General features: G+C 51.2%; 5 protein-coding genes and 2 long non-coding RNA genes across 16 annotated transcripts; 5 read left to right on the top strand and 2 right to left on the bottom strand.

Moving 5' to 3' along the window:
- Positions 1 to 11882: 11882 nt before the first annotated feature.
- Positions 11883 to 15298, top strand: IFI6 (interferon alpha inducible protein 6). The gene is made up of 5 exons (XM_036114284.2): positions 11883 to 12025; positions 12987 to 13082; positions 13424 to 13507; positions 13594 to 13743; positions 14850 to 15298. Exons 2-5 carry the CDS (start codon positions 13013 to 13015, stop codon positions 14954 to 14956), a joined length of 411 nt encoding a protein of 136 aa, XP_035970177.2. The 5' UTR covers positions 11883 to 12025; positions 12987 to 13012; the 3' UTR covers positions 14957 to 15298.
- Positions 15299 to 43033: 27735 nt separating this feature from the next.
- FGR (FGR proto-oncogene, Src family tyrosine kinase) lies at positions 43034 to 63660 on the top strand. Of its 4 annotated transcripts, none has more exons than XM_036114288.2 (13): positions 43034 to 43134; positions 50895 to 50957; positions 51926 to 52155; positions 52650 to 52752; positions 53562 to 53660; positions 57611 to 57714; positions 57962 to 58111; positions 58833 to 58988; positions 59066 to 59245; positions 59764 to 59840; positions 60084 to 60237; positions 61022 to 61153; positions 61264 to 63660. In XM_036114288.2, exons 3-13 carry the CDS (start codon positions 51939 to 51941, stop codon positions 61470 to 61472), a joined length of 1581 nt encoding a protein of 526 aa, XP_035970181.1. In that variant the 5' UTR covers positions 43034 to 43134; positions 50895 to 50957; positions 51926 to 51938; the 3' UTR covers positions 61473 to 63660. The 4 variants fall into 4 exon arrangements, with proteins under 4 accessions (XP_035970181.1, XP_035970179.1, XP_035970182.1 ...); XM_036114286.2 differs by lacking the exon at positions 43034 to 43134 and adding an exon at positions 43576 to 43678; XM_036114289.2 differs by lacking the exon at positions 43034 to 43134 and adding an exon at positions 43576 to 43678 and having other exon boundaries at positions 51929 to 52155.
- Positions 63661 to 70015: 6355 nt separating this feature from the next.
- AHDC1 (AT-hook DNA binding motif containing 1) lies at positions 70016 to 134816 on the top strand. 6 transcript variants are annotated; one of them, XM_036114296.2, is made up of 7 exons: positions 70016 to 70031; positions 70704 to 70798; positions 113236 to 113414; positions 118575 to 118686; positions 118814 to 118851; positions 119260 to 124158; positions 133724 to 134816. In XM_036114296.2, the coding sequence occupies exon 6, from the start codon at positions 119334 to 119336 to the stop codon at positions 124113 to 124115; it is 4782 nt and encodes a 1593-aa protein (XP_035970189.2). In that variant the 5' UTR covers positions 70016 to 70031; positions 70704 to 70798; positions 113236 to 113414; positions 118575 to 118686; positions 118814 to 118851; positions 119260 to 119333; the 3' UTR covers positions 124116 to 124158; positions 133724 to 134816. The 6 variants fall into 6 exon arrangements, with proteins under 6 accessions (XP_035970189.2, XP_035970186.2, XP_035970187.2 ...); XM_036114293.2 differs by lacking the exon at positions 70016 to 70031 and adding an exon at positions 70231 to 70469 and having other exon boundaries at positions 70701 to 70798; XM_036114294.2 differs by lacking the exon at positions 70016 to 70031 and adding an exon at positions 70231 to 70469.
- A 17027-nt stretch (positions 134817 to 151843) lies between these two features.
- LOC144381959 (uncharacterized) lies at positions 151844 to 160829 on the top strand. The gene is made up of 4 exons (XR_013448312.1): positions 151844 to 154260; positions 156160 to 156338; positions 158260 to 158485; positions 160423 to 160829. It is a non-coding gene; the product is annotated as an uncharacterized LOC144381959 (long non-coding RNA).
- On the bottom strand, positions 156508 to 157668 carry LOC118549730 (uncharacterized). Its single transcript, XR_004924206.2, has 2 exons — positions 157592 to 157668; positions 156508 to 157055 (listed from the first exon to the last, which is right to left on the bottom strand). It is a non-coding gene; the product is annotated as an uncharacterized LOC118549730 (long non-coding RNA).
- A 5866-nt stretch (positions 160830 to 166695) lies between the features above and the next one.
- Positions 166696 to 242249, top strand: WASF2 (WASP family member 2). Of its 2 annotated transcripts, none has more exons than XM_078073590.1 (9): positions 166696 to 166886; positions 221106 to 221278; positions 228142 to 228276; positions 228795 to 228948; positions 231104 to 231221; positions 232223 to 232353; positions 234498 to 234653; positions 236535 to 237052; positions 238168 to 242249. In XM_078073590.1, the coding sequence occupies exons 2-9, from the start codon at positions 221149 to 221151 to the stop codon at positions 238323 to 238325; spliced, it is 1500 nt and encodes a 499-aa protein (XP_077929716.1). In that variant the 5' UTR covers positions 166696 to 166886; positions 221106 to 221148; the 3' UTR covers positions 238326 to 242249. The 2 variants fall into 2 exon arrangements, with proteins under 2 accessions (XP_077929716.1, XP_035972359.1); XM_036116466.2 differs by lacking the exon at positions 166696 to 166886 and adding an exon at positions 219765 to 219928.
- A 7778-nt stretch (positions 242250 to 250027) lies between these two features.
- GPR3 (G protein-coupled receptor 3) lies at positions 250028 to 252873 on the bottom strand. Its single transcript, XM_036116467.2, has 2 exons — positions 252762 to 252873; positions 250028 to 251684 (listed from the first exon to the last, which is right to left on the bottom strand). The coding sequence occupies exon 2, from the start codon at positions 251677 to 251679 to the stop codon at positions 250687 to 250689; it is 993 nt and encodes a 330-aa protein (XP_035972360.1). The 5' UTR covers positions 251680 to 251684; positions 252762 to 252873; the 3' UTR covers positions 250028 to 250686.
- Between the last annotated feature and the right edge of the window lie 5305 nt (positions 252874 to 258178).

A 258178-nucleotide genomic window follows, 5' to 3' on the forward strand; every position in this document is an offset into this window, starting at 1 on the left:
ATAGAATGAGAAGTGGAGCCTGAAGATGGGACTGAATGGCCAAAGTCTCATGTTACAACTTGAAGAGAGGAGGAGTTGCTTCTTATGGATGACCAGAGAAACTGGTCTCTTGAGATGGAATCTACTCCTGCTGTGAAGACTGTTGTAATACACAAAGGATTTAGAATAGTCCATAAACTGAGTTGATAAAACAGTGGCAAGGTTTGAGAGAAATGACTCCAATTTTGAAAGAAGTTCTACTGTGAGTAAAATGCTATCAAATAGCATCATCGTGTGTTCCAGAGAAATCATCTGTGAAAGGAAGAGGCAATTGATGTGGCAAACTTCATTGTTTTAGAAATTGCCACAGCCACCCCGACCTTCAGCACCCACCATCCTGATCTGTCAGCAGCTATTAACATCAAGGCAAGACCATTTGTGACTACGAAGAGGGACCCAGAGGGTATTGTGCTGAGGAAAGTAAGTTAGAGAAAGACAAATGCTATATGATTTGACCGATACGTGAAATCTGAAAAACAAAACAAATGAAAAAACAGAAACAGAATCACAAATACAGAGGAGAGGGGGTTGGGGGAACGGGCAACCTAGGTGAAGGGGATTAAGAGGTACAAACTTCCAGTTATAAATAAGTCATGGGGATGAAAGGTACAACATAGAGAATATAGTCAATAATATTGTAATAATATATACAATATAATATTACAATAATAATATGGCGACAGATGGTAACTACATTTATTGTGGTGAGCATAGCATAATGTATAGAATTGTCAAATCACTATATTGGACACCTGAAACTAATATAACATTGTATGTCAACTATACTTCACTTAAAAAAAAAGGAAGTAAGAAGGGGTAAATAACTATTGGAACAGGGAAAATTTAATAAATTATAAGAGACTAAAACAAAAATCCAGGCAAGACCCTCCACCAGCAAAAAGATTACATCACACAGAAACATCAGACAATGGTTAGCATTTTTCAGCAACAAAATATTTTTATTAAGATATGTACATTGTATTTTTAGATATAATGCCATTGCATACTTAATAGACTAAGCATAGTATAAACATAACTTTTATATGCACTGGGAAACCAAGAAGTTCATTTGAGTCACTTTATTGTGATATTCACTTTATTGTCCCCCCTTCCTGAATCAAAAGGAAGTCCATCCAACACAGAACTCTGGTCAGGAGGAGCTGCCTGCAGAGGAGCCGTGAGCAAGAGAGTGCAGAGAGGAGAGAGTGGTCTCACAGAAGCCAAGAGAAAAGCGAGAGACATTAGTCAATAGTGTCATCAGCTGCTGGGAGACTGAAGTGAGGACAATGATGGCTGTTTCCTGAACTGACCTGGACACACACCTGTGTTTGCTGAATGTCTGTCCTATCAGAGCTTGTCCTTCTTCCCTTATCAAGTCTTCCTCCATGTGTCTTTGGCAGCAGCAGGGTGTGCCCCTGAGGGAGCAGGAGAAGACAATTTTCTAGCAGTATTGTTCATAGTATCAAAAGGAAAAGGGAAAAAAAGGAAATAACTATTGACAGAATAATGGATGAATAAATTGTGCTGCACTTAGGGCACCATGGAAGTCCAGAGAGGGGACACTTAGCTTCAACTGGGTCAGCTCTCCCGGAGTGTCACTGCTTACCTCCTATTCACCATCTCCAGAAAATCTTCGTGTTAAGGAAGATGGTGTAGGTCTGGGGTGGAGAAGGGGGAGTTTATAAAAATTAGAACTGGCTTCTATCGCAGGTATGAATTCTTGGTCCACAAATTCAGAAACAAAACTTTTTAAAAAATGGTAATTTCTTCTTAAAGATTATTCTTCTGACTTAAATTATTTTTCTGACTTTATTGAGATATACTGACATATAACTGGATTTAATTTCTATGTTATTTATTCAATAAGCATGCATTGACCATCTAGTAAGTATCAGGCGCAGGGCTAGGCCTTTAAAACACAGCAACAAGGGGGGCCTGGCTGGCTCATTTGGTAGAGCACGCAACTCTTGATCTTGGGGTGTAAGTTTGAGTCCCATGTTGGGCGTGGAGATTACTTTTAAAAAGTACAGCAACAAATATAACCAAGTCCCTGGTGTCATGTCCATTGTAGGGGCTGGGGAGACAGCCGATATAGGAGTAAACAAACGTATAATATAATTTCAGGGAATGCTAAGTGCTCAGATAAAAAATAAAGCAGGGAAAAGGGAGAGAGAATAATGGGAGAGGCTCTATTTTAGATGGAATGGTCAGGGAAGATTTCCCTGAGGAGCTGGCAAATGAGCAGGCACCTAAGTGAAGGATGGGGTGGAGGAGGGAAGGAGTGATCATCCAGCAAATGAGTCTGAGAAGGTACAGCCAGTGAGGTTAGGAAGAAACTCAGGAGAGTGTTGAGTCTCAGAAGCCAAGTGAAGAAAGGTCTTCAAGAAAGAAGTGATCACTGGGGCCCTTGGCTGGCTCAGTTGGAAGAGCACACAACTCTTGATCTCAGGGTTGTGAGTTCCAGCCCCCTGTTGGGTGTAGAGATTGCTTGAATAAAGAAGTAAACTTTAAGAAAAAAAAGTGATCATCTGTGGTAAAGGCTGCTAAGAACTTTGGCAGGATGGACAAGAGTGGTTGCACTGGGTTGGCAGGAGGAAAAGCCTGAGTGAGATAGGTTAAAGACAGATGGGGCAGGAAAAAAAAGGAGAAAGAGAATGGGAGGTGAGGAAGTGGGGTCAGTGAGTAGAGAGAAGCATTTAGAGGATTTGGAACACAACAGCAAAGGTAATTTTAAAACGCTGTGAAAGGCAAGAGAAGATTTACCTTTTTATTTCCTCAACGGACACTATAACAATAAAGGGGAAACTTGATGGTGCAGGAGAGAGTTGAAGGAACAGAGCCTTTGAATAGGTGAATGGGGATGGGATCCAGGGTACAAGTTGAAAGTTGGCCGTGAACAGTAGCGACAGGAATAATTTAGAGTCTGCCCCACACATTCCCCAGGGGCTGCATCTAAGTTCTGGGAAGTTTTTGAGCCGCAAGCACAGGTGGAATGGAGCAGGGTAAGGATTATCTAGTCTTTGTCATCTGTCAAATGATCTTGGACTCTCCAGTTTACAGTTCTGTGAGAAATACATTTCTGTTGTTTATAAGCCACCCAGTCTATGGTATTCTGTTACAGCAGCTGAAACTGACAATAATGGTCTAAGGACTAATGTTCCAGGTCCGCTGGTGGCTGTGCTCCATGTTGTCATCCAGGCACCCAGATTTCTTCCAGTGAGTTCCTCCACTGCCTGCCTGGTTGTGGCTAGTTCATGTGAGGTACAACTGGTAGGGAAGGTAAAAAGTCCTTGGACTGTTTTTCTATCTCCACTTATCCTATAAGATCTCATGTAGCTCTTGGCTTTCAACCACTGATGACTTTGAAAGTTGTCTCTAGCCTGGCCTCTCCCCTGAACTTGACATTTCTATTTGGACATCTACTAAGCATCTCAAACTTGGTATCTCCAAAAAATGTTCAGCTCCTTCTGCAGTCCTCTCCTTTTAAGTTAACGACAGCTCCATTTTCCCAGTTGTTTGGGTGAAAAATCTTGGTGCCCCTGGATGCAGGGCTCGGTCCCACGACTCTGAGAGCATGATCTGAGCCAAAATCAAGAGTCAGATGCTCAGCTGACTGAGCCACCCACATGCCCCTTAAATTTTCATTTTAAACATTATATTAATGTGTATAGTTTGCTTTTTTATTTTTAATAAATGATTTAAATATTTTGGAGAGTGGGGAGTCTGCTTCTCCCTCTGCCTCTCCCCCTGCTCGTGCATGCTCTCTCTCTCTCTCTCTCAAATAAATAAAATATTAAAAAAAAGAAACATTAGGGTGCACTTGCTGTGATGAGCACCAGGTGTTGTATGGAAGTGTTGAATCAGGGCGCCTGGGTGGCTCAGTTGGTTAAGCGACTGCCTTCGGCTCAGGTCATGATCCTGGAGTCCCAGGATCGAGTCCCGCATCGGGCTCCTTGCTCAGCAGGGAGTCTGCTTCTCCCTCTGACCCTCCCCCATCTCATGCTCTCTCTATCTCATTCTCTCTCTCAAATAAATAAATAAAATCTTAAAAAAAAAAAAAAGGAAGTGTTGAATCACTATCTTGTACAGCTGAAACATGTCAGGCAGTTAGTTCGGCATGATAGAGGAGGTACAAAGCAGATGCTGACCACACCCTGGGAGCCACCCCAGAGGATTAACAGCCACGCATTCAGAGCCACCTCTAAGGGCTAACAGAATAGGAAAGACCACAAGGGGACTTCCAGGAGCTGAGCATGAGCACAAAAGGTGCAACTACACTGTATGTTAACTAACTGGAATTTAAATACAAACTCAAAAAAAAAAAAAAAGGAAGATTAGTAATCTTGGTGAAAAAAAGTCAAGAAAAATATATTCTAAATGTGTTAATGCTCTTCAGCCAAAGACCACCAGAAACATACCTATAGATAAACAAATTGGATTTATCACCCATTGTGGTGAGGGAGAATGGACACACTGGGAATCATGGGTGTTACAGCCTTTTATAGGATCTGGACTAGGGTTGAGTGACTTGGGGGAAAGTCTAAGATAGTAAGGGTTTGCTCTCACTCTCTGGATGTCAGAAAGCAAGGGCATTTCTATGATTGGGAATCTCAGTACATAAATCTTATCTGTAGGGAGACGAGGCTAGCACAGGGTAAAACTAATTGTTAAGAAGTAGCAGTCACTCATTTTAGCTAAAGGGGAAAGGGTAGCTTGATATTTTGAGGGAGGCACAGTGACCTTGTTGTTATCTGTGCTAAGATAAAATATAAAGTGGCCTTGTTTTGTCTTATTTAATCATGGTCTCAGAGTAAACATGTAACCAACTGAGTATTGGTATTCTGTGAGATCATTTATGTTCAATAACATGGTCTAGCTGTGAGTTACAGGCCAGCATTTTTTTCTCTCTCTTTTATATGGAATGAATATATAATAATTTATTAATTATGTACATATTTTTGTATTCCTTGTCCAAATATTTCCAGTCCATCACTATAACACCCAGATGTGTAGTATGATAATGAAATGCATTCATTTTGATAGACTTTCGGTCACATAAAAGTTATAGGTCTCCACATATTTTTTATTTTGTCATTATGAAGGTAAACTTAAGGTATGAAGATAGACTATATTTTATTTTATTATTTATTTAGTTTTAAGTAGGCTCCCCGCCCAGCATGGAGCCCAACATGGGGCTTGAACTCACGACCTGAGATCAAGACCCAAACGCCCACCCAACTGAGCCACCCAGGCACCCTAAGCTAGAATATATTTTAAATGATAGGTGTGTCTTCATTTAGAGTTTTTAAATATTTAGATGTAATAGGTGCGCCTCTATTTATATCTTTGTCCCAGGCTCTATAGATGTGAGTGGTGGGCATTTGCTTTTCACTCAACACATGCGACGTTTGCATCAGAACTCACCACCCAAGCTCAGAAAGCAAACAGATTCAGATAGGGAGGGATATTCAAGATACCTCCAGAGTTCAAGCACTTCTCTCACCCCTGTTGCCAATAATCTGGGTCAAGCCACCCTAATTTCTTACCTGGTGTGGTGGAATTTGTATTCTGTCAATTTAGCTAAGCCGGAACTATGTTTCCCAGAATTCCCTTTGTTGTGTAGTTTTGGGTGAGAATTTGCCACTGAGGAAGATTTAGGCACGATTTGGAGGCAGAAGGGAGGCTGTAGGCATGCCTACTCTTGGAAGGTTGATACAGGGTCAGATGCTGCCATAGCTCATGCATGTTTTCCCTGATCTGCTGGCTCCCCTTGTCCTTGTAAGGCAGCAGCTGGGCCCACAGCTCCTCCCAACCCCCTTGGTTCTCTGCCTTCTCCTTCTGCAACTCCAGGTTGAAGTGTGTGTGTCGATGAAGGGCAGCTTCTATTGCTGGTCGTCAAAATTGGAGGCTTGAAGGTGTGGAGAGACCAACAGGAGATCTACTTTGTCCTCGTGGGTTCCAGCTCATCTTTGGGAGTCCTGTTTGACCTTGACATCCACCACTTCATGTCCATCTTTCAGAACACCCATCTCTCAGACCTGCCTTGTTGACTTCTAGCCCAACACCAGATACACAAGCAACAACCTGTGTCATCCGTTTAACCAGCCCTCATAATTGTATCAGGTTAAATACCTATAATAAGTCCCTCATTTTATATCGCTCCTAATGGTTCTGCTTCTCTGATAGAACCCTGATGGATACACCTGGACTTTCACAATCGACTCCCGGGCAGCCAGAGTCATCCTGCTAAAACTTGTCAGACATGTCGCTCTGCTCAAATCCTTCCAGTAGCTCCCCACCTCTCTCTAAGTAAATGCCAGTCTTTATTCTCATTGTCCCAGACTCACTTTAGATGTCTCCCAGCAGTCCATATCCTTGCCTCATCTCCAAATGTTACTGGGTTCCTCAGCATCGTGGGGAGGCAGATGCTAGTCCTTGGCATGAACTCAATGAAGCCTTCTGTAGTGGAGAGCACAGAAGCTTCGGCTCTCATGTCTGACCCAACTGGACCCATGAAGGCTCTGGCTTGCCCAGAAACAGCCCAGTGGAATGAATTCACGTAATTCCAAAGTGCGGACTCTTAAGACCCTGTTGGTGACCAGGAGACCAGAAAGTGAAAAATTGCTGAGAGATAAATTCCTCACTCTTCTTCCTTCTTACGGACTATTCTGAGACATAGTGGCTCTATGTCACCTCTTTGAAGAGATCCCACGTCACTGAGCAACTGGCTTTGATTTTTGTGGGACTCTGGCCAGCAAAGTAATGCACTAGCTTGTATTTCTTTCCTTCCTTCTCTGTTTCACTTCTCTTTCCCCCTGGCTGTGGGGATTGCAACTCCTTCGATTTGGGCTCTGTTTTCTAGGGAACAGAGGCTGACAGTACCAGAAGAGGTCCCAGAAAACAAACCTTCAGCGTATGATTCTGTGGTTGTTCTTCTGACTTATGTGAAGGCAATAGGGATCTCATTGCTGGTAGCAAGTGGAATGATAACCTTGGCCTTCAGTTGGCAACAATGATGAAAGCTTTCTCTTGTGGTGAAGGGAAGATTAAACAAAAAACAAAAAACAAAAAACCACATCCAGGAGCAGGCAGGTTATAAGTGGCAGTTGCAAAGGACTCTAAATGTACAACTTTAGTAGATCTCCTATGTCAGAGTCAAGTTCCTGACAGGGAAAGAGTAGGACCCTGAGACCTGGGTTAGGGACATTAGGGAAGACAAACCTAAGAGTCTTTATCTCATAAATTCTCCTGAGTTTTCCTGGGGGGTAGAGCAGCCCCTGACCTCTTGCCAAGGAAGAACAATTTCCCTTTTCCTTGAGACTATGCACTAATCTCACAGGAAGCAGGCGCATCATAAGATGACATTTATTCTCCTCAATACCTGCTCTCATCACCTCCTCAAATAACCAGGGTCAGTTCCCAGCAAATCCTGAGTGGGGAAATTTAAGTCCTGACCTGAGAAAAATAAGCTACACATCAAAGGAATCAAAAAAACCTAGTTAATATATGTGGGAGAGATCTTGGGGGTTTTAGACATGGCAGTGAGGGGGCAGGCAAGGCAGAATGTAAGACTGGCTAATAGGGATCTCATCATCATGGACCACTGTCCCATAGTTCAGGCTTCAATATTCTTTTTTTTTTCTTAAGATTTTATTTTTCAGTAATCTCTATACTCAATGCGGGACTCAAACCCACAACCCCAAGTTCAAGAATGCATGCTCCACTGACTGAGCCAGACAGGCATCCCAGTCTTCAATATTCTTGCAAGGATAGCTAGATCTCAGGGGCACCTGGGTGGCTCAGTTGGTTAAGCGTCTGCCTTCGGCTCAGGTCATGATCCCAGAGTCCTGGGATCAAGTCCCACATCAGGCTGCTTGCTCAGCAGGGAGTCTGCTTCTCCCTCTGCCCCTCAGCCCACTTGTGCTCTCTCTCCCTCTCTCGCTCTCTCAAATAAATAAATAAAATCTTTAAACAAAAAAAAATGTTTCTTTTTTAAAAAAAAAAAAGGATAGCTAGAGCTTGTCTCCGGTAGATAGTTTCCAAAGATGGTCACAATCAATTCCTTCCCTCCCTCTACATACGTGCCACCCCTCACATCAAGAGATGGAGTCTGTTTTCCTCTTCTCCTTGAATCTAGACTGGTCTTGTGATTTGCCTTAACTAACAGAATATGGTAGAAGGACACTGTTCCAGTTCCAGACCTAAACTTCATGAAGACTGGCAGCTTCCATTTCCTCCCTCTTGGAAGCCAGCCACCATGTAAGACACACACTGAGACCCTCACACTGTGAGGAAGTACAAGTTAGCCATGCGGAGACACCATATTAAGAGAGATGACTGGGGAACCTGCGTGGCACAGTCAGTTAAGCATCCGCATCCAACTCTTGATTTCAGCTCAGGTCATGATCTCAAGGTCATGAGTTCAAGCCCCACATCGGGCTCCATGCTCAGCGTGGAGTCTGCTTGGGATTCTCTCTCCCTCCCCCTCTGCCCCTGCTCCCTTGTGCGTGCGCTCTCTCTCTCTTTCTCTCAAATAAATAAATCTTTTAAAAAAGGAGATGACTGACCAGTCCACAGGTGTTCCATCCATCCCAGCTGAAGTGCCATTTATGTAAGTGAAAAGGACATCTTGGACATCTCTTCTCCTACAAACACCTGTAAATATCACATGAAGCATATGGACACCCAACTAAGCCTAACCCAGATTACAGAATTATGAGAAATAATAAATTGTGGTTGTTTTAAGCCTTTAAGTTTGGGGAGAGTTGTTATTCAGCAATAAATAATTGAAATATGGTCTTAAAACTTTGCAAGGATGGTTCTTTAAAGCAGGATGGTGGCCTACAATAAATGAGGTCAAGATGCTAGAACTTCCATGCTAGAGTATTTAAGAAGAGGTCGGATGTTCAAGGAGGTGGGAATGGAAGAGCCAAGAAATCAGCACCTGACTATGTTCTCTAGGAGGGCCCAGAGGACACTCTCTTTACTGAAGCAATGAGGGGTTCACTGAGAAATGGACATCAGCATCTCTGAGTGGCTCAGTGGTATCTGTCTTTGGTAGGCCGAGATGAAGAGTAAGAGATGCGGCCATGGAACTGGCATCCCTAATATCAATAGTAATGTTGGGATTCCAGAATGGCAGAGGTAGCATCCAAGGCCAGGTGAGTATGATTAGTGTCATGGGCAGCAAGGCCAAAGTGACAATGAGGGTGCCTTGATCTGCAGGGATCTGTGGCAAATTGACTATGGGGATGGGATGGATGGACAGCTGACTGGGTAATCCTCAATTTTTATTTATTTATTTATTTATTTAAAAGATTTTATTTTGGGGCACCTGTGTGGCTCAGTCGGTTAAGCACCCGACTCTTGGTTTCGGCTCAGGTCATGATCTCAGGGTCATGAGATCAAGCTCTATATTGGGCTCTATGCTCAGTGTGGAGCTTGAGATTCTCTCCCTCTGCCCCTCCCCCCAGTCTCATGAGTGCACGCTCTCTCAAATAAATAAAATCTTTAAAAAAAAGCTTAAAAGATTTTATTTATTTATTTATTTTTAAGATTTTGTTTATTCATTTGAAAGAGAGAGAGAGACAGTGAGAGAGGGAACATGAGCAGGGGGAGTGGGAGAGGGAGAAGCAGGCTTCCCGCTGAGCAGGGAGCCCGATGAGGGGCTTGATCCCAGGACCCTGGGATCAGGACCTGAGCTGAAGGCAGATGCTTAACAACTGAGCCACCCAGGCGCCCCAAGATTTTATTTTTAAGTAATATCTATACCCATCATGGGGCTTGAACTTATAACCCTGAGACCAATAGTCACACGCTCTACTGACTGAGCCAGCTAGGTGCCCCCCTCAACTTTTTTTTTTTTAATTTAATTTTATTATGTTATGTTAGTCATCATACATTACATCATTAGTTTTTGATGTAGTGTTCCATGATTCATTGTTTGCATATAACACCCAGTGCTCCATTCAATACATGCCCTCCTTAATACCCATCACCAGGCTGACCCATCCCGCCACCCCCCTCCCCTCAACTTTTATATTAAAAAATATCAAGGGGCGCCTGGGTGGCTCAGTCGGTTAAGTGTCTGCCTTTGGCTCAGGTCATGATCCCAGGGTCCTGGGATCGAGTCCTTCATCGGGCTCTCTGCTCAGTGGGGAGCCTGCTTCTCCCTCTCCCTCTCCTTCTGCCTGAAACTCCACCTGCTTGTGCTCTCTCTCTCTCTCTGTCAAATAAATAAATAAAATCTTTAAAAAAAAAATCAAGAGCTGATAAGCGGAAGACTGACATTAGCTGCCACAATGGAAAATCACAGTCCCTCATCCAGACCCTAGATCTAAGTTCACATAACCAGAACACCCTGACTGCAGGAGAGGTTATGCCCCATTAAGGAACAACTCTGCAGTGAATGGTACCATAGTTACCTAGAGTAAATGTCCCTCCAATCCTTCCCCAAAGGGATCTGCTGCCATTTACTAAGGTAACTGTGCATTGGAAAAAGAAGAATATTCACAATTTTCAAAGATTATTAAAGACATGGAGTCTGAGCTGACACAGAAACTAAGAGACACAAAATACCAACATAAATTTCTGGTTAGAGTGGGGACTAACAGAGGCCAGGTGATAGATGGAGTTTAACCTAAATCCAGTGGATTACATGATCCTGCAGGTACAATGTGGCTGGAGGCTGTCCAGCCAGATAGTCATATGTCGCATATTGTGGATGTCAACCAGGCTCTGAACTTAGCAACTCTATTGCTTTGGGGAAAAAAAATCCATAAAAAAAAATGGCCACGGTGGCAAAGATGGAGGCTATGAATGGACCCTGAAACTGGGGCTCCTTCACCAAAGTTAATCTAGCAACTGCCAACAAATAGCCAAGCAGCCAACAGTAGGCTGCAGTGTATCAGGGAGAACTGCCAGCCACCTGGTGGCAGGTCGGTTATATCAGCCTCCTTCCACTTTGGAGAAGGCAATGATTCATCCTTACTAGAATTGTGTTTTTTTTTTTTTTAAGATTTTATTTATTTATTTTTTTGAGAGAGAGAAAGAGAGTGAGAAACAGCATGAGAGGGTCAGAAGGAGAAGCAGGCTCCCCGCTGAGCCGGGAACCCGATGTGGGACTCGATGTCAGGACTCTGGGACCATGACCTGAGCTGAAGGCAGTCGCTCAACCAACTGAGCCACCCAGATGCCCCTAGAATTGTTTATGTACTCCAAACATGGGTTGCATTTCTTACCCATAGTGCTTCTCAAGTATTACTATCCAAAGGTTTAAAGAATGCTCAATCCATTACCAGGACCAGAGGACCCATTTTATGGCAAAGGATGTGTGCTAACGGCCTCATGCACGTAGCCTTCACTGGTCTTACCATATGCCGTCACTCAGAAGCAGCCAGCCTGAGAAAACATGGAATCAAATGACTTTATTTCCACAAGCTTAAATCTCCTCCTCTGCAAAATGAGGATTATAAACAATAGATGATACTTTACAAGACTGTTGTGGGATAGGAAGGAGATCATGTATATAGGGTATTTTACATAGGTCCTGCTGTGCAGAAGGTGCTCGATAAATGGTAGGCATTATTATGAATTGAATTGTGAAAGGCCTCTGCATCCTGAGAGGAACTGATGGTTGCACTTCAAGAAGCCCAGCAGGGTCGTGGATCCCACTCTAGCATGATCTGCTTTGAATACTCTCAGCTGTTCAGAAAGTCCCTGGCTTCAATTACATGTTTCTGCCAGGGGATATGGCAGAGATGCCATCACCAAGCAGAGTTGGAGGAAAGGTGAAAAGAAAACCCAGGGTGAGTCCAGGAAATGGAAACTCAGACTAGGATTGGTTGGTTGCCTGGAGGAGAGGAGGCTGTCCAAACGTGATTACAAAAGCCAGCCTCCAGCCGGAGAGCTGTTACCTCACTGCTGTTCCCATCTAACATCAGGCTCCGAGAAGGAAAGGAAGATTCCTCTTCTCCCCTCCTCCAAGGTAAACCCAGAAGCTAGCAAGTATGAATATCGAGCTGCCAACCTCTGCCAGGCTGCCTGCCTGTGAGCCGTATGCCCTGAGAGCCAGGATACCCATTCCTCAGGGAGGCTATACCCCTGGGTCCCTTGTAGTGCCCTGGACTAGGACTGGTCCCAGGAGATGGGTTGGGGGCTTTTAGGGGCTTGGGGTACCAAACCCGAAGAGACATGAGACTTGGATTATAGGTACCAACTCAGCAATCTGTGGCCTTAACCCTGGCACTTCACTTGTTTGGGCTTTAGTTTGTCATCTGTAAAATGGAGATCAAGCTACCTTACCTGCCCAAAGGACTGGACGATTTCTGAAACCCCTTTAATGCAGGATCGAAGGTGACAGTGAGTTCATCTTTGAGGATAGATGAAGTTATCTGGAAGTGTGGGTTTGAGCATCAGTCGACTGTGGGCTTAAATCCTGACTGCCACTTCCTAGCTGGGCAGTCTTAGGAATATTACTTAACCTCTCCCAGTTTCAGCTTCCTTATCTATAACACATGGTTGAGAACAATGGTACCTACGCCATGGGGTTGTTATGGGTATAAATGACCTTGTGTCATAAAGTGCTAAGTCCTCAATATATGGGAGGTTGTCCGTTTTTAATTCGAGGAAAATTCCTTGAGCTGACAAAGATCACATTAGAGGTAAGTTTGGGGGCATATGTATTTTCCGATTCTGTGCTATAACAGAAAGAGCGTAAGGTTTGAATTCCGACAGTCTCGAGCGTGTGTCTAGGCTGCACAATTTGCTGTGTGACTGTTGTTGTCACGAGGAAATTGAAAGGCCGCGGCTCCTCAGGAGGGTCCTGGGCTCAATCGAGAGCACCTCGCTGCTTTTTATGGACTCCTCCCCGAATAGGACGGGGAAACCACCGAGCGGGTCCGAAAGGGCTCTGCAGACCTTCTCTCTCTCCCCCTCCTGTGGGCCAGTGACGAAGCCCGCGCGCGGCGCCACCATGCGGCAGGAGGCGGTGTCGCTCTTCCTGTGCTACCTGCTACTCTTCGCCGGCGGCGGGGCGCAGGCAGGTGAGGGTCCCCGCACCATGGAGGGCTGTGGGATAAAGACGCGGAGAGCTTCAGAATCCCGGCGGAGAGTCTCAGGGTCCCTGGTTCCAAGACGAGAAGGGCTATTACGATGGCCAGCTCCGGGTCGCTGTAGCCAGGGTCCCAGATTCGAATCCCCACCTGTCAATTCCTCCGTTCCACCGAAGGGTTACTCTGTGCCAGGTGGGCGCCAGGCACGGCGCCTTGGGTGTAGTCTCTTCCCTTCAGGGAGGCTCCCCGAAATGGAAGGATGGGGTGGTCCTGAGCATCAGGCACAGAGTAGGGAGCCCCGCTCCCCGCTCCACTTTGTCCCCTCCCGATAGGCAAACGACAACGGGAAAAAGAAGGCTCGGAAGGCGGAGGCTCCGGGTTCTGGGGCGCGGTGACCTACATGGCGATCGGAGGAGGTGCGTCCGGAGAGCGCAAAGCTCGGGAAGGGGGGGGGCTCGGGCCCCTGCTGCGGGCGCTTGCTCATCACCTCCTCTTCCTCCAGGGCTCCTGGCCGCCGGGCTGCCCGCGCTGGGCTTCACGAGCACCGGCATTGCCGCCAGCTCGGTGGCCGCCTCGCTGATGAGCATGTCGGCCGTGGCGAACGGGGGCGGGGTGCCCGCCGGGGGGCTGGTGGCCACCCTGCAGAGCCTCGGTGAGTGGGCGGCCGGGCCCTCGGGCGGGGACGCCAGAGTCAGGTGACTCCATGAGTCGGGTGTTCTTACGATCTCCATCCTTCAGTGGGGAAACGGAGGCACCGAGGGACTAAGTAATTTACTCGAGTTCTGCCAGTTAATTAGCACCAGGGCCAGGATTCGAACCTGGTCTTATGCCTCGTTTTCAACCACGAAGGCCAGGTGCCTCACTGATGCTTTGGCCAGGTCACAGCAAGCCTCAGTTTCCTCATCTTTTAACAGGGATGGCCATCCTCAATATAACATTTTATGAATCTGCTCAATCCCAGAGAACCAGACTGGCAAAGAAAGGTGGTGGAAAGGGGTGCCTGGCTGGTTCAGTTGGTAGAGCATGTGACTTTTGATCTCCCTGTTGTGAGTTCGAGCCCCATGTTGGGTGTAAAGATTATACTTAAAAAATTTTTTTAATTAAAAAAAAAATGCATTCACTTCTCTCTCTCTCTTCCACCCCTTTCTTTTCCTTTCCCTCCCTCTCTCTCTGAGGCCTCCAGAATCCTAGAGAAAAGTTGCCCCCGGCAGACTCCTCTCTGCCTTCCTGAATCTTCCATCTGCTCTCAATTCTGGATGACAAAATCTCAAAGAACCAGCCCAAAAGAAAGGAGTCTTTCTCAGAGGGGGCAGAAGACACAGATCAGTGCAAACCCCAGCAGTGGGAGGTGAAGGGTGTGGGCAAAGCTAGGAACAGTCCTGCGCTGTAAGATGCTTGTGCGTGTGACAGGCTTGTGAGGAGGACGAAATCCCTTACTTGTGAACCCCCAGCCCCCACAGGGAGGTCACCACTGAGGTGGCTGTTGGGAGCATTATTAATAACACGGTGTGGTCACCGCAGATGTGAAGAGAATGAGCTGTTATTGGTGTATTTCCCATCTCTGAAACACATCTCTGATTTGAGACGGCAAGTCAAGGGGGAACTAGGATTCACTTTGCAAAAGTCCTGTCCCCTCTCAAGGCCCCCGTTTCGCTAACTGGAAACGAAGAAGTTAGACTTCACTAATGGTTTCCAGGCATTTGGGTTCCCGGGTCTGGTGCCTGGGCCCCAAGTGACCCGGCTCTATTTGCTTCACAGGGACTAGTGGTGGTAGTGCCCTCATGGGCAAGATTGGGGCCTTCCTGGGCTACGCTGTCCACAAACACCTCGAAAACAGCAAGGAGGAGCCGGAGGATGAGGAGTAGCCAGGAGCAACCGGGAACCCGCTCCTTCTTCCAACTGTAGCCCAGAGCTTTCTCGGTCACACTCATCAGTGACCGAAGTGAAAACACGGAATAAAATTCAATCAGAAAACACTTTGCCCTGGGGCGCCTGGGTGGCTCAGCCGGTTAAGCGTCTGCCTTCAGCTCAGGTCACGATCCCAGGGTCCTGGGATCGAGCCCCGCAAAGGGCTCCCTGCTCGGCCGGGAGCCTGCTTCTCCCTCTCCCTCTGCCTGCCGCTCCCCCTGCTTGTGCTCTCTCGCTCTGTCTCTCAAATAAATAAATAAATAAATAAAATCTTAAAAAGAAAAAAGAAAGAAAGAAAATGCTTTGCCCTTCTGTGAGTCACCCTTACTGTGAGAAGCCCAACAAGATCTGGCTCTGATTTGCCTTCTCCATACACCTCCGACCCCTTCTCCCCTGAAGCCAACCACAGCTCCTGGAACACAACCAGGTGGTTTTGTCTCTGGGCCTCAGCACGTGCTGTTCTCTCTGCCTCAAATGTCCTTCTGAAGCTCATAACCCAGCTGAGACATCCCCTCCTCTGGGATTCCTTCCCAGCAGAGCCTCCTGCCACAGCGTGAACACTCAGGCTCGATTTCACAGGGTGCCTGGGGAGGCAGAGCTCAGTCTGTTCTCAGTGGGAGACGCTTCCAGCTACTTTTCTGATTAGGCAGAGATGGAGAAGCCTGATCTCCATTCTCTGAAGAAGCACAGAGTGGTCTCCCTTAGATGGAGAATATAAGGCCAGACCTTTTCCTTGGGGAAAGTGTGTAACACCAGCTTTTTGAGGGTGTGGCTCGGCCAGGTCTCCTTCCCTCCAAGAACTCTGGGGATCAAATGGACAGTTTGCGAATGGAGCCTTTACACCTTTGGAATGGAAAGGAAAGGCCAACCCAAACCTTTGGGGAGATCCGAAGTTAGCAAGGCCTAGCCAGGTGAACCAAGGTGCCTGGACCTAGGTGGGGTGGGATTGCATAGGGGTCCCAGAAATCAAATGGCGGTGAAGACAGGGCTGGTGCCAGCACCAGGGTTCCGGTCTCTGGGCGGGCACACCAGCCTCCATGCCAGACCAGCCTCCTGTGGAGATCTGCATCCCTGGGAAGTGGTCATGTGTGAACCACAAAAGCTGGTCACAAAAGGGCCATCGCAGCTGTGTTCAGTCCTCCGCCGCCCCGCCCCACCCCACTTATAATCCAGACATTCTTCTCCAGTTACCGCTGTGTGTGGGAGGGTGGGTAAGAGGTCCCATCCTGCCCGCTCCTGCCCCCAGATCTCACGCCATCTCTGCGGCTGGCAATCGTGTGCCTCAGCTGGCTTGCCCCAGGCCCCAGAGAAACACTGCTCGTGGAAGAGGTTCATAGGTGGGAGAGACAGCACCTGCTCCTCACACTCTCTTCATGGCTTGTGTCCAGGAGCAAAAGCTGGGCTGAGTCCCCTGAGCCGATACTCACCACAGGGGCCTCAGCTGAGTCCTGTCTTGGCTGGGGCCGTCCAAAGAGGGGCAGAGAGTGGACTTCTGCCTCCAGAGGGAGGCGGAGTCTCAAGCATCACACTCTACTGAGGCCTGCATCCCAGTTTGTCTATAGGGTTGACATCCCAGAGACATAGTGTGTATCTCTCAACACCTTCAGGGAAGGCGTTGTCTCTAATTTCTCTCTCCTCTCCAATGCCTGGCGCAGGCCTGACACACAGTAAGTGCTAATATATGTGGGTAGAACTGAACCTGAGGTCAGTCTCCTCCCATCTACCTGTCCCTTCACCTTCCCCAATATTCATGGGAAGGATGACTGGACCTCTTGTTCTTTCTCTTGGGGACCCTTAGTAATACCCACTGTCACTACCATGTAGGCCTGGGGATGGAGGAGCTGAACCCCCTTTAACACTGGTCTGAGTAAACACAGGCCTTTAACCTCTTACTCAGCATTCTCCAGCATAGATGAGGCTGGGGTTTTCAAATAAGACAGTGGAGCATAGTAGTTAGGAATTTCCTCTGGAGTCCTATAGACCTAACACAAGTTCCTTCACTTCATGTGACTCAGTTCCCTCCTTTGTAAGATTAAAGGATAAAGCAGAGAGAAAAAAGCCAAATAACAACCAGGAACTAAATCATGTGACTTTGGAGTCAGGGTTTACTTTCTGGAGCTCACAGACCCTGTTCTTCCTTTCTCCTAAGGATGGGCACCCTGCCCCCAGGAGCATAAACCCCCCACTTATTCCCTTGGTGTCTTTTTTTTAAAGATTTTATTTATTTATTTATTTGAGAGAGAGTGAGAGTGAAAGAGCACAAGCAGAGGGAGTGGCAGAGGGAGCAGGAGAAGCAGGCTCCCCGCTGAGCAGGGCAACCGGATGTGGATGCGGATCTTGATCCCAGGACCCCTGGTCATGACCTGAGCCGAAAGTAGACGCTTAACTGACTGAGCCACTCAGGTGCCCTGGCTTTTTTTTTTAAGATTGATTGATTGATTGATTGATTGATTTATAAAGATTTTATTTATTTATCTGAGAATGAGAGAGAGAACACGAGAGGAGAGAGGGTCAGAAGCAGAAGCAGACTCCCCGCTGAGCAGGGAGCCCGATGCGAGACTCGATCCTGGGACTCCAGGATCATGACCTGAGCCGAAGGCAGTCGCTTAACCAACTGAGCCACCCAGGCGCCCAAGATTTATTTATTTATTTGGGACGCCTGGGTGACTCAGCCGGTTAAGTGTCTGCCTTCGGCTCAGGTCATGATCCCAGGGTCCTGGGATCAAGTCCAGAGTCGGGCTCCCTGCTCAGTGAGGAGTCTGCTTCTCCCTCTCCCTCTGCCTTCCACTTCCCCTGCTTGTGCACTCTCTCTCTCTCTCTCTTTCTCTCGCAAATAAATAAAATCAGAGCAAGAGAGAGAGAGAGGAGGGGCAGGGAATCCTTAAGCAGACTCCTTGCTGAGCGTGGAGCCCAACTCGGGGCTCGATCCCAGGACCCTGAGATCATGACCTGAGCCAAAACCATGAGTTGGACGCTTTAACCCAGTGAGCCACCCAGGCGCCCCTTCCCTTGGTATCTTATTTCCTTGAATAGCTTCAAGGCCAGAGACAGACAGACAGCTCGGCCCCCGGGATTTCAGATTTGAGGCCTCAGCACTTCTCAGGCTGAATGACACTGAAAATGACCTGTCTTTAAGGAGACACTCTTCTTACCACAGGATCCCTTGGGTCTCTGCAGGATAATGCCTTGCGTTCATTCTGCAGGCATTTCCTGGGCACTCAGTCTGTGTCTGGCACTGTGCCAGTTGCTGAGAACACCGTGGTGGAAGAGACCCGATTCCCACCTCCTTGGAGCCCACAGTGCACAAACTAGGAGCCCCCACAAAGTATCTATGACCCCCTTCTCCCTCCCTGTCACCACCTCCTTGCCCCCATCTCCCTTCACCTATCCTGGCCCTTGTGAGCCATCATGGGCCACAATCATCCTTCTACAAAGTGTGAGGCAGAACAATGAACACAAACCAGAATTCACTTATGCAACAAGTCAGGAGATGCTAATGCACTTTTAGCCGCCTCCTTGGCAATGGCCTTCAGAGAGACAAAAAGCTGAGTCCTGGCCCAGCAACAGGGTGGTGCCTCCAGCAGGTTACCTGCCTTCTGTGAGCCGTAGCTTCCTTGTTTTTAAAACAAGGGGGCTTGGATATTATGGTCTCGGAGTTACTCCCTACTCTAAAACTGCTGAGCCTGAAGCACATGCTTCGGAATCCTCTCAGTCCTGTCTGATCCCGGCCCTCTGAGAGTGGATTTTATTTTTAGAAGCTGCCAAAAGCCACCTTGTGATGCCAACTTTGGTGACTAAGGTGGGTGATGGTGCTGAGAGATGCCATGTTTGGTCACAAATGAGGGTGACTAGAGACCAGCAGGGCAGTTCCTCACTCTGAGACCACACCCTAAGACAAGTCCAAAAATAGATCCCATCTGTGTGACTGACTTGATGGAAAACAACACTGAGGTCCTCTGTCCTCATCATTTCTCTCTGGACCTCAGTGTCCTAGTCTATGAAATGGAAGAGGGGAGGAGTTGAACTCTCATCTAGACCTAGCATGTCTTTCCCAAGTACTCAAGTGAGAGGTGTCTTTCTCTTTAATAAAATCCCTTCACATAGGGATTTCTTTTATTCTTTAAGGGCCTCCCTGGCGTCCAGACCCTTGAAAGTAAGCTCACTCCCTCTCAGGGCCAACTTCCCAGCGTCCCATCGTGTTATGTGCTGTTATGGCCACCAGGTGGCAGGAAAATCCCGCCCTGAATCTCCCTCAGCCTGCATCATCCTTTAGCAGCTTCACAATTACCACCAGCCCTCCACCACCAGGGATGCTGAAGACCAAAATGAATCAGACCCACCAATTACCACAATTACCACCAGCCCTCCACCACCAGGGATGCTGAAGACCAAAATGAATCAGACCCTGCCCCTGCTCTACAGCACGAGCTCCTGAAGCTCACGGAAGTGGTCACTCCTGAGGATCCCTGCCCCTCCTCTCCCTTGCATTGCCGGCCCTCAGTCCTGCAATGCTGAGATCTCCAAACTCCCCAGCAGAGCATTCAGGACCCTCTGCAATCAGGTCTCACCCCCAGGCCTACAGCCTGTGCTTCCAAACCGGAACCACAGGGATCTAAATGAAAAGGAGAGGAACACCCCACACACTTCTTGGCCGGGCAGCAGAGAGTGATGCCAGGTACAGGGTGTCCCTGGATTCAGCCTTGAAGGGGGCCTGGGCCAGCAGAGGGCCTGGGTCAGCAGTGGCTGGAGGGAGCTGAGGCAGAGGAGGCCTGTGGCTTCCTGTGAAGAACTAAAGAGCCACTTCCTTTAAGCAGATGGCTGTGGGGGAGGGGCAGAAGAGTAGAGAGTATGGGCTTCCTGGCTTAGGGGGAAAAGAAAGGGGCCCCAGCAAGGCCCCATGGAGAAGTCCAGAGCAACCCTCTATTTCCCTTCCATCTGAGGTTTCCGTGGAGCAAACAGTGCAGACAGGTAGGGTCACACACTTCTCATGTGCTATGAAGCCACAGAGAAGGGAATCAGGTTAGGGGCAGGCTCAAGAAATGGAGCCTTGGTTACTCCAAAAAGCAGGCCCAAGCACTCACTCCCAAGTAACCAAGTCCAAGTACTAAGCCTCAGAGCCCAGTCCCAGACCTCCAGATCCAAGGTTTTACATATATTAACTCATTTAATCCTGACAACAATCCTCTTGGGTGTTATTAAGATCCTTGCTTTTTAAAAGAAGAGATCACAGCAGAGAGAGGTTAAATGACTTCTCTAAGGTAAACAGCTAGCAAAAAAAAAAAAAAAAAAGAAAGGGACGCCTGGGTGGCTCAGTTGGTTAAGCGACTGCCTTCGGCTCAGGTCATGATCCTGGAGTCCCGGGATCGAGTCCCACATCGGGCTCCCTGCTCGGCAGGGAGTCTGCTTCTCCCTCGGACCCTCCCCCCTCTCATGCTCTCTCTCTCTCTCTCATTCTCTCTCTCAAATAAATAAATTTAAAAAAATCTTAAAAAAAAAAAAATAAGGTAAACAGCTAGCAAGTGGCAGGACCAGGATTTGAATCTTGACAGGTGCTCTAGAACAGTACTTGGCACCCAGAGAGGACTCTATAAATAATTGTCCAATAAAAGTACTTAATCTTAATCTCCCTTGGTCCCACCCATCCCCCTCACTCAATCCAGCAACCAGCCAGCCTGTAGATCCTATCTTCTAATTATTTCTTGAGTCTGCTCACGGCTCTCCACCCACATGGCCCCCTCTCATCATCCAGCTCACTACCCTCAGTCCTGGAGGTCACCTACAAGGTCTTCCTAATGGGTCTCCCTGTGTCCACTCTCGTCTATTCTCCACACAGAGCCAGGAAGATCTTAAAATAAATCAAAACAAAGGACCCCCTCCTTCCAGCTTAAAGCCCCCCCCCCCAGCTGCCCATAACACTTAAAATTCTACTCCCTTACTCTTGTCTTCAAGGTCTCGAATAATCTGCTCCTCCAAAGCTCCAGAGTCTTACCTCACCTTGCTTCCCCTCCCCCAACTCTTTTCCAGCCATACTGGCCTCTTTTTCCTTTCCAGAACCCTCCAAGTGTGTGCCAACCTCAACGCCTTTCCACAAGCTCTTCCCTCTGCCTGGAACACTTTTGTTGCTTCAGGAGTCAGCTCGAATATAACTTCTCCAGAGACCCAAGCCCCCAGTCTAAATTAAACACTCCGTTATCCCAGCAGCCGGTACCTTATGTTCCTAGAATGGATCACGATTGTAATCAAAGCATGATTGGTGTAAGCATTTGTTACTGTCAGACTTCCTCACTAGACTCCGAGCTCCCTGAACACAAGCACCGGGTTCATTGTTATTTATCGCTAGCACCCAGCTCAGCTCCTGGCACGCAGAAGGCGCCCAAGAGCTATGGTTGAGTGGCTGGTCCAGATGGATGGACAGACAGATGAAGGTGGATGAAGAGCAACTCAGTGAATAAATACATTTTAAAATTAGGAGACTATTCACCCCGCCTCTATTCCTCAAGGCAGGTATGTGTGCGATTCACATGGGAATCCAAGGCCCCCCACCAGGCTTTTCCCAAGCAAGGCCACTGGGCGGGGCTTCCTGGACGGCTGCGTGACGTCACAGGGGAGGCGTGCCCGGAGGCCGCCTCCGCTTCCTAATTGGCGCGCGCGGGGCGGCGGCAGCCACGCTCAGCGCCGGTGCCGTCGGCGGGTGGCTGCGCCGGGAGGGGAGAGGCGGAGGAGTGCGGCGCTGTGTCCCCGTGGCCGGCCACCAGGCCCTGCCGCAGCGGCGCCAGCTTCAGCGCGCCGGGGCGCCCCGGGACACGTTCGCGGCGCGCCGAGCGTTTGGCGAGGTTCTCGCCGTTCTACGGGGAGAGGGGACAGAGGAGGGGACGCGCGCTGTGTCTAGACCGCTCCCCGCAGCGGGCGGGGCAGATAACGTGTGGCCACGCTTCGGGGCGCCCACTGGAGCACAACTGTTTCGGGCCTCTGACCTCAGAGAGGAAAGTCCCAGAAACACAGCCTCACCCTCCCCCTCACTCTCCCGGACACGCCCGCCTCCTTACCCCCCACCTTAAATGTAGACCCGAAAGTGCTGCAGGACAAGGAGTCTGCAGACCTGGTTTCCAGCCGTATCTCTCTATGACCCGGAACAAGAGTCCTGCCATCTGCTCCTCAGTCTGCTCATCTGCGGAATGGAGCGGTACGGCATTAAATGATGTGATGTGTAAAGTGCCAAGCACTGGACTGGCGCATACTGGGTCCTCAGTAGATACTAGTTTCGTGCTCCCTGACCCTGACCCTGCCACTGATTTGCTCTGTGGTCTGGAGCAATTTCATTTAACCTCTGTCTGGGGGTCTCACTTCCCTATCTTTTGGCGGCAGAATTGTCCTTCCAGCCCGTACGTTCTGAGAGCTAGGACTTAACTGACTCATTGAATCAGTGATGAGCTGAGACCAGACCCCACCTCCAGGTGTCACTTGACTTCTCTGAGGTTCCTCTGACAAATGAACTTCCTCATCTTCCCTGAGATGCCTCTAATGAGGTTGTGCCTAAGAGAGCCGGACTCCCCTGAGTTTCTGCGCGGTCTTAGGGCCTGCAGGGACTTTAAAGGACATCCCAGACATCCTTCCTCAAAGTTTTTGCTGGGGTTGGATCACTACCCCCCCCCCCCACACACACACACACTTCCACCACCATGTAAAACCCTTTGGTGACTCCCAATGGCCTCAGGCTACTCAGGAAGACCCACAAGGCCCTACCTGGGTCTCTAGTCTCAGCCTCACCCCCACCCCTCTCTCCCCGCCAGGCTCTAGACAGACGGAGCTGCTCTCAACTCTCTTTCCTCTCCTCCAGGTATTTGCACAGATGGTTCTCTCCCTGCCCCATCCTCTCAGAGACCTGGCTCGTTCCTCATCCTTGACCATCATGGGACAGGGTGGGTCCTGACCCCTAAGATGGATCTCCTTAATTTAGATGAGGACTGGTGACTTCTGACCTCACCCAACTCAGTCACTGCCCTTTGCTTTCTACTCTTCCGACATGCTAAACTTTCAGTTCCTTGAAAATGCAGGGTTCTCTCTTACCTCTAGGCATTGCACCTCCTGTTCTCTCAAACCTAAACACTCTTCTCTTCCCTACTTTAACTCATACTGGTCCTTCAGAGCTCAGTTTAGAAGTCCTTGACCAGCCCCTCCCATATCATGTACCCTCTTTCTTGCCACTATTTAATGTCTGCTGAGTGAATCCTTTCCCAGGGCTTGTCCAGTCTCTGTTTACATACCTCAGAGACAGGGAGCTCACTACTATTGAAGCAGCCTACTCCATCTGCCCATTAGAAGGCCTCCAATTCCTGCCCACCTCCAACCAGTGCTAAAGAGATACCCTGGAACTGAGGCCCAGAGTGAGCAAGTACTTTGAGGTACTTGGTGCAGACCAGGGTCCACCCACCTGTCCTGGGGGCTTGTGCAGCTCACCTGACCCTAATAGGCATCAGCACCGGCCAGATCCCCCAGAGCCTGGATCAACTTGTAGGCCTGGGACTTGAGACACAACTCATTTCCCTTTCACCTAGGAGCAGTGGACAGGGGACAGGGATGCCAGCACCCTAGTCTGGGTGGGGGAAAGCCACTGGACTAGCACTGGACTAGCACTGGACTCCTATTGCCTCATTCAACCCTGTGTTTCTGGGACTTTCCTCTCTGAGGTTAGAGGCCCGAAACAGTTGCGCTCCAGTGGGCGCATGTTATGATGCGATTGATATTGCACGATATGATATTCCCATTTTACAGATGCATAAACTGAGGTTTCTGGATCGATGCTATTTACCTAAAGTCAGGCAGTGAGATAGTGGCAAAGCCAAGATGTACTTCAAAGCCCAACCTCTTTCCTCTGTCCCTTAGCTTGGTGCCTCTTATCTACCTGCTCTGCTCCCAGGCCCATTCTCCTCAAAGCATCATGAAGTTGTGAAGGGTCCCATTCTCCTGTTCCCCATAGCTGGGTCCTACCCCACTGGGGCATCAGCAGCGGTGCCTGGGCAGCAGCTAAAGGCTGGCTGAATGCTAGGAGTCATCTCTTCCTTCTGTACCTGGTCACTCCGCAAAACTGCAGAGGGACCCAGACCAAAATTAAGCAGTGGCCACGGAGCTGTCTTATAGACACCAAGTCTCTGAGACTGGGCTGGGCCATTTATTTGCTATGTGACCTTGGGTGAGTTCCTTTCCTTCTTGGAGCCTCAATTTACCATCTGTAAAGAGGACAAATTATCCCTTCCCAGGGCCTCAGAGTGCCAGAATTCAGGAAAGCTGCTCTCTCTCCCAGGCTACCTCACCCTTGAACCCTCTGTCCTTGGGGAACAGAGCCCCTCTCCAGGGTCCCTGTGGTAGCAAAACTCCAGCCTAAACTGCACATAGCCTGTCCTCGGTGGGGGTCACAGATCCTGGGTTGAGTGGGCACCAGGTTGGGAAGACCAGCTTCCCCAGCTTCAGCCCCTTTCAGCCTTCATCCCTGCTGGGGAGCCGGCTCTCTTATCACATCTGCTCCTCCACTGTCTGTGGCCTTTGCAGAGCCATTCCCCAGGGGACTCTGCCTCTCCTGCCTCCTCCAGTCTATCCTCCCTCCCTTCCTCTTCCCACCAATGTTTATCCATGCCTACTCTGTGCATAGATCACTGCCTGTCCTTGTAAAGCTCACAGTTCAGTGGGGGAGACGGACAAGGAAACCGAGTTACAATCCACTCACCCATCCCAAATCCTGTTGCCCTCCCTGCTGCTGCCCTCACCCGTACAGCCTGTTCTCCACACTGCAGCCTGTAAAAAGGGAGGTCAGAACGTGTTACTATGCTGCTCTGTCCCCTCCCGTGGCTCCCCATCTCCAAGGAAAAGCCAGCGTCCTTGCTATGACCTGCAAGGCCGGCGTGATCTACCTCATCGCCTCCCACTCTCCCATCTGAACACACCATTCCAGCTGCATTGGCGGCCTTGTTGTTTTCAACATGCCAAGCATGCTCCTGGCTTAGGCCTTTGCATCTGTCCTTGGTCCTGCTAGGAGCGTCTTCCGCCGGGTATCCGTGTGGCCTCCATCCCTTCACTCAGGTGTAACCACCTCATCCAGGGGCCTTCCCTGGCTGCCCTCTGTCCTTTTATCTGCTTTATTGTTTTTCTTGCCACTACCAAGTGACATGTAATTATTGTTTATTGTCTGTTCCCTTACAGAGTATAAGTCCCATGAGATCTCCTGAGGTTCACCACCCTCAGAAAAAAAAAATGGAAAAGAATACCAGGAAACTATATGAGTGTGTGGGGGGGAGGGGGAAGAGGACAAGACTAACTTCACTACTATAGATAATATTTAAAGTGTCAATAATTAAAACAACTTGATTGGGGTGCAGGAGGAGACAAGCAGACCAATGGACTGGAATAGACTGTCCGGAAATAGACTCAATGTACAGTTACTTTTTTTTTTTTTAAAGATTTTATTTATTTAACAGAGAGAGACACAGCAAGAGAGGGAACACAAGCAGGGGGAGTGGGAGAGGGAGAAGCAGGCTCCCGGCGGAGCAGGGAGCCGGATGCGGGGCTCGATCCCAGGACCCTGGGATCATGACCTGAGCCGAAGGCAGACGCTTAACGACTGAGCCACCCAGGCGCCCCTCAATGTACAGTTACTTAGTATTTGATAAACGCGGCATCTCAAAGTGCAGAACGGACTCTAATAAACAGTGTTAAGACAGTTAGGTAGCCAACTGGGAAAAAAATTAGACCTGTATGTCATATCGAGTACTTCACCGAGGATAAGCTCCAAAGGGATCAAATATTTAAATATAAAAAAAATCAAAACAAAACCATAAAACACTAGAGGAAGACATCGAAGAATCTATAATCTCAGGGTGAGAAAAGTCAACCGTGACTCAAGCCCAAAAAGCCGTCAATAAAAGTTTGATTAGGACACCTGGCTGGCTTAGTTGATTAAGCGTCTGCCTTCGGCTCGGGTCATGATCTCATCTCAGAGTCCTGGGATTGAGTCCTGCCTTGGGCTCCCTGCTCAGTGGGGAGCCTGCTTCTCCCTCTGCCTCTGCCCCTTCCCCTCCCCCTGCTTGTACTCTCTCTGTCTCTCTCAAATAAATAAGTAAATAAATATCTTTTTTAAAAGTTTGATTAAAGTCAACTATGTACAAATCAAAAACTCTTGCAAGTAAAACACTATAAATCGAGTCATAAGACAAATGACAAACTAGAGGAACATGCTTGCAACTCAGATCACAGACAAAGGGTCATCTCTCTAATCTATAAAGCATTTCTGGAAAATCATTAAAAGGACCAACAACCTAATAGAAACAGGCACGGGATATGAATTGACAGTTCCCAGAAAGGTAAATACAAATGGCTTCTCAACATATGGAAAGAAGCTCAAACTCAGGAGAAATGAAAATCAGGGAAACCACACTGACATACCATTTCCTATCAGTCTGGCAAAAGGTCCCAAAGTTTAATAATATAGTCTGGAGGTACTTCGGTAAGGAAACCACACTCTAGTGCGTGCTGTCACAGAGGACTCACACACGTGAATATAAATCGGTACAGGCCCCCAAAAGGGCATTTTGGCAAAATCTATCAAAATTCTCAATGCATCCAGATATCCTGGTTCTGGGAATTTATCCTTCAGATATGCTTGCACAAGTGAGAAATGAAGTTTGTATAAAGTTATTCTCTGCAGCACTGTTGGCAATAGCAAAAGACTCAAAATAACCCAATTGTCCATTAGTAAGGGGTTAGGTTAGGTAGAGGACAGTCCACCCATTAAAGGGGACACTATGCAACTATGAAAAAGAATGAGGGAGATCTGTGTGTCCTGATAGGGAAGGTTCATTGTTTTTTTTTTTTTAAGATTTATTTATGTATTTGAGAGAGAGCGTGCATGAGTGGCAGGAGGGGCAGAGGGAGAAAAATCCTCAAGCAGACTCCCTGCTGAGTGTGGAACCCGGTTAAGGGCTCAATCCCACAACCCTGAGATCATGACCTGAGCTGAAATCAAGAGTTGGTCGCTCAACTGGAGTCTTCTTTCTCTCTTCCTCTGCCCCTCTCCCTGCTGGTGACCCCTCTGTAAACAAACAAACAAATAAATAACAAACAAACAAATAAATAAAAGCTTTAAAAAGGAAGGCATGAAGTGCCTGGGCTGGCTCGGTGGGTATAGCATGCTACTCTTGGATCTCAGGGTCATGAGTTCAAGCCCCACACTGGGTGTAGAGATTACTTAAAAAAATAAATAGGGGCACCTGGGTGGCTCAGTTGGTTGAGCGTCTGCCCAGGGTCCTGGGATCGAGCCCCATGTCAGGCTCCTTGCTCAGTGGGGAGTCTGCTTCTCCCTCTGCCCCTCCCCCTGCTCATGCTCTCTCTCTCTCTCAAATAAGTAAATAAAATCTTTTAAAATAAATAAATAGGGGCGCCAGGGTGGCTCAGTCGTTAGGCGTCTACCTTCAGCTCGGGTCATGATCCCAGGGTCCTGGGATCGAGCCCCGCATCGGGCTCCCTGCTCAGCGGGAAGTCTGCTTCTCCCTCTCCCACTCCCCTTGCTTGTGTTCCCTCTCTTGCTGTGTCTCTCTCTATCAAATAAAAAAAAAATCTTTAAAAAAGATTTTAAAAATAGATAAATAATAAATAAAAAGCAAGGTACAGAGAAGCATATGATATTCCACTGTCTGTAGAGAAGGGGGATTTTAATATTTTTTGTTTATATATATTTATAATCTTACTGAGTGACAGCATGACCAGTGATTAAGAGCACAGACTCAGAAGCCAGACTGCCTTAGTTCAAATACACATTCTAGTATGATACTGGGTTGAGTAATGTCCCACCAAAATTCATGTCCATCTGGAACCTATGAAAGTGACCTTGTTTGGAAATAGGGTCTTTGTAGATCAAGTTAAGGTCATACCTGATTAGGGCGGGCCCTAAATCCAACACGACTGGTGTCCTTATTTTTTTTTTTTAAGATTTTATTTATTTATTTAATTGACAGAGAGAGAGAGAGAGAGAGACAGCGTGAGAGGGAACACAAGCAGGGGGAGTGGGAAAGGGAGAAGCAGGCTTCCGGCAGAGCAGGGAGCCCGATGCGGGGCTCGATCCCAGGACCCAGGGATCATGACCTGAGCTGAAGGTAGTCACCTAACCAACTGAGCCACCCAGGTGCCCCGACTGGTGTCCTTATAAGAAGAGGAATATTTGGACACAGAGACAGACACGCAGTAGAAAATGCCATATGAAGACAGAGGCAGAGATTGGAGAGATGCATCTACAAGCCAAGGAACACCAAGGATTGCCAGCAACCACCTGAGGCTGGGAGAGAGGCATGGGACAAATTCTCCCTAGAGCCCCTAAGAAGAATGAACCCTGGGACACCTGGATGGCAGTCAGTTAAGTCTCTGCCTTTGGCTCAAGCCATGGTCCCCAGGGTCCTAGGATGGAGTTCCTGCTCAACCAGGAGTCAGCTTCTCCCTCTCCCTCTGCCCCTCCCTCTGCTTGTGCTCTCTCTCTCAAATAAATAAATACAATCTTAAAAAAAAAAAAAGAATGAACCCTGTCGACACCTCAGTTTTGGACTTCTAGCCTCCAGAACTATGAGAGAACAAATTTCTGTTGTTTGAAGACATCCGGTTTGTGGTAATTTGTTATGACAACCCTAGAAAACTAATATGGCTACTTAGAAAGCTGTGCAATCTTGGGCAATAATTCAGCCTCTCTGTGCCCTAGTTTCTTCCTCTGTAAAGTAGGGCTAATAGTATTTACCTCACAGGGTTGGGTTATGAGGATTAAATGAGTTAATCTTTTAAAGAATTTAGAATAAGGTCTGACACATAGTAAGTGCTATATAAATGTGAATTAAACATATGCTTGCACTTGTATAAAGAAATCTTAGAAGGACAACCAAGAAACTAATGCGTGTGATTGCTGCAAGAGAGGGAATAAGGGGATGAAGGGGAACAAGATTTTGCAGAGCTTTTGCATTCCTTTTAGGGCCTTTGCATTTTGGGGGCTTTTAATATATTTTTCTTTTTGAACCATATGAATATATTATCTATTTAAAAATTAAATTAAAGGGTGCCTGGCTGGCTCAGTCAGTGGGGTGTGAGACTCTTGATCTTGGGGTCAAGATTTTAATATTTTAAGTAATCAAGATGGCTTGAAAATAAAATCTTTTTTTTTTAAAGATTTTATTTATTTATTTGACAGAGAGAGAGACAGCGAGAGGGAACACAAGCAGGGAGAGTGGGAGAGGGAGAAGCAGGCTTCCTGCTGAGCAGGGAGCCCGATGCGGGGCTCGATCCCAGGACCCTGGGATCATGACCTGAGCCGAAGGCAGATGCTTTACAACTGAGCCACCCAGGCGCCCCAAAATCTTTTTTTTTAAGATTTTATTTATTTATTTGACACAGAGAAAGAGAGAGCACAAGCAGGGGGAGCAGCAGAGGGAGAGGGAGAAGCAGGCTCCCTGCTTCCCAGGACCCCGGGATCATGACCTGAGCTGAAGGCAGACGCTTAACCGACTGAGCCACCCAGGCGCCCCTGAAAATAAAATCTTTAAAAAAAATGTATGGATAAAGAAGATGTGGTATATATATACAATGGAATATTATGCAGCCATCAAAAGGAATGAGATCTTGCCATTTGCAACGACGTGGATGGAACTGGAGAGTATTATGCTGAGCGAAATAAGTCAAACAGAGAAAGACATGTATCATATGACCTCACTGATATGAGGAATTCTTAATCTCAGGAAACAAACTGAGGGTTGCTGGAGTGCGGGGTGGGGTGGGAGGGATGGGGTGACTGGGTGATGGACACTGGGGAGGGTATGTGTTCTGGTAAGCGCGGTGAATTGTGCAAGACTGTTGAATCTCAGATCTGTACCTCTGAAACAAATAATGCAATATATGTTAAGAAAGAAAAAAAGAAGAAGAAGAATGTAGCAGGAGGGGAAGAATGAAGGGGGGGAAATCGGAGGGGGAGAAGAACCATGAGAGACGATGGACTCTGAAAAACAAACTGAGGGTTCTAGAGGGGAGGGGGGTGGGAGGATGGGTTAGCCTGGTGATGGGTGTTGAGGAGGGCACGTTCTGCATGGAGCACTGGGTGTTATGCACAAACAATGAATCATGGAACACTATATCTAAAACTAATGATGTAATGTATGGGGATTAACATAACAATAAAAATTTTTTAAAATGTATTTTATTTATTTATTTTTAAAGATTTTATTTATCTATTTGAGAGAGAGAAGAGAACACGAGCGGGGTGGGGGGGTGGGGAGAGGGAGAAGCAGCCTCCCTGCCTAGCACAGAGCCCCACTCAGGGGGCTCAACCCCAGGACCCCGGGACCACATCCTGAGCCTAAGGCAGCCGCTGAACCGACTGAGCCACCCAGACGCCCCCAAAAATATTTTTAAAAATCATATTACTCTCCTGCTCAAAAAGCCTCCAGGGGTTTCCCATCACATTATAACAAAATCACAAATTGTGCTCTGGCTGACGAGCGCGCCGGAACGCGCGCATCTCTCTCCGCTCAGCTCTGGTTCATCAGGTCCCTCATTCACTCTCCCAGGAGGCCTGCTGTTCCCAGAGCCTGCCAGGCACACTCCCACCTCAGGGCCTTTGCACTGGCTGTCCCCACACTTTATTCAGATTCCTGCTTCATATTATCTCTGTAGAGAGTCCTTCTCTCACCTAAAAAAAAAAAGGAGTCCTGACTCCCAGTTGCCACCTTGCTCTACTTCCTGGGATCGAGCAGTGTTTTCCTATATTCTTTGTTGGTTGTCAGAGACTTGGAGATGGGCCCTCACCATGGAATTTCCAGGTCAGGTTCTCAAGCAGAGCCACACCGGCAAGATGCTTGGCAGGAAAGATTTCTCCTTTATTCAGCTCCAAGGATGTCATCAGGCCCCACAGAGCTGCCAGCTCTCTAGGACTGTGTCCATCAGGTGGTTAAGGGCCAGGCACAAGGTGTGATGGGCACTGTTGTGGTCGTTAATAAAGATGGATGAGGGGAGAGATTGATACCTGTGACCTTGACCTTGCTTCCACCTCCCCCTTCTTCATGTATCCATCCATTCGTTCAGCCTTTCAGAGTAAAAGGAGTACCAACTACGTGCCAGACACCCACCTCTCACCTTCTCTAACCTCGCTTTCCCTGTCTGTAAAATGGGAATAGTAGTCCCCTCTTATGGGGACTACTTAGCTAACAAAGAATATAGGAAAACACTGCCCAGCTGCTCTCTCAGAGGTCCTAGGGAACTAAGAGGAAAGTCATTCTTTATTGTAGCAAGAAATATTTCAGTTAGACTGCAGAAGGGACTTACCGGCAGATCAGGGAACGAGCCTGGAGTTCCTTACTAGAGTTAGGAAATGACACAGTGGTCCCTGTGGGTGGCTCCACAGGCCGAGCCCTGGGAAAGGAGGGAGCCAGAATGAGGCTGAACCATAGTCCCCACAGTTCCTGCACAGGGGGACCTTGTCTAATGGAGGAGACATATCACACCCCCAGGTCGATAGCCAAGTGTGAGGCCGTTGGAGAGGAGAGGGGAGAGTTGGGGGAGAGGGGGGGCTCTGAGAGAAGGCGCTCATGTGGTCATTGTGAAGATCAAATGAGGGAATGTGCAAATGTACAAAAAACCCCTAGCATAAAACTTGGTTCATTGCAAATACTCAAAAAACATGTTGTTTTCAACATAATCAGCACTGAGAGATGCCGGCTCTGGGCCAGGCTCTCAAGGCTGACATAGAAACAATATTTATAAAATAAACCCCCAGCAACAGGGTATATAGTACTTGGGGGCAAAGTGGGGCTGGGAATTTGTGGTCCATTCCTTAATGCCTTCTCCCTTCCCTGGACCTGATGAACTCATAAGTGGAGTGATTTCTGCCACTTTGCTTCGTCTGTCCTTCAGACTAGGGGATCTCAGGGCAGAGCTTCGTCTCTTTCTTGAAACTGGGGGCAAGACTATGTCTCTTCCATACATTTCTAATGTTGGCCTCACCTAACATTTACTCTGCACACTAATGCAGTACAACAGGCACTTCACATGCATCATCTCAGTTCATTGTATAACATAGATTTTATTAATATACCCATTTTACAGACCAGGAGACTGAGGCTTCAGGAGTTTAAGCAATTTATTCAAGGTCACTCAGCCAATAGTTGGAGAAATGAGGATTTGTCCAGTGGCCCACGCCAGGGTTATGGAGAGAAGGCAGTGTTAGTCAGTTCAGGTAGACCCTGAACCAAAACCCAGCTTTTTTTTTTTTTACTCATTCATTAGCTCTGTGACCTTGGGCAAGTCTCCGGAGCTCTCTGGCCTTGGTTTCCCTATCCCTATAAAAGGAAGAGCAACTCGGGCGCCTGGGTGGCTCAGTTGGTTAAGCGACTGCCTTCGGCTCAGGTCATGATCCTGGAGTCCCGGGATCGAGTCCCACATCGGGCTCCCTGCTCAGCAGGGGGTCTGCTTCTCCCTCTGACCCTCCTCCCTCTCATGCTCTCTGTCTCTCGTTCTCTCTCTCTCAAATAAATAAATAAAATCTTAAAAAAAAAAAAAAAAAAGGAAGAGCAACTCTACTTCACAGGGAGATAATGCATGTAGAATGTCTAGAAGAGGGCCTGATACATAGTAGGTGCTCAATAAAAGGTGATTCCTCTTCCCTTTCTTCTTTCCTTCCTCTGGCAGGGACTCCAGGCCTGGGCATATGCCAGGCCAGGCTGACCTGGCTGTCTCAGAGACAATACTTATGTTCTTTCTTCCCACACTGATAAGGCCTGGAGGACTGCAGGAAGCCCCCCACCCCCACCCCAGGATCTCTCCCTCTCCAGGGAGCCTCAGTCTGCTGCAGGATGAGAGGATAGTCTTCAGTTTGATGGAGACATAGCACACTCAGAGAGGGGAGATACCAGGCCCAGGCCTGACACTGGGGGAGAAACCACAGCATTGTGCCATCTCCTGGCACAGCGTGTGTGCCTGGGGTGTGGACACGGAAGGTGGAAATGTTGACGCTCTGGCAGGGTGGGGGTCTGGGGCTCTGTCCTATGTTAAGTGAGCCGGGGCCACTCACCCCTTGCAAGGTGGAACGTGTCGTGTGTACAGCAGTCGGAGAAGTTGGCATAGTCCAACTGATACTTGGTGAAGTGACAGCCCAACAGGTTGCTAAAGCTGTGCATGGCAGAACAAACAGGAATGGTCCCCCGAGGGCCGGAGGCCACCCAGAGTTGGCACACGCTCTGCCGCCCACTGCCTACAGACACCCTCTCCAGCACTGAGCCCTCCTGGCACCCAAGGGTCTCAGATCTCACAGGCTGCTGGAGCCTTGAGGCACAGTAGGGCTCCCCCACCCCAACAGGGCTCCCATACTGAGGAAATCAGCAAGCCCCCCCGTCAGTGCAGAAGGGACTGTGGGTAGACTGCAAAGAGATCCCTGGAACCAGAGGGGTCTGTGCCCATCAGTGCTCCCTACTTCAACTGGGAACCCCACTTTTAGGAGAGGGCTGCTGAAAAGGGGAAGGGAGTCTTGCCCAGAGGCAGAGGAATGGTCAAGTTGGCCTGACCCTTATCTGGAAGCCCCAGAGCTCAGGCAGGATTCTGCCCTGGGACTGGCTTCTCCTTGGTGTCATTGACTTGGAGGCAACGGCGGATGTTGGCTCTCAAGGCCATGGTCACCAGCATCTCGCTGTAGCCCATAGCTAAGGACTGCTTATGACTGAACTGGAGGGGATGACCTGCCCTGGGAGGAGACAGGAGAGAGCATGAGACTGGACTCCCAGGGACGCCCCTAGAATCCTTGGACTGCAGACCCAGGGCTAAGGGGGCTCCCCAGGCGCCTCAGGGCCCCACGCCATCCCCACCACCATTCTCACTCACCTCTGAGATAGCCCATCCCCCCCTGTAAAAGACTCCACCCCCTCTGAAGTACTCCTATGCCCTCAAATAATCCAGCTTCTCCCAGGAGACTTTGGCCTTCTCTATGATAGCCCAGCCTCCCTCTGAGATACTCTAGGTCTTCCTCACTGCCCAATAATATTCTAACACCTTGTGAAATAACCCAGCCCTCCACGACGTTCTGTAACCCCCACTGTATGATACCCCATTATCTCTGATGTACTCCAGACCCTGCTGTGAGGCTCCACCTCAACATTTGTGTGTGTGTGGGGGGGCAGCAAAGTTTACTGAGTGATAGTACAGAGCTCCTGAAGAGGGAGGGGACCCGAGAGGGTTGCCCTCCAGCTCAACTTTAAAACGTGCGCTCCAACCTTCATACCCCAGTCCCCCCGAAACATACCAACACATATATTATTCTGCACCCACTTTAATACTCTAGCCCTCCCTCCCATTAGAGTTCTCCACCCCCCCATGAAAATCTTGCTGCCCCTTTAGGAACACTCCAGCCCCACTCTGATACCCAGCATCTCTGTAATGTTCTGTGCTGTCCTGTCCCCCAGGGAAAAAGAGATTCCAAGTCCTGCCCAGGGCATAGCAAGTACTTGATCTGGCTTCTACTGGTTCTCATGTCCTCCTGGGCCTCAAATGGCTCCTGGGCATCAGGGTAGGGGAGTGTCAACACCCCTGGTAGGAGAAATCTGGGAGATGATCCCACTGCCTGCCTCATGGTGCTCCCAGCCAAGCACTGCCCTCCTCTAGAAACCTCCCCCAACCGCCAGGATAAGAGCCCCACTAACCAGAAACACGGTAGTAGTCCCCAAAGGTTGGGAGCACCTAGTCCCTGGGGTGGCATACCCCTGACCTGTCAGGTCAACTTGTCATGAGCCCCCTGGCTGGGTCAGCTGCCCAGAGCCAGTCCCACAGGCTCAGTCAGCCCCTGTACTCTGCCGGTTTCCCCCTTGTCCTGCTCTGGGACACCTGTCCTGTGTCCATGGGTCTGTTGATAAACGGGCAGCTAAGCCAAGGCCAAGCTGCCTCTCTGTCCGAGGAGCAGAGCCTCTGGGCCATCAAGGAGCAGAGCCGAGCCCCTGGACTGGTCCAAGTGTCACCCACTGGGTCGCCCTTCTGTGAGGGTGAATAAGGCAGAGCCTGGCAAGTGCCTGAGCCCAGGGGGCTGCATGGCAGGGGATCTCAATTCTGGGTTCTGCAGGCCGAAGGAACCAGCTTCCAAACCCAGCTCTTCTGTGTGACCTTAGGCAAACCACTTTCCCTCTCTGAGCCACAGTGGCTTCACCTCAGCAGCAGAGAAAAGCATTATCTTGCCCCTTCCCAGTTGGCTTCAAGGCTCAAGTGAGATAGTGGTTATGGAATGAACCTTTCATTTAACCAACATCTGAGTGCCTACTATGGCTGGGTATGCTTTAGACATAGAAAGTATTTATGATTTCTCCCTGCATCAATCAGCTTATGAGGATGGAGGGACTAGGGTAAGGAGCTGTTGGGGGAGACATTCTAAAACTCCTGATCAAGGGCGCCTGGGTGGCTCAGTTGGTTAAGTGTCTGCCTTCGGCTCAGGTCATGATCCCGGAGCCCCAGGATCGCCAGGATTGAGCCCAGGATCTCCAGAACTGAGCCCAGGATCGAGCCCTGCATCGGGTTCCCTGCACAGCAAGGAGTCTGCTTCTCCCTCTGCCCCTCACCCTGCTCGTGTTCTCTCTCTCTCTCTCACTCTCTTGGTCTCTCTCTCAAATAAACTCTAAAATAAATAAACAAACAAACAAATAAATAAAACAACCTCGCTGGCTGGCTTCTGACTGCTGTTTGTACATCGGGTTAAAGGTACTTTTAAAGCCATCGTTTCTTTTATTCCTCATCCTGGAAGACAGCTATTACTGTTATGGTTTTACTGATGCAGAAGCTAAAGCCGAGAGTTGTTAAGTCACTTGCCTAACATAACACAGCTAGTAACCTGTGGGGCCTGAATGAAACTCGCAGCCTTTGACAAGGAAGGAGGTCAGAACATCAGCACGCACCTGCCCGACAGCCACCACCCCCACCCACCCCCTTGCTCCTGCGCTGTGTGGACATGAGCCAGGTCTCTTCCTGGGGGTCTGGCAGAGGGGCTTCAGCCAGTACTCTCTCTGTCCTCCGGGAGTCCCCGTTCATATACAGGCCAAGAGGACAAGACAGGCTTCAAGCAAAGACTCCTGGACATTGAAGAGCCCTCATTGGACGTCTATCCTTGTACAGATCAGGAAACAGAAGCCCAGAGACAGGCAGACGCTTTCTCAAGGTCATACAGCCTGTGAGAGGCCCTGCTTCTTCACCAGGTGAAGACTTGCTTGCCCATAAAAGGCCAAGCGTGCAGAACGCCCCCTGCTGGTGCAGACAGGAAATGCCCAAGGTTCAGAGTAGGGAGAAAATCCCACCCGCTGAGAACGCGGAGCCTGGGCAAAACAAGAGAGAGAACCCCAGATGGGGGGCACCTCAGTGCAAAGGCTTGGTGGTGGTGTGCATCATCATGGAGGCCCACCCCCTGCCCACATTTGGATCTCCTCTACTTGCTCACACTCTGGCCCCTCCTGAGACCAACCATTCTGCTGCTGAGCTGTTCTGACCACTGTTGTTCTTCCTGCTCTTGAGCTGAAACTCTGCCTGCCTGAGCCTCCCCCCACGAGTCAGAGTTCTGCTTGCTGTCTGGGGCCCCCGGAATGAATGTCATCCCTGGCCACAGAGCAGCGGGGCTCTATCAGAAGTTTCCCCTGTGGGCAGTCTCCTGTTTATCCTTCAGAAACCACTCAGACGCTCTCTCCTCTGGGAGGTCATCCCTGTCCCTCAGGCAAAATTGATTCCTTCTTTCATTCCTGTTTTCAACCAGTGTCTATCAAGCACTTACTAGGTGTCAGGCACTTGCAAGGTGCTGGGTAGATTTAGAGACAAAACCCCTGCCTTAGTGGAGCTGAAAATCTAGGAGAGAGAGAGAGAAAAAAACACATTGACCACTATCTGCGGTAGCAGGTTTTTCTCCAAAAATATCTAACCAAGGTTCACATGCTATGTTTGGTGGTGATGCCTCTTTGGTCTCTTTTAGTTTAGGATGGTTACCCCCATCCTGCCTTTTTTTTTTTTTTTTTAAATGACAGCAACTTTTTAAAGTGACCAGGCCAGTTGTCTCATAGAATATTCCATACTGTAGGGGTGCCTGGGTGGCTCAGTCGGTTAAGCATCTGCTTCAGCTCAGGTCATGATCCCAGGGTGCTGGGATGGAGCCCCGTGTTGGGCTCCCTGCTCAGCGGGGAGTCTGCTTCTCCTTCTCCCTCTGCTGCTCCCCCTGCTTGTGCGCTCTCACTCTCTGTCAAACAAATAAATAAAATCTTAAAATATATATATATATTCCATACTATAGATAGGTTTGAAGTTCCCTTAAAAGTGTTGTTCACCTTAGTCCTCTAAGCCCTGAATCTCTTGTACCTGGAAGTTAGGTCAAGAACAGGGGTTGGCAAACTTCCTATAAAGCCAACTAAATATTTTTGGCTCTGCAGATCATACACCCTCTGTTCCAACTATTCAACCCTCATTATAACATGAAAGCAGCCACACATAATATGTATGCCACTGGAGCGTGGCTATGCTCTGATACAACTTTATTTATGGATACTGAAATTTGGATTTACCCTAATTATCATATGTCATGCAGTATTATTCTTCCTTTGATTTTTTAAAAAAAGATTTTAGTTATTTATTTATTTGAGAAAGAGAGAGAACAAGTGAGCACGGGGTGGGGGGGTAGGGGAGGAGCAGAGGGAGAGGGACAGGCCGACTCCGAGCTGAGCGTGGAGCCCAATGTGGGGCTTGATCCCAGGTCCCTGAGATCATGACCGGAGCTGAAATTAAGAGTCCGATGCTTAATCCATTGAGCCACCCAGGCACCCCCCTTCCTTTGATTTTTTGGAACCACTTAAAAATGTAAAAGCCACTCAGCTCAGGGGATGCACAAAAACAGGCAGAGGGTCACATATGACCCCTAGTTTGCTGACCCCTTGATTGCTTTTAGATTAAGCATCTGTAGCAATTCTTCTCAGTGATGATGTGTACTTAGTGTCATCACATGAGGAGGCACATAGTGCCAGCCTACTCCAGTGATGAGACATTCTAAAACTCCTGATCAAGGGGGCCTGGGTGGCTCAGTTGGTTAAGTGTCTGCCTTCGGCTCAGGTCATGATACGGATCGCCCCACTAAAAAGGAAAGGGCCCTTTTGCAAATACAGATCAGCTGTGTGGGGCTCCTTCAGCGCTGTGTGAACATTCTGTTCTTTAAAACCTTTCACCTGGGGTTTTTGGCATCTAGTGTGCACTGAATTGTGTCCCCCCCCCCAGATTCATACGTTGAAGCCTTAATCCCCAGTGTGACTGCATTTGAAGATAGGGCACTTATGGAAGTAATTAAACTTAAATGAGGTAATAAGGGTGGGGCTCTAATCCTATCGGACTGGGGTCCTTCTGAGAAGAGACACCAAAGAGTCCACCTTCCAGGACGCCTGCCTGGCCAGTCAAGATGCTGGTTAAGCAGCTCATAAGCAGCTGGTTTCCGCTCAGGTCCCATGCTCAGGGTCGTGGTCTCAGGGTCATGAGATTGAGCCCGTGGAGTCTGTTTGTCCCTCTCCCTCCCCGGCTGCCCCTAGGGCTCGTACACACGTGCTCTCTCTCTCTCTCAAATGAATAAAATCTTCTAATAAAATAAAATAAAATAAAATGTTTTCTTTACCAAAAAAAAAAATAGTTCACCTTCTCTCTGCCATGTAAGAATGCGTCAGGGGGGTGGCTGTCCACAAGCCAGGAAGAAAGCTTTCACCAGAAACCAGTCCCACCAGACCTAGATGTGGGACTTCCAGCCTCCGGAACTGGGAGAAATTGTTGTGTGAGCCACCCAGTCTATGGTATTTTGTCATGGCTGCCCAAGCTCACTCACACATCATCGATGATTCTTGACTAAATTGATTATCTAATTGGGGCTGCAAATGGGGTTTTTCTAGTTCTCACATTCCTTCTAGTGTATTAGTTGGCATTTTTCTGCAAAGAAAAGCTTTCCCTCATCAACTAGGAATGAACTGCAGTTCCTCCTAAGAAGGCAGGATAAATGCTTAATTCTCTAAGGGAAGGTTTTTGTTTTTTGTTTTCTTTTTAAATGGGAAATTCTAGAACCTATTTGCATGCTGCAAGGATAATTCTGTGGAGAGGGAGAGATGGATGATGCTTGAGAGGGGGTTTCAGAGGGTGGGAAGTACTCAAAAGGTGAGGGCATTTATGAGCACCAGTGGGAAGGGAGGGGGAGGAAAGGTAGAAGACAGAAGAAAGGACGAGAACTGGTCCTCTGGGCAGACAAATAGGGCCAGCTTACTAGGAAACGCACTGGAGGATTGCTGAGTCTGGTTCATGTCCTTTTGAGGCTGGGAGTTGCGACCCTGTCTGCCTGGTAGGTGCTTTTCTCCTCCATCCCCAGAGAAGGTGGGTGGTTGGCTTGCTGTAGGCCTGGGGACTTCCAGGCAAGTATTCTGGAAGGGGAGGGAGGCAGAGCAGTGCACAGTCTTTGCCAAGGAGGATATAAGGACTGACAACAGAATCTAGGCTGCTTGAAAACAGAAGCCAGAACAGGAGGAGAGTGATGGCTACATGGGAAATGGATGGCAGGGCTCAGCAGGCTTGCTGGACTTTGGTATTTGGTTTTGGTATGAATTTTCAGAATTGCTTGAAAGGAAAATGTGAGTGAGGGGGCTAGAAGGATAGTGGGGGATTTCAACAGGCCCCTCCTATGGCCTCTTTGTCCCGTGCCCACCAGTCTCCTGTGCCACATAGAAGGCAAGCACTGGAGCCTGATTCCTATTTGAGACCCCAGCCCCCAGCCTGGCACAGGGAGGTCATAGGAAAGGTCTGAGGTTTGATTGAATGTTTGAATGGATGATAGCAAACACTTCTATGGCTTGCTATGTATCAAGCCCTTGTCTCACAGTTCCTTGTTTTTCCCCAGGACTCCTATAAAACGGGGTCTACTAGTATCTCCAGTTTACGGATAGAGATAGTGAAGCGCAGAAAGGTAAAATAATTTGTCCAAGGTGATAGAGGTAGAAGAGCCAAACTTGGTCTACAAACCAGGCAGTCTGGGCCCAGAGTCTGTGTCCCTAACCACCAGGTTATTCTGAACAGATGAATGAGGGTCCTAGACTGTGCCTGTCTGCCCTGAGTGATGCCAGGCATCTCTTGAAGTCAGAGCCCTGAACTGATCAAGAGATTCATAGACAATAAGCAATGAGCTGAGAAATATACCATTTTAGATTGTGACAACTGCCATGAAGGAGACAAACTAGGTGCCCAGAGCAAGAATGAGGGGACCTGGGGTGCCTGGGTGGCTCAGTTGGTTAAGCGGCTGCCTTCGGCTCAGGTCATGATCCCGGGGTCCTGGGATTGAGCCCCACATCGGGCTCCCTGCTCTGCAGGAAGCCTGCTTCTCCCTCTCCCTCTGCCTGCCTCTCTGCCTACTTGTGCTCTCTCTCTATCTCTCTGTCAAATAAATAAATAAAATCTTAAAAAAAAAAAAAAAGAATGAGGGGACCTCTTCAGATGGGGTGGTCAAGGAAGGCTTCTCTGAGGAGGTGGCACTTCAGGTCAAAGATACACAGGAGCCAGTACTGTGAAAAGCAAGAAGTGTGTCCTAGGAAGAAGGAACAGCATGTGAGAAGGCCCTGAGGCAAAATTCAATGTTTTTCTGGGAACTGAGAAGGATTCCAGTGTAGCTGAGGAGGAAGATGGCCCTAGTGGGACCACAGAGGGAGACAGGGATAAGGCACACAAGGCCCAGGAGGCCATGACAAGGCACTTGAGTTTTATTATTCTTTATTCTTATTGCCTTTTATTTTATGTTTATTATTCCAAGCAAACTGGAAGGTAAGCCATTGGAGAATTTTAAGTGAGGAACTTATGTGGTCCAATTTGTATTTTTTTTTTTAAGATTTTTTATTTATTTATTTGACAGAGAGAGACACAGCGAGAGAGGGAACACAAGCAGGGGGAGTGGGAGAGGGAGAAGCAGGCTTCCTGCTGAGCAGGGAGCCCGATGCGGGGCTCGATCCCAGGACCCTGGGATCATGACCGGAGCCGAAGGCAGACGCTTAACGACTGAGCCATCGAGGCGCCCCCCAATTAGTATTTTAAAAGAATAAGCGGGGCGCCTGGGTGGCTCAGTCAGTTAAGTGGCTGCCTTTGGCTCAGATCATGATTTCAGGGTCCTGGGACCAAGCCCCCCCCAATCCCATCGTGCTCTCTGCTCAGCGAGGAACCAGCTGCTCCCCCTCCCTAACCTTCCCCCACCCATGCTCTCTCTCTCACTCAGTCTTTCAAATAAATAAATAAATAAATAAATAAAATCTTTTTATTTTTTTTAAAGATTTTATTTATTTATTTGACACACAGAGAGAGATAGAGAGCACAAGCAGGGGGAGCAGCAGGCAGGCAGAGGGAGAGGGAGAAGCAGGCTCTCCCCTGAGCAAGGAGCCTGATGCGGGGCTGGATCCCAGGACCCTGGGATCATGACCTGAGCCGAAGGCAGCCGCTTAACCAACTGAGCCACCCAGGCGCCCCAAATAAAATCTTTTTTAAAAAAAATAAATAGGGCGCCTGGGTGGCTCAGTTGGTTAAGCCACTGCCTTCGGCTCAGGTCGTGATCCTGGAGTCCCGGGATCGAGTCCCGCATCGGGCTCCCTGCTCAGCGGGGGGTCTGCTTCTCCCTCTGACCCTCCCCCCTCTCATGCTCTCTGTCTCTCATTCTCTCTCTCTCAAATAAATAAATAAAATCTTTAAAAAAAAATAAATAAATAAAAATAAAAATAAAAAAATAAAAGTATAAGCAGTTTTGTTCTTCCATTCATTTGCTCATTCGGCCATTGATTCTTGAATTTTTTTCATTCATTCTTTACGTCTTACCTTCAATTATTTATTCATTGGGCTTTCATTTGTTCACCTGTTAGTTCCTTTGTTCCTTGATTGATTCATGCATTCCTATGCCCAGAGAACGTGCTTCTCTGTGCCAGTACGACTCTGGGTGCTGGGAGCATTGACAAGAGTCCGAGTCAGTCCTTGCCCTCAAGGAAAACCCAGGAACCAGGGGTCACCAGGTAGAAGGTGCTGAGTACTCTGCTGGGGATGGGGGTGGCAGTCAGGGAAGGCCTCCTGAGGAGCCAGAACTTAAAGGATGACAGAGAGAGACTGGTAGATTGGGGGATCCCTTAGGGACAGGGACCAGTCTCATTAATCTCTGTGTCCCCTAAGCCTGGTACCTGACAGGCAATGATAAATATTTGTTTGTTCATTGAACCTGTGGACCAATAGCCGGTTATGGAGTGCTTGCTGGTGGCTGTGATGCCACCCAGCTAAGGTGAGGCCACCATTCCCAAGTCCCTGCACCTCTACCTCCTCCCCTGCGTCTTTCTCCCCGTCCCTCCTTCCATTTTCCTAAGAGAAAACATTCTTACCTACATCCCACAACCACATTGGGACATACCTGAGCATGCATGCACACGCGTGCACGCTCACACACTCAGCACACACACACAGACATTCACACACATCCCTGCTCATACATAAACACATGTGCCTGCAAAATGTGTCCCAATTGTTGATTACAAAATTGCAGTCGTCGATTTCATTGCCTAAAATCACACACACACACACACACACACACACACACACACCTGTGCTCACACACCCTCCCTGCCTTCCCATCATATCCCAATACACATACTTCTCCACCAAACAGCCCTCCCACACACACATCTCCTCCTTCCCAGAGGAGGAGGGTTCTCCTGGTCCTTGATTTAAAGCTGAAGAAGTAACAGTGGTGGGAGGTAGGATTGAACCCCAGGTATGTGTGTGTGGGGGGGTGTCAGGGAGCCCTCCTAGTCACATAGGCTGGAACTGTGCTAAAGGATGACACTCAGTTTCTCTAAATCTTGGGTGTGTATGTGGCGGGGGGTGGCTGTCATGCTTCCCCTTCCTCAGTGTGGCCTGAGACCTGCTTCCTCTGAAAAGCAAGCTCCTGAGAGAAGGGTCCCCCGCTGCTCCGCACCGTCCTACATCCCTGTGCCCCCACTTGTCCGGCTCCTGAGGGAGGCAAGGCAAGGTGATTGGCTCCGCGCAGTGGTTCTGGTGACAGCAATCTGAAGTCCACGGGCTGTGGAGAACTTGGGTAAGGCCTGCCCGCATCTGGTCCTCAGTTTTCCCAGCTGCGAAAAGGGGGTGGGGGATGCGCTTCAGTGACAGAGAAAAGTTGCTTCTTAACCTGAAATCCACCCAGTCTAAAACAGCAGGTGCTTCTGGGGCTGAGGAACCTGCCCCTTTGGAGGGGACCTTTGGGAAGGCTGCCCTGGGGGCTCAGGTCTGGGGCAGGCGCTGGGGTGCAGGGAGAGGGCTGGGAGAGCCCAACCCCCCGTCACCCGGGGGAGGCTGGAAGTGGGAGCGGGCGGGCCCGGGATCTGAGGGGCCCCTCCCCCCTCGGGCAGCCGGCTTGGGGCTGGGGCGTGACTGTGAGTTCTCCCCGCCGCCGCCGCCGCAGGGCTTCAATAAGAGAAGTCCGAGGCGGCTTCCTCCTCCGGGCCCAGAGCGGGCGGCGGTCAGAGGCCGGCAGCTCCCCAGTCCCCCCCCCCCGTCCCCCACAACGTCTGCACTCGCGGCTGCTGGGAGCCCGGCCGGCTCGCCTGGGGTCCGTCCGAGGCGGCCTCCCCGGGGACCAGGTAGGCGGCCGTCAGGTGGGGCTGGACCGGCCGCGCGGCGCCCCGCCTCCGGCCCGCCCGCGCCCCGGTGGGACGGCTGGGGAGGGGGGCTGGGGGGGAGAGGCTGAACTGGAGGAGGAGGGACCTCACCCCCGAAAAGGACCTCAAGAGGAGAAGTTAGGAGACCTGGAGAAGGAAACGGATAAAATCTGGGGAGGGGGGCTGAAGGAATATGAGGAAAGCAGATTAAAGGGACCCCCTAAAAAGGTCTGGTAGGAAAAAACGGAGGGAACCTGTAGAGTGAAATTAATACAATTTGGGAAGGGGGCTGAGTCAGGGGAGAGGGTCTAAGGAGACCCTCCCAAAGGGGCTGGGGAATAAACTGAGGGGACATTGAAAGTGAGGGTCTGGGAGAAGCTGAGCGTTCTGGAAGAGGGGAACTAGGTGTGGGGATGGGGCTGAGAGGACCAGGTGAGGGAGTTGGCTGGAGGAGGTCAAGGAGAACCATTTCTGGAGGGTGCAGAATGTGGGGCACAATTCCGGGGGTCTGGTGGGGCGGGGAGGCTGCCAAAATTGCAGCCCCCTAACGCGCCCGCCCCCGCGGTGGTGGGCGGGTCCCGGATGGCGAGGGGACTCCTCCAAGGCGCTGGAGGCGTGGGTCCCGGCTTCCTGGGGAAGTCCCCGCCCTCAGCAGGGATGGGCTTCTCTGGGTGCCCCCTTCCCGCCCCCAGTGGCGGTCTCGGTCCACGTTCCCCCTGGGATCCGGGAATTGCTGGCAGCCCCGACGGAAATCCTGCTTTTGACCGCAGTTGCCCGGAGAGGCTGTCTCCGTAGCAACCAGAGGGTGGAGAGGCAGAGCCCCGCGCTTCACGCTTCGCTGCTGTTGGGCGCGTTGCCCACGCAGCCCCCTTTGGTACCCCGTCCGCCCCCATTTTGGGTCCTCAGTCAGGGCAGGTTTCTGGACAGAAGGGTAAGGCAATGATGCTCAGTTCAGGCATCCTGGCGTGAGGATCTGCAGTCGCAGGGACTTAGCCAGGCTGGGCCCTTGATTGCTGTGTGACTTTAGACAAGTTACAGGGCTTCTCTGGGCCTCATTTTCCTCATTTGAATTTGGGGGGAAATTACCTTTGACCGTACTCAGCCCCCATCCCCCACCCCATCCCAAATCCCCAGAATCAGGTGTTTAGAAAGCAGTTTTTGCAGTGTCCTGGAGGGTTAAGAGTTATTACTGACCTAGGGGGGATCCTTTCCTTCACCTTCTCAAAAGCATGGAGGGGGTACAGAAAGCCCGTCAGGGCCTCCAGGACCAGCACACAAGTGACATCTAATAAATAAATGTTTGTAGATCTGTTGAAGTCCCGTACTGGGAAAGTTGGCAGGTTTGAGGTCTGTCCCCAACCCCTATGGTACCACACCCAGTGATCCCTGACTCTTTCGGTGTGATGGTAGTGGGAGAGCAGGGCTCTGTTCTCACTTCACAGATAGGAAGAGGGAGGTTCAGCAGTCAAGGACTGACGGGGCCAAAAGTAGGGACTCGGAATCCAGAGCATCTTGTCCCCGATGTGATGAAAGAAGTAGCCAGAGCTGAGGCCCGAGTTCCCTCCTCATCCCTACTAGACCCCTTGTAGCCTTGTGGATGGGGGAGTGGGTGGCTGGCAAATGGTGGGAGGTGTGGCAGTCATGGGCTGCATGAACCCAGTCGGCCTGAAGCTGTGAGTGAGGTGTCAGAGTGTTTGTGAGTATGGTTTGGGCTTTGAGTGAATAAGCATGAGCCTGTGAGCATATGTGTGGGTGTTTGGGTGTTCTCTACAGCCACCTGGAGCTAATGTGGCAAAGGAAGTGGCCAGACCTTGGGAGGCTGGGTAGGGGGACCCCAGAGCTGGGGAAGGAGAAGCCAGGGCCCTTTGTGCACCAAGCAGACCAGCAGACCACCTGGTTTGAGGATTTGGGCTGATATAAGGTGGAACCAGGGGAGGAGGCTTCCTGTCTGGCCGCACTAGAATCTAGACTCCTATTCCCTCAGCTCCCCTGGACCACCCATGGCTCCCATCTCCTCAAAATCTTGAATACCTACAGACCCTTAGAAGCTGGTGGGTGACTTCTCAGCAACAGATGAGAAACCACCTTTACCCACACAAGTGGAGAAAATTCAGCTGACACCTTCAGGATCATGTGGGGGATAAAGCTAGTGTGGCAAAAATTAGGGCCCCTCCCTCACATGCCCCCACCACACCTGGCCCACAAGTGGTATAATCAGACTGGGGTATGTCTTCTTAGGCCCTGGGTGTTAGGGGTGGGGTGTTATAAGGCCTCAAGAAAGAATGGTGTGGGATGGTTAGAGGTTCAATGAGAGGTGAGGCCTCCATGAAAGAGTTGGGGGTTAGTAAGAGACTGGAGTTCAGTGAGGGGCGGAGGGCCTCTGCGGGTGAGGGGATGGAAGCCTTCAGTCAGAGGGCTCCGGTCTCCATGAGGGCATGGGGTGCAGTGCGGCTGAGACTTGGGCCCTGCCCCTGGGCAGCGCAGAGCCCTGAAGAGTAGCCGGAACTCTTGCAGGATGGTGGTTTCCTGCTGCTGCCCAAAGTCCCAGTTCCCTCTTTCTGAAATCCCCCAGGCAACTGAGCAAGCTCAGCCCTCCCACCTCACCCTGGGAGCTTCTCTTCTCCGCCCTGCCGCTCCCCCTCCCTGGGCCGTGGAGGGGCCTTCCTCAAGGGAAGGGAGCGGAAGTGAAAGTTCACTGAGCACCAGCTGTGGGCCTGGTGCTTTCACATTTGATGCTCAGAAGCAACCCCATGAGGTAGAGATTTATATTCCTATTTTCTAGGCAAAGAAGCTACAGCTCAGAGAGGTGAACCGACTTCCCCAAGCTAGTTGTCAGGCCGTGTAGAATTAAGCTTAAATCTGTCTCCAGGTCCCACAGATACTTGGCAGGGGTTAGGGGGCACAGGACATCCTGGGTCTACATCAAAGCCCTGACGTGGCTTCGGGAAGTGTGGACCTCAAGAAAGGATGGGTGGGCCTGGGGCTCCTATGTTGAGGAGCAGGGCTAAGCCGGAGGCAGACTCCCCGCTGAGGGGCCAGCTGCCATATGGCCGGGGTGGTATGTTCACTTGGCCGTGGGCTGGAAATATGACGTATACTCGTCAGGGACAGCGTGACCTCCTGTGTGGGCTCTGAAGAGCACAGGCACGGTGTGAACCGAACTCTGGACCTGAATCAATGGTCCTGGTGCTTTGCTGCTTACGGTCTTCAGCCTCATTTGGCCACTGTTCACTGGGTAAGAGGCACGTCTTTTCGAGCCTTCCCAGCAGCTGCACTGAAGGTACGGACGCAAAAACTGAGGCTCGGAGGGCTGATATCATTCATCCAGGGGCCCAGAGCTAATAATGTCATATAAAGAATAGGGGTGCGTGGCTGGCTCAGTCGGTAGAGCATGCGACTCTTGATCTGGGAGTCATGAGTTCAAGTCCCGTCTGGGGCATAGAGCTTACTTAAAAAAAAAAAAAAAAAAGTAAAAGAACAGAGCTGGGGAGGGCCACCCAGAGGGAGATGTTGAAGGCGGGAGCACCCTGGTCCAGGGTGGGCCTCAGCTCTACTACCTACAACCTGATCTCGACACAGATGCTTCCAGTAGCTCTGGAAGCTAACTCTAACTCCTATCAACCAGATGTTTAAGAGGCATAAACAGACCCGGGTCCCTGCAGTGACCAGAATGCTGGTGGCCTCCCCTCTCTGGGCTGTAAGGGGGACTGAGAGCATGTAGCACAGGGCCTGGCACGTTGTAGGTGCTCTTGAAGGGACACGCATTATTGCTTCTGCTAGGGCTGCCAAATAGAACAGTGCTTAGAGTGGGATTGGAGCCAAATGGATTGGGATTGCGTTTAAGCCTCCCCTTGCTGTGTGATCGCTGCGACTCAGTTTGCTTATCTGTAAAAGATGGGTAGTAATAAAAGCTACTTCCTGGGGTAACTAAATGAGATCATGGATGGCAATTGCTTGGCACAAGGCCAGGCACTAAGTATTTAATAAATTAGAAATTTTAGACTAATAGTTATTGCCACCCAGACTTCTAGGAAGTCAAATCACTGTCCGCAGAGTTGGTAGCACCACTTAGGATCTGAGGTGGACGGGGACGGAGAGTCCTAGGGGCCATCTGTCTGCAGATGCCTGAACACAGAGGACCCAACCTGCTGCTTCTGCCTTTTCTCCTCTGCCTTTGACTCTTTAGTTCCCCGAGTTTCTCTTAATTTCTACCTTTCTCTTTTTCGGTCTCTGTATCTCTGTTGTCTTTCTGTTTCTCATTTCTGTCTCTGTTTGTCTCTTTCTTTTTATTCCTTCCTGGCAGCGAGCTGCTGGAGCCAGCTAGCGCTGGCTCTGGGGAGCTGATTGTGTGAATCTCCTCCGAGCGCAGCGTTCAAGAAGTCACCTCGGTTACTTGAAATCAGCCATGGTGGGAATATTTATACAACGGAAATCAGCAAATGCTACAAGTCAGGGCCTTTTTTTTTTCCCTTTGAGAGTCAGTATGCCAGCACACCACACTGGGCTTCTCTTTGTCTCTCTGTGTCTCTCAGTCCCTGTCTCTCTGTCTCTGCCTTCTCATTCTCTGTCTCTCCCATCTCTTTCTTTCCTCTGACAAAGCCGCGTGAGTGTGGTCACGTCCAGCGTGCCCCCCCACCAATGCCTTGGACCATGCAGATGCCAGACCCGGTGCCCCACCCCCTCACCCCACATCTCCCCAACCCCTTCAGCATACTGGTGCCCAGAGAGCCTTGCCTAGCCCTGGACTTTGGTCCCCAGCAGGCTGGGGAGTGCCAAGTCCTGAGAGCTGCTCCCCACTGCCTGTTCCCCACACTGTCCGCCCTGCCCGGGCTCTTCCTCAGCCCACAGAACCCTCTGCCTCCTCCTCAGAGGCTCACCGTTTCTGAACCCCCCCACCCCAACCCCATTCCAAGCATGCAGAATTTGGGACTCCCATTAGGCTGACTTAAAAATGTTGTGGTTGGGGGGTCGCCTGGGTGGCTCAGTCGGTGGAGCATGCGACTCTTGATCTCGGGGCTGTGAGTTCGAGCCCCACGTTGAGCCTATAGCCTACTTAAAAAAAAGAATAAAAAAAAAAATGTGGTGATATTTATCTGGGTATTTTGGGAAGTGGCAACCTTGTATCAATGTGGGGACCCAAGAGGTTGTACAAATCTGTGTCTCTTTTAGAGAGGTGCTCTGTGTGGGTCTGTGACTTGGGAGAGGGCTCTGTATATCTCGGTGTGTCCCTCCGGGGGCTCTGGACCTCTGTGAGTGCTGGCAGGAATGGCTGTAATTATCCGTGTCTGTGACCAGAAGATGGAGAGAAGTGGCTCAGATTCTGGAGCCAAATGTCAGGATTCATCATGTGTGTGACCTCGGGCTGGTCTCTAAAACTCGTTGTGCCTCAGTTGCCTTATCAATGATAGTAATACGTCAGAGTGTTGTTACGAGAATAAAATGCAGTCGTGTATGTCAAGTGTTTAATGCAGTGGCTGGCACCTAGTGAGCGCTATAAATCCTGTCTATACTGTTCTCGTGGAGAGGCGGTGCGTGTGGGGTGCGTGTGTGCACGTGTGTGTGCAGGTGGGTGAGGGCCGGGGGCGTGCGTGTGTGCGGATGTGGCTATCCTTGAAGATGTCTGTCTAGAGAGGAGCTGTGTGTAGCTGAGGTAATGTGTGCGTCCAAGAATGTGTCAGGAGGGCTGTGTGCATCTGGGTGTAGGCCCTGTGTGCCATTCGCGATGGGTCGGTGTCTTCCCGTGAGAAGACCTCCATTCTCACCCTGTAACCTTTGTTTTCATCTTACCCCCATCTGTCCCCTCGGTGCCTGAAATCCCTTCGTGCCCTGCGTCCTGGATGCCCCCCACCTCCACCTGAATCCTGTCCCTGGCCTGACTAGCCCTCAGCGTCTTGGAGCCTTTCAGACACAGTGGTTGCACCCCAGGGGAGGGGTCCTGAGGTGAAGATCACAGCAATGGCTTAGTGAACATAGGCTATTTTAGGGCTCTCACCACAGCCCGCCTCACTGTTCACCAGATGGGTGTCACTCCCCTACACACACCAGAGAACAGTTACAGTGACGAGCAAGAGGGGCTGGTGGGTCTAGAGTAGAGGTCAGGGCATTGATGTGACAGAGCCATCGGCTAGGCAGCTGGATCTGGTTGGAGCCAGGAAGCCTTCCTGGAAGAGGTGAGTATACTCAGTAGGAGGAGCAGGACCCAGAGAGAAGAGGAGGAGGATGTCCATAAGGGAACTGGACTTGGGTGTCAAGAAAGGCAAGGCGGGGACACCTGTCACAAGGGTCCTGAGCCCCTCTGGGGGAAATCAGGGTTCACTGGGTTGGCCCCACCCTACCACTCTCCATTGCTCTCACATCTTAAGAAACCCTCTCCCCAGCAGTTCCTCTCTAAGTGTTGCAATGGCAGAGTTTCTGGTGGGCCCTTGCTCAATGATCTGCCTGTCCTGTTGCTCAGAGGACATAGCTTTCAGGAAAGTCTCGGCTCGCGTGGAGGCTCCCCAAGGGATCCTGGTGGCCCTGGCTTCTGACCTGGGGCTTTACCTGGTGTGGGGATAGGAGCGAGCTCTGGAGGTAGGTGTCCACCTTCACCTTGCCACCAGCCATAACCCTGGGGCTGCGGGGGCTTACGGAGCCCCGGGTGGGAGCAGAGGCAGTATGCAGAGGAAGGCTCACTTTTAGGAGCCGGTGACTGGGGAGGAGGGGGCCTGTGAGTGAGCTGGGCATGGCTTGATAGAAATCCAATGAAAGCGGTGGGTCTAACACAAAAAGATAAGTATCTGAGTAGGAGTCTGTCACCCTCAGAGGCAGCGCGTGTGGCTACGTATGCGTGCGTGTGTGTACCTGTGCATCCGAGCTTGGGCTTGTGTGAGAGTTCGTTTGTGTTAGTGTGCTGGTGTTGTTGGTGAGCACACTCGTGCAAGTGTATGCTGTGGGTGTGGGTGTGTGACTGTGTGCTGGTGTGTGTTGGTGAGTTGGTGTGTCAGGTGGATATGAGTGTGAGAGAGTTGGTGTGGGTGGTGTGTCCTGTGTGAGGGTAGATGTGTAAGTTCGCCAGGGGCGGTGGGAAGGAAAACGGAGGCAGAAGTCATGCTGGGACCGAGCCCAGGCCTGGCTTCCTGAAGAGGGCAGAAGCTGACAGCTGGCTTGCAGGAACCTTGGGCGAGGCTTCATCTTCCATGTCCTTCTCTCTTGCCCTCAGGTCTCGGGCCCCTCCCAAGGACCATGCCGCAGCCCTGCTGACCCAGGAGTAGGGGCCTGAAGGGTGAGTGGGGAGAGTGGGGACGGAGGGCTTTCAGGGTCAGGAAAGGGGGTGGGGTGGCCTCCCTGAGCCCCACAACTCATCACAGCCCCCTCCTCCTCCAAGAGCCCTGTTGCTAGGTAACAGATGGGGGAGCCACAGAGAGACAGCTTGAGAGGCCAGAGGCTGGACCCACAACAGGAAATGGCCTTGATCCCCTTCTGCAGGGACTCTTCAGGTGCAGACACACAGAGCCCTCACACACACTCACACACAAACATGTCTCGGTACCTAGACATGCACGGACACAGAGGGAGACACACACACACACACAGTCACGCATACTCACGCAGATACACACACACAGTCACGCATACTCACGCAGATACACACACACAGACAGGCGCGTATGCACCCACACGGGGCTACGCACGTGGTCATACACACCGACACAGAGGCACCTACTTGCACAGAGATACACACACACACACACACACACACACACACAGGAACACACATACACACTTCCACAGAAAGACACGAACACACGCAGAGCCATCACGTGCACGGAGACACGTACCCACACTCATACTCACACAGACACACAGACATTCACGGGAGGCTGCACACACAGACACACCCACAGGCAAACTCACAAATACTTAGAGACACACAAAAGACACGCATATGCAAGCCTCTGAAGAAGTCACAAAAACACAACGTATTGAAGCAAGAGGAGGCAAAAATAGATTATCAATAAACACAGCAGCGTCCCAAAGCAGAAAACCAGCCCACGAAGGGTATACATTTTCTCTGCAAACATATGGCAGCCGCTGGGAGGGAGACCCAAAGGTAGCCTTGCCTCACCTTTACCCTTCACCGGGGAGGACCCCGAGAGGGAAACTGCATGCCTGCGTGAGTGTGTGCGTGCACGTGTACTTGGGGGGCCTATCTGGCAGGGGCCCCAGAGTGAGCCATACCCCGTTCTGTAGCAGGGCGCCTGGAATGGGCTGTGTGTTCTGCAAGAAGTTGGAGCCGGGGCTCAAGGAGGATGTTGGCCTGGAAAGGGACTTCAGGGGCAGTGGGGCTGTGGACCGCTATGGCCCTGACCCTACTCAGGCCCGGACTGTGTCCTCCTTTGCCCATATCCCCAACTACAACTTCCCCACTCAGTCCACCAGCCATGCCTTCCTTGATGGGGGCGCCATCAGGAGCATCTCCGGTGAGTCTAGTGGGCTGGAGGCGGGCACTGCCTGGCCCCTGGGAGAACCTGGGGGAAAGGGAGACATCTTTAGGAGGCTCCAGTATGACGTGGGAGATACCGACTTTCAGAGCACAGTCTGAGGGAGAATGTACAGCCCTACCTCAGAAACCCTGGTCTGAGGGGAAGACAGCTCTGTTCCCATCTGAGAGAGGGACCCTGATGACAGGCCCAAGTGGGAAGTCTTGGTGAGGAAGAGGAGGAATGGGTGACTTGGGGACTCCCCATGGTGTGAGGGATGGGCTGGAAACCATATGCCCTGAATCCATGGGGAGCCAAGCTGCGAAGCCCAAATCAGAACTGCACTGGACTCCAAAGGCCTTTGGGAACCAGGCACTGCAGCTGTGGGGAGGCACAGAGCCTGGCTGGGGAATAGGACTGGGGGGGGCGGTGTGCAGGTCCCTTGGAGCCCCCTGCCCCATGCCCTACTCTGCTGAGTAGCCCTGACTCTGCAGGGACTGGGGTGACCCTGTTCATCGCCCTGTATGACTATGAGGCCCGGACAGAGGATGACCTCACCTTCACCAAGGGTGAGAAGTTCCACATCCTGAACAACACGTAAGTAACCAGGCCACCCGGCTCAGGACATGGCCGGGGCTGGTAGCAGGACCCAGAGAGGAATCTTACCTGGTCCCTCAGAAAGCTCCAGCCTAGCTGGGGACACAGATACAGGACAGTAACAATTCTGAGTAATCATTACTATGTAGGGGGAGCATGAGGACATATGGGCCCAGACAGAACACTAAATATGGTCTCGAGGCTAGTGATCAAGGCAGGCTTCCCGGAGGAGGTGATTTCTAAGGTGAGACTAGAAAAAATCAATAGATGTTGAAAGAAGAGGTGAGAAAAGAGGAAGAGAGAGTGAGAATGAGAATAAATGTGACTTCCGGAAACCACCAAGTGGTCATTCAGTCTACGTGGATCATAAAGTATGAGGTGTAGAATGGAGAGAGCAGAAGCTAGAGAGGCAAGTGGAAACAGATTCTGCAGGGTTTTTTAAGCCATGTTGAAGAATCTAGATTTTATCCAGAAGGCAATATATAGTCACTGGTGGTAGGGGAGGATTTCAGTGGGGAAGTGACTGAGTTAGCTGTCCACTGCCCACCCAAACCCCAGCCCAGCTGAGGAGCCAAAGGTGAAAGCCAAGAGGCCCACACATCCCCAGACATGTTGCTTCTGCAGGGAAAATTCTCCTGGGGTAGCTTCAGTGGCTGAGAGCAGAACAGACAAAAGCCCTGGGGTGTGTGTGTGTGTGTGTCTAAGGTGAGGGGCTGGCAGGCTCCACCTGACCCTTCGCCTGGCCCTGCCTGGCCCCAGTGCTCCAGGGGGCTGGGCTGCCATTGACCCCCTGTGTCCTGTGTCTGCAGTGAGGGTGACTGGTGGGAAGCCCGGTCTCTCAGCTCCGGACAAACTGGCTACATTCCCAGCAACTACGTGGCCCCTGTGGACTCCATCCAGGCTGAAGAGTGAGTAGGGGGTGGGAGATGGCTATCCCTATGGACAGGACAGGACCCTGGAGTCCAAGGCCACCTCTGAGTCACAGCCCCACTCAGCCTATCTTCTTACCTATATTTCTGTGAGGTCATTGTGAGAATAAGAGAAGAGAATAATGATGTTTATGACAGTAAATATTTATGTAGCACGTCCTATGTTCTGGGCACTATTCAAAGTGCTTTCTGTGTATTAACAGAGTTAGAAACTAATATTATCCTGCTTGATGAATGAGGCAAGTGAGGCACAGAGAAATTAAATATCCTACCCAAGTTCACATGGCTAGTAAGTAGGTGGAGTTGGTATTTGAACCCAGATAGTCTGGCTGCACTTGCAAAGCATTATACATATTGACTCTCAGCGATAACAACAGCATAATGAGCTATTAAAAAATTGTAAAATGCTACACAAATGCAAGAGGATATTACTTAGAATTAATTCTGTTAAAGGGGCGCCTGAGTGGCTCAATCAGTTATGCATCGGACTCTTTTTTTTTTTAAGATTCTTTTATTTATTTTAGAGAGAGAGAGCACGAGCAGAGGAGGGGCAGAGGGAGAGAGAGAGAGAAGCAGATTCTCCGCTGAGCGCAGAGCCCGATCCCATGACCCCAGCGGAAACCAAGAGTTGGACACCCAACCGACTGAGCCACCCAAGTGCCCAGCATCCGACTCTTGATTTCAGCTCAGGTCATGATCTCAGGGTCCTGGGATAGAGCCCTGCATCTGGCTCTGAGCTGAGCGGAGTCTGCTTGTCCCTCTTCCTCTGCCCCTCCCCCCACCGGCACACACACACACTCTCTCTCAAATAAATAAATAAAATCTTGAAAAAAAAAAGAATTAATTCTGTTAAGGAGACAGGGAATTATCATTCATGGTGTACCATTATAACCTGAGATATGACGACGGGGACTTTACCCACCTTGAGTCATTTAATTCTCATAGTCACACTATTGATATTATTGTTGTCCCCATTTTACAGATGAGAAAACTGAGGCTCATAAAAAAAACTTTTTAATCTATGTGCACATATACATACATGTATGGGAAAAGAAAAGATTGGAGAGACTGCAGAGTAGGAGTCACCAGGACTTGGTGACTAATTTGCCATTGTGTTTGGGGTGTGGGAGGAATCAAGGGTGACCCAAAGTCTTCTTGAGGAACTGAGTGGGTGACGGTGCCATTTGCTAAAGTGGGAAACACAGGAGAAGGTATAGGTATCTGGGTTCTGGTGGGGGGACTTGTTGGGTTGAGGTTCGCAGAGAGGAACACCCAGGTAGAAGACACTACCAGCCATTGGATCAGGCTGTACTTTGTATGAGAGGGGCCCGACCCAGGCCAAGCGAGGTGCTGAATTAGCCCAGAGGAAGGGGCAGCTTTTCCTAGTTGGCACTAAGGCTCTTTGTTTGCTGTGGCTCTTGCAGAGGATACCACTGGGCTGGGGTGGAAATCTGGGACTCTTCAGAGTGGAGGTGACAATTAAAGCTGCATGGGAGGGTGAAGGAAGGGGAGGAGAGTGAGAAAGAGATTGATTGGCCCTAGGACCCACCTTTGGAGAAAGCTGCCTCGAAGGAGAAGTTGCTGTTGGAAAACCAGGCCAAGCCAAGTCAGAACAGCCGAGAGGCGGGTGGAGGAGAGGTTGCAGGAAACTAGAAAGGGAGTGTCAGAGGCTGCCGCTGGATTTGGCAATGGGGGTGACCTTGGTGAGTGATCTCTCTGTATGAGGTGGGGGTGGGGGCCAGACAGCAGAGCCTGGGAGGGAGTAGGAGGTGAGGAAGTGGAGACCCAAGTGTGAAGTGCTTTTTCAAGTGAAGGGAAGGTGAGAGATATAGCAGAATGTTGATGGCAAGTTAGGGCTTGGAACAGTTTTTTGGGGGGGAAGGAAGAAATGGGGGCATATGTAGAGGTTGGTGGGATGGAGAGGCTGCAGGTAGGGGCGGGTTGGTAGGGGAGAGGTGTCCCTGAGCAGAGGGGAGTGGTTGGGGTCCTGAGCTCAGAGTGGGTGAGGCCTTCATCCAGGAAAAGTGGTAGGAGTCATGGAGGAGAGAAAGGGTGATGATGCAGAAGGTGGGAGGTATGGGGGGTTCAAGCTTGCATCCACAACTTAGAGGTAGTGTCACGAGCCCTGAGAGGCACGCACTGCCGTGTCATGGTTAAGAGCAGTGTTGTGGTTAAGAGTGCAGGCCCTTGAGCAGACAACTGGTGTTCCTATTCTGGCAACATAGCTTAAGAGTGTGTGGCCTTGGGCAAGTTGCTTAACCACTAGGTATCTCCATTTCCTCATCTGTGTAGTGGGAGTTAATAATAGGACCTACCTCACAACATTGTTATAAGAACTAAATAAATACCGAGGCACCTGGGTGGCTCAGTCGGTTAAACATCTGCCTTCGGCTCAGGTCATGATCCCAGGATCCTGGGATCGAGCCCCATGTTGGGCTCCCTGCTCAGCGGGGAGTCTGCTTCTCCCTCTCCCTCTCCCTCTGCTGCTCCCCCTGCTTGTGGCTCTCTCTTTCTCTGTCAAATAAATAAATAAATAATCTTCAAAAAAAAAAAAAAAGAACTAAATGAATATAATATGTATTAAAGCAGCGCATGACATAAAATAAGCACTGCTATTATTAAGTTAATTATTAAGGAAGTAATTACTATCATGGGTATGGGTGGGGGCAGGGCAGGGCTTTGAAAAAACTTGGGAGCGTGTCCTGTCTACACAGTCCTTCAATAGTTCCCCCTTCCCCATCCTGCCTGCCCGCTTGGACACCCCTCCACTCGCCAATGCCTTCCCTGTTCCCCAAACTGTGCCTAGTACCCAGGTGTGGACTGGCCAATTTATTTATTTATTTATTTATTTAAAAGATTTTATTTATTTATTTGAGAGAGAGAGCGCGCGCACACACCCATGGCGGGGAAGGACAGAGAGAGAGAGAGGAAGAGCGCACACATGCATAAGGGAAGGGGAGGGCGGCTTGGAGGGAAGGAGGGGCAGAGAGGGAGAGGGAGAAGCAGGCTCCCCACTGAGCAGGAAGCCTGACACATGGGACACATGGCTCTGGGACACATGGCTCGATCCCAGGACCCTCCGGATCATGACCTGAGTCGAAGGCAGACGCTTAACCTTAATCGACTGAGCCCCCCCAGGCGCCCCAGACTGGCCAATTTAGTAATCAAAGGACATCTGAGTCTCCCGTGGTGCTTGTGGGGCCATTCAGTCTCCCCAGTGTACGTTCACAGTGGATTTAAGGCCACAGTTCAGTCCCAGGAAGAATATCCAAGACAGAACAGGAACGCTTGACACCTGAGGTTGAAGGCGAGACTTGTAAGAACATCCAAATTTCAGAGAGTGGAGGAAAAACAGCAGTCAGAGCCAGGCAGGAGCAGTCAGAAAGAGGGGGAGAGAGGCAGGAAAGGCTGTTGTTTGGAAGTCGCGGGAGGGAAGGGTTCGTGGGTAGGGGTGGTTGTGGGAAGAAGGATCTGAGAGATTGCCTGGGTGGTGGGAAAAGAACTAGGCTGAGCAGCAAAGAATTTCAGGTAGACCTCATCAACCAGTCCTGCAACAAGGTCACTTCCCCTCTCTGAGCCTCAAGTTCCGCATCTACAAAATGAGCCCACGGACGAAGCAGTAGTGAGATGCGTTAAGGAACTTGGTAGCACCCTGATGAGGTCACTAGCGACTGGGGTCTTAGCAATTTTAGTCGAAGAGAAACCCAGAGAGTGGAGAGGAGAAGCCTAACCTATTGGGCACCAACTTCGAGCCCAGCATTCTACGTTCCCCGTCTCTGTGCTTCTCATGATCAGGCTATGAAGCAGGTGTAGGAGCCCCGTTTCGCGAGTGAGGAGATTGAATCTTGGCTAGTGGGGTGGTTTTCCCCAGGAGGCTGAGTTGGGGGTTGAACTGGGTGTCTCTGACTCTTGCTGGCCCTTCCCAACAGGTGGTACTTTGGAAAGATCGGGAGGAAGGATGCGGAGAGGCAGCTGCTCTCCCCAGGAAACCCCCGGGGGGCCTTTCTTATTCGTGAGAGTGAGACTACCAAAGGTGGGGGCCTGGGAAGGGGCAACTGGGAGGCCCAGCTGTTAGGGCGGGGCTGGGGGCAGTAGTGAGGGGCTTGGGTCAGGGCCTGGGCCCAGACTGGGACAGGGGTGGAGGACCAGAGATACGACTGGGACTGGGTTCAGGGGGTGCGTGGCCATCCAAGTTCCGAGTCCCCAGGCATTTGGGCTTCTCGGGCTCTAAGATGGAGAGCGAGGAGGAAAGCAGACTTGAAGGTGACCCTTGCCCACAGGTGCCTACTCCCTATCCATCCGGGATTGGGACCAGGCCAGGGGCGACCACGTGAAGCATTACAAAATCCGCAAGCTGGACACGGGTGGCTACTACATCACCACACGGGCCCAGTTCGACTCGGTGCAGGAGCTCGTGCAGCACTACACTGGTGAGGGCTGGCTTCTAGGGCTGGTGTGTGCTCTGGGTCCCTGAACCGACCCGCTGAGAATTCGGCCCAGGGAGGGAAAGGGGCTCCCAAAGCTGTAGTGGCTGGGGCAGAACTGGAACGCAAGTGTTTGGGTTCCCAGCCCAGGATCCTGCCCCATAGGATTCCAGAGGAAACAGGTGTGAGGCTGTCGACGTCTGAAGGGCGCCCCCTAATGTCTAGCGGGGCAGGAGGCCCAACAGACCTGACTTGGAGGATGGGCTGTAGGGTTGAGAGGAAGCTGGAAATCAATGCCCAAGTTTCTGCTTTAGTGAGTTAGGCCAAAGGTGAGGTCCATGGAAGGGTGAGGGCCTCATGTCCACACCTTTGTCTCGAGTTCCAAACTCCATTTCTACCTGTCAGAGTCCCACCTTAACCTTGAAGGCCCAGCTGGAGGCCACCTCCTGTGGGAAGGACACAGGTCCCTGCAGGGATCATCTCTCCCTCTTGGTGCCACCTCCTTCCCTGGGCACCAACATGTTCACCTACTCAGTGGGTCAGGTTGCCTTCTGCCCCAGCCTGTGACCTCACCCGTTCCTAGTTCCTTTCCACTGATGGGGGAGGTAGGTGGGGGGAGGGGGGCGTTGTGTGTGTGCATGAGATGGGATGAGGAATGTGTGGGGCGTCCTGGCCTGCCTGTGACCTTCAACACCCCCCACCACCACCACCAACCCCTGCTCCTCAGAGGTGAACGACGGGCTATGCCACCTGCTCTCGGTGGCCTGCGCCACCATGAAGCCGCAGACAATGGGCCTGGCCAAGGACGCTTGGGAGATCAGCCGCAGCTCCATCGCGCTCGAGCGCCGCCTGGGCACCGGCTGCTTCGGGGACGTGTGGCTCGGTACGGAGGTCCCGGGGGCGGGGCGAGGGCTTGGGACATCGGGGAGCCGGCGCTGACGAGCCGCGACCACCTGGCAGGCATGTGGAACGGCAGCACGAAGGTGGCGGTGAAGACCCTGAAGCCGGGAACCATGTCCCCGAAGGCCTTCCTGGCGGAGGCGCAGATCATGAAGATGCTGCGGCACGACAAGCTGGTGCAGCTGTACGCGGTGGTGTCGGAGGAGCCCATCTACATCGTGACCGAGTACATGTGCCACGGTGAGGGGCGGGGTCAGGAGGCGGAGTCTGGGGGGCGGGACTTGGGGCGAAGTTCAGATGGCTGTCTCTGGGGGAGGGACCTGAGTGGCGATCTGTGATGGGACAGGGGACTTGGAGCAGAGTCCGAGAGGGAGGCCGGGATGAGTGAAACCACGCGAGTCCTGGGAGTGGGGGCGGGTCCAAGTTTAGACTAGGCGGGGGCTGGGGGCGGAGCCTCGGTCGTTGCGGGAGTTCAGCTGGTGGGTGGGGCTTGGACGAATGAAGACCGAATCTGTGATGAGGAAGGATCTGGGGCGCAGTCTGAGTGGGGCGTGTCTAGGGGGACGGAGGAGGAGAAGAAACGAGCTGTGGGCAGAGTCTGGGTGTCTGTGCGAGCGAGTCCTGGGCAAGGGCGGGCAACAGGGGGCGGGGCCAAGCTCTGTGCGATGGGAACTGGGTAGGGGCGGAGCCAAGCGAGGGAAGGCTGGCCTGGAGCTGGGGGTAGTCTTGCTGCTGATTTTCTGAGTTCCTTTCCTCAGGTAGCTTGCTGGAGTTCCTCAAGGACCGGGAAGGCCAGGATTTGACACTGCCCCAGTTGGTGGACATGGGAGCCCAGGTAAACTGGGACACCAGCCTTTATTTCAGACTGGCCTCCTATGAACCTCTACAAATCCCTGTGCCCTCAAACACCTGCCCCCTGGAAGTACATACAGTCCCATCCACTGGATCATCTGTGCGACCTGAGGCAGGGCACTGCCCGTCTCTGAGCCTCAGTCTCCTCATCTGGAAAGTGGGGTTTTCAAGTGATCTCTCACACAAGCCATGGTGTTCCCATTTCTCCATACCTTGGCCCCCCTAGGTGGCTGAGGGCATGGCCTACATGGAACGCATGAACTACATCCACCGAGACCTGAGGGCAGCCAACATCCTTGTTGGGGAACGGCTGGTGTGCAAGATCGCTGACTTTGGGCTGGCCCGTCTCATTGAGGATGATGAGTACAACCCCCAGCAAGGTGCCCTGCCTCTCTTCACCTTCCAAGAGCTCCCCAGTGCACCAAGGGGCTGTCACGGGGCTCCACATATTTAGGAACCATTTCCTCCACTCCCAGACCATCTGGGATACTCCCATCCTGATGTAGTAGAAGAGGCAACTCTAGGTTTGAATCCCAGCTCCTCTACTTACTAGCCAAGTGGCCTTGGGCAAGTCACCTAACCTCTGTGAGCTGTTTTTTTCTCATATATAAAATGAAAGTATTCAGAGAAAAGTAAGTCAACAGATATTTATCAAGCACCTACTATATGCCAGGCACTACTATAATTCTCAAGTGAAAAACAATAAAGTGTGATGGTGTGAACTCTGTAGCCAGAATGTCTGGGAGTGAATCCCAGCCACTTATAATAAGCTATGTGATCTGGGAAGTTGCTTAACGAGTCAGTGCCTCCTTTTCCAAATCTGTACAATGGGGATAATAATAGTATCTACCCCACAGGGTTTTTGTGAGGTTTAATGAGTTAATGCATATAAATCACTTTAAAACAGTGCCTGGCAGAGGCATCTGGCTGGCTCAGTCGGTCGGAAGAGCATGGAACTGTTGATCTCAGGGTTGTGAGTTTTTGAAAGTTTATTTACTTCAGTAATCTCTACAGCCAACATGGGGCTTGAACTCACGACCCCAAGATCAGAAGTCACATGCTCTTCTGACTGGGCCAGCCAGGCGCCCCAACATGCCATTCTCTCAATCCAGCTGTTCCTAGGGGCCTCCTCGATGACTTCCCCTTCTCTCCCAATCTCTCCAGGGGCCAAGTTCCCCATCAAGTGGACAGCCCCAGAGGCTGCTCTCTTTGGCAGATTTACCATCAAGTCAGATGTGTGGTCCTTTGGGATCCTGCTCACTGAACTCATCAGCAAGGGCCGAGTCCCCTACCCAGGTTTGCTGGGGTGGGGAGGTGGAAGGGTGGGGCGTCAAGGGAAGGGCTTCCTCCTGGTTTCCTCTTTGGGAGGGGCTAGGCCCCCTGACTGACAGAGCCCCTCCCTCCAGGCATGAATAACCGGGAAGTGTTGGAGCAGGTAGAGCATGGCTACCACATGTCATGCCCCCCAGGCTGCCCAGCATCCCTGTACGAAGCCATGGAGCAGACCTGGCGTCTGGACCCAGAGGAGAGGCCTACCTTCGAGTACCTGCAGTCCTTCCTTGAGGACTACTTCACCTCCACAGAACCCCAGTACCAGCCTGGGGATCAGACATAGTCTGCTTGGGCATCCACCACCTTTCTGGGGTGCCCACCAATCCCTTCCAATCCCCAGGGCTCTGGTCTCAAAGCCCCCAGACTTAGAACCCTATAGGGTCCTACCGTGTCAGAACAAGCAGGCTGCTCTTGACACCATCTAGGGCAACCCACTCATTTTTAAAGATGGAGCCAGTCCAGGCTTAGAGATCGTCCCTCACTCTGGCCCCAAGCACTATTTCTCCCTTTCCCACTTAGGCTCCTACCTCTAGACTCTCTTCCCACCTCTCCCCCAAAAGAAATGCTCAGACCTTGTCTAGTTATTTATAAAACTGTATATCCTTTCCCTCCCTTACCTCCTATCCCTGCTTTTTTATCCTATCATCCCACCCTGAATTCACCTCCTACTCAATTCTCTTGTGTCTGTAAGTTGCAAAGACAGGGAAAGTTTTTGCTGGATCCCTTTCCTGCTGGGTGGACACTGTGGTCCCAGACTAGGGTCCAAGCCCAGGGTGAGGGAGAGGCTTGCTGAGGGCTCACTGCCTCTCTGAATCATGTGTGTGTTTATTGCTTTTTGTAAATAAGAAAAGTGACAATATGAATCCTTGAGCCATGAAAATCCCTTCTGTTAGGGGGAACGGTGGCCAGAGGAAGGTGAGTGTGACTGCTTTGGCTGCCGGGAGGAGGAGGAGGCGAGAGAGTGTGTTTTGGGATACCCAGAAGTCCTGATGCTTGTCCCCATGTGAGTTTAGGACAAATTGAGAGATGGATACAGAAGATAGGCAATTGGAGCTCAAAATGTCCCCTTCATGACTGAAGCGGCTTTCAATCTGTGTGCAAAGGGTTTGCTAATTCTCTCCTTGATTTCAGCAGATATACCATTCATCACAGGCACAAGAGCAGAACCTGTTAGACCCCTCTTCACGGGGGCACTGGGGAAGACCACAGTGGACTCTCTGTAGCTCCCCAAAAAAAGACAGAAGGGAGGGGAAGGGAGAGAGGTCTGAGAGCTAGTCTAGCTCATTGGATTTCACGCCAGGCAACTCTGCCCCCTAGGGGGCTTTGGAGAGGGTTGAAGGCAGTTTTGTTGGGTCACAAGGACTGGGGGCTCCTATTGGCAGGTAGTGGGCAGGGATTGGGGGTACTAAACAACCTGCCATGAGCCTCTGCAATGAAGAATTGTCCCGTGTCCTTGCTGCCACTTTGAGAGACTCTGGCAGCTGATGTGCCTCCAAGTGGAAACAAAAGGAACAGGGAATGAGGGTTCCCACATCTCCCATCAGGAAATTGTGGACCCCTGACTTCCTAAGGGAATGGACTGGGTGGGGGGCAAGAGTCTGGGAGCTAGGAATCATGGCTGCAACTGGCAAACTATTACTAAGCGTTAACTCTGGGAAGGGCCCTTTGCTTGGCAAGGCCCCAGGAAAACAAACATGAACAAGACCTGTCTCTGTCCCGGAGGAGTTCACAGCCGGGCTGGGGAGAAACAGTAATAATAATAACTCACTTATTAAGTGCTGCATGCCAGATGTGTTTACATACATCTTTTCATTTAATCCAGTTCTGAGTCTGGGTCTATGATCAGCCCCCATTTACAGATGAGGAAACTGAGGCTCCAGGGTTACATGATGTACCAAGGTCACACAGGTGCATGTGACCGGGCTGGGACTTGAACCGAGGCCCATGATCTTTCTGGACTCTGGGCTTTGGGAAGAGATCTTATCTGCCCCAGGTAGATATTGGGAGGATCCTCCTCCCTCTAGATATTGGTAGAAAGGTTCCCTGGAAATCCCCCCACGTTGAGTATCCTAGGGAAAGGGGACAAGGTGGCCAATGCAGATTGAGTTCCCTGTGCTGAGCCCTGTGCTGGGGACCGCTGAATGGGAGCAGTAAGATGAAGAGAGGCCAAGTGGCTGCTGAGAGAGGTGTCACAGGGGTGGGAGCCTTAGCTCTGCACACTTGAACTCAGGGGCCGTGGCTTCCGAAGAGCCCGTCTCTGGCCGACTAAGCTCACAAGAACCTGCCACACGAGCCAGAGGCCAAATGTGTCCGCCTCCATGAGTAAGCGGGTAAGCGCCCAGCTCTGGGGCTGAAGTGCCTGGGGTGCAGCTCGCCTCTCGCTCACTCGCTGTGTGACTTGGGGCAGGTTACTAATCTCTCCAAGCCTCAATTTCCTCCTCTGTGAAAAGGCAATAAAATGTTCAACTCGTGTTCGCCCTCTCTGTCACTAGCCTTTACAAATTACATATTCTATGCTGGGCGTCCTGCTAAGTGCTCGCCGCCGTTGAAGCTTCACGGGACCCCATGAGGAGCAGGCTGTTGTATCTTCATTCTACTAGTAAGGAAACTGAGGCACAGTGAAGTAAGTAGTTTTAAGTAGAAGAGCAGGGGCTTGAACCAGGTCCTCTGACTCCGAAATCAGTGTTTTTAGTCTCTGTAGCTCCCTATAGTCTTCTCCTGGGACCGGAATACTCTTGCCTTTCAAAGGGGGCTATGCTTGGTACCTGGACACCAATTTAGTTTCAATGAGCTAGCAGAATAGTGAATCTCCTGGAGTTTGCCAGGCCCTCGTTGCTCCACAGCAGAGACCAGAGCCACCTGAGCCTGGAATCCCTGTATCTACTGGTTTCCTACCCTCCCTCTGGTGCAGCTGAATGAATTCTCTCTTGCACCCCCTTTTCTGTGCATCCTTCTGTTCCCTTCTGATAGAGCACAATGCAATTGATTAGGCCTCTGTTTTCTCAATTTCAATCACATCCTGGCCCTGCCTCCCTGAGATTACAGGCGGGTCACCTTGATTGCGGTTTCCACCGTTCACAAAACTCTTCAGTCGTTTACAAAACCATCTCTCGCCTCATTCACTCCCCCACCTGGCTCTTCTCCTCTGTGATGCTGTGTAGATTTTACTGGCTTAAGACTCAGAGGGCAATTTTATTTCCAAGTTCATGGTGGGGGAGGAGGACACCTAATTGACTAACGTTGGGTGTTTCACATGCATCATCTAATTTGATCCTCACCACGAGGCTGTGCGGCAGTGTGATTATTCCCATTTTTCAAAAGAGGAAATGAAGACTCCGAGAGGCTACAACATTTGCCCAAGGTCACACAGCTGGATGGTAGAGTCAGGATTTGAGCCCTTGGACTTCAAAGTCTCATGCATCCCACTGTGTCATATTCCCTTATTTGATGGAGCAGCATGGGAACGTATAATACTAACCCAGAGTCAAGTTCAGGGAGGGCATGGTGTAGATAGGGGTCTGGAGTAGCCCCATATATGCCCGAGGATTATATTCATAAAAGAACCAAGTCATTTAGTAATTTTCACACATTTACTGATGTCTCCTGTAGGCTAGTCCTGACCAGGAGGCAGAACAGTAAATGATTACAACACTTAGGGGCAAAGTCAGTCTGGAGGCCAAGGGAGATTTCTTGGAGGACATGAAAGAAAAGTCTGCCTTATGAAGCAGCCGGAGGGCGAGATCATCTCCCATGGAGGGAACAGCATGTGCAAAGGCTCAGAAATATGGTAGAGCAAGGCCAAGTCAGACAAGTGCAAATAATTATGTATGGGAGGAGTGAGGGTGCAGATGAGGCATGGAAGAAGAAGGTTGGGGGATTAGAGGCAAAAAGCAGAAGGGTCGAAAATCCAAGGGGTATGGCTCCTCAGTTGTAGAGAAAAGTCACAGAAGAAATCTGGGGGGTGGCCAGGACTTATTGGGGGTGTCTATCCTGGATCCTGGCCAGGACTTATTGGGGGTGTCTATCCTGGATCCTATTGTTTCAGTACTGAGCTGGATGGGCCTACTATCCACTCCAGTAGTTCTCTCCCCCATTTTACACACACACACACACACACACACACACACACACACACACACACACACTCCAGTAGTGCTCTCCCCCATTTTACACACACACACACACACACACACACACACACACACTCTCTCTCTCTCTCTCTCTCTCTCTCTCTCCCCCCTGGACGGTCCTGCAGTGAGTGATGTCCATACTCCCTCTAGTGTCCATTCTGGGTACTACACCCAGAACTCTAGGAAACTTTCGGGATGGGAAGACTAGGTCCCTCTTTAGGAACTTCCCACCACAGGATGGGAGATAAGGCACAGTTCCTGCTCTCAGAGAGCTCACAGTTTAATGGTAGTGAGGTGAATAGGACAGGCACAGGCTGAAAATGACGATAAAGGGTGTGTGGGAGAACAGGGTCGGGTCCTAACTCAGTTGGACAGGGGGAAGTCTGGAAGGCTTCTCAGTGGAGGTGTTGCTTCACCAGAGACTTGCAAAGGGAGTAAAAGTTTGCTTGGTAGAGAAGAAAGAGAAGGACATTCTAGACTTGACAGAATTAAGTGAGCTCAGAGGCAGGAAATGGGACGTGCAAGGAGTTATAATGAGGTAGGCGTGACTGGAATGTAAAATTTGAGGGGCATTTGTGGCTAAAGATGAAGACAACCAGGTAGGCATGGGTCATGTCTGCCAAGCATTTGGGCTAGGATTCTAAGCCCTGGACAATGGGAAGCCACAGGATTTTGAGCAGGGGAGTAACAAAGTCAGATTCACTTTTCAGAAGGAACCCTCTGGTGACCAAGGCAGAGCTAGGATGGAAGGGGAAGAGGCAGGACAGGGATACCCCTCTTGATGCAAAGAGCCACACCAGGTCACACTAATAGGAGGGTCCATAGCTTTGAGCAGGTCTGTGAACCATACATATCGACACATGTGATGTCATCTACAGACATGTCAGTGGGATCCCAGGCTGAGCACCCACAGACCACAAATCCATACTGATACACACACAGATGCAGGAGCCCAAGGGAAACCAAGGACATACAATTACCTCCAGACACAGGCTGACAGTGAGAACCACACATACCATACCCTGACAGACCTAGGAATTCTCACACACACACACGCACACACACTCACTCACACTCACACACTCACACATACACTGTGTGGCTGTCAAGGGCCCTACCCTGCCCCCTTCTGTGTCCCCATCCCCCCTCCCACCCCCGTCCTTCACCACCTCCAACAGGAACAAAGCTGACCTTTGCCCTCTGGCCTCTGGCCTCTCCTCCCACACCCCCTGCCCAGAGGGAGGAGCTGTTTGAAGTCTGGGCTGCAGCTGGGGTTTCCTGTTGCCTGGAGGAATGTGGGAGGACTTGCGAGGAGGAGGGGCTAGCCCAGGAGGAGGGATAATGGGGGCCTGGGGGCCTTAGATCCCACTGTACCACAATGAGGAGGGGCTTCCTGCTTCCACGGTCTCTTGGGCCCCAGCTCTGAGCTGTTCCCATCCTGAAGAGGGGAAGACCAAGGCCATAATGGCTCCAGTCCAATGGGTCTCTTGATCCTGGATCTGTAGCTCAGAGGCTTAGAAGAGTCCCTCAACCTCTCTCAGCCTCAGTTTCTCCTTCTGTGGGCTGGGCTGAACCACTCTCAAGCAAACCACACCTCCCCTGAGGTGAGCTCCAAGAGTGGGGCTAACCCTAGAACTTCTGTATTCGGGGAAGGCAGTGCCCATGCCCACCCAAGGCTCATTTCACTCTGCCCTTTACGTGAGCCCCAAGGGCCTGGTTCCAAGCTGCTCTGACCTCTCAGTTATTGTCATTATTTTTTTTTAAAGATTTTATTTATTTATTTGACAGAGAGAGAGACACAGCGAAAGAGGGAACACAAGCAGGGGGAGTGGGAGATGGAGAAGCAGGCTTCCCGCAGAGCAGGGAGCCCGATGCGGGGCTCGATGCGGGGCTCGATCCCAGGACCCTGGGACCATGACCTGAGCCGAAGGCAGACGCTTAACTACTGAGCCACCCAGGCACCCCAGTTATTGTCATTATTATCATCACGACTCAATCCCTCAACTTGCCCTTGCCAGTTTTCAAAGTGCTTTCATATCCTTGTGCTCAGTAAATCTCCACGGCCCTGCCTGTAAAACAAGGAGGGAATTACTCCTCTATTTTACACATATGGGAACTGAGACTTGGAGAGGTGAAGGATACAAGAGTTGATGCACAATCAGAACTGGGCCTGTCTGGCTCCTATTCCACAGGGCCTCCAAACCCTGTAGTCCCACAATTTTATCCCTAGACTCCCACCTCTACTTCCTAGGGTCTAGGTATACCCTCGTCTGCTGCATTGAAACAAAAGTGGCTAGAGTGAGCTGAGCCCAGAAAGGATGATGCAGGCTCTTCCAGAACCTGGGTCCTCTCCTTCAGGCCTGCCTTCTGGGGGAGCGTACAGCTACCCTGCCCAGCCTGTGGTGACCCTGACACTGTTTCTGAGGACTGGGTAGCCCCCTTTTAGACTGCGGCTACTGGCGCAGACATGGAGAGTTGACACTAGGTGGCGGCAGCAGCCCACGGGAAGAATCAGCTTGAGTTTGTCTGGGAAGACCCCCCCCCCCCAACATAATTTAGAGAAGCTCCAAGAGAAAGACCAGCCTCCAAACGACTGGAAAACTCGGTAATGCTTGGTTTCCAGTGATGCTCAATACCTTAGGGGCTAATAATACCCACCCTCTCTGGGAAGGGGGCAGCTGAAACAGCCTGGATGGAAGGTGCATGCTTGGAAAACACAACCTAACGTCTATTACTCTGTCACTCAAGGAGCCATGGCCCAGCCAGCTGATCTTGCCCTCTGCACCTCATCACTAAACCTCTCCCCTCTCATGCCTTTCCCAAATTGCTCTTCGTCTCAATCTACCTGGGGCTTCCCATCTCCCCTAAAACACCCAACTTTCTCCCAAAACTTGATTCAGACTAGGTAAAAGAAAGGGGAACCTGAGCCTCTTCCACCCTCCCAATGCTAAAGTCTCTCCCACGGGGTACCAGCTAGATCAAGATGCCAAAGCCTCATGTATTTGCGATAACTTTAGACTCAGGCTTCGGACCCAAAAAGGCCCCTAACAACTTAAACCGCTGCTTTCATTAATATCTGACCTTAGAATACTTCCCATTCAATGAATAAATCTTTGAACCCAAGGTCTGCCTGCAAAGAGAAGCTGCTCCCAAACGGGGGCCTCTCCAGCTGGCCGTGGCAGCCCCTTGATGCCAGATAAATAGGTGTACTGTTTAGACTGTTTAGAACCCTCACTCTCTCTCATTGCTGCTGCCCTCCTAGCCCTGCCCCCATCAAAGGGCCAATAGAGGGTGCCCCCAGAACCCTCTTCTTTTGCCCTTTGGGGGTTTCAGACTGTCCTAAAGGAGGTGCTTGGGAGGGGGAGAGGTGTAGGGAAGGTGGTGACAGGGAGTTGTAGTTGGAGAAATGTCACCACCTGCCTTTGTCACACTCTGGCCATCACCCTGCAGGGCCGAAGGAGGAGTCAAAAACAGGTGGCCCAAGAACAAAGGCACTTGCGAAGGAGCTTCAGACATGGGGCAAGACAGACAAAGTCAGCAGAAACATGGCTAAGGAATGTCAGACACACAGATGAAATGGGAGACTAGCAGAGTACCAGTCAGGGCTGATGCTGGTAGCTACTGAGGACAGGACAGTGATCCTGCATTATTCTTCTCAGTGTCCCCTGTGAGCTCTACATATCTCAGTTAACATCTGTTGAATTAAAGTACCAAGGGAGGACACACAGATGCTGGGAGTGAAGGTCAGACAGAGACCTGGGAGTCACAACCTCCTGCCATGGCCCAGAGGTTAGGCAGTGGGCGTTGGTTAGGCAGTGGGGTAGGACCAGTGGGCTGTCCAGCTAGTTCCCCCTTGGTAAGGAGGCCCAGGCAGGGCACATTCCCATCTGTGGGGATAGGCCAGGCAGGGGGCCTGGAGCTAGGGGCTGGATAACAGATGTGACCTGAAGAGGAGGTAGGTGAAAGTGCTGAGCCCAGCCCCTTGGCCGCAGCAGGAACTCTGAACTGTTGAATCTTGCTTCCTGACACAACCAAAATGCTCAGTCGAATTCAGGAAGGGGGAGGGGTGCTATTTGTGGATTATCCAGGACTTCTGTGCCCTGGCCACCCTTGGACTTCTAGGAAAACTAGGAGTTGCAGGGGCTAAACCCAGCGGTCAGAGCTTGGGACGGGGGTCCCTGAATGAGGAGGAAGCGGTGGTGGGGCTTTGAGGTTTCTGGAGCAACCCTCGCGTCAAAAACGTCGTGCTTTGCTCGATAAGAAACCTTTTCAGAAAGGGAGAACGTCCCCAGACTCAGAAAGCCGGTCTTCCCCTCTCTCTTCTTCATCTATCCTTTAATTGGGGCGCCCCAGAAAGTCGCAGGCCCTTTGGCTAATCCCTTGATTCCCTATTCGACTCATTCCATTCTCAGACCCCGCCCCTTCGCTCCCACCCGCAACCTCCGCTCAAGCCAGAGCCCCCCGCAGGGAACAAGGAACGAGAGAAACACCCCTAGTCCTTCGGGAGAACCGGCACCCTTGGTAAACGGAGGACGCGCCCCCCTCCCCCACGAGGGGCCCGCGCGCAGTCCCCGCGGGCTCCCGGCCGCGCCGTCGGGGCAGCCGGCTCGGCCCCGCCCGCCCAGCACGCCGAGCGGCCGGGGTGGGGACTACAAGTCCCGGCGTGCCGCGCGCGCGCTCCCCCCTGGGGTTCCGGATGGTGAGCGGCGAAGGTAAGGCGAGCTCGCAGAGGCAGCGGCGGCGGCGGCGGAGACGGAGAGAGGCAGGCAGGCAGGGCGAGGGCGAGAGACGGAGGGAGGGAGCGAGCGAGGCAGACCAGACAGACAGACAGGCGGGCGGGCGGGCGGGCGGGCAGAGCGAGCCACCCGCCAGGCTGCGCTCAGCCCCGCTCGCAGCGGAGAGAGCAGAAGGCAGGAGGAGGGAGGGGAGGAGGAGGGAGGGAGAGAGGGAATCCAGCTACCACCACCCAAAGCCAGCGTCTGCTTTCTGTCCTCATTTCCTTTTCCCACCCAGCTCGGAAAGCAGAGAAAGGCAGAGAGAGCGAGAGATAGAGACAGTCAGAGAGACAGACAGACAGCCGGAGAGCGGGAGGGAGGAGGGCGGAGGAGGAGGAGCAGGAGGAGGACTACGCGGGGCGCGTTCCCTCCCAGGTTTGCAATGGGGGGGTGGGGGCGGGGGTGTCCAGGGCTGTGAGAGTGTGTGCGCGGCGGGGGGAGCGAGGGGGGCGCAGAGAGCGAAGGAGTGATCAAGGTGGGGGGGGCGCCGCGGGAGCGGGGGGCCGTGTCCAGCGGAGTTAGCGGCGGAGAATGTGAGCCGAGACGCGAGCCATGCTGTCAGCAACGGCGGGCGGCTCAGGGCTCCTCCACGACTCCTCTCCCCAGCAGCCGGGCGCCCGCGTCGCTGCCGCCGCCGGAAGACTGACGCCCCCCAAAGCCCCTCGCCTGGCTCGGACCCACGGAGCCGGCAGCCCAGCACTCCGGTGAGTGGCGCCTCCTCCCGAGCCCTAGACCCCGCTGGGGACCGGCCGGCCGGGCTCTTTTGTGCAGCGCACCGGGGGGGGGGCCCGCGCCCCCTCCGCGCGCCCCGGTCCGGTCCGCGGGACCCGGTGGCTGCGGTGCCCGCGGTGCGATCGGTCTTTGTTTCCACCGGGGCCCGCGGCTCGGCTGGGCTCGGCTCGAAGCCTGGCAGGCAGCGCCGGGAAGGGGGAGGGGGAGGTGGACGAGAAGGGGGGGCGGGGAGGGGGGGTTCTCGGGTTTCCTGGCCGCCCCGCAGCTCCCCCGGCTCGGGGGCGAGGTGCGCGCCCAGCGCTGCCGCGCGCCCCCTCCTCCTTCCTCCTCCCTCGGTCTTTGGATTTAAAACTGCAATTTGCTCTCCAGCTTGCTGAGAATGTGGGGGGGGGGGAACGAAGGGGGGACCGTGGGAGCGGAGAACAAGGCTGGATTTTAGGAACGGCGCTGGGAAAGGGGGAGACTGCGGAGGGAGGAGCCCCTCCCCTCCAACCCCCAAATCCCAAGGTTCCGCTGGTGCTCTGGGAGTTGAGGGGCGGGGACCTAATGACCCGGAGGGGGTGTGGGGCGGAGGAGGGATTTGGGGGTGGCCAGGGCCGGAGGGGTTGGGCCGCGTGCCCGGTTACCTGGCGAACAAAGTCGGCTCACTTTTGCATAAATAAATAAATAATCGCCTATCAATGCGTTTCCTCTGGGGCTCTGATTGAATCGGGTCCCCTCTTCCCCAGGGGGTGGGGTGCTGAGTGACAGCTGTCAGCCCCCTGGGCCGGGAGCTGGGGGTGAATTGCTGAATCCCTGTGCCTTTTGGCTAAGGGCGCCTTCTCCTGCTGGGTCCTGGTCCCCGGGCAGAGCCAGAGGGGCAGGGGGCTGGCTCTGAGTCTAGGAAATAACCTTGTTTCCTGTTCTACAGGAAAAGGGACAGCGACCCAGAGTTTGGGGGCTGGGGATGAGGACTAATGGGAGCTGGAGGGGTTCCCTAGCAGCCTGACCCCCCCAGCCTCCTGCCAGGCGAAGGGGCCAGCTGAGGGAGGAAGGATGTGGGCCTTGCTGGCCGGAGGCGGGAGCTGGGGCTGTCCCTGAGGCGGGCAGCGGGCACAGAGCGGGAGGAGGGAGAGAGAGAGAGAGAGAAGCGGGGGCGGGAATTCTCTACCGCAGACCCTGGGGGCCAGGGCCAGATGTGGAGGGGTGGGGAGTCCCCCCTCCCTCCTAGCTTGGGGGCCCTGGGGCCGGGCTGGGAGGGGCTGAGCCTGGTGCCCTCGGTTCTGCACCAGCGCCTGACTGGCAGGGCCAGCTGAATTTGGGCCCAGGCGTCACCCTGGGAGGCAGGGCCAGGCTGCACCAGCCTGGTCCCTGAGCACAAGGAGGGACCCTTGGGGGGCCTGTGCCTGTCTGGCTGGGCAGGCGTTTCCCGCCGGACCAGTTGGTGTCAGGCGGGACTTGGCCCCAGCTCCCTGGGCAGAGCTCAGGGTGTGAGGACAAGCTTTGCCTCCGGGTCAGGGTGGCCACATTTTGTCCGCTGCTGCTGCTGGCGGGGCGGGGGCATGTGCCCGGGCCTGGGCAGAGTCCTGCCAGGAGTATTTGGGGTGTTTCTATTGTTGGCTTGTTCCTGTTCCGTGTGGCCCCGTGTGTGTGTGTGTGTGTGTGTGTGTGTGTGTGTGTGTGTGTGTGTATAGCTGTGTGAGCTGGGGCTTTTAAGTGAAAGATTACCAGTGTGTCCATCCCCCGCACCCCTGGCTTGGAGGGGGGGCAGGCTGGGTTGTGGTGGTGAGCTGTGGGGGGACCCCCCAGGTGGCATGTGCATGCCGCTTGCCATCTCCCTCCTTGGAGCAGATGTATATTTATTTTTATAGCAATGGAAAATCAAACTGGATAGTAAGTTGAATTCATTTTTTTTCTCCTGCTGTGTCAATAGTTGGAATAACCCCCAGAGACTGGTGAACTTCTTGCCCCAGAGCTCCCTCCCTTCAGAGGTTGCACAGATCAGTGAGGGTGTGAGCTTAGGGGGACCAGTGGGCACCAGTCCAGACCAGTGATTCTTGTCCCTCTTGGTCTGGCACTGGGGCAGGTGCCTGGGTGGGCAGGGATTATCCCCTCCCCACACATCCCCCCTGGGCCCCGGGGTGTTGTCTGGCCTCAGCCACCTCCTTGGTCAGTTCCAAAGCTGTGCCCAAGCCCTCGGGGACGTTCTCCTGGTGGGCTCCCTCCTCCTGCCTGGGCTCCCGGCCCACGTGCTGATATTTATTTTCTGTAGTAAAATCCATTTTTAATGCCGTTACTTTTGAAATAATATAGAGAGAAACAAATGTGATGTGTTTAAGTTGCCCTCTGTGAGTTTTTAATGTGATCTATGGCTGAGGTAGTGATGGAAGGAGCTGTTGGGCTTGGAGAAATTTGGTGTCATAAAGAAAAAGAGCTTGCTGTTTATTACGGTTGCTGGGCTGGGGGGTCTGGAACAGGGTCGGGGGGCAGGGAGCCCCAGCACCCCCAGATGCTGTGGATGGATAGTGTAGCTTCTCAGTTTGGGGGTATGCGCGTTCCAGGGTTATTTCACATTGCTTCCCAGACCTTGACCGGGACGTTGGTGAGGGGGCTTGGGAGTTGGGGGGCTCTGTTAACCCCACTCCACCTGCTTAGGTCTTGGCAGGGAAGCTGCTGGACCCCCTGTTGAGCTAAGTGGAGGTATACTGTTGGGAGGTTGGACTTGGACCCTACTGGAGATTAAGGGATGGGATCTCCACCTGAGGTTGCGGCTGTGCTCCAGACTTGAGGGGCCAAGTGTCCCTGGCTGGAAACTGGGGGGGGGGGGCGGGGGGGCTGCTGCTCTGGACAGGCAGAACCCTAGAGGGGCATTGCTGGTTCTCACATCAGTCTGGAGCATTGACTTTGAGCCACTCCCTCTACTTGCTTCTGTTTCCCATTGGCTAGGGGCTTTCTCCAGGCTAACCTGATCTCCCTCATTTCCCTTCAAACCCCCTATGTCCCACCCCGAGGCCAACTTTTTTTGTTTGTTTGTTTGTGGAATACAGAGCTCTGTGTCTCCTGCCGGTCACCCACGACCAGGGGGTGCCGCGTGCCTTCATACCAGATGCCCAGACACTTCTGGTCTGGCTGAGTGAGGTCAAGCAGACTCACTATTACGGGATGGAGCCCAGCTCTGTCTCTGGGTCCCCTGGGTCTCTTGGGACAGCTCGGAAGAGAGGGGAAGCGGGGATGGGGCATGCGGGAGGGAGCAAGGATAACATTGTTGCTAATGCCAGCAGATGGGCCCCCCCAGGGAGAGAGCTAGGGGACCGAGGCGAGGCAATGGGAGAGAGACCCAGACAGCCACGTGCCAGGTGGAGAGAGGGAAAGATGGTGGCAGAAGCCAGGGATGAGGGAGTGAGAAAGCAAACAGTCAAGGGGAAGAGCCAGGATCACAGCCCCTGGAGGTGGGGCCCAGGGGACCAAGAAGGCCTAGGCGTGTGCCATTCCCTACCCCACAGCCGGGAATGAGCAGGCATTGTTTTTGGAGGAGGGACAAGGAAATGTCTCTGGCACGAGGGAGGAGGACAGGTGGAATAGAGAGGGAAAGACTCCCACAGGAGGAGAGAGAATGGGGAGACAGGGGTGTGCCGGGGGGTCACTTGACTAATGGTCCTGCCCCAGGGCAGCGTCTCCCTCTGCCTTCTCCAGATGTCCGGGAACAGAACAGAGTCTCCTCCGGACCTGGGCCCAGGGCCTGAGGCAGGAACAGTGCCCCACAGGTTGCTTGTGCTCCGTGCCAAGGGGCACCTGGGATTTTAAAGGCGGGGAATGTTAGGGTCCAAGAGATGCCAGGGGCATCATCCAGTTGGACCCCCTCACCCATCGTTTGACAGGAGTAAACCAAGTCTAGAGAAGGGAGCCATTTGCCCAGGGTCACAGATACTTGGCCATGCCAGGCCTGGGACCCAGGTTCCTCGCACTCTAGCAGTCTGTAGTTAGAGAATAAGGACAGCTGCAGGGGGCCTCCTGGGTGCAGAGGGGGGCCGGAGCCCCAGAGAGAGGAGCAGGCAGGCACCCTTGTGGCCAGAGCCCCCCCCCAACCCAGGGGAGGGGGAGGCGCCGCTGGCGGGAGAGAGAGGGAGGGAGTGGGGAGAGGAGGGGAAACAGTGAGTCAGGCTTCCAAGAGCTGAGGATGAGAGAGCCAGGGCTGGGAGGGAGAGGGCAGGGAGGACTGCTCAGAAGCTCAGAGAGGGAGGGGGCCCAGCCGGGGGCAAGGAGAGCTCTAGAGGGAGGGAGCCAGCCTCTGGCCCTGGCCCAGCGGTCGGGCTGTGCGGAGGGAGCAGCCAATATGGACTTTGCTCTTGGTAGGTCAGCTTCCCTTTCTTTCTCTGTGATTCCACGCCAGGGTCTCAGGAGGAATAACTGTGCCCTCCCATCCCTTCCTCAGTTTCCCCATCTGTTGTGGGACTGTGGGATTTGGACTGTTCTTGGAGAGGGAATAGGGGCACAGAGCAGACTGGGAGGGTACTGAGGGATGTCACCTCTAGCTGCTGGTTGGGTGCCGGAGGTATTCTTGGAGGCTGCCACCAGTGCAGGGTAGGGCGCGTGTCTCTGGGGTCGGCTCCTTCTTGAGTCCTCTGAGTTGCTGGGTGGGAGAGTGGGGGTGGCAGGCCATGAACTCTAGGGTACACTCTGCGCGCGTATGTGCGTGTGCGTGTGTATGTGAGAGAGAATAAGGTGCTGGTCTGGCAATGCTGGGTGGGCTACCTGGGGCCTCTCAGGATGGCGAGTGCCTAGACAGGATCAAGGTCCCCACATGTCCAGAACCAACCTCCACTTGGGGGGGGAGATACTCCTATATCCCCCCTATATCCCTATGGGTCAGAGGCTCTGGAGAAGCTGGGAGGCGGGAATGGCCCCTGTGGGAGCTCCATATGCCTAGAGCTAGAACCAGAACTAGAGCCATCCCCAGGGACTGCCTGGAAGGGAGGAGAGAAGGACCCCCCTCCCACCCAGCTGACAAGAAACCAGGAGCTCTTAGCCCCTCCTCCCAAGGCCTGGCACCCCCCCCAGCCCCTCCCTCCTGGATCCCAGCATCTCTGCCATTGGCTAGGGGATAAGGAAGGTGGCCACCGAAGATCCGTCTCCTGCAGGGCCTAGCTTTGGGGGGGAGGGGGCACTGGTGAAGTGAGGCCCCCGGCCTCCCCCCTTACCTACACATGCACAAACTCAGCTTCAGCGAGGCCCTGCTTTCTCTCCTCTTTCTGCTCTGGGGTCCTTGGCCTGGGAGCCCAGAGGAGGGGCTGCTTCTGCAGCTGGCTGGCCCCGAACTCCCAGCTCAGCCCAGCTGCTACCGAAGCTTCCAGAAGCTGCAGCTCTGCATCCCCTCCCCACCCCCCTGAGCCAGGAGAGGCCTTTGCTGACCTGGGGGAGGGTACCTTGGGGAGCGAGTGGGCACCCTTAGAAGGACTAACACAGACAACCAGACAGATGGGTGGTGGAACAGATGGACAGAGACACCCACGCACAGGCAGACGGAGAGAGACGGACAGATGGACCAGGACAGGGAGAGACGGACAGACAGAGGTGCTGGCAGAGAGAGGAGGAGTCAGAAAAATGGAAGGGCCTGGGGAGAGAGAAACAGACAGAGAGACTGAGACATGGAGACACGGAGATCCCAGAGGGGAGACAAGGTGACTGAGATAGGAGGAGGAGAGACTCGGGGAGAGGGTGAGAGACAGGAAGAGATAAAGAAAGGGGAAACCCAGACAGAGAAAGAGAGAGAGGAGAGGCAGAGAGGCTTGAGACTACAGACCACAAACAGGGATTTGATGAGAATCTGGAAGGTGTTTTCTCCTGCTTCCCTCCCCAAACCCCTGGGCCAGCCAAGTCTCCATTCCTTCCACCCCCGGCTCAGTTTCCAGCTGCTAAAGAGGTCAGAGAGAAAGAGAGAGAACAAGAGAGGGAGAAGCACGCAGAGACCCCTCCTCCCTGCTCTTTTTGTTGCAGAGGGAGTTACTAGAGCAGTTTTCCCAGCCCTGACCCCTACTCCAAGATGGACATATCTCTTGTGTCAGAAAACATCACACTCACCACTCACTGGGTGTCTCCTTGTGTAAATGCACTCCCGTATTCATACCTGTCCGCACAGACCTTCACGCACACATACACACACACTTTATGACGTGAGTCTCCACCCTCACACTCATCCCACATCTCACAAGTGTAACTGGGGAACGCATACCTATGCTTCCTTATCCCTAAAGGTGGTGACACACATGCCTCATCGTGGGGTCTCAGGACCTGCTGACACACACGCACACACAATCACACGTTCACACATACAGTGGCAGTCACACCAGAGCAGGGGGAGGGCTCTTTCTGGAGGTGAAGATCAGTGTTCCCAGGTGTCTGGGTAGGGGTGGTATGTCCTCCTGCTCCTTCCCAGCTGGTGGGGGCCCTGTCAGCCAGTGGGAGCCTTCCTAGGGAGCTGGCGGGTGGCTTGAGTGATGTGGAAGAGCCATTTGAGAGTTTGTGAGGGTGAGCGTGTGCACCTACGGACACGTGCACGCACGTACAGGTGCAACGTGGCGAGTGTCTGTTACGGCGTGCGTGAGAAAGAGATGATCGCGTGTGAGGTGGGGTGTGGGTGGGGCAGGGAGAGCCAAGGTGCGTGGAGTGTGTGGGTGTACGTGTGCTAGCTCCTGGCCGGGCATGGACGTGCGGACGGGTGTGTATGTCACAGGTGTAGTGGGGGTATGTACACGAGGGTACAGGGCCCTGGCGGTGAGCTGCGTGTGTGTGTGTGTGTGTGTGAGGGTGCAGTGTTAACGCAGATGTGAAGGTGGGGGGGGTGTGTGTGGGTGTAGGCAGTGTGCGTGTGTGAGGGGTGGTAGCTCCTGGGTGAGGCTGTGAGCTCGCAGCCAGGGTTGGAGGGCTGTTTTCCAAGGCCAGGACGCTGCTTGAACAGAGGCCGTCAGCATGAACACATGCGAAGGGGCTCGGAGGCTCACAGTTGGGCACTGACCCACACAGACGCACAAGGACAGACATACCCGCCCCTGTCCTCCCTCTTCCTCTCTCCTGGCGTCAGTGGTTTTCAAAGGAGCCTCCATGAGGACTGTTTGCTGTGCAGTTCCCCCCACCCCCCAGCCTGTGCCTCTTCAAACACAGTGATGCCCTCCAGGCAGCTTTGTGGAGGCTCCTGCCTCAACCATCTGAAGGCAGATGGGTGGGTTGAGATCCGCTGCTGCCCCCCAGGGAGCGAGGAGGCGGCTCTGCTCCTCTGGCCTGGGCACGGGCTGAGACAGATGGACGAACCCCCCCCCCGTTCTCCACACCCCCACACAGGGTCTGGGGGTGGGCAGGCACCCCCCCAGAAGAGGGGTTCTAGCAGGCAGCCCCTGAGCAAAGGCTAGGACTCTGCGCCATCATCTCCAGGGGCACCTACCCTCACCCTGAGCCCCATCACGTGTCCGAGCACAGGGACCCAAGTGTGGCCCCTAACACCTGAATATACAGCTGCTCCGCCTGTACTCACAGCTCCAACACCCCAAACACACAACTGCTCCGTCTACAAACACACAGCCCCGACACTTCCCCATACGTCCGCCCTTCTGACACCCAGCTGCCCCATATACACACATAGCCCCAGCGTGCCCGCAAACACACAACCACCATACACCTTCCCACCCAGACACATAGTTACAGCCCTGGTAACGAACCCAAACCCAGATTTTATGATCCCCAGCATACACCCAACACACACACACACACACACACACACACACACACACATCAACTCCCTCTTCAACCCAGCACCTCCATGGACACACCCAGGACCCTAGAGCAGCCCTAATACCTTCCACATACTCAAGCTCTCAGAGCACCAACACCTCACCGGACACACACACATAGACTCTGCCTACAGCCCCAGCGTTTCCCCCAGCTGCAGCCCAGCACCACCCCAAACACACCAACCCCCACACCTTTCCAGACACACAGCCTCCCCCCCATCACACATACGCACACTGCCCACTCAACACCCGCTCAAACAAGAAGACCCTCTTCAGCCCCACCATTTACCTCGAACACAGACATAGCTTCAGTTCTGGTATACTTCTAAACAGATAACGTCCCCCCAGCTTCTCGTACTTTCCCAGGTGTGCGCATGCACGCTCCCCCATAGACCCAGCACTTCAACAGGCTGTCCTCTGTATGTCCCCAGCAAGCCCCAGCTCCAGTCCTTTCCTTGGCCATCTAAGGGCCCAGGGACAGCCCCACACCTCGCCAAGCACACAGTGACAACCAGCCTCAGTGACAACCCTGTACCCATTCACCCCTCAGGAGCTCACAAGCAGCTCTGCCCTGCCCCCCTGGGCCCCCTGCCTCACCCTGCCACATAGCCCAGCTCAGTTCCTCTGCAGCTCTCATTCCCAGCCCCACACCTGCCAGCACACCTCCCCCCACAGCACTCTCCATCACAGCTCCCCCCCACCTCTTCTCGGGGTCCCCCTCCCCCAGACACCCTCCCAGCCAGCCTCAGCCAGCCTTGCACACACACTTGCTCGCTCTTATGTGCTCCCTCTCCTTCCCTGCTGTCCAGTCCTCCCCCACTTCCCAGAGCCTCCTCTGCCTGGGGAGGCGTCTCCGCCCCCTTCGCTGCCCCAGGCCTTTCATTCCTGGACAGTGAGACTGTACATCTGGTTCAAAGCTGCCCCACCCAAGACCCTGTGCTCTGGGCACCCTGGCCTGGGCTTTGGGGGTTTGGGGCCTCTTTGGGGGCTCTTGGCACCTGGTCGCCCTGGTCTCTCAGCCAAGAACTCTGAGTACCCAGCCCTGCCGTGGCATGTATGTTGGGGGCGTGGGGGGCTTTACCCCCAGCCTGCACATTCTCAGGTGCTTGCCAACCTGCCCCCCCACCCTTGGCTTACCTGAGAGGGGCATTGGGTCTGGGCTTCAGGGAGAGAGATGGGTGAGGTGTTCGCTTGACATGCTCCCCACTCCCCCCCCCATCTGGGCTTCGGGGCTTGGTCTCCCTGGGAGTCAGTTCCGACAGTGAAGGTTACTTTACTAGATGCATGATTTTAAACGGAATCTCCACCATCTGTTCCACCCCCTAATTACAGATGCACAGAATCCGCCTCAGAGGGCAGCGTGAGGGGAGTGATTTAGAGGCTGAGCTGCTTCTGCCTGCATTAGGGCTGGGGAGATTGGGGGGGGGGCTCTGGGTATTGCTCACAGCCCCCCACATCCCGTTCTTTCCCAGAGGCCCCTCATGCCTCTTCTTGCTGGGGAAAGGCTCAAAGAAAGTTTCCCCCTATCCCCAAGACCTGAAAGAGGCAGCAACTGCAATACGGAGGGAGGGGTCCCCAACACACCACCTGCATCCCAAGCCCCAGGTCCTGGGATGCCGGCTCCATTAGAGCCTTAAAAAATTCAGTGGATCGATCTCCTGCCTGCTTCTTTGCCCTGGGGAGCCACAGACTCTGGCCTGGCCCAGCTGTCTGCCCACCCCAGGGGTAGCAGGGATTGGTGAGGCAGAGCGGGGGTCAGAGCGGAGGTGGGGGCAGCTGGGTTCTGGCAGCAGAGGACATGGACAAGCATGCCAGGACCCATCAGGTGTGTTCGCACGTGTGTGCCCATCCGCCTTGGCGCCGCTGGCACGCCTGCCCCCAGCTTGAGCCGTGCTCTGTGGGGCTAGACCAGCACTGGGGGCCGGAGGGGATGGGCCGGGGCCTCAGGGTTCCAAGGGGCATCGGGCTACATACGCTGTGAGGACTGGTCCACCTTTGCCCGTAGGTGCCAGGGACCTGGCCCCCAGCCTGCTTGGTGGTGGCAGTGACGGGCACGCTGCGGTAGACGCTGGAGCATTCACTGCAGGGAGAAAGGGAGCGAGGTTGGGCTGGAGGAATTTTAAAGATTGCTGCAGGCAGGAGGGTCTCTGGAACCCCGTGGAGCGGGCAGTCATGCAGAAGTAATCCTATCGCCGCCTGCCTGGAGGAGTGGAGGGGAGAGGGGGCAGGGAGGGGAAGGATGGAGCCCCTGCCCCGGCCAGCTGTGGAGGGCGCCAAGGACCCCAGGGGCCTTCCCTGAGGAGGCACCTTGTCTTCTCCATGCCACTGTGGCATGTGCCCCCTGGAGGGGCAGCGCCACAGCTGGTGCTCAGCTCCCAGCTCTGGGTATTATAAATAATGCAGCTCGGAGGTGGCGGCCAGCGCAGCCCCCGGTCACCTTGGGTCGCCCAGTGTGGCGCCTGCAGCTGCCAGTCCTGTGGCAGAGCCCCTCTCCCTTCCAGCCTGCTCCTCCTCTTTTGCTGTGTGAGCTTGGGCCAGAGGCCCAGCCTCTCTGGGCCAGGGCCGGGGCAGCGGAGTGTGGAAGAACCCAGAAAGGCCTGTCCTTTTGTCCCACCCCCTGGCCCTCACAGGTTAGCTGGTAGCTGGCTCAGCCAATCCAGGCCGGGGAGGGCTGGCCCGCTCTATCGGGGCCTCACCCATTCTGGCTCCTCCATTTTGCAGATGGAGTCACCGAGTCCAGAGAGGGAAGGATGGCCAAGGCCAGCCAGCTGATGAACCCCTCCTTCCTGCCCCATTCTGCTGTCACTCAGGCTCTTCTCAGCCTCGGCTCAGCTAAGAGCAGGGCCTGGGGGGGAGGGGGGAGGGTGGGCGGGGGATGTTTGGGAAAGTGGTTGCGGCTGAGAGGTTGCCATGGCGATGCTGCAGGATGCCGAGCTGAAGTGGGGGTCCTACAGGGTCTCTGGGGCCCCCAGCTCCACACCCCTGTGGTCTTTTCCTCCCCATCTCCTGTCCCCCACCCAGATGCCTGTCAGGCGGCTTCGGTGACAGGCCGGGTGGGTGACAGGTGGTGCAGGTGATGGGCTGGGTGGGTGACGAGCTGGGTGGGTGACAGGTGGTGCGGGTGCGAGGCAGGCAGGTGACAAGCTGGGTGGTGACGGGCCCTGCTGATGACAGGCAGGGGGTGTGGTTGGCGAGGATGCCGTCTCCTGGCCGCTGGCCTGTTGCAGCCCCCCACCCTCATGCGTGTGCACACACATAGACTCTGGGCACAGAGCTTGGGGCTAAGATACTAATGAGGTTTATTACGTGTGGAGGGGCAGGTGCCCAAGCTCACTAATGAGAGGCCTTTAACAAATAGGGGAGACAGCTGGGGGTTTCGAGGAATTTGGCTGGCCCTCCTGAGCTGAGGCCCTGGGGGTCCCAATCTGGCTGGAGGATGGCTCATTCTCCAGCCAGGTTGGGACCCCTCCTCCCCTCCCCCGAGGCTGCTTGGGTTTATGTTAGTGCTACCACGATCCTGATAGTTACCATCGTTCAAGCATTTGATCCGCTGCACCAGACGCTTACGTGCATTTTCTCCTTTCAACTCAACCAGTTACTGGAGGGAGGCCCTGTTACCCATTCTACAGATGCAGAAACTGAGGCTGAGAGAAGGCAAGGGACTTAACGAGGTTTCTGGTGCAGCTGGAATTTTAATTCAGGTTTTTCTGTCCCCAGAGAACATGCCCTTAACCACCCTACCAGTAAAACTCAGGTCTTGGTCCAGACTCAGACCCTCTTTTAGGGCCTCAGTTTTGCTCTTTTGGAAAATGGATGTGTGGTGGAGGGGTAATCACCATAAGCTCATCAGCTCCGACTTGGGTGGCTTCGGGGACTCCCCCAGGTAGCTGCCCCAGTCTCACCCCATGTGGCCCAGATTCTGGACTGGAGAGAGGGCAGGGCTAAGCGGTGAGGGAGCTGAGCTGAAGAGGGGACACCTGGGATGTGTGAGCCACTTCCTGCATCATGCGGTGGGGAGGCTGAGGCCTGGAGAGGAGCAGCAACCGCCCCAGGTCACACACCCTGTGAGCTGGAGGCCCCCGTGGGATCCTAGGTCTCCTGGCCTCTTGAAAGGGCGGGGCTGGGTGTGGTGTCTTGGCTGGGAGGCTGCCTCCTCCTGGGCCCCACCCACCAGCCTTAGCTTCCTCCCTGGAGTTGGTGAGCCCCCAGCTCCTAGGAGGGTGTGGGGGGCTGTTGGCGGCCTCTTTAGGGCCATGCCCCCTCCCCATCAATCTGGGTCCCTAGTGTCAGTTGAGCCCCTCCCTTTGGAACCCATTGGGGTGGAAACTCCCTGGCAACAGCTGATGGATGGGTTAGGGCCCTGACATTGGCCTGGGGCCACAGCATGACCCTGGAGGGACCAGGCTGGGGCTGGGGGCTTGCAGGGGAATTTAAGAGAGAAGAATTAGGCTCATAAATCTTGGAGCAACTCAGTTCTCCTCCTCCTCGACCTTAATCTCTTACCAAACCTGCTCTCCAGCTGTTCATCCAAGGCTGGGGGTTGGGGGATTCCACCTTCCCATTCCTTTTACCCTCCAACTGATGCTCAGCCCCTCCTGAAACCATACCCCCAATAGGGAAGAAAGAGTTGCAGCCAACCCTGCTGTTGGGCAGGATTAAGACCTTGTGTGTCCATACTAATGGATTTGGCCTCTGATCTATAGTGGCAGGTAGGGCAGAGGGCTTCAGTGCCTCAGTTTCCCCAGCCTTGAGTTTGAAATCCTCTCTTGGTGCCTGTCCACTCAATCAGGAAGGAGCATTAAGACCGAGAGGGATTTTGCAGCTGCAGGACACATGGCCCTGTCCTCAGAAGCCCCAGTCTGAGATGAGAAGCGCAGCCCTGGCCTTGGGAGCCCTCAAACCCAGAGGTGAGGTCTAGAACCCAGGCTGGGCGTGTGCTGAGGTTCAGGTGGGGAGTGGGTGGTGCTGGGTGGCTGTCCTGTGACGGCCTTCTGAAGCAAAGGCTGTGGCGAGGGGGAGGCCAGAGGATGGGGAGTGGTTTGCCTAGGGGCTTGGAGAGCCATCTTTGGTTGGTGGGGGAGCCTGGAAGTGTCTGGCTTTCCCACAGCCTTGGGCAGCAATAAACTGGAGTTCTGGGGGCCCTCCTGGCTCCCCAGGGAACCCACTGCTGCCTGGCCCTGGGGACCCAGGCGTCCTGGCGGGTGAGGGCGGGTCTCCAGCAGGCGCCCTGCCAAACCCCGCAGCCTGCTCACCAGGAATCTTGTTGCTGAGAGATGGAAAATCCCGGCCGGGCCTGCAGCTCATCCCTCCCCTCCGGGAGGAGGAGGGGCCCAAAGATTCCTTCCTGCATTTCCCCCCTCCCATTTGGGGCAGGGCTCTCCTTGGTAGTGGGTGGGGCTGGGGGGCCCAGGACAGGCCTCTAAGGCTCTCAGTCACATGTCCTGGAGTCCAGCCCAGCCCAGCCCAGCCCAGCCCGCAGTGGGCACCAGGGCACTCTGGAGGCAGAATGGGCCTGGTGCGGCTGAGGAGAGGTGGGGGTGGGGTGCTGAAGCCAGAGGGGGCCTGGATGGGGGCCGAGCCTGGCCCTGGCCCCACTGGCTCCCCCAGGGCGGAGGGTGAAGAGTTGGTTCTCTCCTTGGACAGGAAGACGAATGATCCCATTATGGGAGCGTGATTTTATTCCACGTGTCACGGAGTCTGAGATTAACTTGCTCACCAGTCTGTGACAAACCCCTCACACCCAACACACACACACACACACACACACACGCACAGAGACACACATATCCTTGGTCTCACGAACGCACATCCCACAGGCACAGATAAACATTTCCACGATACAACACACAGCAGAGTCTCACATACAGAGACACAAGAAAACACACACACTTAGATCTAGACCCACAGCCTCAAAAGCACAACATTCCCTCACACCAAGGCCACACAGACCCACGGCGACAAAAAGGCAGTCCCGGGGGATGCTGGCAGCCCTACTTCGACAGGCACAGAGCAAGGACGCACAGTGCCCCGTAGACACAGATAAACTTAGACACACATGAACCCAGACACAGTCACGCGGCCAGGCGTAGACCACCAGCCGCACACGCGGAGACAAAGACAGGCAGGGACACACGGCCGGCGGTGCGCACACAAGCACAGGCGTGCACCCCCGGCCACAGACAAAGACAGATAAATGCCCAGAGGTTTTGCTGTGGACAGATGTAGGGAGCACGCACATCTGGGCCTCCTCGACCTCCTTGCCCGGGGACATGGTAATCTGGCGCCTGTGGCTCCGGGGGGGGGGGGCGGGGGGGGGATCTCTGAGGAATCTCTCGGTCGGAGCCCCCCACCCTGGGCCCGGGGCCAGCCCCCACCTCTGGCACAGGGCCCGTGGCCGAGGCCGTGGCAGCCACACCCTCAGTAGAGCCGCGCCATCTCTTACCCTGCCCGCCCGTTGGACACACACAGGCACGCCGTCTCCCCCTGCCCAGGCTTACAGCACCCCCCCCACCCACGCAGAGTTTCTCACTTGCACCCCCCCCCTCAGGTGTCCCCTTCTTGCTCGTTGGCTTTCTCCGGCACTCCGCGCCCTCCAGCCCGAGCACACATGCACGAGCTCCAGCACCTACACCCACAACCCTCATGACACACACCGCCACCTTTTCTCCCCCAGAGCCACCAACACGGCACAGAGGCTCCCCTTCCCCCGCACCCTCGCCCTCTCACACGGACCCTCACAAGCGCCCATGCGTGCACTCCTTTACATCCTCACCTCCTCTCGCACAGACTCATTCACAAACGTGACACACACACACTCCCCGACACACACCCTCACCGCCTTCTCACATGTGAGCGTGCGCGCACACACTTTCAGAGCCTCCCTCACACCGTCGCTCTCCTTCCTCCGTCTCTCACAAACACTCCCTCTGCCAAGACTGTAGCTCTGCTGCAGAGCAGCCCCTGACAGTGTTTGTCACTGTTCCCCACTATGGCCTTGGCCTTCCTGGCCTCCGTCCCTTCCCCTCCACCTCCAGCCCTGGACACTGTGGCCTTGTATTCTTCTGTCATTGCCCGGTTTAGCCAACAATTGCACACGGAGCATTCAGTCAGCAGTGCTGATTGAGCCCTGATTATTGGTTAAGCATTGGGGGCACTGGTGACAGCGGTCCTTCCCTCATAGAGCTCTCAGTTTTGTGACCAGTTTGTTTGTTGCTGATCTCACCTGATGAAATTTTAAGGTAACCCTTGATCTTGTACGTTGAGGGATGTGTAGGAACTCACAGGAGGAAAAAGAGAGGGGAGGTGTTCCAGACAGAGGGAACAGCATATGCAAAGCCTGGAAGTAAATCAAGGTATGGTATGGCAGGAACACGGGGCGGTGTTGAGCCTAGAGGAGAAGCAGCGTAGAGGCCAGATGTCCCAGACTTTAGATGCCTTGCTCACAGGTTTGGATTTTGTCTAGTGGGCCACAAGGACTCATGGGAAGTCTTTAGGGACAAGACAAGGTGGGGAGAGACTAGAGGCAGGGAGGCTAGTTGGGAGGCTTGAGGAGTCCAGATGGGAGATGATGGTGGTCTGATCTAGAAAAGGCAAGTGGGATGGAAGAGTAGACTCCTTGAGGAGCAAGGACCGGTGACATCCCAGTTCTAGAGCTGTGACCTCAGGAAGGTCCCGCAACCTCTAAGCTGGGCCCATCAGGTGAGGATGGGACAGTACAGGAGCCGGGCTGGTAGGAAATGCCCAGTCGGTGATAGCCACTGTTGTCCGTAGCAGTAGGGCGTGGGGGACACCGAATGAGGAGGCAATTTCGTGAGCACCTACTGCGTGCTAGTACCTAGTACCGTGCCAGGGGCTGGGGCCCAGAGGTGAGGTGGCCCGCGGCTCTGGGTAGTTCACACACCTGATAACCACAGGAGACGGGGGAGGGCTGAGCATGGGGGTGAAGGCAAAGCACCCTGGAAGATTACAGGAGGATGAGGCAGCACCTGGCAGGGTCTGGGTGGCTCGTGGAGGAACTGGCGTTGAGCCAGACCCTGAAGAGGCTGGTTGAACTTGGGCAGGCAGAGGTGGAGGGAGGAGCTTCAGGTTGAGGGCACCATGTGGATAACAGCCCGAGGGCAGGCCAAGGAGTCTAATCCTTGTGTGAGACATAAAACTGGGGAGTCTTGGGGTGGGATTATGGAGGAGAGGCCTTGGTGGCCAGGCTGCGGGGTGGTCAGCATGGGGTTCATTTGTGGTGGTGACGTGGAATGGGCCCATGAGAGACTCTGCTCCAGGCTCTGCTGCTAAGCCATTGGGTGACCTCAAACAAATGCCTTTCCCTCCTTGGACTCAGTTTCCCCATCTGTGTGATGAGGTGATCAGTCTTGTACTGGAGGGGATTTCTGGTACCCCGTCTCAGGGGTTGGCCTAGTCAGCTTTGTAGGGCATTTTCTGCGCCTCAGCAGCGCTTTCTTCCTGAGCATTCTGAGCGAAAGAAAGGAGCAAATCGAGGGATTCCCCAGACAGATTTGGGGCCCTCTGAGTGAGGGGCCAGGAGCTTAGCATGGAAAAGAGGCGTTTTTGCCAGGATCTGACTCCGAGTCCCAGAGGTAACCTAGAAGAGAAGGCCAAGGTCCCTCTTCCCTCCTGCCCTGACCCACGCAGTGATAGATGTGGGCCATGTGCCCAGGAGGGCACAGTGCCCAATCCCCGGCCCAAGGGGTGTCAGGACCCTTCCTGCCCACTAAGGGAGGAGCAGGGCTGGAATTCAGGAATGTGGCCCAGGGCTTGGAATCCCCTGGGGCTGAGGAGCCAGGAGGCCCATCTCAGGGTGGTGGAGGCAGGTAAATGCCTGTGGGTTCTGCCATTGATATTTGGGGTCGCCAGGAGTTGTGGTATAAGGCAGGTTCTGGTGACACCCCCCCCCCCCCTGCCCCGTGCCCTGGATCCTAGCTGCAAGGGGCCCTTTAAGCATCTCACCTGTGAGGTGGGGCTGGTAGAGAATTAATTTCCTGTGCTATTTTAATTTTGCTGTATTTAATTTGCTGTTTATTTTAATTAATTAACGGCGGGTAATCGTCTATCCTAACTTGCTGCCGCAGGCTCCTCTTACTTCTTAGGGGTGGAAGGCCAGGCCAGGTGATTGCTCAGTTAGAGATGGGGTGAGGGGGAGCCCTGGAGGCGTGTCCCTTTTCGCCTTTGCCCTTCTCAACCCTGGGGTCTTCTCCACTCTGCCTGGCTCTCCTCCAAAGGGCCCTCCCTTCCCTCCCTCACTTGTGGTCCCTCCTACTCCTCCCTCCCCTCTCCCCAGTATGGCTTCAGGGCTCCCTGTGCAGTAACTTGGTGAAGAGAGGCCTGACACAAGGCCCCTGCCTCCCCGCCAAGCAAATAGATTTTAATGTCATAGTGTGGTGGTTTAAAGGATAGGGAGCTTGGCTTGCAACCCAAGCAGTATTAGGGGCTGGTTGGGGAAACTTTCAAAGAGGGGATCTGCTTTTTTAATGGCAGGCCCCTGCCCATTCCAGTGCCCAGACAGTACACCCATCAGGCCTGTAGGACGCTAGCATGTCCACCCCCCTGTGAACACATCTTTGGCATGTTTTCAGTCATTGGTTAATCTCTAGGATGGACTCTCTAGGGGAGGATGATCCCCTGTAGAGATGAGGAAATGAGGCTCAGAAAGGCTAAGTGACTTGCCCAGGGTCACACAGCAACTAGGAGAAGCAGGGCCTGGATTCTGGCTGCATAGAAAGAGTTAACAGTTGGAGGGAGGGGAGGGGAAGTGGCTTGGGGATTAGGGTAGGGGGTATTAGGATCAGGAACTGGGGTCCTCTGGCTTTGGAGGCTGTGGGGAGAGGAGGAGTGGGTCCTTGCCACAAGGGGCTTCCCGAGGTATGAGGTCTCAGCTACCTGCTCCCATTTCCTTGTGTGTCTTCAGTTGTCTGTTTGGAACTGGGGTTTGCTTTGTCACTCGCACTGTACCCTACCAGGGGGACCCTTCCATGGCTAGTTGGAACCCTACTTTTATTTAACAAACACTTACATAGCATTTACCATGTTCCATGCACTCTTCTAGCTTTATAGGTAGATATTCATTTAATCACCTAGCAGCCCTATTATTATCATTCTTATCTTCCATATCAGAAAACCGAGGCTTAGAAAGGTTAAGTAACTTGCCCAAGGTCCCACAGCTCGTACCTGGTGGACAGCCTTTGAACTTGGAACACTGGGATCCAGAGTCCTTGTTCTGAACTACCATACTGCCCTGCCCACCCCCCCCCACACACACCTGCTGTAGGTGGGAGATAGGAGCCCTGAATTCCCTGGAGATGGCAACCTGGGGGAGCCTCTAGCCTAAGTTTAAAGGGAGATCCAGGGGCGCCTGGGTGGCTCAGTTGGTTAAGCGACTGCCTTCGGCTCAGGTCATGATCCTGGAGTCCCTGGATCGAGTCCCGCATCGGGCTCCCTGCTCAGCGGGGGGTCTGCTTCTCCCTCTGACCCTCTTCCCTCTTGTGCTCTCTGTCTCTCATTCTCTCTCTCAAATAAATAAATAAAATCTTAAAAAAAAAAAAAAAGGGAGATCCAGCCCCACCCTCACCAACCCCAAGTCTGCTAAGACCTGTTCTGTGGTGGAAGCAGTCAGAACATCAGGGTGGGCCTGGCTGGGAGATTCAGATCAGCTATTGGGAAGCCTCCTGTGGGGCCTGGATTACCTGCTGCAGTGCTGGCTGGGGTGGGGGGACGACAGTGAAGGTGGGCCTCAGACTGCACCCTCAGAGACTTCTTCTGGAAGTTTTCTGACTGGAAAAACAAGGCAGGTGTGTCTGAACAGCTACCCACAGTTGTATAAGACAACAGGGGAAAAACATCACAAAACGTGATGCAGAGGAAAAGAGTTTTGAGCTTTAAATCCTGTTACTTGACACCTTTCTGAGCCTCAGTTTCCCCATTGGTCCAGGGGAAATAAACATGGCATTGACTGGAGGATTTTATGAGGCTCACATGAGATAAAGTATGAAGGGTTTGACCTCAGGAGTGGGGGCTTGGTGAACATCCATCTCGATGCTAAGGTCCAACTTCTGGAGAAGGAAAGGGTCCCACCCCTGCGGCTGCCATTGGAGCAGAGCAAGATGGGAACAATGAGGATGAGGAAGGCTTTGAGAGTTTCATCTTTGGAGTCTGGCTGCTTGGGTTTAAGTCCCAGACATGCTGAGTCATTTACCCTCTCTGGGCGTTGATTTCCCTGTCTGTAAAATGGGTATTATAATTGTGCCCCCCCCCCCCCCCCCGCACTGGGTGTTGTGAGTATTAAACTAGTTAATTCATGTATTCAGTAAGCAATATTGAGCACCTACTAGGTGCCAAACATATTGCTACTCACTGCAAATAATAAGTGGTCAATACATGTTAGCAGTCTTACTGTTATCATCATTCATATTGGGGGTGGCTGTTTAGAGAGGGGGCTGAGGCTTTTAGAACAGAGATGAGTGACACAATAAAATACTATAGAAGTAGTAAGAGGCTGATTTATTACTGAGCGCTTACTATGTTCCAGGCACATTAGCTCCTGAAGCACGTACTTGTATTGTCCCCGTTTTGCAGGTAGGAAACAAGTTCAAAGAGGTGTAGCGACCTGCCCAGAGAAACACAGCTAGTAAGGGGTAGAGCTGGAGATTGAGAGACTCAGAAGCCAGGCTCTTAATCACAAAGCTATAAACCTACTTAAGAGATGTGTAGGGTGGGGGCAGTGATCCAGCAGAGGAAGGAGGGAGAAACCTTGCCTGGAGAGGGATAGAAGTGAATGAGGCCTCCAAATGCAGGAAACAGTGAAGGAATGGACCAAGTCAGCATATGATCCGCCAGTGGTTTTTCCCAGCAGTAAACAAGGTAGGAGCTCAGGGAAGGGAGCAAGTGAAGAACGGAAGAGGTAGACCGGAAGAGGTGGGTCTTGAGAAATGGGCACAATGGAAAGAAATGGGAAGCCAGCTCAGTCCAGGTGGAGCACACTGTATGAGCAAAGGCCCTGAGGTGAGAATGAGCAGCTTGGCTTAGGGCTGAGAAGTGGAGGAAATGGCTAAGAGAGGTCAGAATGAGGGTTAGGAGGACTCATGGCCTCAGGGGCAGAAGGAGAGTGACAGCCCCAGGGAAATAGGGAGGGTGACAGATTCAAGAGGCTTAGCTAATGTAGAAATAGAAATAACCCCCCATCTGGACAGGAAACAGAGCATAGTGATCAAGAGGGCAGGCTTTGGAGTCAAATCCTAGCCGGGCTGCTTCCTACCGTGTGATCAGAGCAAGTCATTGAGGTCTCATTTTCAAAAATGAGGAGTAATGAAAGTACCCATCTGAGATGGAATGATCGTGAGAAGTGGTTAGCACAGTGCCTGGCACATGGGGAGCGCTCGATTCATTCATTCATTCATTCATTCATTCCTCAACTACCAAGTGCACACTCAGTGGCAGGTACTTTTCTAGGGCGCACAGCGGAGAACGAAGTAGATAAAAATCCCTGCCCTCAAGGAGCTGACATTTAGGAGGGTGAAACAACACAAAAAGAAGTAAAATACATGGTGTGTGAGATGTTGCTAAGTACCAAGGAGAAAAATGAAAGCGGGAAAGGGCTTGGGGAGGGCCAGGGTTGCGGGGTGATTGCAGTTTTAAATAAACTTATAAATGAAGGTTATTGTTAGTATTGTTCTTAAGCAGGTTTTAGTCAAAAAAGTACCTTCCAGGGTGCCTGGGTGGCTCAGTTGTTGGGCGTCTGCCTTCGGCTCGGGTCATGGTCCCGGGGTCCTGGGATCGAGCCCCGCATCGGGCTCCCTGCTCGGCGGGAAGCCTGCTTCTCCCTCTCCCACTCCCCCTGCTTGTGTTCCCTCTCTCGCTAGGTCCCTCTCTGTCAAATAAATGAATAAAATCTTTAAGAAAAAAAAAAAAGTACCATCCAACCTATAAGGCATTTTTCCCTCATAAGAATCACTCAAGGTGTTAGGTGTTGCTGTCCCCATTTTATAGATGAGGACGTTGAGGTTCAAAGAGAAGAATCTGACCCAGGAGTCATAACTCTGAGGACAGTGCTGACTCCCTAGGACTCCCAGTGACAAGGGAGTGTTATTCCTGAAACTCTAGAGGACAGAAGGCTTAACGGGGGAGGATATGAGCAGTGGCTGAGGTGGGTCAGTGTCCAGGGATGGAGCTGAGCTGGAGAGCAGGGTCAGAGGCCTGCTTCCTGGAGCCAGAGCTGTGGGCAGCATACCCCGGTGTGGCCTGAGCAGGGTGAGTTCAGAGAGTGGCTGGACCCAGGGGCAACCCTGAGGGCAGAGCGGGGGCAGCCGGCCGGGCCTGAGACACTGTGTGATTGAGCAAAGTGGCAGAATCTGTCCAGAACTGAGTGAGTGTGTGGGTGGTATGGAGACTGTGGGGAGGGGGTGAGAGGAGAGGAAGAAGTCAGCTCCACTGACCAGACAAGAGGCCACAGCGAGGAGGAGGTTGGCGGGGGCCAGGGCCGGCAGTGAAGGCGCTTGCATGTCAGGCAAAAGACCTCGGCGGCAGTAGGGAGCCATTACAGGTTTTGGAGCGGGGACATTGTGTCGTGAGAATGAGACTGAGGAAGGCGAAGGTGGCACGAGGTGGAGGAGGCTCAGTGGAGACATTTTGGAGGTGGGGAGCCCACCGGGGCACCATCATAGCTGAGCAGGTGAGAAATGGCCAGGTCAGATTGGAGACAGCTTGGACCAGTGGAAAGAGGTGTCTGGGAGATAAATTCCTGACCTATAGCATTCTGAGGTCTGCCTCACATTTTCTGAGGGGCCCTCGGCTAGTCCTTTCCCATCTGTGTGCCCCTGTCTCCCCATTTGGATTGAACTAAAGACCCCTTTTTTCTTTTCTAAACATTTTTAAGATTTTATTTATTCATTTGTCAGAGAAACACAGTGAGAGAGGGAACACAGCAGGGGGAGGGGGAGAGGGAGAAGCAGGCTTCCCACCGAGCAGGGAGCCCGATGCGGGGCTCGATCCCAGGACCCTGGGATCATGACCTGAGCCAAAGGCAGATGCTCAACGACTGAGCCACCCAGGCACCCCTCTTTTCTAAACATTTGAGCTAAGGATCCATTTTGAGAAGATGATGGGCCTTCTCTTCAGAAAAATACAAAAACAGATTTTGGTTAAAATCCTGTGATGTTTACAAACCTCCCAAAGTCCTTCCATGGAACCAAACTAGATGATAAATAGTAATAAAAATAGCAAGTAGCATTAAATGCTTATTACGGGCCAGGGGCTGGGCAAAGTGATATACATCATGGTCTTATTAAGTCCGTTCAACAACCCTATGAGGTAGGTAGGTACCATTATTATTATTCTGTTTTACAGATGGGGAAACTGAGGAAGCCTAGCGAGGTGGAGTGACTTGCCCAAAGTCAAAACTGGAATTGAAGCCTGGGTCTGTCAGCTCAAGAGCCCAAGATCTTCATGGCTAAAATTAAGGCTAGGATTCCAGGATGGAAGAAGGGGATATGGCAAGGAGGGGGAGGGCAGATGTGGGAGGATTTTCAAAGAAAGCTGTAGAAAAGCAGAGCTAGAGGTAAATGGTGGAAAAGGGGCATAGTGGTGCCATGCAGTCCTGAAGTGATAGGCATCCGGTGGTTGGAGGTGTGGAGCTAGAGATGAAGACTCCATTTGAAGCCCCCTGGTCTAGCTTCTGGGGGGTTGGTATCTATCCCACATGACCCCCAGCTAAGTGACCTGGTCTGGAGCCAGCTGGGAAGTAGGACGTGGGGCTACTCCGTCTTCTAGGTCAGATTCTGCTCTGTCCCCTTGGCAGGGGAGGGCTTACTCCTGACTCTTTGACTCAGCCTCCATTGCTGTCTCTGGAATCTACCCTCCCTCCCCATTCCCAAATGGGCTTTGATTCCTCTAGGGGAGTTCAGAAGTGGAGATACCCTTTCCATCCCAAAAAAGAGTACCGGGGCCCATCTCCTGAGATCAAAGTGGAATCTGGAACCCAAACAGCATGTGGTGCATGTTAGGCTCTGATTTAGACCCTGGTCAGCAATACCATCTAGGAGGTGATCTAGATTAGACTAGATCATAGTCTTAGGCTGGAATCTAGATTTCTGGTGGGTTGGACTTGTTGGTCATTTAGAACAGAGGTTGACAAACCTTCTGTAAAGAGTTAGATAGTAAAAAAAATTTAGGCTTTGTAGACCATTGGGTTTTAGTTATGAGTACTCAATTCTACTGTTGTACCTTGAAAGCAGTCATAGACAATGCATAAATGGATGAGTATGGCTGTGTTCCCGTCAAACTTGAATTATAAAAACAGACAGCAGGTTGGATTTAGCTCTCGGGCCATAGTTTGCCAACCCTTAATCTAGAACCTCATTCTTCCTAAGGGTGTCTGGATCTTAAATCTTACTAAACAGTGATCTAAGCAAATAAGGTTGTGGTGTCAGACTGTCAGGCTGGTTAACACGGAAGATGATCTAGATCCACGGTTTTGCTGGGATCTAGGTATTAGGAATTGGTGAACAAGAAATTAGTAGTAAGAGAGTGGTTTAAAACAGACGAAGCCATAATTTCTGGCTGAGCCTAGATTCACAGAAAGCTGGGGTGGGGTGGGGTGGGGTGGTGAGATTTAGACCAACACGTAAGGTTGTGGTCTGAATATAGGGAAGTGGGTGAGCTAAAGCCACACAGATATTGATCTAGAGCAGGCAAAGTCTTGGCCCTAAGCCAGGGTACCATATGATCTAGAACAACACTGTCCAATAGAAATGTAATGGGAGCCATGTATGTAATCTAAATTTTCTAGTGGCCACATTAAACAAAGTAAAAAGAAATAAGTGAATTGATGTTAATAATGTATCTCATGTAACCCAGTATATCCAAAATATCACTTTGACATATATAATCATTATTAAAAGTATTGAGATATTTTACTTTTCTTTTTTTCCATATTTCAGACTTCAAAATCTGATGCATATTCTATGCTTACGGCACATCTTAATTCCAACTAGCCACATTCCCAGTGCTCAATAGTTAGTTTCCACCGTATTGGGCAGCACAGGTTTAGAAATGGGCTTTTCTTTGGGACCAGGATCCAGAGGAATCATCAGCCAGAATGATCTGGTGTAAATGGAGTTGGACATGCCAGAGGTTATACTCTTAGCTGACTTGAACTGGGTGTTGACTGGCTCACTCTGGGAGAGCATCTTTTGGCTCTGGGTTGGGAGTTGGAGGGGGTCCCTCCTTTGTAGTCCTGACCAAGTGGCCTCCAGTTCTTCCCGCCCTCATCCCAGTGTCAGGTAAAGAATCCCTTACATGAATCTGGAGTCTGGTCTGGCCTGGCAGGTGGGGGTGGGGCAGGGTAGCAGCTGGACCCTTGAGGGAGCAGGAGCTCCACCCCTCCAAGCCAGCTGCTGCCAGCCTTCCTGGACTGGCTCTGTGGAAACAGGGGGCCCGGAGACAGAAATAAACTGCCAGGTTTCCGGGGCGGAGTGGGGGGCCTGCCAGCCTTTGTGCTTCCTTGCTGGAGGTTAGGGGGGGCAGGAAGCAACTCCATGCCCTGTCCCAGGCTCTTACCCCTCCATGCCATCTCCCCTCATCCCCAGCTGCCTCCACCTCCATGGCTCTGAGGCTAGGCTAAGTCTAGAGTTTGGTGGATTAGTGAACCCTCTGGGCCCAGAAACCTGGGTCAGTCCCTTGGGAGCAAAGGATGCTTCCCCAGGGCCCTGGACACAGCTTTGTGGCCACGGGGATACTGCCTATTGCTCATTTCTAGGACTCCATCCTGGGAACCCTGCTAGCTGCCCCAGGGCAGAAGCTGAACAGATTCGGAGGGCTGCAGTGGGGTATTAGACTAGGAATTGGAAGGTCTGCGTTGGAGGCTCACCTCTGCCCCTAACTGGCCAAAGGCAACTTTGGGCAAATGACACTTCGAGCCTCAGTTTCCTCCACTATAAGAAGGGGGCAGTGTTTGTCCCGCTTGTCTCAGGGCACTGTAGTTCAGTAGTTAACTCAGACTCTGGAGCCCAAGTTTATCTGACTCTGGCCTCTGCCGTTGGACCTTCGGTAGGTCACTTAACCTTCCTGGGCCTCAGTTTCTTCATCAGCAAAAAGGGGATATTACCTACTTTATGGGAACCTTATAATCAGGTGAGTTAATGCATGCAGGGCAAGTGCTCAGTGTTGGCTATTACTATTGGTAGTTGGTAAGTTCATCTGGGTTGTAAGTGAAAATGCATTATTCAAATGTAAGGGATTCTTTACCTGGAAAGAGTTCTCTCGGACCTCATTTTATAAATGGAAAAACTGAGGCCCCCAAAAGGGAAGGCGTTTTGCCCAAAGAGAGGCACACAGCAAGCAAAACCCTTATTTGGTACCCACCATATAAAGCCAGGTGGCACATCCCCAATTTACAGGTAAGGAAATCGAGGCCGGTGATTGGCCACTGGCGCACAGTGGCGCTATCCAGTGAGGCCTGAGTCCGCCGCTGGGGAGGGAGTGCCCAGGCCGTCTGTGCTCACCCGAGGAGGGGCGTACAGGTAGCGGGCGCCCCGGAGCCGCCGCCCGAGCCAGGCACGCTATTAATAATCCCGCCGCTCGGCCCCGGCCGAGAGCGCAGGTCCGGACTGCCGCCGGGCGCCTCCCGGGCCTGGGCCGGGGCCGGAGCCCGAGCCGGATCGCGGCGGCCCTCCCCTTCCCCCCCCCGCCACGTGACCCCCCCTCCCACTCCGCGGGCAGCCGAGAGCCCGGGCTGGCGGAGGGCGGGCCGGGGGCCAGGAAAAAGCCGAAAACACCGAGGCTGGGCCGCTCCCCTCCCGCTCAAAATAGCCCCCGGCCGGGGCTGCCACGCATTCCGCCGGGCCCGGGGCGCGGGAAGGGGCGGCCGGCCCGGCCCCCGCCCGGCCCGACGTGGCTGCCTCGCCGGGTTGGAGGGGTGGGGGGGGCGAGGGTGGGCCGCGCGGCCGGCCGGCATGTGGCTCTCCTTCGGGGAGCCTTGGCAGCCCGGGCTGCGCGCTGCGCCGGGATGATGGAGAGCTTCTGGAATTTCCTGCAGCTGGAGAGCGCGGCCGGCCGGGGGAGCGGGCTGAGCGCGCGGCTCGGAAAGGGGCGCCTCGCAGCCCGACCCTAGGGGGCGCCTTAGCGGCGAGGGCTGTGCGGGGGCGATCTCCTTTCCCGCCCCCAGGCCGCGGGAGTGGAGGGCTGCACACCTCCCCTCCCCCGCCGCTCGTTTCGGGTCTGGCGGGGGTCCAGTCCCGCCCCTCCCGGCCTGGGCGGCGGAGAGGGGCCAGGTGCAGGCAACGCCCCTCCCCCAGCCGCCTGGTTTCCCTCTCGGCCCGTCACCTCCTCCAGGAGTCAGAAGCGCCGCGGCCTCATCTGGGAGGGGGGGTGGCAGGGATCAGGGGGCAGCGCAGGCCTGCCAGGTAGCCTGAGAGGCGGCGGCGGCGGCGGGAAAACTCGGAGGCGGACCGTTCGGGCCCGAGAACGGCTGGGCTTGCGGACCAGAGCCTCCCTGCTCGAGCAAGAGGCACCCCAGGGCTTCTAGGAGGGAGGCGAGGCCGTCCTCTCCCAACACCCCCCCCCCCAAACTGCCCTCACCCCCCGCAACCGCGGAGCCGGTGGGGGGCGGACGTGCCGGAAAAATCCTGGACAGTTTTCTGGACGTTGGCGGCAGCTTTCTTTGGGGGCGGCTCTGCACCTTGCAGGTCCTGAAGTCCAGAAAAGGGCTCCCGGGAGGGAGGGGGTTCCTTTTACAGGAACCCTGAGATCCAGGGGAGTAGGTAAGTGACCTCTCAGGGCCCACTGTTGGCACTGTGGGTAGGGGGAGGGAAAGAGGTCTACCTTGCCCTTTGTGGGGGAGGGGAAGGGATGCTTTCCCACACTTTGCTAGTTCCAATACCATTTGGCCTCTGCAAACTGTTGAACCGTTTGGTAACTCAGGCGCCTCCCTCGCCTGGGGTGGACTACTTCTCCCTCTGCCAAGGGTCCCTGTTCAACTTCCATTTCCTGCCCCAGCCCAGCACACCCTCACCATGTTCAACAAAAGCGGTGGAGATAGGTACAGTTCGAATCCCTCCTGTGCCACTCACTGGTAGTGTGACCTTGAGCTAGTCCCCTCACTCCTTAGCCCCTTTGCTCATCTGAAAAACTACATAATAGTAGGTAGGCCATGGCTGTGTTGTGGAGCTTGAAGTTGCACAATGTTTAAAGCAATCACCATAGTGTCTGCACATCGTGAGCACAGGAAATAAAGGGCACCTGTGTAACACACAGTCCCATTCAGAGCCCTTAAAGTATTTGAATCCCCTTCCCCTCCAACAGCCCTGCAAAATTTGGCTTCCCAAGGTAAGTAGTGGCTCTCAGTAAGGCTGAGGAGGATGGAAAGATGTTGGTTTTATTAAGTGTTCATTTATTCATTGAGCACATAGTTAACATTGTTCTCAGCTAGCTCCAGACAAGGGGCGAGACCTCTAAGTGTGTGCTGCAAACTGAAAACTAGGACTGGTCACTAAACTCTGTTAAAGCTGGGAGGGCCCTTAGAAGTCCTTCCTGCTAGGTTAGCTCTTAGTACAGATGGAGAAACTGAGGCCAACAGCGGGGGCCTGGTGTCCTCACAATACTCTGCTGTTCCTAAGGGGTGGGGGTGGGGCCTGGCAGAGAGCTCTGGGCTGGGGGAAGCTAGGCAGCCCCTGGCCTGGCTCCCTAGGGTATGGCGGAGGCAGGCTGAGAGGCTGGTGGAGTTCTGCTTTCCTCTCCCTCCTGTCTCCATGCTGACCTTTCACTCCACCTCTGCTAGAGTGGGTGCGGGTGGAGCCCAGATATCCAGATTCAAATTCGGATCCCTGTTGGCTCTCCCCTCAGCCCAGGATGTTGGGCCTGGGCCTGGGCCTGTGTCAACTCCCACCCTTCCCTCCCCTCCATGCCCCCCCTCCAGTTCTCCCTGTTTCCTGTTGGATTGGCCTTCCTTATGTACTGGAAGGAACTCAAGGCTCCATTTGTTGTCCGCGTGAACTTGAGCAAACCACCCCGCCTCTGTGAGCCTCAATTTGCTTTTCTGCAAAATGGAGTTGACATAAAAGTACCTAGCAGAACACCTCTTTCCCGAGCATCCCAGAGGCTTCCTGGCAGAGATTTATTTAAATAATAAAAGGCAGAGATTCCCTAGAAGGTACGTTCAAGGCCAGGTATGGAGAAAAGATCAGTCTTCCTTTACACTTTGGTTTGGGGGATTCAGCTTGGTGGGGGGCCTGGGGGGGAGGCTGGGATAGGAGGTGGGGTGGGGATGAGTGTCCACCAGATCATTTTGGCATAGTCCAGATTCAAGCAAATTTATGTGGCCCAGATTCCAGGGCTGCCAGGTCCCTGTCTCTGAATGCACTGCTGGGCAGTTCTCATAAACTCACCTCTAGGACTGTAGACTCCCTCTCCCATCACATCCAGCCCCACCTCCTTCTGCCTCAGGGAAGCCCTCCGGGGCTGCCTGTACCCCCTCAGTTTCTCTCCAACCCCTAGAGAGCTCTCGGTGAGGGACTGCGAAGAGAAAGGGGCTGGAAGCCACAGTTGGGCTGTGTGACTTTGGGCAGCCGCTTCCCCTCTCTGGGCCTCGGTTTCCTCCTGCCTAGCAGAGGAGGCTGGATTAGTGACTCCCTAAGGCACCTTCCAGCTCTGACAGGCTCCGAGACTGTGTTGACTGATGTATCCTAGGAGATAGGAGCACACAGAACCGAGTCAGATGGGAGATTCCTGTGGAGGTATCCCCACCTCCAGAAGACTGGAGAGCCTCCCTTCCCCAGACACACCATTCAGGGATACTGGCCGAGATTGTGGTGGGCGGAGGGGGCATATCACCCAAGTGAGTGGTGCTGCCGATTCCCAGGGTCCCTCTTGTCAGTAGAGAGGCCTCAGCCTGGGGCTGTGAGACTGCTTGCTTCTAGGGGAAGGGAATGTGCATGTCAGTGACCAGTCAGCCTCCAGGGAATGGGGGGGGGTGCGGTGCTAGCTTGTGGGATGGTGTGTCCAGACGAGTGATGGCAGGGGCAGTATATGGCGGGGTGGGGTGGGTGCAAGACGAGAAAGAAACGTAGGCAGACCAGAGAAGCCAGGCTTTGGGTTAGCCAGGCGGTTTGGGGGAGGCTCCAGCCCGACTTGGGGAGATTCGGCACAATCTGACACGGTAGTTTTGCCTGTGCCTAGGTTTGTTGGCTTGTTTATAGGTGTTGAGCTGAACTGCACTGTTCTGGATTGCAGTTGTCGTGTTCTATGGCCGGGGTGTCTGTGTAGGGGTGTTGTCAAGGTTTCCTGAACAGTGAGTGTCTGGCTGTTCGAGGGGTGTGTGTGTGTGTATACGGGACGGTATTTATTGTATGGCAGTACGCAGCTCGTGTCCGTTTGGGGTGCTTCTCAGACGGTACTAGAGGCATGAGTTCTGGCTGTTAGGAAGCTTAGGCTACATCAGGGAGATTGCCTGGCTGTAAAGGAAGGTGTTTTCAAGCTGTGAGCGAATCCTGGCCGGGTTTTGGGTGCCTCTTCCCCTCCATCTCTTCGGGGAGGGAGGTCTCCTGTCTCAATCAGTGCCTCCGCAGGTAGGCAAGCCGCCGGTTGCTAGCCTGCTCACACTTGCAGTAATTTTACCACGGTGCCTAAGTCAGGAACAGGCGTGAATTGACCTTTTAACCCCTTCCCCGCCACAGGATTAGACTCTGTTTCCTGTTCAATCTCCTCCAGAACCAGTTCCATCCCGCCTGGGGGGCCCCCCCAAGGAGCGGCTAAGCAACCCCCCCATCTTTTCTCTCCCCCCCACCACCACCGTCGAGCCTTGTGGGGGCCTGAGGGCCAGGCTGGTGCAGGGTCTGGCAGGAGCTGAGGGCCCAGGCGGGAGTGATAAATATTGAAGAGGAGGGATTTCGGTGTGGGCTGGAGCAGCTGCAGTGGTTCGAGTGTCACACTATCTCTCCCCAGGTTTACTGACCCATTTCCATTCACGCGGCTGCTGGTTTCCTAGCAACGGCAACAGTCCCCCCAGAACAGGCGGAGTGTGTGTCTGCCATTAGCGACTGCCGCAACTGTGTCAAGGTTACCCCGCTCCCTGCAAACCCACCCCGGCGGGCTTGTTTTCTGCCAGCGCCTGGCACTCACAGTGCCAGCCAGGGAGGGGGGAGGGGAGGGGGCTGGGGGCCAGCCCAGGGGCTTGGGGGGGGTGGGGGTGGGGGTGGGGGGCCTGAGGAGGAGCTGCAGTTCCCGGTCCAGTGGGAGCCAACTTGGACTGAGGCCGAAGCAGCTGCCCCCCCCCCTTGGCTGGTGGAATTCCTGAGCCCGAGGGGAGCAGGGGGCGGGGCTGTCCCTCAGCCCTGACCCCCGAGATTCCAGAGCCTGGGGGGAGGGGTGTGGGCCGAGGGGCCTCCGGGAAGCCTGCCTGATCTGACCCCACCTGGCTTGTTCTGCTCCTGCCCTGGCTTCCTCCCACTTCTGCGCAGCAACATGCTCTTCTCCGCTCGCAGCTCTTTGTCCCAACCTCTGTGCCTCGTCTCCCCCATCAGACTCCCCAGGGCAGGGTTGTATTTCTCCCATCAGACTAGGGGCTCCTGAGGTTGGGGTTCATGATTTGTTCTTTCCTTCTCTCTCCTCAGCACCAGCTCCTGACTGTTTTTCCAAATGTCATGGGAGATGAGATTAAACAGTTGGGGTGGCAAAGGATAATTTTTCTTAACAGGGACTAGCAGGGCCGATTCCCTCATTCCACCTCCTCAGTGAAGTCAGTTCTGCCTGCACGACCCCCCCCCCCCCCACACACACACTGCCCTGCAGCACTCAAGTGGGAGTGGCCATTGGAAGTAAAGTTACCTCTCTTTTTCACTCTGAAAGCCTGGCTGCAAAGGGTTAAAGCAGCTGCGCCCCCCCCCCCAACCTTGCCTTGGTATGTGAGCTCCCCCAGGCTGGGGGGATGGGAGGATGGGGGGTCTGTCGCCTTACAGCCACTCATGTGGTCAGCTCAGACCTGACCAGTCACATTCCTGCCCAGGAGGACTGGGGCTTGAGGTGGAGGGGCAGGGGCCTGGAGGGGGCTGGGTTGGTAGGAATGGAAAAGGGGGGGGTACCAAGAAGCTGGAGCAAGGGGCTCCTGGGAACATGGAAGTATTGTGCAATATAAACCCCAGGAAGCCTGAATCCACCTCCCATTCCTGTAGGCCTCAGTCTCCCTGTCTTTCTTCCCAGTTTGCACCTGCCAAAACATTCCCGTGATCCACAGCTGTAATACAGGTACAGACCTGGTCCCAGTTCTAAACAAAGAGAAGAGTGTGGCAGAGCGGTTTCTGACATGCAGGGCGGCCCAGAGACTTGTGGGTAGCCTCCAGTGTGACTTTCTGGTGCTTGGAGGAGGTCGGCTGGGTTTTTGGCTGGGTCAGAGGCTCTGAGATCTAGGGTACAGAGCAGGCTGTGCTAGACAGTAGAAAGAGACCTGGGCGGAGCCCCAGGAAGCCTGGTTCGCTGCCCAGCCCTGTGCCTGACTCCCCGTGGCCTCAGTCTCCCCATCAGAGGGGCTTAGGCCTGCGGTATTTTAAAGTCCTCCTGTCCTCTTAAGTCAGTGGCTCTGGGTTAGGGATGAGGAGTGAGGGGCAATGGTCTGGAGGGATGTGGGAAGCTGCCAGCTCAAGGGGGAGTTTGCAACGCGATCCCAGAGCGAAAATAGCCCAGGTCATTTTCAGCTGCTTAGGCTGAGGGAGGTATCTGATCCTGGCAGGGCAGGGCGGCTTGGGCAGGGGGCAGGGAGGAGCATTCTGTAAAGCTCTCTGGGAAACCGGACCCCAGGATGGGAGGGTGGGGAAAGGTTGGCATGCTCAGCTGGGCTTCCTGAGACCCTCTGGGTCCTGGCAGGCTCCCCACCCCCCCATGAAAAGATAAGGAATGCAGAGGGTTAACAGGAGGTGAGGGCTGTACTCTGGCCCCCTTTGGGTCCTGGCCTGGATGAGGTGAAAGGTCAGCCCCAAGGAGTCCAAGCACAGCTGGGGAAAGAGTAACCTGATCCTTCTCCCTAGCCAGGCTCAGGGGATCACAGAGCCGCCTCCCCCAGGAAAGGTGCTTTGACATCCCCAGGAAGGAGTTTGTTTCGACTTGTTCTCAGCAGGGGTTGGGGGCTAAGGGAGGATCTTGGCCCAAGGGGTCAGGGAGAGCTGCAGGCCTGGTGCCCCAGCCAGTCTGGCAGTGCTTTGTCATCCTGGGGTCAGGGGAGGTGGAGGTGAGCCTGCTGGAAAGGTTAGAGGTAGCCTGTTCTGGCCCTGCGCTCACTTGGTGCCCCATTTATAATGACTGACGGCCAACCTTGGAGATGCGGAGCTTAGAGGTAGGAGACTCTTCCCCCTCAACACACATACCCTGTTTGAGGAGTGAGAGAAACTGCCTGATCCTAGACTGTGACATTGACATGTGTTCGGGGTGGGGAATTACACCTTGACTCTGAGATGGTTTTGCCGTCCACGGCTGTGTGAGTGGGGGGTGGGGTGTTAGAGTGTAAGGTAGTGGGGTGATTGGCACAAACAGTACAGAGAAGAACGTGGGCTCTGAGGTCAAGTTTGACTCGGGTTCAAATCCTTGCTTCTGCCCTAGGCGAGCTAATTAACATAAACCTCAGTTTCCCCACCCAGAAAATGAGACTAATACCACTCCCCTCAAAGGGTAATTATAAGGATTGGCAAGGAATAAGTGCTCAGTAAAAAGGAACCTTAATGGGTTTCATTATGTGCTAAGGTCGCATGAGGAGTGGTGACCCTACTGAAGCCCGAGGTCCGACTCTAGAGCAGCAAAGACTTGGTGAGCTACAGATGGTCTGAGGGAGACAGGTAATTGTGAGAATGTGACTGGATCGGTGTCCCCAGAGCTAAGTGTGAGGCTGTGAGAGTATCCAGGTCACTTGGGGTGGGATGGGGTGAGATGAATGGTGTTGAGCCTGTGGCAAAGGGTGGTTGGGGCAAGGTTCTTCAAGGTGACCTCTTGGCCTGGCGACAGCCCCCTACTCCCCACCCTGGCAGGCTTTGTGCAGCAATGTGTGGGTGTAGCTGTCCCCGGAGTGTGGCTGTAGGTATGTTTGAGAAGGCGCAGGCATCCCAAGAAAGAACAAGTCGCCTTTTGTACGCATCCAGCCTGGGGCTGGGCTGGGCCCTCTCTGGGGGATCCCCTGTTTCCGCGCCCAGCTCCCCGCCCACAGACAGCGCCCCAGCCCCGCCCGCCACCTGATAGGGGGAGGCCAGGTGGCCTGAGCGCCCCCTCCTGGGGACCGCGCTTCAGGCCTGGGGCAGGGGTCTGGGACCTGGGGCAAGGGGAGTGCCCGAAGCCCTGACCCCGCCCCTGGTGACATCACTCCAGGTGCTACCAATCTCCGGGAGTCCTGCCCACGGGCGCCCGCCCCCCACCTCCAGGCACCAATCTCCTGCTCTCCCGAGCGCAGCGGGTGGAGGAGGAGGCAGGGCCGCATATGGGGCTGGGAGACCACGGAAGGCCGCCTCCTTCCTGCTGGGGGGGGGGGGGGGGGGCGGCTGACCAGGCGACCCTGAGACCTTAGAGCTCAGCTCCCCTAGAAGGACCTCACAAGACCTTTTCTCTTCTGGAGCACTCTACCTTCTTGCTCACCTGTCCAAATCTTAACCAGGTACCACTTTCTGCAGGAAAGCCGTCCAGAACCGGCCTCTCCAGTCCCTCCCCCGTCTTTTTCTTGATCACCTACACCCTTTTAGTGATCCTCTGTAATAACGGGGGTTACTAGTACTACTGCTACTAACTAGCTGCAGTCCACTGGACAGTTCACTGTGTACCAAACTGCTCCCTGTTTTTCACGGAATATCTTACCTGATGGATCTCAGATTGTTTTCTTTTTAGAAGAGCCTTTCCCACCCACCGGATTGGGAGTTCCTCTGGGCAGGGGTTCCAGACACAGCCTGGCTCAGAATAGGCACTACCAAATGTTTAGGATGGAGGAGAGGAGGCAGGCCACAGAGGGAGAGTACCCAAAAGTCACACAGCAAGTAGGTAGAACAACCAAAACTGGAAATGGGGTTTCCTGGCCCCATTCACGTTTTTGGTTCTGGTGTGTGCCTGAGTCAGGAGTTGCACAGAAAGATGCCATCGACCTTCCTTTTTCCTCTAGGAGGGCCTTTGCCTAGCCCCCAAAGGTCAGAAGAGCCCCAAGTCTGTCCTCCCCGCAGTCTGTACGCCTTGTACCACAACCCCTGACTTCTGGGAGGCAGAGGTGGAGATGCTGGGAGGGCTTTTGCAGGTCAGACGGGCTGGGCTGTCTTGTGGGCCCAGTAATTGGGGGGCACTGGTTCTGGGGACATAAGGATTTAGCTTGCAGGTGGGAGGTTCCAAGTTGGGCAAAGAGGAGTGTTGGGAGCCAAAGTATGTGGGGGTTCAGTGCAGGAGAGCCAGAAATTGTGCTGGGCCAGCACTCCCAGCCCCGGGCTGGCCCGGCGGAATGCTGGGAGGCCCCGGGGAGGGGGCCAGGCACCAAGGTATCTCTGGTGGCACAGAAGTAGTTAAGAGCTGCCTCAGCCCGTTCCTTCAGACAATTAGTGACATCTCGCTTGACAACACCACACTGAGCCGATGCAGACCTCAGCCCCCCTCCCAGCCCCCCCACGGCCGCTTCAGCTGTTTATTCTTGGGCTTTAACAATTGGGATTCTGACTTGGAGGAGCGGGCGCCCCGCGCTGCCCTCTGACCCTCCGTCGCCTTGGCAACTGGAGCCCGGTAGGCCTGGGCTCTGCGTTAGGATTACAGATCCTGAATTCACAATCTTGCTGCTCCCCTGCAAGCAAAAGCTACCGCAGCAGCATGCGGGATCTTCAGCTAGACCGGAGGGGATGGAGCCGGAGGGTCCCCAGGGGCTAGCCGGAGGCATGGGTGGGAACCTGGGATACCCACAGGCGACCTGTGGAGTGGTTCCCGTCCCCTGGCAGCCTCCGTGGGGTGGAGCAGGGCCCGGAGCCCTCCTCGGCCACAACATCTCCCATCCTATCTCTGGAAACTTTCTTCCTGGTAGAGCCCTGAGGGCAGGGGCGAAGCTTCTTCATCGCCCCCCGCTTCCCCTCAGTCAGCCCCCTACCATGCCCAGAACTCCAAGTGCCAGCCGACTGTGCCCCTGCCGTGCCCGCAGCCATGGCAACAGGCCCCCCCTCCCTCACCAGCTCTGCTCCTTCCTCTCCCCCCCCCACCGCCCCCCCCCAGCAGCCAACTGCCCCAGCTGAAACTGGAGCCGATGCATCTGTGAGCCTCATGCCCAGACCCACATTCCATTTCTGTCCTCTGTCCCCCCCAGCTCTGGCGACGACATCTCCCCCCTCCTCATGCCCCCTCCCTCCTCACTCTGTGCTGTCCCCCCCACCCCCTCCCACACGTTCTATCACTTAGTGTCTCCCCCTTCTTCCCGCCCCATTCTCTGAGTGTGTCTCACCCTCTCCGACTGTCTCTGTTGGTCTCTGGGTGTGTCAATCCCTGTCTGTCTCCAGCTCCCTGTGGTGTCCTTAGTTCTCTATGCCTTGCCCTGTCTGTGGCAGGCTCCTTCTCCATCTCTTCCCCTCTGTGTGGATCTTGCTCTCTCTCTCTCTCTCTCTCTCTCTTTGTCTCTGCCTCATCCTGCCTGTCTCTCTGTGTCTTTGTCTTTTTCTTCCTCCTCTGTCCCTCTCTTCTGAGTCTCTTTTGCTGTGTTCCTTCCTCCAGCATCCTAGCCTCTCTCCCTCTCTCCCTCCTTCTCTCTGTCTCTCTCTCTCATCCCGTCCCTCCCCATCTCCTCCTCTTTAAGCCTCATTCTGCCCTGTGTCTCTTGCCCCCACGCTCTTCCTCTGTCTCTCTCTTCCTGAATTGGATTCCTTGCCTTCCTTTTGCCCTCCCTCTCTTTCTCTTCTGACTCTCTCCTCTAAATACATAGATTTCTTTCAAGTTGTCTTCCTCTGTTTTCCATTTGGTGATTTCCTCATGGCCCTGGGTTTGGAACAGGGCTGGGGGCCCTCCAGAGTCACCCCAAAGGATTCCCCTTTCAGATAGGGGCCAGATGTGCTGGCACCCCATTGGGCACCTGTAGTTGAATCAGAGATGGGGAGGGGAGGTTCTAAGGTCAGAGAACCTCTAGGAGATGTGGTGCCAGAAGCCAAGAGTGCCAGCCCTCCCTTTCTGGGGATTTAGAGCACAGACTCCATCCAGTCTACCTTCTACCAGCCCAGGGCAGGGCAGAGGGAAGTTCCAGGGGCTGAGCTGGCCCAAGAAGCCCCCTTGCTATAAGAACTCAAAGAAGAGCATGTCTGGGTCTCACAGATTCCTGGGGTTGGTCTCCTCCCCTGCTACACTGATGGCTGTCTCTGACTGTGCCTCAGTTTCCCCCAGTGGCACAAGGGTACTACCCTTGCTCTATCTCTGACTTCTTTAAAGTACTTTGAGTTCCTGGAACAGAGTTAAAGTTATGCAGAGCAGGGAAGCGGTAGAGGGGCTGCCCTCCCCTTGCTCACCAACACCACGGGGACTCCAGCACAGAAGAGTCTGTCTCAGGGCAGGGGTAGAATATGGGTCTGGGCCCCTTAAGTATGGAGTAGAGGACAGTGCCCCGCCTACCCCCGACCCCCCAGGAGTACCAGACCCTGCTGTCAGGCCCTCCCTCCCAGTCTGGGTAGTGGCCTCTAGCCCTCCTCCCTGCCGCCCCTCTTCAAGGAATGAACTTGGAGTCATGGGAAACAGGCCCTGGGGTGGGGGTGCCAGGCCTCCAGGGCCCAGCCCTTGCCTCTGGGTATGATGAGACCTGGTCAGGCAGACAGTTCTAGGACCCTGGGGTCTGGGCACTACTCACCAAGGGGCCAGGCGGGGGAGTAGGGGTGCCTGGGGGAGGCGGGTTGCACGCAAGGCATGCTGGGCCCCCTCGGTGGGTGGGTGGGGGGAACAAAGCTGGCATCGAGGCCTCAGCTAAAATTAGCCGCTTCCCTGCGCGGGAGCGAGCATGCCTGCCAGCCGCCCAGATCGCCGCTGCCTCGGCAGGCCATCTGTCGCCACGTTTCGCTCAGTCCCCCAGGGCTCCCCAGCTCCAGCCATCCCCAGGGGCTAGAGGGACTCTGCTCTGAGACTGTCCCTGGCCGGGGCTCTGGGCTCTGCTGCTGACATGCTGTGTGACCTCAGGCTAGGCCTGTCCCTCTCTGGACTCCTGTACGATGGGCGGGCTCTGGACACTGACATCCCAGATACCCCAAACCTTCTAAGCACCAGATACAGGCGCTGGTCATGGAGGGCTGGGTTGTGGGCTGCCTCCCTCCCTAAGAGTTGGCCCTCTGGTCCAGTGTTTGAAGATGAGCCAAGTGGGGTTTAGGGTAAAGGTCAGGATGCATGGCAGACTCCCATACAGTTCCCTTGGTCTTCATGGGAGTGTAGGGCAGCTCTGTAACCAACACCACCCCAACATCCTCCCTTTACCCCTCCCCACCCCCAACTCATTACTGATCTCCACGCAGTCTTACGGAAACAGCTCCGGGTGGGAAACCCGCAGCTAGAGGCCGAGTTCAGTGGATACGATCTTGCTCTGTGGCCTGGACAAGTCTCTCGCCCTTTCTGTTTTCCCCTCCTCGGTGAGAGGCTCCCATTTTTTGAGCACCTGCCCACTTCATGTCACATTGTCTTGTGAGGCTGACATGATCCCCACTTTCCAGCTGAGGAAACTGAGGTACAGAAAGCTGAGGTTCCGTATGAGCCAGGGACCGGTCTGCTGTGTCCTTCCCATGGCCCCCAGGGCTCTGCTTGCTGGTCTCCAGCCTCAGCTTCTTTCTGGCACTTCCCTCGCCACTGCCCCTTCCCCCTCCCCATAAGCCATAGAGACTGAGCTCAGGCTCCAAGGTCACTCAGCTTGGCCTGGGAGGAGCTCAGACTTGAACCCAGGCCCCTTGGCTCCTGGCCTCCCTCCCTCTCTGGCCAGCAGGCTGGGCCTGTTCCCTGGGTGAGTCATGCCCCTGGACTTTGGCCTCCTTGTCAGGCTCTGTGGCCTGAATTTGGAGAGGGGGCCTTCATAAGGACCGGGGGCTCCCCGTGGCAGTGCAGGTCTGAAGCTGTGGTCACACACCCTCTCAGTCCTGGGGCCTGAGGGTATGGTGACCGCACCCCCCAGTCCGCCTCCCTGCCACCCATCTCTGAGAAGTCTTATAGGAACAGCTCCGCGGGCCCCAACAAGAGCTCTCTCCGCCGCTCCTTCCGCCCCCTCCCTAGATAAGGACTACACTCAGTTAGAAATGGGGCAGTGGTGGCAGCGTGGGGTGGTGGCCTTTCCAGGTTGTGTGCGTGTGCGTGCCCGTGCCCCGGGCAGCTTGCTTCCCAGCACTCGTCTGCCCCAGCACCAGGCAGCCAGAGTTACCCAGGAGGGAGGCCCCAGCGCCTCCCCTCCTGGTGTCCAGGGACCAAGGTCAGGCCCAGAGCCCTGTGCGCCTCCACCTCCTCCTGGGGCCAGTGGTGTTTGTCGCTGGGGCAACATGCGGCTGTGCCCGGCTCTGGCAGCGCGGGGGTGACATTCATGCCCTGTGAGCTGTGACGCCGCTGCAGGCAGAGGACAGCACCACCCAGGCTGGCGACAGTGATGGGGGAACCGGAGGCCGGGGGGTGTCACCTGTCTGAAGCAGTCAGTGGGGTGATGTGTTGTGTGCCCATCTGGTAGTCTGAAGGGAGGGCTCCCGGGGAAGGGGTGAGGTGGCATCCCTGACTCATTTGGGTGGGGGGGGGCGGTCTGTCCCTTCCTCACACCTGGAAGGTGAGGCTTGTCTGTGTGTGTGTGAGAGAGAGAGAGAGAGAGAGAGACAGGTTCTCCGCATTTCACATCCGCTGGTGGGTGTGGGAGTGCCCGGCTGCGTGTTCGTTACACCACGGTGGGGGTGAGCACGTGTGTGCCTGGCTCCTGTTGTCTGGGGGTATCAGATGTGCCCATCTCACGCTTTTGGGGAAGTGACAGGTTATGTACTTAGCTCATCCTGTTAGGAGGGTAGTCACCACCCCATACGCCTGTCTCTGACTGTTGGGGATGTGTGAGATGTCACCACGTGCCCATCTCATGCTGTTGTGGGGAGTGACATGTGTGATTATCTCATGCTGTTGGGAGGTTGTCAGTAACTTGGGAGCTTGTCTCTCACCCTAAAGAGACAACATGTTGCCCAGTGGTGTGGGGCCCAGAGTTGGCGGGGCCTTCCCGTGTAGACCACAGGGCCCAAAAGGGCTGGACAGGGGAAGCATTCAGAGCCCTGAGTGCAGGGACAAGTGTGGTGGGTTTGGGGGGGTGGGTCTGAGTCCCCCCCGCCATGACCTTCCTTCTGACCCAGGTGCCAACCCTTGGGACTGTTTCCCAGAAGGAAGGACCCAGTGTTTTTCAGGCAATGTGGCAAGGGGCCTCTGGGGCAGGAGCACGTGTGACTGGGGAGGTGGGGCACCAGGCAGGGTTGGCATGGGGGTCTGCGTCCCGGCAAGCGTGGGGGGACCCCAGTCCCTGCCTCTTCTGCCCCTGAAACTGTTAAACTAATTAAGGCCGTGGAGCCGCAGGATTAATCGGGGCAGCTCGGCGCGGGCCGGGAGCTCAGGTAGTCGATTAGTGCGCCGCGGAGGATATTGGATTTCTGAACCGCAAGTCAGCACTATTCGGCCTGTTATCTCGCCGAGGCTCGAGGCTCGAGGGTCAGGAGGCGGGAGGCTCCGGGCGCGCTGGCCGCCCCCGCCCGGCCAGCTCGCGGCGTCCACTCCCCCTGCCCACAGGCCGCCGCCGTGGCCATCTCCATGCCCTCACCCAGCCCCTCTCCTGGGTGCCCCCTGCGCCTCGCCCCTGTCACCCTCCCGCCCCTCCAGCGGTGCTGCTCTCCCCTTCTCGGGCCCTCCTGGTCTCACTTGCACTCTGAGCCTCTGACCATCCTCTCCACCTGCATCTCCACCTCCCTGTCCCCCCGCCCCCCCCCCGCCCCGTGAGCCCCTCCCCATCACCAGGCTCTGCCTCTGTGCTTTTGTGTTCTTGCATGCCTGTCTCACAGTTTCTGTCTGTCACTGCCTGTCTCTGTCTCTCATGTCTCTCTGTCTCACTTTCTCTCCCTCTGTGTCTTTTCCTCTCCCTCTGGGTTTCAACCTCTCTCTCTCTCTCTCTCTCTCCCCCTCCCTCGCCCTCTCTTTCTCTCTCTCTCTCTCTCTTGTGTGGTCTCGGCTGGTGTCTGCAACCAGAACAAATCTCCCCCAGCCAACACCCCCTGAACAAGGAGGCCAGAGCAGCTAATGGGAAACATGTGATTCTGCCTTGCGCCTGGAGCACCGTGAAGGGAGCCTCAGTCCCAGCTCAGCCCCCCCTTGTGCCCCCCTCTGCTGCATTCCCCCCACCACACCGCCCCCACTCCCAGCATCTCCCCCAGCCTATGCGGGTGCCCCCGGTTATTCCCATTTCGGGGTGGTGGGGTGCTGGCGTTTATCAGTTGGGGAGTATCAGGTTGTGGAGGGGCTGGGAGCAGCTTTCCTCCTGAAGTCCATCCAGCCCGCAGGGCCAGGCAGACCCCATGCAGACTTCCCCCCCACCACCACCACCACCATATGTAGGAGAACAGGGCCAAGATGAGCTGAGCTATGGGGGCCTGGATGGGGGGCAGCCAGTCCACCCCCACTGGAGGGCTCTGGGGCCACCCAGATTCCCATCTTTTCCACCCTCTTGGGCCTCTGCGGAGCTGCAGAGGTGGGGGCTCCCTGAGGGCTTGGGAGCTGCCGGGCTGCATTTCTGTGCCCACCCAACCACGGGGAAAGGGGGGATGGATCAGAGGAGGGAGGCTCTGGCAGGTTGGAATTCTCCTTCTCTGCCTGTGGATAAATTGTCCCTAATCCAGGCTTGGGGAGTTGTCTGGCTCCTACAGAGAGAGAGAGAGAGAGCACGCAGGAGATAGGGAGGGAGGAGGGAAGCAGGCACACAAACACAGTGACACAGACACACACTGTTTCACAAAGGGTCTCTTGCATGCAGTGCACACGCACGCGCGCACACGGCCTGAGGAGTTACACAAAGGTACCGCACGAACACGGAGGCTCGGCTGTGCTGCCGGGCACACTGGGGCACACGGACCCTCTCACACATGTTGACACTGACACGTAGTGCTTTTGGCACAGACACAGTGATGTGGCCCAAGGACCCACTGACACGCAGGCCCCCAGTGACGAGGGTAGACAGACCCACGCACGGGCATACTGACCCCCAGCGAAACAGACCCACGGGAACACCGGGACCAGTCACGCTGTCAGCCGTGACCCTGCAAACCCAGAAAAAGGCAGGAGGTAGGAAGGAGGTAACACTGATCCACAGTGACACCAGTGCCCGCAGTCACAGGCCTCGAGATGGGAAACCTGCAGGGACAGTGGAGGATCAGCCGCGCGCCCGCACCCTAGCCCCCCCCCCCCGCCCCACGCATCCAGGGAGCTCGGAGACAGGCAGAAGCCCGTTGAGCTCCTGACACAGCGAGATGCAGAGAGCCAGGCAGAGCGTGTGCACACACACACAGGCCCACTCCTACCCCAGCCATAGCTGGGGTCAGGGTGCTTCCAGAAAGGCAGACACACGCTTCCGTGTCCTCGCAGGCGTGCAAGCACAGGCTCAGCTGGGCACACACACAAAGCTGAACAGATGCAGATAAACACACCCACACGTATAACTGAAGATACTGAACCCAGGTACACATCAGTCCCTCTCTGTCTCCCTCTCTCTCCCTCTCTCTCCCTCTCCCTCTCCCTCTCTCTCTCTCTCTCTCTCTCTCTCTCTCTCTCACACACACACACACACACACACACACACACACGGCTAACCACATACACCGTAACTGAGCAAACGTAGGGTCCCATGCATGTACATTCTTAGACACACGTGTACACACGCGGATTTAGAAATGTGCGGAAGACTGCATAGACCCAGGAGCCCACATACAGGTGTATTTACCCAGACAGCGGAATGCTCAGGAGCGCGCGTCTATACAGGCGTAATCTCTACCACACATAAAAATTCCCAGGCAACCAGAGCCCACAAGCAGTCCATGAGGCCTGGTTCCCAGACCCCCTCTGGGCTCCAGTACAGACCTCTGGGAGGCAGACAAATGGGCAGGAAGCAGGAGGGTGGTGAGAAGGGCCATGGTCATTAAAGAAAACGAGACATAACCAGTTGCTGATGGAGAAGAGTAAGGGCCAGCTGCATATACACCCCGCATGGAAATCTGCGTTCCCCGTGTCTTTTAACAGCGGTTCTCACACCTGCATTCTAAATAAGCTGTTAGCATATATAGTCTACCCAAAGCATTCCTTCCCCATTCATAAGATCTCCCCATTTTATAGATGAGAAAACTGAGAGCCAGAGAGGTTAACTGACTTACCCAAGATCCTGCGGTGAGGGTTGAGCCAAGGACTGTCTGGCTCCCAAAGGTCAGGTTCTTTTCCACCATAGCATGCGTGTTCATGTTCATGCATGTGTGTACCTACATGTACAAAGATACTGCTTCCCAACAGGAACCTGGGGTGTCAACAGATAGGCTCGCAGTTCCCCAGTGAGATGAGGTTGTAGGCGATTTCATTGTATTCGAAAGTAGACCCCATCCAGGCTAGCCTCCTGGTCCCTTTATCTGGCTCATCCTGTGTCTGTGCTTATGCCTGGGATGTTGTGTTTGCTTCCACAGATGGGAGCTTGCCTACCTGTCTACCCATCGGCCTGGACCCCAGAGCCTGCCCAGCTAAGTGCGTGCAGAGGGCCCCGGTTTCGGGGCAACTCTCAGGCGGCCGCAGAGACCACCCTAGAATCACTGGCAAAGACAGGCCTTTCCTGCTGAGCCAGACCTTGTCTACACAGCCTGCTCAGGTAACAGTGTACGGGGAAGCCAGGTCTGTGCCTGGGCCACCCCTAGAAAGTGGGGATCAGGGGGACTTACTTCCCAGTCTTAGCAGGAATCCCCCCTCCCAGCTTAGGCCAAAGAGAGGCACTTTATAGAATCAAAATATATTAACCCAACTTACTCAAAACTCCCCACTATCCAGAAAGGGGAACTGAGGCCCATGGATTATACAGCAAGTCCCCCGGAGTCCTGCCTCCTAGTCTGGGGACCCTTCCCGGCACCTTGTTGACCTGAGAGAACTGGGAAGTGAAAGGGGTTGTGACAGTGAGCAGAACTCAGGGCAGAGATGGAAACCAGAGTAGTTGATGTGTGCTCCTGACACGCACACCCCCCCCCCCCCAGGACCCCTGTCTGCTGGAGTCTGTGGAAGCAGAGAGCTGGGAGGCCAAGGTGAGATGCCGAGAGGACCTGGGTAGTTCAGGTAGGCCAGGTCACCCTCATCAGATGAGGTGGGGTGGGGGCAGGACCTGCCTCCCTACTCCTGGCCCCAATTAGCCCACCCAGGCTCTAGAGCCACGGAGGCCAGGTGGGGCTGCCCTGCCCTGCAGAGGCAACTCCCTGAACTGACACACGGAGCCTGCGGGCTCCAGGAAGCTCCCTAGAGCCCAGCCTGCCTGGGGACTCCACCCAGCTTCCAAAAGAGCATTCCTGGGGCCTGAGGTCTAGGGGTGGGGCCTCCTGAGATGGTAAGGGTGGGAGGTGTGGCTATGGGAGGATGCAGGGCTCTGTGTACCCAACTGTAAATGCACAGGGCATCGTGTGTGCAAGCCCTCAGGCTTGTGTGCAAACCGGTGTGTGTGGGGCTCTGTGTTTAGGGACACAGGGTTCTGTATGCAGGAGTTACATAAGTGCACTGGGCTGGGGGACCTTTGAGGGCTGTTGTAAGTACTACAGGGGAGTGGTGAGTGTGCAGGATTCAGAGTGTGTCCTGGGTAGGTGTGGGAATCCTGGAGTGTGGTGGGGGCCACACCGGATGGTGCATGTGTGCAGGGCGCTAGTGCACAAGGGAGAGATGTGTAACCAGGAGTCTGAACACACTGGGCCGATGTGTGGGCACACTGGGACGGTGTGGAATGTGCACACAGGATCTCTCCGCATGTCACTGGGGAAGCTGGCGCTCAGGGTTCTGGGTGCACGCTTGCGGGTGGTGTGTGCATGTGGCTCCGTTTGTGCTTTGGAGGTGGGCTGGGCAGGGCTTCAGCTGAGCAGGGCTCAGCAGTGCCCAGCCTTGTGGCCAAATCGCTGAAGTCACTTCCTTTCCAGCAGCAACTTTCCAGGAGGAGGAGTTCTTCAGACCTGGGCGGGGAGGGGGGGGGCGGAACGAGGAGCTCTCAGGGGAAGGAGGTGGGCGGGGGTGAGAGGCTGTGGGGAGGGCCTGGTGGGGCTGGAGGAGGGGAGTCCTCCGGGAGACAGAAGGAAAGACTAGGACAGGAGTCTGGAAGGGCCAAGGGCAGGAGGGGATGGGGGTGGAGCAGGGCGGGAAGCACAGTCCCTGGGTGACCTCGGAGGGAGGAAGGGAGGGCCGCCAGGCAGGGTGACCCTCAGGTTCAGCCAGAGCTGGCCGTGGTGCCCGCAACACCTGGCACCCAGGGCAGGGGGCTGGCAGGGGGCGGGTCTAGGGAAGACCTGCTTGCCAGGTGCCCCGCTCTGGGCAGGAAGGGGGTGGGCGAGGGCTGCACAAAGGAGCTCTGTGTGGCTGGGGGTAGGGTGGGGTGGGGTGTGCTACACTGTTGGTGCGGGGGGGCGGGGGGGCTGATGACTCCTGGAGGCCAGGCGGGACTTGCTTCCCCTTGGGGGCATCGGTGGCTCTAAGGGGACACCTAGTGGCGAGGGAGGGTAGTGCGTTTGGATGACTGAGGTGGGAGGGGATGAAGAAGCTGGGAGGGGGTAGATTAGAAGTCAAAAATTAGAACTGGTGATGAGGATTGGGACTGTTGGAGGAGGCTGCAGGGGAGGGAGCTGACTCTTTGGACAGTGAAGAAGTTTGCACGGGAGGAGCTCAACAAACCTAAATTCAGACTCCAGCTCTTCAATGTCCTGGCTGTTTGTCCTCAAGCGCATCACTTAACCTCTCTGTGCTTCTATTTAAATGCCAAATAAGTGACAGCTGCTGTTATTATTTTCATTTTCATCATTGTCCTTTTTGGTAGGATTTTGGGCTGGAGTCCGGTTGGAAGAAGATCTTTGGGCACTAGCGGGTGGGTGGGACAGGACTGAAGGAGATTGAGAGGGGTGCTGCAGGTCCTGAGGGATAAAGGCCCCAAAGGGAGGTGATCGGGAAGGGCTCACAGCAGTAGTAATAGCCCCCTTGATACACTGTTTTCCCTTTGAGGACATCCCTGGGCCTTCAATCTGGGCTGGGAGGGAAATGGTGTGGGGGGAGGAGTGTGCAGGCTGGAGAGAGGGTCATGAGGCCGGAAGTGAGAGCTGGGGCTGGCAGCCTGGCTCCCCTGGGGAGGCTGGGGGTGGGGGAGGGGGAGGCGGGCTGGGGAAGGGGTGGGGTGGTCACAGCCGCTGCGGGGGAGGGTGGGGCTGGGGACTCAAGGATGTGGGCTGGCGCTTCCCGGCACTGTACACAGCAGGTTGGGGCCCCCAGCCCCCTCCCAGCCGGTTGGTGTCCCCATGGGCAGGCTCAGACACACTGACCCAGAAGCAGACTGTCAGACAGAAGGACCCCTTTGACTTTGTTCACAGACATGGGATAGGTGGTGCCCTTGGGAGGGGTCCAAGAAAATGGCCGCCTGGGTGTGGTGGGGAGGGCAGCCGGCTGCTTCCCTCAGATCCTGGAGGCCGCAAGAGAGAGCCGTGGACAGAGTCAGGAGGTCTGGCAGGAGGACATGCCCAAAGGTCTTCACGGGTGGGTGGAACAGAAGCAACCACCGGAGAGGAGGTTTTCCCTTCTGCCAAGATCACACCCTCGGGCCCCAAGTGGGAGGTCTCCAGAGCAGGGAGGCTTGGTGAGCCCCACCCTCAGGAAGGGAGGCATCTGAAAGACTCTCAGGAGCCAGGGGTCAACCATGCTGTTGGAAATGGGACTTGGAGATGCCACGGTCTGCGCCCCTTCCCTCCTTTGTGAGGTTGTTACCCACAGTCCTTCTTGCAAGAGCAACGGGCGAGAGAGCCTGGCCTGGGAGAGAGCAGGACCCTGCGTGATGGAGTGGGCAGGACAGTGAGGAGCAGCCGAGGCCTGGGAACCGCCGAGCAAAAAGGGACAGTAGACAGATGGTTGTTCTGTCTGGATAAGCAAGAGAAGGGCTCTCTCTCCCATGCCGTTTTGTGACCTGGGGCAAAGGCCCTTTCCCTCTTTGTATCTCAGTTTCCTCATCTGTAAAATGGGAAGAGCACAAGGTGGCACCAGAACAGGGTACCCATGGGGAAGCGGATTAAAAATACAGATTCCCAGATGTCCCTTCAGATCTGTGAGTCAGACTCCCCTGGACGAGGGCCTGGGTATCTGGAATGTTACACAGCTCCCCCAGGCCCAGGGTTTGGAAGCCAAATGGCTTGGCGATTTTAAGGTTCCTCCCAGCCTTAAATTAGACCTCAGCTCTAGGAGCAGCGCTTTCAGGAGTGGCTGAAGGAAAGCTGCAGGAGCTGGGAGGGGAAGCAGGCTTTGGGCTCAGGGCAGAATTAGGAGTCCTGCCACTTTGCAGCTATGTGACTTCAGGCAAGTTCCACAACCACCACTCCGAGCCTGTTTCTTCTGTAGCACAGGGATAATCAGCCCTGCCTCCCGGGTTGCTGGGAAGATTCAGTGGGTCATATGTGTGGAAATGCTTTGGATGTTGCAAATCGCTGCCCACCACGGGGGAGTGGAAGAGTGTTCCTTCCCACACCATCCTGTCCCCGAGTTGGCTCCGTGGTCTTCCTGTGGGGTGACAGCCCTGGGTGGTATGGTAGCTGGTGGGAGTCTACACGTGTCGGGGGTGGGGGGTTGACCCTGGGGATCAGGTCAGAGCCAAACACTAAGGAGTGGTCGGGGTCAATCTTTAAGACCCTCCCCGTGGTCTGGGCCCTGAGTCCCTTGGGAGTCACACATGCCTGGATTTAAATCCCAGCTCTGCCCTGACCAGCTCAGGGAGTTAGTAAATATTTATGTAGCATCCAAAGCCCAGGCCCTGGGGTCAGGGGATACAGCGGTAAACAAGACAGACACAGTGCCTGCCCATGAAGGGCCCACACTTGCGGGGGAGACTCACCGAAAAGCTAGTCATACAGGTAGTTGGTTGCAATCATGATAGCTACTGTGAAGTGGAAGTAGAGAGGACTCAGAGAGCGCGCAGCAGGGGCCAGACTGTGGCCAGAGGTGCAATGGGGGGAGGGGGGGTCAGAGAGGGCCTTGCTGATAAATGTGGGAGAGGGGTCAGAGAACATCCCTTTCCACATGCTTGTCTCGCACCCTCTCTCCACACCCTTCTTGGGTCCCACCTTTGGGTCTGGAGAGGAATGAGAGAGAACCACATGGGAAAAGGCAGGGCTGATTGCTCTGTGCACCTTGTTCATTCATTCATAAGAAATAGTAAATATTTCTTGAAGCACACTTGTGGGCCACGTGCTGATCAGGGTGTTGGGAGATAAACACAGAAGCGGACAGACAGAAATTCGTGGTGCTCACCACCTTCCAGTGGCTGGTTTCCTCCTCTGTAAAGGTGGGGATGATAATCATACTGATCTCAGGTTTGCAGGGGGCTTAGATGAGATAATCCACATAAAGTGCTTATCAGTCCGTTGTTTGGCAATAGAGAAAGTGTCCCCAAAGTGTGTGAGCTTTTATTGTTGTTGACTCCCTGGTATGATTGTCACACCTCTGACCTGAGGCACTCTTCACTTTTTCTTTACAGCTCTTATCCCACTAATAATTAAATCATTTATGATTATCTGATCACTGTTTGTCTACCCGGTCTTTGTGCAAAGTAGGCACTCCATAAGTAATGAGTGTATGAATGAATGATGTTACTTCATCTCTGAGCCTCCATTTCTTCATCTGCAAGACGGGGTTATTAATAGCCCCTACCTCACAGGATTTGTATGAAGAATTAAATGAAGCGATGCCTGGACAGCTTCCAGCCCAGTGCCTGGCGCGCAGTAGGTGCTCACTAAACCTGAGCTGCGATGGTCCTTTCCAGGCGCTGTCCACACCCCGAGGCCTGGGCTCAGGCCGAAGTTGCTCCACAGCTCCCCCAGCTGACAGCCAGCACCTGGCAGAGCCCCCAGGCACGGGGGCCCTCTCTCTCCCAGGTCAGCCGGGTGTGCGTACTGGAGCTGGGGGCGGTGTGTGGAGGAGCCCGGGCCGGTGGGCAGTGAGTGGTTGGGCTGTGGCCGCCTGACAATTCAGATCCCCTGTTGCCTGTCTTGTTGCCCACAGAGATCTCCAGTGTGACAGCCCAGGCGGCAGAGCCGAGGGTGAGTGGCCAGGCTTCTCCTGAAATGGGCCGGGGGAGGGGGGTACAATAGGGAAAAGGTTACACCCTGGATAGGATTTCCTGGCCTTCTCCTCAAGTGTGATCTGGAGTGGTCGCGCCAGCCTGCTGCTGATGGCCTTCCCTTGCCAAGGCAGGCATCCTCCTCTCCCTGAGCCTGTAGCCAGGGTCTAGAAGTGGGTGAGCTGCTGACAAGTGGAACCAGGGCCCCTGAGGGGTTCCTGGTGCATGCGATGGTTCGGGAAAAGGCTGGGAGTCAACGGGGTGGGGGGGAGGGGGGGACGGAGCTTGAGGGGACTCCCAGGAGGGGTGACGGGCTCACTGAGGAGGATGCGGGAAGCTGAGGTCTTGGACATTCGGTGAGGGCCCTCTCGCCCGTCCTGCCCCACAGGTCCTGGTCCCGGCTTCTCGCACCCTCATGTCAGCCCCGGCCCCGCCCGGCGGCCCGCGGAGGACAAGGTCAGGATGCGTGTGAAGCCCCAGGGCCTGGTGGTGACTTCCAGTGCCGTGTGCAGCTCTCCTGACTACCTCCGGGAGCCCAAGTACTACCCCGGCGGCCCCCCCACCCCACGGCCCTTGCTTCCCACCCGGCCCCCTGCCAGCCCACCCGACAAGGCCTTCGCCCACACCTTCTCTGAGAACCCACGCCCACCCCCACGCCGGGACCCCAGCACCCGGCGCCCACCAGTCCTTGCCAAGGGGGACGACCCGCTGCCCCCGAGGGCAGCCCGTCCCGTCTCACAGGCCCGCTGCCCCACCCCCGCGGGAGACGGCAACAGCTCCCAACGGCGCTGGGACAACGGGCGGGTGAAGCTGCGTCCCGTGGTGCGGCTGATTGACATCATGAAGGACCTGACACGGCTCTCCCAGGACCTGCAGCACAGCGGCGTGCACCTGGACTGCGGTGGCCTCAGACTCAGCCGCCCCCCTGCCCCGCCCCCCGGTGACCTGCAGTACAGCTTCTTCTCCTCACCCAGCCTGGCCAACAGCATCCGCAGCCCCGAGGAGCGGGCTGCCCCCCACTCCAAGTCGGAGAGGCCCAGCCACCCCCTCTATGAGCCTGAGCCCGAGCCTAGGGACAGTCCCCAGCCTGGCCAAGGCCATAGTCCTGGGGCCACGGCCGCGGCCACCGGGCTGCCCCCGGAGCCTGAGCCAGACGGCCCCGATTACTCGGAACTTGCTGATGCCGACATCCTCAGCGAGCTGGCCTCCCTTACTTGCCCCGAGGCCCAGCTGCTGGAGGCCCAGGCCCTTGAGCCACCATCTCCTGAGCCAGAGCCTCAGCTCCTGGACCCCCAGCCCCGCTTCCTGGACCCACAGGCACTAGAGCCGCTCGGGGAAGCTTTGGAGCTGCCACCCCTGCAACCTCTTGCTGATCCTCTGGGGCTGCCAGGCCTGGCGCTACAGGCCCTGGATACCCTGCCCGACTCCCTGGAGTCGCAGCTGCTTGACCCTCAGGCACTTGACCCCCTGCCCAAGTTGCTTGACGTCCCTGGCCGCCGTCTGGAGCCTCAGCAGCCCCTGGGGCCCTGCCCACTGGGCGAGCCCTTGCGCCTGGACTTGTGTTCACCCCATGGCCCCCACGGGCCTGAGGGTCACCCCAAGTACGCCTTGCGGCGCACTGATAGGCCAAAGATCCTGTGTCGCCGGCGGAAAGCTGGACGGGGGCGCAAGGCAGATGCCGGGCCGGAGGGCCGCCTGCTGCCCCTGCCTATGCCCACAGGGCTGGTGGCCGCCTTGGCCGAGCCCCCGCCACCGCCGCCTCCACCACCTCCTGCCCTGCCGGGCCCGGGCCCAGTCCCAGAGCTGGAGCCAGAATCTTCCCAGACTCCAGGGGTCCCCAGCCGCAAAGGCAAGTGCCGGGGCGTGCGGCGCATGGTGGTGAAAATGGCCAAAATCCCCGTATCGCTGGGGCGGCGGAACAAGACCACGTACAAGGTGTCCTCCTTGAGCAGCAGTCTGAGCGTGGAGGGCAAGGAGCTGGGCCTGCGCGTGTCCGCGGAGCCCACGCCACTGCTGAAGATGAAGAACAATGGACGGAACGTGGTGGTGGTCTTCCCCCCCGGGGAGATGCCCATTATTCTTAAGCGGAAACGCGGCCGCCCTCCTAAGAACCTGCTGCTGGGTCCTGGCAAGCCCAAGGAGCCGGCAGTGGTCGCGGCCGAAGCAGCCACCGTGGCCGCGGCCACCATGGCCATGCCGGAGGTGAAGAAACGGCGGCGGCGGAAGCAGAAGCTGGCCTCCCCGCAGCCGTCGTATGCAGCAGACGCCAATGACAGTAAGGCCGAGTACTCCGACGTCCTGGCCAAGCTGGCCTTCCTGAATCGCCAGAGCCAGTGCGCTGGGCGCTGCTCACCCCCCCGCTGCTGGACACCCAGCGAGCCCGAGTCGGTACACCAGGCACCCGACACCCAGAGCATCTCCCATTTCCTGCACCGGGTGCAGGGCTTCCGACGGCGTGGCGGTAAAGCAGGCGGTTTTGGTGGCCGGGGTGGGGGCCATGCCGCCAAGGCGGCCCGATGCTCCTTCAGTGACTTTTTCGAGGGCATTGGCAAGAAAAAGAAAGTGGTGGCAGTGGCAGCTGCTGGCGTCGGGGGCCCCAGCCTCACCGAGTTGGGGCACCCACGCAAGCGGGGCCGGGGGGAGGTGGACGCCATGACTGGGAAGCCCAAGCGCAAGAGGCGGTCCCGGAAGAATGGGACTCTGTTCCCAGAGCAGGTGCCTAGCGGCCCGGGCTTTGGGGAGGCCGGCGCCGAGTGGGCCGGGGACAAGGGTGGCGGCTGGGCCCCTCACCACGGGCACCCAGGCGGGCAAGCCGGCCGAAACTGTGGGTTCCAGGGGACCGAGGCCCAGGCCTTTGCCTCCACCGGGCTAGAGAGCGGGGCCTCAGGCCGCGGCAGCTACTACGGCAGCGGCGCACCTGCAGGCCAGGCCGAGCTCAGCCAGGAGCGCCAAAACCTCTTCACCGGCTATTTTCGCTCACTGCTCGATTCGGACGACTCCTCCGACCTCTTAGACTTTGCCCTCTCAGCCTCTCGCCCCGAGTCCCGGAAGGCATCAGGCACCTACGCAGGGCCCCCCACCAGCACCCTGCCTGCCCAGCGGGGCCTGGCCACCTTCCCCAGCCGGGGGGCCAAGGCCAGCCCCGTGGCGGTGGGCAGCAGCGGGGCTGGTGCGGAGCCCTCCTTCCAGCCTGTCCTGCCCGCTCGCCAGACCTTCCCGCCGGGCCGGGCGGCGAGCTACGGGATAACTCCAGCCACTTCAGACTGCCGGGCAGCCGAGACCTTCCCGAAGCTGGCGCCCCCGCCGTCGGCCGTGGCCCGCTCCCCGACCGCCCACCCGCCCGCCAGCACCTACCCGCCTCAGTACGGTGGCTACGGGGCCGGACAGAGCGTTTTTGCCCCAGCGAAGCCCTTCACGGGCCAGGACTGCGCTAACAGCAAGGACTGCAGCTTCGCCTACGGCAGCGGCAACAGCCTGCCTGCCTCCCCCAGCAGCGCCCACAGCGCCGGCTACGCCCCGCCGCCTACGGGGGGCCCCTGCCTGCCACCCAGCAAGGCCTCGTTCTTCAACAGCTCCGAGGGGGCCCCCTTCTCTGGCTCAGCCCCCACGCCCCTGCGCTGTGACAGCCGGGCCAGCACCGTCTCTCCCGGCGGCTACATGGTACCCAAGGGCACCACGGCCTCTGCCGCCTCCTCCTCCTCCTCCTCCTTCCAGCCCTCGCCTGAAAACTGTCGGCAGTTCGCGGGGGCTTCTCAGTGGCCTTTCCGGCAGGGCTATGGAGGCCTGGACTGGGCCTCAGAGGCCTTCAGTCAGCTCTACAATCCCGGTTTCGACTGCCACGTCAGCGAGCCCAACGTGATCCTGGACATCTCCAACTACACGCCACAGAAGGTGAAGCAGCAGACGGCCGTGTCCGAGACCTTCTCCGAGTCGTCGTCCGACAGCACCCAGTTCAATCAGCCGGTCGGCGGCGGCTTTCGGCGCGCCAACAGCGAGGCCTCGAGCAGCGAGGGCCAGTCGAGCCTGTCCAGCCTGGAGAAACTGATGATGGACTGGAACGAGGCATCCTCTGCCCCCGGCTACAACTGGAACCAGAGCGTCCTTTTCCAGAGCAGCTCCAAGCCGGGCCGTGGACGGCGGAAGAAGGTGGACCTGTTCGAGGCCTCACACCTGGGCTTCCCGTCATCCGCCTCGGCCACCGCCTCAGGCTACCCGTCCAAACGGAGCACCGGGCCCCGGCAGCCGCGGGGTGGACGGGGTGGTGGGGCCTGCTCAGCTAAGAAGGAGCGGGGCGGGGCGGCCGCCAAAGCCAAGTTCATCCCCAAGCCACAGCCCGTCAACCCCCTGTTCCAGGACAGCCCGGACCTCGGCCTGGACTACTACAGTGGGGACAGCAGCATGTCACCACTGCCCTCCCAGTCGAGGGCCTTCAGCGTGGGTGAGCGAGACCCTTGTGACTTCATGGGACCCTACTCCATGAACCCGTCCACTCCTTCTGACGGCACCTTCGGCCAAGGCTTCCACTGCGACTCGCCCAGCCTGGGTGCTCCTGATCTAGATGGCAAGCATTTCCCGCCTCTGGCCCACCCACCCACGGTGTTTGACGCTAGTCTGCAGAAGGCCTACTCACCCACCTGCTCGCCCACGCTGGGCTTCAAGGAAGAGCTGCGGCCGCCCCCCACAAAGCTGGCTGCCTGTGAGCCCCTCAAGCACGGGCTCCAGGGGGCCAGCCTGGGCCATGCGGCTGCAGCCCAGGCCCACCTCAGCTGCCGGGACCTGCCGCTGGGCCAGCCCCACTACGACTCCCCCAGCTGCAAGGGCACGGCTTACTGGTACCCACCGGGCTCAGCTGCCCGCAGCCCGCCCTATGAAGGGAAGGTGGGTTCAGGGCTGCTGGCTGACTTCCTGGGCAGGACGGAGGCCGCGTGCCTCAGTGCCCCACACCTGGCCAGCCCGCCGGCCACACCCAAGGCCGACAAGGAGCCACTGGAGATGGCCCGGCCGCCTGGCCCGCCCCGTGGCCCTGCCGCCGCCGCCGCTGGCTATGGCTGCCCGCTCCTTAGTGACTTGACCCTGTCCCCTGTGCCGAGGGACTCGCTGCTGCCCCTGCAGGATACCGCCTACAGGTATCCAGGCTTTCTGCCGCAGGCGCATCCCGGCCTGGGTGGGGGCCCCAAGAGCGGCTTCCTGGGGCCCATGGCGGAACCTCACCCTGAGGACACATTCACCGTCACCTCCCTGTAGTGCCAACTGAAGTGCCGACTGGACCTCGAGGTTTTGTTCCTGGGTGAGTCTGGGGGTGTGGGTGGAGCGGGCGGAGGCCTGGGCAGGCGACGGCGGGGCTGGGGTGGGGGATGAGGACATTAGAGCTTGGGCAAGGGGAAGGCGTACAGTGATGAGCGGGAAGGATTTAAGGACAACATCGGGGACCCCCGATAAGAGGAAGTTGGGATTCAGGAAGGCGTCCGGGATTAGATGTTGGGGACAGTCTTCAGGAAGAAGACCTGAGGATGCACTCTGGTGGGGGCCAGGCTGAGGGTGTGGTTACTGTGTCTTGGTCACACTCTGCCGGGGCTTTACAAAATGGCCTGAAGTATCTTTCCTGGTCTCCTGGCGCCCACCCAAAGATTATTTTTCACTGTCTTTGACCTGAGGTGGGCTCAGAGTGGTCAGAGGCAGGTGGGATAGGGATCCAGAAGTGAACAAGGGAGGCTGGGATCCCGCTGTGCCTCACAGCCCACACCCAGCAGGTCTATCCCCAGGCAGGACACTTCCTACCTAGAAAAAACCAGTCCCTTTCCTGCAGCCAAATGCTTTTCCAAGAGTTCGGTTAAGTTTTGCTAGATGTTTAGATACTGTGTTTATCAGGCGTGTGTCCTCATGAGGTGGAATCAAAGTTTTAGTATTCTCAAGATCTTGTTTAAGGAAAATAAAAGAGGGAAAAATGCCCCCAAAATGGGTAAAAAGGGACAAGGTCGGAAGAATCGTTTTCTCGAAGCACGAGGCGCTCCAGAAAATACAGCCCCAACTGGCCCATCACATCCCATTCTTGGGACAACAGAGGTGTCACAAAGTTGCCTCAGATGTGGTGGGGAAGTGGCCTAGGGGCCTGTCTGAGCCCCTCACCCTCCACCTCTCCTGCCACTGCAGCCTCCTGGGAGTGCCTCTTCCTGGAGAAGGAATAGCAGGGCTCCTGGAAAGTCCCATCCCTGCCCTGGGGAGGTCATTCAAGGCCAGGGTGACTCAGGGTCCTGAAGTCGTGTCAGTGGAAACTTATTATCCCTTTTCTGCCTGACCCCAGGTCCCTTGGTGCCTGAAGGTGGCAAAGGGCAGCACGTGGGAATCAGAAGGCCTGGGGAAGGACCGTTCCCCAATTGGCCACCAACATGCTCCATGTCCTTGACCATGCTTTTACTCCCTCCAGCCCTGGGCCTCTGTTTCCCCATCTGTTCAAGAAATTCAACTTTGATAATCTCGTAGGTTTTGCAATTCTGTGTAGCATAGACAGTGGACCAAACTTTTTTTTTTTTTTTGGCAGCCTATTTTCCTCCTAATGAAGCCAGGCCAAGATTAAAATGGCCTCCCATTCCCCGTGCGTCTCACTGCAAGCAGCAGAGCTGCAGATCTGAAGCAGGCCAGGGAGAAGCTGCTTAGGGTTTAAAATGTCAAACTCTTGATCCTTCTCACTGGAGGGGAGATGTCTCCTGGATAATCCAGAAATGTGAAATAATCCAAAAACCGTTCCTCCTGGGCTCTGGATGGGAAAATAAAACGAGTGTGGGGGCTGGGTGTTTGAGCAGGTCACAGCTCAGTGAGATACATAATGGAACCATCCAGTGAGGCCTGAACACAGGAGGAACTGGGATGCCATCCAGCCCCACATTCTGGCCACACTCTCCACTCCGGGCTGGGAGTTGACAGCGCTGTCCTCAGACTGATGCATTCAATTGTTCTGGAGACATCTGTCCGGCACCCACCATGAAGCAGGCATGGGGGGGGCACCCCAGTGAACACCACAGATGAGGTCCTGGTCCTCAGGGGGCTTCCAGTTTAGAGAGAGAGACAGTACGTAGACTGACACGAAGGAATTTGGTGAGGATTACGATAGGAAGGACCGCGAGAGAGGAAATAGCTAGGAGGTTGTGAGAACCTGCAGCGGGCTGACTGCATCCTGAAGCTGATGCCTGAAGGATGAAGGGGCATCAGCTAGACAGGGAGTGGGAAGGACGTTCTGGGCAGAGGGAACAGCAGTGGGTGAAGCCCTGGGGCAGGAAGGAGCTCAAACTTGAGGAACCGATAAGAGGACAGTAATTCCTCACTGAATGAGTGAGCAAGGCAGGCAGGGCACCGGAAGGAGTTTGAACCATATTCCAAGACCAGTGGGGAGCCATTGAAGAGTTACCAGCTAGAAGGTCCCCCCCTCCCGCACACACACACACACCACAGGGCAAGTGCTGAAGGAGGGCGACCTCGGTCACCGCAGGCAGTGAGCGTTTTGACGTGGGGCGCTGGAGAAACTGGTTCGGCTCCACCCCACACCTTGAGCCTCTCGCTGCCTGTCCGGGTGCCAGGCATGGAGGAGACAAAGCAGACGTGGTCCTGTCCTCAGAGTTCAGCATCCACCCCGGGAAGCTAAGGCAGGTACACGAAGAACCTGAAAACAGCTGGTGGCAAGTGGCAGGTGCCCAGAGGTGGGGAGAAACAAAGCTTGTGTACCAAGAAGGTGGGTGTTAGGGTCAGAGGTCATCTCTCAGAACTTTTGGTGAGAAAAGGGACACACGTCTTTGCCCTTCATGCAACACTGCCGCACTGAGCCTTCACAGCAGGCTGGGAGGTGGTAATGCCCGCTCCCCCCCACCCCATCGGAGAGTGGAGCAAGCAGGTGCAGCTAGGAACCTTGCCAGGGGATCCACAATTAGTCACCGATGGAGTCGGGATTCAAACCCAGTACTGCGCCCCCCCAGAACCTGGGTACCCTGCCATACCATTCCCCCAATACCCCACATCGCTGAATCCCCATCCGCAAAATGACAGCTTGGTTGGACACTCCCTACAAATGTTTCTGGGTCTGACATTTTAAACGGATTTTGAAGTAGGCAAGATTTGGATGGACAGAGACTTGAGGGGAAAGGTGTTCTAGGCAGAGGGAACTGTGGGCAAGGGGAGGGTCACACCCCACTGTGAATTAGAAGAGGAAAGCTCAGGGGAGCTAGAGTGGGGAATGTGGGACCCCCTTGGTCTGAGAGCTGAGCTGGTGGGACAGAGGGAAGGGGTAGAGGGTGGGGAGCGCTCGGGCCGGGGGCAGACCTCTCCAGTCCCTTAGGTGGAAAACGGAGCCAGGGAGACTGACTCCACATTGGGCCCTCATGGCCAAAGATCAGCCCTGCTAGACCCTGTGCAATCAGGAAGGGCCCTCCAAGGCACTCAGGAATCTTGAGTCCCCCTCTCCTCCCTATTCCCTCTCAGGCGTGGACCTGAGGCCAAGAGAAATGTCACAGGTCCTCCAAGGTTACACCAGCCTGGGGCCTGACGGGAGCAGGAAGCAGTTTCCAAGGCCACCAGCCAAGCAGGGTCAGCAGGCATGCCCAGACCTGGGCCAGGCCCCAGCTGCTCTGGGCTTTGTCTCTCTGTGTCTTGAAACCTCAAGAGGTCACTTGATCTTGCCTCTGGCTCTGAGCAAGAAGCCCTCACATCAGGGGTCAGCCCTCCCTGCCCTGCCTCTTGTGGGCTTCTCTTCGCACTCTCTGAGGCCGTCCTCCCTCCCATCCCATGTCTTGCCTCTCCCACGGCCATTTTCAGGCTAGGCCTTCTTGTTCTGAGCCCTCATTTCCTGGAAATAATAATCTCTCTGTGAACGTGCCCTCTCATGCTCCTCCTCTCCCATCTCCCCACATCCCTGTGGACCCGGAAGAGCCCAAGGGAGTGAGGCCCTGAAACTGGAGGGTGGTGACGAGGAGCATGCCTGTAGGCACAGACCAGCCTCTGTGCAGAGCCTGGTTCCATCCCTTACCACTTACGTGACCCGGTGAGTCACATCACCTTGCTGTGTCTCTTGTGAGAATTAATGAGATTACCCATGAAGCCCTTAGCCCAATCCCTGGTGCACAGTAAGCACGTAGTCAGTGGTTGGTACATGGGTGGACAAATGCCTCCCACCAGCTGAATTCTGTCACCCGGTCTGTGTGACTCACACACACCCCTGACCCTTTCCTCCTCGCTCAGGACTCTGTAGGTAGCCAGCCTCCCTTCACCTGCTGCCCCTGTTGTCTCCTAGGAAGGATTTTGTGTCTAGTGTGGTTTTGGGTCCTTTGGTGGGAAGATATGAAACACCACCTAGTTTTTGGCCCTGGCTGATTCCTCCCTGGGGGGCCCAGAGGCAAGGGAAGTCACCAGCCCCCCCCCATGGGACCAGAAGCCTGATGGGCAACAGGACCCAGACTTCTAAATGACCCAGGTCAACTAGAAGCCCTTCCCATGCAGGTCCTCGCACCAGTCCCCTCTCTCAGTGCCTCATGACTTTGTAAATACATCATGGTTTTTTCTCGAGGTAGATTTGCCATCTTTGTCGTCATCACTTTTGCTACCATAACGCCCTCTGTGCTAGAGGGGAGGGGAAGTAGGTTAATTCTGTGTTCACCGCACATGAACCAGCCACCTGCCCAGGGCCAGGCACTGAATGAGACCAGCAGTGTCCTGCCCTCATGGAGTTTACAGCCTATAAACAGGTGTCCTTTGAAAGTCTCCAAGTGGGCATCATTCTCCAGGGCAGGGACTGAACTAGGTCCCCTGGAAGTACTGGGGACCGCCCTCTTGAAGCACGAGCAGGGCAGACAGCAAGAGCTTCCTGGAGCCAGAAAATGGGTCTTGGGGGGCGCCTGGGTGGCTCAGTCGGTTAAGCATCCGACTCTTGATCTCAGGGTCATGAGTTCAAGCCCTGCGCTGGGCATAGAGCCAAGATTTAAAAAAAAAAGAAAAGAAAAGAAAATGGGTCTTGAACAAATTTAAGGCTTCAGAAGCGGTAACCCTGGGTCATTCAACTCGTCGCTGCCCCGACACCTGCCCCCAACCCCAGTCCGTTCCCCTCATTATGGCCACCAAAGTGCTTGTTCTTCAGCATTTCCGGATGCATGGTGTCTGGAGCCCCCCAAATATTTATTGGATGGATTGATTCCAACCCATTCGCTCCTGTGCCTCCAATGCTTACCATCTGTCGATTGCATCCCCCGCTCCCTGCCTCTCCAGTCTCCTTGCCTACAAAATAACAGCCCAGCCACTAGCCTGGTATTCCAGGTATTCGGGTCTTCTTTTTCTGCCCTGACCTCCTCACACACCCTCCCTTTCCAGCCCTAGAATGTGGAATTAGGAGGGAGCTTTCTTTCCCCAGTGTGCCCTGTGCCTTTCCCCGAGCTATCCCTGGCCTGGGCTGCCCTTTCCTGCCCACCATCCATCTCTCACCTGTCAGTTCCTATCTTTCATTCAGGCGTCACCTCCTCCAAGAAGCGTTCCAGGATGATTCCCAGGCCCACTTAAACTCTAGCCTTTTATGCATCCATGCAACCCTTCCTGGGAATGTCCTCACTACATCATCGGCTCCTTTAGGCTGGTTGCTCATCTCTGTGCATGTTCCCCATCTTCCTCGGTGTCACATCATGCCTGGGACATTGTTTTTTGCCTTGAAGACAAGCACGTAGACTAGAGAGAATTGAGAGAGGAAGGGCAAGCACTGGGAGTAGGTAGGAGACCATTTCTGTCACCGTCGCTGTCCTCAGATAGGCTCCTAAAATGGGGCAGGGGATGGGGTGTATAAAGAAACCAATTTAGACTCTGCAGGCTACCTAGGTTTTTGGAGTTCTCCAAGTACAACCTTGGAGAGCTCCAAAAGTTAAAGCGCAGTTTACAGACAGGGAAGGGGACTCCCCCGAAGACACACAGCCACCCTGGCAGGAGTGGAATGATAGAGCCGGGAAGGGCCCCTGGTGATCAGTCACATGCCCAACACATAGCCATCCCTGGGGCCTGTCTTTACAGAGGCATCTCTGATCAGGAAGGCAGAGAGTGTGGGTGTTGGCCGTAGAGTCTCCTAGGACTGGTAAGCAGTATGCAGCTCTGCAAGGTGGGAGACCGTGGATATGAACCCTGTTTTGTCCCACTAGCGTCCCTCTCTATGCCCAGCAGTGGAGGAGGTGGGGAAAGATCCTTAAGGAGGGAATGGCTGGTGAGCTAGAGTTTAAGGAGTGCCTCTGGTCACGGGTGGACACAGGCTCTGAAAACATTGTCTGGAGTGGGGAGGAGAGCCACACCCACACCCTACAGCCAGTCCATCCTACCAGAGGGTGTCCCCCATGTGTCAAGTGTCGTCGGAGACCCAGGGAAGCAGTATCCTCTCCACATTTGAGGGACCTACAGGCCTGACTTTGCCTGAAAATGTCAAGAGGGGGTGGATCAGCCTTTGGGCAGCTGTGGTCTGCCTCTGACCCCACTGGGGCCCGAATATCTCTCCCATTACCTGTTCAACCCCCTACTTTACATAGAGACTAGCCCAGAGAGGGAAAGGACTTGCCCTAGGTGACACAGCAGATCCGTCTCAAACCCTCACGCATCCTCTCTGCCTTCTGCTCCACTGCCTTGTTTGACGTCGAGACGCCCTTCTGGAGGCCAGAGACCAGAGGGTGGAGGCGAGACTGTGGCTCGTGGCCTGGCAGTTGGTGGGTGTGAATCCATGTCTGCTGGTCGCTTAAATGAATGCACGAACATGTGCTCCTTTTGGGGGGAGAGCAGCTCTCTGAGGACAGCCTGATTTATACGTGACCCGCAGCGCTGCGAGCGCCCGCTCAGCTACCCCTTGGTGCTCCCAGCACCAGCCCCTCCTCTGACAGGCAGAGACCACTTGGCGCCTGGGCATCTCGGCCGGGCACCTCGGCCAGCGAAACCGCTGGAGCGCCAGGCCGCCGCGGAATGTGGCTCTGCGGTTGTCGATCATAGAGGCACTGAAAGGCTAAGTCTCGGGAACAATGGCTGGTGTCCTGGGCGCCGAGGGGGCGCATGTTGGCTTTGGGGATAGCGAGGTACCACACACAGGCCTCTGCCCTGGAGGAGCGGGGAAAGGAAGGAGAAGTGGCCCGGTAGCTATGGTAACAGGGTGGTCTAAGGAGGCGTCCTGGAGGGGTGCAAGCCCTGAGCGGGACCTCGCCGCCCTGCTCACCACTCTGGCATTTGGTCAGCCCGCCGTCCCGGCCCCGGCGTGTGCTGGGCGCCGCGCTCAGCAGTGGGCCGAAGAGCCAGAGTTCCTCCTGCCAAGGCCGGGTTAGGTGCCCCCTCGGTGTGCTCCCTGAGCCCCCCCCCAGGGCGTCCCTTGGCACAGCCCCCATCTCCCTGCATTGGAATTGCCTGCTCTGGGGTCTGCTTTGCTTCCCTCCGGGCTCCGTGAGCCCCTCAAGGGCAGGGGCCAGATCTGTCTCCGCCGCTTTGTCCCCAGTGCCCAGCGCGGGGCCGCCTGGCACCGCAGCCTGAGTTCTGTTTTGTGGAGTTGAACTCAGTGCGGTCAGGGTCGCTCGGGGCTACGGGCATCCTCCCTTCTCCCGGCTCAGGAACCTCTGGTGTTGATTCTGTCCCCAGCCACCCCCCCCCACCATCCCCGCCACCCCCCCACCATCCCCGCCATCCCCCCCACCATCCCCGCCATCCCCCCCCACCATCCCCGCCATCCCCCCCCACCATCCCCGCCATCCCCCAGATTCTGGCCCAGTCCCGAGAGGTGGGGAGGGCCGAGGGAGGAGGAAGGTGAGACAGGGAGGGCTGAGCAGAGGGAGAGAAAGCCTCCCTGCTGCCTGGCTGCCGGCACCGCGGGAATGGTTCTGGCAGGAGCTGCCTGCTGGGCTGAGATCACCATGGAGACCTGGCTTGGAGAGGGTCACTGGCAGTGGCGAAGGGCCGGAGGGGGCGGGGGTGACAGGGATTTGTGCAGAGGCTCCCAGCCTGCCCTGGGGCCCTTGTGGTTGCGGGGGAGCGAGCCGGGAAGGCTGGGGCTCGGTACAGTCCACTTGCCGAGTGGTTTGGGGCAGCCGGGGCTGAGTCACCCCCTCCCTCGTCACACCAGCACCCTATACGTGTCACCCCGACAGAGGTTCCTTAGCGCAGCAGCTGTTCCCACCTGCAGTAGACGCCTCCCGCCCCCCAGCTACACTAGTCCTGTGCCCTACTGGGTACCCGGCCTCCGGCTCCAGCTGTTCCTGTTCATCACCCTAACTGGGGGACTGACACATCCCGGCAGCATCCCTGGGCCCAAGAGCTGCTGCTTCCCTACCATTCCCCTGGTTCTAATTCAGCTACACCCTAACAGGCGCACCTCTTCCCCCTCCGGCTAATACTCCATCCTCCGTCACCCCCAGGAGACCTGACAGCTTCACACAGGTGCAGCCCCCACCCTTCCCCTCCCTCCTGCCTCTGCCGGCTGCCTGGGCCCACAGACGGGGATGGGCACTGCCCCTACCTCTCAGGAGCCCACCTGGTTCCCTGGCCCCGGGGGGGCGGGGGGGCGGGAGGGGGGGGTAGTCCTGGCAAGTCCAGCCTCAGGACAAAAGTCTTCCCCAGGGCTGACTGCCCAGCAGACAGCAGCCGAGGCTGAGCAGAATTTAAATGTGGCCCTGTTGGGAAGGGAAGCCAAGAAAGGACAAGAGAGGAAAGGCTTTCTGTGGCCGCCTGCTTCCTGCAGGGGTGGGGGAGGGAGGGTGTTCTCCTAAGGGGTCTTAGAAGGCAGTTGTAGCACCCCCCACACCTTAATTCCGGTGGGCTGGTCACTCACCAAGTGCAGGGACAGGAGTTTCAGGACTCTGAAAGCGCCAGGTTCATGACTGTGGGTCTTGAGCATAACCGAGCCCATCCCTGTCCCTCTGGGCATCTTCCCGCTATCCTCAGCCAAGCTTTGGGTTCTGGATGGGGAGGCCTGGAGAAGGGGTACTTCAGACCTCCAGTGTCTGGTGATTGTAGGGACTGGGAACATGGAAGTTTCTGAGCCTCAGCAGCCAATCACAGATGGTACTGTGTTGGGCCATTTCTTTATTCCTTTGTTCAGACAGACGTCCCGGTCACCTTGCCTCTGGAAGGAACCGAGTGGCATCGGACGGGACTGGGAAAGGGTTGGAATTAGAAGAAATGAAAGTGCACAGGTGTGCAGTTCATGCCTGTGCTGTGGTCAAGCCCTGTGCTCCCCACTGCGTCATTCCTCACAATAGCCTCGCTTGGAGGAATTACTAAACTCATTGTTATATGAGGAAACTGAGGCTTGGGGCACCTACCTGGCCCAGGCCCCAGGAAAATAATAATGATGTATAATCAGCATCATTTCTTACATTTCCTATACCAGGCTTAAGCCACCTTAAGCCACTGAATCCTCCCAACAAACCTACGGGATAGTTTGGTTATCCCCCTTTTACAGATGAGTAAACTGAGGCTCATGGAGCTTCACGGACTTGCCCAGCGTCCTGGAGCTGTCCAGGGCTGGTGCTGGCATTTGAACTCAGCTGTGTCTGACTCAAGAGCCCAAGTCCTTAACAAATTGCACTGCCTGGAACCCCAACTCCTCTCCCAGAGCCTCCTTTACCTCTCATTGAGGCAGGCCGTGGATACAAGCCTATTTTACAGATGGGGAAACTGAGTTCAGAGAAGGCGAGAAACAGTCCATTGTCTCATGAGGGGCTATTTGGAGTGTTCTGGGAGAAGGAGCAATGTGGTTAGCTTCTCCCAGAATCCTGGTAGGAACTGGGTGGGGGTCCCACTCTTAGCCTCTCTGTTCTTAGAGCTCAGTGTCCTTGCTTCCTGCTAACTTCTGCCTCTTCTTTTGTGTTTCTCTGCAGCTTTCAGAAAACCAACGCCAAGACCCCTCCCAGCGTCCACATTGTCCTCTGGCAGGAGCGCCTGCCCCTTTGCCTCCCACCCCACCCCACCTGTCTCCCTTGCACTACCATCTCCCCCCCACCCCTCCCCGCCCATCTCCTCCACGCAGAAGCCGAAGGTGAGCCCTTTCTGCACAAAACCAGCAATTGTAAATACTTTTTAAAAATGTACAAAACTTAAAAACAAAACACAGTTTTAGAAAAAGACAAAAAAAAAAAGAGAGAGAGAGAGAGAGAGCGCGAGCGTGTGCAAGAGGTTGCGAGCGGGGCCCCGAGGTGCCCAGAGCCCCTGCAAGTATGCACTGAGAAATTTATCTACAGGTCGTTTGACAAAAATGAACAATATCCTATTTATTGTATATACTGTTTTATTATAAATCGTGGATTGTATATTGCATTCTGTAAACCTGCTGTGGTCCCGTGGTGTGCAAATTCGCATGGTGGGGGGGAGGGGGCAGAACCTCTTGCGGGAGCTTTTTTTTTTTTTTTTTCTCCTTTCTTTCTTATTTTTCACTCTTTTGGGTTTTCTCTTCTGTTGTTGTTGTTGTTTTCTGTTTTGGCAGGACACACCCAAAGATCCAAGTTTGTATTAAAAAGAAATGAAAAAAAGCAAAAAAAAAAAAAAAAACCCACCTCGTGTCTTGTGAAAGGGGGTGAGTGAGGGTGGATGGAGTGGAAGAGGCATGGCTGGGTTTTGTTACCAGACACCGGCTCCCCTGAGTTGAAATACCTTCATGTGTTCTCACCTTCCGAGGTCTCCCTTCTGCCTGAGATCTGAGTCAGCTTTGCATCTGGGAACCGCGCCCCCCTCCCAGATTACAGCCCAGGCCCTGGGTCTCCCCTGCCGGCCGTGATCCCCAGCCTGCTCCCTAGGGCTTTGTGGCCCCTGTCCATGCATTATGTCCCAGATCCAGGGATTCTGCCTCCTAGATCCTTGGTCTTGGTCCTGGGTCTCCCCTGATTCTGAAACCCCTATTGTGTCCCACACCCCAGGACCCCACAAGTACGGGGATGCTGGCCTCTTGGACCCCTCTTCTCCCCTCAAGTCCTAGATTCTTTTCCTGGAGGGATCCCCATTATAAATCAGGTCTCGCGTCTCCTTGCTTCCGGACCCTCTCATTCCATCCTGGATCCCAGGTCTCTTGACTCCAGCCCCTTCCTTTACACTGTGGTGCCCCAGCCTTTGGGCCCTGCAGTTCTCCTCTGGTTCAGGGACACCTGTCTTTGAGACCCTCATGCCGTCTTGGCCCAAGAACCCTTGTGGAACACCCCCTTCCCCACAAGGACTGGAGTATCTCCCATTCACCCCAGGTCCTGGATCTCCTTAGTCTCCAGGCCCCCATTTTGCCCCAGCACACCTGACGCACCTGCATCTGCCTGTGCAAATTCCAGAGTTTGATAGACCAGTAACCCCGATATTTCTGCCTTCCCCCTTCCCCTGAACCCCAAATGCTGGGGCTGTTTCCTCCCAGCATTTGTAAACTTTGTATAAAGAAAACTCAATCCCGTGCCTGTATCTGGTGGGCCTGGAAAGGCTAAATTGTTCCCCACTCCCTGACCTTGGGAGCTCTTGGCTGCCCTTGATCAAATAATGCCCACTTGGGGCAGCCTGGTCTTTAACACGCAGCTTTTCCCATAGATCTGCTTCATGTTAAATCTCTGCTGAATGTGGCTCTGTGTCTCCCCACTGAAGATCAGGGGGACCCCGAGGGACAGCTCCACGGGGCCCACACAGCCTTAGGAGAGTCTGAGGAACCCTCTGACGGGGAGACACAGACCCCCAGCTTCTGGGGACCCCTATCTGAAAGAGGACATCAAAGGATTCAGGTTAAACAGTCCCCCAAAACTGAAGCCTCTGTGCTGGATGTGAGGCTTATCCACCCACCAAGCCCCCTCTCTGCATCCCCAACAACTCAGATGAAGTCACTGCCGCCTCACTGCCTGGTGAGGCAAAGGCGAGCACACGAAGCTCAAGGCTACAACCCAGTATGGTGCTGCACGGGGGGCAGGGAGCAGGAAGACCCAGTAAGGGTCGGGAAGGGGGTCTTTGTTCCAGGAGGAGTAAACAGCGTGTGCAAAGGCCTGGGGGTGGGGGTGGGGGGCAGGTGGCCACCATACGTAGTTAGGTGTGTTTGGAGCAGACACTTGGTGCGGAGGGGGGAGGACTGGGAGAGGGCCCGGGGAGGCTGGTTGAAGTAGGTGGCATGGACGGAAGCAGTGCAGGAGGCAAGAGAAGCTTGTTTTCAGCCCCATGAATCGCCTGCAGGGAGAAAATAAGTGTGTTCAGCGCTGCTGAGGAAGCAGTAGAAGCTTGGGGACGCTGTCCAGGTGGGGGCAGGCTGCAGGATTGGGGGGGTGCTGAGGGTGCCCAGAGGAGTTTCAGTGAGGAAAGGGGACAGGAGGGGGAATTCAGTGGAAGGGACTGGAGCTTTACTTGAAATGGGGAAGGAGGGCAGTGAAAGCTTGTGTGCCCAGGAATTGGTGGGGGTTGGGAGGGACGACCCACGAAGGAAATGGGAGTTTAGGGAGGTGATTATAGCCCAGCGAGGGGGCTCATTAACTTGAAGAGGGTTTTGGAGGAGGGCTGGGATTCACTGCAGAGAGTGGAGCTACAGTTTCTGGGCTGGGAGAGAGAGTTGGAGAGGGAGCTCTTGGAAGGTGAGCCTTGGGGCGGGAGGGGGGAGGCGGGCAACAAGAAAATAGGAGCTCAGGGAAGGGAGGGAGCTCAGTCTGTGGCTTAGTAAGGGGTAAGAGGGCAGAGGTGTATTTTGGAGAGCAGACTTGGGAGATCTGCCCGGACCAAGGGCCCAGCCTTTGGGATGGAAGGCTCTCTGACCCTGTCCAGGTGGGTGGGGCGGGGGGGCGGGTCCACCCCATTTTGATCTGTTCTTTTCAGAAATTTCAGCCTTACCACAGCCACAGCCCTGCACCTGATTGCAAAAAGCATCAAGGCAATGTGGCTCCCAGATGTTTGGGTTGCACCATCATTATTAAATACTTCCCTGAAGTTTTTATTCCTCAAAACAATCCTCGAGGTAGAGAAGATACTCACCTCATTTACACATGAGAAGACAGGTTCAGAGACCTGGAGTATGTGACTTGTCCAAGACCACATGGGAAGTGGGAAGAAGTAGTCTGACTCTGAGCACTCACTCTTTCATAATAATTTAAAGAAAAAAATCCTGCTTAAAAAATTCACTCAAAAAAAAAATTCACTCAAAGGTTAAATAAAAAACAAGAATAGGAAATAATTTCTTTAATTATGTGCCAGGTACTGTTCCAAACTATATAAAATTCATGCCATCTCCACAACAATTCTATGATAAGGCTTTATTGTAATGATTATTCTCCGGTTTCACAGACAGGAAACTCAACTCGCAGGGAGGTAATTTACAAAGACCATTCATTGTGATACCAGAGTTCAAACCCAAATAATCTGGTTTGGGAGTCTGCTCTGCTGTCCTGTTAAAAAGTGAAAACCCACTCTACCCACATCCCTGGTAATAACCCACATGTCCACATTTTCAGGTCCATGCATTGAGATCAGTAGTTCTCAGCCCAGAAGTTCGGATTTCATTGGGCTGGGTGGGGTCTGGGCAAGGAGATTTTTTAAAAGCTTACCCTGGTGGTTCTAATGTGCAAAGCGGAGAACCACGAATCCAGCTATTGTGCCCAGTGTTTACACACAAGCAGCCACCTGTGTGCACACACCTCTATTTAATGTGTTGTCCTAGGTGTTCAGGTGTTGGTAAGATGCTTTCTTGTGTATGTGCTGTGGTATCCATTAGTGTTTTTCACTGCGTGGCTGTAAATTACCACGGGTTTCCTGAGTGACTGTTAGAGGCACTGTAAACACATTCATTCAACAAATATTTCTTAAGCACCTACAGGATTCCAGGCAGTGGCCCAGGCACTTGGGGATGCAACAGTGAACAAAACAGATGGGGTCCCTGCCTTTGAGTGTATCCTCTTTTGGAACTGACAGATTTGGTCTTTTGTCTTTGCCTATGTGTGGCAGGGGGATAGCTGCCCTTGGAGGTTGCTGAAGGGTGAATGTCTGGCTGGGAGATCTCAGGAGGGTAAGACTTGCTGTTTGCTGTGTGCATGGGGGGCCCTCGGGCCCTATGTGCAGATGTGTTAGAGAAGGAGACCTAGGGCATGTTTCTGGGTTTGAATGAGTGTGGCTGACAGTGTGGCGTGTGTGTAAAGATGTGCGTGATCTGGACCTGTGAAAATGTAGACGACAGGATGAAGAGGGCGTGACGGGGAAGGGCTGTGTGCAAGGCAAGCACCAGCCCAGGACAGCACACAGATGGTGGCACACGCACACACACACACATACACACACGCACACGCGCACACACAAACACACATACAGCCAGCTGCTTCAAGGAGGAAACTGGTTTCCAGTCCCAGGGCACAGACTCCCAGGGCCAGGAGAACTCTGCTCTGGGGATGTGGAGGAGGCACAGCTGGGGCTGGAAACTCGAGAGTGGGAGGAAGGGAGGGAGAGCGAAGGAGGGAGGCTGGGGAGCCACATCCTTGATCTCTGGTCTGTTTCAGCAGTTCCGGACTTGGTGCTCTGGGTCTGTGTGACTCTGGGTCTCCCTCTCTCTGATGTCCGGATATTGGCATCACTCTTTCTCTCTTCTGGGTCTTGGGCTCTGAGGCTGATCACATGACTCTGGGTCACCCCCTCTCCAGCCTACTTGGCTCTGTGTCCCCGCTCCAAGTCTGTCTCTGCCTCCATGTCTGACTCTGTCTCCGTGTCCTTCCTTGCCCTTGCCAGGTGGGGGGGAAGGGGCCCAGTGCTCAGGGAGCAGGTGTCAACTCACTCAGGCAGCAGGCAGCGAAGCCAAGGAGGGCACAGAGCCAGCAGCCCCTGGACACACAGCCACACTCCAGGACACTCGGGGCGCTCACAGATACGCACAATGACATACGTGGAGAGATGGGTTCTCGGGGACCTACACACAGGTGCACAATTCAACACACAGCGAAGCCCAGAAACACAAGGATGCCAGACAGAGGGTCACATGCAGATACCAGGGGGTGATGCACACACAAACTGACGAATACTTACTCGGGCACACACCAAAAGAATCGCAGGCACAATCGGGGCACTTTTCCAGAGAAAAACTCAGAGCCATGGGCACACAAACGACACAAACATACACCTTCAGGCATGGGCAGACACAGTCACTCACTGGAACACAGATGTACAGAGGCCCAGGTACACTCGGTTACACCTCGGCTCTCACACCCAGAGCCGCATACATTCAGGCTAGGGAGGCACATGGCACAGACAGGCGAATACCCTCCAGGACAACCAGAGCGCGGGACACGACAGGCACACGGAGGGACACGCCCAGGCCCAGGCGGGACCTCCTCAGGTACACACCCCCCCTCGGGGCTCCCTCGGGAGCACCTGGGGACACGCCCACAGGCGGCGGGAGCCGGGAGGGAGGAGCAGCGCGGCCCCAGCGCACCTGGCGCCCACGGCTCGCCCCCAGGCGCCCCGGGTGTGCGTGCCCGTGCGTGCGCGCCGCCACCTGTGGGAGGAGAGGTGCGCGCTGCGCCCGGGGCTGCCCGGCTGGCGCGGCGCGGGGGGGGCGGTTGCCATGGTGCGCAGAGCGCGGCCGCATACTAATGGGGCGGCCACGGGCGCTGCCCCCTTGCCCGCCCGGCTCCCTCCTTCCTCGGAAGTCACCCCGGCCCGCGGCCCCGGCCGGCGACCCCCCCGCACCCACTCGAAGGGCCGGAGCCCCGGGTCCCGGGACCCTCGCGTCCTCGACTTCCCTGGAGAAGGCCCAGGCCGGGGCGAAGCGGTGCGAGGGCGGAGCGAGGGCCTGGGGCGCTGCAGGGGCTGCCCGGTCTGGGCGCGGGCACCGAACGGGCACGGCAGCTGGGAGCGCAGGTGCTGCCTTGGAATGGGGGTGGCTGTCCCGGGAGGGTGGGAAATAAAGGGGAAACTTAACCCTCTTGTTGCCAGAGAGCCCATCAATCTGCCGTCCCCGGGCTAGGCTGGCGTGGGGGGGGGGGTGCACAAGGACACTTGACCAATCCTAGTACAATCCACACCCCTCTCTCCATCTGCATCGCTCCAGTGTTGACCTGACCTGCAGGGGAGGGGGCAGCAGTTCCCATCACTTCAGTTCTGCCTGTAGTCTGACTGGTGATGTGGTGGTGTGCGCTGAGGACTGAGGGGAGGGGGGCAGTGGCACTGGAATGGTTAACACCCCCCCATACCTCCATCCCAGTCCCAGAGTCCCCCTTTCATACAGCCTTGACCCCCCACCCCCCTTAGCCCCGCTGTTTTAATTGGCATGGAGGGGCACGGCGGTACCCTGGGGTGGTGGGGGGGGAGAGCCAGCAGAGGGTTTGCAGGTAGAGACAGTGGGAGGGGGGCCTAATGGGGGGGGAAGCCAGGCGGTTGCCTAGCAACCCCACAGCTGTCTGTTGACCTAGAAGAAGCTGCGCTGTCTTGACACAGCTGGTGTTTACATGTAACCGAGGCTCTGGCTTAGCGCTTGCTTGGAGGAAAGCTGAGGCAGGGCCCTCGTGGCAGCCTGGTCCCGGCCCCCGGCTGTGGTGGGCTCCGTGCCTGCCTGCCCTCTTTGCTTCGGCTCCCACCTCAAGTCCAACGGGGAGAGAGTGGGAGGGCAGATCTCAGAGCTGGAGGCTTTGGAGCTGGGGAAAGTTGATGGACACACACACACACACACACAACCACACACACACACACACACACACTCAACCTGAGGCCTTTAATACAGAAATGGTGGGAGACTAAGAAAGGGATGGGGGAGGGGGGTGCCCAGTTTGTGCACAGATTTCAACCCACACAGAGAACACCAACATTCACAGGGACACATGAACATAGAGACCCACAAAATCAAACTGACTTAGGCACACACACACACAATGTAGGCACAGAGATGCCCATTGACATGATGACATCCAGACAGACACACAAACACACAGTAACACAGTAATCAAGTGATTGAAACCGAGACACACATCTTGATTGAGAGGATGACCGGCACTGACCATCTGACAGGGACACGCTCAAACACGACAGATATACAGAACCCCCCACGTGTTAACACCAGCAACTCTCACACGAACACAGTTATCCCAGCTAGAGTTTGCAGGTCTACGTTAGGACCCACAGACAGAGTCACCCACATGGACACAAAGAAACCCACAACTCCCCAAACCTTTATTGACTGCCCAAAGCACCTGCTGACAGAGGCAAAGACACACCCAGGAGCCCGACATGTGAAGCGGCGCAGGTCCCTGACAGACCACAGGCCCTGACATGTCCCCCCCGCTCCCACACAAATACCTGCAGCACAAACACATGCCGGCCCAGGGTGTGGGCAGAGCGGAGACGCCTCCCGGCCCAGAGCCCCAAGCATCAGCGGCTGTGCCTTGGGGTCAGAGAGCCCTAGTGGCCCCAGGACCAGAGCCAGATGAGCCCGTATGTCCTGTGCCGTACCCGTGAGCCTCAGCTCTAGGGAGAAAACCACCAGCTCTTTTCCTGGGAGCCCCCAGACAGAGGGAAATGACAGTGCTCCCCCCCCAGGAGCCCCTGTCTGAAGCTCTGTCCTCTGGAATCCCTGGACAAAAGAGGCACTGTCCTGCTCAGATGAGCCCCAGTCTGATGGAGGCCATCTCTCCCTCCCAGGCAGCTCTGGACACCACAGACGGACACACACACACACACACACACACACACACACACACACGAGCATGTGGCAGCTCCTGGGGGGTTCTGGAGGGCTTCCTGACAGAGGTGAGCCTGGGACCTGACTTTGGAGCCCAGGAAGCAGTGGGGGAGGGAGCGTGCTGAGGAGAGACCCCGCCCCTCGCCCAGCAGCTCCTCCTCCCCCCCCAGGGCCCAAGGGGCCTGCCGGGGCCCCACAGCCCCACAGCCCCAGCAGCCCAAGCAGCGAGCAGAGGAGGAGAGCGGATATTTTTAGCTTCTCTGCCACTGACATTTCGCAGCAGGCGACCTGGGGTGAAGCTGAGTGAGTGCTGAAGGCTGGGAGCAGCCGACAGCGCCTTCCCACCCCCGTGCACACGCACACACAACTGTGCACGCACACAGCCCCGTCCCTCAACACCCCAGTGCTCCCATGAGGGGCACAGCTTCAGGCCCACAGTCACACGCCTAGACACACACATGTGCACCTGTGCACACACTTGGTTCACATGCCGCTCACGCCTCAGACCTCACACACCTGGACACGACACGTATGCATTCACACACCCACATACACACACAGTTCCTACCTAGAACACGCTTCCCACACTTAGCCAAGTGTGCACACCTCGTTTGTCATTCATTCAAGAAGTGAGATCCGGTGACGACCGTGCGTTGGCACTATTCTAAACACTAGGGATACTGTGAGCGGATTTGACAAAAATTCTCCAGCCCTCACAGAGTTTATGTTATGTTCCAGCGAGGCAAGTGGGAAGTTTGACAATAAACAAAAAATAAATAAGCGAAGTATTGCTTCAAGAACCACACATATAACCCAATCCCCCAAAATATACAACCACACACATGAGCAGCTCCCTAACATTCACCCCCCCACAAATACACACAACGGCACACACGACCCGTAGCCAAGAGTCACACAGACAACTCCACAGACGTACCTCACAACAGTCACCAACATGCACACACTGCCACACGCATCCGCGGTTACATGCTTCACATATAAATACTCACGCCACTCAAACACATGACACACGGGCACAAATCGAGCCACACACACGCTGGACAGAGCTGGACGCCTTCCTTACCCACACACGCAGAACACAGCCTCCCCAGAGCTCGTAGGTGCAGGATCACACAACCCTGGCCCTCCACACACACACACACACGCACACACACACGTGCACACGACCATTCCCTCAGGTAAAATTTCTCCCTCTGCCTGTCACAAACATACACGTACACACATTCCCACGATCCTGCCCCGACCCGGTGAAGTCCAGGTCTGTCTGCCACACGTTCACAGGTATGCACACAGACTCCTAGCACACTCACAACTTCAAACACACCCAACTCCCGTGCTCTAGAGGCCACGTACCCTCAGTCAATACGTACCCATTCTCCCACCTACAGCCCCTCCCTCACTTCTCATGAGGCGAGTATGGTCACTGCACATCATACACGCACCCAGAACAGCCCCAAGATTCCGATCCTGCTGTCTCCAGGCCAGCCCCCAAGGGGCAGGACTCCCTCTGAGCTCACCGTTTGCCCCTGGTGCCCAGGCTAGAGGTGGAGGCAAGGAGAGTCGATGCTTCTCAGATCTCCCCCCCAGCTCCCTCCTTCCACCTCTCTCCCCTCCTTCCTCTCTCCTTGAGTTTCTTTCCTTCTATTTCTCCATCTCCCCATCCCACTTCCCCAGTAACCCTTGGCCCAAAACCAAATTCTCTTCTCTTCCAGGTTCTGCTGCCCTAGAGGAAAAAAAAAAAATGCAAGAGTCATTGTCAAATTCTGAAGTCCTGAGAGGGAGAAAGAGATAGATGCGCCAAAGGAGGAAATGGTAGGACTGACTGGCCCATGGGCCAGCATGCACAGCTGGGAGAAGCAGCCCTGTGTTCCTGGCTCTGCTGTGTTACCCTGGATCAATTGCTGTCCCTCTCTGGTCTCCCTTCTGCCTCTGTACAAAGAGGGAGTTGCAGGGGATGATTTCTAAGGCAATGAGATTCTCAGAGACACTGCAGTGGTTGTATAAACAGGGAGAAGGCCTGGAGCCTTGGGAGTCTGATTAGAGCAAGGAGAGCCCCCTCCCCAGAGGCTCCCCAACCAGAGCAGCCTCCTCCCCCTGCTGGGCCTGGGTTCTGAGGCCAACAGCACCCCTCTGCCCCCCAACACACACAAACACATGTGCTCCCCTCAACCCGTCGCCATGTCTTCTGCCCTCTCTGGACCTTTGGCATCCGGGCTTGTGTATTTGGGGCTCACATTTGGGCTCTGTGCCGGTGAGCCAGTCTATGTGTGCACTGTCTGTCTGTCTGTCTGGTTGCCAGCAACCTTCAGGCGCCAGGAGGGGAGGCAGCAGTCGGGGAGGTGGGGGTGGGGAAGGAGGTAGCGTTGACAAGTTCCAATGTCTGGCTTTCCCTCCTGGAAACCCCGAGCTGGGGCTGGCCCCCCCTTCCCTTCCTGTCTCTCTCGCTCAAGCACGTCCCTTCTAAGAGCCCCTCTCTGCAGACACCCCCAGTGGAACCAAGCCCAGATCTGCTGCCAAGAAGGCCGACATTTCTTAGACTTGCCACGTTAAAGGGGCCTGCACAGGCACGCACTCAAATCCCCCCTCCGTGTCCTCCTCCCGTGCACATGCAGGCGGCCCGAAACACACAAAGACGCGGTTGGGGACAGAGGCCACCTGCGCACACAGGAAGCAGCTCGCGGAGCGCAGCGGACCCCGGGCTCCCAGACGAGCACAGGCACAGCCGCGCCCTCCCCCGCCTCCCCCACGCGGCTCCCCACCGGCTCGGAAGCACGCACGGGCCCCAGCACGCGGTGCTCACAGACACGCACGAGCACAATCACACACGGGGCCTTGTTGTGCGGCCGAGCCAGCGCCAACCCACAGCGCGCTGTCTCCCCGCCGCCGTCCCCGCCGCCACCCGGGGCAGACGCAGCGCGGCGACACAACGCCGGTGTCCGGTACACGCGGCCGAGCGCGTCGGTCCCGCGCCACAGTGGTCCCCTGCCTCGCCGTGGGTAAGCGCGCTGCCGAGGGCTGCGGGGCCCAGAGGCCCAGCGGGCCCACGGCTATGGACACACGCACACGCTCACGACTACGTGCCGCACTCCTCTGTGCACGCACAACCACTGTCCCTTGAGCTTCAACTCACAGTTGCGTCATCATCCTCTTGCGCACAACAACAGATTCACGGGGGCCCCAAACACACCCAGGCAGGACACGCGTGAACTCAGGCACGCGTGCTGACCCTTCAGTGCACGCACAGATTCCTTGTCACCAACAGTTGGCTTCCACGTGCACACAGCGCTAGACACAGCATCTCTCGGAACACGGGCCTGTGTTCACACCCAGAGCACATGCAGCTTCTCGGGCTTACCCGGACACACGGTGAGCCCCGGTGTGCGCACGAGCCAGCACAAACATACGCGGCAGCGTCTGTGCACACGGACGTAGACACAGACTCACAAATCGCCCCCACGGGCTCTTCTCTGCATACGAAAGTGTGCACGCTCCCCCGGACAGACCCAACTCTCTGAACCTCACACACAGACCCTCCAGCCCTCGGGCTCCCACCCCAGGCTCCTGACTCCCTCCCTTGGCTGGTGAGGGTGGAGAAGGACTGGGAAGGCTGGGGGGCTGGCTCAGGCCTTGTTCCCTCCCTCCGCCGGCTGGCTCGCTCCCTCCTGTCTGGCAGAGTCAGCCAACCCAGCCCCGGCTCCAGCAGCCCTGGCTGTTCTGGGCAGACTCTCGGCGGGTTGGTCGCGGCTGATGCCGCATCAGCAGCAGCAGGGGCGAGAAGGGTGCAGGCGGCTGCCAACGTGGCAGACGGCGGGCAGGGCGGCAGGAAGGAAGCTGGGCCTGTTCTGCGCCCACTCACTGGGGGAGACAAAACCAAGGGGGCTGGATGAGCAAGCGATGCAGCTGGGCAGGGGGACCTTGTGCCCAGCCTGGGCTCCGGGCCCACACTGGCCCCGGACTCAGGACTCACTGGGTGACCTTGGGCAACTTGCTCCCCCTCTCTGGTCCTGTCTCCTCCTTCAGTCAACAGTCTGGACCGGACACTTCTTTCATCTCCCAAACCTTGTATCCAGTTCAGCACAGGGAGCTCACAGGAGGGAGATGTGAGTTCACTCTGTGGCCTCAGGCGGGTCCCTTTCCCTCTCCCCTCTCGGAAACTCAGCCTTTCAGTCCAACAGTAAGAATTCCTGACATCTGTCCAGCTGTCACTGTTGACAAACCATTTTCATCCTACAAAGGTAGCACCGTTCTACAGATAAGAAACCTAAGGCTCAGAGAGGTCGAATGATGCACCCGAGGCCACCCAGCAAGGGACAGGCAGAGCTGGCCCAGGAGCTCGCCTTAGGAGTTTGCCTCTAGAAACAATGCTGCTCCCCATCTTTCAGTCACCCCACGCCCCCACTGGTATCTGGGCTGGCCCTCCTGAGGCCCCCCGCCGCCCAGCCCTGGGCCCCACCAGAGCCACCTGGTTCTGCCCTGGGGAGTGAGGGTTCAAAGGCCAGACAGGCCTCCTACCAGCATTCCGGCTGCCACTGGGAACACAGCTGTCAGCAGGGCCAAGCGAGCCAAGAGCCGCCTCCCAAGCAGACCCACAGAACTGGTACATTGTCAACTCAAAAACGGAGCTGCTGTGGGATCCTGGGCAAGCCACAGTCCTCTCTGGGCCCTAGTCTCTTCATCTGGCCGCAGTCGATTGGACTAGATGAGCTCCAAGGGCCCTTTCAGCTTGGACAGTTGCCTAGGGAGGGACCAAGGAGAAACACGGTGGGGAGAGGCAGCTGCACCGAGGTCCCTGGGAGGCCATGGGGGTGACTCAGGTGTCTGGACCCAAGGATCTGGCCTCTGCCTTACTTGTAGGCTGGGGTCACATCTGGGTCCTCTCTGAAGTCCCACTCGGAGAGTGTGTGCAAGATGGATGCATGGATGGACAGACAAGTGGACAAACAAAGGTATGAAGGACAGGAAGGAACAGAGGCCCTCACCAGTGTTCTAGGGGGCGTAGCACCCCCTGAGGAGGAAAGAGGACAAAAGACAGAGGGAGGCTCTCCTCCTACCTACCTTCTTTGTTTATTCCACAAACCTCTCTAGAAGGTCACTCTGCCCCACCCTACAGGGCAGTCTTGGGGAAGACAAATCTGGGGCAGTTAGAGGAGGGTGGTGAAGGCTGAGGGATCAGTCCTGAGGCCTGTGGAGGAGGCTCCCAGCTCATCTGTGAGGGTGAAGAAAGGGCTCTGGGAGGAGTCGAGGTATTGAGCCCAGGCTTCCGGGAGAAGTCGGAGTAAGCCTGGGGAAGTGCACGTGCTCGAACATGCGTCTGCGTGGGGGCGATTACCATCCCATTTTGCGGATGGGGAAATCAATTGTCAAAAGTAGAGGGACAGAGCCAGGCGTACATCCAGCCCTGCCCGACTGCAAAGCCAGTGTTTTTTGTGCTATGCCACGCTGCCTCCCGAAGGAGTGAATTGCTAATGGTGGCATTTCAGATTTCAGATGTAGTGACAGCAAACTAGGGAAGAGGTTCTGGACAGATGGTTCCCAATCGGGTCCCTGCCTCGGGCTAGCAGAGCAGAGGGTTGTCAGGGCAAGCGAAGCGCCCTCCCCTCCATTCCTCTTGTGTGTGGGATGCAAGCAGGTCCCTCCCCACACACTCTCCTCACCATCCCCCTCCAGCCCTTTGGCCCTGCCTGGGTGACCTGCATGAGCTCAGCTTCCCAGCAGCCCTGCGGAGGAGTCGGCCAGGGCTCTGCCCTCTCACTGCTTGGCAGTGCCAAGGGAGGTGGGGCCGGGGAGGGGAGGGGTGGGGGGGAGCTTCCCCGCCACCAGACCTCTGGTCCTATCCCCCAACTCAGGTGGCCCTGGGGTTTGCTGCAGAGGCCCAGGCTGGGACAGGTGGTACGGGGCTGGACACGCTGGTCAGGCCTGTCCCCGTTGCCGCAGCCTTGTTGAGCTGCCATTAACAAGTGGCCGGAGGTTGCCGTGTCTCCATGGAGACCAGACAGTCAGTGCAGCTCCGGGGTGAGGGCCGTGATTAGTGAGTGTCAGCTTTGCCAGCTCGGCTCTTCCCACCGCCCGCTGCTGGGCTCAGAGACAACAGGCCTGGCCCGGGGAAGGGGGGGGCACTCCCAAGCCCGGGCCCAGGTGCTGTGTCTTTGTCTCCCCCAGTGGCTCCTCAATTCCCCCTGCCTTCCCTCCCAATCAATCTTCCACACAGCCCCCAGGGGGGAGCCTTCTAAAACACAAGCTGAATCCTGACGTGGCCTTCCTGAAGAACTTTCCATGGCTCCCCAGTCCCTCGAGGCCAAGAGTCAAATTCCTTATTGTGGCATTCAAGGCCTTCACTCATTCGTTTCTTCATTCGTTCACTCATTCATACAACAAATCTGTTTCTGCGCATCTACTGTGGGCCAGGGAGACTGCCAGGTATACATGGTCAGTAACACCAGCAAGATCCCTGCCATCCTGAAACTTCCAATCTAGGGAGGAAGACACACTATAGACAAAATCCAAATCAATAGATACCTGATTACAATCATGGCAAGGACTGGGAGGAAATAGGAGAGGATGTGTTGGCAGAGATTAATTTATAGGGGGCCGGCCTGCCTAGGGTGGTCAGCGTAGCTTCCCGGAGAGGGCAGCAGACATTGATGGTGATCCACCAGTGGGGAGACAGGGAGGAAGAGCTTTCCAGGGAAGAGCCTGGGCCAGGGCCCCAGTCTCTTGCCCTGGCCTGCTCCTCCCCCTTCTCCCCCCACCCCCATGTTCCCTTTTTTTTTTTTTTAAGATTATTATTTATTTATCTGAGAGAGAGAGAGAGAGTATGAGTGGGGTGGGGAGGAGCAGAGGGAGAGGGAGAAGCAGACTCCCCGCTGAACAGGGAGCCCGATGCGGTGTTCCATCCCAGGACCCCGGGATCATGACCTGAGCTGAAGGCAGACGCTTAACCACTTAACCGACTGAGCCACCCAGGGGCCCCCTACCCATGTTTCCTATCTTGGTTAAAGCATCAGGCTTATTCAAGGGAGAGACCTGCGAGTCATGGGAAACTCTTTCTCCCCAACCCTCACCCCCGCCCCCACCATGCTCACCTCTCATCAATCCCCTGTCCTGTCAATTCTACCACGTACCACCATCTTCTCTCTCCTCATTGCTACTTCGGACCCTATCATTTTCACCCCAATCACACCTGCCCCCTAAGGAGCCCATCCATTCCCTCACTAGTTCCTCGGTCCATCTGATCATGCACTGAGCGCCCCCTATGTGCTGGATGCTAGGCTGGGCCTTGTGCACGCACTGGTAAGCAGGACCACACGGTCTCTGAGTCTAGTGCAGGAGACGGGCAAGTCCACAGGAGGAGTAGGAGGACCTAATCTGGAACAGGGGTGCCTAGGAGAGCTTTCCAAGAGAAAGTGTGGCTAAACGGAGACCTGAGGGAGGGTGAGGAATTTGCCGCAGAAAGAGAGGGGGAAGGTATCCCACGCGGAGGAAAGAGCATGTGGGCAGGCCACGTGGGCAGGCAGAAGTAAAAGAGTCAGAGTCTCATCTGCAGGCTGCTGGGGGCCACTGGGGGGCTTTAACCCATGGGGGCGCACCCTCAGATCTGCTCCCCGGCATCCATTTCACTCCACACTTCAGCTAGAATCATCTTTCTACAATTGGCACAACCGTGTCCCTTCCCAGCTCTTAAAATTGTGCTCTGTCCCCAGTCTTTTAAAGTCCAAACCCTGGGCAGCAAGTCACTGGGGAGGCCCTTGAAACCGCCTTGTCAGCCTCATTTCCTATCGCTCCTCCTCCAGCCAGACTCTGCTCAGCCACACCCGAACAGGTCACATCCTTTCATGGCTCCGGGCCTTTGTCCCTGTGGTGCTCGCCTCCCCCACTTCTCCAGGTGAAGTCTTGGCGCTTCTGGGCCCAACACAGATGGGCCTCCTCCAAAAACCCTCTCCTAACCCCTGTCCCCAAGAAGAGTAAGTTTCTCCTCTATGCCCCCATTACACTTAATTACAGAGAGCTAAGATTCAGTGGATGCTTTTTCCTCTCTGCTAGGCTTTATAGAAGTATTTCATGTTCATGATATTCTTTACAAAAGTATCTTCATTATTTTTTAAGGTTTTATTTATTTATTTGACAGAGACAGTGAGAGAGGGAACACAAGCAGGGGGAGTGGGAGAGGGAGAAGCAGGCTTCCCGCTGAGCAGGGAGCCCGATGCGGGGCTCGATCCCAGGACCCTGGGACCGTGACCTGAGCTGAAGGCAGACGTTTAACAACTGAGCCACCCAGGCGCCTCTCTTTACGAAAGTATCTTATCATCAGCCCCATTTTACTCGTGTGAACTGGGGCTCAGAAACTTGAAGGGACTAACCTAGTTTCCAAAGGTACCAAGCAACAGAGCAGGGACTCAACCCCAGGCGGCTGGCTGCCACAGCTCGTGCTTAATCCCTAGGCCACCTCACCCTCTAATAAGGTTTTCTAGCAATTTATGTGCTTCCCTTAGCAGACTAGCAGCACTTGGAGGTCAGCGTCCAAGTCCAATTCATCTAGGCTCCCCAGGGTCCAGCATATGGCCCCAAATACAGGAGCGGGTACAAATGTGTGTAGAGTGAATAAATAACTTTAGCTAGAAGGCTACTAGAGGGTTGTGCTCTGGGCTCACAGACAGCTTTCTTTCCTTTTTTTTTTAAAGATTTATTTATTGGGGCGCTTGGGTGGCTCAGTCGTTAAGCGTCTGCCTTCAGCTCCGGTCATGATCCCGGGGTCCTGGGATCCAGCCCCGCACTGGGCTCCCTGCTCTGCGGGAAGCCTGCTTCTCCCTCTCCCTCTGCGCCTGCTTGTGTTCCCTCTCTCGCTGTCTCTCTCTGTCAAATAAATAAATAAAATCTAAAAAAAAAAAAAGGTTAAAAAAAAGATTTATTTATTTATTTTGGAGAGAGAGAAAGGACAGTGGGGGAGGGACAGAGGAAGAGGGAGAGAATCTCAAGCAGATTCCCTGCTGAGATCATGACCCAAGCCAAAACCAAGAGTCAGACATTCAACCCACTGAGCCACCAGACTCCCCCACGGACAGCTTTCTGAGGGTGGATTAAACCCTCCCATCCTGAGTGGGTCTGGTCATCATTCTGGGACAGACACCATGCCCAGTCCAGCACCTAGCTCCTGGCCCAAAGCCAACAAGGGTCTGCTGGTGACCTTGGGATTCCCATTCCTTAGTGAGCAGCCCCTTCGGAATCAGACAGATCCAGCTCTGAATCTCAGCTCTGCCCTTACGTATAGCTGTGTTACCGCAAACAAATGACTTTACCTCTCTGAGTCTCTGTTCCTTCATCCTCAAAATGGGCTCAGTAGTGCCTGCTTTTAAGTGTTGGTTGTGAAGATAATGAATGGCAGCCATTCTTACTATTCCCCACATGTCTACTATGTGCTGTATTGGGCTTTGTCGTTTATTCTGGAGTAGTGTGACCCTTAAGCCAGGCAACCAGGGAGGCAGGAGCCCCTGCATTTCAGAGAGCCCACTCTGGCCCTCTTCTGCTGTGCCCTTCCCCGTGGAGCGAGGAGTTAGAGAGGCCAAGAGGCCACACCCACCTCTACCCACTTCTAGACCAACTCTGGGTTCCCAGGTCCTATAATCCCTTGAGCTAGCTTCCCGGGGCCTGGATGGGTCCTTGCCTAATCCAAACCTCACTGCCAGGGTAGATTTCCAGGCCCGAGGGGTGGCCGAGGAACAGCTAGTTGCTGGGAGTGGGTGAATAGACCTTGAACTTGCTGGGGGTGGGGCATGGAGGGGATGGGAGAGAAGAAGAGGGGAGAGAGGAAGTCCCTTATGGGTCTCATAAGGGACCAGCTTGCCCTTACTGATCTTTACAAATGCCCCAAGAGGAAGGAATTATTAGTGCCGTTTTAGAGAAGAAGAAACTGAGGCCCAGACTGGAGGAATGACTCCAAAGCCTATTCATTTTCTTGCCTCTGAGGCGGCATGCTTTACGTCTCTCATCTCATTTCATCCTCACGACAACCCTCTGACAAAGCAATATTGGCATCCCACGTTACAGATGAGGAAACCGAGGCACAGAAGGGTTAAAGGACTTGTCTGGGGTCACACAGCTCATAGTGGCAGAGCTGGGAGTTGAATCTTGGCAGTCCTGCTCTTAACTTTAAGCTCTGCTATCTATTACCATTACCAGAGTTATAATTCTGTTCCTTAACTTGGCTGGCAACCACTCTGCCTCAGTCATCTGTCTGAGCAATGGGAGACAGTAAAAATGCACCCCCCCCAACCCAAGGCTATAAAGCCAGGAAGAGTCAGAAATGTGATCCAGGCTGAAGGAGGGCCATGTGGCAGTTGCTGGGGGAGTGGGGCTTACCTCCGCTCCTCACCCCCTGCCCTGCAGGCCCAGGATAGCTGGGCAGGGCCCTGGGGGGCCGCTCAGAGAGAGGCCCCTCTGGCTTGGGCTCATGACTGTGCCCTCCCTCCCAACCTGTGGCCTGAGAAGATGGTGCTTTCTCATGGCCAGAGGCAGAGGCGTCAGCTCCCCCCCTTCCTCTCCAAGGCCCAGCTGTGGGGCAGCCTCCCAAGCTCCCACCAGCCCCGCCTCTTCTACTCCCTGGCCAAGTTGCTGCTCTGTGGTCACCTGGACCCAATTTCCTCCTTCCTGCCTCCTCCCATCTCTGGGAAGCACCCCTGGGCTGCCCTGCCAATTTCCAAAGTCTTCTCCCCCAGGAAGCCTTCTCTGTCCTCCCCCCACCCCCACCCCCAGGTCTCCTACCCCTCCTTGGAACAAGCCAGCTTCTCTCCCTTCAGCCCCACACATAGAGAATCATTTGGACCATCAGCCCATTTTCCATTTGGTTCCTGGCTGAACATTGGGTCCCCCTGGCCAGACTGCGAGTTCTCTTCCCCAAGGCAGTTATCGCATCGTGGGCTCCACGCCCCCACCCCCCCCCCCCCCCAGTGCCAGGTAGGGAGGAACCCAGAGCCCCAGTGGCCCATGCTCTAGGAACTGAACCTTGGTGCTCAGAGGCCGAAGCCAGCATCATTGTTAAGCTTTTGAGATCTAAGCACCCCTCCTTTTAGGTGAAGAAACCCTGAAGGTGCAGGGAGGAGAAGGGACTTGCCCAAGGTCACCCAGAGGCCAGGCCAGTACTCAAACCCAGGTCCTCTGGTTCGCGGTACAGGTTTCTGACACTCGACCTAGAGCAAATTTCGAATCCTCCCCGGTCCTCATTTTCGGGCAGGAGACCAAAATAGTCCCCAGCAATGTATTATCAGAACCTGGGGGGTAAATTCTGCCTCACATGCCAGATCTGGAAAAGCCCCAAATCCAACCTCCCCTCCATCTACCCCCATTTCATAAATAAGCAAACTGATACCACAAAAGCAGAAGGGAACTCCTCAAGGTCACACCAAGCGGGAACTAGAGCTAAGACTGGATTCCGTGTCTAGTTCTTTGAAGAAAAATTAAGCATCATCAACTAATCCATTCATTCAACAAAGGGTTTCTTTCTGTGGGTTTGTGTGTGTTTGTTTTTGTTTTTTGAGATCCTAATAATGCCAGGCTCTATGCTGGTTGCTAAGAATATAAGGGTAAAAAAGACAGTCCGAGCTGGTAGGGATATGAGGGGGCTCCTGGGCAGGAAATGTGCTGCATCTTGATCTGGGTACAAGTTACATGGGTGTGTTCAGTTTGTGAAAATTCATTGAGCTGTGCATTTTGGTATGTGCACTCGTCTGAATGTATATTTCAATCAAAAAAAGTTTTTTTAAAGATAGTCATAAGCATTGAGCTTCCAGAGCTACAATATAGTAGAGGAGGTGAGATGTTAACTAATTACACCAATAATTGATTAATTACAATTGTGACAAGTGCTACAACAGAAGTAGAGGGTGCTAAGGGCTGTGGAGTAGCCCTTAGCTCATGTGGGGTAGTCAGGGAAGGCTTCTCAAAGGAAGTGAGGGATAAGCTGAACTGTACAGAATGAGCAGCAATTTAGAGAGTAGGAATGATTCTCAACCCCTACCTTACACGGCCCGAAAATTAATTCAAGATGGGGCACCTGGCTGGCTCAGCGGTAGAGCATGCGACTCTTGATCTCGGGGCTGTGAGTTGGAGCCCACACTGGGCGTAGAGCTTACTTAAAAAAATAATAATTCAAGATGAATCATGAACCTAAATGTGAAAGCTAACAGTATAAAGCTTCTAGAAGAAGATGTATGGGAATATCTCCATGATCTTGGGATAGGCAAAAATTTCTTAGGCATCAAAATCACTAAACATAAAACAGAATTGTCATGGGATGGGGAAAAAGCATTCAAAAGAGAGAAAACAATGTGTTGAAGGCCCAGTGGAAAGAAGGGGCAAGGTATATTAGAAGAACTGAGAAAAGGCCAGAAGAAGCAAAGGCAGGGGGAGGGTGAAGTGTGAGAGAATCCAAGAGGAGGTAGGGGTCTGACAAGCCAGGGCATTATAGGCTGGGTTAGGAACTGGGAGTTTATCCTGAGGGTACTAGGCAATCAGAGAAGAGTTTTTAAGTTTCTTTTTTCTTTTTAAATTTAAGTCATCTCTACACCCAATGTGGGGCTCAAACTCACGACCCCGAGATCCAGAGTCTCACGGTCTTCCGACTAAGCCAGCCCGGGGCGTCCCAAGAGAAGGGTTTTGGCAGGAGCAGCAATTGAAGCAACAGTTAGGGATAATGTGACCTTCACCTGGGTTCGCAAAATCAAGTACTACCTTCTTTGATGTGCCCAGGACTGCAAGGTATGGCCTGTGCACAGCCACGAATACAAGGACACACCCCCCTTCTCTCTGCTCAGCAACCAGACAAAGCCAGGCTTGGATTTTTGCTTCCTTGCAAATCAAGATGTAGCTTTACAACTTGAAAAGTCACTTAATCCAGGTGTTGCAGGTGGGGACTTGGGCTGCGAGGCCCTGTCGTGCCAGGCCCATCCCTGGTCTTAGAGGAGCTGGAGTCGGCCAGCTCCCACCCACGCCCCAGCTCTTGCTATAGCCCCACCTCACCCCTGCTCAGCACCTGGCCCTACTCACATCCTCTCCCTTCTCTCCTCCCTTGGAGAGGAGACTAAAGGGTCTCACCAGGAAGAGCCCAGAGGTCGGGAGTTTCCTTCACCCCCTCCCACCCCCCCACACACCAGTATACCCAGCCCCAGGGCCCAGCAGAGTCCAGCCGTCTCACCACTCAGGCCTTCTCCTTGCAGGGTGCTCACTGAGGCGCTGAAAGTGGTGACTCCATTCAATTCAACCAACATTTACTGAGCACCTGCTGCGGGCCAGGCAGGTGCTTGAGTAAGAGGGTATTATTCCTCCTCTCCAGGAATTCTTGGGGTGATGGGAGAAAGAGAGAGCAAAATATACAAGTGCCTTACAGAGGAGCAAAGTGCAAGTGAGTATAGAAAGTGAGACTGACTTCACCTGCGGAACAGGGTGTGAATAACAAGGAAAATTTCCTCTAAGAGGTAACATTTGAGCTGGGTCATAAAGAATAAGTAAAACCGACAGTAAGAAATGCTCTTCGTGACAGTGGAGAGTATAAGAATTATAGTGACCATTGGGGATGTCAGATACTGTGCTCAGCACCTTCTGTATTCATTTACTCCTTACAATGACTCTGTGTAGTAGGTATTAGAATTATGCCCATTTTCTGGATGCAGTAACTCAAGGCCTAGAGAGGGGAACTGATTTGTTTACAAACTTTCACGGCTGCACGTGGCAGAACCAAGACTTGAACCTAGGTCTCTCTGCTTCCATGCTCTTAACTTCTACTACATAGAGTGGCTTGGGCAAAGGACACGTGGAGGAGGGGGCAGGGGGTGAGACTGGAGGGGTGGAGGCAGGGCTTAATGGCGGAAGCCTTGATGAGGAGTATGGGCTTTATCCAGAGAGCCGTGGGGCCATGGAAGTTTCATTAGTCAAGGAGGGAGTAAAGAGGGATAACACTCACACTCAGCTTTCTATACAGAGGGCCCACATTGAAGGAGTTAGAGACAGAGAAACCTGTGCAAGAGTTGCTACAAAAATCCAAGAAAAGGGCGGCTGGCTGGCTCAGTCAGTAGCCCAGGTGACTCTTGTTCTCGGGGTCATGAGTTCAATCTCCACATTGGGTATAGAGCTTACTTTAAAAAAATCCAAGGGGCACCTGGGCGGCTCAGTCGTTGGGCATCTGCCTTCAGCTCCAGTCGTGATCCCGGGGTCCTGGGATCGAGCCCCACATCGGGCTCCTTGCTCAGCGGGAAGCCTGCTTCTCCCTCTCCCACTCCCCTTGTGTTCCCTCTCTCACTGTCTCTCTCTCTCTGTCAAATAAATAAATAAAATATTTTTAAAAAATAAAAATAAAAATAAAAAAATCCAAGAATAAGATGAGGGTTGAGGGATGGAGAAGAGGAGGTGCACTGGGGAGAAACCAAGCAGAACTTGGGGATGAAATGGAAGGATTAGTCAAAGATGACATCCGGGGTTTCAGGCCCATGTGTGCACTCCAGAGGGAAGCCCAATAATTGGTCTTTCACAATTTATTGGGCACCCCGTCCCCCAACCATGGCTCAGCTCCACACTTAGCACCTGCAAAACTCACTTCTGGAAGGTGCTTTATTCTTCTCCAAAATGCGTATTCATCACCTGTTTGTGTATTCATTCACCCAGGATACATGGAGCACCTACTGTATGCCGGATGTTCTGGGAGCTGGGGATAAGCAGGGAATAGGCTAAACCTGCCTTATTCGTGGAGAAATGGTTATAGCCTGGGGTCTGGATTTGAATCCTGGTTCTGCAATTCCTTGGTGCTCAGTCCTGGCCGAGCCTCCAGCTGGCTGTGACCTCAGGTAAGTCACTGAACCCCTCATTGTCTCAGTTTGCTCATCTGTAAGATGGGGGAACTGACAGTATCTGCCACAGGGACTCAGTGGGTACATGTAGAGTCTCTGGTACTGGGTAAGCATTCGGTGACAGCTGTTCCTGGAGTTCACATTTTAGCGGAGACAGGTCCAATCACACAATTAATTATTTAATTACAACAGTGATAAATACCCTGAAGGAGCAGTGCAGTCTGGAGGTGAGGGAAGGCTCCCCTGAGCGAGGGATGGTCCTGCTGAGCGAAACTGAGTGAGTTGGGGCCGGCCAGGTGAAGCACGAGGGAAGGAGGGAGGGTCAGGGGAGGCACAGGGGTGTCTGATTAGGCAGAGCCTCAGGCTGAAGGAGGTGCGGAGAGGTCGTATTTCTGTGACTTTACCTCTTTGGAGCCCCCATACAATGCTGAGAAGTAGGTCAGGCGGATGCTCTGCTCCCATTTTCTAGAAAGGGCACAAAGGCCCAAAGAGGAACGGCGACTCGGCTGGTCAGTAACCAAGCCTCCTGGTTGATGCTCTGCCCCCACTGATCCAGGGAGCTGGAGAGGACAGGCCTGAGAAGAGGCCTTTGTCCCCGTGCCCACTGGGGTGGCAGCAGCAGGGGCCGAGGCTGCAGCGGCCAGAGCTGCATTCCTTCCCCTGCCGGCAGAGCAAGTCCAGGCTCATGGCAGGGGCCCGAACGTTCTTTTTTGTCTAAAAAAAAAAAAAAAAAGAAAAGCACTTTAGTCAACATTAAGTCTTGACTTCAAAGGACATAGCTCCCAACTCTCTCCCCTAACCCTGGGTCTCTCCAACTCCCTGGGGTAAGCCCCCAGGCAGCCAAGTTTCTGGGAAAGGGAATGAGGCCTGGACTTGGAGTCCAAAGACTTTGTGGTGAGCCCTGGCTCAGCCTCCAACTTGCTGTGTGACCTCGGGTAGGTCAGCAGCCCTCTCTGGGCCTGAGTGTCCCCAGCCAAACAGGGAAGGGAGGGTTGGATGACATCAGGTGGGGTGGGGAGTCCAGCAACCGGCTCCAGCCAGCTGCAGCAGCTTTGCTGCCCTTCAAGTCTGAGGCACTGGGGCCTCGGGGGTCCGGAAGCTGGGGACAGGCAGCCTTTCATCTCTGCTGGCCCAGGGTCGCTGCAGGTTGGCAGGCCCCACATCCCGAGATCGCGTTTCAGGCTGGAAGGGGCCTTCCTGTGACCTCAGCCGGCCAGCCCTGCCCCTGCCCCCCTCCTCCCCATTCTCACCAGAGGGAAGCAGGCAGCATCCCGCCCAAGGTCACCGACCAGCAAGTGGCTGTCCTTCGGCCTGCCCTTCCCTCCCACCCGAGCCAGCACCGCCCCCCCGTCCCCCCCCAGCCTCCCACAGTAAAGCCTCAGGTCTCCTGGGCCATTAGGAATCTGCCAGGCGAGGCGTGGTCTTCTTCCTCTCTCTTGTTTCTTGGCTTGTTTTCCCGGTTCTCCAACAACCGCCTCCTGCAAAAGCCTCCGGGTGCGTGTACAGGAACATTCTTCTTTAAAAAAAAAGAGAGAGAGAGAGAGAGAAAGAGAGATGCAGCCACAGTTTGGGTAAAAAAGCAACCAACTCCTTAATCCCTCCCTGTAACCTCTGGCTCCTCAGCTGGGAAGGAAGGCCCCGCTGGGCAGAGGCTGACGCTTGTCCCCCACCCCCTCCTCACCCCCTCCTCACCCGTCTCAGCTCTCCTTCAGGGTTTGGCCTGACTTCTGGAGCCCCGAGGAGACAGGCTGCAGGGTTCAGCAGGGCTGGGAAAGCATGGGGGGCGCTGAAGGGATTGGCTGGGTCTCTGCCCCTCTGCCCACTTGGCCGCCTTCTCAGGAGGTTACAAGATGAGGATTTTTCACCCCTCACCCATTGCCTCTACGCCCGTTTTCATTCCTTTCTTCTTCTGTTCCAGGAATCACTGGCCTCTTGACGGCAAGGAGCCTGAACGCCATCTCCCACCGCAGTGCTTCATTGTCCAGCACCGGGCTTGGCTCTTCCTGCGGGGCTCGCGCTTCCACACTCCGAGCCTTTGTCCAGCCGGACCCCACCGTCCCACTGTCGGGTGGCGCTCGGTGTCCCTGCCACGTCTCGCTCTGCCCACCGAGCCCTTAATTATCTGTTGCAGCCCCAGCACCTGGGTCAGTGCTTGAAACGTAGTAGGTACATAGTGTCTCTGGAATGAATGGATTCAAACCAGAAATAGGTCTCTAGAAACATTCAGAGTGAGCTCGCAAGAGGGACATTGGATTATGGCGCATCCCAGTTAAAGCCCAACACTGCCTCCCTGGCTCCCTGAGAATCCAGTCCGATTCTCTATTGCTACCTCTTCCCACTTGCCGCTCTCATCAGAGGATTTCCTTTTTCCCCAAAGTGCCATCTTTTCTCTTGCCTCTGGGCCTTTGCATGTGAAATTCCCTCTGCTTTCCACACCCTTCTCCACCTCTCACCTGGATGACTCCCTCTGGCCTGTCACCCTGTCAGATTACCCAACCAGCAGAGCGACCACGTGTTTAGGGCACCAGCAAAGCAGGGACACTAAAAATATATATATATATAATTTTTAAAAATATTATTTAATTTATTTATTTATTAGAGAAAGAGCATGAGGAGGGGAAGGGGCAGGGGGACAAGCAGACTCTCCGCTGAGCAGGGAGCCCCGCCCCTGCTATGTGGGGCTCGATCCCAGGACCCTGAGATCGTGACCTGAGCCAAAGGCAGATGTTTAACCGACTGAGCCACCCAGGTGCCCCAAAATATTATTTTAAAAAACTAATTTGAGGGGCACCTGGGTGGCTCAGAGGGTTAAGCGCCTGCCTTCGGCTCAGGTCATGATCTCCAGGTCCTGGGATCGAGCCCCATGTCAGGCTCCCAGCTCAGCAGGGAGTCTGCTTCTCCCTCTCCCTCTGCCTCTCCCCCTGCTTGTGTTCTCTCTGTCTCTGCTCTCTCTCAAATGAATAAATAAAATCTTTTAAATAAAATAAAAAACTAATTTGATGTTTGATAATTAAAAAACACATTGAAATAGCACTCATGAGAAAAATTAGAACTTTATTGGGGTTCCTCTTATTTTAGAGTTAGCATTGTTTTTGTGTTGAACTCATACATGGGCTGGAGTGGCAGTAGGTGACATCATCTGGCTCTGCTCTTTGAGGCTCAGCCTAGACATCAGCTATCCCCCCAGGAAGACTTCACTGACCCCTTGACAGGGTTAGGTCTCTTTTTGGTAGTCTCAAAGGCCTTCTGGAATTTTCTTAATATGGATATTTTTGCCTTACTTGTTGCTTTCTATCCCCCCACACCAAGTATGGAAGCATCTTCAGGGCCCAGTTAATATCTTTCCACCTCTATACCTGCAGCATATACATACAGGTCCTGGCATAGAACTGACCCCAGCTATGTTATTCTCTAGCTTTTATCCAGTCCCCTTTGCAGGGTCTGCACTACATGTCATATTCTTTTTTTTTTTTTAAGATTTTATTTATTTATTTGACAGAGAGAGTGCACAAGCAGGGGGAGTGGCAGGCAGAGGGACAGGGAGAAGCAGGCTCCCCGCTGAGGAAGGAGCCCAATACAGGGCTCCATCCCAGGACCCTGGGATCATGACCTGAGCTGAAGGCAGACGCTTGACGACTGAGCCACCCAGGCGCCTCCTACATGTCATAGTCTATGTTCTTACTTTATAATCCTATCTGAGAAACTCATACTCACCCTGCAAGGCCCCACTCAAATGATCCATCCTCTATGAACCTGCCCAGTCCCTCAGTTGCATCAGGTTGAGTGTAAGCTTTTGTGAGCTCACAGCTCCTGCTGCAATTGGTGTCTCCCTCTTTTATTGTAATTTTTATGTATGTAGGGGCGCCTGGGTGGCTCAGTCGGTAAAGCGTCTGCCTTCAGCTCAGGTCGTGATCCCAGGGTCCTGGGATCGAGCCCCACATCTGCTCCCTGCTCAGCGAGGAGCCTGCTTCTCCCTCTCCCTCTGCCACTCCCCCTGCTTGCGCTCTCTCTCTCTCTCAAATAAATAAATTTTTAAAAAACCTTAAAATTTTTTTTATGTATGTATTTTCTCCCTCACCAGATTGGGAGCTGCTGAAAAACAGAGACTCAGTGGATGGATCACTGGTCCCTAGTGCCCTGCATTGGCCTGGCCAGAGGAGAGAGCACTATATGCTCTTTAAATGAACAGCCTGGAAGATGTCACAAAGGAGGGAAAATTCAGGCAAGATTTTGAATGTGGGAGAAGAATAACATGTACTCACTGGGGGCATAGAGTCAGTGCAGATAAAAACAAATCACAGCAACAATACTCCTGACCACCAGTACTGAGCACACCGTCGTGTGGTGGGTAAGAACGGAGATGAAGCTCTGCCTCTTACTGGCTGTGTGACCTTGGACAAGGTATATCATCTCTCTGTGCCTCAGTTTCCTCATCTGTCAAAAGGGGAGAGTAAAGGTACCCACCTTACCGGGAATTCAATGGGCTAATATCTGCAAGGTGCTGAGAGCTGTGTTGGGCACGCACGGGCGCTTGTGTTTGCTCCATCGCCAAGCACCCTGGGTGTGCCAGGCACTTCCATCTGGCACCCCACTTAGCCCTCACAGCAGCCTGAGAGGCAGGGCTGTTGTGTCCTTTTACCAAGAAATGAGGTGTGTGGGGGCCAAAGGTTCTTGCTAATGCCATTCACTGGATAGGGGACAGGAATGGGATTTGAACCCACGTCTCTCTGGCCTGCCGCCCACCCATGTTCCTTGACTGTGGCACCTGCCTGCAGGATGAGGGGGAGGAAGAGAAGATGCCCCAGTGGGAAGGCAGGGAGGCTTTCCGGAGATGGGGCCTCCGGAGCAGAGCGGCAGGCGTTTTTCTAGAGCTTTCATTTCTGTCTCCCTCTTCTGAGCAGGTGAAAAACCCCATAGAGGGCCCTTCACGGAGTCCTCCCCCTTGTCCTCCCCCTCCTGATGCTGCCTCATCCCCCCACGCTGGGAGGGGGGAGGTCAGGCATGCAGCGTGGGAGATGCAGGGGAGGGGAGTGAGGAGGTAGGGGAGCATCATTCCAGATCCTTTCCCTCCGGCACCCCCCTTTCCCCATCACAGGCGCTCCGGGAGGAGAGAGCATTCCAGGTGGAAGGAATGGCAAATGCAAAGGCTGTGGATTAAGGATGTGGAGGCGGGGAAAGCCTGTGAGCTTGGCTGGAACTGAGGTTCAGGGCCCCCTGGGATTGCTCAGTGGAGAAGAACTTGTTTGACGAGAGGGAGGGAGAGAGAGAGAGAGAGAGAGAGAGAGAGAGATATGCAGTGGACCCAGCAAGAGCTGAGGATGCTAGAGGCAGGGTAGTGGCTGCAGACTAGTCTGGGCTCTGAACACAGTGGTCTCCATCCTCTTCCCCTCAACCAGGGGTGGTGAAGAGGGGTCACTGTGATTCTTCATGGTCCCTGTGCTTTGTTCCTTCCCCTAGAATCCCTTAACACACTGGGCTCTGCCAGCTCTGTACCAGGAATTGGTTCATGGCTTTTTATGCATTCCCTCAATGTGTTTTTCGCCCCAGCTCAAGATCAGTATTATTTACTCCATTTTATAGAGGAGAAAACTGAGGCTCAGCCAGGTTTTATAACTTGCTTAAGGTCACACAGAGGGTAACAGGCAGATCCTGGACTCAAACCCAAGACTTTTTCTGGAGATGGCAATTTTGCCGGCTCTACTGGTTTAGGCTGCTTTCCCCAGGGTGTTTGCCATCCCCATGGCAACAATGAGAGGCCCTCCTGTGCTGACAGCACTTCATAGTTTATGCAGGCCTTATTTTTTCTGTTCCTCACAACAGCCCTGTGGGCAGAGCTGCTATCATCCCTATTTCATAGATAAGGAAACTGAGGCTCAGACGGGGGGTGTGACTTGGCCAAGACTGTTGGGACTCAAACCCTGTTCTGGTGACTCTAAATGTCTTTTTGCCTTCCCTTGCAGAGGAAGAGGGTCTGTTCCCTGCTCTAATCTGCCCCTTAGAGCAGGGAACAAACAGGCAAGGGTTACTTTTCAGAATTGGTGGGAAAGAGACGGGTTGGGTCTTCAGAGCCTGGGACTCGGCTACTGGCAGTGGATAATTTCATCCCACCAGGTGATAACTCTGACTGCTTGGGTAGAAGAGGGAGGGCTTACCCTGAAGAGCATTAAGTCCACTCGTGTTCAGAGGCTGGGTTCGAATTCCAGCTGTGCTGCTTGCTGACTGGGTGGCCTTAGGCAAGTCATTTAACCTCTTCGTGCTTCCTTTGTCTCATTTGTAAAATGATGGTAATGACAGGACCTCACTCATAGGACTACTCGGAGGATTTATGAGTTAATGTATGGACAGCACTTAGCATGTGTTTGACACATAGGAAATGCTCAGAGTTAGCGCTTATTAATATCACTATTAAAGTGTTCGGCAGGGGCGCCTGGGTGGCTCAGATGGTTAAGCGTCTGCCTTCGGCTCAGGTCATGATCCCAGGGTCCTGGGATCGAGTCCCGTATCGGGCTCCCTGCTAGGCGGGAGCCTGCTCCTCTGCCTCTCTCTCTCTCTCTCTCTCTGACTCTCATGAATAAATAAATAAAACATTAAAAAAAAAAAAGTGTTCGGCACCATCCCCTCAGAAAGCATCTTGTCGATGTCCGTAAAAGGAGAAACTATGGCTCCTGTTGCCAGACAACCTTCAAGCAAAGCTCCAGAATCTTACCTAGGACAGGTGGTAATGCGTATATCGACAATAATAATTATTATTATTATTTTTTTTATTTTTTAAAGATTTTATTTATTTATTTGAGAGAGAGAGAATGAGAGACAGAGAGCATGAGAGGGAGGAGGGTCAGAGGGAGAAGCAGACTCCCTGCCGAGCAGGGAGCCCGATGCGGGACTCGATCCCGGGACTCCAGGATCATGACCTGAGCCGAAGGCAGTCGCTTAACCAACTGAGCCACCCAGGCGCCCCTCGACAATAATAATTATTATTAAATTACTGGTAAAGTTCCTGTTAGAGTCAATGACAATACTATTAAAGTTAACATTGAACAGCTGCTTACTATGTGCCAATCACTGTGCTAAGTGCCTTGCATCTATTATCTCATTTAACTTTCACAGTTCTGGGAGATAAAAACAATTATGATTCCCGTTTTACGGATAAGGAAACTGAGGCTAAGAGAGGTGAAGTCACTTGCTCAAGGTCACACTGCTAGAAGTGCTATAGCTGTGATCTGAATCCAGGCTTGCCTGGCTTCAAAGTCTTCCAAAACAATTAAGGTCAGATGACAACTTGCCCAGTGTACAGATGCTTGCATCAGCTCTCTCCCAAACTTATCTGATGGATCTGCTGCCTCAGGCTCACCTCCCTCCATGCTGGGAAGACTGAGCACCTTTTATGGAGTGCCTTCCATGTGCCAGAACACTTGAGACATGTTCCGCATTGAATCCTCACCCCCACCCTATGACACTTTATCATTATCCCCATTTCTTAGAAAAGGAGATGAGGCATAGAGAGGTGTGGTGACGGGTCAAAGTCACAACAGTCTGAGGTGAGATGGCAGAGTGAGGATTCAAACCCTGGGTTGGCCTCAAAGCTTGCATTCAGGGCCTACCAGAAAAGTACACAGACCCTTGGAAATGAGCCTCACTTTCAAAGCCAGGTTCCCTCCCCTGTTAACACCTCATTTGTTTAGGCACCCCCGCATGAGCTCTGCCCTCCCTCCCCATTGCCATTTATCCCAATTGGCCTGAATGCCTTCCACACCCTTTCTCTTGGCCTGCAACATTTCTTCCGAACACCTGCTGCCTAGTTAACCCCCATTCACCAACTCACCCTGAGATATCACCTCTTCAGGGAGCCTCCTCTGGCCCCACCCCATCCTGACATTCACTCTCATAATAAACACCTTGTACTTTGCCTTCTTGTTCACTATCATAGTTTCTAACTCTATTTTGTCTGGTTATTTGTTTTATGACTTACTTCCTCGCTAAACTCTAAGCTCCATGAGGGTCTGTTTTGCCCACCATTGTACTGCACCACTGGCAGGCTGCCTATCCATAGTCGGTGCTTAATTTTTTTTTTTTTTTTAAGTAAACCCTACACCCAACATGGGTCTTGAACTCACTGACTCTGAGATCGAGTCGTATGTTCTACTGACTGAGCCAGCCAGGCGCCCTGGTGCTTAATTTTTTATTGAATAGATGAATCCATGAATGAATAGATAGCTACCAGGTACTTTACACACATGACTCATTAATTCCTCAGTTAACTCATTGAATCCTCCCAACTGCCCTGTTGTCCCCATTTTATTTTTAATTTTTTTTAAAAGATTTTATTTATTTATTTATTTATTTCACAGAGACACAGAGAGAGAGGGGACACAAGCAGAGGGAGTGGGAGAGGGAGAAGCAGGCTTCCCACTGAGCAGGGAGCCTGATGCGGGGCTCGATCCCAGGACCCTGGGATCATGACCTGAGCTGAAGGCAGACGCTTAACGACTGAGCCACACAGGTGCTCCTATTTTTAATTTTTATTTTTTTAGCAGTGATGTGGACATATATATTTTTAGCACTGATGTGGATGTATATATATCTTAAGATTTTATTTGTTTGACAGAGAGAGAGAGCACAAGCAGGGGGAGCCTCAGGCAGAGGGAGAGGGAGAAGCAGGCTCCCCGCTGAGCAAGGAGCTGGATGGGAGCTTGATCCCAGGACCCTGGGATCATGACCTGAGCTGAAGGCAGACGCTTAATGACTGAGCCACCCAGGCACCCCTGTCCCCATTTTAGAGAAGACATAGGTGAGGCTCAGAGAGCTAGAAAGTGGTGGAGCTTGGATTCAATTTCAGGTCAGGCTGACCCAAAGCCACTGACTTCTGCACAGCACCTGCTGCCTCCCAGCACCCAATGGCCACAGTCACGATTTAAATAGTCACTGGTTGTCAGACCACACGTCCCAGTTTGAGCCTGGAGGTCACGGACTCAGCCAGCACTGAGGCTCTTTCAGCACCACGCACTTGGTGGTCTCTGCCCTTCTAAAGTCTTCGGCTGCTCCGCCTCCCACTCCCATCTTGGCCTCCTTCCTTTCCAGAGAAGGAAAAGGACTAGGAATTACAGCCAAGGCAGCCCTTCTGGGAAAAACAATCCTGCAATGAAAAGAGCCCTGTTCTGAGAGCAGACAGACCTGGATTTAAGTCTTGGCATGGAGGCTGCCCTGCTGAGGGCCCACAATGGTGTCACTGCCCCTCTCTGTCCTTGTTTGGGATTCTGTCTGGGTTGCTGACCACCTGTCATCCTCTACTCACCTCCTGATTCCTAGGGCCCTAGAAACATCTGGGGCCTATGGTGACCAGAAGGAGGGGAACTGGCCTGGCACTCTCGAGACACTCCCTGGAATGCTAAAGGGTTGGTGGAGGAACGTCTTTCTCAGGGGACTCCAGGCCTGGAAGGAGAAATACAGAAATGGAAGACAAAAGGTACAAGTTTGAGTCCTAGGGTTGTTTCAAATTCCCTGGGTGACCCAGGGTAAGTCCTGGAGTTTTCCATTTTCTCTCCTGCAAAACGAGGACAATATCCGCCTTACAGAGTTGATCTAGAGAACTAAATGAGAGATTTTTCGCTAACTTGTGAATCTGTCATATGGTATCCAGCTGCAGCCTTTTATAATCAACAAGACGCACATATACCCAACTCAGGCGCGCAGCCTCAACAAACGCGCCCGGACATGAGGCAGACATGACTGCTCCTATTTTGCAGAAGGACAAAACTGAGACCCAGATAAGTTCAGGAAGTCGTCTGAGGTCGCAGAGTGAGGCGGCGGCTGACCACGGTCTCGGCTCACCCGACCCTTGCCTGTCAGAACCAGCTCCCAGTCCCAGGACCCCAGACCTCGCCCCGGAAGACCCATTCAGCGGCTCACTGGAGCCTATGACTCACTCTCCCCACCCTACTTTCGGTCGGGCCCGAGACCTAGAGAGGAGAGGCAAAACTATCTGCAACTTGAGGGGTGTCCATAGAAAGTTCATGGTTTTGGCCCCTTCCTTCCACCAAAAATCCTGGTTCTTTGAACTCTAACAAGAAGAATCCATCTTTCAATACACTTTGTACGAGGTTTTACACTTTCTTAGGTGGGATTTTCCTACCTTGAATTTAGGAGTTGACTCAGTTTAATCTCCACCCCCACTTCACTTGGTTTGCCCTCCCGCTGTTTACTCCGATTGCGGAAGTAGCTCGGGTGGAGCTCCCCAGTCGGTATCCTTGAGTACGCCTTTTGCGTAGCTATTTAACTGGCACTCCACTCAGGCCAATGGGATGCCCGAAAGCCCCAGGAGGGTGGGGCAGAGAGCCAATCAGGGTCGTTGGCGGGGTGTGGCTGCGTCCCAGGGAGGGGAATCGCGTAATGGCGGACGCGGGCCGGGTGAACGCGGCTGGGGGCGTAGCGCGCTGAGGGGGGTCTGGCTGTGTGGCATCCCCGGAGGCGGCCCGCGGGAACAGACCCCGTGCGGGGAAGGGCGGCTGGCCGGCCCATCTGTCGCTGAGGGCGACCGCGCGAGACCAGGTGAGCAACAAGTCCCCGCGGGCGGGCCCCACCGTGAGGCGCCGGCCCGGCCGCGCCGCCACCCCCCACCCCCTGCCCCGAGCCTCGCGGGGTCCCGGGGGAGTGGGTGGCGCGCCTCCTGCCGCGGATGGGGAGTGCCCGGTCGAGCGGTCAGCGCGGGGTGGCCTAGAACTCTACACTCCCCTCCCCAGGGAGGAGGTGTCCTGGAGATCCCCTCGGAGACTTGGAGGGGCCGGCGAATCTGTGAGGCTGCGAAAGTGCCCCCAACCTGACCTGGCGCTGCCACTCACTCGCTGTGTGACCTTGGGCAAGTCACTTCCCTCTCTGGGCCTCAGTTTCCCTATTTGTAAAACGGAGGCTTTGCAGGCAGTTGTACATGAGTTGGATCTCAGATATTCTTGGAGATCTTGGGCAGGTTCTTCTCCAGGCGGAGCTTCAGTTTCCATCTCTGGGCCATGAAGGAATTGTGGTGCTCTTTGAGATCCCTGGCCTGCTAAGTTGAGTGGCGGAGAGGACTGTGTGCACGTACGTCTGTGTGTATGTATGTATGTATGTATGTATATGTACAGGATGGTTCTGCAGGGTAAGGAGGTGACTTGGCTAAAGGGGCTCTTGGATGAAGGCTGGATGGATCCCAGGTGTCTCGGTCCTCCAGGATCCTAGAGCCTCTGAGATGGCAAAGTTTTATACACTGGTGCTCCATAGCATCAGAGGAGAGGAAAGCATCCTTGGAACCTCTTGGGGCAGTGATTGAAATTTAGGCCCGAAAGAATTCAGGAGGGTTAGGAGTAGGAGGGGGAGCATTTATGGTGCTCCTACTGTGTGCCAGCCCTTGTTTAGGCTTATGTTTTTACTTAATTTTCACAGCCGCTGTTGAGAATTTACACATAAGGAAACTGAGTTTCAGAGAAATTAAGTAACTTGTCCAAGGTCACACGGTGAGGTACAGCGCTTATCAACCATAACGTGGTTTCCTTTGAGAATCACCAGACAAGGGGGAAGTCATTGTCCACTTAAAAGAAGTTTGCTTTGTCACAAACGGGGGGAGGGGTCTGGTCCCAGACACTTGAATTGACCTCTGGCATGGAGACAGGCTGGACCTTGATCTCTGGATGGCTAATTATAAGTGCATTCCCTTTCTTCAGTCTGTGACTTGGAAAGGACCATTTGTAAATTGTAAAAGTTACTTTGAAGTATGTCGGAACCTCAAAGAACTAAGTTTGAATCCTGACTGGGTGACTTGTAGAAGTTCACCAACTGTTGGTGTATAGACTTGACTCTTAGTTCGGAGGTGCCAGGCCAGTTACCTTTTCTCCTCCCTAAGAAGGCTAAATTTTCTTGGGACGAGAGAAATTTCCCACTTGTTCAAATTTCTTTGGATTCCTGGAACGAAAGTTTCAGTATCCTGCCTCTGATGAAGTGTAATGTTCCTTCCTTTCTTTGTGTTCCCTGTTATCTGACTTGTAGATGAGTGAAGATTGTGGACCTGGAGTCAGAGACTAGTAGTTGGATACGATAAATTGTAGCCCTTAATTTTTCCAAGCCTCAGCTTTTGGTTAATCAAAATGGTAGGACCGGCAGTGTATTGTTCTCATATGTCAATGGTAGAGAAGAAAATTGGAAGAGGAAGTTGCTGAGAAAGAGGGCGTTTCTTAGCAGTGGAGCCAATATGTATTTCTTTGTTTGAAATTCTAAAACCAGAAAAGCAGCAACTGAAGGAGGAAGGAAGGAAAGAACTGTGAAACTCTTCTTCCAGGTCAGCTATCTTTAAGAGCTGTTCCTGTTGCTGTCCCTGTCCGAGGCCCTGCTTTCACAGAAAAAGTCAATTGTAATTTGTTCAAAGTTGAGAAATTGTATTCTAGAATGATACCTTTATTTTTTATTTATTTTTAATTTTTATTTATTTATTTAAGATAGAGCACAAGCAGAGGGAGCAGCAGGCTCCCTGCTGAGCAAGGAGCCTGATTCAGGACTCGGGACTCCACTCCAGGACCCTGAGATCATGACCTGAGCCAAAGGCAGAGGCTTAACCGACTGAGCCACCCAGGCGTCCCTAGAATGATAATTTTAGATATGCAACCCTCTGAGATAAATTTCTTAAAAGTCAGAACATTTTACTGAGTTTGTTGTTTACCAGTGGATGATTCTTTTTCTCAACTTAATTGCCAGTTGCAGTCTTTGGCCTGTCTTAACTGTGATTTAAATTAGTGAATTTCAACCTAAGAAGAATTGATCTAGATACTGGATGATGCAGATACCGCCGTCACTTGAAAAAACACATGATGGTGTGTTTGAGTTTTGACATTTGTTAAAAGTCTTTTTAATGCTGCGTTTTACAGGATTGTGTATGTGTGAATAGTTGTTAAGGCATTGAATTTATTTTATCTGAAGATCTACCTTCATTCTCTATATTAGTTATATTTTCTGTATAAGACAGACTTAATTAGCATACCAGTCCATAGTACCTTGGGGCCAAAAAAAAAAAACAAACAACCACACCCCAGTTCTTGGGACCAGATGTTTTTTGAATATAGAACTTTTGGGATTTTAGAAAAGGAATATGGTACATGTACTGTGTGTTACGTAACATCCCAGAGAGGTGAGGGGCAGCACCTTGTAATCAAACACATTACCATTTCTGTAGTAAATGTTCATTCCAACTGGTATAAATAAATACTATAAATAGCCTCATGTCATTTCATGTTGGGTTTTGCTACCAAATGAATAATGAAAAACTTATTTTTACATCCTTTTAGATTTTGGAATTGAAGTTAAGGGATTGTGGATAAATGGGTAAAACTTATATGGGTCCATATAAGTTTGGATAAAAGTTATATGATGACAAGGACAATTACAAGGAAAAATATTGTAAGCCAAACTAATTTCAAAGCTGTGGGTCCTAAAAACAGTAGTACATGGAAGACAGTTTTTGTTCATGTGTTTCTTTCATGTAATTGTCTTATTATAATTAATACGTGCCAATGTACATTTTTCCTTAAGTACCCAAATTTACTTTTTTTTTTTTTTTTTAAAGATTTTATTTATTTATTTCACAGAGAGAGGGAACACAAGTAAGGGGAGAGGGAGAAGCAGGCTTCCCGCTGAACAGGAAGCCCGATGCGGGGCTCCATCCCAGAACCCTGGGATCATGACCTGAGCCGAAGGCAGACACCTAACAACTGAGCCACCCAGGCGCCCCTCAAATTTACCTTTTAATACCCTCCTTGTTCCCTTTTTTAGATCTTTGAATGGCACCCTACCCTTCTTTTTAATTTTAATTTTAATTTATTTTTATTATTTTTTTTCCCTACACCTCTTTTTAAAAAAGTAATTTATAGGGTCTTGTGCTCACCGGTTTTTGTGTAACAATTAAGAGAATTATACCTTTGGGGCGCCTGGGTGGCTCAGTCGTTAAGCCTCTGCCTTCGGCTCGTGTCATGATCCCCGGGTCCTGGGATTGAGCCCCGCATCGGCTCCCTGCTCGGCGGGAAGCCTGCTTCTCCCTCTCCCACTCCCCCTGCTTGTGTTCTCTCTCTCTCTCTCTGTCTCTCTCTGTCAAATAAGTAAATAAAATCTTTAAAAAAAAAAGAGAGAGAATTATACCTTTTTCTGTATAATTCAGAGAAAGACTAATCAGGTGAGGATCTGTAGATTTATGTTTGCAGAATTTAAAGCTCATTCTCTCTTCAGGGTGGTCTTTAGTATGAGGTCATCACTGCTGGGTAGGATTTAGGTTGAAAAAATAATGTTTTATTCTATTTTATTTTTTAAAGTAAGCTCTGTGCCCAGTGTGGGGCTTGAATTCACAACCCCAAGATCAAGAGTTGCATCCTCTACCGACTGAAAAGTTTTTAATTTTGGGATGCCTAGCTGGCTCAGTCAGTAGAGCATGTGATGCTTGATCTTGAGAGTGTGAGTTCAAGCCCCACTTTGGGGGTAGAGTTTACTTAACAATATTTTTTATTTTTAATTTTTGAAGCTTCCACAGTTTGAATATCTTGGTAAGGAGTTTAATAAAATATATTTAATTTAGAGTATTTTTATTTTAAGTGTATGCTATATGAGAAATTTGAATTTACCAGCCTTATGAATTTGGGTGATTTCTTTAAATGGCCAGGTCCTCTAGGAGTAAATTTAAAAAAACTCTATTCTTTACTCTTCTTGGGCAGTTCAGCTATAGTGAGGTAGATTGGTGGTGTTGGAGGTGAAAGAATTATTTCTTCTCTTTAAAAGAGGCCCCATGGGAAACCTCGGTTGAGCGTCTGCCTTCGGCTTGGGTCATGATCCCAGGGTCCTGGGATCGAGTCCCACATTGGGCTCCTTGCTCGGGGGAGCCTGCTTCTCCCTCTGCCCCTCCCTCTGCTTGTGCTCGCTCACTCTCTCTCTCTGACAAATAAGTAAATAAAAATCTTTTAAAAAAAAAGAAGCCTCATGACAGCATGAATTTGAGAGATTCTGGCCTTCAGGATACCCTGTAGCCTCCTGATTTGTGGGCCTCAAATTCATCCTCCTACTTGGGGTGTCTCCATAGTTCCTGCGAATGGTACTTTTACTGTCTGGGAGATAGAAAGGGTATAGAACAGCATATCAGGAGTTGCAGGTGGATTTGGTGTATGACTGGACTAGGCAATAGGAGCAATTTTTATCCAGACTACCCCAGTTTCTTCTATTTTATAAGCACTGATAGAATTGCAAAAGAACTACAATTGGTGGACTAACATCCTTTTCCAAGGTACTCTGTTGTGACTGTGGATAAGCTCTTCAAGACAGGAACTGTGTCTTGTACTTCTTTTGTATTCTGTAATGCATCAAACTTGTCTTGCATTAGAATTTACCATTAAGACATATTCATATCTGGGGGCGCCTTGGTGGCTCAGTCGTTAAGCGTCTGCCTTCGGCTCAGGTCATGATCCCAGGGGCCTGGGATCGAGCCCCTCATCGGGCTCCCAGCTCTGCGGGAAGCCTGCTTCTCCCTCTCCCGCTCCCCCTGCTTGTGTTCCCTCTCTCGCTGTGTCTCTCTCTGTCAAAGAAATAAATAAAATTAAAAAAAAAATTCATATCTGGGTTGGGAGCTCTGATGTCAGTACACAGCTCGGGTTGAGAACCATAGACATAAGCATATTGTAGGTGCTCAATAAATATATGTTGGTTACTTTTTTCTTTTTAGATTTTATTATTTTAGAGAGAGAGAGAGTGGGGGGAGGGGAAGGAGCAGAGGGAGAGAAACAAGCAGACCCCACACTGAGCGTGGAGCCTGGCACACAGGGCTTGATCCCACAGCCCTGAGTTCGTGACCTGAGCCAAAACCGAGAGTCAGACGCTTTAACCAACTGAACCACCCAGGTGCCCCTATATGTTGGTTACTTTGCTGCTGGTCCTGGCATGCGTTGGGTAGGGTGGAAGAGGACCCAGAGTTTTTCATAAAGTAAATAGCTTTTTTCTTTTTTTCTTTCTTTTTTTTTTTTTTAAGAGATGGTGGGGGCGGGAAGGGGCAGAGGGAGAGAGAGAGAATCTTAAGCAGGCTCCATGCCCAGTGGAGAGCCCAGTGCAGGGCTTGATCTCACAACCCTGATATCATGACCTGAGTCGAAATCAGTAGTCGGATATTTAACCAACTGAGCTACCCAAGCGCCCCCAGCAAAAGGGCTTTCCCAGATACCGACACAGTTGGCAGATCTGGACCCATAGGCAGTTCATTGCTAGTTAGTTACTCTGCCATGATTTTGTGACTTAGGCAGGATTAGACAGAGTCTGTGTCTACAGGCAACTGAAAGTTTTATTTCTGGGGTAGTGGTTTTACTTAGTAAGACTGATTAGGGTGACAGTTGCTAAATTGGGAATAGGTACAAAATGCAATAATTGTTTGATATTTGGGTGAGAGAGGGGGGCTGCTGGGCACCGGTTGATGCCAAGGGATAAAATGGAAGGTTTAGTTTGACTGGGTCTCCAACACACAACACAATGTATGGAACATAATTGGTGTTCTGTAACTTTTTCTTTTTTAAGATTTTATTTATTTATTTGACAGAGAGAGACAGAGTGAGAGAGGGAACACGAGCAGGGGGAGGGGAGAGGGAGAAGCAGGCTTCCCGCAGAGCAGGGAGCCCAATGCGGGGCTCGATCCCAGGATACTGGGATCATGACCTGAGCCGAAGGCAGACGCTTAACGACTGAGCCACCCAGGCGCCCCGGTGTTCTGTAACTTTTTGTTGACTGAAGAAATGAATGGTTCTTTGTTTTGGAAAGAGGCTTATAAGCTATGAAATAAGACACTTCCTACTCTTCTGAACTGAGCTAAGATGTCATCTCTTCCATGAAGCCTTCCCAGGAAAAATTGAGTGACTCCTTTGTATGTTTTCTCTCTCTCTCTCTCTCTTTTTTTTTTTTTTAAGATTTTATTTATTTGAGAGACCGAGCTTGAGCGGGGGGGGGGGGGCGAGAGGGAGAAGCAGACTCCCCACTGAGCAGGGAGCCCGACTCCGACTCCCTCCGGGCTTGGTCCCAGGATCCTGGATCATGACCTGAGTCAAAGGCAGACACTTAACCGACTGAGCCACCCAGGCGCCCCTGTTTTCTCCTTTGTTAAAATATTTATCAGATTGTCAAATCTGATGTTAGACAAATTGCAAAATTCTTCTCCCTGCCTGACCATGAGCCCCTTACGAGCAGAACTGAATTGTTCATTTTTGTTTTGACTGGTGCTCAACACACGATAAAGGCTTAGTAGATGCTAATAATGCTTAAACCATGACCTCTGTCTTCTACTTCATTCTTGTAGGTTTTGCTTTTCTTCCAGTTCATGGTCTTTACAGTTCAGATCAGCAAACATTTATTGAGGGTCTTCTGAGAGGTAGGTCTTTCTTAGGCCTTGGGGAAGGGTTTCCCAACCTTGACACTATTGACATTTTGGTGGGATAATCTGTTATTATGGAGGGCTGTCTTGTGCGTTGTGGGATGTTTAGCAGTGTCTCTGCTCTTTACTCACTACCTATTAGTACCCTCTTCTCAGTAGCTCTGACAACCAAAAATGTCTCCAGATACTGTGAAACATCTCCCAGGGGCACGGTTTCCCCCTGTTGAGAACTATATGGAGGATAGGGGTGGTGGAATCATAGAGGGAAGTAAATGTAGTTGTTCTTAGGTATGCACTCTCCTTTTATTCCTTCTTCTAGTTATACAATCTCTTGTTTATGACTTTTGGATAAGAAAGAAAAATGAGGGTATGCCTGGGTGGCTCAGTCAGTTAAGCGTCTGCCTTTGGCTCAGGTCGTGATCCCAGGGTCCTGGGATTGAGTCCAGCATCCTCATGGGGCTCCTTGCTCAGCGGAAGCCTGCTTCTCCCTTTGCCTGCTGCTCCTCCTGCTTGTGCTCTCTCTATCTCTCTTTCTCTCTGACAAACAAATAAATAAAATCTTTAGAGGCACCTAGGTAGCTCACTCACTCTCTCTCAAATAAATAAATAAAATCTTAAAAAAAAAAAAGAAAAATGAGGGAAACCAGGAAGTGACAGCCTTAAAATAGCCCCATTATTTTTTTTTTACTTATTTATTTTTTTAAAGATTTTATTTTCAACAGAGAGAGAGAGACAGCGAGAGAGGGAACACAAGCAGGGGGAGTGGGAGAGGGAGAAGCAGGCTTCCCGCTGAGCAGGAAGCCCAATGTGGGACTCGATCCCAGGACCCAGGGATCATGACCTGAGCCGAAGGCAGACGCTTAACGACTGAGCCACCCAGGCGCCCTAGCCCCATTATTTTCATTTTCTGTTTAAATTTTATTTTATTTGGTTTAAATATGTTAGAGCAGGGGAGCATGGGTGGCTTAGTTGTTAAGCGTCTGCCTTCGGCTCGGGTTGTGATCCCAGGGTTCTGGGATCGAGCCCCGTATCGGGCTCCCTGCTCAGTGGGAATCTCCCTCTCCCACTCCCTCTGCTTGTGTTCCCTCTCGATGTCTCCCTCTTTCTGTCAAATAAATAAATAAAATCTTAATAAAAAATTATAAATATATTAGAGCAGTACAGATAGATAGCTGAATTATTTATACAGATCTATGTAAATTTAGTTTCTACTGCTGATTAGTGGAGTAAAGAACTAGACTATTACTACCTTGCATAAAAGATTTTCTCAGAAAAGCTCACAGCTGAAAAGTTTAACACCTAGAGAAAAATCAGCATTGGTTTTATAGAAGACTTGCCAGGACTTGTCAGGATTCTTCTTCGATAATTTTTGGTGGCCCTACATAGATACTTTATAACTCTAAAAAAATTATGTTAAGCTAATGGGCATGTTTTTCTGAGCTCAGTATTTTTTTGTCATAGGTAGATTGGTCAAGGCAATGGTTCTTGGTCCCTTGGGGCATTCATAAAGTGATTACAAGTTAGTAGTAACATTTGGGGACTTCACTCTCCTTTGACCAATCCTCTACAATATAACATTATAATCATTCATGTCTTAGTCACCATTAAAGTGATGTTGAGTGCATTTTTTCCTGTTCCATTTGAAGTTGTGAATGGTACTCTGGAGAATTCAAATGTATAGTTATGAATGGTATCTCAGAATAGTTACCATTTATGCAAATGAAACACACTTCTTAACTTAGAAACCAAACAGAATTGAATTAGAAAAGAGAAGAATAGAAACAAGAATTGTTGAATGCTTGCAGAGGAAATAATGTTCAGATATAGAAATATCTCAGAAAAATTTGCTCTTCATGATTTCTACACACCAATAAAGAAAAATAATTTGAGATTGATGGGAGAGGCTATTAAACTTTGCCTGTAATATTACTTTTCAAGCTGTTTTTCTTTTCTGGTAAAATATGGGAGTCTGAGGCATACTCTCTTAGTTGTAAGATTAATTCCAGTTGAATAGAAGTATGTTTCTTATTTTTAGAATATAGAAGCCCTTTTGAAAAGAAGCAGTGGTTCAGCTTAGTTCCAATTTGAGTGAATATGTGTGTGTATATGCACACATACATATATAAACACATACATATGATGTGGCTTACAGTGATACTTAAATTATGTAATTGACATAGTAAAATAACAATTCTTTTACTCTCAAGTATTCAAAAGTGAGACCTTCTTCTCCCCTGAGTACTAAAAAGCAGTCTAAAAAGCTTTCTCTTGGGCTCCTGGGTGGCTCAGTTGGTTAAGCAACTGCCTTCGGCTCGGGTCATGATCCTGGGGTCCTGGGATCGAGTCCCACATGGGGCTCCCTGCTCATTGGGGAGCCTGCTTCTCTCTCCCTCTGCCTGCCATTCCCCCTGCTTGTGCTCTTCTCTGTCAGATAAATAAATAAAATCTTTAAAAATAAATAAAAAATTAAAAACTTTCTCTTTTTAAAAAAATTTTTTTTATTTATTTATTTTTGAGAGAGAGAGTGAGCACAAGCGGGAGGAGGGGCAGAGGGAGAAGCAGACTCCCCGCTGAGGAGCCCGATGCAGGACTTGATCCCAGGACTCTGGAATCATGACCTGAGCCAAAGGCAGACACTTAACCAACTGAGCCACCCAGGTACCCCTAAAAAACTTTCTCTTAAATCATATCTTGAGAAATTGTGTTTAACTGTGTAGAAGGAGGTCTTAGGCCATGCCCATTGATGTTCCTTGCCATTCACAATTGGGAACTCTAAATTTCCTTTTGTAGAATATTGATAGTCTTTAAAGAATAGTATTCCTGATACCAAAGTCATTTGTGGAATTGTGAAAAGTAGAAGAACAATTTTGCCCCTTTTTACTTTTAAAACTCTTTAGCATTCATTTGCAATGAAAAATCGCAAACCACAGTGCTCCCGCTTTGGCATATGCCATTATAGTCACTCCCCAGCACTTGAGATAAGTTATATTATGTTAGTAGCTACATTTTATAGGTAAACAAGCTCAGAGAGGTTAAGTAACTTCCTTAGAGTCACTCAACTAATAATTGCAGATTTGAGTTGAACACTGTCTTTTTTCCCCCTTCATTGTACTCTACAGCCTCTAGCTATCTATCATCTATCTGAAGTATAGTTGACACACAATATTACATTAGTTTCAAGTGTACAACGTAATGATTTGATAACTTAATGCTCACTACAAGTATCATAACAGGCCTATTGTAATACCTTTGACTATATTACCTACGTTGTACCTTTCATCCCTGTGACTTCTGTTCTTTTTTTCATCTGTATGACTTGTACATTCCATAACTAGAAGCCTGTACCTCTCACTCCCCTTCACCCATTTTGCTCATCCTCCCAGCCCACTGTCCTTTATTTTTACTTTTTTAATTAGTTAATTATTTTTATTTATTATTTATTTATTTGTCAGAGAGAGTGCACACAAGCAGGGAAAGCATACAAGTAGGGGGAGCGGCAGGCAGAGGGAGAAGCAGGCTCCCCGCTGAGCAGGGAGCCCCATGCGGGACTTGGTCCCAGGACCCCAGGATCATGACCTGAGCCAAAGGCAGACGTTGAACCCACTGAGCCACCCAGGCGTCTGTATTTTTAATTTTTTTGAAGGATTTTATTTTATTTATTTATTTATTTATTTATTTATTTATTTAAAAGATTTTTATTTATTCATTTGACAGGGAGAGTCACAGCGAGAGAGGGAACACAAGCAGCGGGAGTGGGAGAGGGGAAGCAGGCTTCCCACTGAGCAAGGAGCCTGACGCGGGGCTCGATCCCAGGACGCTGGGATCATGACCTGAGCTGAAGGCAGACGCTTAATGACTGAGCCACCCAGGCGCCCCTTTTTTATTTTTTTAAAAGATTTTATTTATTTATTTGACAGAGAGAGAGAGCAGGAACACAACTAGGGGGACTGGGAGAGGGAGAAGCCAACTCCCACTGAGCAGGGAGCCCAATGCGGGGTTCCATCCCAGGACCCTGAGATCATGACCTGAGCCGAAGGCAGACGCTTAGCAACTGAGCCACCCAGGCACCCCTGAAAGATTGTATTTATTTATTTGAGAGAGAGAGTGCACACAAAGTGGGGGAGGGGCAGAGGGAGAAGCAGGCTCCACAATGAGCACAGAGCCCCAACAGGGCTTGATCCCACGACTCTGAGATCATGACCTGAGCTGAAATAAGAGTCATATGCTTAACTGACTGAGCCACCCAGGGGCCCCTGTCCTTTATTTTTTTTAGTGAGGTTTTTTTCTTTTTTTTGAATTTAATCAGATTTTTAATTTAATTTAATTTTTTAAAAAATATTTTGTTATTTATTTGACAGAGAGAGTACATGCAGGGGGAGTGGCAGGCAGAGGCAGAGGGAGAGGGAGATGCAGACTTCCCGCAGAGCAGGGGAGCCTGATGTGGGACTTGATCCCAGGACCCTGGGATCGTGACCTGAGCTCAAGGCAATCGCTTAGCCAGCTGAGCCACCCAGGTGCCCTAATCAGATTTTTTAATGGTACAGTTTACATACTGTGAAATGGACAGAAATGCAAGTATATAATCAGATGAGTTTTGACAAGTGTAAACAAACGTGTAGCCAACACCCCAGTCAAGAGATAGAACATTTCCATAACCTTACAGTGTTCCCTCACACACCCAGTCAGTCCTCACTGTCTTAGAGGCAACCACTGTTCTGATTTCTGTCCTTACAAATTAATTTTGCCTGTTCTTGACTCCTACCATATGCACTCTTTTGTGTCTGAATTCTCCTGTTCTATATAAAATTTTTGGAATTCATCCACATTGATGTGTGTATCAGTATGAACCCAGGTCTTTTGATGCGTATCTAGAATTCTTTCCAACAAACTATAGCTCCTTTAATTTGTTTAATCTTATATCACATCCTTTTTTTTTTGCTTTGGTATTTGCATGTAATTTACTTCCCTTTTCTAATACATTAGATTTATTTGTTTTTAAAATCTCTTTGAAATTACAAAAGTAATACATGCTCATTGCAACAAATTACACAATCGGAAGTGAATAAAGAGTGAAAGTTACCTCAGATTTATTTTTATTTCTGCCTTTTTCCGATTACGAAAATAATGAGTGCTCTTTGTAAAAATTGTTTTTTAAATTGGCCAAATTCAAAAAGTATGAAGCAGAGAATAAGAATCATCCATGATCCTACCAGTTAGCATTTATTTATTTATTTATTTATTTATTTATTTATTTATTTTCAAAATATTTATTTATTTGACAGAGAGAGAGTGTGTGCTTGCACAGGAGAGTGGGGGGGGAGGGGGAGAGGGGGAGAAGCAGACTCCTTGCTGCGTGATCCCAGGAGCTTGAGATCATGACCTGAGCCAAAACCAAGAGTCAGACGTTTAACTGACTGAGCCACCCAGGTGCCCCACTACCAGTTAGCATTTTGACTTATTTTCCTCTTTCTCTGCATTTTGTTTACCATAGCTGAGACCATAGTTTAGGGATTTTTAGGTTTCCCTTCTTCCATTACGTTTGTCACATCCACGTTAATCAGTTTTTGTTGTTTCAGTATTCATGCTTTTGGCCATCCTAAATTTAAGTAGCTGGCAGTGATCTTGGCTGGGTTGGCCTCATTGGGCATCTTTATTTATTTAAGATTTTATTTATTTATTTGAGAGAGAGCGCGCACAAGCAAGGAGGAGAAGAAGGAGAGGGAGGCTCTCCACTGAGCAGGGAGCCCCAATGCGGGGCTAGATCCCAGGTCGCCAGGATCGTGACCTGAGCCAAAGGGACTGAGCCACCGAGACGCCCCTGTTTATTTATTTTTTAAAAAGATTTTTATTTATTTGAGAGAGAGCAAGAGAGAAAGAGAACAAGCCAGGGGGAGGGGCAGAGGGAGAGGGGGAAGCTGACTCCCCGCTGAACAGGGAGCCCGATGTGGGGCTCGATCCCAGGACCCCGAGATCATGACCTGAGCCGAAGGCAGACACCTAACTGTGAGCCACCTAGGCACCCCTGGGCATCATTTTTTAATATTTCCTTCCTGTGCAGTCTTTCATCATTCACCTCATTCTTGAATATCCAACACCCAACATTTCTTGTGTAGTAGGAGACAGTATAGTTCTGTGGTTATGAGTGTAGATTCTGGAGTCAGTCCATCTGAGTTCAAATGTAGCCTCTTTACACCTACTGGCTCTGTATGTAATCTTGGGCAATGACTCAACCTCAGTTTTCTCATATGTAAAATGGAGACCTGTGTAATTTTTCTGTAAAATACAGAGCATATCTCAAAGGGTATTAGAAGAATTAAATGACGTCATTATCATTAGTCCAGTGCTCAATAAATGTTAACAGTTGTTGTAAATTAGGAAATGGCATATTTGGTTGGATACATCATCTATCTAGCCCTGAATTCTGCTTGTGGGAAAGGGATGAAAATGTCAACTTCAAAATTTAGGACTGTGTTGCCCAAAATTCATAATTTCTCTTAGGAATTTCTTATGGAAATGTTACCTGTGCATTTATCTAGACTATATACATTATTTTTTCTTATATTCTGTACACCTCATCTGAGTAATGAGTTTTATTACTTTATATGCTGGATTGGGTAGTAAACTATTACTTTTTATTGGTCCTAATAAAAGCAGTAGCTGCTTGGTAGCAAGTGTATACTATGTGCCAGGCAGTGTGCACATTCCTCCTCACAGTGTCCTTCAAATTAGTTATTTACAGGTGGGAAAAGTGAGGCCTGAAGAAATTAAGTAACATGCCCTTGGTCACAGCTAAGCCTATTGGTACTAGAATTCAAAGCCTTCCTCCCTCCCTTCCTTCTCCCCCCCCCCTTTTTTTTGACGTAAAACTCCTGTCTGAGTCTAAAATCTGGGCTTAAAAAATAATATACTTTATTGTTTCTTTATACTTCTAACTGCTTTTTTAAAAAGATTTTATTTATTTATTTGACAGAGAGAGACACAGCGAAAGAGGGAACACAAGCAGGGGGAGTGGGAGAGGGAGAAGCAGGCTTCCCGCTGAGCGGGGAGCCCGATACGGGGCTCGATCCCAGGATCCTGGGATCATGACCTGAGCCAAAGGCAGATGCTTAACAGCTGAGCCACCTAGGCGCCCCTTCTAACTGCTTTATAATTTCTAAGGTTTGATGCAGAATCTGTGTTTACCATTTCACATCTTCTTTGTTGTATATTAAAGTGTCCTATCTATCTATAATTTTTTTTATTTTTTATTTATTTTTTTAAAAGATTTTATTTATTTATTTGAGAGAGAGAATGAGAGAGAGAGAGCACAAGAGGGGGTAGTGGGAGAGGGAGAAGCAGACTCCCCGCTGAGCAGGGAGCCCGATGCGGGACTCGATCCTGGGACTCCAGGATCATGACCCGAGCCGAAGGCAGTCGCTTAACCAACTGAGCCACCCAGGCGCCCTATAATTTTTTTTTAAAGATTTTATTTCTTTATTTGCCAGAGACAGGGAGAGCGTGTGCACAAGCAGGGGGAGCAGCAGAAGGAGAGGGAGAAGCAGGCTCCCCACAGAGCAGGGAGCCTGATGCTGGACTCGATCCCAGGACCCTGGGATCATGACCTGAGCTGAAGGCAGACGCTTAACTGACTGAGCCACCCTGGTGTCCCTATATATTATTATTTTTTTTTTTTTTTAAGATTTTTTATTTATTTATTTGACAGAGAGAGACACAGCGAGAGAGGGAACACAAGCAGGGGGAGTGGGAGAAGGAGAAGCAGGCTTCCCGCTGAGCAAGGAGCCCGATGCGGGGCTTGATCCCAGGACCCTGGGATCATGACCTGAGCCGAAGGCAGACGCTTAACGACCGAGCCACCCAGGCGCCCCTATTATTATTATTTTTTTAAGATTTTTAAAAATTTATTCATTTGACAGAGAGAGAGAGAGAGAGCATAAGCAGAGGGAGCAGCAGGCAGAGGGAGAGGGAAAAGCAGGCTCCCTGCTGAGGCAAGGATCCCGATGTGGGGCTCCATCCCAGGATCCTGGGATCACGACCTGAGTCGAAGGCAGATGCCCAACTGATTGAACCAACCAGGCGCCCCCCTGTGTATTATTTTTTTTTTAAATCTGTAAGCATACAGAAGCTCCTCTGGTCTTTTTGGATACCTTTATAGGCCTTCTCTATTTTACCTTTTTTCTGCAGTGATGACCACAACTGCACATTCTATTCTAGGTACAGATACACTTTGGTTTGTACAAGGGCAGGATAATGTGTTCTGTGTTTCCAGAGCTTTCATAATAACAGCCAGCATTTTGTTGCGTTTTGTAGCTGTATTCAGGATAAGTCTAGGGACTCTGAAACCCTTTTCTTATATTGTAACAGGTAGCTTAGAGCTCATCATCTGATAGTTATAGTTTGGACTATTTTTCCATTACTGCATTACCTTCTTTTTATATACATGGAAGCTATTTTCCACATTTCTCAACACAACTTTGTACCATCATACTTCTAGCTACTGCTATAGAGTCATCTGCCAACAGAGAAGATTTCACTAGGTAGTTTTTCTAGATAATTTCTAAAAATGTTACTTGGGATAGGTTTCAGCATCAATCCCTGGGGGACCCCTTTGTTTATACATCTTTATCTAAAAGGGGCCTATATCAGGGCACCTGGGTGGCTTAGTTGGTTAAGTGACTGCCTTCGGCTCGGGTCGTGATCCCAGGGTCCTGGGATGGAGCCCCACATCCAGCTCCCTGTTCTGCGGGGAGCCTGCTTCTCCCTCTCCCTCTGCTGTTCCCCCTGCTTGTGCTCTCCTCCTCTCTGTCTCTCAAATAAATAAATAAAATTAAAAAAAAATAAATAAAAGGGGCCTATATCATAACTCTCTTATTTCTGTTTCTAAATGAATTCTCTGGGGAAAAAATTGGTTGGGTTTTTTTGTTGTTAATTTCATTAAGTAATCTCTACACACAACCTGGGGCTCAAACGCACAACCCGAAGATAAAGAGTTGCATGCTCTACCAACTGAGCCAGCTGCCAGAGCATGGTACTCTTTTTTGTTTTTGTTTTTGTTTTGGAGCATGCTATTCTTGATCTTGGGGTCCTGAGTTTGAGCTCCATGTTGGGGGTAGAGTTTACTTAAAAATATAAAACATGGGGGTGCCTGGGTGGCTCAGTTGGTTAAGCATCTGCCTTTGGTTCAGGTCATAATATCAGGGTCCTAGGATGGAGCCCAGACATGGGCTCCCTGCTCAGCAGGGAGTCTGCTTCTCCCTCTGCCCCCACCCCCCTCTTGTGCTTGCTCTTTCTCTCTCTCTCAAATAAGTAAATAAAATCTTTAAACAAATAAAATAAAAGATAAACAATAAAATTATTGGGGCTGCTGGCTGGCTCAGTTGGTAGAGCATGACTCTTGATCTTGGGGTTGTGAGTTCAAGCCCCATGTTGGGTGTAGAGATTACTTAAAAATCTTTTTTTTTTTTTTTTTTTTAAGATTTTACTCATTTATTTGACAGGACAAGCGGGGGAGCAGGAGAGGGAGAAGCAGGCTTCCCACTGAGCAGGGAGCCCGGTGTGGGGCTTGATCCCAGGACCCCGAGATCATGACCTGAGCCAAAGGCAGACACTTAACCCACTGAGCCACCCAAGCTGGCTGGCTTTCCTTCCTTCCTTCCTTCCTTCCTTCCTTCCTTCCTCCCTCCCTCCCTCCCTCCCTCCCTCCCTCCCTCCCTTCCTTCCTTCCATTTATTTGACAGAGAGAGACACAGCGAGAGAGGGAACACAAGCAGGGGGAGTGGGAGAGGAAGAAGCAGGCTTTCCGCTGAGCAGGGAGCCCGATGTGGGGCTCGATCCCAGGACCCCAGGATCGTGACTTGAGCCGAAGGCAGACGCTTAATGACTGAGCCACCTAGGTGCCCCAAAAGAAATCTTTATTTTTTAATTTTCTTTTTTCTTTTTTATTTATTCATTTGAGACACAGAGATACAGAGAGGGAACATGAGCAGGGAGAGAGGCAGAGGGAGAGGGAGAAGCAGGCTCCCCACTGAGCCAGAAGCCCGATGTGGGACTTGATCCCAGGACCCTGGGATCATGACCTGAGCTGAAGGCAGACGCTTAACCATCTGAGCCACCCAGGCGCCCCAAAAGAAATATTTATTTATTTATTTATTTATTTATTTATTTATTAATTATTTATTCATTTGAGACACCGAGATACAGAGAGAGAACATGAGCAGGGAGAGAGGCAGAGGGAGAGGGAGAAGCAGGCTCCCCGCTGAGCCGGGAGCCTGATGTGGGGCTTGATCCCAGGGTCCTGAGCTGAAGGCAGACGCTTAACCATCTGAGCCACCCAGGCGCCCCGCAAAAGAAATCTTTAAAAAAAAAATTACTGTCTGGCTGATAGAACTCCAGCAGTTTAAATATTTGAGTTAATGGTGCTGTTATTTTATTTTTATAACCTTTATTGGAATGTTATTAAGGGACACCTGGCTGGCTCAGTCATAGAACATGTGACTCTTAATCACAGGGTCGTGAATTCAAGCCCTGCATTGGGTGTGGAGCCTACTTAAAATAAAAAAACAAAAAAAGAAATATTGACATACAATAAAGTACAACTATTTAAAATGTGAAATTAATAAGTTTTGACTTATGTATGTACCAGTGAAACCACCACCATAGTCAAGAAAATGAACATATCCATCACCCCTAAATGTTTCCTCTTGCCCCTTTGTAATAACTTCCTCCTACCCCACTGCCTGCCCCCTGCCCCAGGTGGATACTCACATGCAAAAGAATAAAGTTGGAACCCTACCTAACACCATACATAAAAATTAACTCAAAATGGATCAAAGGCCTAAATATAAAGTCTAAAAATACAAAAATCTTAGAAGAAAACATAGGTGTAAATCTTTACAATCTTAGATTAGGCAGTAGTTTCTTAGATATGACACCTAAAAGCACAAACTAAGAAAAAATAGATAAATTGTACTTCATCAAAATTAAAAACTTTTGTGCTTTTTTTTTAAAGATTTTTTTAAATTTATTTATTTGACAGAGAGATAGCACAAGTAGGCAGAGCGGCAGGCAGAGGGAAAGGGAGAAGCAGGCTCTCTGCTGAGTAGGGAGCCCTATGCGGGGCTCGATCCCAGGACCCTGGGATCATGACCTGAGCCGAAGGTAGCCGCTTAACTGACTGAGCCACCCAGGCGCCCCACTTTTGTGCTTTAAAGGACATGATCAGAGCACCTGGGTGGCTCAGTCAGTTAAGTATCCAACTCTTTTTTTTTTTTTTTTTTAAGATTTTATTTATTTGACAGAGAGACAGCGAGAGAGGGAACACAAGCAGGGGGAGTGGGAGAGGGAGAAGCAGGCTTTCCGCCGAGCAGGGAGCCCGATGCGGGGCTTGATCCCAGGACCCTGGGATCATGACCTGAGCCGAAGGCAGATGCCCAACGACTGAGCCACCCAGGCGCCCCTAAGTATCCAACTCTTGATTTCAGCTCAGGTCTTGATCTCAGGGTCATGAGTTTAAGCCCAGCCTTGTTAAAAAAAAATACTTATTTATTTTGGGGGGGTGGTTAGGGCAGAGGGAGAGGGAGAGAGAATCTTAACCAGGCTCCATGGTCAGAGCAGAGCCGGAAATGGGGCTTGATCCCAGGACCCTGAGATCATGACCTCAGCTGAAATCAAGAGGTGGATGCTTAACCAACTGAGCCACCCAGGCACCCTGGATTGTACTTTTTTAAGTAGTCTCTACACCCAACATGGGGCTCTAACTCACAACCCTGAGATCAAGAGTTGTGTGCTCCACTGACCGAGCTAGCCAGGCATCCCTGGTCTTCTTTTTCAATATTGTTTTGACTATGCTGAATCCTTTGCACTTCCACCTGAATTTAGGCCCAGCTTGTCAACTTCTGCAAAAAAAGCCAGCTGGGATTTTGATAAGGAATTCATTGAATCTGCAAATTAATTTGGGGGGTATTGCCATCTTAACATTAAATCTTCCAATACATTAATATGGGATGTCTGTTCATTTATTTAAGTCTTTAAATTTTTTTTTATGTTTTGTGGTTTTTAGCATACAAGTCTTGTCCTTCTTCTGTTAAATTTATTCGTATTTTCTTTTTTTAATCTCAGAACTACCTCAGGTATGGTGATTTGTGAGCATTAAATGGGTGGGAGTCATTGTTTTGTCGTTCTTAGTTCTTGGTGTTCTGAGTAATTCTCAAATCTGTATCTCTATATTTATATTGAATATTTTAACAGGATTCCTGAAAAAGAATTTTTTTTTAAAAGATTTTATTTATTCATTCGAGATACAGACACAGAGAGAGAGCATGAGCAGGGAGAGAGGCAGAGGGAGAGGGAGAAGCAGGCTCCGTGCCGAGCCAGGAGCCAGACGTGGGGCTCAGTCCCAGGATCCTGGGATCATAACCTGAGCCGAAGGCAGATGCTCAACCATCTGAGCCACCCAGGCACCCCTGAAAAAGAAATTTTTTTTTTTTTTAGATTTTATTTATTTATTTGACAGAGATACAGCGAGAGAGGGAACACAAGCAGGGGGAGTGGGAGAGGGAGAAGCAGGCTTCCCGCTGAGCAGGGAGCCCTATGTGGGGCTCAATCCCAGGACCCTGGGATCATGACCTGAGCTGAAGGGAGACGCTTAACAACTGAGCCACCCAGGCGCCCCTGAAAAAGAAATTTTTTTAAAAATTTTATTTATTTGAAAGAGAGAGCGTAAGCATGAGTGGGGGGAGGGGCAGAGGGACAAGCAGACTCTCTGCTGAATAGGGAGCCTGACGTCAGGCTCAGTCCTAGGACCCTGCAATCATGACTTGAGCCAAAGTCAGGTGCTCAACTGACTGAGCTACCTAGGCACCCCAAAAAAGATAAATTTCTAAAAACTTGGTACTTATATCAACATATTTGTGTATTTCTAGGCTAATCCTCAAGCAATGTTTGGTCACACGGCCTCAATCACCTGTTTAAAGCTTGATTCTAATGACAAACAGTATATTATGAGTGCATTTGAAAGTATTCTGTTTGTATTTTATACCTAAGTATTCTGTTCTTTTTTTTTTTTTTTTAAGAGAGAGTGCATGAGTGGGGGGTGGGCAGAGGGAGAGAGAGAGAATTTTTTTTTTAAGATTTTATTTATTTGTTAGAGAAAGAGAGAGCGCGAACATAAGCAGGGAGAGTGGCAGGCAAAGCAGGCAGAGGGAGAAGCAGGCTCCCTGCTGAGCAAGGAGCCCGATGTGGGACTCAATCCCAGGACCCTGGGATCATGACCTGAGCCAAAGGCAGACAGTTAACCGACTGAGCCACCCAGGCGTTCCATTTTTGTTGTTGTTGTTAACGATTTTATTTATTAGGGAGACAGTGCAAGAGAGCATGAGCAGGGTGAGGGGCAGAGGGAAAAGTAGACTCCCCGCTGAGCCGGGAGCCCGATGCGGAATTTGATCCCAGGACCCTGGGATCATGACCTGAGCCGAAGGCAGACGCTTAGCCTAACGACTGAGTCACCCAGGCGCCCCGGAGAGAGAATCTTAAGCAGCCTCCATGCCCAGCATAGAGCTGGACCCCGGGCTTATCTTACAACCTTGAGATCATGACCTGAGCTGAAATCAGGAGTCGGACGCTCAACGTGTTGAGCCACCTAGGCCCACCAGTATTTTATTCTTTTTGATGCTATTGTAAATGAAGTTGTTTTCTTAATTTCATTTTTGTATTGTTCATTGCTAGTGCATAGGAAATACAATTGATTTTGTATATTGATCTTATATTCTGCTACCTTGGTTCTAGCAGGTTTTTTTTTTTTTGTGGATTCCGCAGCATTTTTTTAATTTAATTAAAAAAAAATTTTTATTTATTGGGCACCTGGGTGGCTCAGTCGTTCAGCATCTGCCTTCGGCTCAGGTCATGATCCCAGGGTCCTGGGGTCAAGCCCCGTATCAGGCTCCCTGCTTGGTGGGGAGCCTGCTTCTCCCTCTCCCACTCCCCCTGCTTGTGTTCCCTCTCTCGCTGTGTCTCTCTCTGTCAAATAAATAAAATCTTTTTAAAAAAATTTTTATTTATTTATTTATTTGACAGAGAGAGCGAGAGAGAGAATCTTAAAAAAAAATGTGTTAAATGTTTAAAAAAAAAAAGAAGACTGGACATCATAGTCTTGTTCCTGATCTTAGAGGGGAAAATCTGTCTGGTTTTTGTTTTGTTTTGTTTTGTTTTTAAGATTTTATTTATTTATTTGACAGAGACACAGCGAGAGAGGGAACACAAGCAGGGGGAGTGGGAGAGGGAGAAGCAGACTCCCCACGGAGCAGGGAGCCCGATGCGGGACTCAGTCCCAGGACCCCAGGATCATGACCTGAGCCGAAGGCAGATGCTTAACGACTGAGCCACCCAGGCACCCCAAAATCTGTCTGGTTTTGATATCAGAGTAATACTAGCTTCATAGAATAAGTTCAGATGTAATTGCCCTTATTACTTTTGAAGCAGATCTCAGACTTCATTTCATTTGTAAATATTTCAGCGTATATCTCTAAAATACAAGTATTCCCCCATTGGAACATAATTTTTTTTTTAAGATTTTATTTTTAAGTAATCTCTACACCCAACTAGGGACTCGAACTTACAACCCCAAGATTGAGAGTTGCGTGCTCTACCGACTGAGTCATCCAGGTGCCCCTGCAACATAATTAAGTTAGCATTGTCACACCATAATATCTTTAAATATCCAGTCACTTAAAGAGTTTTAAGCAGGGGGTACGTATATATGATATGATTTCCATTTATTTTATTTTGTTATTTTTTGGAGGTGGGGGGAGTGTGTGTGAGCAGGGGTTGGAGGGGGGGAGAGGGAGGGGGAGAGAGAAAATCCTAAGCAGCCTCCACGTTCAGCCTGGAGCCTGACTCGGGGCTCAGTCTCATGACCCTGAGATCAAGACCTGAGCTGAAACCAAGAGTTGGACGCTTAACTGACTGAGCCACCCAGGTGCCCCATATGATTTCCATTTTTAAAAGATTAATCCAGTTGCTGCAAAGAAAATGAATTCTCTGGAGGCAGGAACTGATTGCAGTGAGTAATAGAAGGCTATTGCAGATGTCTGAGTAATGATAGAGACTTGAAATAGGTTGGTGAAAAAAGAAATGGAGAGAAGTAGATGTATGTAGTTAGTATATATTTTGGAGGTAGAGCGGATAGGACTTGATGGTTTAGATGTGTGGGTCAAGGAAGAAGAGAAGGATTGAGCGTGCCTTCCTTCTGGAAACTCTTCTCTTAGCTTTTATGACAAAGCATTGTTCTGGTTCTCCTGCCTTCTTTGATGATTTCTTCTTTCTCAGTCTCTAAGTTGTCCTCTGACCTTGCCGCTCTGTTTATGCTTTTGTATTGGGAGGTCATCTACTCTCTCATGTCTTTAACTACAACCTACATGTAGTAAAACTCCCAAATCTGTATTTTCACTTCTGAACCCCAGTCCCAGAATTTCTGTCGGATCACTCTACCTGGGTATCCATTCTGTACCTCCAGCTTTCCTTTGTTTGCTTTTGGGAACCTGTAGTCAGATTGGTACAGCTTGTCTCTTTCTTGTTTGGGAGACATGCTTACAGGTTTTAAGGATGGATTTTATACTTTTTATACATGTTTGAATGATGGAAGCTTTGCTTCTCTAGGAAAAATACTTAGCACACCTGGGCAGCATTTTCTTTCTTTTTTTTTTTTTTAAAGATTTTATTTATCTATTTGACAGAGAGAGACACAGCGAGAGAGGGAACATAAGCAGGGGGAGTGGGAGTGGGAGAAGCAGGCTTCCCGCTGAGCGGAGAGCCCGATGTGGGGCTCGATCCCAGGACCCCGGGATCATGACCTGAGCCGAAGGCAGACACTCAATGAATGAGCCACCCAGGCGCCCCCTGGGTAGCATTTTCATTCAGGACCTTGACTTCCTCATAGTTTAAAATGAGAAGGCTAAGCTTACCTTCTGTTCATTCCTCACCTCCAAATCCCTTGACTTGCTGCCCTTTATTCTGACTTGAATATTTCTATTTATTCATTCACTCAATTATTCAGCACATTTTATTTTTTTTAAAGATTTTATTTATTATTTTTGAGAGAGAAAGAGAGAGCAGGGTGGGGTAGGAGCAGAGGGAGAAAGACAAGCAGACTTTGCTCTGAGCACAGAGCCTGACATGAGGCTCCATCCCACAACCCTGAGATCACGACCTTAGCGAAAACCAAGAGTTGGACGCTGAACCAACTGAGCCACACAGATGCCCCTCAGCACATTTTAGGGCTGGGTTATAGGTCTGCCAACATACCAAGCATTGGCTCCACTATTTTCCCAGTTCATCCAGATGTAAGGCTTTAGTTATTATTGACTTTCCTGAACTCCCTATCTCTTTTCATGCCAAGACTCTTAGGTCCCTCCATGTCTTTTTCTCCCACTACTCAAGTTCAGATACGTTGTTACCTTTGCCGTGACTCTTGTCCCTAATCCTTGTCTCCCTCTCCAGCTCTATTCTCTTCTACTCTGCTTAAGTGAGATGTGTAGCATCTTCCTAAATATTCTGTAATCTGTAACTCCAGTTGTGTGACTCTCATCACTTACTGACTAAAGTATAAACTCAGCCTGTTTAAGATTCTGTGATCTAGCTTTACTTGTCTTTCCAGCCTTGCTTCTCATTACTTTTGCAATAATGTACTCATCTTCATTCCCCAGAGATGTCTCATTATTTTCTGCTTATGTGCCTCTGCTCACATTGTCTGTCCACCTCAGATATAATACTCCTTGTCTTTGTATATCCAAATCCCTGCCTATTTTTAATGTCCAGTTACATGACACTCCTCTGTGATGCTTCTGTGATTCACTTAACTAGAAGTAAACCGTAACTTCATCACTTTTTATTTTGTTTTATATTTGTGCACTTTTCTCATTTCTCCTATATGACTGAACTCCTTAAATAGAAACTATTTCTTGTATCTCTATACATCTACAGGGCTTGGGCCTTTCTTTAGTAGTAACTCAGTAAATACGTGTTGAGTGGGGTAACATTGAAGATCATGTTCTTGGAGGCAGAAAACTGGATATATTACCTCTTGAGGTACTAGCCAACCTTGTGATTTTCATAGATTTTGTAGATTGAAAAACTTATATAAGGAGTATTAATGAGAAATTTTACATTTTTTTAATACTGAATCTTTGTGATTTGGTGTCTTTACACCTATAACACATATTAATTCAGTTTTTTAAGAGTTGTTTTTGTTTTTTTCTTTTTTTTAAGATTTATCTTTTGGGACCCCTGGGTGGCTCAGTTGGTTAAGCACCTGCCTTCAGCTCAGGTCATGATCCCAGGGTCCTGGGATTGAGTCCCGCATCGGGCTCCCTGCTCTGCGGGGAGCCTGCTTCTCCCTCTGCCTGCTTCTCCCTCTGCCTGCTGCTCCCCCTGCTTGTGCGCGCACGCGCACACACACACACAGACTCTCTCTCTCTCTCTCTCTCCCCCCCCGACAAATAAATAAAATCTTTAAAAAAAAATAAAGATTTATCTATTTGTTTTAGAGAGAGAGAGAACATGGGCAGGCAGAGGGGCAGAGGGAGAGGGAGAGAAATCCTCAAGCATACTCCCTGCCATATGGAGCCCGCTGCAGGGGCTTGATCCCAGGACCCCGAGATCATGACCTGAGCCAAAATCAAGAGTTGGACACTTAACCAGCTGAGCTACCCAGGCACCCCGGTAGATTGAAAAACTTTTCGATAAACTTATATATAAACTTTCCTCTCAGTAAAAAGAAAAAATTGTTTTGAAAAATTTCAAACATATATAAATTTGGAGAGGATGATGTAATGAACCTCTGTATGCTTATTGCTCAGCTTCAACAATGATCAACCCATTGTCAATCTTGTTTCATCTGTACCACTTCCACTGCCTTCTCCCTCACCCTCTTTGGATTTCTTTTCTTTTTCTTTCTTTCTTTCTTTTTTTTTTTTTTAATTTTGGTTAGAGCACACAAGTGGTGTGGGGGCTGGGCAGAGGGAGAGGGAGAAGGAGGGTGTCTGAGCAGGGAGCCCCGTGGGGGTGGAGGTGGGGCTCGATCCCAGGACCCTGGGATCATGACCTGAGCCAAATGCAGATGCTTAACCAACTGAGCCACCGAGGTGCCCCAAGTGAAATTCATTTTAAATAATTTTTTTTATTAACCTAATTGTTGTAAACTATTGTCATTTCAACATGTAATTAATATAAGGAGTATTAATGAGAAATTTTACATTATTTTTAATACTGAATCTTTGTGATTTGGTGTCTTTTACACCTATAACATATTAATTCAGATGAGCCACATTTCAGGTGCTCAATAACTACATGTGTGTAGTGGCTACCTGTTGGATAGCACAGCTCTAGAGGCTTGGCCGAGCAGGTTTCCTGCTTTGGCAGTAATGCTTCATAAGTGGTGTAGTAGTCTTCCATCAGGAGGCTTATGATGTTCGGATGTCTCTTTTTGTGCTATAAGTGGTCATGGATAATGATTACCTAGATCTTTTATTTCATTAGATGTTTGCAAAATGATGATATTTTATCATTATTTATTTATTTATTGGCTGGAATACTTCAAAAAAGAAAAACTCGTTTATCAACTCTTTGGTTACCCTGAGGTTTGGTTTGTACAGGAAAGGCAGGATAAATACTTGATTCTTTCCCTTTATTATTTACAAGTTTTCAAAATAATGAGTTGGTTCCCTGACATACTCCAAAGGGGATCGGTGAGTTGTTTGTGTTGTTTTTTTTTACTTATTTATTTATTTTATTTATTTTTATTTTTTTAAAGATTTTTTATTTATTTATTTGAGAGAGAGAGAATGAGAGAGAGCAAGCACATGAGAGGGGGGAGGGTCAGAGGGAGAAGCAGACTCCCTGCCGAGCAGGGAGCCCGATGCGGAACTCGATCCAGGGACTCCAGGATCATGACCTGAGCCGAAGGCAGTTGCTTAACCAACTGAGCCACCCAGGCGCCCTGTTTTTTTTTTTTTAAAGGAGCATTATGAATTTATGGGTTTTAACATATTTGATATGTTTTAATCCATTGTAGTTTTTCTTATTGATGTTCAGTTCCATTTTAGATCAGTGGGGACCTCTTCACATTGGCTGCTGATTTCTTCTTTTTTTTGTTTGAGAGAGAGAGAGAGAGAGCGCATGAGTGCAAGCTGGGATGGGGGAAGGGTGTGGGGGGCGGCAGAGGGAGAGGGAGAGAGAATCTCAAGCAGGCTCCACGGTCAGCACAGAGCCTGACACGGGGCTCAGTCCCGTGACCCTGATATCCTGACCTGAGCCGAAATCAGGAGTTGGATGCTCAACCAACTGAGCCACCCAGGCGCCCCAGCTCCTGATTTCTTTTTCCTTTTTTTTTTTTTTTTTTTTTAAGATTTTATTTATTTTGACAGAGAGACAGCGAGAGAGGGAAGACAAGCAGGGGGAATGGGAGAGGGAGAGGCAGGCTTCCCGCCAAGCAGGGAGCCCGATACGGGGCTCGATCCCAGGACCCTGGGATCATGACCTGAGCTGAAGGCAAATGCTTAACTGACTGAGCCACCCAGCGCCCTCCAGCTCCTGATTTCTTTTGACATAACTGTAGTAGTCTTTGATCAGTGTTTCTTGCTTTCTAGTATAAGATGTTCTAGACTTGTCTTGCATATTTCCTGCCCTTTAGCCAAAGAGCTCTGGATTCTTTCAGTGACCACATTATTGGCTCCTTCATTTGGTAGATGAGGAAACTGAAGGCTAGAGAAGTAGAGTGATTGAACCAGGGTCACACAGATTCAGCAGCGTAATCTGGCCTAGCACCCTAGCCTTCTGACTCTTAGCTCTATACCATGGCCATTTTGTCTTGTTTCCTCTACCTAGTTTCTACGACTGATGGTTTAACTGCATCTGAGCTTCTACTCTAGCTTGTCAGGGGAAGATAGGTTTTGTGGGTCATCATTGGAGGTATAATGGAACCTCATTAATTTGGGCTAATTGGGGTAAGTCCTAGTGAGAGTGTTGTCATTTTTCTTTAGGTGCAGCTGTTACTTTGAGTCATACAGAAGCTGAAACTAGGCTAATAGTGTTACCAGGTTATTTTGTTAGGTAGAGGTCCTTGTACCTGGTTTAATGAATAGCTGAGAATGATGTGCAATTTAACGTTAATTGTATGTAAATTAGACTCCTGAAATGCTTAAAAACAGCTCATTAAACATTTCTCCCTGCAATCTTATTTATACTGTTTTCTTAGCCAGTCTTTTATTTATTAGAGTACAGAGGTAAACTTTATTTCAGGTCTGAATTTGTCTCAAGTTGCAAATGTATGGAGCCTTTATTAATAAAGGGTTGCCATAAAGTTCAGAGAATTTTAGAAGGAATATTGAGAAAGTGCAGAGGAAGAGCATCTAAAAGTCAGACATCCGGCAGTTTCAGCCAACCAGAACGTAACTCCTTGCATTTAAAAGTAAGCTAGAAGTGCTTTTGAGTGGCTAAGAGCTTTCAGAAATCTTGTTCATTTTACCTCAAAAGTAGCATCATCCTAGGGCCTCATTCAGAGATAATTGTGTATGTTGAGGGACAGAGGATCCAGGTGTGTGAGGGTTGGCGGTGTTGCCTGTTGGCTCTGTGGCCCAGAGTAGGTTACTTGACCTCTCTGAGCCTTAATTTATTCCTCTATAATGAGGTAATTAAAATTGGGAGTGGTAATACATGTTCTTTTTGTATCACAAACTTCTTGTGAGATTCAAATCAGCTAATCAAATGACATAGTAGATATTTATTGAATTAATGAGAGATGATATGAAAGTGCTTTATTAACCAGAAGCTTTGTATGACCATAAACATTATTAGAATAATATAGATTAGGGGTGTCAGGTGGCTCCTTGGGTTAAGCATCTGACTCTTGATTTCAGCTCAGGTCATGGTCTCAGGGTCGTGGGAACTGCACTGGGCGTGGAGCCTGCTTGAGATTCTCTCTCTCTCTCTCTCTCGGTGCCTGGGTGGTTCAGTCAGTTAAGTGTCTGCCTTTGGCTCAGGTCATGATCCCAGGGTCCTGGGATTGAGCCCCTCTTCCGGCTCCCTGCTCAGCAGGGAGTCTGCCTCTCCCTCTCCCTCTGCACTCCCCCTACTTGTGTTCTCTCTCTCTCCCTCTCTCTATCAAATAAATAAATAAAATCTTTTAAAAAAGAAAGATTCTCTCTCTCCCTTTCCCTCTGCCCCTCCCCCTGCTCTTGCTCTCCCCAAATAAATAAATAAATAAATAAAAATAGAACCTTAAAAAAAAGAATAGTATAGATTAGAGGCATTAATATATACAAATGATCAGAAGCATGACAGCAGAAGGAGGAGATTCAGGATGTCTGTCCAGAACTTTACAGCCATTTTACTACAGAGGCATATAGCCCTCACACCTCAGGAGCCTCTGACAGCATCATGGTTTCATAGCATAATACCACTGCTGATGTGAAGGCCCTGAGTTACCAAGAAAAGGTTAAATTATATTTAGTATATTCTGTTTAGGAAATAAACAGTGTATTTTACAGAAATTTTCATTAAAATGGCTTCAGAAAGTATAATGTCTAAAGAGTTGTTTCCATTATCTGACACAATTCTACCTTACATAGATTCTGTCATTTCCTAAAAGCAGCTAATGGTTGTACTGAATGTCAGCAACTGTTCTAAAGTCTTTGTGTATATTTACTCCTTTATTTCTCCCAATACTCCCGTGAGTAGATAGTATTATCTACCATTTTACAGATGGGGAAACTGTTACACAAAGAGATTAAGAAACCTGCCTAGGATTTTGGATGGAGATCCTGGGTTGAGGGGGGGAAAAGGGCACGTGATGTAATGAGCACTGGGTATAACATAAGACTGATGAATCACTAAACTCTATCTCTGAAACCAATAATACAGTATATGTTAATTAGGTGAATTTAAATTAAAAAAGAGCTTATTGGGACAACATTATCTAAAATTTAGATATGGGGCTGGTGGCTGGCTCAGTTGGTCCAGTGTGTGGCTCTTAATCTCAGGGTTGTGAGTTCGATCCCCACATTGGGTGTAGAGATTACATAAAAATAAAAAATATCTTTAAAAAATAGAATTTAGATACGGACTTTATGTTAGATAATAATATTGTATCATTGGGGCACCTGGGTGGCGCAGTCGGTTAAGTGTCTGCCTTCGCCCTTTGGCTCAGGTCATGATCCCAGGGTCCTAGGATTAAGCCCTGAGTCGAGTTGTTGGGCTCCCTGCTCATCTGCTTCTCTCTCTCCCTCTGCCCCTGCTCACTCTCTCCCTCAAATAAATAAAATCTTAAAAAAAAAAATATTGTATCATTGTTAAATTTCCTGATATTTGTACTGTAGTTTTTTCTTAGGAGATGACTCCCTGAAGTATTTAGAGATAGGGGCACCATGTCTGCAACCTATTGTCAAATGATTTTAAAAATCAGTAATAATAGAAAGAGGGGGGGAATAAATGTGGTAAAATGTTAATAATTGGTGAACTTAGATGGAGAACTTGAGGGAGTCCTTCATAATCTCCTGCAACTTTTCTCCAAGATTGAAATTATTTCAAAATAAAGAGTAAGCAAAAAAATTTCTTGAGGTCACACAGCTAAAGAGTTTATGTTAGGAGGGCTGAGATTTGAACTCAAGCCGTTTGATTCCAGTCCCACTGTGTTTTTAATCACAATGCTATTCTGCTGTTCTGTTCATGGTGCTACATGAAAGAAGTAAATCTGTACTGAATTTTAGTTGGGACTATGATTGATTGGATCCTCAACTTTGATCTGTTTTAGCAGCCCTGCCTCCTGGTTCTTCAAGGATAGGGTGATCATATAATTTATTGTATAAACCAGTTCACTTTTAAGAGTAAAAGGGAATACTATTAATAATTACTGTGGGACAATTGATGCAAACCAAGAAGAATGGACACCCTAAAAGGATACTGCTTGGCAGATTCCAGTTTTAACAAATGTGACTAGATATGATAATTGCCTCATTATAATTGAATTTTGTTTACCATGGATTCTAGTTTACACAATACAGACACTTTTTTCTCTGCCAACAAACCTCAGGCCTTCACCCGATGCATTTTCATATTTTCTCCTCTCAATTTTGCTAATTCTTTTGCTTCCTTCCAGACCACTTGGGAAATACACTTGTCAAACCCCATTTCCTCCAAGACTGAAAAAATACCAATAAGAATTTCTGTAACACTTGTCCAGTTTTTTAAAATATTGGCATTTAAAACCATAAATCTCCAAACATCTTTATTAACGTGATTTCTACAAGGAGGGGGGCTGGTGAAATGCATCTATATTACTAGATTGGCAGAGAAGTATTACTGTTGTCAACTTCCCATAGATATTTGGAAAAACCTTATTGTATGGTGCTGGAGGCTGTGTTAATGTTAGTTAAAAAGGATTATACCAGTGTAGAATCAGAGGTGGATGTGCTGTCTCATTGATCTGTTTCCTAGGTAGTGTCCATTCCCATTTTTCTAATCATACTTATTTTTCAGTTTCATTGTCCTGGAGCTCTGTCCAATTAAAGATGTTGACCTTCACTAATAGAGGACTAGTATTTTTTGGTCAATCTCTAAACAGGCTTTCCAAATTATTCTAGTACAGTCTGCTCTGGATTTTAAAGATCAAACTATCTCTTTGCTTCTTTTTCCTCAAATAGAATGTATTTAACCAAGTATACCTCCACTAAAGCAGGAGAGGGAAAGACAGCGAGGACACTAAAATTTAAATCAGGTAGTTTTCCTTCTAGTTAGCTACTGTAGCATAAGGTTTGGGGAAGGAGTAGGTAAAACAAATGACTAGCATAATTTTTTTAAGCCACTTAAATGACTTTTTTTCTTATATTGTGAGATGTACTTTTATAGTAGCAGTAGTCTTAATAATACATTTTTATTTTATTTTATTTATTTATTTTAAATTTTATTTATTTATTCATTAGAGACAGAGAGAGAGAGAGGCAGAGGGAGAGGGAGAAGCAGGCTCCCAAGGAGCAGGGAGCCCGATGTGGGACTCGATCCCAGGACCCTGAGATCACGACCCGAGCCGAAGGCAGACGCTCAACCATCCGAGCCACCCAGGCGCCCTACATTTTTATTTTTAAAAATAACGTGTATTGTATAGTTCAGAGCTGTTAAATTTCTTCTGATTCTTTCATTAAATTTAGTGAATTGCTATATTTAAAGGGATAGATTTTTTTTTACATCTAATTTAATGAATGAGTGGCCTCTGAAACCGGTTTTTACTTAATTTAAAAGAGCCTTTATTTTAAAGACAACTGCAAGTGTCACTCTGGTCAACCATTCATTAATCAAAATCAATTTATTAAAATAATACTGACTTGAATTAGCAATTTTGTATATATATATTTTTTTAAGATTTTATTTATTTATTTGACAGAGAGAGAGACAGCAAGAGAGGGAACACAGGCAGAGGGAGTGGGAGAGGGAGAAACAGGCTTCCCGCCGAGCAGAGAGCCCGATGCAGGGCTCAATCCCAGGACCCTGGGATCATGACCTGAGCCGAAGGCAGATGCTTAACGACTGAGCCACCCAGGCGCCCCTCAATTTTGTATTTTTTATTTGATATAGGAAATCAGCAAATACTTTTGAGAATACGTTGTATATGAAAGGTAATGATCAGCATGATCCCAGCAAGATCCAAAAGAAGCCTATATCTGGGAACACAGAGATGCGTGAAAATGTTGCAATATTGTGGAATCTCAGATCTTTATGTCTTGGATCCTTATCTCTGCCATTATTCCATTCTAGCCATTTTATCCTAATAACAATAATGTTTGCCACTCAGTTTAAGGAATGCTATGAATATTATCTTGGTTTATTTTGAAATTTAGATAAAATGGACAAACTCCTAGCAAAAGATAACTTACCAAGATGACTCAAGAAAAAATGGAAAACTGGGGTGGCCTGGGTGGCTCAGTCGTTAAGCGTCTGACTTCGGCTCAGGTCATGATCTCAGGGTCCTGGGATCGAGCCCCACATCCGGCTCCCTGCTCAGCGGGAAGCCTGTTTCTCCCTCTCCCACTCCCCCTGCTTGTGTTCCCGCTCTCTCTCTCTGTGTCTCTCTGTCGAATAAATAAATAAAATCTGAAAAAAAAGAAAAAATGGAAAACCTTTAACTATTATAAATTGAAGTTGTAGTTCTCTTCCAGAAAACACCATGCCCAGATGAATTTCAAGATATAGCCTAAGGTTTTATTTATTTTTCTCTTTTTTTTTTTTCAAGTTTTTATTTAAATTCCAGTTAGTTTGCATACAGTATAATACTAGGTTCAGGTATAGAATTTAGTGATTCATCACTTACATACAACACCCGTTGCTCATCACTACAAGTACCCTCCTCATCACCCATTTAACCCATCCTCTTTCCCCTCCAGCAACCCTCAGACCCTCAGTGTGTTAAGAGTCTGTTTCCAGGGGCGCCTGGGTGGCTCAGTCGTTAAGGGTCTGCCTTCGGCTCAGGTCATGATCCCAGGGTCCTGGGATCGAGCCCCACATGGGGCTCCCTGCTCAGCGGGAAGCCTGCTTCTCCCTCTCCCAATCCCCCTGCTTGTGTTCCCTCTCTCGCTGTGTCTCTCTCTGTCAAATAAATCTTTAAAAAAAAAAAAAGGGTCTGTTTCCAGCCTAAGGTTTTAGAATCAGTTATAAATTCCACTTTTCCATGCTATTGGAAACCCCCATTAAGAAGGTGATTGCATAGTTTACATTTTCATTTCTTGGCCTTCCTGACATGGATCTTTATTAAAGGGACCTAGTTGTCCAAGTTACTCTTCATTAGCTCCCACTCCCTTTCTTCTCTCTTGCCTTTTCTCTCATTTCTTCTTCGTAGTCAGCAAGAGTCAGAAAGGACTTTCCCATTGTTTAGAGACTTATTTCCTCTGCAGATTCTGCTCATCTTTCTATCCACTTATCCAGTATTTTGTGAGGGATTGATGGGGGACAGGAGTGCTGCTCAGCACCTTGGGATTTAAAAGATGGTACCTTCCCTCAGAGAGCTCACAGTCCATCCCTGTTAAAACTGTAATGTGGGCTGGATGCTGCAATAGAGTAATAGAGTGCTGTCAAGCAGACGAGGGCTTGATTAATTCTTTCTAGGGAACAGGGTCACAGTGGCTTTGTGGAAGCAATTCATTTGAACTGGATAGGGAAGGATTAATAACATTTCAAGAAGCAGAGGGAAAAAAAACCCAAAACAGATAAAAGGTGGGTATTCCAGGAAGCAGGAAATGTCTTGAATGATCACAGAGGCATGAGAGTACAGGAGGGACTCCGTGGTGAGCAATGGCTGAAGTGTAAGTGCACTGGAAAGCTGTGGCCATAAAGGAGGCTAAAGAAGTATGTTGATGTCAGATACTGAAGGGTTTCTGTCTAGTCCTTCTTCCTCTTCTTCTTTTTTTAAGATTTTTATTTGAGAGAAAGAGAGAGCATGAGCAGGGGAGGGACAGAGGGAGAGGGAGAAGCAGACTCTCCGTTGAGCAGGGAGTACAACGTGGGGCTCGATCCCAGGACCCTGGGACCATGAACTGAGCTGAAGGCAGCCGCTTAACTAACTGAGCCACCCAGGCGACCCATTAGTCTCAGTCCTTCTAAAATCCTTAACTCACCTTCAATTCTCAGAGGAAAAATTCCAGGTTTTTCTCTGTGTCAGGTGTCAGTCAGTAAGACTGAGATTTGGTTATACAGTTTTACCTTAGTGCTGAAGACCAGTCTTTATCTGGTTTAATTACTGGGAGGCAGCATTCTGAATGTCCTGTAGCTGTTCTAGGCTTTCAGAGATGGTATTTGAGCTCGGTGTTTTGGAAAAATAAAAAGTAGCTCCTTCCTACCAAAAGGGTCAGGAATGCTCAGCTTCATTAGCAGTCATCAGGGAAATGCAAGTTAAAACTACAATGATACAGGGGCGCCTGGGTGGCTCAGATGGTTAAGCATCTGAATTCGGGGGGTACCTGGGTGGCTCAGTCATTGGGCGTCTGCCTTCGGCTCAGGTCATGATTCCAGGGTCCTGGGATCGAGCCCTGCATCGGGCTCCCTTGGGAGGGAGCCTGTTTCTCCCTCTCCCTCTACTGTTCCCCCTGCTTGTGCTCTCTCGCTCTCTCTGTCAAATAAATAAAATCTTCAAAAACAAAACAAAAATAAAACTACAATGATGCACTCTTTTATGTCCATCAGATTGGCAAAAATTAAAGTCTGACAAAAGATGCTGGCAAGGATATGAAGCAACCAGAACCTGGCAAGCAGAAGTGTAAACCATTTTGGAAAACAATTTGGCATTATCTCAAAAATTGAAGACTTACATACCCCATGACCCAGCAATTCCACTCCTAGGTGTCTACCCTTAAGACAGGGATGCGTGGGTGGCTCATTCGGTTGGGCATCTGCCTTTGGCTCGGGTCATGATCCAGAGATCCTGGGATCGAGTTCCACATTGGGCTCCCTGCTCAGCGGGGAGCCTGCTTCTCCCTCTGCCTGCTGCTCCCCCGCTCCCCCTGCTTGTGCTCTCTCTTTCTCTCTGATAAATAAATAAATAAAATCTTAAAAAAAAAAAGAACTCTTACACATATGTACCTGGAGACATGTACAAAAATGTCCATAGCAACACTGTTGGTGATAGCAAAAATGCAAAAATTCCAAACTGGGAGAAATCCCAGTATCTATCATGTTTAGATTAGATAAATAAATCATGGTATAGCCATACAGTAGAATACCATATAACAGTGGAAATGACTAAATTGCAGCTATAGCAGCATGAATGAATTTCAACAGATAGACTGAAAGATTATAGAAGAATGTACGTTAGATTCACATAAAGTTCAGAAACATGGGAAACTAAACTGTGTTTACAGATACAGATATGATAAAACTATAAAGAAAAATGAGGGAATGGTCATCATTTCTGGATAGTGTTATCAGAGTGAAAGGGAAGGAGATAGGTTTGGGGAGAGTCATGCAGGGGACTTTAAAGCTAATGATGACATTCTTAAACTAGGCGGTAGGTACACTGATATTTGCTATATTATGATTTTTTTTTAAGTTTGTTTGCTTGTTTATTTAAGTAATCTCTGTACCCAACGTGGGGCTTGAACTCCGCGACCCTGAGATCAAGTCACATGCTCTTCAGACTGAGCCAACCAAGCGCCCCACCATGATTCTTTATACCTTACATGTGTTTGTTTTTTTTTAATTTTTGTGTCTGTAAGTTTTAAAGCATTAAGGTAAGGTTGTTGATATTGGACCTAGTCTGGTATTCCCCCTAGTAATACTTTCACAAACAAATTTTTCAGAATGTAAAGACTGAGGCCCAGAGAGATTAAGTAATTTAATTGTTGAAGAGGGAAAGCTTATCAGTGACATCCTGGTCTCAAACTCTGTACAGAGCACTCTCTGTCACTTTATGTTGCAACTCTCCCATTATGTAGATTCTGTCGATCAATTAGAAGTGCTTCCACTTGGATTACTGCCTCAGTCTTTCACCCCTTCATGCAGTATGTTCTCCACACTCCTGCCAGAGAGAGCTTTCTAAATGCAAATCCGATCATGTCACTCTCTGGCCTCAATCTTAAATAGTTCCCAATAGCCTTCAGCACACTCCAAGTGCTGTTAGTGCAGCATGCAAGGCTCTCTGTGCCTCGGCTTCCGTCGGCCTTATTAGCTTCATCACTCATGACTCCTTGTACTTCAGCCACACCACGCTATTCGCTGGTCTTGGAACATTGTTTGCCTCTGCACACACTGCTGCCTCCATCTGCAGCTTCTTCTCTTAACTAAATTTTTTGTCCTTTAAGACACACCCCCCTTTTTTTTTAAATAAAGATACCCTTTCTTAATGACTCTTTCTCTGCTCTCAGCCTCCCCCAGTCTGAGCTGGATGCCTCCATTAAAACCTTGAACTTAACGTTTATAGTCACACTTATCACAGAATATTTTTGTCCCCTTCAGTAGCTTTCAAGCTTCATGAGGGCAGGGGCATTGTTGAATTTATCCCCAGTGTGTGGCACAGTGCCTGGTATATAAGGTTCATGGAAGGAAGGAAGGGAGGGAGGGGAGGGGAGGGAGGGAGGGAGGGAGGAAAAAATAAGTGGATATCATTTTATACAGATCTCACATATAGTTAGAAGTTGTCATTTGTCTGCCAGATTCTCATCAGCTCTATCTGTATTTATAAAGGCAGGAAGGGAGGAAAAGAAAGAAAGGAAGGCTAGTGGATGGGTAAGTTGGTGGGGACAAAGTACTGGGGGGAGCAAGAAGCTGATTTGGTGGGGAAAGGAAAGTTTCAGAGGCTTATTAACGTTTTAGGCCACATGCCTGGAGATTTTAATGACAGCCTGGATTTCTTTCAAGCCTGGATATGTGCTGATTTTCATGACTTACCTATTTTGACCTTCCTTAGCCTTTTTAGAAGTGTGTCTCCTTTGGCTGATAACTCTTATCATTTTTCTCTCTTTACATTAGAAGGTAAGAGCTTTGAGGTACATGAATAAAAGGGAGGTGGCAGATAACTCATGTTGGTTGGGGTGACCTTGTTTTTAATTTTTAAAAATTTTTATTATTTTTTCCTTGGTTTTTAATTTTAATTTTTTAAGATTTTATTTATTTATTCGAGAGAAAGAGAGCATGCACAAGTGGGGGGAGGAGCAGAGGGAGAGGCAGACTCCCCGCTGAGCAGGGAGCCCAATGACTCAGGTCTCCATCCAGGACTCCGGAATCATGACCTGAGCCAAAGGCCAGACGCTCAACTGACTGAGCCACCCAGGTGCCCCGGTTTTTAATTTTTAATGTCTCACTCTGCTCTGTACCAGATTAGACCACAGGTCATTTCCTACAAGAGTGTATGTAGGGGGCGCCTGGGTGGCTCAGTCGTTAAGCATCTGCCTTCGGCTCAGGTCATGATCCCAGGGTCCTGGGATCGAGCCCCGCATCGGGCTCCCTGCTCGGCGGGAAGCCTGCTTCGCCCTCTCCCACTCCCTCTGCTTGTGTTCCCTCTCTCGCTGTGTCTCTCTCTGTCAAATAAATAAATAAAATCTTAAAAAAAAAAAAAAGAGTATATGTAGATCCTGTCTTAGGATCTGGTGAGCTACCAGGAATCTTAATTCTAAAACAGAGGTTGAACTTGGGCTATTCAAATTGGGTTCTCTTCCCTCAGAAAGCAGTACTATAAGACTGGAGGTCCAGATACCTTCCCTATCCTCACCTTCATGAGGGCCAGAGCACAAGAGCCGCTAACTTCATTCATTTGGTTAATATTTATTGAGCATTCTCTCTGTGCCTAGCATGGTGGTGGGCACTAGGATTAGACATGATTGATCACCAGCCTTAAGGAATTCACAATCTAGTGGGAGAGCAAGTAAGAAAATCAGTCATTTTAGTGCAGTTTGGTGTGGATAGGCATGCACAGGGTGTTATGGAAGTTTAAAGAGTATGTGGGGAGAGACATCAAGCTCCTTTGGGGCAAGGCATGTCAAGAGACATTTCACTTGAACTCCATTTTGGAAGACCTTAGAAGTTGTTGAGGGCGTAGTGGGTGGTCACACTTGAGCAAAAGTATGGAGGCAAGGGAGAGAACATGATGCAGTGGGGAGTCATGGGAGGGTCTATGGGACTTCAGGGAAGGGTATGTATATATGAAGATGTGGTAGGAGAGGAGACTGGAGCCATATAAAGGGACCGTATTGTGAATGACCTTTTCTACTTTCCTAAATAAAAGGAATTATCAGTAGAAGTGTTTTCATTCATCCAGTGTTAAATGTTTAGTGTTTCTCTTACTGTTGTCTCTTGAGCAACTGAGTTTTATTATGTTTTATTACTTTGATTTGTTCTTTTTATGATACGTGAATTTGGAGCCCTCTTTCTTTTTATGCTTTAGATGAGTTCACTTTAGGTACCATCTAGTCAAACCCCACACTCAGGCATTGTGGAATAGATGACGCATTCCTTTTAAGGCAGCTTGGAAGTAGGAGGATTTAAATGACCTTCAAAGACTAATGTCAGGCCCCCATGTCAATGTCACTGCAATTCATGCATGCATGGAGAGTAGGAAAGAGAACTTAATTATGGAGGAGGGGAATCGTAACCCTGCTTGAATGGGTAGTTGAAAGTCCTGGGCCCGCCCCTTAGCCTCAAAAAAGGACTTTCTTACATTTGCTGCCAAAGAGGTCATAGGGAGAGCCCAGATAAATACCATCCTCCCTCGGGTGTGTGAGCCAGTCTTATTCTTTTGCTTCCACAGGTGCAGAATAGGTTTACCAAATAGTATTCTGATCTCCATTGAACAGAATTTGGCATCTTATTGTTCTTTTCCAGAAAATCAATCCCTTTAAAGCATGGAACATGGCAATTTTAGGTCAGCAGGCATTTAAAGACACCTTTTTAACTTTGAAGTGCTGGCCTAATAAGATATATTTTGTACAAAAATACCAGTGTTACCAAGATGAAACTGGAATCATTTAAATCCTGAAAGGGGCTAAGTTTTAGCTGCTGGTACACCTTTTACCTGTGAAATTACTTGTTGTCTTTTAATGGTGCTGTCCTTCTGGAGGACTGTGATCATCATCAGATACCATCTCCATTCCTTCTGCTAACCTTTGGTAACTGTTCAGAATCCATTACAGTGTTCGGAGATGAAGGTACCCACAGTGACCCATGTCACTATCCTTTCAGACCGTAAAGTAGCTTTCCATAGTTAGCCTGGATGACAGCAGAAGTCAGCCTTATGTAGTCAGGAACCGCTCCAACGTGGCTACAGTCCGAATGACCAAAGGAGTTAGTAATAGTCACCCTCCTCCATTTCATTAATTTGTTTTGGGAAGTGGTATCCGTGAGGCAGAGCTGCATTTTTGGTTCATTAATACAGGGTCTGAACAGGAAAATCTATTTCTCGCTCTCTCTTTTTTTTTTTAGATTTTTATTTATTTATTTATTTGACAGAGACACATCGAGAGAGGGAACACAAGCAGGGGGAGTGGGAGAGGGAGAAGCAGGCTTCCCGCTGAGCAGGGAGCCTGATGCAGGACTTGATCCCAGGACCCCAGGATCATGACCTGAGCCAAAGGCAGACGCTTAACGACTGAGCCACCCCGGCGCCCCAGGAAAATCTATTTCAGTGAAATCCTTGAGAGTTGCTGAAAACACATAATGCTTCTTAGTACTTGATTTTTTTTTTTTTTTTTTTAAGTAATTTGTACCTCTACGCCCAACGTGGGGCTTGAACTTACAGCCTGAGATCAAGAGTCTCATGCCCTACTGACTGAGCCAAGCAGGCACCCTGCTCCTTAGTACTTTAAATAGAGCTTTTCCTTTGGAGGGAAAGTGCTGTACAGACACGGCCCTGGTTGTTAACCTGTACAACATAAATATATAGTTCTTGCTGTTTCTAAAGTTTAGAAAAAGTTCTGTGTTAATCTAAATAAAGTTTATTTTTTCTAAATATACATATCTTTTTATTTTATTTTATTTTTTTTTTAGAGAGAGAGAGTATGCACGTGGGGTGGTGGAAGGAGAGGGGGAGAGAGAATCCCAAGCAGGCTCCACGCCCAGCACTGAGCCCAACGTGGGCTCAGTCTCACGACTCTGAGATTATGACCTGAGCTGCAATCAAGAGTCGGTTGCCTAACCGACTGAGCCACCCAGGAGCCCCTCAATAAGTGTTGTTTTAAGATATGAATATATATTTAGGGTCACCTGAGTGGCTCAGTCGGTTAGGTAACCGACTCTTGATTGCAACTCAGGTCATAATCTCAGGATCGTGAGATTGAGCCCATGTTGGACTCGGTGCTGGGTGTGGAGCCTGCTTGGGATTCTCTCTCCCTCTCCCTCTGCCTCCGACACCCCATGTGCGTGCCCTCTCTCTGTCTCTCTAAAAAACAACAACAACACTCAGTGATAGATTTTGGTAGGATGTAGAAAAACAAAGTACAATCTTCTTAATTCCTCATCTGTGTAAGCCTTTTCTCTCCATTTTAATAGAAGTTTTTCAGTGCACAGACCGTGGCAGAGCCCATTTTCAAAGCAGTTCATAGAGATGTAGCTTTGCAATTTATTTGCCCTTGGTCACCAAAAAAGAGTAAAAACCAAAGAACCAGATGGCTGCTGAGGGAAAATGTAACAGCAAACTTGAAGGGCTAGAGACCAGAGAGCAAGGAGAATGCTTGGGGTGGTCTTAGGGAGCTAAGATGGTAGTAACAGAATATAAATTAGGTAATGGAAAATTTAGGCTACTATACCCAAAGACATGCTTCTGACAAATTCTGGCTTGGAATTGTCTTTCTAAGTAAAGCTTCTGTGATTATTGGAATGCCACAGAATTCATCTCTTGGCTTTTTGTCCCAGAAGGCACTAGAAACAGACCCTTTAACATGATTTATGACAGACAAGAAATACCAGTTCAGTTAGGGCAGGTGGTATTTAATTACCCCTCTCTGTGGAGTGGGGCTGTTCTCACTTCAATTGTTTGTAGGTGAAATCACAACAAAGATCCATAAAGTACAGCTTTATATAAGTATATTTATAATTTTAAATTTATTTTATTTATTTTAAAGATTTTATTTATTTATTTGACGGAGAGAGACACAATGAGAGAGGGAACACAAGCAGAGGGAGTGGGAGAGGGAGAAGCAGGCTTCCCGCCGAGCAGGGAGCCCGATGCAGGGCTTGATCCCAGGACCCTGGGATCATGACCTGAGCCGAAGGCAGACGCTTAATGACTGAGCCACCCAGGCGCCCCTATAAATATACTTTTTATTTTTTTAGATATTTTATTTATCTATTTGACAGAGAGAGACACAGTGAGAGAGGGAACACAAGCAGGGGGAGTGGGAGAGGGAGAAGCAGGCCCCCCGCCGAGCAGAGAGCCCGATGCGGGGCTCGATCCCAGGACTCCGGGATCATGACCCGAGCCGAGGGCAGACGCCCAACGACTGAGCCACCCAGGCGCCCCTATAAATATACTTTTTAAAAGAGACATCGGTTTCTTGCATTTTTCTAATGTCAAAGGTTAATTTAAAATATTAATGCTGAAAAGATTAATTTAAGATATTAAATCTACTAGGCAAGAATACATGTACATATTGTAATTACTTCCTTTTTACAATTAAAGTAATTGGATTATATTTAATGAGCTATTTACATTTAATAATTAAAAAAGACTTATCTTTTCAGTATTCCCCATATGCAAAAAGAGATGGGGAAAACTCACTTCTGATATAATTATCTTTACTTGGGCTAAAAAGGGAAAACAACTATGCTTTTTTGGAAAAAGAGTCAGAAGAATATTATTTTAAAGTATACATACACAGTTTAGGAATTACCCATAGGAATGTGTTTTGGTTCATTGTAAAAGAAGATAAAAGATTAGATGCTTAAAAAAAAAAAAAATCCCTGATGACAAGATTTGATGAGCCAAACAGTGCACAGAGAATGAAACTTAAAGTGATTTTCAGGGACCCCGTAGATAAAAGTAACTCGTCAGAAGTGATGGAACCCCAAATGCCTGGCTGTTTGAAAACAGGAGTTTGTTTGAAAGGCAGTAGCATCTGAGCATGTTATCTGAGGCTGGCACTTTAAATGAGCCAGTGTTTATGTTGTTTAAAGTGAAAGATGTGAAGCCCCTGAGCAGCTGGCTAAAATTGGGTCTAGAGAGGGAGAAAGCAGTGTGTTATCCTCATTAACACCATTTCAGTTCTAGGGTAAATATGTCAGGAAGGCTTTCTTGTGTTAGCATGCAGTCTTTTTTTCAAGGGAGAAGAAACTAGTCTGGGTTTGGTGGCACTTGTGTATGAAAATGAGAAATCTGAGCATATTTATCTAACTTCTTGATTTGGGTGTTTTGTGAAGAGTCAGTGTGGTGTCATGGCAAAGGCATAAACTTTTGACATGGATGGACCTGGGTTTAAAAGCTGACTGTGTGGGGTGCCTGGGTGGCTCAGTCGTTAGGCATCTGCCTTCGGCTCAGGTCATGATCCCAGGGTCCTGGGATTGAGCCCCGCGTCGCCCCTCGTTGGGCTCTCTGCTCAGTGGGAACCTGCTTCTCCGTCTCCCACTCCCCCTGCTTGTGTTCTCTCTCTCGCTGTCTCTCTGTCAAATACATAAATAAAAATCTTTTAAAAAATTAAAAAATAGGGGTGGCTGGGCGGCTCAGTCGTTAAGTGTCTGCCTTAGGTTCAGGTCATGATCCCAGGGACCTGGGATCGAGCCCCGCATCGGGCTCCCTGCTCAGCGGGAGGCCTGCTTCTCCCTTTCCCACTCCCCCTGCTTGTGTTCCTGCTCTCGCTATCTCTGTCTGTCAAATAAATAAATAAAACCTTTTAAAATTTTTTGAAAAAAAAAAGATAAAAGCTGACTGTGTGATTTTGATAAAGTTACAAAACTGCTCTTAGTTTTAGTTCTCTCCCCTGTAAAATCAGAACACTAATACTTACCTTACAATACTGTTTTGAGGATTAGAGATATATAAGAAAATGTGAATAAATACTGGGCATGTTTTAGGAATTCAGCAAACATTTATTGAGCAGACACTATAATAATACAAAGAAGTTTTAAGAATCCCACCCTTAGCTGCTGTTGTTACTACTACTTCTGTTAGGTTTCAAGATATTTTGTTTTGGGCGCCTGGGTGGCTCAGTTGGTTAAGCGACTGCCTTCGGCTCAGGTCATGATCCTGGAGTCTCCGGATCGAGTCCCGCATCGGGCTCCCTGCTCAGCAGGGAGTCTGCTTCTCCCTCTGACCCTCCCCCCTCTCATGTGCTCTCTCTCGCTCTCTCAAATAAATAAATAAAATCTTTAAAAAAAAAAAAAAAAAGATATTTTGTTTTTTCCATTCCTGTACTCAAAGAATTGTATACTCCAAAAATCAGTACTACAAAATAGAACGTAGTGACTGCCATGAAAGAGGTTCCTAATACCTCTTTGGCGCTTTTGGAAAGGGTGAAATGACTTCAGACTAGAAGAGTCAAGGAAGGCTTCTTAGAAGTGGTGACATTTGCCTTGGGCCTTTAAGATGAAAGGATTTTTTTTTAAAGAAATGCCACAATCCAGATAATAGTCCCTTTGAGACTGTTTTTCTTTCAAAGTACGTAAAGTGAAAATACTGAATTGATTCTTGACTATGATTTGGAAGACTGATACCCTATATCTTAATCTTTAAAATTGGTATAATATAAGCAGAGGCCATCCATTTCTTTCCCAGCATTTGTCTCCACACTCCCAGAGAGCCTGTCTCAGAAGGTAAGAGACCCACCTACTACTTGGCCTCCACTGAGACTGAAGAAAAGAGGACCAATTACGAGAGCCCTTTGTGTAGTATTCAGTGCTGTTCAGTCTGACCTGCTGTCCTTAAATTATTTCATTACCACTAGGAGGTGAGTCCAAACAAACTCAGCATTCCTTTGAATTAATAGTAATGAGAGCTGTCAGTTACTGAGTACCTATTGGGTGTTAGACATCCCTCTAGAAGGCGTACATACGTTATCTTATTTTCTCTTTAGGACCATTGTATGAGGTAGGCTTTATTTTTCCCATTGTACAGATGAGGCTCAGAGAGATTAATCAGCACAAAATCATATAACTAGTGGCTCAGGAAATCTTGAATCCCTTCCCGGAACATGCATCTGGGTTCACCAACATATATTGATTTTTGAAGGTGGTAAGTACCTATATGAGTAGTAGCTTTAAGAAAAGAACTTTCTGTCATTGTTCTCAATTCTGATCATTCAAAAAATTAATTAAATATGTTATTCAAATATGTTATATGCTTATAGTGATGGTATTCTACCTGTTCGCAGTGCTTTTTTGTTTGTTTGATTTCAGGATACCTACTTTTTCCTGTTGTTCCTAAAAGTACTCCATACTATATACTAGAAAATAAATTGAAATTAATCTGACTTTAAGAATTTTATAATATTTCTTTATTATTGAGGGACTTGCAAAAGTACAGTGGAAATCAACCCTGACCTAAACAGGAAGCACAGGGCTGTGATCCCTGTGAGAAGGAAAATAAAGGAGGCGGGCCCTGTGATTACCCTGGCTTTCTCTCTAGATGTCTCTTCTAACCATGGAGCAGGGAGGGGGATTCCAAGCAGAGCACACTGGTCTTGCTGAACTGAAGAGACAGATTATAGTTCAAGGGAAGCTGAGGCAACTGAAAGCTCTGTGGGTGAGTTCTGGAAAGGGGGAAGAGATAAAGAAGAACTGCCTAGAAATCTCAGAGTCTCCTTGAATCTTTGCTGACCACACACATGACTGGGGTCACACTGAGGGCGATTGGGGAAAGAGTGACCAGGAAGATGTGAGCTAACTGGTTCCCAGATCAGGGAGGTGTTTGAGTTCCTACCAGCAAGAGTGGAAAGCCCATGGTGCTCACCGAGAGCATCCTGTATTGATCGCAGAGGGGCCACATCTTTGCCCTGGGGCTAAAATATCCATAGAGTATAGGTACTCTAGAGCCACCGTAACAGAGCTTAAAAACAAGCCTCACAGGTACCAAACTGAACCAAAAGTAATTTAACTGCCTACCAGAATAAAGTCCAACCCTTTTGAAACCAAGACAACAATGCTAGAACTTATAACCCCAAGATCAAGAGTCGCATGTTCTCCCAACTGAGCCAGCCAGATGCCCCTAGACGTATTTTTTAAATTAAGTTTTTAATTTTAATTCCAATATAGTTAACATACAGTGTTTTATTAGTTTCAGGTGTATAATATAGCAATTCAGCAGTCCTGTACATTACTCAGGATTCATCGTGATAAGTGTACTGCTCTTTGTTATATCCAAATCCTGCCCAGATCTTTATTCCAGGAAGTCTGTTCAGTCCCTTCGGTTCACAGTGATCTTTTCATCCTTTCTATTGTCATCATTGACTGCATCATTCATTTGATAACTGAACTTCTATTTATTTGCTGTATTGTTACTTAACTGTGGTTTTATGTCTCCTCAATTAAATTATAAGCTCTTGGAGTCAAGGGACAGATTTATACTTCTTTGTGTCTTTTAGTGTCTACTTGATAAATATTCATTGATTGATAAGGGTACCATAATTAACCATTAATACAACCTGAAACTTATTAATAATTTTGTTTAATGGTTGAGAGAACCACATATAAAAACATTTAGAACAGTGCCTTGCACATAGTTAAATGCTAGATATGTGTAGAACTAGTACTTCCACTACTACTACTATAACTACTACTACAATAATCCCTACAACTTTTTTTTTTAAGTAAGCTGTATGTCCAATGTGGGGTTTGAATTCATGGCCCCAGGATCAAGAGTCACATGCTCTACCAACCAAGTCAGCCAGGCGCCCATCACTATGACTATTATTATAATTATTTTTGTGCCATGCACTGTGTTAAGTATTTCATACATGCATTATTTCATTTTTCTTCACAGCAGTCTTACAAACTAGGAATCATTATACTATAACAGATTAGGAAACAGATTTCACTGCTTGCCAAGGTCCCAAAGCTAAAATTCGGCAGTAGTAAGTTGAAACCCATTCCTCTGTGTCGTGCTGTCCATGCTCTTGCTGTTCTACACCACTGCTAATTAGATTTTGAGGGTTTTGGTAACTGCCTAGTAAACTGAGGGTAGAAAGAAAAGAATGGGTACTTACTTTCCCTCTGCTCAAGGACTTTTCCTTATAAATCCCATCTTTTGAGTGGTGAATAGACCTTGTGAGAGGAAGTAGATGTACAGCTGCCCTTTGCTGCTGACTCTCAGTCAGTTGCTGGCGGCTTGACCCTTAGTGACAGATGAGTGTGTGACACTTTTTCAGGAATGAATTCCTGTTACAGCTGGCAGAATAGAACAGTTGATATGGAATTGCATGGCAGTTTGCTCCATAATTCCACTCCCTTGTGTTCAGATGCGGTTGTGATTGCTAGGTCTCTCTCCTTACACTGGTGTATTAACAGTCCCATCCAGGACTGCTGCTTCTGTCTGCTCCATGACCACACGGTGTGTTTGTATGTTGCTCTGAGCTGTCAGCAAAACATTTTGCTGAATCTCCTTTTTTGTTGTTGCTCTGCAACCTTTTTTCCCCTGGCCTTTCTCAGTTGTGTAAAGTCAGTTTCTTTTTTGGCCTTTCCATCCCAGAGAGGGAGCAGTTACCCCAGAGAGAAGCTTGAAATACGAAGTGAGGCATCATAGAGATTAAAATGAAGAGTTAGGGGTGCCTGGCTGACTCAGTCGGAAGAACATGCGACTCTTGATCTCAGGGTTGTGAGTTCGAGCCCCACACTGGGTGTAGAAATTACTTAAAAATAAAATTTAAAAAAAAATAAAAATAAATGAATGGTTAGACAGCTGGCAGGATGAAAGGAGACTCAGTGTCTGATATGTGATTCAGCTCTGAATATCTCCTTCCTCCCTCTTATTCAAACGTGCCTCTGTATCTAATCAGTGCTTGCTCCAGTGACTTGTCTGTAGGGATCTTAACCTAGTCCAGTACTCACTGCTACTTGCAAGAACCAGGAAAGAAAGGTTACACTTAAACCCCATCCTCTTTGCCTTTGAGTAAGGTAGTAAAGTGGGATTAGATATTCTTCCGTAAAAACCAGCAGTGTGTTCCCAAATGTAGCACAAGCACAGGTACTTGGAGAGGAATGGGTTTTTTTTTTGTTTTTGTTTCTTGTTTTTTAAGATTTTATTTATTTGAGAGAGAGAGAGAGCATGCACCAGCAGGGTGAGGGGCAGGCAGAGGGAGAGGGAGAAGCAGGCTCCCCACCGAGCAGGGAGCCCGACGTGGGGCTTGACCCCAGGACCCTGGGACCATGACCCAAGCCGAAGGCAGACCCTTAACCTACCTACTGTTAACCAAGTACCCTTGGAGATCACTCTTTCTGTCTTTGGTGATAAATAAAAAAGGAAGCTTTTATAAATGAAGGACACTTTATTAGGGCTTGTGTCAGGTGTTGGCATATTTCTAGTAATCTTGGCTCTGAATGAATTGATTTGTAGAAGGTTTGGTACTTTTGTGTGTTCGTGTTTGTTTTTCAGAGCAGCTTAGTTGTTTTTCTTGTTAAACTTTTGTGATTTTTTTTTCTTTCCAATTTTTTATTTTTTTTATTTTATTTTAATTTTTTTTAAAGATTTTATTTATTTATTTGACAGAGAGAGATACAGCGAGAGAGGGAACACAAGCAGGGGGTGGGAGAGGGAGAAGCAGGCTCCCCACTGAGAAGGGAGCCTGATGTGGGACTCGATCCCAGGACCCTGGGATCATGACCTGAGCCGAAGGCAGACGCTTAACCGACTGAGCCACCCAGGCACCCTCCAATTTTTTATTTAAATTCTAGTTAAACTCCTGTGTGAATTTAATGCTGAATTAATGACTATAGCTGAAAGAAATCTGGTACTTGAGTACCCACAAATACCAGGGGTAAGATTTCTCCGTTTCTGAGTAAAATCATTCAAAATTTATATGTATTCAATCCGTAAAAGTAAGCCCATTTAGATGGATAGTTTGGAGTATTTCAAGCCATTGCATTTTGATGAATTGGGTATTGCTAGAAATTGGCATTAGATTGGGAATGTGAAATGAACTTTGTGTTTGTGACTGGAAGTAATCAGTGATAACATTGTAGATCCTGTGTATTTTAAGTGGTTACAACAGGGAACTTGGGCCAGGGTAGAGATATAAGAAATATTTTATGTGGGGGCGCCTGGGTGGCTCAGTCGTTAAGCGTCTGCCTTCGGCTCAGGTCATGATCCCAGGGTCCTGGGATCGAGCCCCTCATCGGGCCCCCTGCTTGCCAGGAAGCCTGCTTCTCCCTCTCCCACTCCCTCTGCTTGTGTTCCCTCTCTCGCTGTGTCTCTCTCTGTCAAATAAATAAATAAAATCTTGAAAAAAAAATTTTTTTATGTGAATAAACCTTTTATTTAGAGATCAGAATACTTTGCAAACAGAATTACAGTTTATTTTATTTTATTTTCAAAATTTCAGTTTAATAAACATCTTTTGAGCATTTTTTTAGTGCAGCCCAAAGCTGAACTAGAAGAATGAATTGAAATTTTTTCCCCATTTGCCAGTCATCATTAGATTAAGAACTAGAATCCAGGTTTCCAACTCTGCTATTCAAATGTATTTTCTTTGGACAACCAGACGATCACACTGAAAAAGAACCTCATTTTGGCCATTTAAGAGGTGGTCTTCTATGGAATAGTTGATATAGAAAAAACCGATTTTAGAGGCTAAAGTGATCCCCCAGTTTTAGCTTTAAGAGCAAAGCTATGATTAGAGCCTAAAGAGTAATAAAGGTAAGAACAAAAGGTGGTATTGCCCCCAAAAGGTCATAGAATGTTATGGAATTACCAGGTGTGAGTGGTTCTTGATAGATGTACAGTGTGCTCAAGGAATAAGATACTGGAATTCAGTAGTCCTGTTTCCTGGGCCACTTTCCCCAAACCAAATCAAGACAAGAAGGAGCCTTAGATTTATTGAATGTAGGTTCATAGCCATTGTCATTACTTTAGGAAATTGGAAATTTCTCCTGGTTTTAGATCACAAATAAGCTTTTTTTGGTTCTTTGTCCACTATAGGAGTTCCATTTCTGTCTCGCTATGTATCTCTTTTAGACATTACTCTAGTGACCTAAACTGATTTGTAATTCCTTGTGTTTGGAGGGAGTCTAGTTATATTTGTAGGTTCAGCCTCACCCTGTATTTCAACAGGAAGTGGGTGGGTGCTTAAGTCTATAATGAGGCGTTCTTCCTTGTGCTTGCTGCATGGTAGTGAGGACTGCTGTATGCAACAGTAAATTCATACTTCTTTAAACATTTTAGTAGACAGATTTAGATTACAGTAAGCCTGTGTATTGTCTGTTATTTTGAAATAAAATTATTATTTGACTTTTCAATTGAAATTTTTAAACCCCTGTGGAATGCATATTCTTTAACATAAAGAAATTTGTCTCTTGAAAGAAGAAACTGGTCTACAAAGTAAAGCTCTTCTCATATGCCCCCATCCAAAGTGCTGTTAACTATAGAACAGTGGGAAATGCTGAAGTGAAAGCAGAAGTCCTAATTGCCACACATATAACATCCCCACATGTTCTCATCCCCTGCTACTGCTGATCAGCATTTTGGGGGGGTGTTTCAAAGAGGAACTGCCTTGAGAAGCATTTCTGTTGTTATGGTTATTGCTATAGCTCAGATATACTTACTTTTGGATGCAACCATAGAAATCTGCAGGTGTTATCAGTGACCTTGGCTATAACTGAACTATTGTATATTTATTTATAATAAACGTCTAGTAATAAATATTACTGCCAGAATGAGCGGTCATCTGTCTTCTGCCCTGGTAATGACAGGAATTCAGAGTGGGATACAGATGAATACGCCTTTCCTCAAATGTAGCCTTCCTTCATTACCTTCTTCCTTCCTCTCAGTCCTTCTCACCTCACCCCACTTCTGCCTCAGGGTGTTGGGATCAGAGTTGTAAGAAAGTAGGGCAGATCTCAAAGTCTCCTTTTGACTTCACACTGACCACATATGATATATAAATATTTCATGATAACTTCTAATTTACAGACTTGTAGAATCTTACTGTGCAAGGGACCTGAGAGAACACCTCATCCAGTTTCCAGTTCAAAGCATGAATCCCACCGTGGTACTGACAGTCTAGACTGGTCTATATACTGCCAGGCCATGGCTATCGAGGGATGCCTAAAGTCTTTTATTTGTTCTCAGACTCATTCTCAAGTCCCTTAGGCTGAAAATAGCCAGGAGTAAAGATGGGGTTGCTGCTGAGTCTGGCTTGCATGTCTGGAAAGCCAGTTTTTCCTTTGGACTTACTTGGGGAGCCAACTCCCAGATCAGTCTGGGAGCCTCCCAGGGTGTATATACTTAACCTCAGGACTCTGTCTGGAACATCCTTTGGACCATTCTGTATCCTACAGGTCCTAGTAACTAGATGGATCTAGATCTGGAGAAGGGTTTGATTCATAGCCATAATCCGTCCCTCTCTACATTTCTTAGACCTGCCACTGGCCTTGTGTTCAGAATGCAATGAATGTTGGAAATTGGATGTTGGCCAGTGAGGAGGTTATGGCAACTTAGGTAGAAGCAAATCTAGGAATTTTAGAACTTCTTAAAAATCATCTGGCTTAGTCCCTTTATTTTGCAGATGAGGAAACTGAAACCCAGAGTGAGAATTACATCATCTTTGATTTAGAAGGCATTGTAGAAGTCATCCAGTCTGGCCTCTCAACATCAAGATCTTACAATCTGGGAATGTCTCCCCCAACATTCTTGATAGCTGGTCATCCAGAGGATTGTACTGGGAACTCATAACCTCTGAAGAAAACCCATTCTAATATAGGACAGCTCTAATTAAAAGGAACTAACTAAATTGAAATCTATTTCCCTGTAACTTTTGTCTTCTCAGTGGTTCTAATTCCTTTCCTGTGTAACATCTCCCAAGGTACAAGACCTCAAATCCCCAAATTATCAGATATCACTATAGCATATAGTTTCCCTAATCAGAGTAAAATATAACTGAAAAAGAACTTGATTGATTCTATGAAGAGAGGTCATTCACTCTTTCATGGATCCAAAACTTCTTTTTCCAGCTGAGAACCACTACTTTCTTAGATTTCTTCACTTTCTCTTCTGTCACTGGCACTAGCATTTACCTCTTTTCATGATACTTTTAATAAACATACATTTTATCACTTTGTGAATATAGCTGTACTCCAGAGTATCAGGAGAAAGCAGCAAATAGGACTTGAAGGGGTGGACTCACCCCTGCAACCTGTCTGGCTCCTCAGTTCATATTTGCTAGCTGTACTGGGCCTCTCCGTTTCTATTGTCATTTTCTTAGCCTGTGAAGAGTCCCAATTGATCTGTTTACCTCCAGCCTTCTCCTGCCCAAATATAACATCTTTGCTTCTGTTAGAATGATTTGTCTAAAATGCAAATTTGACCATGTCACTTCCTTAATTCAGTGGTTTCTAAACACCCAGTACTCCACAAATTTTCCACTAAATGACTACTGATGATAGAGGAGCCTTTCTCAACTGGATTTCCATGAGAGAATTAAGCCCTAATGCCATTAGGCATCCATTGTATGTAATGTATTAACTTTTTCTCCAATGCATCTGGAATGGTGCTAGTTATGTACAGTCTTGAGGAGAATTGAGAAAATAGTCACTCTAATCATTTTCTTTGTTCTGTGGATCAGATGAGGAACTCAGTGTGAAAGAGTGGAGAGAGAATGTATGTTCTTCAGGAGATCCAGAAGCCTGGCTAGGAGCAACCTCCAGGGGAAAAAAAAAACCAACTAAATGTCATAAAAGCTTAGGTTCATCTTTAAATTTGTGTGAATATAGCATTCTGCCACATAATATGTCCATAGTTAAAAGTGTTTAAAAAATATTTATCAATGAATAAAATTAATTTTATAGGAAGATTTTTCCTAGGGTCCATGGAACTACAAATATTTTTCTCTTAGCCCTGTAGTAGACGTTTTATATATGTTAAATTATTTATCTCTGGGAAAATTGCCCCAAGATCGTATAGCTAGTTAAGGTGTCAGGGTCCGGGTACTAACCCAAGTATGTTTCAACTCCACAACTTGAAGCTGAGTTGAGTCAAGAGCCTTGGAAGTCTTTGCCCATTTCCAAGTTTATCTTCACTGGAATGTAGGCTTTTTTTGTCTTGGTCAAGTTACTGTTGTGTTTCAGATCATGCATAGTTCTGTACTTCTTATGCTGAATATAACTAATTTTGATTATCCAAAAGGAAAATGAACAGTGAATCAGGTAATTCCATATAACAGGCAATCTTGTCTCTCTTTGGTGGTTCTGAAACATACTAAATGGCTTTTTAAAATTTTTTATTTTTTTAAAAGATTTTATTTACTTATTAGAGAGAGCATGAGTAGGGTGAGGGGCAGAGGGAGAAGCAGACTCCCTGCTGAGCAGGGAGCCCTTAGGCTCAATCCCGGGACTTCGGGGATCATGACCTGAGCTGAAGGCAGACGCTTAATTGACTGAGCCACCCAGGCGCCCCTAAATGGCTTTGTTTAGTAGCAGATTTACTTTTCTAATTGTTTTGTCTTGATATTTACATATTGTCATTTCTTGATTATTCTCTAGATGGTTGTGGCAGCTAGCTTTTTTGGTAAGAGAAAACCATCTTGCTATTAAAAACTTGGTTCCCCACCCATATGACATAGAGTTGACTCCATTTGTGTCTGCTTACTCAAGGCCCTTGGGAAAGCATAAATGCTAAAGTACCAAGGTGTTAGAAGCGTCCCCGCCCTGGCCCCCAGTTCTACATGTACCTGGCCATCTGGAATCCGGTTTCCATTAGGTGTCCAGAGAGAACGTCTGGAATGTCTTGTCAGTGGTCACATTCAACACAGAATTTCAAGGGGATCTGGCTTCTTTAGCTCCTCTGAGAAGCTGGAACAAATACTGAAATGATTGCTAATAGAGGAGCTACAGTGACTGTTTTCAATCATCTCTGGCTGCACCATTGAATTGCTGGTTCTTCCAGAAAGCTTGAAATTTGAGAGCCTGAGAGCATCCAGAGGATGGTGTACAGAGCCCTGTGAGGTTCTTTAATTGTAATCTCCTGCCTCCTTTCTTGTTATGAACTCTTCACCAGTGAGTTACTAATGATTGCTGCGTCTTAGTACCTGATAACCCTCTGCATCATGTAAAGAGGAGTTAGACTGGAAGGGAAAGTCCAGAGTTTGGATTAGAAAACCTGTTGAGTCAAAGGGAAACTTAGCAGAGGAACGGAATGAAAATTATTTCCTTAGACAGTAGACAAATATTCAGGAAACACCTCTGCACCCCAAAGATAGGCACAGCTGCCACACAGTGACTATTAAAGGGAGGTTCAAAGTTATGAGCAAACAGCTGATTCTCTTGGTTCTTGGGCTGTTGCTGTTGGTGACAGGAAATCTTGTTCCCCAAGCTGCTGGCTTCCTGTTTTATTTTTACTCTTAGTAGATCAGAATGTCCATAACAAGGAGCAGTCTGTTCCAAAGGGTTCTACTCCCCCCCTTGAGCCTGAAGAGCTTTTTTTTTTTTCTTTTGGTCAGACAATATGTTGGTTCACTTTTAAGATCTATGATACTTAGCTTGGTTTAAGCATTTTGTATTCACAATCAACTTTTTTTGGTGATGAGCTGGTGTTTTAAGATTTAATGTAAGTAAACCTCTGCTTTGCTTTTTAAAACTATATATATATATAAAGAGGAGTTTGCAGTATTGGGGATGTGGGTATGTTACCTTTATGCTTTACCTTTTCATTTGAAGCGAATTTGCATTTTCCCTAGCATGAAAACAATTAGGCTGTTGGAAATTTCTTTAGTTTCACGGGATACAGAAACAGGACCAGCCCAGTGTGCCTTCGGCTATAGTCCTACCCATTTTGTTGAGACTAAAACCTCCTCCTACCCTTGTAAAGCTAGGAATTTGGTAATCTAATTCTAAAACAATAGCTCAGCATGAACCTGAAGTGGTGGGGATTTCCTAGGGAAAGGGGCTCAGCTGACAGGATAAGAAATGGTAACTGGAAGGTTTCCGGATTTGCTCCAGACACTTCCTGCTGTCTCAAGAGCCTTTTGGCCCAGGTGTGTTGAACCGGATGCGGATGCGAGAGAGAAAGGGAGCTGTTGGGTAGAAGAGAAAGGACTAGGGAATCTTATAGCACAGTTTGCTCAGCATCGTGTTTGACATATTGAACATGTAAAATTTTCCTTGATATTCTTTAATTCTGTCAATTTACAGATGAAACTTTAGTGTTAATAGACACTGGCAGCTAGTGTTGTACATTAACAGTCATCCATCAGGGAAGAACTGGAGAAGTTATGTCCTGATGGAGATCAGTGGAATCACTATTGGCAGCTTAATTTCATTGTGGAGATTATCGGATGACAGTAGCTCTTTTTTGATCCTTATAATTGATCATCTGGAATCTGATCTGTCCTGATTATGGACACACCAAGGATAGGATCCGTCTGGACCATCCAGAGCCTGCTGAATGGACTGTTTTCTGACCATGCCTCTTTGCCTCTAGAGACTCTTGTTGGTTGGAGCACAGTTGTTATTTTAAGGTTTTTAGGTTTTTATGCTGCCTGTGTAAGTCAGCCAGCAGTCACCAGTTCAGAATTTCTAAACTTATCCAGCAAGCCTTCTAATAGCAAACCTTAAAGATTGTGGGGAGGGGGGGGCTTAAAAAAGAAAAAAATGATGGGGGAGAGAAGATTTTTTAAAAGCTGTTTTAGATCAGAGCAAGACAAAAGGGAAAAAAAAGACTCACACAGCCCTAGAGTGCCTGGAATTTGTGGTTGAGTAATACTTTCCTGTTATTTCTTTTTTAGGTTGTTTTTCATCATTCAGAACATTGCCTGAAGCAGGTCCACCATGCCGTTAGTAACGAGGAACATCGAGCCAAGGCACCTGTGCCGTCAGACGTTGCCTAGCGTTAGGAGCGAGCTGGAATGCGTGACCAACATCACCCTGGCAAATGTCATCCGACAGCTGGGCAGCCTGAGTGAGTGCCGCAAAGAGCCTGTGCTTTGCCCTCAGGGGTCGTTGGTGCTCTTTATTTAGTTTCCTTCTCCCGTGTTCCTATTTCTCCCCCATCTGCCTTCCCTAGGTAATTCGAAAATGTAAACCACCCCCCCTTCCCGAAAGAGAGGTTCCTTTTTGGTACAGATTCTTCCCCTCAACCCTTTCTTCATCTACCACTACCCTCTAGGTTCCCTCCACCTCCCCCTCCACCTGCTTCAAAAGAAATCTGTGGGAAGGGTAGCAGGAAGGGCTGCAGCAGAAACTGCAGATGGAATGACAGAGCAGAATTCTGTGTGTGTAAAGTGGGAGGTTCACAGAGCGGTATCTGGGTTGGGGAATGTGCCTGTAATTGCACGAGCTGTTCGATGTAGCTGACTTTGTTGAAGCCTCAAATGTGCCAATAGTCTTTATCTACCCCCTCCCCCCAACTTTTCTTCCCAAAGCAGAGTAAAGCAAACATGCACTCAGAGCGATTCTAGCTGACTTGTCTACCCTGGTAGACATTTAATTGTGCTGCAAGCCCCCAGGTCCAAGTTCAGGGTACAGATTACTTTTGCAGTCTCTAGGGTATTGGGAGTTTTGCAAGCTGCGTTTACACACAATGACACAAAGTGTAGCTGGAGCCATTCTTCTCTAGGAGGAAGATGGGGGTTAGCTCAGTCTGTTTTGGAGCTGAGGGAAAGCCAGCTCAACGATACTTGTTTTTGTTTTTTTAATTGGCAAGAATGAATGAGACTGCCTTGGGTGGGGTACATGCATGGGTATGGATTTCCCTCTGAATCTATCTGATATTGTTTGAAGCTGAGGTACGGGAAGGGCAGATGCTTGGATAGGCTCTGCATTTGTCTAGTGCCATTCCAGCTCCCATAAGAACGTCCATCAAATTGCCATTTTAGTGATCTTCCTTAGCAAAGGCATCTTGGTATGAATTAATTCAGACACTCACCCCTCCTATCGCATCACTGCCCTTAGTGAAGGCAGTGGGATATCAGGAAAGCCTGCCTTCCCCCAGGTAGTAACAGGCCCTACCTTTAAAACAGGGCCCTGAGGAGACAGAGCTCTGTGACCAAATGACGTATGGGGTCTGAGATTCCTAAGCCTCTACCTAGCTCAGTTGATCCACGGCTTAGGGAAACTTGGATGGGGTGTCACGAAGAAACGAAACACTGCCCGTGCCGGTCTTACACAAAGGAGCACTGACAGCAGTGCAGCTGACAGGGAAGCGCGTGAAGGCGGTGGAGAGCCTCACCGCTTCTTAAAAGCATCGTTTCTGCTTCTGTCACCCTGAGAAGGCCAAATGGGTAGAAGTCAATCACACACTGGTTCCTTCTCCATAGGACAAAGGACATCTAGCTAATGTTGCTTCCTACTCTCACTCAGCAGGAGTTATGCTCTCTCTCAGGTGTTTTTCCAGGGTGGTGTTGATGGATGTCATTGCTCACTCTCCCACTTGTGATCAGACCACTCCTGTCTGGAGGAAGCCGATCGGAGGGCCAGGGTTGGTTTGTGCCTATGGAAACAAGATTTCCTCATGTCGTGGAGCTAACTGACCCTTTATTCATCCAATAAACATGTATTGAACATGTTTTATGTGCCAGATGCTGAGGGAATACAGCGATAATAAGAAATGGTCTTTGCCTCCAGGAGCTCATAATCTACCAGAGGAGACAGAAATAAATAATTCTTAAGGGGAGAGGGTGAGGGGGGGGGTCTCACATTTGTTGATTGCCTACTTTACACCAGGTTTTAATAGGATCTTGTCATAGATGATCTCATTTATTCCCCTTGATGATCCTTTGAGGGTAGGTGGTGGTATTCCCATTTTTCAGGTGAAGAAATGAAGACTCAGAAAAGTAAGGTAACTTGCCTAGAGAGACAACAGCCAGTAAGAGGTAAAGTCAGACTTCCAAAAAATTTCTCAGTTCTATCCTATACTCTCTGTCTCTGCCAACACTGCCTTAGTTCAGACCTTCGTTGATTTTCACCTGAACGATTGCCTTATCCTCCCTCTGGCTTCCCTTTCTCTGATCAACCCTCTTAAATCTATAAACCTAAAAATCTTGTAAATCTTAAACTTGTATCCCTGCCAGAGTGGTCTGCTCAAAACGCAAATCTCACTTTTTACTTTTGTTATTCTGAATTGTTTGACTTTTTGAAAGTTGAATCTATTAACTTTTGCAATTTAAAAAGTGTGTGTGGTTTTTTTTAAGATTTTATTTATTTATTTGAGAGAATTTGAGAGAGAGAGTAGAGAGCACAAGCAGGGAGGAGGGGAGGAACAGAGGGAGAGGGAGAAGCAGGCTCCCCACTGAGCAGGGAGCCCCACATAGGGCTCCCAGGACCCTAAGATCATGACCTGAGCTGAAGGCAAACGCCCAACCGACTAAGCCACCCAGGTGCCCCTAAAAAGTGTTTTTATTTTTTTATTATTTATTTATTTACTTACTTTTTAAAAAGATTTTATTTATTTATTTGTCAGAGAGAGGGAGAGAGAGTGCGCGCTCGGTGAGCCACAACAAGGGGAGTGGCAGGCAGCGGGAGAAGCAGGCTCCCTGCTGAGCAAGGAGCCTGATGTGGGGCTCCATCCCAGGACCCGGATGTGGGGCTCCATCCCAGGACCCTGGGATCATACCTGAGCCAGAGGCAGACGCTTAACGACTGAGCCACCCAGGCGTCCCTAAAAAGTGTTTTTTGTTGTTGTTAAAGATTTTATTTATTTGACAGAGAGAGAGACAGTGAGAGAGGGAACACAAGCAGGGGGAGTGGGAGAGGGAGAAGCAGGCTTCCCTCTGAGCAGGGAGTCTGATGCGGGGCTCAATCCCAGGACCCTGGGATCATGACCTGAGCCCAAGGCAGATGCCCAACGACTGAGCCACCCAGGTTCCCCTAAAAAATGTTGTTAAATAAGAGTATAAATGTTAAAAATCTCCCCTGTTCCTCACTGTGGGATTGTGTAAGTTTCTTGGTCTGGCATTCAAGACTTTTCAAGACCTGCCTTCTTTTCCAGTCTCATTTTTTGCAATCCATCTTCTCCCATTTTACAATCTTTTTAAAAGAATTTCTTTTGGGGCGCCTGGGTGGCTCAGTCGTTGGGCGTCTGCCTTCGGCTCAGGTCATGGTTCCAGGATCCTGGGATCGAGCCCTGCGTCGGGCTCTCTGCTCAGCGGGAAGCCTGCTTCTCCCTCTCCCACTCCCCCTGCTTGTGTTCCCTCTCTCACTGTGTCTCTCTCTGTCAAATAAATAAATAAATAAATGGCCTTTTTTTTTTTTTTAATGAAAAAGGAGGAAAAAGGGGAAAAAAGGAAGGAAGAAAGAATGAATGATCAACTACTCGTGTAGTACTTCTGAGATAGACCATAGTCTCTCATACTTGCATGCAGTGCCCTTGCAGTTGATCCTCCTGCCTGGAGAACTCTCACCATCCTTGTAGCTGATCTTCAAGGCCTAGCGTAAGGACCTCCTACTCCAGGCTGGACTAGGTGCTTCTCTGAGCTCCCATTACGTTCCTGTAATTACTACCTACCACATTATATTGAAAATTATCTGTATCTCTTAGACTTAATTAAAAGTTCTCTGAAGGCAGAAATCATGTCTTGTTTGTTCTTAAACCCCAGTGTTTATCTTGTGTAGTATCTGGCACCCAGTAGAAGCTCAGTAAATGTTTGTTGAATGATTCATGCCTTTAATCTCTCCACCATTGCCTGCTGTTGGTACATAGAGAACACAGGGAAGGAAGTAATACTTTCTATGGGGAGTCAGTGCATGCTATGGGAGTATAGGGAGAGTTAGGGAATGCTTCATAGAGGAGGTTAGATTTGAACCAGGCCTAGAAAGATGACTAGAATTTCATTTCGCAGACAGTGGGGCAGGAATAGGCTCATATGTGCTTCACATTCATGACCTTGGCCTCATGGCCTCATGTACTACAGCCAGAAGTGCTTGGTCTAGTAGACAAAATCTGATTATGGAATGGATAAAGCACAAAACTAAAAATTCCACAGTCTTGGATTGCCCCATAATAGCATATCCAAAATTTTTATTTTCCCTCAGTGCAGAGAGATTGGCATTTCACATATTAGGTTGCCATATCTTAGGAAATACAGGCACAGCCAGCCAGCCTGCACTTTTAAATCAGTATCCCGACCACCCGGTAGAATGGAACCCTCACTTGGGTAATTAAGAAATCATGCAATGATACTGGGTTTTCTGAGTGTAGTGGGGCCATGCCACTGGGGGCCTCCAAGACTCTCACTTAGACTTCAAGCAAGAGCAGCGTCACATTTGTAAAATACAGCCTTACCTGTTCACTTCTGCATAAGATTTCATTTGAACAGTTCTGCTAAGGGGTAAAAAAAAATTGAAGACTGCTTTTGGAATCTCTTGCAAAATGTGGTTGATAACTATTATGAATGTCCTGATGTAATAGTACTTCTGTTTTCAGAGATTGGAGTAATATTTAGTACTTGAAGAATAGGAACTATCATATTACTGACTGGAATTATATCTTAAATTTCCTGTAAGTGTAAAACAGCATATTTATTTATTTATTTATTTATTTTTAAAGATTTTATTTATTTATTTGACAGAGAGATCACAGGTAGGCAGACAGGCAGGCAGAGGGAGAAGCAGGCTCCCTGCTGAGCACAGAGCCCGATGTGGGGCTCGATCCCATGGGATCATGACCTGAGCCGAAGGCAGACGCTTTAACCATCTGAGCCACCCAGGCGTCCCAAAAACAGCATATTTAGATACTCACAGTCTTGAAAGTCATCTGATGTGGCTGAGCAATATAAGGAAGAATTTCGTTGTAACAACCTGACATTTTTAGCTCATTTAAACCTATGACAGTTTGGTAAGGTTGATACAGTTACCCCATTTTACAGATGAGGAAATTGAGGCTGAGACATTGTGACTTGCTGAAGAGTATACAGATATAAATAGAAAGAACTGAGATTAACTCCAGATTTTTCTGATTGAAGTCTGCTGTTTCTTCCATTGTATCATCTTGTAGTTCTAAGTAGACCCAGGGCCTGATGTGATGATGTGACGATGGAGAAACCTTACCACCACCTCAGTCCCTTTTCAGATAGCATTCTCAGTGTTTGCATGTTTATATGTTGGGGGTAAGATTTTGTCTTGAAAATCACTGTGTCACATTCAGCCACTACTTGGACTACCACTACTCCCTTCACAGAGGAGCAGGAAATCCTGGGTAGTCTCTTGGTGCCTTAAAGGTGGGTTGATTCAGGTTTTTCTTTTCCTCCAGAATAGCTAGTCGGCTAACAGATTTATTTATTTATTTATTTATTTCTTAGTAATCCCTACACCCAATGTGGGCTCAACTTCACGACCCCAAGATCAAAAGTCACATGCTCTACCAACTGAACCAGCCAGGTGCCCTGGTTAACAGATATTTTTGAGCCTGGTTTATTTTTCACACGTAATGTTGCATGTTTATCTGCTTTAGCTTTCCAATCACATGTTTCCATTACCTGGGTGAACATGATGCAGTATGGTTTTTATAGGCACTTAGCTGAGTTATGGACAGGGATCAGATAGGATCCTCAGCCTGTGGAACAGAAATGCAGCTTTGTTAGCCAGTTTGTGTTCTTTGAACCCAAGAGCTTCCCATGGTTGTTTAAATCACAAGATTGTTCAGTATGCAAAGACTTGTTCCTTCCTGATTAGAAACTCCTTATTGACTAAGTTTACCAGCAATTCAGAATATGCTGTTGATTGGTCTTGTGCTTACTCTCCAGGTTACACTGGGAAGGTGAGCTGCAGTTCACCGTGAAGGTGCAGTTTTGGCCTTTTGACTGATATTTTTCCCCTCAAGTGTGGACTAAGCACAAATACAGTTTAGAAGCTAAAAATCAGAGCCTACTTAAAATAGTTCTCAGTAGTTTTTTTGGTTGGGCACTGTCACTTATGCCTACCTTCACCTCGCACGTAAGAAACTCAGATGGTATATTTATTCATGTGTGCCGCTTTTCATTCCTCGCAAGAATGTGCTTTGTGGCTTGGAATGACAATATGGAGGTAGTGTCAGATTGCTGGTAGGTTTCTTTGGCTGCAAATTCTCCTTGCATACCAGGGTTGAAAGTACGGAACTCTTTTCTTTTTCTAAAAAAATAAGATACTGTGGAAAGAGAACATTGGTCTGTTGGTTTTCAGGGAGGGCTTGAAAATTTCAGCTTTTCACTTGTTCCCTGAGATGTAGATTTGTAGGATTATAACCTAAAGCAAAGACCTCCAAAGTTGTAGGCTATAGAACATAAGATAACTTTTCACCCCTTAGAAGTTATACGTCTCTGCTATGAGTTGTTGATAAGTTCAGGGCCCCTCGAAGATACCACAACTCATCATGGTTGTTGAATGTACTTTGGAGGTTCCATTGAGGATGTAATTTCTTATTTTTCATGTTAATTGTAGACATCTACAAGGTCCTTGTAACTCCCAGTCTGTTTTCCGGAACCATTTTACAAGGTGCTTTTACAGAGCAGCAAGGGGCTAAGGGCTATAGGCAGACGTGTAGACACATTGTCTACTCTTGCAGGATTAATTTTTTGTATTACACCTTTTGATGTTATTCAGCCTGCATTGAGTTCATGATTATTCAGTTTGCCAAGAAGACTATGAGTTAGAGAACAAATGCAGAGTGCTCAGGCTATGGAGGGTGCATTTCTATCTCCAAGAGCAAGCATCTGCATGTAACCCAAACCATCTTAGGGGGTGGGTGGGTGTGTGTGTTGGGGAGGGGAGAATAAGATCTTTAGTAGCAAGTTTTTCTAACCATTTATGTCATTTTTATGCTCTAGTGACTTGGTTTCTTTGTTCTTTCAGGTAAATATGCAGAGGACATTGTTGGAGAGCTCTTTACTCAGGCAAATACCTTTGCCTCTCGGGTAAGCTCCCTCGCTGAGAGGGTCGACCGCCTACAAGTTAAAGTCACTCAGCTGGATCCCAAGGAAGAAGAAGGTAAGGAAGCTGAGCTCAGCATTTGTAGGCTTTGCTGAGCAGTTTCTTAGGATTTTTTTCTCCTGATTTATAAAAAAGTGAGGGGAAAAAATCACAGAGACCTGTGGAGTTCTGCTTTGAAATGACACAAGCCTGGGTGGTGTAAAGAAACCTTTTTAGCTCTACCACACCCCCACACGCTCCCTTTCTCCCATTCCCCCAATTCTTGCTCAAATCCCCCCTCCCCCAATCGTATTTTGTTACCATAAAAGTACTTGGAAGATTCATTCCTCCTAAGGAGAGGCCTGCTAGGTCTGGCCACATAGTAAACCTTTGTGTTGCCTCATTTTGTTCAGTCGTGAAATGGCTGGGCTGCTGACAGCCTTGTGGGGCTTCCCCAGAGGGGGAGAAAAAAAAAGCCTGGCTGCAGACAGGCGCAGCCAAGACACGCAGCAGCTGAGGCCTCTCAGACTGGTGTGACTCAGTGTTTGCTCAGATAGCCTGTCGTCCATTTTCTCCTGCCTTCCATCTTCTCTCAGTGTCACTGCAAGGAATCAACACCCGGAAGGCCTTCAGAAGCTCTACTATTCAAGACCAGAAGCTTTTTGACAGAAACTCTCTCCCAGTACCTGTCTTGGAAACATATAACACCTGTGATACTCCTCCACCTCTCAACAATCTTACCCCTTACAGGTAACCTGGCTAGTTCCTCCCTTTGTTGACCTGTGGTTAACAGCACTAGATTGACTTTTTATGGAAAGATGTTTACATCAGAGGATTGTATCCAAAAGCTTACTACCTACCCCAGAGTTGTTTGTGGCAGCAGCAGCTAATGTTTACCATATAAACACTTGTCACTTATTATTGTTTGGTTTCTGAAATTCATAGTAAATATAATATATATTGGAAGTTTGCTATAGCATTGCATGCGGCAGAGTTTAGTTTGGTATAAGCCAGGTCCATTTTGGATTCCATCCAAGGAATTTAGTTATTATAGAACCAAAAGGACTTTGTTACAAAGCAGTCCTAGAGCATGCATCCCAGGGGCAACATTCTAGCAAGGCTCCCACTTACTCGGAAACCACTAGATTACCAGATGTTTGGGTGTGTTAGTGGGGCTAGCTTTGTGGACTGGCTGCTCTGGGCCCTCAGGGTCCTTCCAAAGCTTAAGGAATAATTGGCATTCTTCCAAATGAGTGTCGTTCACTTTGTTTAGAACATCCTTTTGACATTCCCTCTGCAAGGACCTATACGGCTGCAGCTAAACTTGAGAAAGCAGGTAGCCTTATAGACAACTTAAAGCCCCTCCCCCCTTCAGTGGTCTGTAGTGCGATCATCCTGCAAAAAACCACTGAGCAGGGGCAGAAAGTGAATATTTATCTTGCTTGTATCCATAAATATCTTTGGAACAGGTAAAAAGTAATTACAGATAGCTGGAGGCAGATGTCTTCTGCAAGACATGGGTGTACTGCAAAGTAGAATGTGTGTGTGTGAAACTCAAGGACACCCACCTGATCCAGGGAGCTGGGAAATAAGAGCATGGTAGCTATTCACACAGATAAAAGTACATAGCATCTATCCCATAGCGTCTGTCCTTTGTTATTACTGTGTAAAATTATGTTTGTACCTTTGCTTTCAAAGGGACTAGCTAGCAGAGCAGGACAGAGATTTGACTCTGTAGCTTCCGTCATTTATCGAGGTGGATTTGGGCAGAGAGGTTTCAGGGCACGGAGAGAGTGTACACTTGATACTGAAGGGAGTGTGATGTATGACATAGGGCTTGTGTAATAGGATAGGGTAAACAAATGATATTAAGACAAGTTTATTTTTCAGTTAATGGTATTTTCCTTTTTATCATTCTTCTCTCAATTATCTGGATTTGGCCTAACAGAAATGAGCAGTGGTGTAGCTAACTCAGAACAAGATTTAATATAAAAATCATTAGTGTTTGATTTGGAAATGCTTTCTGTGTGTCGTGACAGGCCAGGGAGTAGAATTGCCTTTCTAATTCTTTTTAGTTTAGAATAGTGCTAAAATAAATGTCCACCCCGAGCACATGCTTTCTAGAAAGAGAGAGACTTAGTCATGCCAAAGTGCAGGGTTCCATCCAGTCATCAAGTCTGGCAGGTAACCCTTACATGGATACTCAGTAGCTCTCTCGGTACTTCTGTCACAGCCACTAGAAGATGGTAATTAAATCTCGTCATCAAACAGCTGTCCATCTGTTCTCACTGGGGCCCCCTTGTGGTTGGGGGGTGGGGTAGGGGATGTGGAGCTATTCTAGAAGGGAGCAAGAAGGTGGATTGCTATGGTTACCTGTTTTTACAGAGGAATAACGGCTGCACACATATATGGTTTCATGGGTATATATCTATACATAATGTACACATGTGCACCTCCACATTGGTGTACAGGTTTCAGGTGGGTGGGAAGCCACTAGTGCTTCCTAGAGAGTCCTGGGGAATTGGTGGGAGAAGGGGAACCAATGGCAGAAATCCCCTCTGATGTGCCAGGATATCAGGACATCCTCAGGGAGATGTCTGTAGCCATGCAGATCATTAGAAATAATCAGGATCCCTGCTGCTCTAGCCTATTCTTGCCCTGACCATGCAAATTCCTCTACCAGGAATTGAAAGTAAGGCTAAGTTTCTTAAAAAGCCAGATAAGTAAAGAGGTGCCATTCAGGGGGCATTGGAATGCTGGTGGGGAAGAGGAAATATGCAGTCAATTTGAATGACTTCTTGATTCCTCAGTGTAAAAACTGCTAACTGGTAGGTATTTGGAATATTGGATTTGGTTGGGAGCTCATCTGTCTACTGACAGCTACTTGTCTTCATTTCTATCCCAGGGACGATGGGAAAGAGGCACTCAAATTCTACACAGACCCTTCGTACTTCTTTGATCTTTGGAAGGAGAAGATGCTGCAGGACACCAAGGATATCATGAAAGAGAAGAGAAAGCATAGGGTGAGGGGAAAGGGGCCTCTGTTCTGCACATCAGTAGGCACGATTGTGGAGGGGGGATAAAAAGGAAGCCAGTCTTATATGAAGTAATCATTCCGAGTGGCTGCTTGCTTGGATGCCAGGTGAAACTCTTTAAAAAATGTGTCCACTCCAAGCACAAGCAAGATGAAAGTATAAATCACACCAAAAATGTGTTTGTTCCCCCTAGCGCTATTAACAATTGAGTATATTCAGGCTGAGTTTTAGAAATTGACTTTTCTATTCACCATTTATTTCTCTTGCAATTTGCACCTGACTCTGCTGGACACTCAAGCTAGGCTGGTCCCTTCCCCGCCAGTTTTGCAGCTCATTTCTCAGCAGCACAGGGCTCTACAGTGTTTGATTTACAAACAGGAACAGTTTAACACCTTCACTACTGATTGGGTGGGGTGGGATGAGGGCATAGGCCTAGTTTTGGGAGCCGCTCCTCTCCCCTTAGACCTCCAGTGATGTGTGTAAGCATATGACCTACCAGTTGCAACCTCACAATCCCATTAGCATGGCTGCCGGGAGGCCCAAGAGAGCACCAGGGGCGAGTGCAGCTGCACAGGCTGAGAACTCCTTATTGGTAGTTTGATTTTGTTTTGTTAACTATTTCCTTATATTTGTCCCAGAGACAGTGACTGATCTTCGTGGCAGAGCGAGTGACAAATAGCTTTTTACTAACTTCCTAACAATTAGAGCTGCTCAGAAACATGAATGAGTTACCCCAAGAGGTAGTGAGTTTCCCATCTGTAGAGGTGTCTGAAGGTTGGATTGAGTGAATGTGTTTGACCTTGGGAGGTGGTTTGGACTAGATGACCTCTAGGTCATTCCAAAACCAGTAATTCTGTAAATTCTCTAGTTAGTGTATGTTGCCTAGGCAAATCATTTCTTGGGTGTGCATCCCTGAAGGTGGATGGAATTTTAATGAAGGACTTTGGAATAATGTTTTACAAAGGCTTTTCTGTTTCTTTTCATTATAGAAAGAAAAGAAAGATAATCCAAATCGAGGGAATGTAAATCCACGTAAAATCAAGACACGGAAGGAAGAATGGGAGAAGATGAAGATGGGACAAGAATTTGTGGAATCCAAAGAAAAGCTGGGGCCTTCTGGGTAGGTGATGCCTTCGTTTTATTGGTAGCATTCTTCGAAGGGCCTGGGGCCCTGGGGGCGATAGTCTGACAGCTCTGGTGTGACACCTTTCACACCCCCCTGAAGTCTGGCTGTGTGGCTAAGATCAATACAACTATGAATCAGCTACCTGAATGTGCATCCATCTGGTGATTAAAATTTGCTAAATAAATCAAGAGACTCGGCAGTTTGAATGAGGTGACCGTAGTAGTCTAGAAAAGAAAGCCCATGGCTTCGGATGCCCTTGCTCTGCCAGACACTCGTATGTCCGTGGGCCTCAAAGGAAAAACTGGAAAGAGAAGAAAAGTGGTCTTGGGAGCTCTTTGCCTCCAGAGCATTGATTTGAAGGTCGTGCCTAAGAGCTGGGCATTTCACAGGAGTGGAGAGGGCCAGGCAGAGAATTTGTGCACATCACCAAAGTAACTTTTCAGTCAGGCTTTGTCAGTCTCGGGAGAGAGGCTGGCCAAGGGACTGAAAGCAGACCTCAGAGACAGTGTGGGAAAGGTCGCTCGGCCACTATTGAGGCTATATATCTCCATGGGGAAACAGTAGATGTCAGTCTGACCCATTTCCCAATACCGAATCACACTGGAGGTTTAAAAGGAAAAAAAAAATTGGTTTTGAGCTTGGTTTGATGCTTATCCTGGTGTCTGACCTGTGTGACATTCAAAGCCAAGTCACCACGACTGCTTGGCATGAGTGTTGCCCTGGTTTTTTTCTCTAAATACATTGCATCCTGGCTGTCAGAGAACCATGCCAGCCTATGCCGGGTGTCTAGGAATGATAAAAGGAAAGAGTTGAGTTGTTCTTGCTTTTAGGAATAACTCTACCATGAAAATCTTGACTTTTAAAAATCTTGACACTTCTGACACTTGTTCTTCCTGCATTAAGAGATTTGTTTTCAAGAGTGAGGAAGATGGTGAGAGAAAAAATGAACCTTTCTCTCTACAGGGAAATCAGCCCTGAGGGTACCTTCATTACCTTCACCTCCCAGTAAAAGGGGCCATTTTGTTCCATGGCCCCATCCTGTTCAGACAGGCCTTGTCCTGGGTTCTATGACTGTGAGGCCAGAATCTTGCACGTTCAGAATGCCAGATATTATGTGTTTGGTTTCTGTGGTGTTTGTGTGTGGAATGGGGCTGGTGAAAATGAGGACTTTGCCTCCCATTTTCCTGTTGTCCAAGAAGTTTGGGTTTGGGCTACATGGCAGGTCTGCCTGGGTATGCTTGTTGGTGAACCTATAAAGAGATGTATCAAGCCTACAGGGCTCCAGGCCTTGGGGATTTTCTGTATCAGAGTATCATTTGATTCGTTAGTTCCCTCCAACTCTCTTCTCTCCAGGGTCTGTCTGAGATGAGTTCTTTAGAACCCAGCAGTGGTGGAGAGAAGGGGGAGATGGAACAGAACCAACCATATTTTGCTAGCTACTGTTTGGTGTATTTGTGTCATTTGGAGGTTTGTTGTTCACCCAAGGCCCAGTGGTCTGAGGGGCAGGTTTTCATGAGGCACAGGCCCTAGCACCCTCCTTAAGTTGGCAGCTTGTCGTGTTGGCTAAGAGAGCTGGCAGGGAGACCGAGTCTAGCTACCACACAGCAACTTGTATTTGTCCTCAGCTTGGTTTTGCAATCAAATGCCTCCTTGGCCTTTGAGTACTCCAGAGGCTTGCTGACCTCCAAACCAGGCTGTGTGCCAGTCACGTGTTTGCAGCTCACTAGCCTTGGGGCTTGGCTTTGCCCTTTGCCACAAGATAGACTTTGGGATTTGGGTATAGGCTGCTCTTAACATTTGGGAGAGAATTTGAAAGAACTGCTGGGTTTGACAAGTCCAACCAGCCCTGGGAAAGGAACAGCATGGTCTAGATTATCTGTGTTGAATCCCATTCCTCTGAATCCAGCAGGAATATCTGGGAGATATTTAACAATAGAATTTAGTCCTAAATTTTAATCCTGAATTTAGTCCTAAAATAAAATTTCGGAATAGCAGAAAATATGTGGGGAATATTCTTACTTCTTTCTTCCTAAAAGCTTTTGTATCAAATGCATTTTTGTAGGGTCTTTTAAAAAAAAAACATGAGAGTACCACTCACACTTTTTAAATGACAGTTTTGGCATGGGGTTCATCTTCAGGTACCCACCCACCTTGGTGTACCAGAACGGCAGTATTGGCCCTGTTGAAAATGTGGACGGAAGCAGCTACCCACCGCCACCGCTGTCAGACTCCACTTCTCCACCTTCTCCTTCCTTCTCTGAGGATAGCTTGCCTCCCCCACCAGCAGAATTCAGGTAAATGGTACTCTTTCTCCTGTCACTCTGCGTGGTTACATACTCAAGAACAAAATAAGTGTTCTTCAGGGCGCCTGGCTGGCTCAATCAGTGGAGCGTGCGACTCTTGATCTCAGGGTTGTGAGTTCGAGCTCCGTGTTGGGTGTAGAGACTACCTAAAAAAATAAAATCTTAAGGAAAAAAAAATAGAACAAAATAAGTGTTCCCAATTCAGGGCAGGACCAGTAAAATAACTTGAGGCAAGTCTGTCTAGAGAATAGAAATAATTAACATTTTATTAAGTGTCTGTAAGGTGCCAGACATTATGCCAAACACTGTATATGTTGCTTCATCCTCACAACAGCCCTCCTGAGGTAGGTACCCATTTTACAGATGAGTAAATGGTGAGGCACAAAGAGGTCAGTGAATTTACCTAAGGCCACACAGCCAGTCAGAGGCAGAGCCCTGACTGGAAAACAGGTCATTCTGTCTGCAGTGCCCGTATTCTTAACTAGTAGCTATACTGGAACAACTAGAGATCACCAACTTATCTCTTGTTGTTTTTACTTAGCTTTAACTCAGCATGAAATGAAGTGGTGTAATCTGCTGTCCTTAAAATATTTAACAGACACCTTGCCCAGTTATCTAGAAACCTAGCAGTCATTCACCTTTCTACCCTGTTCTGGTTCATTTCACTGCTGGAAAGAATGGAACAAAGGAAAAGGGAGGTGAAACTTAGACTCTGTCCGTACTGCTATGTGGCAGAGGTGTACAGGGGAAGTTAGAAAGTAATGGCTGAAAGGGGGTCTGTCTGAGGAATGTTCAGATTCAGTGTTTGCTCAGTTACTTTTCCCTTTCTGATGCCTGACAAATGAGAGCTTTGAAAGGTACACTTTTCTCCTTGGATACTGTTTCATCAGAGATTGGATATGTTGAGGACCCCTCAGATGGATACCTAAAGTGGTGTTGTAACCCCTCCCCCTAACCCAGCCCCGTTCTTCTTGGCTCTTGAAACCACTCATCCCAGATCACTTCCTGCTGGTTGCCCTGTCAGATGCAGCTCAGGCTTGAAGGTCTGTGGAAAATTCCAGGATGGACGCTTTTTTCTAAGGAGTAACTATTAGTGGAGGGCAGGTACAAAGGTGGAAAAAGAAATCCTTCAGCCTCACACATGGCCTGAGACCCTGCAGCTGCAGCCAAGCATACCTGACCCGGGAGAGGCGCGCCTGAGTCGTCTCTCAACCCGGGTGGAGTCTGGTGGCACATTCATTTCCCATCTCTGCTGACCCTCAGATCCTCATCCCTTCTCAGGATTTTCCACATGAACACTGGAGGTGCATTTACCTAGATCTGTGCCCTGCTCAGGTTTGGTCAGCTTGGCTTGGGTTTCCTGCCCTCACAAGATCTGGTGAATGATAATAGCCTGAGGAATAGAGCCCAGTGGGTGGGTGATGTTTGGATTTTTATTCCAGTTCTTCTTTTATTCCATTTCCACCCTCTTGCATGCCTTCTTGGTCCTGGTTCCAGGATTAAACTAACTGACTGTCCCTCCTAGAGGAGGGTTCAGGAGGGTGCCTTCCCTTGGAAAGCTGGAAGGTTTGAGGGGGACCTAGGAGATGACCTTGGCCAACCCTTACCTGATAGAGGAATCCCAGTCTAAACTTCTTTCAATAGCTTTTCTCAATTTCTGCTTACATTCCTTTGCTGATGAGAAGCTTACTGCATTATGAGGCTGCCCATTGTATTGTTGGTCTGTTCTGACCATTCTCAGGTTTTTTCTGTTTGAGCTAAAATGAAATGATAGTAGTCAACCAAAATGAACCTAAGCTCGTAGATAAGGTTTATTAGAGGTGTACGTTTGCATGCGGAGCGTGATGGTGGGTCTCTTCTTTGTCCTTTTAGCTGCCCAGCAGACAGCAACCAAAGAGGGCCTGGCTTAGCCGGACCCAAAAGATCCAGCGTGGTCAGCCCAAGCCATCCACCACCAGCTCCTCCTCTGGGCTCTCCACCAGGCTCCAAACCCGGGTTTGCCCCACCACCTGCCCCTCCGCCTCCGCCTCCAATGATGGGCGTTCCACCCCCCCCACCGCCTGGAGGATTTGGGTCTCCAGGGACCCCACCACCACCTTCACCCCCATCTTTCCCACCTCACCCCGATTTTGCTGCCCCTCCGCCTCCTCCCCCACCACCCGCAGCTGACTACCCAACTCTGCCACCACCTCCCTTGTCCCAACCAGGAGGAGGCGGCGCACCTCCCCCTCCCCCTCCTCCTCCTCCTCCGGGGCCCCCTCCTCTCCCTTTCAGTGGTACAGAAAGCCCATCTGTCGCACCACCACCACTTTCTGATGCCACCAAGCCTAAGTCCTCCTTGCCTCCTGTGAGCGATGCCCGCAGCGACTTACTTTCAGCCATACGTCAAGGTAATTCCCAGTGCTGGGTCCTGGACCATGAGGCCTTGTCTTTCTGCAGCCGGATGACTGGTTGGAGGGTGGGCTAGGGGTTCTGTGCCCTTCCTAGGGGATAGCTTTCATTGGGTGGGGAGAGATTGGGTGGGACCTCAGGCCTCAGATCAGCCTGAAGAAAGGCTTCACTCTAAAAATATGGAGTGGTAGATTTCTTTCCACCTTAGTTTAAAGTAAAGGATTCTTGGGGCCTTGGATGGCTGTCAGAAGAGCAGGCGACTCTTGATCTTGGGGTTGTGAGTTCGAGCCCCACCTTGGGTGTGGAGATTACTTTAAATAAGTAAGTAAAGTAAAGTAAGGGATTCTTAACTTGGGTCTTTGAACTCCTTGACAAGAAATGTTTTGCCTGTGTTTGCATTCATTTTGTGCCCCAGAGAAAACCAAGCATCACTACCCTAGAAGGTACTTCTCTGGCCACACTCAGTCATGTCCTGTCCTCCACTTTTGTGCCTTTCATATCCTTCCTCCCTTTTCTCTTTCCCCTTTCTCATCCCATCCTCCCCTTTTTCTCCTATTCCCCTTCCCTCCCTTCTTTCCCACCTTCCTGCCCTCCCTCATCACCTCACCCTTGTGGAGCATTTATTCTCTTTTCTGTCAGAGGTCAGGTCTGGTCCCAGTGGGTTAGAGTGGTTTCTTCTGTTTGTGAGCCTTCTGGAACTAAAGGATTGTCTGGGGGAGATGAGTTGGGGCAGCTGAGCTCAGCGATAATCAATGAACTGGGCAGACTGAGTGCCCAGTGGGTACGATTCGGTGACCCCTCCCCACCTAGAGCCTCAGTGAGAAGTACCATCCTCACCAGCCTGATATGTGGAAAAGGAAAGAATGACAGGCTTCCTTTCCAACACGCCTACAGCACCGGGGCCAGAATTGGATAAAGCCTCATCCTTCCTTCTTTTCTTGCTTCCCCCTTTCCCTCTTTGCTTTCTCAGAGGATCCTTCTTCCCCCCACCGCCTTTCCCTGACTCCGTCCACCCCTGACCACTCCCCCTTCCTCGGTCCTGTGTGGATCCTGAGACCTTTTGAGATTGACTCGCCTTCTAAACCCTTCTCTCTCTCTCTCTCTCTTATATCAGGTTTTCAGCTGCGCAGGGTTGAGGAGCAGCAGGAACAAGAGAAGCGTGATGTTGTGGGCAACGACGTAGCCACCATCTTGTCCCGTCGGATTGCCGTGGAGTATAGCGACTCGGAGGATGATTCCTCTGAGTTTGATGAGGACGACTGGTCGGATTAACTCTTTTCTGCCTGCTGCCCACCTCCTTTTTCTTCCCTCCTGCTGCCTTCTTTGATGCATATCCGAACAGTCTAATGGGGGAAAAGGGAGGAAAAAAGAATTTCAAGGGGCCAAAGTCTTCCCTGAAGCAACCAAAGATATATCCAAGTGCTTCCTCTAAATCAACATATATTTTCCCATCTCCCCATGGACAGGCCCCATGGGCTCCTGAGATTCAGTAGCTGAGATGTTCCCTCTTCCCTTCAAGTGACTGTTGCATATTGAAGAGAAGGAAAAACTCCCAAGCAGATCCCTTTGATTAGGTTTAGATTGGAGTTGGTACCTTCCCCTGGGAGCCATCTTCAACTGTGGTCTCCTTCCAAAATCCTTACCCTTCAAATAATGCCAGCCATCTTCTGGTCCTAAAGCCTGCAGGGGCACGGCCAGCCCCTTTCCCATGCACTGAGAGGGCTGAGCAGGCCACATGCCCTAGCAGCCAGACTGCCACACTTTTCTGCCCTGGTCAGCAGGGGGAGCTTCCTTTTGCTAAGCCATCTCTATGTCTGGATGCCCTTTATTCTAGGAGCCATCAGGCCCTAAAGAGTGTCTCCCCCTCTGCCCAGAAATGGTGCCTTTCTGAAGGCTGAAGTTGTTGCCTCCTTCCCAGTCTCCCTCTCTAGGTGTTCAAGTGTCCTTTAAATGCCCCTCCCTCACTACCAGGTGCTCTAGGCACCACAGCCCAGTTCAGACCTCTAATAGCCATGACCAAACTAGCCCTGACACGCAGGGATCTGGACCTCTGCCGACTGTCAGGAGCCAAGCTTAGAGACTTGGAACTGCAGAACTGGAAGAATGGTGGAACTCCTTGGATCTTATGCTCCTAATGATGCTGAAATCTAGAAATGGGAAATGACTTGCTCCGGGTCACACATTGGATGGTGACAACTCTAGAGCCCAGAATTCCTGATTCCAAGTCACCTCTGCCTTCTGGGACCAAATAGTGGGCACTTGCTGGAGACGAGGCAGAACAGTCTTGGCTCTGTGCTGCTCCAGACCTCACCATAGGTGGGAGTCCCAGTAGGAGGGCTCAGAGCCAGTGCCAGGCCTGTCTGTGCTGCTCAGACCCTTATAGCCTGTCTTACAATTCTCTGCTCCCCCTTTACTATCACCACTGAACCACATGGCCTTGGGAGCTGCCCTCCTGGGGGACCAGAGGTAGTGAGAGAAGGAAGGGGGTACGCAGCTTTGACAGGTGCTGTTTTCAATTCCTCTGCAACTCGTCCCCCTTTTATTTCCCCAATTTAAGCATAGATTCTGCCAACTGTAGAAACTTCAGTCCCTCAGGCTGGTGGCTGCCTCAGGTAGCTGCCTAGGGGGGCCTGGCAGCCGTGAGGAGGGCTGAAAGGCAGAGGGGCTCTGGGTCTTGTTTCCAGCTCCTTCCTCACTGTGTGCAGTGATGTTCCCTCCCTCACTCCCCCTGTTCCCAGAGCTAATACACAGGTGCTATTATTCAGAAAAAAACTGGTCAGCTTTGGCCAACAGTGAGGTTTCTTCTCTTCTGCCCTAACTATTGTGTAGCCTCTTATGCTGAAACCGGCTTCTCCTGGCTTCTCCAGCTTTCAGAGCCCTGAAACAAAGAGAAACAGGATCTGTCTCTACCCAGCACAGCAAATGGTTGTAGTAATTGCCAAAGCCCTCATAAACCCCTCCGGCTTGAGGAGAGTGTGTAATCATGGGTACTACCGCTGTGCCCTGGCTGGATGCTCCCCCTCTGCCTTCTTTCCTTGAACTCTGGCGTGGGGACTGAGCCTCTAGGGGCCAGCATGCCCTCCTGCTGGGGCCGCTGCAGAATTTCCCTCCTCCCCCTCCCCAGTCAGGTGTCTGTGGCACAGGGCTGGCACCATGCTCCAGTGCTGAGCATACCAAGCGGTGTGTGCCCCCACCTTGCTTCCCGCCTTGCACTTTGGAAGCTGAAGGTGCTTTCCTTAGAACCCTAAAATGGCTGTTGAAGGTGTCCCTGGCTGCAGCCCAGCAGTGGCTGGAGAGGCAGGTGGAGGGCAGTGGTTCTCCCAAATAGAAGTCCTGGGGCCTGGCCAGGCCAGGGTTTGGGCCTAATGGTTTTGACTAAATTACCCCCATCCCCCTCCTTTCCGGAAAAGGGGGAGCGAGCACCACTTGCTATCATTCTGCTCTGACCTTGAAGGGGGCGGTGTTGGCCTGGCTTCTGGAATGGACACAGTCCGCCCTGGAAAGGGCTGGGGGCAGAAGGAGGGGGGGGCACTGCCTGCGGAAGGTAGGATTAGATCATTAGCTCAGTGACCTCCTAGGGTTTCGATGTGCTGTGTTCTCATCCTACAGCTGGTTCGGTAATGATCTGCAAGTCCCGGAGAGCAACAGCACCGCTCTGCCTGGCGCCCTCATTAAAATCCATGCAGCCAAGCTCTGCGCTTTGTAGCAGCCGGCCTTGCGAAGCCGAGGAGAAACCTCCTCGGCTCGGGGGGCTGGGGACCCAGTCAGCCCAGAGGCCCTCTGGGCTCTATTTATGCGTATGCGCACCAAAAACAAAAACAAAAAAACAAAACAAAACCCACATAAAACAACAACAACAAAAAACCCCACTTCTTTAAACCCAGAGCCCTTTAAGATGATAAAGGACCCTTTGCAGGTAATTGTGTGTCTTTGGAATCCTGTAATTGTAGAATGCAAAGTTTAATGATTTAAACTGGGCCGAGGTTGGTGAGAGTGTGGGACAGTGGCTCATAAGGACTCTTAAGCGCTGAAGCCAAGGAGCCACCTCCCTTCCCTAGTCTGCCCAGCCCAGGGGACCTGCCCCCATTCCTGTGGCCCAGGGACCCAGCTTCCAGTCGGCATGTCAGAAGTGACTTGCGGCTTCACCCTGCTTGTGAGGACTACATTCCAAAGGAGCAGCCGCAGGGGGGACGCAGGCTCTGCCATCCCTTGGAGTCAGAGCAGCTGGCCCAAGCTCCAGCTCGCCTCCAGCGGAAGCTCAAGCGCCCTCAGAAACGACCCTGGCCAATGTCACCGCAGAGCCGGGGCGGTGTTGTCAGGGCTAATGTGAAATCTCTTCCCGTGGCGCCGGTCCTCCGGCTCTGCAGCGCCAGCTTGGACAGATTGAGGTCTCTGTGGCTTTGGTGACCCTGCTTAAGCATTCCCACCGTGTCCCAGCTTTGCTCTCGCCTGCCTCCCTCCGCAGCCCCCCTCACCTGACCTCGGGGCCTGGGGAGGGGGCCAGCGCCCCAGGGCGAGGGGCTTTTGCTCAGGAGAGATGTCAGGCCTCCTGGGGGCATCAGGCTTTGAGTTCTGCTGGGGTCCAGCAGACCTGGGACCAGGTGTCACTAGGAGATATGCCTCATTCTGTGCCTCAGTGAGGGCTAGGGAACAATTCTGTTATTGTATTAACTAGACTGAGTTAACTCACTTGAGAAACTAACCAATTTTTACTTTCTGTCTAGAATGATGTACATGTAGGAGAGTCAGCTGTAATGCTCCCAAAGTGCCTTGTTTTCTCTGATATAAATATATTTATAAGGACCTATTCCAGTGGATTCTTGGGTGTGTTTGCCACATTGATTTTAGGGAGTGGGCATCTATGTAGTAGGGATACAGTCTGGAAGTGGGTCCTTCTCCCCTGAGGGTGGGAAAGGAGATTCCGTTAGAGATCTGGGAGGGTGGGGTTAAACCAAACCCCTGAGGTGACCCCTTCCTCTTCGCCCTGCTCCTCTTAGGCCCTTAGGAGGACGTCCAGTTTTTTAAAGCCCTGTGGCTCCAAGCCTGGTCTCCTTTGTTTCCCTGCCAGGCTCATGTGTGGACCACGTCAGCACCCCATGACCTGAGGATTCCATGTAACGATTTTATATTATACATGCAAATATGTAAATGCCAACATTTTAAATAATTTGATAAATCTTTGTAGCTACTCAGCCACCTCTGGTGTGTGTGTGTGTGTGTGTGCGCGTGTGCGCGCGCGCACGCAACAAAGTGGAAGGGGACAACATTGATAGCCGCAGGTGGCGGCCTGAGCTCTGGAGGGAGGGCTGGCGTGGGCGGGCTCGAGGAGCAGGAGGCCTCGGGGTCTGGATGGTGCATCCTGCGTGGGAGGTGGAGGTGAAGGCCGGAAACCACTTTGGTTTAGGAGGAGACCCAAGTTGGGGGACTTAGAAGCCCAGGTCCCCAGGCCCTCCTCAGCTGGCGAGGGGTGTATGTGGGGACCAGGGGAGACACGCTGGTGGCCCCTCCATCAGGCGGAAGAGCAGCACTGGCAGAATGCTGATGTTGCCTCCCAACATCTGGCTGGCATCTTGTCTGCCTCTCAGACCCAAGCAACTTACCTTAAATAGAATGATTTTCAGTGGAATCGGATAAAAAGTTCAGGCTGCTGTACACCCCCTCTCCTGCCTGGGAAGGCGAAGGGGCTGGGTTTCTATTCTGACCCAAAAAAATGACCTACCCAGGAAGCAACGGTTGTTCCGAGCACAGCTGCTGCGGGTGACTGTCCCTGGGGGTAATTTATGGGCAGACACCCAGTTCCAGTTCCGGGCCCAGCGGACGCAGTGGGGTGGCCCCGGGAGAGGGGCGGGGAGCAAGGTTGGTGACTCCGCTGGTCACGCCTGCTGTTCGGGGAGAGAGAGGCACCCACTGGCGTCCCAGGAGAGGGGGCAGAAGTTTTGAATTGTCAGCAACTGCTGCGCCAGGCGCGCTGAGCTCATCGCTGGAGGTGGGGGTGCAGGGGAGGGGGCGCGGGAGCCGGCTCGCCCCGCCGGAGCCCCTCGCTCCACCCTCCGGCTCAGGCCTGTGTTTAGTCAGCACTTGGCTTCCCGAGGCCGGTGACTGACAGGCAGCCAGACGCCCGCCCTGGGAGAAGACAAAATGGTGGTGTCGGGAGCCGCCCTTGCTGGGGAAGTGGAGGGGAGGAATGTGGTTCTGGGAAGCAGGCGGCCGCGGCTTAAATTCCGGCTCCTCCGCTTGGGAGCTGTGACCCCGCGCTGCACCTCTCAGGGCTAATCCTGAGAAGAATGAGCATGTGCTGAGTGCCTGCTACCTGCCCAGGACTGCACGCGCTCCATTTCGGCCCTAGGAGGGAAGGGTGTCATTGTGCACGTGAGAAAAACAAGTTCGGAGGTTGGGTCGCCGCAGACCGTGCAGCTGGCCGGGAGCAGAGCCACACCTCAGACCCCGGTCTCCCTCAAGCCCGAGATCGTGCTCTGTCCGCCATGCAGCCTCAACGGCTTTCGGGTTCTCTCCGGTCCGGAACCACGGGGTTCGGTGTCCGAGGGGGCGCGTTACGCTTTCCCGTCCTGCTCTACCCCACCCTCTGGCGCCCACTTTCACGGGGCACCGTTATTCGTGCTCCCGCTTTGAAATCAAGCGGGCCGGCCTGAGGGCCCGACTGTCCTGGACCCTGAAGTTGGAAGGACCTCGCACCCTGAGCTGCCTGGGAACAAAGTGGGCTTCCCACGTGCGGTCTGGGGCTTCCCCCAGACACACGGTGCTCAGGGCACGGCGCGCACGTTCAGCCACAAAGACCCGGAGACACACACAAGGCGACACCTAACACGTGAGCGGGCACACACGGGATCCCGGGCCCAGGGACACGTGCACACTCCGTACACGGAGCCCTGCCCTTGTGCAAACAAGGACACAGACCGGCACACAGTTACAGGAACACATCATCGCAGGCGAGCCTCACTCGGTCCTCGCCGGCCCCCCGCCTTCGCGCTGCCGCCGCCAGCTCCTCACTGCCCCCTCCTGGCCGCCCAGGGACCAGGGCAACCTGGCACCGTTTCCTGTGAGTTCGCCTCTGGGGTGGTTGTCCGCTAGCTCCCTTCGTAGCGAGGCTGGGAGCAGTTTCAGGTGCTCCTCATAGTCCCTCTGCCCCAGGAGATGAGGGTGTCTAGAGGGAGGTCTGAAGCTGGAGGACAAAAAAAAAAGAAAAAAAAAAGGCTCTCACACCCAAAGGAACCTCTGGCGGTAGAATCCTCAGCACAGTGGTGGCGGGAGTCCTGCATAGCCCCGCTCCCCCTCAGCAGGCAGCCACCCCGCCCTTACCTCGGCAACTGTGCACGCACCTGCTCCCACGGTATACGTATTTAAAGAGAAGCCGACTTCCGGGCCAAGAGGTCAGAGGTCAGGTCTTCCAGCTCCCACGTTGCTGCTCCCTCTCTGGGCTTCAGCTTCCTCACCTATTCAATGAAGAGTTAAGTTGACCATGATGTACGTGACCCCTCCACCGTGGAGTCGCACCGTCTTGGGAAATAACACCTCTCCCAAACGTAATGTGCCTGAGTAAAGCACATCCATAAACACGACCCCATGCATGCTTCAGGCCAGTGCTGGGAGGATTACCAACCAAAGCTTTTTAGTGCTGTTTTACAGCTGAGGAAATGAGGCACAGAGAGGCACAGCAACTTACGCAAAGTCACACAGCAAGTTGGCAGCAGGGATGGACTTAGAAATCCTCTTCTTGTGGGCCCCAAGCTGCCTACAAGAGAGTAGAACTCTCCCTGTGGGCTCAGGCTCAGAGCCAAGGAGACAGGAACAACAGAGACTAAAGCCAGAAGCTCCGCCCCTCCTTTTTTTTTTTTTTTTAAAGGTTTTTGTTTTGTTTAGTAATCTCTATACCCAACATGGGGCTTGAACTCACAACCCCGAGATCAAGAGTCTCATGCTCCACTGACTGAGCCAGCCAGACGCCCCAGAAGCTCTGCCCCTCTGTCTGGAGCCCTGAAGGCTGAGGGGAACCCAGCGGAGGTCCCAGGAGGCTGGGAAACGGCCACTTGCACCCTGGTGAGTTCCACCACTCCCCACCCTGACCAGCAGCCTGCGCACACCTTGCGCTTCCTCTGCAGAACCGGAGGCGGGCTAAGGAGGGTTCTCCCTGCTCGGTGGCCACCCGTAGCTTGTTCATCAAGTTACCACACACGTGAGTGGCGTGTGCATGCGTGCCTGGACTCCACGGATGCGCACTCACATGTAGATGCATGTTCATATATGCCTACAAGTACACTGAGGCACATATTCAGAGGTCTGGGTAACACGTAAGTGTGCGTGCTTGCAAGCCTGTATGCCTATGACTGCATTCGTGTGTTCAGACGAGGTGTGTTTGGATGTACGCGTATAAGTGGTTCCTGTGTATCTAGCGGGTAAAATATGTACATGTCAGATGTACACGTACTGGGTTTGTTCACGAATGTACTTGGGTACGTGCAGATGTTCACATGCATTTGTGTAAAAAAGTGGAGTGAATCATGTCCATGCACATGACTGGTGAGTGTGTGTAAGTGTGTGTGCAGGGAAGGCTTCACGTGACTGTGTACACACGAATCATAGGGGTGCCCTCAGCAGAGACTGTGATGTCAGTGTTCCCCTAAGCCCTGGCATCGGGCCTGCACTGCTGGCTCCAGCCAGGCACGGGGCTTACAGCACCCCCACCCCACCCCCGCACTCTATTCCCCAGACCCATCCTGCTTGGCCAATTTGCAGCCTCTCGCTCCCAGCTCCTGAGAAGGCCTGCAGCAAAGTCAAGGGGCTGGTGGCCAATTAGCGAGGGGGTTAATCAGGGATCTGGGGACCCCTGGGGGGCGGGAAACCGAAGGCAGGCGCTGAGGTTGGCAGGAGCACTTGCTGCCTGTCATGGGGGTGGGGGAGGGGAGAGACAGGAGGGGAGGCTGAGCCAGCCTGGTGGCTGGAAACCGAGGGTCTGCCTGTGAATTCCTGACTGCTGAGCACTGATAGCAGCGGGGAGCCTGCGTGACTGTGCGTGCAAAGGGGCATATATACATGCATTCCTGTCCTTGAACGTGGTCCTATATGCAAAGGTGTGTACCTGACCGGGTAGCCTCTGTACATACGTGTGCGGTTTTGTGTCTGTATACATGTGGGTGTGCGATGGTGTGCAAATGGGTCTGGGTATGCAAGCCTGTCTGGACCCATGTGAACACACGTATACAAGGGTAAGTCTGTGTGTGCATACTCGTGTGTGCAAGCGTGTGTACACACACTGACGAATGTGCTTCCGCGTGCAAACGTGCACATGAAGTTGACGTGGTCTGTTAACAAGTGTGCGATGATATCTGTGTGTGTACCAGTGTGCAGATACACCCGGGTCTGGATGTATGTGCTTGTGTGTGTGTTCTCTGAACAGCCTGCGTGTGCCCATGTGTGTGTACCCATAGGTCCACACGCATACAGGTCTCAGCGTGTCAGGAGCTGGGGAATGTGGGGCTGGCGGGCTCCGGGCTCCAGGAGAGAATCTGACAGACGACCAGACTTGCCGCAGCCCCCAGCCCCGGGAGCCTGTTTTCCAGCCTGCGGAAGCTGTGAGCCCGTGAACTCATCTTATATTAATAGCTGCTGTCTCCTCACTTATTGCAGGGAGAGGCGGTCATGGCCCCAGCGGGGGCTCAGCACTCGGGGCTCCTCCCCTCCCCCACACAGGACCTGGGAAGAAGGGAAAGAAAGATGGGCCCTAGAGCCTACCCAGGCAGGAAGGCAGGGCTCTGGGCCCCTGCCCTTGCCTCCCCCGAGCCACTGCCCAGCTCACCTCCCAAGCCTCTGTAGCTGGTGGGATCAGGTGTGGGGTTGGAAAAGTGTCAGGGGCTTGGACACCCCCCACCCCAAAATACACACACACACACACACACACACACACACACACACACGCACCAGGCATGCAGTGCTGAGTAGCTCCGGGCTGAGTACCAGATGAATCTGAGGCGGAAAGAGACATAGAGGTCTTCAGTTTGAGAGGGCAGGCATGTTCCTTCTCTCGGGGACCCTCAGTTGGAGGGAGACACACAGCCTTGCCTTCAGGGGCCCCTAAGGGCAAGACTTCTCTATAATATTTACTCGAGAAGTAGAGCAAGCTGTGTTGTATAAACCACATCTTCATGGCCATGGGAAGACTTAGCCAGGGAGGCTTCCTGGAGGAAGCACAGGGTAGGGGTGCAGGGAGGACCTGAGCTGTATCTACAGAATCCCTGGAGGAAGGAGAAGCCAGCCAACCCCACCACACACATAGGCTTCAACCCGAGGAACAGATTGAGATCTCCCTCAGGTTGGGCCCAGGACCTAAGGCAGAGAGACCCTAGATGCGGGCTCCCAGAAACGCCTCAGATCCACCATACTACCACACCCAGGCAAAAAGAGGAGGGCCCGCAGCATGGAGGCCTACCACAGGCCCTCCCAGACAAAAAGCATTAGGCTCTGCTGAGCTCTGGAGCCAGAAGCTGGGATGGGGAGGCCAAGGGCCAAGCCTGCCCAGAATAGTATGGGCACCTGGACCCTCTCCTTCTGGTTCCCCCTAGTGCTCCTTGGGAACATGTGGGGCTGGCGGGCTCCGGGCTCCAAGGAGGCCCTTCTTCACACCGCCCCTCCCAGAGATCTGTGGGTAGCTTGGAGACCCCCAACTTCTCCCTAGCCTGGGAACAGGGCTCCCTGCCCCGGGTTTCCTTGCTTGCTGTTTCTGAGTTGCTCTTGAAACTCACTCCCTTACCCAGGATAGAAACAGATTTGGAGTCAAATGGATCTGAATTCAAATCCCAGTTCAGCCCTTTACTATGTGACTCTAGGCATATCAGTTGTCACCTTCAGTAAGGCCTTTCTTGGGAGCCCTCATTTAAGGCTTACATGTACTCCCTGTGCCCCTTCCCTACTTTATTTCTCTCCCAGGACTCTGAACTCTCTGACATTGCCAAATCTTAAACTTGTCTCTTTATTACTGTCTCCCCTATGAAATTTACGTCCACAAGGATGGCAGTGAATGAATGAGGGCCTCTCAGAGCCTCAACTTCCTCCTCTGTAAGATGGGGAGAACAATAATACCACCCAAAGGGCCATGGTGATGTGTGAAATATTTGGGCCAAAGCTTGGCATGGGGGAGGTGCTTGCTGAGTGGGTGTCTTTTTCCAGGGACCTTCCAGGAAGGCGGGGAAAGAAGGCCCCACCTGACCTGGTGGGCCACACCCTGCTTTGTATTTGGACTGGAGCTGTGTGTAGCTCAGTCCAGGTCTGCCTTCCACCGGCTCTGACCCAGCTGCGGTTGGCAGCTCCACTTCCCCTTGGAGTCCTGTGGCCAGTGTTGCGGAGGAGCCTTGAACACTAGGTGAAAGAGCTCTAGCCAGGGAAATGGAGAAAGACCGGAGTCCTAGCCTGGCACAGCTGTGTGGGCTTGAGCAAGTGACTGTTCTTCTTCAGGCCTCAGTCTCCCTGTCTGTACAATGGAAGGGTATTCTAAGGGTCCCATCTCCAGGCTTTGCCTTCCTGGGAGGCTTGGGAGGCTGGGAGGCTTTGCTAGTCAAGAAACGGCTTCCTCTTTAGCCACACTTCCAAACCTGCTCCTGCCCTTGCCTGGTGAACATACTCCTTCTGGTTCCAGAACACCCACACTCAGGGACCTGCACACTTACATCCTCAGATGCACACACTTACCATCACTCACCTTTGGATAGAAAAGAAGCTCTTCCAGCTTCAGAATGACGATACTCCATCCAACCTGCTCCCAAATGTGGCCTCTGGCTCTGAGAATGAACCCCAACACAAATCAGGGACCAGAATGTCCTAAGCCCCAGACTTGGGAAGGAAGGAGAGGAGAGGCCATTGGCTAATAGAGCACAGGTTGTGGAAATGGATGTTCCCTTGGGCCAGTCACTAACCCTCCCTCGGCCTCAGTTTTCCCAGCTATAAAATGGAGAAGGTACTATCTGTGCCATGGGATGCTAACGCAGCCTAAACGAGGTCACGCATGCAGCCCCCCGACGTAGCGTCTGTGGCACACAGCAAACACCCACAGTTAGAAGGGGCTGTTATTAAGGAAGTGGAAATGCTTCGAGCATATACTTCATGCCAAAGCTCCAGACAAAAGCGCACGTGGACATTCTCAACCTGAGAAGGGTCTAGCACCCTGATTTCTGTCCTCAGGATAAGGTGGGGTCCTTGGGACGCCTGGGTGGCTCAGTCAGTTAAGAGTCTGCCTTCAGCTCGGGTCATGATCCCAGGGTCCTGGGATCGAGTCCCACATCAGGGCCCATTGCTCAGCGGGGAGCCTGCTTCTCCCTCTGCCTCCCGCTCACCCTGGTTGTGCTCTCTCTCTCCCTCTCTGACAAGTACATAAATAAAATCTTAAAAAAAAAAGTTGGGGTCCTTGCCTGGAAGTGCCCGGGTCTGAGCAGAGGGGCCCATTAGATTGGCCTGCCAGCCACACCCCACCCTGGGTCTCTAGCTTTCCCAGATCCCTCAACAGGCTCCCAGGCCTGACCTAATTCCCTCCCATTCCAGGCTCCCCCCACATCAGGCCCCCTCCACCCCCTCCACACATTGAGACAGAAACATACTTATCACAAAATCGTTTTTTTTTATTGAGCGATGGGGTCAGGGATCGGAATAGGGACGCACTGGAGGCCATACCCCGGTTGGCAGAGGGGTCAGGTGTTGGCTCACACCCTGCCTCCTCTAGGGCACCGCAGGGTGGGGCCTGGCCCCCAGGTCCTGGCTGTGGCGCTGGATGCCAGGCTGGAGTGGAGTTGGGGTGGAGCAGCGTCTGGTCCCGGCTGCCTGGCCGGGCTGCAGTTTCCCCCAAACGGCCACCAGAGGGCAGCCGGCCCCCAGCGCAGAGGAATTCTCGGTTGCTCAGGTGATGGCTTCTTAAAAAAATAAAAAACCAGAGGCTGGTGTGTTCTCCCAGCAAACCCGAGAGGGGCGGGCCCGGGGAGAAGGCTCTGGTTTCTATGATCTCTTCGATAAAAAATAAGCAAAAATAATAACAAAATACGTGGTTTCTCTTTCTCCCTTTCCCCCCTCTAAGAACTGAGGTCAGCAATGGGGGTGTGGGGACTGGGGGTACCCTGGTATGGCCTGGATTTCAAGGTGTGGGTCTCTTCCCCTTACCTCCCATAAATAAATAAGTAAATAAATAAATTATAAATAGATACTCTTTTTCTATGTGCACATATATATAGATACATTTTTCTTTCTTTCTCCTATCTAGGCAACTGAGTGACTAATCTCTCTGACTCTTTAGCTCAGAAACCCAAAAGTACAGTGACATGATTAAGGTCGAGGGGGAGGGGGAGATTAGGGACTTGGAATGGCACTGTAAATCACCCAGCAGCATTCTGGAACTCCAAGCCAGCTGGGCTGTGGGACATTTCTGAGTGGAACCTCAGCCACCTGAACATTCTAGAACCATGGAGCCAGCTGGGCCCTGTAGGGATCTGGACAGAATCCTGTGAAATATCCAATGTCCTAGAACTCCAGAACCAGCTGGGTCTTGGGGGGTGTGGAGCTGGGGGGGTTGGGACAAAGCCCTGGAGGACCTAACATTCTGGAATTCTGTAGTGATCAGGGCTGAAGGGTCACCAGCGTATGACTAGACATCACTGGGGGAACGGGACCGGAAGGGGATCTTGGAAGAGGAGCAACAACAGCAAATGGCCCACAGCACCTTCTGCACGTCCTGGTTGCGGAAGGCGTAGATGATGGGGTTGATCATGGAGTTATAGGTCGCAGGGAGCAGGGTGAGATAGGTGTAGAGGGGTGGGGAGTGGGCATCCCCCAGCAGGCAGTAGACAGTGAAGGGCAGCCAACAGGCGGCAAAGGCGCCAAGCACCACGGCCAGTGTGGCAATGCCCTTTCGGGTGGCCACGTAGTGGGAGGCGGGCAGCAGATGCCGCTGGAGGGCAATCTGCTGGGCATGGCGGCAGACGATGCGGCAGATCTGGGCATAGAGTTGCAACATGACGCCAAACACCATGAAGAAGGCAATGGCCAGGACCACCAGATGGTTCTTGGAGAGTGGATATACGACGCCGCATGTGGCCCGAGCATCCAGGCAGTTCCAGGCCAGCACAGGCAGCAGCCCCAGGCCCAGTGCGCCCCCCCACACTAGGGCCAGCATCACATAGGTCCGAGTCACCGTTGTCTCTGAATAGTAGGTGAGGGCGTTGTACAGAGACAGGTAACGATCGACGGTGATGGCCAGTAGGCCGCCCACACTGGCAGTAAAGGCCGTGGCCAGCACGCCAACCAGCACCAGGCTCATCTCCGCCGAGCCGATGCAGAACACAGCAGCAAAGTGCAGGACCAGGCCCAGGCCTGCCAGCAGGTCGGCCACAGCCAGGCTGCCCACCAGCAGGAACATGGGGGCACGGAAGGTGGGAGTGCCCACGATGATGGCCACCACCAGCGCGTTCTCACAGCTCACCAGAGTGCCTGAGATGCACAGCACCACATCCCAGGCCCTGGGTGAGGGCAGTGGTGCGGCTGGGCCTGTAGGCCCTTCTGCTGAGCCCGCGCCGCTCACATTCACGTTGCCTGAGCCAGCGGAGAGCCAAGCCAGGGGGCTGCCTGCACCCCACATCATGGTACCTGTAGGAGAAAAGCCCTGTGAGAAGTTGGCAGGGCTGGGTGCTGGGTGAAGGGGTCTGGATGGGAGGAGGTGCCCCTCAGGATACATTCTGAGTGTCTCCTTGTGATACCTGGCTGGGTCCCAGTGCCTTGTCCCCCAATCATGCCCCAAGGGCTCCTTCCAGGATACCTTTGTCTCACCCTGCCCTCCACACCCCCACGCCAGCAGGGGCCTATTTTCCTATAGCTGTCCTGGGTCTCTCCACTCTCCCTTCCAACTCTCTGGGTCCCGCAGGGCTCTTTTTCCCACGTGTGTGACCTGCGAAGAACCAGATGAAGGACTACCATAAGTGGATGGGGGGCCCCTAGGATCCATGAGAAGCCGGGTAGGCCCAAGACTGGGGAAGGGAAACACATCTCTAGACTGAGGGTAGCTCTGCTCCCTCCCCATCAGGGAGGATGACGCTCAGTTTCAGAGGCTTGCCAGACCCCTCACGATTCTCCGTATTGCCAGCCCGAGGCTCCGCCCCCAGAGAATGCGCGTGAAGCTCCCGCCAGCCCCCACCCTGCACTCCCAGGGTAACACCACCTAGGAACTCTGCCCCACCCCAGCACACACGGGCCCAGACTTCTGTCCTCGCCAGACCCCTCTTTCGGCCTGAACCTCTGGGTCTTTGGAACAGACACCCTCTGCTGGAGGCCTGGATCTCTGAGTCCGACCCCTCCTTCTGCTTGGACACCTGGATCTTGGGCCTGACTCCGCATCCTGCCCGTACGTCTGGATCCCTAAGTCAGCCACCTCCTCCTGCTCGGACACCTGGGTCCCTGCCTCAGATGACTCCTGCCGGCCCAATCTCAGAGGACCAATCTCAGAGGGCCTTGGGCCTTGGAGGAGAGAGCACCCCACGCGGGGTCACCCAGCTGACGGCTGTCAGCGCACCCGGACCCTGGGTCCCCGCCTGCCTACCCAGATTCTGGGTTCCGGGTCTCGACCTCCGACCTCTGCCGGCCGCTGGGAGCCTGTCCGCCGGCCCCGCGCCCCAGCATCCTGCGTGCCCTTCCGGATGCCTGGTGCCTGCGGCGGGGCCCACTACTCACCTCTCGGGACCTGGTGCGGCCGGGCCGCGGGGAGGCTCTGCTCGGGTCCGGGCAGCGCAGGGTTTGCGCGGACCCCGAGAAGCCCCCGCGGCCGCGGGAGCAGCAGCGTGAGTCACCCCGCCCCGCCCCCGGCCCCCGGTTCGGTGACGTCAGCGGCCCGGCCGGCCAATGGGTGCGTCGCGCCGGGGCGCAGCGCGCGTCGCGAGGCATAGTAATGAGGCCTCGCACCGCCCGCTCCCCCATTCATAAAAAGCGACCGTGGCCGCGGCTCCGCCCCCTCCTCACTCGGCCCGCGCTGTCCTTGACGCGGCGCCCTCTGCGGGCCGGGGTTTCGGGGGGCGCCGGTGGGAGAGCCTTGGAGAAGTCTTAGGGAGGTTTCGGGGAATGTGTAAGGGCAAGCAGAAAGGGGCCCCGGAAAGGCTGTGGGGGTGATGGGACCCTCAGGTGGCAGAGACGGACGGAATTCGGGTGACGGAGACCGAGTGATGAGGCTGAATGGGCGTCCTCGGTGAGGATGACGGGGGCTGCCAAGATGATGGGGCCCGGAGGTGATGGTGACAGCAGCACGAGGGAGCAGGGAAGTGGGTGGCAGTGACAGTATGAGCATGGTGACAGGATCTTGGGGGATGGTGGCCATGGGACGCTGCCATAGAAAGGGAAGCCCCCAGGGCAACTCTAGCAGTGTCAGGGTGACTGTGATGTGATGGGGCTCAGGGATCCCAGGGTGGCAGAGGCGGTGGCAAGGGAAAGGGAAGATGGAGTGTCCAGATGATAGGACTTCAGGTCACAATGACCCTGTCACAAGTGCTGAGGTACTGAGCAGACAAAACAAAGTGAAGAGGGTTGTAAGGTCCTGGCATGAAGATACTGGGCGACTGTGGTGAATGAGCCCCAGGGTGAGAGGGAGAGGGTAGAGGGTCTGGACTGACGGTGACCGGGCAGGTGAGGTGCTGCCAGGGCAGGTCCTCGTGATGCTGGGGCTGGGATAAGGAGCTGGGTGACGTCACTCATGTTAGCCCGATAGCGCCCTCCCAGCACGGGAGGGGTGGGCCTGGCAAGATTTCAAAACCTGAATTATTTATTCAAGGATCTGGAAAGGCAGCAGGGTTGGGGGGGGGGCACTTCCCCGAAGCAGCAGGAGAGGGGGAGCCGGGAAGAACTTGGAAGCAGAAAACCTGGCAGCGCAGTCCCCAGGGCAGGCCCCTCTCACAACCCCCATCTTAGGCATCCTGGCAGGGTAGGGTATGGAGAAGGAGCTCCGTCTTCCCCAGCCCTGCCTGTCCTTTGTCCCAGGGACATACACCACCCCAGCTGACTTTTCCAGGGGTGATAGATATGCCCAGGGGGAGAGGAACTGGCTGCTTCTCCTTCCTCTGTCTCTAGCTTTGATCTTCAATGGAATCATCCAGGCCTGTGGGATGGGGGTGGAGGGCAGGGATCAGGTTAGGGCTTAAGGAAACCAGAGGGGCTCAGATCCCAGGCCCCACTGACTTCTCCCCCCACCATGGCACCACTGTAGTTCCCTCAGTCAGTGTGGTGCAGCGGGAAGGAGGTGACAGGCCAGCGGCAGGGTGCAAGGGAAGAGGAGAGGCTAGGGACTGGGGAAGATGATGCATTTCAGGTTGGATGTGTGAGTTGAGGGTGGAGGTGGTCAAATCCTAGTTCCTCCATTCCCTCGCTGTGTGACTTTGGGTGAATTTCTTAGGCTCTTTGTGCCTGTTTTCTCATCTGTAGGAGAAGGATAAGGTTCGTATCTACCTCAGGACTGGTGGGAGGGCCTGGCACATTCTCAGCACTGGCTTGCTAGCTACCATTATTATATCCGGCGGGAGGAGGACGCCTGGGAGGCATAGGTGTGCAAGTAGTCATTGAGCTTCTAGGGGTAGAAGATAGCACTCTGGGGAGGGAGCACAGAGAGAGGAGAAAAGCCCCAGGGAAGGCCGCCATTGAGGGCACAGACTGCAGATGAGTGTGTCCTTGGAAAGGGTCCTGGGCTTCCCTCCACCTAGAACCCCTTCACTTCATTCAGGCCTTTGCCTTCAAGTCACTTCTTTTTTTTTTTTTTTTTTTAAGATTTTATTTATTTATTTGACAGAGAGAGACACAGCGAGAGAGGGAACACAAGCAGGGGGAGTGAGAGAGGAAGAAGCAGGCCTCCCACTGAGCAGGGAGCCCGATGTGGGGCTCGATCCCAGGGCCCTGGGATCATGACCTGAGCCGAAGGCAGACGTTCAATGACTGAGCCACCCAGGCGCCCCTTTCAAGTCACTTCTGAAGCAGGCTTCCCTGACCTCCGTCCTAGATTACCCCCTCCCCTCCATCCCTCTCTCCCCCCTTTCCTTGCTTTATTATTTCTCAGAGCTTAGCATTCCTAAAATTATGTTTATTCATGTATTCTCTTTTTTACTACGTGCCGGCCCCGCCAGAATAGAAGCTCCATGAGGGGAGAGACTGTTCTGTTCTCTCCCCTCATGGAGAGAGAATCTGGGCATCGTCAGTGCACACATTCTTAGCACAGACCCATTTGTTCATTCAGCCAGTATTCACTGACAATTCCCTGGGCTTCTCTACTACTACATACAAGCCCTGGCATTGTGGTAGGTGTTCAACAGATACTCATTGACCGGATGCTTAAAGTAAAAAGCAGCGTCTAGAGAAAGAGGAGAGTAGTGATATGCGCAGTGTGGAGAAGGGTGGGGGCGCCAAAGAGAGAGCATACAGGGGCAGCAACGCCCCAGAACTCAGGTGTCCGCTCTCTTCCCCATCAGAGCTGGGGTCCCAACAACTGCCCCGCAGGTCTCTGGTATGGGTGAAGGTGGCTGGGAGGTTGGCAGGGAAGAGCTGTATGAGAGACTATCTTCTGCTATTCTGAGTGGCAGTAATAGTTCTTTCTTTCTTTCTTTTTACAAATGTTCATAGTTTATTAATCCTCTCATGAAAAGTCTGCACAATCACCATAGATAAAGTGACTGCAGAATCTTTACTCCTTTTGGCCTGCACCAGCCTTGGCCTGTGTGGTGCCCTGACTTTCTTCATTCTGTTCTCATGTCCCACTCGCTGTTTTCTTGAGGTCTTTTTCTTCTCATGCAGACCATGTCTTGCAAGGCCGTCTTTGGGTTCATTTTTCTTTCATAATCCAAGGAATTGTAAATCATGCCCAAGCCAGCTGCCGTGCCACCACCAACATGGGGTTCTGACTCCGGATATAAAGATGACATCTGGTGTGGTCTTGTCCATTTTGGCTAGTTTTCTCCAAAGTTCTGCCTTAGGTACTGTTGCCTTCTCGGGGTGAAGAACATCAGTGACCACGTTTCCACTGAAGTAGTTGGTTGGCTAAAATTTCCTGATCCAGACAGCCACAGTGTCATTCAAGATGGAAGCTGATCAGGAGGCAGCCAGGGAGAAAAAGAGTGCAGTAATATTTCCAGCCATGAGAAACCCCAGACACCCAAGAGACTCAAGTGAAGCTATGAATTTTCCCATGGGCACTCCCTCCATGCTTCAAAACTGCCCTATGCCAATGGGACAATGGAGGCCTTCACTGCCAACTGGGTCTCTCTTCCCCAAAGATCTGTTATCTAGAGAAAGGGCTGTCCCTTCCTCTTCTCTCCTCCTCATGCCCTCTGCCCTACCTCCTTGCTTCCTCCCCACCACTGATACCCTGTCCAGTCCTTCCCACCTACCAGGTGCCAGACCAGATCCCAAGGCTTACAAAAACCCCACATCCCCATTTCATAGGTGAAGCCTAGAGAAGCTGAAAGACTTGCCCCCAATCACACAGTAAATGGCAGAGCTGGGAGGTGAAGCTGGTCTACCTGTAACCAAATCCAGTATGCCTTCCATTCTATCCTAAACATCACCATCTCCCCAGAAGGAGCTGCGAGTGAAGTTTGACCAGGGCTGACAATACCTGCAGTTCCCCCACGTGGCCACCAGATGGCTGTGAGCACGCCATTCCAGGTAAGACTTCTTCCTTTACCATTCTCTCTTCGGTCTGGGGAATCTCACGGGCCTAGGCTCTCATGGAAGATGGGTGTGTGTCTGAGGCACAGATAATACCCACACAGGCCCCCTGTCCAAGCCCCAAGAATCTGGGCATTGTCAGTGCACACATTCTTAGCACAGACCCATTTGTTCATTCAGCCAGTATTCACTGACAATTCCCTGGGCTTTGAGTGGGTGCTACGGACAGAGAGATGATCTGGCCACATCCCTGCATTTTCTTTTCTTTCTTTTTTTCTTTTTTAATTCTTTATTTTTTTTAAGTAAACTCCATGCCACACATGGGGCTCAAACTCACAACTCCAAGATCAAGAGTTGCATGCTCTACAGACTGAACCAGCCCGGCGCCCCCACGTCCCTGCATTTTCAACGTTCAATAAATATTTATTGAGCATGTGCTACTTTCCAGCCATGGTTCTAGGCACAGAGGACAAGGCAATGAACAAAAATCCTTGGCTTCTTCACAAAGCATCCATTCTGATGGGGAAAGATGGACAATCTACAAATAAACACTTAATATGATATTAAGTAGGGGGTCCTTGAGGATCTCACAGACCAGAAGAACAGACAAATGTACATGGTCACAACATGATACGATCTGGTTATTTAATACGCACCTACTTAGCACTTAACTGTAGAGGGAGTTAACTACAGAAGAAGATAAACATGGTTCCTGCCTTCATAGAAATTACAGCCTAGGATACAAAAGAGTAATTAATTATACATTTGATACATGTTTTGAAGCAAAAAGGAAGTATCATGAGTGGGGAAAAGAAATGGGTCAGTTTTAGGGGCCTGAGACACACTCAGGTGGAGGTGCTCAGGAAGCAGATGGACCCATTGGATCCTGGGTTCACATCCTGGCCCCCCTCATTGTAGCTGTATGCCCCTGGGCAGGTGATTTTACTTCTTTTTTTTTTTTTTAAGTTTATTTATTTATTTATTTTAGTAATTTCTACATCCACGACCCCAAGATCAAGAACCACATGTTTGGGGCACCTGGGTGGCTCAGTTGGTTAAGTGACTGCCTTTGGCTCAGGTCATGATCCTGGAGTCCATGGATCGAGTCCCGCATCGGGCTCCCTGCTTGGCGGGGAGTCTGCTTCTCCCTCTGACCCTCCCCCTTCTCATGGGCTCTCTCTCTCTCTCTCTCTCATTCTCTCTCTCAAAAAAAAAAAAAAAAAAAAAAGAACCACATGCTCTTCTGACTGAGCCTGCCAGGTGCCCGATTTTACTTCGGAAGCCCACAAACTGGGGATAATAAAAGCCATGCCTAGAGGGTAGTCGTGGACATTAGATGAGAAGCTGCAAGTAAAAGCTCTTAGTGGAATGTATATTCTGCTAAGAGTAAGTGGTCAATAGTATGAACTATGTATTATTAGTTATAGGTGGCAGCTGGGGAGGGAGCACTGGGC

Source organism: Halichoerus grypus, chromosome 5, assembly GCF_964656455.1.
Source record: "Halichoerus grypus chromosome 5, mHalGry1.hap1.1, whole genome shotgun sequence".
In the NCBI taxonomy this organism is placed as follows: domain Eukaryota; kingdom Metazoa; phylum Chordata; class Mammalia; order Carnivora; family Phocidae; genus Halichoerus; species Halichoerus grypus.

Bases quoted from the DNA above. Each gene is read 5' to 3' on its own strand.
- IFI6 (XM_036114284.2), top strand. From the start codon at position 13,013: ATGCGGCAGGAGGCGGTGTCGCTCTTCCTGTGCTACCTGCTACTCTTC. The intron at 13,508-13,593 runs GTGCGTCCGGAG...CTCTTCCTCCAG, and splicing joins CTACATGGCGATCGGAGGAG to GGCTCCTGGCCGCCGGGCTG. The intron at 13,744-14,849 runs GTGAGTGGGCGG...TTTGCTTCACAG, and splicing joins GGCCACCCTGCAGAGCCTCG to GGACTAGTGGTGGTAGTGCC.
- FGR (XM_036114288.2), top strand. From the start codon at position 51,939: ATGGGCTGTGTGTTCTGCAAGAAGTTGGAGCCGGGGCTCAAGGAGGAT. The intron at 58,112-58,832 runs GTGAGGGCTGGC...CCTGCTCCTCAG, and splicing joins GCTCGTGCAGCACTACACTG to AGGTGAACGACGGGCTATGC. The intron at 59,246-59,763 runs GTGAGGGGCGGG...TCCTTTCCTCAG, and splicing joins GACCGAGTACATGTGCCACG to GTAGCTTGCTGGAGTTCCTC.
- AHDC1 (XM_036114296.2), top strand. From the start codon at position 119,334: ATGCGTGTGAAGCCCCAGGGCCTGGTGGTGACTTCCAGTGCCGTGTGC.
- WASF2 (XM_078073590.1), top strand. From the start codon at position 221,149: ATGCCGTTAGTAACGAGGAACATCGAGCCAAGGCACCTGTGCCGTCAG. The intron at 228,277-228,794 runs GTAAGGAAGCTG...ATCTTCTCTCAG, and splicing joins GGATCCCAAGGAAGAAGAAG to TGTCACTGCAAGGAATCAAC. The intron at 237,053-238,167 runs GTAATTCCCAGT...CTCTTATATCAG, and splicing joins ACTTTCAGCCATACGTCAAG to GTTTTCAGCTGCGCAGGGTT.
- GPR3 (XM_036116467.2), bottom strand. From the start codon at position 251,679: ATGATGTGGGGTGCAGGCAGCCCCCTGGCTTGGCTCTCCGCTGGCTCA.